This window comes from Rhea pennata, chromosome 4 (assembly GCF_028389875.1).
Source record: "Rhea pennata isolate bPtePen1 chromosome 4, bPtePen1.pri, whole genome shotgun sequence".
Classification (NCBI taxonomy): Eukaryota; Metazoa; Chordata; class Aves; order Rheiformes; family Rheidae; genus Rhea; species Rhea pennata.
Genome location: NC_084666.1, coordinates 44416031 through 44704388, shown reverse-complemented (window position 1 = coordinate 44704388; position 288358 = coordinate 44416031). Strand labels below are relative to the sequence as shown.

General features: G+C 37.7%; 7 protein-coding genes and 2 long non-coding RNA genes across 18 annotated transcripts; 5 read left to right on the top strand and 4 right to left on the bottom strand.

Annotated features, from left to right (window-relative positions):
* Positions 1 to 21879: 21879 nt before the first annotated feature.
* Positions 21880 to 41472, bottom strand: GASK1B (golgi associated kinase 1B). Its single transcript, XM_062573824.1, has 5 exons — positions 41243 to 41472; positions 39348 to 40633; positions 31974 to 32188; positions 27143 to 27369; positions 21880 to 26428 (listed from the first exon to the last, which is right to left on the bottom strand). The coding sequence occupies exons 2-5, from the start codon at positions 40309 to 40311 to the stop codon at positions 26221 to 26223; spliced, it is 1614 nt and encodes a 537-aa protein (XP_062429808.1). The 5' UTR covers positions 40312 to 40633; positions 41243 to 41472; the 3' UTR covers positions 21880 to 26220.
* A 6470-nt stretch (positions 41473 to 47942) lies between these two features.
* TMEM144 (transmembrane protein 144) lies at positions 47943 to 64231 on the top strand. 3 transcript variants are annotated; one of them, XM_062574725.1, is made up of 13 exons: positions 47962 to 48016; positions 48389 to 48498; positions 51651 to 51847; positions 52989 to 53111; positions 53522 to 53621; positions 54148 to 54228; positions 56138 to 56219; positions 57375 to 57448; positions 58390 to 58508; positions 59908 to 60027; positions 60507 to 60604; positions 62586 to 62639; positions 63817 to 64231. In XM_062574725.1, exons 3-13 carry the CDS (start codon positions 51709 to 51711, stop codon positions 63898 to 63900), a joined length of 1074 nt encoding a protein of 357 aa, XP_062430709.1. In that variant the 5' UTR covers positions 47962 to 48016; positions 48389 to 48498; positions 51651 to 51708; the 3' UTR covers positions 63901 to 64231. The 3 variants fall into 3 exon arrangements, with proteins under 3 accessions (XP_062430710.1, XP_062430709.1, XP_062430711.1); XM_062574726.1 differs by lacking the exon at positions 48389 to 48498 and having other exon boundaries at positions 47943 to 48016; XM_062574727.1 differs by lacking the exon at positions 62586 to 62639.
* A 95428-nt stretch (positions 64232 to 159659) lies between these two features.
* RXFP1 (relaxin family peptide receptor 1) lies at positions 159660 to 179961 on the top strand. Of its 2 annotated transcripts, XM_062574723.1 has the most exons (16): positions 159660 to 159717; positions 160595 to 160700; positions 163037 to 163108; positions 164721 to 164792; positions 165939 to 166010; positions 166689 to 166760; positions 167768 to 167842; positions 168144 to 168215; positions 169413 to 169484; positions 170051 to 170122; positions 171770 to 171841; positions 173914 to 173985; positions 174219 to 174448; positions 176394 to 176804; positions 177377 to 177595; positions 179312 to 179961. In XM_062574723.1, the coding sequence occupies exons 1-16, from the start codon at positions 159675 to 159677 to the stop codon at positions 179611 to 179613; spliced, it is 2034 nt and encodes a 677-aa protein (XP_062430707.1). In that variant the 5' UTR covers positions 159660 to 159674; the 3' UTR covers positions 179614 to 179961. The 2 variants fall into 2 exon arrangements, with proteins under 2 accessions (XP_062430707.1, XP_062430708.1); XM_062574724.1 differs by lacking the exons at positions 170051 to 170122; positions 171770 to 171841.
* Positions 179962 to 180715: 754 nt separating this feature from the next.
* On the bottom strand, positions 180716 to 182516 carry C4H4orf46 (chromosome 4 C4orf46 homolog). Its single transcript, XM_062574722.1, has 2 exons — positions 182315 to 182516; positions 180716 to 182096 (listed from the first exon to the last, which is right to left on the bottom strand). The coding sequence occupies exons 1-2, from the start codon at positions 182474 to 182476 to the stop codon at positions 181941 to 181943; spliced, it is 318 nt and encodes a 105-aa protein (XP_062430706.1). The 5' UTR covers positions 182477 to 182516; the 3' UTR covers positions 180716 to 181940.
* Positions 182517 to 182971: 455 nt separating this feature from the next.
* Positions 182972 to 203035, top strand: ETFDH (electron transfer flavoprotein dehydrogenase). 2 transcript variants are annotated; one of them, XM_062573820.1, is made up of 13 exons: positions 182972 to 183092; positions 184640 to 184786; positions 185598 to 185827; positions 186634 to 186715; positions 186974 to 187092; positions 187418 to 187495; positions 190156 to 190302; positions 191012 to 191152; positions 193181 to 193324; positions 197204 to 197372; positions 198848 to 199030; positions 199340 to 199561; positions 199811 to 203035. In XM_062573820.1, the coding sequence occupies exons 1-13, from the start codon at positions 183059 to 183061 to the stop codon at positions 199972 to 199974; spliced, it is 1860 nt and encodes a 619-aa protein (XP_062429804.1). In that variant the 5' UTR covers positions 182972 to 183058; the 3' UTR covers positions 199975 to 203035. The 2 variants fall into 2 exon arrangements, with proteins under 2 accessions (XP_062429804.1, XP_062429805.1); XM_062573821.1 differs by lacking the exon at positions 182972 to 183092 and adding an exon at positions 183137 to 183204.
* PPID (peptidylprolyl isomerase D) lies at positions 200742 to 214659 on the bottom strand. Of its 2 annotated transcripts, none has more exons than XM_062573822.1 (10): positions 214530 to 214659; positions 213126 to 213266; positions 212406 to 212512; positions 209134 to 209322; positions 207466 to 207588; positions 205734 to 205840; positions 203963 to 204104; positions 201664 to 201750; positions 201546 to 201588; positions 200742 to 200978 (listed from the first exon to the last, which is right to left on the bottom strand). In XM_062573822.1, exons 1-10 carry the CDS (start codon positions 214612 to 214614, stop codon positions 200887 to 200889), a joined length of 1116 nt encoding a protein of 371 aa, XP_062429806.1. In that variant the 5' UTR covers positions 214615 to 214659; the 3' UTR covers positions 200742 to 200886. The 2 variants fall into 2 exon arrangements, with proteins under 2 accessions (XP_062429806.1, XP_062429807.1); XM_062573823.1 differs by having other exon boundaries at positions 200742 to 200975.
* Positions 214660 to 214839: 180 nt separating this feature from the next.
* Positions 214840 to 220416, top strand: LOC134139926 (uncharacterized). Its single transcript, XR_009958287.1, has 4 exons — positions 214840 to 215007; positions 217499 to 217632; positions 219592 to 219727; positions 220027 to 220416. It is a non-coding gene; the product is annotated as an uncharacterized LOC134139926 (long non-coding RNA).
* On the bottom strand, positions 219560 to 221156 carry LOC134139927 (uncharacterized). The gene is made up of 2 exons (XR_009958288.1): positions 221080 to 221156; positions 219560 to 220172 (listed from the first exon to the last, which is right to left on the bottom strand). It is a non-coding gene; the product is annotated as an uncharacterized LOC134139927 (long non-coding RNA).
* Positions 221157 to 221495: 339 nt separating this feature from the next.
* FNIP2 (folliculin interacting protein 2) lies at positions 221496 to 274290 on the top strand. Of its 5 annotated transcripts, none has more exons than XM_062573817.1 (18): positions 221496 to 221688; positions 244863 to 244989; positions 247641 to 247772; positions 248863 to 248963; positions 249047 to 249118; positions 249823 to 249923; positions 250066 to 250155; positions 251260 to 251331; positions 251944 to 252070; positions 255994 to 256195; positions 256776 to 256864; positions 257680 to 257826; positions 257967 to 258136; positions 261719 to 263024; positions 263798 to 263954; positions 265151 to 265351; positions 269026 to 269141; positions 270504 to 274290. In XM_062573817.1, the coding sequence occupies exons 1-18, from the start codon at positions 221594 to 221596 to the stop codon at positions 270580 to 270582; spliced, it is 3384 nt and encodes a 1127-aa protein (XP_062429801.1). In that variant the 5' UTR covers positions 221496 to 221593; the 3' UTR covers positions 270583 to 274290. The 5 variants fall into 5 exon arrangements, with proteins under 5 accessions (XP_062429801.1, XP_062429800.1, XP_062429803.1 ...); XM_062573816.1 differs by having other exon boundaries at positions 247638 to 247772; XM_062573815.1 differs by lacking the exon at positions 221496 to 221688 and adding an exon at positions 237480 to 237664 and having other exon boundaries at positions 247638 to 247772.
* The last annotated feature ends 14068 nt before the right edge of the window (positions 274291 to 288358 follow it).

The following is a 288358-nucleotide window of genomic DNA, read 5'->3' as shown; positions in this document are numbered from 1 at the left end:
CATGGCACACTACCAACATCAGAAACACTCTTCTGCATCAGCTCTGTAGTATTGTCTCTTATCCTCTCTTGTTGAAATATCTTTTTTTTTTACAAAGTTATCAAGCATTTTAATAGATCGCAAGTAGCTAAGCAGAGGTTGGAAAGTAACATGCACAAGATACCACTGTAGATTTTCATCCCCCTACAACATGGATCGATGCAAAGGTAGTGACCCTGAATTTTGAAAAATTACCTTTCTTGCTGAATGAAAAGAGATTGTATCTTTTGAGAGATTTGAGAATGTTTGCTTTTCTCTTTATGAACCTTATTATGCATAACGGATGTATCCAGCCACAGATAGAAAAATAGTTTGACTTGTGAAAAGCATTGTATATTGATTGGTTTTTAATGCTCCATGCTTTTGCATAAGGAATGTGACCTCTGCATGAAAAGTTTCTCACTTTTTTTTTTTTTTTTTTTTTTTTTTTTTTTTTTTTAGGTACAGTCTTTTGACTGGAGTTGTGTGTGTCACAAACCATTATATATTCTGGTAGAATGCAGAACAACAAAGAAATTACTGAATTTGATGTAGAAGTTTCAGGAAAAAAAGGATCCCTATTTGGAAAGGAGACTCGGGGTGAAATTACAAGTATCACATTGTTTTCTCTTCTGCCATGTCAGCGCTCAGCCTGCTGAGCCAGTTGCAGCTTTCACCTTCTGACATTTACCAAGCAGTTGCTAAGCTAGACAAATATCAGGAAGGCTTCCAGTTGGACATCTTCAAAAGATCATTGCTGATATGAATGAAGATATACTTGGGGAACATTCACTCAAAGTGGAAGAAATTTGCTAGTCAGGACTTTAAAAATCTCATATATGGGAATTAGTATTAAGTTTGTGTGTTCTGTTTTCTCAGATGAAGAGCTTTGCATTTCATACACTTCAATTAACCCCTAAATTAAGGAATTAGCTGTCTTAACTGTACTCTTATATTTACACACATTTACACATCAGAAAGGACTAAGATGGGACTGCTGGCCTAAGGCAGCCCTCTACTGTTGGTCATGAAAAGCTGTGGTGAATTCCTTCAGCAGGACTGTATTGGCTCTTCAGTCCAAAAATTTACCTGCAACAGAGGAAGGAGGAGGAATAACCCCATGCACCAGTGCAAGCTGGAGGCTGACCTGCTGGAAAGCAGTTCTGCAGAGAAAGACCTGAGAGTCCTTGTGGACAACGTTGACCATGAGCCAGCAATGGATCCTTAGAGCCAAGAAGGCCAACAGTATCCTGGGGTGCATTAGGAAGACTGTTGCCAACAGGTCGAGGGAGGTGATCGTGCCCCTCTACTCAGCCCTGGCGAGGCCACATCTGTATCCATTTCTGCGCTCCCCAGTACAAGAAAGACATGGAGCTACTGGAGAGAGTCTATGAAGCTCCAGTAAGGGAGATGATTGTGAAGATGACCAGAGGACTGGAGCACCTGCCCTATGAGGAAGGGTTGTGAGAGCTGGGCCTGTTTAGCCTAGAGAGGAGAAGACTGAGAAGGGGAATCTTATCAATGTCTACAAATACCTTAAGGAAGGGTGTCAAGAGGATGGGGTCAAACTCTTTTCAGCAGTGCCATGCAACAGGACAAGAGACAACGAGCGCAAACTGAAACTCAGGAAGTTCCGCCTGAATAAGAGGAAAAACTTACTTACTGTGAGGGTGACAGAGCACTGGCACAGGTTGCCCAGAGAGGTTGTGGAGTCTCCTTTTCTGGAGATATTGGACAGGATTGCATCCAGGCAGGCCTTGAATGTGCCCCAGGTGACCCTGCTTGAGCAGAAAGGTTGGACTAAATGATCTGCAGAGGCCCCTTCCAACCTCAACCCTTCTGTGATTCTGTAATAAGGGTTGCAGAAGCACAGAGACATATATGTATTTAATAAGAAGCATTGATTTCTCTCCTTCCTGACTTGGCCTTTGTGTAACTGCAGAAATGCAAAATGGAAGCTGTCCTACTTTGGTATATGTCCTAGATGTTACAGGAGTCTAGATCCTCTTTTCCTAGGTAGAAGTGGGTTTCAAAAAAATGTTATGTGTTGGTAAATCAACCAAGGTAACACAGGTAGTGCAAACAAGGATGTGGGAAATAAAAAGTTATGATTTTAGGCAGTGTCTGTTGCTAGGTACTGTATTTTGCAAGATAGAAAGTCTGAGCTCATGATAGCTTCTAGCCTCACCTGAACAGATTTAACTTTAAAACTGCCATATTAAATTCAGTATGGATTTCACAAATACTAGGCAAATTTCCACACACATACCCCATCTTAATTTTCTGATCTTGTTAGAAGTGATACAGACCACACTTTAAACATTGCTTTGTGCACAGATCACTCCTTTCGTATACTGCAACAGGTGCAATGTCTATATAAATATTATTCTTGTGATTTTTAGCACGATAAAGGGCAATGAAGAGTGACATCCAATCTCCTGCTGAAAGCATCATAAATTTTTATTCATACTCTGTTCTATGTCCTCACATCAAAACCTAGGAGAAGATACAAGGCTTTTCTCACCTTGAAATCGGCACTCTAGTCATTTCTCAAAAATGCCATCATTTTGCTTTTCTTCCTGCAGATTAACTGAAGGTTACCTTCAGATGATAATAGAAATGGCTAAGTGGTCTTTATAAAGTATATAAGAAAAATAGGAAGCATATGGTAAGAGCAGATCTAGATAAGAAACCACTAATAAGTGCCTATAAAGTCATGGGCTGCTCACTTGACCTGCTCTAAAAATATTTACTAACATTAAAAGATATTTCCACTTTTTATAAAGAGACAGCTCAGGGTAACAAAAATAACTTGCTATTCATAGGAGCACAGTCAGGGAAGTAGCCACTTTTAGTTACTTATAGAAATCAATGCAGCAGAAACGCCTCACAAAACAAGCAGGAGGCAAAAAATCCCATAGCATTTTGAATATTGCCAGTAGTTTCATTTTCCCACGTGCCTCCAGTCTTTCTTTACAGGCAGCTGTAGACAGCCTGTGAAACATAATAGGTGGCTCTTCTTGCTTTCTGCCAGGACTTCTCTCCCCAGGAGTATTTCATCATTAGCCCTGGCGGGTAGCCCTACCTCCCCTGCTTTCTGCTCCAACACCGGACTCGAGGGTTCACCTCGCTTGATGGCAAAACTTAATTCTTCAGCAGTGTCGTATCTTGAAAATGGTCGTATGCAAAGTGCAAAGGGTTTTGGACGCCTGAGGCTAAATAAAGTTAAGTTACATGTTAGCCCTAGCTTAGCCATTCACTGTAACATCTGGCTCTGAGATGGTATTTGAATCAGTGTAGATTGAAATCAATAACCAGCAGATTATTGCAGGCTATTCTACCTATTTAGAAAAGCTATAATACAGCAAGATGTTGGTGCCCATCCACAGCTAAAAGATTTTATATTCTTTCTCAATCAACTCGGAGATTTCAAAGATCAATGCAGTCAGATTTCAAAATGCCTTTTATAACTTATGATATCACTTGATTCAGTTGAAAAGATTGCCCTTTGTGCAATGTTTATAACAGTACATTTTTTTAAAAGGATTTAGAAAATGGAATGCTAATTTGAAGTTAGCTGATGACTTCAACAAACTCCTATTTTCCATGAAAGAATCCTGAATTAGAAAGGAAGCAGACGTACTGACCTAGCAGGGTCTCATTTCTGTGTTTCCAAGACTGCTGGAAGCTCTTAGTTAACATCTTTGAAATAAATGTTGCTAGATACAAATGCTTCTGTTGTTGCATTCCAGCTATTTTAGTTATGGCAACTGACAGAGCTTGTAACTATCCAGTTCATGTTTTGAGCAGAGGACATTTTAGTTCCCAGAAAGATTGCTTGATAATAGACTTTTTGAGAATGTTCTGAAGGTTTCTTGTGATTTCTGTACATTCCACGGTGATGATGAATAATGTTTTTTTGATTTTTTGAAGCTCATTGTTTTTGATTCAAACAATATTTTGTAGTATATTTTCACTAGCCTTTACACTTCTAAGTCAATGGATTTGAAACTGCTTAAAGAACCTTCCCAAGGTGATATGAGACCCTACTATCAAGAAGATTGAACTAGACTGAGGTATTTGTGAATGCAGTATAGTAAACCTTAAGCTAATAGGTTCCAGCTCTGTTTTACACAGTAATCTTTCTTTTAATGAGTACGAGTTGTTTTAGGTATGTGTTATTCAGAACCTAAGGATTTATAAATCCAAATATCTTAATACTGTAGCAATACAAAATGTGGTGAAACATCTTTCCTCTATAAAGGATAAAAAATGCTCACGTTTTTAAGTATTCAGCTTCCTAATAGCCCAACAGACATTCTCTTCATTGGCACTGACATTAATTTTCCAGGAACTGTGCTGGAGTAGGTAAAAATGAACGTTTGTCTTTATAGTCTCATTGTTGTAGTTCTAGTAAAGCATTCCCTGATGGTCACTAGTTAATGCTGAGCTACGATAACTGGTCTTTAACCAGATTCAAATTCTAACAATGACATCGCTTAGCTCTTGTATGTCACTTCTTCCCCTTTATTTTATGTCTTAATTTTAGATCAACCAGTACAATACCATTACATTTGAGAATTAACATGAAATTGTTGACTAGAAACATCTGGGAAGAATATAAAGGACATATAAATTATCTCCTCATTGGTCTTAATATCTTCAAAAGGGGAAAGCTGAGGAAGGAGTTCTCAAAATAAGGAATTCTAAGAACACAGTTACACTCCACTTTAAAAATATTAGCTCTGGATTTATTCTAAAAATACTTAGAATCAGTGTGGAAAAATTCCAAAAGATTAAAGGGTGGAATTATCGGTCTATTCCTCTGCTCTAGTAGCCACTAATGAGCTGTTTTCTGGGGTAATAACAACTCTTATTCTAAACCCATGGCAAAAAATGGAAATGAATCATCCAGAAGGTGAGCAGCTGGAGGGGGGCTGAAATTTGGAGAAAGAGACTTTTTTCCCTGAGAATGTCATTGCTCCATGTAAGTACTGGCAATAGGAAATAAGGACTGGAGTAGAATGAGAATGGCAGAGACTCATTTATTTACTGTTTCCGCATGGCTCAGAAGGACACTCGCAGAATGGGAACTGATGCTGAGATGGAGGCAAACAGACAACACTATGAAGCATAATTTTTCACTAACTCAGCACTCAATGTGACAAAAATTTTGCATGAAAAAAATAAATCTATGCTGAGGTGAGCACACCGTGAACAAATATAAGTCACTGAAAGCTTTTGAGTGTTGACATCTTTCTTTTAATTACAACATAGCAGATAAGCTTGGTTACCCCAGCACAATTTTCCATGCCTTAAATCTATCCTTGTAGATGGAAGAAGAGGAAAAGTTGAAACTTAACATTTGGTCTTGCCTGTGTGGGAAAGTTTTTGTAATATACATTATGATATCACTTTATATCAATAATTAAGGCAGGAAGACTGTGTGGCTTGTGGCTTTAACTGCCATACTTTGTTTTGGCATACCCTATGTCATTTTAAGAGGAGCTTTAGTGTGCACAGCTGTGCAGCTTGGCTCCAGTGGTAATCATGCTAGGATAGCTGACAAACTCTCTCCTGCAGGCAAAACCTTGGATTTCCTAGACTAGTCGCATGGGGAATAGCTTTGGCTTCAGGACCATACTAACATATTTACACCAACAAATCTCTAAATAACATTTTAAACTATCTACTGGGACATGTTAAATTGACACTTGAAGCCACATTGTGATTATTCCGATCAAACCAAAATAAAGTAATTAAGTGATCAGTACCAGTGTGATGCCCTTCCAGCTTTGCAGTTCTGCCGTTCTGGGGGGCATCAAAAGATCTGTGCCTGTGTGGATGGGCAGGGACATTCTGCTTAAGAAGGTGATATCTAGATATTTACAAGTTCCCATGAGTCAAGAAGAGAAAAAAATAATTGTTCAATTTTTGTCTAGCAAATAAATGTCTCTGCATCGATTTGTTATATACCCTTCATCTTATCCAAGCTTTTTTTTGCTAGACCAGCCACTGCTCTACTGCTTTTAGTAGTTCACCATAAATAAAATGTCGATCATCAGTGTTAAAGTTCCTGTATTTTTTCTTCCCTGTGAGTAAGTCATTACAGTATGTCTGATTATCAGGAACAAGGAACAAACATTTCCCCTCTGTGAAGTACAGGAAACAACGTTTGGAGAACAATCAAGTCAATTCTCCGTGGAAAAAAAATGTAGCAACGGGGGAGAGGCATGACCTTTTCCCAATAAAAAAAAATCATCTAAAGAAAAGGAAAAACTTACAGACATATTCATCCAGGCTGACCTCTTTTCTAGAGATATATTTAATTCTAAAATATCTTACATCAACAAAAGGCAATCAAAACACTAGGAGTTTTGGACCAAGTACTTTGCTTTCATCTTGTGAAGCTCTTGCTTACATTTGCTCGCCGATGTAAATTAAGTTTTCAACCAATCACGAAAAAAAACGCAGGAGCTGCTAGGAGAGGCCGTTCCCCAGCACTGCGCACCCTTGCAGAGCCAGCGCCACCTGCCCACAGCTGTGGCTCGCATGCGGAGTCAGCCTGGGAAACAGCACCAGCGGCAGCACGGCGACTGCTCTGACCCCAGCCCAGCTGCAGCCCCATAAACATCAACAGCTCTCTTCTCCAGTCCAAGATTTTCAGTTGGCGCTGTATTTTTTCCAATATGCATTAAATGCCACGAAAAAAGAAAACATGGCGAGAAAAACATACGTAGTGAAGCACGGGCACAGGCCCTGACGGTGTTGCTCTGGCACAATTAGAAATCCTACTTGTGTATGTGCTTCCTGTCACCTGTGCTTTCCCCTTTGGTACTCCTAATCTTTGTTATATCACATCATTCCTTTTCTTGCATTAATAACTGATTCTTCGGTGTGGGCCAGTATGTCATTTTCTTGCCCCAGCAGTCAAACAGTCGCAATCTGGGTCCCAATTTGGCCCAAAGGGAGGAAGTAATTGATGCCAATTTTTAACCGATGAACAATACTTCCCTCTGTGTCGGCTCAGACATGTGGTTTGTGCATCTGGGAGACAAACACAAGGTTTGAATGTTCCCACTCACACTCCACACAGCAGAAGTTTGATGGAAATTTTTCTCCTCTCTGGGCTGTACAACAGCTGCACTGATTGCCTCAAAATTGCTATTAAGAGCAGTGGGTCAGCTCTCCCTCTCTGGCCCCAAAACAAGTGCCATGAGAACACTGACATCCCAGAACATCACACGGCAGAAGAAAACGGAAGTTCATCAGCGATACGCAGGAACAGTGCTGCCAGAGGTAATAGTTTTAGTTCTAGTTTTGCTGTTTTTTGCTATTTCTCCACTTCTTGACCAACAACAGAGTCCCAGGAAAGTAAAACATCTTTAATTTTTGGTTTCCATTTTTAAAGCATATTTCTAGATCTTTTTGCTAAGAAAGAAACAAAAAACTTGAGAAACTGGAATAAACACAGTTGATGGGGCAGCAAAAAAGAGATGACAAAGAATCTCATGTTTATTCGTTGCATTTTTGGATTCTTCATTTTTCAGCTGAACTCATGATTTCCTTGTACAAAGTCATGACTTCTAGATGCCTGAGCCCAGCATTACTGAAACAGCAAATGCTGGTTGCAACCGCTCTGCACACCTGGATCTGACACGTTTCCATGACTGAGTTCCCACCCTCCCTGCTTCCTTGACAGGAGCAGCATCCACTCTGACCTTACCATATCCAAAATCACTAAGAAAGGGCAGCAAGAATGATTGAAAGAGTAGAATCACTTTATCAAAGGGGAGAAAGGCATGTTGCAAAGGCAAATATAATGAGCAGTGCACATCATGCACAAATCCCTACTTAGGACACACAGAAGACTGAGCAAACAATTTTCTTTAAAAGATTGCACGTTTAAAAATTGCACCGAACTGATAAGCCGTGAAACTCATTGTCAGTAGATGCTACAGAGCTGAAAACAAACCAAGGAAAACATCAGTCTCGTATGGCTGGATTTGAACACTGACGTGCACAAGGACACTAAGAAGCCGGGTAGAATTTGGGCTGCTCAGGGAGTTACCCTGCTCATACACGAGAGTCAGACCAGTGTCTGCAATATGCAAAGATTACAGCTTTTCCCACAGAAAATAGTGCTTCACTGGTGCTTGCCAAGGCACTCCACAGCCGTCTGACATCAAGCTGAGAGCTCGTTGATTAGTATGTGTAGAGTAACCTTTCTGGCACATTTCCTTAAAATTACTTGCTGCAGCGTGTCTGAGTTTCAGATTTTACTCTCTCTAGAACCAGATAATCTGCAAATGACCTCAGTAAATAGAATGTTTACTGAATTTCATGATGTATTATAAAGATACTACTCAAAGGAATGTTCTCAATGGTTCATTCAGCTCCGGTCAAGACATTGCCATATAGGCTGCTGCTGACTGAATTTGCAAATCCTCCTACATGTGCAACAAAATACCAAGGCATCACAAGAACAAGTTAACTTTATAAATCTCGTCACTTTTTCCCTTTGCTTGGAACAATGCTGCTGTTGTCTTATTTGCATAGTCTTCTTGGGATATCATGGTGTTTAGTCTTGATATATTGCTGTGCTACCACACAGATCTTAACTTTTGGAGTTTGTCTGCAAAATTGTAATATATACAGCAGTTAAGCTTACAAGTTACTTCTTAAAATGTTTTATGCCTCAGAAATCTAGAGTCTGGGAGGGTAATTTATAAAACTCAAGGGCCAAATTCTGTCAGCAGTTGTCTCACCTTAAATCCAGAGCAAAACACTGAGAACCACACCTTACAGATTTGGCTATGCATTTATCATGAACCGTGAGAACATTCTAGCAAGCCATAATTACTATTTATTAATAATTAAAATTGCTTAATTTCCATTTTCACATTCCTCCCAGATTTTAATGCATATTACAGAATAGACTCCACTTACCTAGTGGGTATTTTCTGTTTTAACCTATCACATTTGTCCCGTGTGAGTTAAAAAACAAAGCACAAATTGGCAGTTGTACTCTCCTGCCTAACTGCGTGGTCATACTAAAGAAATTACCAAAAAGGTTAACTTTCTTTCCCACTAGCACTGGAGAAGCATTTCTAAGTTAACAGCAAAAATAGCACGGTCATTTTATTTTACACTGTGCAGTTTTACCCACTGGAAGTGCAACTCCTTCATACCCGCAGAGCATTGAATCTGCTAGTCAAAGCCTTTCTTACTGAACTTGTTAATTCGGTACATCCTGCTGAGTGTCAAATATATTTTTCGTTGTTGCACAGTTCAAAATTAGGGCTGTTTATTGACCTGTGTAACAGGCAACGCTCCAGTGAAAACAATAGCAAAAAATGCTAGCGACATGAACGCTGACACCATTTCTCACAGGGCAATGGAGCCTGGTACCACGCGCCAGCCAGAGTCTGTTGATTTTGGCACCGCGCAACGCGTGATGGAACATGTCACAGAAATGTGCCATAAAAGGGCTTGAAAGGGGAGACGATGTCTGTATGTGATGTGTCAGGGAACCGAAGGCTAGCAGTAAGATCCAAAAAGAAAGCTGCTCTGGTCGCAGTTTTTGCCGGCAGTATGCTGCAGGGCTGCACAGGGGGCAGGATTGCAAGTAGCAAGCCTGCCCTGGGGAAAAGGGTGCTCTGGGAGTCGAGACGTGATGTGAGAATCTGCACAAAACCACCAGCTGCGGGTGGAGGAGACACGGCTGCGTCCTAAAGACGCTGCAAGGAACAGCAAAACTGAGTGGGAAAGCGAAGTTGCCGGCCTGAGTGACGAACAGGCTGTTGATGTTCTCCACAATGGCAGAGGAGCTGTCTGGGAGGATTTGAGGAAAAAGATAAAAATCTCCATTGAATTTCAGCTGCTGGCAGGAAATCCATGAGATGGTATCGGATAGAAGCCAGTCAAAACAAATTGGAGGCTTGGTGCTTCAAGCCAGTTGCTTAAAAATTGCAAACAGAGAGGAACTGTTTGACACAATGGTGAATTTTCAGATTCTTTTGTATAGTTTATCTTGAATTTTTCCCAGAAAGATACTATCTTGGTGTGAAAAGTGGCATGTTAAATTTAAAAAGTTTTACATTTACATATTTTTGAAGAACATAAAAGAGAAAGAAATGCATACATATTTGGTGTAAACTTCTAATCGAGGATGACCTGTCTCTATTAGGAGTTATGTTATGCAGATATTATGGTTGCCCTCAACCTGCTGTTGGAGTCCAGTGGCTATAAAACCATCTTCCTTCAGACACCAAGTGCATCTAAACTGTTATGCTCATTACTATTTACTCACTGTTGTGACTGAAGATCCTTCCATAGCAACAGCATGTCTTCACCTTAGAAGCCTTTTGATTACAGCTGTTTCCAGTATTTTTCTGTCTGTACCTGGCTTTGATCTCAGTCCCACGGCCAAGCCCTCCAGTGCAGGGACTTGGGAGAAAACATGTTTTATACAGAACATCTGGAGACGAAAAGAATATTGAGACAATAAGGCTTAACCAAAAGGCTAGAAGAGGAAATGCAGCTCCTAAATTCTCTCGTCTTGCACCTCCAAGCCCATAGGCAACCTCGACTCCCAAACACTAGCTGCTGCAGCCCCCGCTTACTTGATGCATGCACCCTTGAGCTGCCCCTCCTCTCCCCTACCATGACCTCCAGTGTCCCTCCATTTCACTGCCATCACCCAGCAGAAACTCACAGATTTCCCTACTCTCTAAACAATCTTCCACTGGAGAAAATCTGATCTTGCCTGAGCTGTATTGTATATATGCTATATTGTGTATATGCTGTGCCTGATCTTGACCGTTCTTATAGCTACAGGGACTTGTCTGAGGGTCTGTGCACCTAACCTTGTCTTGCTCTGTCGACCTGACTAGGGAGTGGTAGGGCTGCACCTTTGTCCTGGAGGCACCCTTAGCTGCTGTCCTCAGTTTCTGGCTTGACTTCCCTTGGGGAGTAGTGAGCTCCTGCTGCCTCTGACAAACAATGGGATGGTCGAATTTTCCAGCATTCCTCGTCATTGATTTTCTCATTCTTAACAAAACTATTCTTTGTATTGTATGGTATTGAGAACCTGCCCTTCAAAGCTACAAATTCAGCTGAGTTGCGCTGAGATACTCTTAATCTTACCCTTTGTTTTATCTTTTCTGCATGGTTCCGTTTTTGAGCTAACTCAATAATAAGTAACCCAGACTAAGTAAACACAATCCCATACATCATCGTCATCCTGATAAGGACAATTATTTTTCCTGACAAACTCCTGTGTGTCTGGATGGTTACAGAGCCTGCGTGAACATCCATCTGTGTGAAGCTTTTGTCTATGGCATTGTTTGCCACATAATAGAGCACTCACTGCCCTGCTATGTTGTCTCCTTTATTTACACGAAATTGTTGAGCACAGTTACAGTCTTGCATTCAGTGTCTCCTCCACTTTCCAGAAGAGCAAGAGACTTAGGAGAAACTTTGCTAATTAATTCTTCCAAAGTGAGTGAGAGTTTTCAAGGAGATGCTTTATGGGATTCATTTTCCAGTTGCTGACTTGACTCGCCATGCTCCATTAAGACAGCCTTGTGTACTAAGCAAGCCTCAGAAATGGAAAATTGTGTCTTACGGTAATTTAGACAAAAAAAAGATTCATTCCTATAGGATATGTGCTGGCACAGCTCCAAGCAGCTGGGCTTGCACAAAGCAGCCTTTTTTTCTGTAATAGATTCTAGTGAAGTTTTGTCCCTGTCCACAGAAAATTGCCTCTGTTGTCCTGAAAATGAAAGTTCATCAACTGAGCTTTCCCTGACCTGATCTGGAGGAAACACAATGAAGTTCATTTTTTAAAAAAATCTAATCAATTTAAGTACTCAAAGTTCATCAGGAGAAGTTAATTGAAAAGTGAAAAGGGAAAGCAACGGAACCAACATGCCTCAAATTTGCTCTGTTACTTACCTTTCTTGTGTGGCTATCACCCATCCTGATTCCTTGGAAATATACTTGAAGCTTTGTATTTGCAACAGTTGCAGGGTAGTACTCCAAACGGACATAAGATTTCATAATATTGTCCAGTTTCATGCAGAAGAACTTCTAAAAGGAACAATTCATATAGTTTTTTGCCATGCACGGCTAGGTTTGCAGTATCATCACGTTGCTTTCGCCAATGGCAGAACGCTAGGCTGCCCTGTGCCCTAAACACAGGTCTTCATTCTGTATTAAGAACTCATTTTACACCAAAGTTTATTTTTAAAAACAATCCTCCTATGTTAAGTGGTCAAAAGACATTAAGGATTTATTTAATTTTCAATTAATACTTTTATCTTGGTTTTTGTTTTCACTGAGGCAAGCTTGAAAGTGCTTATAAAGCCGGCCTAGGAAGCTCAAATAGCAATGTCTGTGGGGCTGAAATATATCAAAGAAGATCCCCCCAAAATCAAAACAATGTTACTTAGTATAGTTATCTATCTGTCCTTTTTATTAATATTTTTCAAATTTATCTTCAAATTATCACTTTAGTTTGGATTTCATCCCTCCCGAGCAGCTGGTTTTAAAGTATGTCTATCAAATGTTTCATTTCTAAGGACGTCACTAATTCTATCTTCAAAAGTATATGTGTTTCAAACCCCCATCAGCTGTCCCTGTATTTGCTGAATACATGATCAAATCAGGATTAAGGACTTAAGAAGAAGTGGCCAAGGAAACAATCTATCACAGCGCAGGAAGAAGTCCACGTATCTATGTAAGACTCCCTTTATCATACTGTGTCTTGATTTTTGAGCAAAGCAATTTACAGAAAGATGCTTTTACGAAATGATTTGACATACTTGAAAAAAATATTCAGGTTTTCAGACAACAATCATAACTACATCAGTCCTCTACTACAATTTTTAGTGTAGTTATTCTTATCACAGATCAGTACAGCAGGCAAGAATCACAATTTACCAATTTTCTATACACTTAGAAAAGTATACTTTTATCTAGAAAATTCAGTAACAGTATTACTGTCCAAAAGATATTCATAAGAATTAGACATAGACAAATAACTACATATACCAGTCTGTGCCTTGGCTATTTGCATATAGACATGCAGGGCGCCTGAAGCAGAAGAGAGCCTGAGCACTTGTATATGAGCTGAACGCCCTTCCCCACAATCTCACAATGTAATCAGGCATTTCTACCAAGATTTTGTGTGAATGTGCTTTTTTTTTAACTACTAGTATCCCACTTTGGAGCAGAAAGAAAATGCAGTGGAATGATAATTGAGTGAAAGCTGGAGCTGGAACTCAGATAAACTCTACGTCTAACCTAAATCCTAATTCGAGTGTTCCCCAGTATGGGAAAGCTTGAAGCTAGGGAATGTTTCCAAAATTCAGATAAATAGTCTGATTAAGGGTGACTTTTAGAGTGTTCTGGTTTTTTCCATCCACTGAATTTCGTAGATGTTCTTTTATGTAGTGAAATGTTTTGAATGTGTGAGAAATTTCATGCATTTGAAGCCCTAAACTATGGCAGAGCCTCAGGAAACAGACTGATTTAAGAGATACTTTTTTGTAGCTGTAGAGAAACCATCTGATGGACAAAATATGTACAGCTCTGATCTGGGGCCCAAACGTTGATACTGCTAACTCTGGAAATATGCATTTGTCCACCATCAGAGAGCTACAAAGAAAAAATCACTAGAAGAAAGCAGCTGCCCACAGAGATACAGTAGTTGGAACCCCAAAAAAGTAGGAGATGAAAGGGAAATTTATGTTAACAAGAGCCAACGGTAGCATACAGGGCTTCATTTACAACATTTCTGATCTTTTCGAGGCTTCGTTTTGCAGTCCAGCCCCTCACCACAGGCAATGAGCTGGCAAGTGTCACCAGGTCCAGAATTTGGCTCAGAATTGCAATGGCCTAACTAAGATCAATGTTGTTTGCTGAAGATTAGGAACTGCCTCACATCTCAGAGAATGAATTGAAATCCTCCCATTTTTTAAAAAAATATATAAAGCTGTCTGAATGGATTGTAGCTTCAGGAATTGCAGGTATCTCTCTGCACATCCTTTGGTGGTTGTTTTAAAGCTGATTTGAAGTCTATTGTTATCAACTAGCCTATTGTCACCACTCAGTTCATTGGCTTTCAAAGCTGATATCAGGTCCTAACTGAACTCAGCTGTCATTCACAGTTCAACACAAAATTTCAGGAAATACTTGGCAACGGTAATGTTAGGCTTGTTCGAAGTTTTCTAATTGAGAGTTAAAAAACTTACCCTCATGAAGTTAGAAGTAAAAGGGAATCCAGCAGTTTCAGTATGGCCTACTTCTAATAAAATAAACCTAAAATGGTAAGGTTACTAATGCACATTTTAAGGACATGACCTTCTGATTATGTTATTTTCTGACTCAGGTTATTTGATGTGATATCTAAGACTACATTTTCAGTAAAACAGGAACAAAGCACACTGTATGGAATAAGCCCAGAAAATGGTTTTATGAGAGGCAGCATCAGGGTCAATGCTTACTTTTGCTACGCAGAAACAACTCACATTTTATGAATAAAAGAAGTTCTGCACTCAAGGTTCACTGTGATGCTCACACATACACTGTGTGTGTCAATTTTGTAGCAAAGAGGAAGATGCCACCTTTCAAATCCATTTTGACTGCTCTGTTCGAAAAAAAGTTAAATGTGAAAAGCTGCTCAACATCTGCATATTGTGACCAAACTAAACTGCAGAGAACTTAACTGCCTCCCAGCATCATTTCTAGATGTTTTGTTCATTCGTATTTATTATAATTATGTTTAGACTTGGTTTGCTGCATTATTTTAAATCTTTTTTCACTTTTTGCTTTTTTTAACTTTGATTTTTTTGCTTCTCTGTTTTTTGCTTTGATTGCCTACTTGGAGCAAATATTTTATTAATTCTAGTTTAACTGAGTAACAATGTGTCTGTAGAACAGTATGATGTTATAGTAGTTTGTTTGGGAATTAATAAGTATCTAACCGTGAGAGCTTGGAAATCAGAGATCTAATATATCTTGCTGGGAAGCATAGCTTATCCTGGTTTTCAGGTAAGCAGGTGTCATTACTATACGCATGAGGACACAGTTACCATATGCACTGGGAGTGTTGCCATGAGATTTCCAGAGAGGGTTCTATCAAATTTTAAATGAAGAACAGATAATAAATTTTTAGATAAAATGACAACATCCAAAGAATTCAGACATCTTGTTTTACCTAGAAATATAATATTCTCCATTGGAATGATTTTAGGATCATGCCTTTCTTACATAAATATTCTGCTATACTAGATCCATCTTTGCACCTCAAATCTGCAGCATTTTGTAACGTGCAGCATGTACAGTTCAGCAACATTTTGAACTAATTATGAAATCTGAAAGACTAGAGAGCTTTCCTCAGACAAAAAGTCATGTTATTACATATTTTTATTAATTCAGAGGTGAATCACTTGCCAGAAAGCACTAATGTTCTTTCTCATGAATGATATTAGCAATTTCTAATCCACTGCGCCTTTCTACACTGGATGTTGTGAAACAGTTTGAATGAAAAACAACTCTGAACTGTATTTGCAGAATGTGTGGAATAACTCTTGGATTGCTTATTAAATAGAAAATATTATTAATGTAACATGAACCACTGGCAGAAAACTTCATTTGTAGGTAAGAGTATAGTGTGTTCATTTATTTGTGCTCCTGCGAGACCCTCGGGGAGCAGACACAGAATGTCTCTGAGGGCTAGATTTTGTATCTAGAATTAACTGAAAGACGGGTCACATCATGCTCGATATAGCAATTCACTGCCATCTGCCGTGCTTCTTAAAAGTTATTACTTATTTTAGCAAGTGTAGAATATATTTGGGGATCATTAAACATGCTGAAGAGCCTTATGATAAAGTTACTGTATAGAATTCACTATTAAAAAACCACTAGAATAAATGAGAATTAGAGCCCTACTAGGAACACACACAGAACTAGGGCAGAGGAATCAAAGTTTCCATTTTTAGTGAAATCATGCCCAGGGGTGTACTATTTATACATTGTTAGTATTTAGCAAGGAGCTGGATAAGCCGAGAGAGAACCTCAGCGTAGCCTCACATTACCTAATCTTCCGTTAGCTATCCTCTCTCCAAACTATATTGCTAGCCCTTTCTTCCCCCGTGATTCATGACGTGAGAGATGTGCCACAACATATAGCACAAACACACTAGCTGGGCAACCTCCTAACTTAGCCAGAAGGAAATGATGAAAGCTGGATCTCTACATGCAGACTGGAGGAAATCACCTGTTTCCATTGGGAATTTCCAACTGTGAACCTAGCCAAATTGGTCTTTTGACAAATATTCCTAATGGTTAGAGCATACCGCTGGGCTGGAAAGCACCTGGACTGAAATCCTCTTCAGTTAAATAGTGTTTGAACCTAGGTCTCCCACATCTCCAGGAGAAGAAACCTTTGCAGTTGTGGGTGCTTAGCTTTTGGAAATGGGTATTTCTGAATTACTTCTGTTGAAACCATTCCAACTGGAACTCAGAAAATTAACATTCACTGGCAAACTTTGAAGATCAAAGCATATCACTGAAATGCAGAATGAAGTTCTGGTTCATCATCTCTAAGAAAAACACGTACTCAGCTCTACTGGAATTGAACCACACCTGAATATGTAGACCAAAGATTAGGTTTACAGCAGTTTCACTTGAGATTTTTCTCCACTGGAAAGTTTCAATGTAGCATAATACATGCTTCATTTCAGTCCAGAATGATTGAATGAATCTTGGTGATATCTCCATGCCAGCAGAACAATTGGGAACAAAGCTTGGGAATACAGTACTTAAAGGCAAAATTTTCCCTGCAACTGGAGGTTCAGATCTGTACCTCACAGAGTACATCCTTGGTCCCTATTAATGCCAATAGAGATTTTGTTATTGACTTGATATATATGCAAACGTGGGACAAAATCTAGCAGGATAGGCCCATAAACTGTGCTGCAACGTAATGATGTTGTGGCTCCAGGACTTGCCAAACATAACTTCATTGCGAGGATATTAGAGTGACCCCCAGGGACGGAGCATAGGGGAAAGGAAATTAGGACTAGTTATGTGAGAAAGTGTGGCCTCCCTGTATCTGAGTCCCCTAGCAAAAGTCATCCAAAGTGCATGACTTTTCCAAGCTTTCGTCACCATACAGTGGCAGGGAGGGTGCTAGGTTATAATATTTTTTCAAGGAAATTCTGTTGGTTTTCTTAAAAATTCATCCAATCCTTCTGAAAAGGATGGCCACAGAATTGAGCTCCACAAGTTGTATTTGCAAAACTGAATAAATATCAGGTCACACTTTCAGATCTACACTGAAGAAGTATGCTTTTCTCTGATGATTAGAAGTCAGTCTCTACTCATAAGGATGGTTTACATAGATTTGGGCAGGACTTCTCCTTGAAAGGGAAAAAAATTATTCATTTTTCTTTGTTAATTACACTATTAACTCTACTAAAAATCAGGGAAAGCAAATAGACTGAAAATTTGACCTCAAAATATATGGGAGGCAAGGTGCCAAGAAGTATTGAAACAGATATAAGTTCTGTTTTCTTAGCAGGAAAGGCAGCAATTGTGAAAGCTCAAGGATATCTCCACTGGGTGGTAAAGCTGACAGCAGAAAATCAAAGAAATCTTAGCACTAAGGCAACACTGTAACAAAAAATATGCGTCAACTCTCCACGGCCAGGCAGATTATCACTCAGATAAGACTGTGATAGAGGTTAAGAATTCTTTCCCAGTATGGTGTTGATATTGCTTAAGCTTTAATCTGTTGTTCTTTGCCTTTTGGATCTTTTGCTTCAGAACACAAACACTAATAAGTTAACAAAAGCTGTATTTGCACATTATAGCTACTTGCAGACTAGCATTTCAAGTTCAAGTTTAGGCATATGAACACACAAAGCAAAATGAAGTGGAAATTTGTGATTTTAATGGGGATTTAATCTCCTTTGTTCTTTGACCCTTTGTGGCTCTCAGAATACATCAACACTTCTGTCGCATGAATTGCTTTATTGGTTTAGTCAATGCTGATACAGCCAAGTAAGCATTCAAGAGCAACTAGAAGTTTTGGTGATATTTTCACTATTTCTAGCAGCAAATGCAACCCAATGGGGTCTAATCAGCTGAATCAGCTGAGAGCCCAAACGCAGTGACTCCTGACTGCAGCTGGACAGAAACAATACCCCAATTACAAAGCACCTGCTCTGGGATTTCTCATCACAATCCACCTCCCACCTGTTCCCTCCTCTCTGAAATACAGCTCTGACTTAATGATACAAACTCGATAAATTAGGAGATTCTCTTCATGTATTTGTGTATCCAAGCTGCAACTGCAATTCTGGATAGCAGGTTATAACAAGAATATCACACAGAAGAAAAAGATCCGGCAGGAAAAGATCTTACATTCAGACTTCAAAAGGAGGAAGGTCATTGGCATCAATGCTTCACATCCTCTGAGATCACAAAGAGAAAAACCACAAATGGGTATTTATCAGCTTTATCAGTAAAGAATCAGGAGCAAAGTAAAAGCTGCAGGTGTAATGCTGGGGTTTTTCATATAAGCATCTCAATTCCTGAGGGCAGAAAGGTTAAGCCTCTGGAAAGATTAAACCCAAACTTAAATTACATGGAAAGAATCTGTAAGATTAAGGAGTATTGTGGATATAAAAAGTTAGAGAAATTACCAAGTTCAGTAATAACATGAGTTATAGGCCAGCGACAGCTATTATGGCAGAATTGTCCATGGGGTCAAGAAGAGAAGTAGCAGAAGGAGTGAATGGGAGTACTGGGAGGGTTCTGTTGCAGCCAGGTGGGCTTGAGCAAGACAAAATGCCTCGAATGTGCTTTCCTCCCACAGTGAAATTTTAAAAAATCAACCTTGTCATATTTGAAAGGAGAAATCCTTTTGTCTTCCTTCTGCATGATGCTTTTACCATGGTGTTTGGATATCACCAGTTCCTCATGTTTACTGCAACTATGCCACAACTTCCTTAAGAATGTACTTCGGTCAGTCCTCATTTTAATTTTTGATTATTTCTTTTTCAGAAGAGCTGAGGCCGGAAAAAAATAGGAGGCCAGAAAAGACCCTGTCTTAAGTATGTCATATATACATGTATACTGGAAATTAAGACGTATGACTGCTGTTGTTTCAGGACTCCCAAACCAGAGCAGCTTTCTCAACTGCCAGCTTTTACCATATGTCAGACATAGTTCTCACACTTCATAAGGCTGACTTTCACACTGGTGCTATTTTCTTTAACAGTTAATAAATTCCATCCAACTCTCAAAGTGTTTCACATAGCTAGCTGAAGAATACCTCTGATAAGGCGTGCTTGTGCTGCTTAACAGACCTCCGTGGAATGCCATGCCAGCTTTTCCAGGGAAGTACAGATAACGTTTGTTAAATTAACATTATTTTTTTTAAAAAAATGTGAATGCTGAAACCATTTGCAATTACAATTTAATACAATTAAATAAGAAGTACATATGCTACAGAAGGATAAAAAGGAAGTAACTACTGGAACTGAACCAATTTTTTAGAGAAAGTCAGCCACCTATTTCAAGATCTGATTTGGTTAAATAATGGCATTGGTTTACCTAGTACCAAATATAGGTAAAACAACACATCACTTTGGGGGAAAATATTTCTACATTTTTTGTGCATTTTATCTCTTTCAGAAGAACAAAATTAATTGAATTGTTTGGAAAATCGTGATTAGACTTGCTGAACTGTATACACGACATATTAGAAGGTTTTCTTTCTGTTTTCTTTCAAGTCAGGATGAAGTCAAAGCAGACTCACAACACCCAAGCATCTCTATCCTTGGAAATAAGGGTAGTTTCTCATATTCTTATAAATAAGGTCAGAATAGCTTACAAGACTGCAACTTCTTCTCTAGTTGAATAGCCCTCAAATTTAAGAATATAAGCAATTCCTCTCTGGGTCACACCAGTGGGCCACCTAGTCCAGTATTATGTCTTAGACTGTGACAATGTGAGATGTTATTTAAATAAAGCCCACGAGCCTGGGGCAGTGTCTGTGGTCCCTCTACTCAGAATATAGCCCAGCATCCAGAATTCTTGCACTAGGAACATTAGAGGGTCCAAGCCTGCCTAGTCCTTATAAGGTCCATACATAACCTTGCTGTCCTTGAATTTGCCTAATCCCCTTGAATCTCCTAATCATATCAGCTTCCACAGTATCTCCTGGAAGCAGTTTCAGAAGTCCAACATCTGCTCTGTAAAGAAGAATTTTCTATCTATTTGAAAGAGATACTAGTTTTGCTGGATGTCTCCACACCTCTCATATTGCAGGATCTGTTGATTAACACTTCTGCATTTACCACAGCTATCACCCTCATGATTGTGTAAACCTAACTCTATCCTCCCCCTCCAACTCTCTCTCCAAACTGCAGAAATCCATCCTTCTCCTTATGAGACAGCTTCAGTCCAAGAGGTGCTCTCTCTAAACTCTTAACTAATGACAACATGAAGTCCTCACATTAATTTATACTGAAGCTCCTCTGCCAAATTGGACCCACTTAGTTTCATGAAGTCCTTTTAGAGTTCTTCACAATCAGTCTGGCATATGACTACCCAAAAAAGTTGAGTATCACTTGCATCCTTGGAGTTGTCACTATTCATTGCCCTCTCTGTGTCACCGATGAAGATGATAAAACCCATCCCCGTGTCCATTAGAGGATGCCATCTCTTAATTCTTTTGCTTGCCATCCTTTAAGTAGATTTAAACTCACAAATAAACCATTTTTCATATCCCATGGGAAGAGAATTTTCTTTAAGCATGTCATTTGGAAATAGTTTGTGTATTTCATGACACAACATGAAGATACTGCTGCACTACTTACTTTATTTTAATTATAAATCTCAAATGTTTCTATTTGGATAGTCTAGAGCCTACCACAGAAATACAGGTGGAATAGGCTGATAGTCTTCAGGGAAAACAAATAGATCCTGTTTGAAGACCACATACAGAGAACTGCATACCAATGTCTGTACCTGTGCTATATTTAAGGTAGGTCTTTCTGTTATTTGTCACTCTCTTAAAATCTCCTTTTGACCTTAAAATTCAATTGTCCAACCTCTGGATTAATTTAACTGGACTAATCTCTGGTTTACCTGGAAATGGAAGAATTCAGCAGAAGTATAATGAATTTACAGAAATGTATTGGAGAGAATTTGGCCTGAAGTATGCAGTAATAAAAATAAATAATATTTTTATAAACAAATCAAATTACTTTGTGTGGGAAAGACAGAGTGTTTAAAGAGAGAGTGTTTAAAGATATTTTAACATCTTTGTGTTTCCTATTAGTCTCTTTTAGATCATGAAAAAAATGCAAACTTCAGAGACTGAAAATTCTTGAGCTCCTTTAACTCTGTGTGAATCTCTGTTCCACGCAGATTTCAGTGCCTTTCTCCTATTCCTGTAGTTGCTTATTTGTCTATTGCCAGCTTACCAGTCATTTCCTAATAATCCTATTCTGGTACCACAAATGGACGTGGCCTTTTCTGCTCACTGTTTTTGTAAGGGGACATTCTCAGGACGACTAAAGAAGACAGTAAATATTAATGCTGCTGAAACTAGAAGCTCCACCACTATAGCGAAACTACTTAAAGAGTTACAAGTCTCGTGAGTAAACAGCTAGAAAATGTTTCCACAGGAAGAGTTTCATAATCTAACTTGGACTGTTTCTCTAAAGAAGCAGATTCAAGGTCATAGTTCTTCTTAAAAAGTGTCTAATGATCCACATATTGCAATAAAATGTATTATCATTTCATTATTGCAAATCAGAGATCTGAACTGAAAAATCAGATGAAGATAATCATTTTATTTTGTATATGTCTGGACATCATATGACCATAGTAGCAGAGAGAGCTGTCTAAACAATTATTTGCAATAATGTTTTCAGCATTGCTAATAAAAAGACAAATCTGATGATTTTTAAAATGCACAAAATCCAAAAGAAAACTGAAATTCAGCATCTAATGTAAAATTCCATAAAAACATCTCAGAGTTAGCATCACTGTGTCATCTGGCAGTTTAGCTCTGATCACAAACATATTGTCATTTTGTTTTACAATTGCAAGTAGAAGATTTTTTATATCATACAGAAGTGTTAGCAAAAGGAGAGTTAATGCTTTGAGAACAAAAGTTTTAATGCATCTATAACAATTTGGAGGTTAAACTTCAACTTATATCTATACAGACTTGGCGTTATGCTTGCAAATAATAAAATACTACATGTAAAAAGCAAATTGTATAAACCACTCACTCTTTTCTTTAGCCACACTGACTGCTTTATAGAAACAAGCATCACGTGTTGTATGTGATGTTTGCATCACATACACACAAATGCATGAAAGTATTCCCGGAACTGCCACTGAAAGCTTGTCCCTTAATATACCCTGAATCTATATTTGCTATTTTGAAACCACGGAGTTTATCTTTCTTTAATATAATGCATTACAGAATACATTTAAAAAAAAAAAGAAAAAGAAAAGAAAAAGAAAATTGCTCTCACAGTGCTCCACAAAAAGTTTCATGTCCTCGGCTTCTGAAATATTTAAGATTATTGACTTGCTGGCAAGTTCCTGAGGAATTTTAAGGCATCTGTGCCTGCGCTACTTATATTAAGCTCTTTCTTCCAATGTTATGAAATCAGCAACCCCTCTTGACTTTCTGAGTAATTCCATTTTATGTGGTTCTGGCTTTTAGGCAGATTCAAGAATGACATAATCTTCTTTTCCCACCCACAGATTTTGGACTGTTCCTGTGGGTTACACCCTTCCGAGCAATGTGCAACATGAATCTTTGTCTGATCCCATATCCATATCCATATCCATAAATGGAAGGCAGCCCAGCACAGAGGACTAAAACACAGTTTCTTGGCTGTCTGTCGATCCTCACCACAGGTAGAATAAGGCTTCTTTATTTTTTCCTATCAATTAGTATTACTTCAGATTCAGTGCAGGAATGTCAGTCCAATGTCATGCTCTTTTAAAAGGAAATGGGCTGATTTCTCCACAAGCTTTAGTCCTTTTGCTGAGAGCACAAATATCTTCTTGAATATAGTAGCAGCTTATGAACAAGCTACGCAAAGTGCTTCTTTTGTACTTTTTACTGAAACATTTATACAAATGCACTTAGAAAGTATACAATTTTGTCAATCTTCATTTTTGCAAAAAAAATTATACTTTGCTATCATGTATTCATAAGCACTGTAGCAGTAATACTTTCTATTATTAACAAAGCTATATTCAAGTACCAAGCAACAGGAAAAACACAGAAGAAAAAAGGCACTTTCCAGAGTTGGTCACCAACATTACAGAGCTAGAACTAATTGACAATCCAGTCCCGCTGCCCAACCTCACACAACGTCTCCTAACTTCCCAAAGACAACGGGTGTGTTTGCATGAGTAAGAAATATGGCATGTGCATGTAGCACAGTGGGTGAGGTGTCTAGATATGCATATTGTAATGCTAAGGCATCATCAGAAGGTGAGAGAGGATGTAGTGCTCTCACCTGTATGCCTCTGCCACTAAAAATGTCTACCAAAAACCACCACGAATTTCTTAAGGAAATTCATTTGTATGATTCCTCTCCACAATATCCATTCTTCACACTTAGCTTTTTCATGCTTGGTCAAGTTCTAAAACACTATGCCATTATCATAGTTACTTGGACATCCTAAGCTCTCGACTACCGGGAAACAATGCTCCCATCAAGCTTCAAGGATGTGAGAGAAACTCATCCTTACTATGTGGCAATTACATCGTACTTTGAAGGACTGGCACTGAAACTTCTAGCCAAACAAAAAATCATATATCATGCCCAAGGAAGCACTAGTCTATGTCCAGAAGAAACGGAGAAGAATGCATCAAGTTATCACCACAGAAATGGATGACTTAACCTGAAAAGAAAAATATCTTACTTTCTAATTTCTTCTTTGGCAATGGGTCAAGTCTGATAATAACTTAGGCAATATGAAAGGATGACTGGACATCTGGATGTGATGTCTAAAGACAGAAGAGGAGAAGCTAGAAGACAGAGTTCTCGTAAGACTTTTTTTCACGATCAGGTAGACTGCTGAAGCTTCACTTGGCCCTCTTCTGGCAAAAATCAGTGCAGCTGAGAATCGTGCCTTTATCTCACTCCTAGCATGTGTAATAATCCAGCCAAACAGGTATTAGCAGGAAGAAAACTAAGACGGGCTAGAAAATGGGAGAAATTAATCATGACAGTCACCAAAGTGTGGAATTTATGTTAAATAGAACAGGAAATTTCTATGTGAAGTGGGTCCAGAAGATTACTTCTTTCACTAGGTTCTGGTCCCAGTGCAAACTACAGCACTATTTTTCTTTCCATGGTACAAATTACTCTGCTAATAGGTTACAACATTTTTTTTAAAAGTATAATATCTAAATCATATTAAATTTTACTTCAGTCTTATCAAAAAGTCCAGAGCATTCTAAAACATCTTCTCAAAGCAATAGTTAAGATCTAGAAGTTTTTAAAAAGATAATGAATGTGACCTTTACTGACAGAGTAAAATAAAAGATTATCTAGATGAGAAAGCTCTTGAAATTTTGTTAAGTATCCTTAACTCTCCATATTATATCTATTGCTTCTAGTAATGCAATTATTGTTAATAGTTGTTCATATACAAGAATGAGAATGTTTTATCTGCAATGGAATTGTAGTTATTTAAGACATTAAATTCACCCATCTACATTAACACATACACAAAACATTATAGTTTCTCATAATGACAAGCAATCCAAAAATATTTTTACATTTTATATATTGTATATTCTGTTACTATACATAAAGACAGGAGTATCTATGAAAGTATGTAATTTTTGCCATTATCTCAAAAATTTACAGATAATAAGAGTGTTTTTAAACAGGTAGGTAGAAAGTATATGTTATGATAAACTATGTGAGTTGATATTTTATTTCTGGAACAACCATGAGACATAGGAATACCCTAAGTTAGACTGTCTCAGATCAAGTCTGACAATCCAAAGTACCTATCCAAGGTTTTCTAAAAACCTTATCTATGGGAACACTTGGGGCAAGTCATCAGTGAAAATCATCACACACTGGTCAATCTTAATAGAAAAGTAGAGTCTAAATTGCTGGCTAGAGCTGAGCAAACAGTACAAACAACATTTTCTGTTCTATTTTTTATGACATATCTCTATTAGGTCTGCTTTTTGATAATGTTCTAGAAAATTATTGTCAAGAATATTGCAAAACCAAAGTAGACTTAGCAGCATATTCACACAAGCTAAAGCTGAATTCCTACACAAAGCTGGTCGTACTAACGGGTGATTCTGTGAGTAACTCCTAGTTAATCAATAGACGGAAAATAACAGATGATCCATCTACTCATTGAAACAACTTGTACTTAAAATAGTACATCATAACAAATGACTCATGACCAATTGCAGACTATACCGGCCAGGTAGAAACTGTATTGGTCAAATTAATCATTTGTTACAGTGTATTCTCCTCACTCTGTTTCTCACTTTCCCTCATGTTCAATGGAAACATGTCTGCTTTTAAAACAGCTAAATTTAGGCCTCAAGTTTCAACAGATCAAAATGAAATAAAATAAAACAAGCTTTAGGAAATATTAGAATTTTAGTGTTCTAAATCAAAAAGGCAGATTCCTACATTAGGTATGTTTAAGTAGGTGGATGAGATGGCAATTTTCATCAGTGTGTTAAGTGCTGACAAATCTCTGTTACCATTTAAATCTGCAGTAAAGGTTGTACTGACTTGAATGAGAGAAGTTAGACTAATCCAGACTAATGCACTGAAAATTCTGCTGCTAATTCTAGAACAGTTTAACAGGAGGAGTCTTCATTGTGCATATGTATTACTGCACTATTTATTATACTATTTGGTTATTTTTCATTTCATTTCACTGGTGACATAGAACTGAGTTCACTGTGTTGAGTTGCAGCTGATATTTAAATGCTGATGCTTTTAGACCTTGTAAGTTTTCTTGTTTAAAAATAAGCTTGCTAGTTTGGAAAAATAAAAATTAAATAAGCCTATGAAGAAAATCAATTTTACTGTCAGTTTTTGCCTCATGTAATTTTTTTTTAAAGACTATCTTTCAGTTAAAAACAAGAGTATTTCACTCATTCATAGGTAATACTTTGGCTCCATGTGCATTTATGTAAGTAAGAAGAATTTTGGACCTCCTTTCTATTACATCAATAAGCTTTTCAATTCCTTTCCTTCCTCCTTGGCTCTCCCAGTATACTTTGTCAAGGAACAAAGACTGAAGCAACTTCTCACGTAAACGCTGGCTCCTCAGCACTGAAACTGCAGATTCAGGGAATCTGGAAAAGCACAAAGAAATTCATCAGCTTTGTCATCACTCAGAATTGCAATATTTATGTTGTGGTCTAGTAATCAATCCCATGAATATAGATGGTGACTCAGCAAAGGAAGTTGATGCAGGTCTGACTATATACAGGCTAACTGTCTCTTTTACATCAGTGAGATTAATCATACATTCTTAGACACATTCTCTATAAGTATTTCACAAACTGGGGCTTCAGCTGGTGATATTTATTGCACTAACTTAATGTCCCATTCTGTTATATTATAGTACAGTAACAGTGCAAAGTACTCACAGAAGAGCTTTACACACTAGCAAGTTTACGTTTGCAGAGTTGTCTTTTCTGTGTTAGAGCATGTATGTCTTTATAAATGTGTAGGGCACAAATCAGTTCTGCAATACTCCTGGCAACTTGTGGATGCTGTTGGTAATGTATTAAAAGTATGCTTAGAGTAAAAGTAGTTAAGCTTTATAAACCTCCCTACAATAATGACAGAAGAAACCTGGTGCTAATGCAACACTGATAATATAATAATGCCTTTTAAGCAGCTTAGGGAGAAGGACAGGCCTCTTCTTCCCCTTCTGCTCCCAGAACCCAGCACCCTCTGTGAATAGTGCTTTATTCCTTCTAAATGTTAAGGAGCAATTTTGCTTCTAACTGAAAAACTGAGAAAAATTTATCAATCGTTTAAGTTAATAACTTAAAACTTACTCATTGATTCCTTGTAGTATTTTAAAATCTAGATTATCCTCGCTTCTGTCAAAGAAACCCTTATTGTCTATAAAAGCCAAGTGCTTTCGGTCATGCCTTCTCTGAACAATATGCGTCAGCTCAACAGCATCTTGATCACTACATTTCAGCTTCAGTCCTTGCTGCATGCAGAGATCTTCCTTGAGAGGTCTGAATCCACAGCAATTTCTGTCTAGTCGATCATAGATCTGAAATCAAGTACAGTAGAATGCCAAATTAAAACAGTATCAAAGCATTTGGGGCAAAATGTCACTAAAGGCATCTCTAACATAGCTGACAGGAAAACAAGCTCAGAACAATTAAAATTAAGTCAGCGGTGAAATGAAGATAAAAGACATGGTCCCTATACTTCATGTACCATTACAAGCAATTTCCCAAACTATGTATTTTATCCGTTTTATAGCCATGACTGGACTGACAAGGTGGTGGATATAGTTCGGGATTTTTCAAAAGGCTTTATAGCTTTTAAACATATTGTACTACTGCTGTAGTACAATAGAAATAGCACGCTCTAACGCACACAAAGGATCTCCATTTTGTGGACCCTGTTAGACTAATAGTACAGAAAAAGAAACAATTTAAAAGATTAGTAAGGGACACAGTAAAGCACCCAAAGCTACAAAATGCAAGAACGGAGCCTGCATTTATAACCTCAAAGAAGTCTCCCTGAGTTGCCCTGGGGTATATACTTTAGTCTAGACATTATGGTCTAGACTATTGTTTCCCATGTGAACTCTGCTTATTCATGGCACAGTACTCAGCGAAGAATACATATGATCTAACTTTAGTAGTGTAAATGTTAAGCATCTCTTCCGATCTAGTCATTTATGTTCTATTCATCATAATGGCAAAAAATAGGCACTTCCAGAGCACAGGACACTATTTTAGGATAATTGTCTAAAATGGGAAGGATAAATCACTCTTTGAAGGTGCCCTCCATTGACTAGTTGAGAGTAGATGCCTGAGAATGTCAGGGCACTGAGGGCCCCAATGGGCTTATGGTCCCCCCATCCATGCACCTTCTGCCCATGGGCCCAGGGCACCATTTAAGCTCAGGCCTGGCCCCTTAGCCCTGGCCTGAGTTATGCTGGAGGTGTACCTGCTTCTTGTCTGTTACTTGTTAAGCCTGAATTGCTGTTTGGGTTTTTTGGCTTGACTATGGGCCTGATCTGTTAATTGGCCCTTGCCTGATACTTCCTGGACCACTGGTGGGACCCACAGCTCTTGCCACCCTACTCTGCTTGCCTGGCTCAAGTGCTAGGACACTGTGCCCAGCCAGTGCAGGCACCCTCAGCTCCTGACTTGCCTCCCCTTTCGGAGCAGCCCTGCTCTTGTTGCTTCCTGGCAGACATTTATAGACATAAGGTAGATCTAAATGAGTAGCTAATCAATGGCTTTTCTTTTTCTAATCCTTCTTATTCACTTTATATAGCAAACTCTTCAAACTGCTTTGACTATGAAGATATTAATGTTCACATAGACAGAAAGCCTCCTAAAATTATAGTTTTATTTCTGTGACATCAGTGAAATGAGATGTTATGACTATTCTCCTGATACAGATCTAGATGCATGTTAGTGCATGTCACTTTGTTCGTCAAGTGAAAGGCCTAGTCTGATTTTTCTCAAGTGTGCAGCACCGTTGCCACCAGTCTTGGTGGCAGAGCATGTTTTCAACTGTGAAAAATTTGAGGAAAGGACTTTCTTCTTTCTTTCTTTTTAGGGCAGCATTCAGCATCTTCAGGTACAAAATCTTCCTTTCTTTGCAGTGTTCTATCTCACTGAATTTCTCATTCAACTCACTTCAAATTTTGCAAGGAAAAGCAGAGGCCCTCTAAATAGGCTCCTTCAACATAAAGTCCTAATTCATTCTCACCACACTTCACTACATGCCCTAAGTAGATGAGATCATGTTCTTAAAGACAGCATCTTCACAATAACTTGTATCATTACAACATTCATTCCAGTCTGTCCTAATATTTAACCCTTATGTTGCAACCTTAATAGTTTAAAATTGGTTTTTATGTCATATATTTATGTACATAAGAGGTCCAAAACTAAAGAAGCCATTTTACTTATGCCCTTATTTTACCTGATTTCTTGTACATAGCAAGTGAAGGTCAAATGTAAGCATTTTTCAGCCTGCTCCTATGTTTGAGTATTTGAAATTAGAAATTAGGAACATCTATTAATGGCACCTGATCTAGTCTTCTGACAAGAGCATGTTTAATAGAGAATATTTTTACCATTACTTTGTATTTCCAAATGATTCATGAAGATTTTCTCAGAATAATGTTGCGTGCTTTACCAGATCACACTTTACACTGTAAAGATATTTGTCTTGATATTCAGCTCAATTTTTTCTTTGATCAGCTTCAGATTGTTATTCTCACTGATGTCTTTTTTAATCAACTCGAACTCAGAAAATTTAAGCCAGTTGCTGTATCTCTGCAACACAGTGACTGGTTAGGCACATTACACATACACATTTATTTTAATTTTGCCCCATGAATCGGTTCTTACAGCTGTCAGTTACTGTTCTCTAAATTCACTGTAGTTTATCTACATCATTTATTCTGATTTGATCTCAAATGTACAGAGAAGAAAAAGAAAATCCGCCCTCCCATAGAAATGTATTCCTATGACTTATTTTTTTTTTAAGTATCACTTTGCAAACAGTAATTTTCTTCTGATTCAGTCCAGGAAGATCCCACAAGCGCTGTCTCTATTCTACTAATATATGCAGATTCTGAACAGGATACTGTAATTAAGTAAGGAACTCCTGGAACAATCTCTTAATTAAAGCTGCTCTGATTTTTATGTACATAAATGTATGCACACAAACATACACTTCTAAGTAAGGAGATGTGAGTAGGTTTCAGCCTTTTCCAATCTAGAGTTTTACAGATCAATTTGTCAATAACCATGGATAGGAAAACCTCTCTGTGATTAAAGCTACACACCCTTTTCCTTCAAAATAATCAAAATGTTAAATTTTCATTGAAAGCCAACTGCCTGGTGGTATGATAACAAGTCAAACATTTGTATCCACAAGCAGTATTTGCAAGACATTTAGTGAGTTACTAATTAACCAAAGCTCCTTAATGAATTGATATATAAAAGTACTGGCACACTGATGACTTTATTATTGTTATACACTAAAAATTTGGCATTTTTAACTCTGAATCCCTTCTTAATGTTTTTGATTGTTTTCATGTTCTGCTCCTAAACTCAACAGAAAAGTCTGAGAGCATCCAGATAAATTTTTAATCTTGGAGAAATCTCAGACCCATTTTCATCACCACTTGCTCACATTTTAATACATATTCTTGCCTGGTAGGCAACTGGAGGTGTAAAACACTCTGGGTGATACCAGATATTCTTAAAGAGTAATTTATTTTGTTTTTTATCTCATACATAGTCCAATTCTGTTATTTCATAATTGATCTCTCCTTCTGGCTAATAGGAATTCTATTATGACGTTTATAAACTTCTCAGAGATTTTAAAACTAGAAACCAGCACAGAATTCATGAAATTTTTTAAGCTCTTAAACAAAAAAATAATGTCATGAAAATGTGTTAAAATTTATGACACTATGACATCCTATAGAGGCTATATAACTATATAACATGATGCTATGTTTAGCATCAGTATAACCCACATATGACTTTATACCAGATTCCAAAAGTTACTTACTTATAGTGAGACTAAAGATGGAGTCATTAAACAAGTGACAATCTATTTTCAGACTAGAATTTCATGCTGTATACTTAACAAGTCTGCAAAAATACAACTCTAAAAGATGGAAACATCCATTCGTCCTATAACAGAATTGAGAAGTGGGGGGACAGGCTATGCATAAGCAAAGTCGTGATTTTCCTATCTCAAAAAATGCACTCCATTAAAAAAAATGAATTATATGAACAATCAAATGCAGTGCATATAAAGGCTCACTGTAGTTTTAAATACAAACAGCACTACATAAAGCAGTAAGAGCTGCAGGAGGTTCAGTCACCCAGAGCTGTCTGGCAGGCAGGGACGAATTGAGGTAATGCAGTATCTCGAGAAGGCATTATATTAACATCCACTCAGGTGGTCCAGTTCATTCCTTATTAATACAGGGAGTGCGTTAATGCCCTTTACAATTGCTGTAACTGTGGTCACATACCATTGGACAAACCCCCAGTTTGGTGTTATCTGGACAGCTAATGATTATGCCCAATACCTAATTGAAGAATAGCAGCCATGTTACTCATCAGTTACTGCTTTGCTCTTTCCTCATATTAAATCAAAATGCTACACCACTTGCTAACATTTTAAATAGAAGAAAAACTAACCAGTACAACTTTTCTCTTGATCTGCATTTCAGTTGATCAAAATGAAGTGTATGAACCCTTTCTTACTCAAGAAATTACACTGGAGATGAAGGTGAGGAGGTAAGGAGGCATCAAAAACCAATGACTTGTAGCTGCAAACGTAGTTGAGGATTAAGCTCTAGGAGAGAAATAATATGGCCACCTCAAAGGCGAAGTAAACAGATACCTTGAGACAAAAGCCTTTGCCTTCTCTTTTAGAAAATGAGATGGTCAAGTTCCTGTCCTTTTTCCCTAATTATAAGTTGAGTTTTTAATTTTAAGTTCTTTAAAACTAAGAAACCACCAGAAACAAGCTAAAATTGGGTAGATTTCCCCCAATTAAAAAAAGGGGAAATAAACTAAAGTAACTTTTCTAAAGTCCCATTTGTGCTCATAATGACTCTTTCAAGAGTGATATTTGCATTCAGGCATATTTTACCTGCAGAAGAAAATCAAAGAGTGCCATCTTGGACCACTCATGATGATGGATTTCAGTACAGCCCCATTCAGCTTTGGGTACTTTACCATTCTGCCAGCATTTTTGCTTCAATAGTTGCTGGTATCTCCCCCACGTTAATCGCACTGAAGAATGGGTAATATTATCTGTTGGGCTCAGTGTGGAATCCCAGAGAATAACAGGACAGGCTTGACTGTCTGAGAAAGGAAAAATAGAATCATTACTATGTTGGAATAATGTCAGACTTGATCACTTTTTATACATCAATAATTATAGCATTTTACAAATATTTTACAGATGTGGCAGAAAAAAATGCCAAGGCCTAATAATCTGACATCCTTTGGTTAATGTGGTCTTACCCCACATCTAAAACCAGCCACCACAGGAATGAAAAAAACAGACATTACGAATGTCTTCTGTGTACAGAAGGCTTTCTCTGTTTGAAACAAGAGATGAATGTATAAAAATCATACACAAACTAAACTATTAAAAATTTTGCAGGTAGATTAAGAGCCTACAATGCCACTGTGAATCAAGGCTGTAATATTCCTCTGATTCCTGTGAACTAATGATGACTTATGAGAGCTGAAAATTTGGCTCAAAGCTCTTCTTCTGTGTGGCAAAGAAAGACTACAAATCCTGTACTCAAAGTGGATTTATTTTGTCATCTTTAGCATTTTAAGCCTATAATGTACAATTTCACAGCTCTGAAGTGATATATGAGAATGCTGGAGAGTGAGCTTATTATGAACAAACACCTAGACAAGTATTTTTATACTACCCAGCTATAACATACATGATATCTGTTTTATATAGCAGATATTTTAGCCTAATTCTTTAAGTTTGTATAAATAATATTCTGCTCTAACCATTAAGCACTTTAGCTTTGGTGAATTCAAGTATTTGAGGTCTGGAGTTATTTAATAAGAAGAAACATCTGCAAAGAAATCAAAATAAGCTTTCCCTATATAAGAACTAATAAATATTTTTCACCCAATATCAAGTAATAGGCATTATGTATCTACTTAGGGAAGTGGAACTATCCTGTTAATTGCTAATGCAATGCCTCTATTGCTGCCTTTCTATCCAGGGCTGACTGTTGCTTGTACCTACTTTAAAACAAAGTAATTCTATCCAAAAAAAGGCCAAAAAAAGACGTATTAGTATACAGAGGAGGAAATATCTATTGGGAAAGCTACTGGCTAAAGGGCAGGTGTTGGGACATGTGCAAAGTTTTAGAATTTATTTATATTCATCTTTTTATTTATATTTTTTAGAATTTATTTATATTCATCTTGATCAACGAACGGGCAGGGTGGTAAAACTAAGCTATATCCAGCATGCCACACTACTGTGCATTGCATAATTACATACAGGCTAAACTGTCCTTTTACATCTTCCATATGCACACCGAACCAGAGAAGCATCAGAAAATAATGATCAGTGGGGGTAGAGGAATAGTGCAGTGGCTATACATCTGCTTTACACACTGAAGGTCCTGGGTTCAAGCCACAGTGGAACCAGCACCAGGAACTCTTTGGGAAGTTGGACTAGATGACCTCCAGAGGTCCCTTCCAACCTTACTGATTCTGTGGTTCTATGATTCTATGACCAACAGCAAGGCAAGTAAAAGTTGCTAATGTGCATGCTCCATCTGTAATCAGTGGGGAATGAATCTTCACACTGCTGAATCGAAAGGCAACTTGTTCAAAGGTCGTTGACGGATCTAAAACAAAGGTAAGAAGTGATCTCTGCTCATAATTAGCAATGAATCATATGTAAAGATTGAACTCCTCTCAGGTGACAGAGTGTGATGGACCTCACACGCAATCAAGCAGAAAGAAATCAATCAGCTTCATTAAGAAAAGTAGAAGAAAACAATGTCCTCTCCAAAACCAGACGGTAAATCTTCTCTGTCATGGCATACACACACAAGGTAGCCTTTTTCAAACTGATCCAGCACGTAGCTCCACCAGCTTTTTAACTCTCCACCTGGTTTTCTGATGTTTCCTTAGCAACCTAGGAAGTGCCATAAGTCAGTTCAGCTACCAGCTAAACTTATTTTCCAAGCTACTTGGAGAAAATCTGTATAAGTATTAGAAAATTTCACAAAAAAGGACATTTTTCTTCAGAACCTAGACTGATGTATTATTTTTATATCCCTAATAACAGCTTATACAAGTATTCCTGAACTTTTCCACAAACCAAATGCATCAACAGTCTTCTAATAAAACAACATCTCTTGCCTACCCAGAGGCAAGACATGATAAACAAAAGTAATATAAATACTTGAAAGACATGAACAATATGTTGCTAGTTTCCATTAAGATAAAAAAAGATTTTTAAAAGTCCAAGGCTAAATACAGGAAATGTTTCTGATTCAGAGGAAATGGGAGCAAAAAAGATGAGCCAAAATAAAAGCTTTCAACTTTGTAATATAAACTGAATTAAAGGAATATGGAACAGCAGCTTCAGTAAAGAGCAGTAACTCAAACTGCTGACATTCACAGGAAAAACATGAAGATGTTGAAAAAAATAGATAAGGGGTTTGATTAACGGCTGCATGAATTAGCTCTACCCTGCTGAAGTTGATGAAGTTCTGATTCAAACCTCCTGAGGACAGAGCTGAAGTTAACTGAGCAAAGAAAAGTACAGCCTATGTATGAATCAGAGTTTAGTACAGCAGGGATTGAGGAGGTTCAGCACCTTTGAAAATAAGTCCAGTGTGTTCTGGTGGGCCTCTTTCCTAACCAGTCTTATACGGTAGCACATTTAGTGCTTTTCTGTCACCGCAGCTGGATTGCTGCTCTAAGCTATCCAAGGATGCCACTGCTACTCTCTGCTAATGCAGTACCTGAAGATTGAAATAACTTCTCAGAAACCCACCGTAAGAACAAGAAATATTAAGAGGTACCTAGTTAATCTTGCCCAGTGCTGGTTAACTTGATTTTTGCTTTTAATCTGCCATTAAGATACATACACCTAGTTGGGTACTGAAAGTCAAAGAGATTTACATGGAAAACATTTTCAAAACTGGTATTGTAACCATCTTCTTGGTAATTCATACGGATTTTTAAGCACCAAAATACTTCTAAAAATGTTAGGCCCTTTAGGAGCCACTACTCAGGGTATCCTAAGTTGAATAAACTAACACAGGCGCAATGTCATGTTGCTGAGGCTACACCATCTAAGGTACTCAGACTGCTAATTCACAGTTAGTTAATGTATCACTACACAGCTTCTCCCACAGAAGCATCATCTAAAACATCCACATTCCACTGTGGATGGGCTGCTTGCTTCTGAACTACATAGATGCTCTTCCAAATACTACTCTTACATATCTAAAGCATTCTCTCTAACTTTCTCATAAGAAAGATCCTTTCTTATGTCCAAGAGCCTCAAGAAAAAGAGCAAATCTTTCAAGAGATACTTAAAGCTCTCTCTCAAACTCAACATTTCTCACTGCAGTTCAGCATAGTTTACCACTGCCACATTTGAAAGAAATAACTTTTTGGCCATATATTAGGGGGATAATTTAGTGTGGAAGGATGAGGGACTGACATAAGCAGCATACAGGAATGAGAATAATAACAAAAAAAAAACATGGCTTAAATGTGAGAGATAAAACACATGGACAGAATAAGAAGGTACAGAGAAGATAGCCATTTGTTTTTTCTTTTTCTTGCCTCCGTACCTTAATCACAACTATTCTGTGCTTCATGTATGTGAATGTCTCAACTGAGGAACGTGCGAAATGTGCATCAGTTGCTCTCTACACTATGGACTGTATTACTGTCTGTAGAGTTCTTAAAAAAAAAAAAAAGAAAACAAAAGAAAGAAAGAAAAAGAAAGAAGAAAAGCAATATAGCCCCTAGTACCTCTCTGAGGAGTACAACATTATGGACATATGTTGTTTCAGGTTGATAAACAGAATCTGAACAGATCAATTGAAGCATTTTGGAACAATCTGAATGTATAAGGCAGTGTTAACTTTCCTTATTCTTTGCCCTGATATTAATAACTCATAACATCTTTGCCTGCTTTTGCATAACTTTTGATGGGATGGAAGGGGCAGGCTGAAAGTACAGGCTGTAACAGAGAAAAACTTGATTCCATTTATCATCATATAGAGGCCAGTCAATGCAAAACAAGTATGATCAATAGAGCCATCTATCAAACCTGTGCCTTTCATTTATTTGCACAAAATCAACCATGAAAAGTGTTACTCAAATGAATAGCATCTTGTACGTTTCAGAATAAAAGCTGTTCTAAGCAAATAATAGGTTCAATCTTCAGCTAAAAAAGCCCCACTGAACTGAGTACACCTGTGTTTACTCCTCTCGGCACAGGATCAAGCATATTTAGCCAAATTCACCATACCAGAGAACTGTGGATGCTGGGCAGCATGCGGGTAACTCAGCTCCTAAGCCAGAGGTGTAATTCAGCAGTACGTTTGTGCCAAGCTATGTAGTTTGGCCTGGCGCTAGGACCTGAAGAACCAAAGTACCTCCCTCCTGCAGCCAGATGCAGAGCCGGGGAGCACCCGCTGCTGCTCATCTTCCTTCAGCGGTTGCTCAGGCCCTAATATTGACATCATCCTGCTCCACAAATGCTGGTGCTGATTTAGAGACAACCTAATGCATAGTCATTTTACTTAGCTTCTGTGCAAATTCATTAGGGTCAGGCTGTGATTTCAGGCTGTAACCTCAAGCGTGGTCACCTAAGCAAGTCTCTTCTGTTTCTTAGGTTTGGATGATCGAGTAATGATCCTCAGTCCTTTGGTATTAATGTGATTGTCCCCAAACTGGGACGCTCAAGAGTCATCTACCACTTTCTACATAATAGATAAGAGTTTTATGGTAACTTCTTGTTCCTTTACAGGCTAAGTCATATTTGTTCTCAGCTGTTACAGTGCTCACAAAATTCCTCATCCTTTGTATTTAGCTTTGCTAATAATTAGTATCTGCTTGAATATGCCCTGAATCATACTTACTTAGTTCACAACATGGAATTCTAAAGGGCTTCACTCATCTGTATTTCCCAGGCCTTTTACATTTGGCCAATCAGTCACAAAAATATGAGTGAAATAGTTATTTTTACATACATGTAAGGTAGATAAGTCATCAAATAAAAAAAAAATCAGTTAACACTGCAAAGCTTTTACAGTTAACTAGGGACAGCTAGCAGACAGAAGAGTTGCACGCAGTATTGTATCAGACTTTTTAAAAAGTCAGTGGGGGAACTGTGGGAATAAAGGATGCCAAATCTGTGTGGGGATTTAGTAAGTGCTTCTTTGAAAGTGCTTTCAACAAAATGAATGACAGTTTTGAGAAGCCCATTTTTTAAGATTTTAATGCTACATCAAACATGTCTCATTATATCACATCACAACTGAGGCAAGCTAAAGGGATGTGTCATGGAAAGAGTCATGTCAGCCCAGAAATTGTGTACATACACATGCACAGTCTCTAATCCTGCATTGCTTTCTTTCCCATATGAATAATCATGATTCACACAAGCAGCCCTGTAAAAACATTTGGAGTGCCCATCTAAACTTGAATGCATGTTACAGAAATGAACTTGTTAATTGTTCATATTGGCTCACATATTTTTGTTCATTTTCACAAAGATGTTTTCTATTAAAATATATTGTTAATTTAGGAGATTATCCTGAATAAAAGCATGCAAATGTTAATGAGCTCAACTAAATAGTAGGCATCTGAGCTCCAGCATGTTTCCAGGCTAAACGAATGGACAGAGGCAAGGTACGGTAACCATTCCAAATCCTCCATTCACCCTTTAGCTGGAAAAAATGAAATGAGACTGAAAAAAAGAATGTTATTTCTCTTCTCATCACCTAGCAACACTCTTCTTGCTATAGGAACATAACCAGTTAGGAGGAAAAGAGAATTAAAGAGAGCAGAATGAGCCCTCTGTCTCAGAGAACACAAAAAATGTTGAGGGGCGAAAGATGTTAAGCAACATAATACACAATTAGCCTAATAGAAATTTTCAGGAGGCTTGCAGCCAAACTGTGCAGAATCCCTCTAACTGAACTACCTTAATTCCTTATGACAGCTCTATAGCAATATATCTCGTTCCTAAAAATAAACTGTGCATAATGTATCTTCCATGCTCTGAAAATATTAATAATATTCAAAAGCCATCAAACTGTTATTCCTAGAGATTCACTCGCATTGTTATACAGGCTGCCAAAGGAAGATTTACAAAGCAGGAACAAATCAGAGGTCACTAGGTCCTCTTCCAGCTACCATATTTTAGAAAGTCATTCTTCCTTTACTCTTTCTTTGAAGAAATACAGACTAATATTAAAAATATTTTGTATAAGCTAATTTCAGCAGCAAGAAATGAACAGCAAAAACAAATAGCTACCCACTTTAGCAATGATTCATTAAAATAAAATGTAGCCCTTTTGGGTTGTGATTTGTGAGGTATAAAAATAGCAGTTGGGCTGAAGACATACTTAACAAGATAGCAATGTTAGAAGGCTTACTTCTATCTCACATTGCATGTATGAAATCTATCTTTAATTTCAGTTTAGGACAAAAAAAATCAAGTTTTTAATTTAAATCTGTTTACATCAGTCATGCCACAAGTATATTCCAATGTCTATTGTGTATATTTGTCTACCTAACATACTCATGCAGATATGTGCAATGAGTCTCAAGATGTCAATCAAGATTCACTAAAATATAGTAGATTTTTTCAATTATCAGGGGAGAGGGAAGAACTTTTTTTATGTTTCAGTCCCCAGAGGTATTAGTACCATCAGAGTTGCATCAACCTACCTCTGATACTCTCCCCTACTTCTCAGAATAGGTTCTCTGACTATATACAGAACTTCTTTCCTAACATTTATTTGAGAGAGATGAATTCTTTTGCTCACTTTCAATAATATTTTGTTAAAGTGACATCTGAGAAAGAAGAAAATATATAAAAAAATCATATCAAATTACATCAATACCTATCAAATCACAGGATTTCTGGCTTATTTTTTGCCAGTTTCACTTTAGTCAGTCTGTACACTGTGGTGTTACTTAGAAATGACCCCCTTCCTTTTTCTCATTCCAGTCTTTTGTGGAGGGTAAATTGTTACTGCTCTCAGCAATTCAGTTATTTTATTGGGTATAAACTTCAGGGTATTGCACCCATTTGGACCAGACAACACCACTGCAGAAGTTACGTACAAATATCAGCCTTATCCCTCTGTAACAATAGGATCAGTTCTCACCCTAGTAGGAGTTAAAACCCTGCTGCTGTCCCACTGTTAATGTGGGAATAGGAGGGAAGCCTCAGCACCCCATCTGGAAGCTGAAAATCATAGGAATGCATTACCTGGGAAGAACTCCGATTTCCTGCTCACAGAAGGTAAGCTCCTGTTTAGCCCCAAGATCCTATCCAAATGAAAGGCAAACACCTCACTCATGTCAAGGGGTCTTTTGATGATGCCACAGTGCCCATGATTACAAGCGGTTCCTGGGGTGTGGGAACCCCTCTCAAACACTACCAGGACTCCGTTATGAGAAGGTACTTCTTGAATACTCTCTATTGGAGCATCTGCCAGCATACGCATGCTTAGGATGTCGTCTTTCCTCAGCCAAGAGGGAGAGCTCTCGCTGTAAATCCTGATATTACTTTCCTGAGCCTGGGGCTGTGCCTTTATACCTCCAGGAATCCCCCCAGGTCTCCAGTGACCCCTCCCCCTGATTGCCATTTCTTTATCCCTGTGTTCATCCAGTTGGTGCCTCCTTGTCTCTGGAACCATTGCTGCTCCCACTGTGCCTGCAGCACGCATGGCCCTTCCCGGTTGCTGGCGAAAGGTCTCTTCCTGGCCAGTGAAAGCAGCTTTTGGAAAGTGTTGCCCATAGGACAAAGGGATGGCATGTTTCTTCCTGCGCTTTGGCTTCACGGTGCCTCTGATATTGGCAGGCTTGCTGCGCTTGGACCGCAGAGTGATATAAACTACATTGGGCGGCACTGAGGTCCCATTGCCACCCAGCTGGGGTTCTTTGAAATTGGGTGGGGATAGGGTGCCATCCAGTGGGATGCCCAGAAAAGGAGTTTGGGCTGCATCATGGAGACTTCTGGAGCTAGTCTTTGAGTGTCCTCCTTTGTGCTGGGGTAAAACGTGACCCACTTGACTGACGAGGAAGCCCAGGTAGATCACACAAGCTGTGCCCACTAGCAGATTCCTCCTTGTTCTTGGGCGCCTGCAAGTCCATAGCCTCAGCACTCGTGGTGGGCACAAGGGGCAAATTAACCAGTTTTTGGGTTTCCCTGGCTGATCAAAGAAGGTCATTTCTCTAGCGAATCCACATGATGAAAACAGCACAAAGTCTTCAGTACATTCCAGCCAGGATGATGATGCATGATTTCCCTTCCCCGATTTCTACTTCTCCTTTTCCAAAAAGCTTCCAGCATGGGTGATGGACAGAGGCTACTGATATGCCTGGGAATGTGTTTAGTACTAAGGATGCTGACACGCCACCTCAACAAGCTGTTAAATTCTTATCAGCTGTCACAGGGGAAGTGATTGGCTTCAGAGAATGAATGGAGGCAACTACGTAAGCAAAGTTTACTGACTTGTGGTCTAAAATAGCTGAAGTTCTGAATAGCTGAAACTGCCAAAAAGAAGAGATTTAGTAGGAGCATTTTATTATTCACATAAGTAATACAGCATCTGTGAATCTAGTATCCAAGAGACAGAGAGAAGTTCTAGATGAGACAGCCAGTGTGCATCTAGAGACATGTTAGCACACGTCTTTCACTTTCTAATTACATTATCAATTAAATACTAACACCATGAAATACAGGGTTAATTGGCAATCTCAGTTGTATTCCAACATTAGAAGAAAAGCTTGTCAAACCCAGATCAGTATCTTTTTCTTATGAGACAAAGTCCTCACTAAAGCTCATATTATATGTTAATGATATAAATTATACAATATTTACTAACTAGTAACTATAGCAGTTTAATATGCACACATATTTAATATTCACAAACTGAAAAATAGTAGCAGTGCCAAATTTCTCTGGTTTAATATGAATACAGTTCATACACTTCATAAGCCCAAATTAAAGATGAAAGATGGTTAATCTTTACAGAAGTCATAAAACAGGATCTGGTTATAGTAGTTTTTCAAATAAAATAATAGTGGCTTTCTCATGAAACAAAGATAGAGTAAGTACACATTTTATACTTATTAAAAGAAAAATAAAAAATCTCTTACCTATTCAGCTTGACTCATCCTTTGTTCTGGTAAACTCCTTAGGTTAATACAAGTAACTTAGTAAAAGCTGACGTTCTCCAAGTATTCTAGCACATATTTCATTTTTAAGTATGGTCCACATTTTAGGTATTTCATTGCAAGCTAAATACTGTTAGGAAGCTAACTGTACTGAGAGATTGTTTGCATATGAACTGCTATAAACTTACATGAACCTCACGTTATAAAAAAAAAAACTTCTATTTTAAATTCTGTAATGAAAAGTCCTGTGAAGTATCTGCCTTCTAAAAGTACATTCCATCCATTTCTAACTCCTGAGGGCCCTCTAGTGCACTGCATGCAAATGTACTGAAGAAATTCCCATTTTCTAGATTAGGGAGGAAAAAAAAGGCCCTTAGAATTTTATAGCACTTGGGAATCATATATTCTTATGTCAAAAATGAAAAACAGATAGTGGCTTTTAAAATCTCATATGAAATATGCTCTTAAGCAGCTACAGAGTGTGCCTTATATTTGTGCTTTCCAAAACGAGACATAGCATTGTCACTATACAGACAAGAAAGCAGGGCAGGGAGAAGTGAAGGGCTCGCACAGGATTAAACAGTGAGATAATGGCAAAGCTATGACTTCTGACTCCTTGCCTTGTTTAAGTATGAAATACAAAAATGTGTATGTTTACAGTAATTCAAAGAGAAATTCCCATTTCTATAATACCAAGTGAAATATATCACTAAGAAACTGGTTTATGTTTCAGATGGGTCCAATTTGAATTTAAAAAACTCGATATGGGTGGATTTTTTTTTTTTCCATTGGCCATCACTTTTCTTCATTCTTTGTCTAAAATGTGTACTGTGGAGTTAAGAATTCATGATACCTGCCCACCACCATGAAAACCCATGGGTACAGAGGGAGCTAGCGGATGTTGTTGCCAGGCCGCTCTCCATCATCTTTGAAAGGTCCTGGAGAACTGGAGAGGTGCCTGAGGACTGGAAGAAAGCCAATGTCACTCCAGTCTTCAAGAAGGGCAAGAAGGAGGACCCAGGCAACTATAGGCCAGTCAGCCTCACCTCCATCCCTGCAAAGGTGATGGAACAGCTCATTCTGGATGTCATCTCCAGACATACGGAGGAAAGGAAGGTGATCAGGAGTAGCCAACATGGATTCACCATGGGGAAATCCTGCTTAACCAATCTGATAGCCTTCTATGATGGAGTGACTGGCTGGGTAGGTGACGAAAGAGCAGTGGACGTTGTGTACCTTGACTTCATCCAGGCTTTTAACACCGTCTCCCATAACATCCTCCTAGATAAGCTCAGGAAGTGTGGGTTAGATGACTGCACAGTGAGATGGATTGAGAACTGGCTGAAAGGCAGAGCTCAGAGGGTCATCAACCGTGGCGTGGAGTCCAGTTGGAGGCCCGTGGCTAGTGGCATCCCCCAGGGCTCAGTACTGGGTCCCATCCTGACCTGGATGAGGGGACAGAGCGCCTCCTCAGCAAGGATGATACCAAGCTGGGAGGAGTGGCTGAGACACCCAAGGGCTGTGCTGCCATTCAGGGAGATGTGGACAGGCTGGAGAGTTGGGTAGAGAGGAACCTCCTGAGGTTCCACAAGGGCAAGTGCTGAGTCCTGCACCTAGGGAAAAATAACCCTAGGCACCAGTACAAGCTGGGGGCTGACCTTCTGGAGAGCAGCTCTGCAGAGAAGGACCTGGGAGTGCTGGTGGATGACAAGTTGACCATGAGCCAGCAAGGTGCCCTTGTATTCAAGAAGGCCAATGGTATCCTGGGGTGCGTTAGGAAGAGTGTTGCCAGCAGGTCGAGGGAGGTGATCCTGCCTCTCTAGTCAGCCCTGGGGAGGCCTCATCTCAAGTGCTGTGTCCAGTTCTGGGCTCCCCAGTACAAGACAGACATGGAGCTACTGGAAAGTAGTAGTATACACATATACTTATGTGTATAAGTACCTGAAGGGAGGGTGTCAAGGGGACGGGGACAAACTCTTTTCAGTTGTCCCGTGTGACAGGACAAGAGGCAATGGGCAGAAACAGAACCACAGGAAGTCCCACCTAACCGTGAGGGGGAATTTCTTCCCTGTCAGAGTGACGGAGCCCTGGACCAGGTTGCCCAGAGAGGTGGTGGAATCTCCTTCTCCAGAGACCTTCAAAGCCCACCTGGATGCAACCCTGTCTAACATGCTCTAGGTGACCCTGCTGAGCAGGGAGGTTGGACTAGATGATCTCCAGAGGTCCCTTCCCACCTCACTGATTCTATGATTCTATGAAAAGAGCCTTCATATTACCTGCTTTTTCCAAAACTGATCTCTCAGGGAAAAAACAGATTGCAAGAAATCTCCCTGGCCACTACAGCTCTTCTCTCTTTTCTAGTCCAAATTTGACTGAAGGGTTGTTTCCTAAACAAAAAAGATTAATTCAAACAAACTCCAATTTGAATTATATCAATAATATCAGCACACCTGTGGCTACTGATGCTTAACAAACCCCTGTTGCTTTGTTTTGCACTTTAAAGGAGTTGCCAGAGATGCACATTAGTAGATCAGCTTATACTCTTGGGGCTCCCTCTAAAAGAGGAGTGGTCATTAGCGAGGGACTCCAGCTTTCTGGCCCATTTGACCAACAGAGCACTATAAATGGCTCACAGTGAGAACTGTCTCCTCTGTTCCAATTAGTAACAGCACAGGGTGCAAAATATCAGCCAAGTTACATGGTTAAACCCAGAAAAACTAAAGGTAAATATGTACTGCAACCTAATAGGAGAATTTCATGCATATTTACATATAAGCAGGCATAAAATATTTGAAATACCTAAGATATGCTCACACCTTTAGGGATAAATAATGCAAAGTAAATAGATCTTTCAATTACACCTTCTGGCATCTGTATTGACTTACAGTGATTTTGACAGCAAATAATTCAGCAAGAAGCTCTTACTCCACTTTATTTCTTAGAAGTCTTGGAATTATTTCAATTTTTTCACCTTATATTGCTATTGGCACGGAGTCACTTGGGTTAGGTAAGTTATCACGCTGTTTTACAATGTGCAGTTCTTCCATATAGATAATACCATTACCTGACCATTACAATCAAGCAGTGCTGAAACCCAGCCAATTTTAAGTTACTTAAGTTACAGGTTCTTTTGCTACAACATTTCTTAATTTTGTAACCTATACAATCTTCCTACTATAACTCTTAAAGAGATTATTTGGAGAGGAGTATAAAAGCACTTGTTTTTTATTCCTGATTTCCTTTGGACCCTAGAAATTTAAATATGTGGTCCCACTGATGCACAGTGTTGACAATGTTGAGTTTTCTTGAGGTTTTTAAAATGCGATTATAACAATAATAATTCCTTTATTTTTTGTGTTCATAATGGATAACTTATTCTTAAAATGTTGTACTGCTGAAGTCGTTGGAATGGAAAGTGTCTGGAATTCAACAAAATAGGAATATCCTGTATATATAATATTCTGTTAATTTAGGAGATATTTGCCTGTAACGTTCATATCAGAATCTTAAAAAGATAACATGTCAAGAAGCATTCTTTTTTTCAGTTCTTGCTGTGTACAACTCCCCTACCCGACTCGGTTTCACAGAATAATCAAGAGTGGAATGGCTATGGATGTTTGGAAAACAAACATTTCTTTGTGTCTCAGAGGACACAAAGAAAATGTTTGTTGTTCAGGTTGGCAGTATTCTTTCTTCTAAGTCATTACTAACCCAGAGCTGTAGTGGAGCACTAAAGGGCATTGCTGAGCTGAAAGGATACTTTCTCTGTGGTCGTAAAAAATTCCAAAGCAATTTTTTGAAAGAATAGACTGAACAATGCTACTTGTCTGACCAAATTCCAATCTAGGTTACTGTGCTTTGCCTACCTATATTTAGCTTGTAATGTCTGTATATATTTTGTGCTCTACGCTATTTTTGTGATATTGCTGTCTGAATTAAAGTCAACTTCTTTTCATGTCACTCCTTTATATATCCATATTCCATGGCCAGTGTTATCCCTTTCTAAGTTTAGAATATCAAAACTAATACGAGAGAACAGCAATGGAGGGAAGAGAGGAATTTAAGAAGTATTTTCTAGTGCTTTTCACTTCTGGGATAGCTTTGAAAATGTAAATGAATAGCCAAATTACACATTTTTGATTATTTTCTTCTGCTTCTTTTTGTTTATCTTCTGAAATTCTGGCCAACCTGTGGGCAGCATGAGCAGCACAAGCAGTATCCCTCGGCAGCATTCTGCAGGAGATGACTACACTCAACCACTGACCAAGAACCACAAGCTCCTGCCTTCTGATTCATGTGTTGGCAACCAAAATCAGCACCATCCAGTCACTTAAGCTTTCTGCTCCAGTTTGAAATCTCTGAAACTGGAAGGACAGTAGTAACCCATTTTTTGGAAATGATGAAGATTCACTAATTCGACAGCAGGATCTTAAAACCTCCTGCTCATGTGGTTTACACAAAAATCATTCTCCCATATGCAATCTCTTATAGCCTTTTACCTTTTTCATTCTTTTTCATCCTTTTTCTTTCTATCAATACAGCCTCTTACTTTTCATCTGAATTATTATTTATGCTCCTTTCCTACAACATCTGTCCTAGGTATTCCTCTCCTTTCTTTAATCTAGATTAAGTATAGCCTTTTGGGTTAATGAATACTACATCTGAAGAACTAAAGACAAATGCAAAGTACAGAGGAAAACATTTGAAGCAACATCGTAATACAATATTATTGTTAATACAACGAGCTATCTAGCAGCCAGTATGTTTCCCCCCAGAATGCCAGATCGTATGCCAATTTTTAGCAGTGCTGCACTTTAAAGCAGTATATCTTTTATTTTTCCATCTTAACCTTACTTCTTGCTCAGTCGTTTCAATTTTAAGAGATACAAGATCTTAAAATGATCACTTTTTAGATCTTCCAGTATGTCCCAGTTTGTTTTTTCCCATTACAGTCATTACTGCAAAAGCTGCTGTGAAGAACAAAATATTCTCTGTTTCGTAGAGCATTTTGCTACAGAAGAGACGTGTGCAATTAATGTGTACTATACTGTTATGTTCACATATGGCTCTGAAATCTGAAGTATGAATGTTATCCTTTTCCATGTTAGTAAATAATCACAGACTTCCTTTCCCATACATGTTTCACCTCCAGCTACCTGTGATTTCAAGGAAGCCAAACGGCACAAGTCAATGGATTAGCATCTCTCCATATTTGACATGTTTTGTTTGCGCAGTTGGTAGTGTTTCAGGTTCAGTGTTGACAAGGAAAATAACGCAGCAAGACCTGCATGATTTGAAAAGGCAACAGGGAGGAACAGATGCATATCAGCTCGAACAGGATGGAGAACTGGTTACCGATTACTCTTTTGAGATCTATTTTTCCAAACGAAACCAGAGACAAGATTTTTGGTCACAACATGTTGTTCAATATCAAGAGTATTCTGAGGTCAAAACTCTAAACACCTCTTTCTCCCTGGACATATAAAGGGATGTCACTTCATGCTAGCTTCATTACTGTGCGTACACTTGTTTTCTGTGTGCAGGTAATTCAATATAAAAGATTAACACTTTGTATTAAATATTCTTAATAAAATAATATAGCATGCAGACTCATACATGCTGCCCTTTAAGTGTTTCTTTTTCTCTGAGCTACATTTGAGATTATAGTGTGGGATGTTGTTCCTCTCGGGTGCACTACAGCTAAACTGTTTCCATAGAGACATTCTGCAGTTCGTCTCGCTAAATGTCATATGCACAGACATTTATGTTAAAGCGATTGATGCATGACACAGTCTTAGCTTTGCAGAGTCTGTGGGCCCGAGGACTTACTCTCAAGGAAAACTGTATGCTATTATTATGGATAACGCAGACTTGATTTTCAAAATACAAAGCATTACTTTTGAAGGTTTGTGCCGTGTTTTCAAGGAGATGGATTTAAGCTGCCATCTGGAAACTGTACTCCAAAAGGACAGAGAGAAATGTTTGCTTCGTGACTAAACATGCTGACTAATAGTCTACGCTTCAATTGGTCTAGGTCAAATCCTTACAGGGAAATCTGCAGAAATCTCTCTTCTTGAGGCTCTGCCAAAGATTTTATCACTTGGTTTTAGTACCTGAACGCTATGGGAGCTTCCCAGGGTAATTCCTCTTCTTTGAAGGTTCTGCTCAGTGCTGGCTGCCCAGCCGGGCTGCCCTAATTTAGCCAGGATCCAGCCACCAGTATTTTCCATGCCTTCCTGCTCGTAGCATGAGCAGCAGCCGGTGCCTTCTCCCCAGGCAGCCGGTTTCTGAGGGTCGCTGCCTTCCCAGGCGCGCCGGCCTGCGCACCCACGGGGGCCAAGGGTGCAGGGGGAACCTCCCTTCTGCCTCCCGACCTTTGAAGCGGCCACGTTGGCAAGCTTCATGTCCCCACACAACGTCGGCGCGTGACGTACACGGATGAGCGTCCACTAAATCGCAAAACACAATTAAAAGGCTCATCAGATCCCGTTTAATCCGGGCGGGGCGGGGCGGGGCGGGGCGGGAGGGGGGGGGAGGGAGGAGGAGGTGTTTCACGTCGTGATTGCTATGCCTGCTCCGCGCCCGCGACCCCGGCGCCGCCATTACGGCCCGCCCGCGCCCTGGCCCTGGCCCTTGCCCTTGCCCGGCCGTAATGGCGGCGGCGGGGGCGCGGCGCCGGCGGCGCGGGGCGGCGCGGGGCGGAGGCGGCCCGCGGCGCCAGCCCCCGGCGGAAGCCGGAGCGGCGGGGACGGGCTTGTGAGTAAGCGGGGCCGCAGCGTGCGCAGGGGCTTGCGCGGAGGTGTGGAGGCAGCAGCGCCATAGCGAGGGCGGAGCAGGCAACGAGAGGGGGGTTGGGAGCTGAGCTGAGAGAAGCAGGCGGCTGCCGTTCTGCCTGAGGGGATATTTGCCGCCTTAAATCAGTGTTTCGGCGCGCGAGGGTGGGGGGTTGCGAGTCCCCTAACAGCCTGGCCGGTGCTTTTGGTCGGCGAGGGGCGAAGGGGCCTACGGCGGGGCGGGAGAGCGCTGTGAAAGGGGAAGAGCGGCCGCCGCCCGGGTCCCCTAGGGCGCCTGAGGCCTGGGGCGAGGGGGCGGTCAGTCACAGAGCGAGTTTCCCGGCTTCTCCTCGAGGTGTTCCCGAGCTGCCGAGCGCTTCCCAGCTTACTGAAAATACCGCCTGAGGAATTGCCTCTGAAAAACATGCATCTTAGTGAAGAGGAGAAACGATTTTCTAGAAACTGGTGAGGTTGTAGTGTATCTCATGAGAACACGCTTTCTCAGACATAGCAGGCAGGAAATCTAACATAAGCATGAAAATATTTACCCTCAATTGCAAATAGATTACAGGAGAAACGTGTAAGTAAGCTGACAATATGGCATGCAGCCTCCAAAAATACCCGCTCAGTTACCGGGTTTCAGATCTTGGCGATGTTTGGGGTCTACCTTCAGAGGAAAATGCTCGAGGATTTCATGCTTGCATGCAAAGAGCATGGCAAGCCATTGTTGCTGCATTAAGCGGGCATCATAATTAGCCATTTTCTTTACTCAAAGAAATAAAACAGTGGGATATTTGTGAGGAAACCGTGGAAACACAGAACGTGACTTTCTAAGGAGGTTAAACAAGTGAGATCAGTAGAATGAAGCCAACATGTACCAGCATAATTTTATGATGTTTCTTCTGCAATTAAGGAACCCCCTACGTAGCCCTGCCAATAAAAACAATTGCCTCTGCATCCAGACATTTAAGCAACTGTAGCAAGTGCCTGTCATTCGGCACTTGGTAGCTAAAAGCCTTGGGAGGCACACTTGCTGGCAAGTCACTCTGGCAATTCCTAGGATCAGAAAGAGCAAAAAGGGCTTTTAATGAGCCCTCTGGAGCCCTCTCAGCAGAGGGAGGCCAGTGTCCAAGTGTGTGCAAAACAAGCGCAGTCAATTTGGTGCTGTGCACGAGTACATCGTTTGCCTCTGACTTCGGATCACTAAATCGTAGCATAATGTGGCTTAGAAGGGACCTATGGAGGTCACCTAATCCAGCTTCCTGTTCAAAGCAGAGTTATTGTGAAAATTAGATCAGGTTGCTCAGGGCCTTCTCCAGCTTAATTTTGTCTTGAAGCATAAAATAGAGTTGAAAATTCATCATGAAATTAAACCAAATTTTGAAGCCAAGTACCCCAGAGCTTGGAAAGATAGAAACTTTTAAACAGTCTGAAGAAAGCATATTATTTCACAGTTAATTAGGAGTTTTATTTCCTTTGTATTTTTGATGTCATGGTTCCAGCTCTCCAACTTTGCAACAATCTTCATTTTGCACAATATAGAGATTTTAAAAAGTAAAAAGCAAGCAGAAAAGTGTCTTGACCTGCAGCACAGTTTTCCTCTTAGTAGATACAAGAATATTTTTAAAATATTATTTTTCTACACACTAACAAACTAAAAAGGCTCTGAAAACTACTGTTACTCTGAAAAGTTCGTAATATTTTACCCAAATAATGATTTAATTAACAGTTAAAGAACTAAGTCGTGCATTCACACATACACAATGTAATCAGCTTTACTTCTGTGTCCCCAACAACAAGAAGTTCGTGCAATAGCCAGCTCCTGTGCCTTATGTGCCCACTAATGGAATTTAATGTATTAACTCAGTGACTCAACAAGTTTGATGGAATGAGGATAGCTGATGTAAGCCTTTATCCATCTGAACCCATTCCTGTGGTGTCACAGTGTTTCTCAGCCTGTGAAATCAGCCTTTGAAGGAATCCCAGCATTATTGTTTGCATGGCTTAGTGCCTACAAATACCAGGCAAAACATATTTTACAGATGAGTATTAAATACAGTGAATACTCCTAGAGGAGCTTATCCCATAAGTAGAAAAGACAAAGAATGCAAGGAGAGAAGGACAAATGAAGTAGCTGTTCCCTTGTACCTGCGTGATGTTCTTCTAAATGCTACCTGTGCTTTTCCTAAGTTCACAAAAAATATTCTAATGTCTTTTAAAGAGAAAAAGAAAAAAGCACAGAAACTAAACTGAATGGTTATACTACCCGTGGGGATTGAACTTTTCACCTGCTAATAAAAATAATTAATTTCAGCCAACACTAGTGGCACTGCTGAAGGTGTAGATAAAAGCACTACCTCAGGAGGTGCTGTTTTCCTTCTCCTAAGTAGTCCAGAGAAGCTGAGACTGCAGCGTACAGTAAAATGAATAGATGCGAGACAGCTCAGCTCTTCCTTTTATGTGGAGAGCATAGTCACAGTACCCTTTACAAGATGTGGCCAGATATCTCCCATCCTAAATCATTTTTTCCCCTCCAGTATCTAGTCCATGTACTCTGGAAAAAGTCAAACTGTGCTGGGATAACATTGTAGTCAGTATAAAGAGCGTTACTTCAGCAGCAGAACTGTCTGCATAATCCAATAAATATGCACTGTTACACTTACTGCATAATACTGCTACCCTTTGTCATTTTTAACAGTGTAAAACTCTCATTTAAAAACAGGAAGCCCCACAATGTGGAATAATCAAATTTTGTAATTTCTGACATTTGAAGTTAAATTTCCAAACAGTTCTTTTACACTTAGTTTTTAAGTGTGGTGTTAAGATTATATTTACAATGATTGTGTTCTGGCAGAACACAGAGACACCTTTTCTATCAACATCGTAGTCCATATCAAAAGCATACACATGGTGTTTCTTCTGTTGAGCTTAGCTTCTAGATGAGTGTCCACTAAAAAAGTGGCATTATGGGATGAAAAAAAAATCTTCGCCTGTCTTTTATTTTCCACACTGTAGCTGTGTGGAATGAAGGAAGAAACTTCAGGCGGCAGCTTTTCTTCCCCATAGGAAAATGAACCTTTATTTATGCTGTATATGAATTAGAGCACCCTGTGCTCCCATATTGTACCTCTGTGGATTCTCTGCACTCAGTCCTGATTTCTGGGCAGTGGTGGTGTACATTGCTGCAGCTTCTCCCATCAATGAAGATTTTATCTAATTGCCTACTCCTTGCCGTTTTACGCATCCCAGTGTTTCTTGTTTGCCTTAGGAGTTAGGATGTTATGGTACAGCATTTCCCTGAAAAGCTCCAGGGCTTCCCATAGGCCTCATACACTGTAATCTTCTTAACCTTTGAGTGCATCTCTACACTTATGTTGCTGCATGTTTTCAAACATACCTTTATGTGAAGTTGTTCGTGATACACAAAAAGAATTTGTGTACTTGTTTCTCAACTTGTATTCAAGTTTTATGGCAACTGTTCATGAGGTTCTGCAGTATGCTTTGCCATTTTTCTCTGGTTTTGAGAGGCAGAAAAGTAAGCTCCAATAAGTTGCATGTTTCTAAACTACAAGAGTATTGTTGTGGTCCACATACTTAATTATACTTTCTTATTACAGAATCTTGCAGGACCTACAGTAAAACAACTCCACAAAAGGAGGCAGCTTCAAGACAGAAATGAGTGTCTGGAAAGTTTACAACAGCTTTAGCAGCAGCAATGGAACAGATCTAACTATTGGCTTTACATCTTCTACAGTAGCTGTCCTTTTATTTGGGACAAATTTTGTGCCTGTTAAGAAATTTGATACTGGTGATGGTAAACAATTTATGTTTTTATTTACTTTTTTTTTTGATGGTAAGAAGTTTCTGTAGCTGGAGTTAAAAGGTATCATCCTAGTCTTGATCCTTGGAGCATATTTTAATTTTCTTTACTGTTAGAGTACAAAGCAATGATATATTTTTCAGGATGAGGCAAAACTTTAAGATATTCTTCATATATGTTGTTGTGCACTTTAACAGTCATGATGTGCATTTCATAAGCATTTCACAATGGAAAGTGGAATGTTCTTTCTTCTACCCTTAAAGGGATTCTAAAATACATACTGACTGTTATTTACACTGTACAAATTGTTGGATTTTGGAGTATTGCCTGTCAGTCATGGACATAAGATAACATAAAAACAATCAAAATGGAGGTTTTAATACTTTTATCTATTAGCTCAGTGAGAAAAAACAATCACTTCCTTTTGCTACTTAGAATTTTATCACTTTACTGTATTGAGTTCCTGTTGCATTTTCACATTTACATGAGACATAATCAGTTACCAGATCCCTAGATGAATATATCTTGCATTGTATTATTGTAACAATTACTGCACTGCAGGCTGGAAATAACAATACTAGCAAGTCTTAGCTCAGCTAGCATAAAGTTGATTGGTCTACCTACTGCTGACTCTTAGAGGATTTGCAAAGGTAGAAGAGGTGTGTCCAGAATTTCTGTCATGCTGGATGTTCTGGATTTAGTTAGTTAGTGGAAAAGCCTGCATGGCATATAGAGCAAATTAAAATAGCGAGGGAATTTTGTCCTATTCAGTAAGCTGTGCTGGCTGTTACTGGGGTGAGAGAAGTTTGCAGTAACTTAACACCCTCTTAATCAGAAATTGATAAAATTTTGAGAATCAGAGATTGTGTAATGTTGCCCAGCAAAGTGTCTTTTGCTGTTATGTACAGAAAATGCACAATAAAAAAAGGTTGACTTTTCATATTCCACCCTAAAATATATTCTTAAATGTATTGTAACATTGATTCCCTGAAATTAACAGAGGAATTGCCCACATTTCAATTTTTTCTGTACTATTTCATCTAAAAAGTAATAGGTTAAGGGGCAAGAGAATCACACACAGAATATTCTACCGGTTATCTATTTTTAACCATTGTGTGTGTTACATTTTTTATAGGCATGTTTTTCCAATGGATTCTCTGTGCTTCCATATGGATAATCTCTTTGGTGGTCAATCTTATCCAAAACTGCCCCCGATTTTGGCCTCTGGCTATGGTTGGGGGTTTTGTGTGGGCTACAGGTAAGGAGAAAGAAATTTTACTCCTTGAAACACAAAGTAATCCTAATTCTTCATAAAACAACAATAAAAGCTTTTCTATATATAAGATACTCTTCTTGGTTCTTCGTAATCTCAGCATTAGTAGACCTCTGCCCTTATAGCAAATATTGTGAATAATAATGCTGCACATGCTGCGTGGCCCTAGTTAATGCTTTCAGCTTTTAATAAATAGCAAATTCACATCAAAAATATCTTTAAAATGGTAGTGAAGAAAAGTTCATGTGTAATGTATTTAATTTTAGAAAACACTAACTTGTAGTTGCCTGAATCACTTTGCTTTCTGAACAATCTCAGAATGTATGGAAAAGTATGCAAGATCATATTCTAGTCTTTAATAGATTGAACTTAATTTTGTGGATTTTGTATTTCAGGCAATGTTACAGTTGTTCCTATTGTTAAAACTATTGGCTTAGCTCTTGGCCTTTTGATATGGGCTTCCTTTAATTTGCTAACAGGCTGGGCAAGTTCAAGGTGAGTGTGTTTCAGTCTTAACTCATGTGGTATTAATATTGCCATTTCATCATTAGTATCTGCAGTGAAAATACTGTCACTAATAAGGAGGATTTATTGTGCATAAAAGATCTCTTTCCCTCCCAGAAGAACGTACTCAGGTTAATTATTTTATTTTATCTTTTTGTGTTTCCTCTTTTTCTGAATAGGAAAAAAAAAGTCATGTTCATTAATATAATTTATTGAATAAATATTTTATTTGTTAACCTGACATTAGTACATTGTTTGTATTTTTTCTTCTACAGTATGGGCTGATAAAATAATTTAAATTAATTTTAACTGTACAGATTCAAAAAAATTGGTATCAATTAGTTTCAAGATTTTCTTTTAAGAAAACCTATCTTTTTGCAAGCCATTTGCAATCCGGTATAGCAAATACAGGCCTGAGTAGAATCATTTGTATGAGTAAAGAATTCCTGGACTCTGTTACAATATAAATATTTGTATATAGTCAGTGCAATTAAGTGAAACCAGTTAAATATTCCAGGTTTGGTTGGTTTGGAATTGACCCAGAAGAGGTATCAAGACCAGTTTTAAATTATATTGGAGCTGGACTTTCATTGTTAAGGTAAAAAATTATTATTATAATTTATTTCTATAATGTAAAATATCATATATTCAGTAAGTACAGTGACAATTTAACAAGAGGGCAAACGTGTTCAGGTACATTTTGGAAGTTAATTTACCACATAATTCATGAGTTGTTGACCTTGCTGCTCAGCATTGTATTTCTGAATAGAAGCATATTTGATTTCCAGTAGAGTGATGAAATGAGTATTCACAAACATAGAAATATATTTTTATAGTGGTAGGCATGTTCAAGGTGAAACAGAGGTACATTTATTTTCTTCTTAAGCAGATACTTCGTATGATTCACTTTACCAAATGTTTGTGAAAGAAGAAAATTATCCTCAATAAAACTCTTCAGAAAAATCTTGGGGAGAAAATCTCTGTGAGATTTCCTATCTCGTTGCAGTCAGTGGTATGCTCCTAACATAGAGTAGGCCGTAGGACTTAGTTCTTAAATCCTTTAGGATCATAGAAAGCCAGAGACTTTGCATTATCTCATGTCCATAATAGATTCATATCCTGTAACACTTATGCCACACTTTGAAGAACTCCCAAGCAGAGATTTTCTCTGTCATCTTCAGGTGGACCTCTACTCACATATTTATTATTTGTAGGAGTACTGCGCATTTTGATTTGAACACTGAGGAAAGAGGGTCTTTGCAGCGTAGGGGATGCAGCAGCATCCATGCTTTCCAGCTGAGTGGCCAGTTAGGTCTTTCTAGGAGCAGATAGATGGCTCAAAATCCTTGGGACAGTAGCTTACTATAAGTATGGTAAGCAGTCTGTACACATAATGCTTCTAGAAAAAAGGAGGTTAAGAACGTTGAGACAATGGAGTCCATTATGAATTTTGCTGTTTCTTGAGAATCCATAGCTTTTTATCCGTTACCGTTGCATGCAGTTCGTGGTTTTGTGAGGTACTCACAGATGGTAGTAGTGCTGCTGTTCCTGCCTGATGGAATAAGTGCACCACCTGCTTCCTGCCTATTTTTGAGATAGCATGGAAAAGCAGTCAACAAGGAAAAAGATCCTGACCAGACATATTTTCCTGGCAGACTGCACAAAGCCTGCATTGTTGTTCTATAGAGCTCACAACATGTATTTCATCTTAGCCTCCTGTATGGGACCTCTATGCATTTGCCTCATCCCTGTGGAGGAAGTTGACATCTTTTTATATCTCTCCCTATTCCTTCAGCAGGAGATGAATCAGTCTTGATGGAGACATTCTGTTTACAACTTTGAGAAGGAATTCCCAGTCATTAAATATTTTCCATTAAAAAAAAAATCCCAGAACCTACCAGTAGTTAGATGATTTCATTGACCTGGGGATACAAGTAGTAATATTCCCCTTCCTGCTCCATTTTATTCACTGAGTGCACTGGAGCATCACTGAGCAGTACCCCCTCTCCTAGCACAAATGCATGAGGCTGTAAGGATAGCATTCCCCAACTTGCATATAACAGAAGGCACAAAGCTAACTTTCTTGCTGAGCACCAGTCCAATTCTGTATAGGTTTGAAGTTCCATACAGAATTTTTATGCAAAAGTTCCAATATACATCTGACCTGGCACAAAAGGACACTATTAACTTAAAGCATCTGTTGTTAATGTGTGACTAACTGCACACCATTAATAAGAGACATTTCAGTCTCATTATATAGAAGAGAGAAATTTAAAGTGATACAAAGAGTAATCTAATTACTTACTTTTTTGTAAGTGGTTTGTTAAGATTGTCTAAAGCAGCTGCATTTTAAAGATATATTATAAAGATATATTGAAGAGAGGCTGGGTAATAATGAAAATGAAACAAAGTAATATGCCTTCAAATAGCTTTTGTCTCTGGATGCTAAATGTTACGTCCTTATGAGCTGACCTTTGGTGTTTATTGGCATATATTTCTCTTCCTAGTGCTGTCATATTTCTTTTTGTAAAAACTGAAGTGCAGAGTTCTTCAGCTTCGTTAGAAAGCACCCCACTACTCAGAGAAAATGTAAGTACTCTACCGTTGTTATTTTGCAGCAGTGAAAATATGCATCAGTTTGAAAACAACAACAAAAAAAAAGCTTAACGTTAACCAGATTTGTTAGGTTTTGTGGTAAACTCCATAAAACTACATAAATGCATGTGGTTTTTATTTAATTTATGGATCTTGTATATCCAGTCAAATGTGAGCAACAAAAGAAAGCTTCAGCCTGTTTTCTTTCTTTACTGTCAGATTTAAATACCTTCAAAGTCCTTTTTTATTATGGCACAGGTTATAAAAAAGACTCTGTCTTTTCCTTTACTGTTTTTGGAACTAAAACTGAACTATAAAAGTAAGATAATGCTTAGATGAAAGGCAGCAGGGTTCTCTTATCCACCAGATTGTTTGCCACCTTACAGAGCCAAGACTGTCAAAGCGCTTGTTATGGTTCCTTGATTCTCAGCATTGGATGTGACACAGGCTCTGGGGCTAGACCAGGGGCTGGTGCCAGATTGGCTGTTGCTCCTTTGGGAGCCCAAAGTAGGCAACAAAAGCTGGAGAACAGTACACTCACACCACCATTCCCTATCCCTGCCCTTGCTAATGTAAATCAGTTACCAAAACTCAATTGCTAAATGAATACAGGGTCCCTCAGAGTTGTATAGTTGAGCTCAGTGCTCATTAGAGGTTCCAGTTTACCACAGCAAATCACAAAAGACAAGGAATAGGACAAAGGAATATTCCAAGTTCTTTATGTTACAGGCAGGGATGTTACGTCCCTGTTGCAAATACTGCTAATATTCTGATGGCAAGTAATGCCACAGATAACGGCAAAACGTGAAAATACTTCCTAAGTGAAATTATAGATTAAATCATTCATCAAATTTAAGGAAGGACAGATTTTGAAATTCAGACCTGTTTGCAGACGAAAGGAAATGTTTGTGGATGCTCTATCATGTAGTAAAGCCAAAGTCCATAGCCAAACACCGCTAAACTTGTTTAGCAGGTAGATCCTATTATTACAGTTTGTTTTATTTCCAAATGTATTTCTCCTTTCTTTAATTCAGAGCAATACTGTATATTTCACTTTTAATTTTCCTTTCTTAGTGCAAAACTGTTCAGTTGAATACAATGTTTCTGATTTTTATAAAGACTTCAGTAAAAACTTATGTTTTTCTGCAGTCTATCAATGTTTCTGAAAATAATCCTGATGATTCATGGGTAAACAGACTATCTCCAGCAAGAAAGAGAGTCGTGTAAGTCTTTAACAGTTCTTTTACTGGTGCAAGCGAAGTGGCCAAATAAAGTAATTGTCCACAGAATAAGAGCAGAATTTATGTCCTGTACTGAACCTACCAAACAGTCATGGACAAATAAATAAAAGTTTTAAAATTGGTACAGTGTGTATATGAATAGCTGCTAAAACTAATTTGATAATTCTCACTGTTCAATATGCTTTATCTTACTGATAAAGTCAGAGTATTAATTACTATTATAAAAGAACAATATTTGCAGAGTAAGTAGCAATAGTAATTGAGTAATTACAGACCTGGTTTGTATCACCTGGTTAATTAGCATTCAAACATACAAGGGCCCAAGTTAATAACACACTTCAAGATATGGGTCCCAGATGTGTACATCTGGAGGAGGTGGGACAGTATGGTAAGAAGACAGCAGAAGTGGTCCAAGGGGCAAGGTGGAAACAGTTGCTTACAAGAGGCCAGCAGGGGAATAGAGACAGCTGAGGACATGATATTCTGGAGGGGGAGAGGGGGAGAAAGGAGGCAATGATCCTCAGAGTGTTAAAAAGAAAATAAAAGTCTATAATAGTGAAGCTAAAGGTGGGAGGCACTGATCTATAGTATGTAATGATGAGCGTTTTAAGTGTGTTTTCAATGGATTTCTACCAGATTGGCTTTTAAGGAATCCTAGTTAGTTACAAACCCAGACTGCAGGCTCTTGGGACAAGAATTGCCTGTTTCTTGGCCAAATAGTTCAGGATAACTATGCTACTGTTTTGAATCATTCCTACACTACAAAATAAAAATGTGCTAAAATGTACTTTTTTATAGCACTGCTAGCAATTTTCATAAGATATACAGTCTTAAACTGTAGTACTAGATTTATGTTAAATGTATTCTTTATGTCCCTAATTAACACTAGGCTCTTTTATCTGTTTTTTTTGCCCTTTTTAAAGAGGATGTAGCCTGGCTGTAGTAGCTGGAATACTCTATGGCTCCAGTTTTGTACCTGTACTTTACATCAAGGACCACGGAAGAAGAAATGGAACTATATACACAGGAGCAAGTCAGTTTGGTAAATAATAGATCACTTTCATTTTACTTCATCACTGCATTGTATCTTTGCTTTCATAAAGGCACAGAGTGAAATACTTGATTATCCTAGAAATACAGGATGACAAAGAACTAGTCAATTCTGCACTGTTATACATTACTGAGTTGTAGTAACAATAATACCAGCACTCCTAGGGAATTTCACTATTAGGAGAACACTGGGAAACAGAATAGAAAATACCAAACTTAACTAACAGCATTAAATGCAATGGTAATGCAATGTGAAACAAAGCTAGCACTCAAAATACCAAGTTCAAATGCCTTGAGCGTGTGATAAACAAGGGCACAATCTATATCAATGGCTGAATTAGTACACCAATAGAGGACAGAAGGTGGCTGAACATAATTGATGAGCAGAAGAGATATGTAACAAGCTGAATAATTTAAATCTTAAAATATTTGAAATGGAAACCTGTTAATGGGAGCTTGTAAGCTTTAACAGCATGCTTGTAAGCACTGCTGTTGTTCAAACAACATTTCTCCAGAAATATTTTCTTTATGGTTTACTCTAAATCAATCTGTTAATACCAACGGTTCTTTAAGAGCAACATAGCACTGAGACAGCACGGTGTTAAAAAGTATTTATTGTATCATATACAATTTGTCTTTTAAATACAGCAACTTTTATATCCAAAATTAAACAAAATGGCCGTTGTCATTTCTGTAGCTGCTTTCCCAGTGAGGAGCCTTGACTTTAAGAAGATAGAGATCATCTTGCTACATCTACTGCTTTACTGTGTTGGAAATAATGTATCTTTAGCGCATAACAAAATATATTCCATAAAGGTTTTATTATTATTAATGTTTGTAGTGATCAAAACTGTAATAGGTGCTTCGAAATTAAAAAAAAAAAAAAGACAAAACACTGCCTTTTTGGGCCTGTATTGTATGTGCAGTTCTCTTGACTTTAAATGAACAGTACAAAGAAAAAAACCAAGGCTATGTATGGAATGTAGCTGTAGAAAGGCAGGAGAGGGTGTAATTATATAAAACCAACCCTCCCCTCTCCCCATTCTCCCAAATTTGTAGCCTCAAGTAAGGATTTTGTCAAGCTTTTTAATTAAATTAATATTGTAGCTTGACTCAACAGACTTCAAAAAAAGAAATGCGTAAAATCTTGCAATAAATGCTAGGGTCAATTTGGCAGTCAATTCAGGTCTAATATCGTGTATGATTGGTCAGATCTATCCACAGTTAGACTGACAGCTCTGTTCCTCACAACTACAATTAAACTTCGAATTATTAGCATTAACACCTTAAGTATTTTTTCCTACAGGAATATTATCAGTGAAATAAATTTAGTTAAAATTAAAAACAACTGATTCTTTAGACTAAGCCCAATTTTGTGATTTCTCTTTCAGATTTAGATTATGTTTTTGCACACTTCAGTGGAATCTTCCTTACAAGTACCATATACTTTTTGATCTACTGCGCAGTCAGAAAAAATAAACCTGATGTTTATCCCCAAGCCATACTGCCAGGTATGACTATTTGTTAAAATAGCAATTAATTTCAATTACTTCTTCTGACCATTTTGCCATGGTTAGTTCAAAAATTGTGTTGGAATTGTAGTTAACCATGGAAGTCTATTCATTGAACTTTCTGTAACTTTTGAAAGAGCACTCTTATTCACGTTAATTAAAAAAGGTTAAGAAACAATGATAAATTTTGTTCTAATTTGAAATGTGACATTGCATACAGTGGATTTTCTGAAACTGACATTTTGCCAGAGTTGGGGACATATTGCCCAGAAAATTCTGAACTTTAATTAATAGGTTACTTTGATTGCAATAGCTGATTTTATCCCTTGAGTTTTGATTTAGATTGTCAAAGCCAGCTTGTTAAAGTAGTTAACATATTAAAATATTCCGTTCCTGTATTATGCTGTAAATTTAAGTGTTCCACAAATTGCTTTCTATACTTTGCTGTACATGTTTTTGACTGGGATTTGTTGTTTCAGGGTTTCTTTCTGGTGTGCTTTGGGCAATAGCCAATTGCTGCTGGTTCATAGCCAATCACTACCTCAGTGCTGCAGTCAGCTTTCCAATAATTACCGCAGTAAGTATATAAAAATAAAAATCTATCATTAGAATTAAATGAAGACCTTCTTTTTCCATTTGTGGGATAAAGTTGAAAATTTGAGGTGTGTAGAGTTTGCTATTCAATAATATACATTTCTTGTTACTTTGCTTGTCTGTCTTAGCCTTTGTTTTTATAGGAACATATATTATTGACAAGCACCATTTTGGTCCATGCTAAGCATAAAAACACAGAAGCTGAAAGTGTAGGTCTTTAGGTTAAAATAAAAAGCAAAGTTAACCAACACTGTAACATTATTAAATAGTCAGTGAACTGAATTGATTAAAGGAATTGTATACATTCTCTGACCAGTAAGTTAAATTTTTTTCATTTCAGCAGATATATTTTTTTCTGCATTTCTCCCATTGTGATTTTCATCCTTTAGGACTCATTTTTCTTAATTGAGTCAGATATTTTTCTTATTACAGTTCTTTAACATGTAAAACAGGTTATGTATTGCTGAAAATAGTGACCTTTTGCAAATGAAGGAAAAATGAATTGGCCAGTTTTCCTAATGTTCTTTTAAAGCATTGTTAGTTTACAGAAGATGCATAAATTGTCACTAGGTAAAAATGCCTTTACTCACTTGCCAATCTACTAGATGGTGCTGCAGGTTTGGATAACTTCTTGCAAATAAAAGCTCATAAGTAGCAAAAACCAAATTCTGCTGAACCGCCATATTTTGGCTGCAAACTAACAAAACAACATTAACAGGGATTAAGCTTTGCCTCAAGATGCAATGAATCAGAATAAACTCTGCAGTGTGCAGTAAAAAAAAAGACTCAGGATCATTCTAATTAGAAATTGAAGGATTAATGGAGAGCAGATTTAGTAATTTTGGTTATCAGTATGCCTATAGGGTAAGGATATGAAAAATTTAAAGACAGTGCTGATGAGAATCTGCGTATCTGGACCACAGCTTGGAAATTGCTGCTCTGCTTCATTCCAGAGAGAATTTCAGACAGCTATTCATCACTTCCTTTAACAGTTTGCTTCATTTTTAAAAGGGATCACAGGTTCTTCTAGCAATATTCATGATCTAGAAAGTGAAATAATACCTTAGCTACTATTTAAATAAAAGTTGGCAATTCCACTAAGAAACAGCAGGCCACAAATGCCTTCAGCACTGTTTCCTGCTAGCTTCCATCTGTGTCGTACCAGCTGTATTGAAGATGAAGAGGGGAGGATCACTGTCCAAACACCTGACAAGTATTTATGAGAGTTGCTCCAGAGCCATTTTAGTGGAAAGCATCAACAGAGCCAATTTTTGCCTCATATTCAGGCAATATTTTCCTATCAGTCATAGGAATTCAGATCACTGCTTTCTCAAGGGAAAAATATTTCCAGGAATTCCTGGAAATTATCACTGTATATCACTGTGTTGCTGCTAGGAAATCTGTAAGACAGCACAACTGATAAACAGTAGTTTTGTGACCTATCTGTCTGGCTTTGTATTTTATCCAGATGTCTGATATGTAGGAGATAGATTTTTGTTCCAGTCTTTTCATTTCATGCTGAGTGATAAATGCAAACGTTGTCCAGCTGGTTAGTCATGGTAATAAAACATTAGACAGAGCCATGGTAGCTGCCAAGAAACCTGAATAGTTTTTTGAAATGTGATAACAAATGAAAGTCTGTAGTTTGGACTAAGGTGAGGCTTATCGTTTGGAAACTACCAAGAGGATGTATAACAGCCACTACAGGCTCCACAGTATAATTTAGAAAGAAATATCTTCTCTGAAAAAGTTCTGTGCTTCCTAATCCTCCTGGAAGAATTTATTATATCTTATTTCATAGAGTTTTCAGTGACATTTATACTTCTGCTGTGAGTCCTATAATTATACAGGATGGAAAGGACTAAATTTGCCATACAGGCAAAATAACCACCCTGAAAAGTGTAATGAGAAGGTGGCACAATTTAAGGAAATGCTGTAATGTACAAGAGAATCCTATTTTTTAGGGTCCCGGCCTTGTTGCTGCAATGTGGGGAGTCCTCGTATTTAAAGAAATCAAGGTGATCCACTGATTTCTTACTGTTTTCTCTCTCTTCTGCTTGTATCGTGCTCTAAGAATGTCATGACTTGGTACAGAGCTGGTTCTCTGATATTTCTCCCTGTTGCAAATACTAGATAGATTATGAAGTTAAAAGGCATGTCATATAATACTAAGTTTTCCAAAAAGATGAAGAATTTTGTTTGATGAAGTTTTACAGGAATGAAGACTTGAATTCCATACCTGTATATACAGCAGTGGGGGTAAATGAAGACTGTAGCAGGGTTGGGAGGCAAGATGCCAAGCGTAGCCTGAAATCATTCTTCATTTGAACTCATTCTTTCAGTGAGGTCAGGGGGATGAGCAGTTGTTGCAAGAATCACATAGCCCAGTGGATTACACATTTTGGGTCAAATTTACCAAATGACCAAAAAGTAAGGCAGAGGTTAATCTGCCTTGCTGATGACTGTGTAATGTAGAGATTTCCTAAATTGATAGACCAGTGATTGTGCAGAATAGGCTAATCTGCTGTACTGGATATTAATATGCATGATAGATTTTTTTTTCTAGTGGAATTTCAGCATCAAACACTAGGAGTACAGTCCTCAGGCACTCAGCTTATCTGTACAGGATTCCTAGACACCTAATGTGTCGTTATAGATTATCTTACCTGGTATTTTCAGTGACGATATGAAATGCAAGACATTCCTTGAGCAGGAAGTAGAAGATACATCTCTGCCACTACAAATAAATGTTGCACCATACTAGAAAGCCGTCATGTTCGTTATCCAAAGCTTAGCATGGTCTCAGCATGAGTGTTTGGTGTTTAAAAATATCCTGAAAACAGACTGAAATTCCTTTACAAATACCAAAAGTAATTTAAGTTAATTTTGTGAATATTTTATTTACTACATATGTAGCTACATAAATTACTTGTGTTGAATACTTTTGAGAAACGGATAGAACCACTTCCATTGTATAAAAATAACATGATATAAAACTTAACATTTCACATACCAGATATATAATCATAAAATTTATATGTCATTATATGTCGTTATATATGTCATTATATAACTATTAAAAAATCATATATAATCATAAAAGTGGAACTCTAATTTTGTATTTTACCTCTTTATGAAGTGGTATTTGTTATAACAACATGACATTTTTCTTTTTCTCTCCTTTTGGTTATCCAGGGACTGAAAAACTACTTGTTACTCACAGTAGCATTTTGCATCATTTTGGCTGGATCACTCTCTACAGCTTTTTCTAAAGTTTGAAACGATCATCTAGACCAGTAGATGGTGCTACTGTCAAATAAAATCACTGGTAAAGAAGCTTGCATCTTAGGACATTTTGTAGGCTAATTATTTCAGTTTATGCTCCTGAAATAATCCAAAAGAAAATATTGGTATATTGCAATACATAATAATGTTCCAAATGTATGTCCAACACTTACCCCAGCTTGCTTCAGGCAAGGAGAAAGAAAACCTTTGCTAAATGTTTCCATTTGGCATGAAAGAAAACCTTGAAGTGTGTGCTTCTGTATTGCTTGAAATAGTGAGAATATCAAGGGATTATATTAAATAAAGCTAAATAATTTAACAGTTACTGACTTTCTGGTGATTGGGTACTAAACTGACTTCATAAATTGCAACTCATTGCTATGGTGGCAGATCAAGGGATTTTAATTCTTAGTCTGTAATACTGTAGATGTTTGCAAGCTATTTTTTTCTTATAACATTCTGTCTTACTGACTTTAGTATAAAATGTATTATGGATTTTTTTTGGAATAGATATGCCAAAAGATGTGAAGCTTTTCTTTATTTAGAAGCATTTTTTAAAAGCTTTTTAAAACTTTTTTTAGAATTATCTTCTAACCATTTCTGGTCACACAGAATTTTGAAGGAAATACAGAAGAAGATTGGTGCTATAAAATAAATATCTAATGTTTGCTGATAATCTATTTTGTTTAGCTGCAAGAACGTTATGTAGAAATCGTGGCCATGATATGAATAGCTGGGAATTATTTTCTAAGATTTCTGTTTTTTAGAACTTTGCAAATAAACATTACTTTTCTGTGACTGGTGGTCTTGCAACATAAGCTAAGTATGGGATTGAAAGTTTGTTTCTAAATAATTTCGGGCATGTGTTTCCTTTTCCATATAGCACATTCATATCTTAAAATTACATATGGCAGTATTTATTACACTGAAATATCATGCTAAAATTACCAAATCATTTGTCTATTGTTTTACCTAGAGCAGGGTCATCTCTATTTATATCATTGTTGAACTTGTTTCTTTAAAAATAGTAATTAAAAGATGCAGATTTCACAGCTTTTTAGACTAATCAGTTTTTAGCTAACCTTCCTGCTTGAAAGTCCAAATGTCCAAAGGAAACTCCCCATGAAGTATTGTATGTTTGCTCTTCCAGGACCGCCACTGACCATTGCAGCTAACCTTGTCTGAACTCCCATTAGCCTTCTCTTCTGTACATTTGACAACCTCCATTCCTGCAGTCTTCACTTGTTTATAATGTACTTGTCATTCTTCTTGTTCTTCCCTAAACTCTTTCTAATCAGACAAGATCTATCTAGAAAAACTGGACACAGAAGTCAGATGGCAGTCTTGCAGAAACCAGGAGGAACAACAGAGTTTTTTCCAAACCGGTTTACAAGCTCCATTCATGGTTACCCATCATAATATGACACTTTTTGCCACCACAGCTTAATATTGTTAACATGTTCAGATGGCAGTCCATAATTTCTGCCTTCTCTCCTCCACTCCTCCTTGTCTACTCTTAGCAGATCTAATCTTAGAAGTGTTACGAGCCAGCTCTTTCCTATCCCATATTGTTTATTCTTACCCTGGTGTCAGAAGAAGATCTAGTATTTAGCAGAGCAACATTCTGGGAGGAGAAAAGAACAGAGGAGGGGAGTAGATGAGGCTGTGTGAGGACATTATGAGCTGAGGAGCATCACATTGCAGAAACAGTGTCCTGGGTAGGCCATAGTACCTACTGAAGAGTCGGTGGGCATGGGCTGGCATGCAATTGCTGGTCAAGTTGCACTGTCTCCGCTTGGTAATCTGGATTCCCAGCTGTGCATGGAATGAAAATGCAGCATTGCTCAAACTGAATCGCTCTGGGACCTGATTTACCTTAGCTGCAACCAGCTGTGTCCTATCTTACACTAAAGTGTAGGAAAATAGGCCCTGTCTACTTCAGCACTTCTAAGAAGCTCTGTTTCGGTTGATGCTGTAGTATGCTGAGTGAGTGTGTCTTGGTCTTTCAGATTTTTAGCCCATAGCTTTTACAAACAGGACAGCTGGCTACTAATGAAAGTGTTATGACAGGTTAGCAAGCAGTAGAAAAATTCTGGCACAGCCGTGTTTTGTTTTCTTCATTATAGAAGATAATTTCTTCATTGTGTTTTAAGATAAATCTGAAATTAACAATGGGATTGAATCTGCTACATCTATCCCTACAAGAGAGCTCTAGCTCTTTCTCGTGCTGGTTGTACAAGAAAAAAACCTGACAGTTGTGAGGAATTTAGATTTTGGTATTAAATTGTTACTGTATGCTTCTTAGCTGCTTTAAACAAAGTTTTGCATAAAATTTAGTCTTTTACCAGCTACAGATTAAATATTGTGGATTAAATATTGTCTACTGCTCAGACTTTGGATGAAATTTTGGTACAGTTTAAATAAGTGATGTGTAAAGTTTGATGGTCTCTTTTAGGACTTCACAAAACATCCGTTTTGCAGTTGGAACTGAAAATAACAATAAAGTTTCCCTGAGCCTCCCCGAGAAATGCCATGACAAGATTTGGAGACTTCCTATGCCTCTTTAGTGAGGGAGAACCTAAGCAGAAAGGCTGGAGTCCAGCAAATGGGTTTCTATGAAGCTAGAGTGCATGCAAATAAAGACCTACTACACCATGAAATAGCTTCTAAGAACTTAAAGGAAGAAAACTTTTCAGCAAAAGTGTTCCCCTCTGTGTTATATTCTTTTCTTATATCTGTATCAGTTGCCAGAAGTGTTAGCTCTAAGATTATTGAAAACCTGCCAATGGAAAATCATTCAAAATATCAAACTTCAAAGCTGTCATCAAAGCATTACAGAAGAACTTTACAGATCCCAAGTAGGTGAATCTTGTATGTATCTCTGGAATGCTGTGACCCTAACTGTATAAATAACACAGTGTATGTTTGTATATAGACATGTAAGCAACACTGTAAAATAGACATTACTAATCAAGAAGGATCTTGGAGTCATTGCAAGTAGTCTGAAAATGACAACTCAGTGATTAGCAGCAGTTAAAAAAAGTGTTAGGGTCTTAGAAATTACTAGACAGTAAATGAAGATGGGGTCAGTCTAAAATGCCAATTACTGATCTCAGAATACACATAAAATGGATTTTTTAAAAGGCCTAAAGAAACAAATAAGGAATTACTCTGTAAAAAGGAAGATTAAGTAGAAAAGGACTCCTCAATCTGAAGGAGGGTAATATGTATGATTACAGAATGATTAGTCACTGTCTTGTAATGCAAGAAGAGTTGAATGCAGAGCAAAGTTACCAGACAAAGAATTTAAAAGACAAAAGGAAGTGATTTTTTTTCAAACAAAGCATTTTGAAACTTATTCTGAGAAGATGTTGTACAGGTCAGTATTAATGGGTTCCAAAACAATGAAAGATAAGACCATATAGAAAACTCAGAAATAGCTTCTAATTTAAAATAGTGGAGGACTAAAATAGTATAGTTTGCTCTACAGATACCTCTTTCTGCAGTCTGATTAGTCTAAGATATATGGGATCTAACAAGTAGCTAGACTGTTCCTTTCAAGATCTTTCGTCAAAATACAGTCCTTAATGTTGGTAAGGTTGTCTCAGGTTCTATATTAGAAGTAATATTTCAAACAGGTGTGTACATTTCAAACAGTACAGTGCATATTAAAAATTATTTATTTAGATAGCATCTCGTGGCGTTTCTCCAATTTCTTGCAGAACGACGATGACATCTCACATGATTCCACGGTGTACTCTTAGTACAGGTGGAAAGCATTTTTGATTAAGGGTAGTTGCTTTTGCTCCAGCTTATTCCCAAATTCATGACCATGTTCTAAGTTTGTGTTAACTTGTGGAGGCAAGCACAAGGAAGAGTGTTAAAGTACAAAACTCAGGAGAGCAATAAAAAAGAAAACATTAAAAAGAGATTTTCGTAGGAGTTCTAGTGGAAGGACAGTGAACTTCTAGTTAAGGTATGGAGGACAAATCAAACCAAGGTGATAGTACTTCAGGTGCATTGGAATGAGAAAACTAAAAAGCAATAGAGTAATGGTTTATGATTACCTGAGTTGAGGGAAATTTCAGCAAATGAGTCTGAATCTAACATATGATAATTGATTACGCTTCTAATTTAGGAACTGTCATCTTTCGGGATAACTGGACTCAGACAAACTCAGTCAGAATCTGTCTCTTACACAGCCTTGTATTACCTTATAGCCTTATATTACTTATTATTCTTATATATATTACACAGCGAAATATGGCACAGTGAAACAAGCTGAATCTTTGATCACTTCTGCTCTCTGAAAAAAACTTCCATTATTTCCCCACACTGTTGTAGTAGGTCAGCAGCATAATTTATTTTCCTAATGACTGAAATAATTCCATTATTTCTCGTTGTGTCTGTGTTCAGAAACAGGACTGGACACAAATTTCCCTTGCATGTTACAGACTTCCTTTAGAAATATGTAGGTACTAAGGCTGGCTAATAATGTTTGAACCTCCTAGAGGAAGGAGACAGCAGAGAAGCAGAATAGTGTTCTAGTCCTTCTGTTAAGAATACTAGAATATGAGTATTGGAAGCAAATTTAATTTGTTTAGAAAAAATATTCTCCTATGTAACTAAAAAGAATAATTTGTAGTAGGGTTCTGTTAGTTTCAGAATGTAATTAAATGCTTTGCTCAATTTGTCAGGGAAAAAAGTCTTTCAATTTCAAAATGTATGTGTATTTCTTAGCAAAGACTGTTCATTAAACTGATGCACATACTATCAATTTATTCATAAGGCAAGGTCTCATGTAGTTCCTGTAATGTTATCAAGAAAAAAAAAGTATTGGGGGGGGGGGAAATCTATAACTGATGCTGTGATCCAGACTGCTACTTTTTCTAAAATACACAAAGCCATGCCCATTTACTAGCCTAGCATATAGTTTAATTCAGGATCTATGTTGCCTATATGAATTATGCAGTTCTTTATTCTCCTGAAGCTCTGTTTGGCAGATTTTTAAATCTTGTTTTTCATTTTAAAGTCAGACTTAAAAGCATGTCCTTCAGCAGAAGTTTCACAAGAGGAACCCGTGTTTGGATGAGCTGTATGACAGGCAGAGCACTGGAAGAAACCACAGTGTGGCTCAGTGTGCCCACAAAGCCATTAATAATAGAGGTTGAGCTATGACAATCTTGACAGGAGACTCAGGTGCGCAAAATATATATACCTAACCAATGGTGAACTGGAGTATAGAGTAAACATGATTGCCTAAGGTAGTACTGTAAGGGCACCCTGAAAGCAGCTTAACTGATTGGAAGTCAGAGCTACATAATTTTAAATAGAAACAGTGTGCTTTAGACAGAGAAAGACAAAATCTCTCTCTCATTCATTGAGCAGCTCAAATATGAGTAGGTGCCGTTCTAAAAAATTCTTACTCTGCTTGCAAAGCTGTCCATAACCTGGGGAGTGCAGGACAGAAGGGGTGGGAGTTGTCTGTTCTGGTGACCATACCCTCCTCGCTTCTGTGGCAACATGTTACTGCTGTAATGAAAATCTGAGCAACTCATGAGCAAACTGTTTCTGAGATTAATCTTGAAGAGATGTTTTTATCATTTTAGTTTAATCTGATACCTGCTCCTGTATTTCTCCCTTAAATATGATGAGGGGGGAGGGGGGCTGTGATTACATGGCAGTATGACCATCAGTGTTTTAACCAACATACAAAACTGGTATCATTCAGCGCAGGATTTACTAAGGTGGAAGTTCTATCTGAAATCAAACTCACATTGTCTGTTAATGAGGTTCAGAGAGGAATAAAAGCTACTGAATATTCTGGTATATATGTGTGTATATATACCTGTAATATATGCTCATAGAAGCTTCTTAATATTATCTCAGTACTCTTTATGATACCCCTATGGCTTGTAGCATTCTCTAACCTCTTGCCTGCTCTGCTCTGCTGATCTTATTGCTTTCTTCTCATCCTGCTTACCTTCAAAAGTAGTTCTAGTTCTGCAGTAGGGATTTTAAGCAAAGACAAGAAATTCCTCAGGCTATCAAGAGAAAAGAGACCTCTTCCCCTTATCTGGAGAGCCTGCCTTTCCATGCTTTAGTCAGGTAAAATCTCAGTGAAATTGGGTTAAATAATAAGAAATGACTAGTAGCTGTGGTATATTAACAAATAAAACAGAGGTTAAATTCTGTTTCAGTAGCTAGAGTTTTTCAGCAATTGCTTAAAATAATCTAACCATGACCTAAATATGTATTTCTTATAGCCACAGGCCTTGTTTTCAGAATTAAGAAGCTTCACAGATTTCAGTCTCTGTTATGTTAAGATACTGATAAGAAATCTGACTCCAGTAAAAAGATAGGACAGTCTGTTAAAGTTGCATTTTAAAGAGCTGTTAATGGTACAGTTTGCAATTAGGATTATTTCTCAATTAGACTTTTATTCTCCTGTTTATTTTTTTACACTTGTGCTTTATGCAAGAGGGAGTGAATATGATATCTTCTACAGTGTGTATTTGTATTTTAATTTAAAGATTTTTCTATCAATTGCAAATAATGAAGATTCAGAGAATTATCTCATTCTTAGCCTCACAACTTAACCTGTGCTGAGGTCAATATAAGTGATCCAAAATTAAAAAACAAAACAAAACAAAACATTTTTCTATATTGCTAGGACAATTATGTTCAGCAGTAATAAAATTGAGAGCAGATAAAAGCTTTGAAACTGAATAGCTTATCAGTAGTTTGCTTGAAAAATTACAGACCTGTGAATAGTGAGAGCAAATAATAGAGCAATGAGTCCATTCATGTGAAACTTGACAAGATCTTCGTTAGCCTCAGTGTTGTAATTCTGTGGCAATTCTAAAGACTTGTTTATTTAAACTACAAAATTGAGAATCAGTGTTCATAGGAGGTGCCTAATCAGATTTTCTATTACAGTATAGTTTTACTTCTTAATATGACACATTGTGTCTAAAACCAGAGCAAACTGAAATAATGAAAAACTTTCAAGAGTCTCATAACATCTATCTTCTGCATCACATTATCACACTGAAGGGGGAAAAGTACTCTGGCTTTGCTATTAGGGTGGAAAAACAACCTATTTTGCTGTAACCCTGCAGTGTTGGTAATGGGAAAAGTTCAATCACTGTCGCCAGGCAAAATACATGTAGAAATATGTTTTAAAATATTCCAGAAGTAGTAGTAATGTTTAATCTGAAAGACTGTCTTCTTTTTGGCAAATGACCAAGGGCAAGTCAAACAAATAGAGAAATGAGTATTGCTCACAGATAGTTTTGCTTATCAGTTAGACAGTGAATTGAAGCATCACCATCTTGGAATGGCTTTGCAACATTAGCAGAATATTAGGAAAGAAAAAAATGCAATGAAGCTTCAGTTTGAACACAGTTATAAAATGCTTTTTGCAAGAGATATTTAAGGTTATCTTGTACTGGAGTACATAGATAAGTAGCAAGGCTTCCCTGTAGGAAATGGATCTGGAGGTGCCACGAGTCAGCTGAGAAACGTAATTCCCGGACAATAAAGGACCCAGCCCTTGTGAAGGAGGACTAAGACAAAGGCAATAGAGAAAAATTCTTTTGGTAAAAGCAGAATTTGTGAAAATGTGAATTATATTTGGACATCCTTCCAGATTAGATGAAGCAGGAGGGCTGGCTAAATTGCTCCTTCCTAGCTCAGTGAAGGATTAAGGATTTCTTTTGTCTTTTAGTTTGGCTTCCCTGCATCTTTTCTTTGCTTAACTAAAATGAAGGTAGTTTATTGTTGAGGCAGTTATTTCATATAAAATTACGACTTCTGTATTTGCTGAAGAAAATAGTGTTTTTTTAATATTACTAGAATTTTTAATAGATATGTAATTTGCAAAAGCCAAAGGGAATTTAATTAGTCTTAGAAAGGCAGTAGAAGTTTGATGTCTTAATTGCCAAAGACTGCTTAAAATCATATCCTAAGTACACAACTTAGAGGCTAGTTTTGATCTAATTCCCATTTGATTTAATGTAAGAACAGAGTTGAGGGATGCCACTTTTTGGCCAGGACAGTATCGTCTTGACCTAACTGTATTTAGATTAATGTCAAAAATAGTCTTGTAGAATAGGAGCTTAATTAAGTCTTCTGATGCAAGTATTCAGTCAAAATTAAAATAGAACTATATGGCAAACTATAAATAAAACATCCAAATCTTGGCTGTCCATTTTAATAGTCAAATTTCTACAAACTGAGATTACTTCTGTATAAAATTCCAGTGCCACAAATAGCACCATATGTAATAAAAATAACTCATTTATGACTGTTTTCATGCGTTATCAAATATTTATTGAATCTTAAGCCTTAATTTTATAGCTGATCTGATTACTGCCTTAGTGAAAAATAGGTCTATTGCCTTAATGCATAAGTTTACCATGTATAAAAATAAAAGATTACATTTACTGCAGTTACTGACGCTAAGGTTGACAAAAGAGAGAGATAATCTTTAATAAAGAAACCACAACAAAGCAGAACTGAAAACATATATGGTATTGTGTGTGTATATGTGTAAATATTTATGTGTGTGTACGTATGAATAATATTATTCCAGTCTATAAGGAAGTTTCCAATTTTATTTACCTATGTGTCATTTTCAGATTTTATTTTTTTAAACAAGTATTTCCTTAAAGCAAAGAGTCAAAATGGAAGAAGTGGCATAGAGTAATTCATGTGCTACCAGGATGCACCTGAGCTGCTAAACTGCCTAAACATTGTCTCATGTGAGTACAGACAGTTGCTTTAATTAAGATTCAAAAATAGCAATTTATTGAGCTAAGAGATTTTTTTTCATTTAACTTACTCCAAAATACTGCCACATCTTTGAAAGTGTCATGGTAATAGAGAAACAGTGTTATGGAAACACAGAAAATTCAGATATTATTATTATAGCAATATATTCAGCTGTAGCTGAATTGAACATTCCCATGTTAGTGTAGTGTTATAAATAATATGTGTTTATCATTTTAGGAATTATTTAGTTCAGGACTGCCACCACATACTGGTATCCTGCTTCTAATTTTCCTAAAGGAAATATGGGTAACTTTATCTTTCATGTTTCAGGACTGATGATCTGCCTTTCAGAGTTTCATCCCTAGCAGAAATAATTAAGGCAGACTTGACATAATTCAAAAAATTTGGCAAACTAAGGGTTTACATATGTATCTAGGAGGTGACATTCAATCCAAGAGTTTACATGGTACTGTTGCCAAAGAGGAAGCACTGCATGAGGATCTGAAACTCTCTCTCCTTCTTGGGGTTCCCAGGTGGAGATGGGTGAGTGCTTGCAGAGCTCAAAGCAGACAGACACTTGCTGTTACTTGATAGTATGTTTTATTCCATAATTTTTTTCTCTGACTAAATCCTGTTTTGTCTAATGAAAGTGAAATGTCCATTAGTTCACTCTGTCGTTGTCTTTAACAGGGAAAATTCTGCAAGTGGTGCCAAGGTTGCTTCAGTACCTGTTAAAGTAATTATAGTGGATGTCAAAAACAGGCAGACTAAAATACTCAGCTGGAGGGGGATACTGCATGTTATAATTAGAGGTCCTGAGATACGAAGTGAGACGTGAGCTAGGCTCAAGGAGTTTAGAAAAGGATCTTTATTTCCTTAAGTATTCATAAAGTTAGTGTTAGATTTTTTTCCATAGTGCAAAATAGTCAAGTGGCAAGAGAACACAGTGGGAGGACAACGACTGAACAAGATGAATCTTCTTGAAAAGCCTTAGTGGGGGAAAGAAAAATTTTATTAGAATGGAGTGGAATGCAGGCTGCTTTTGTTTTCTCCTCTTGGAGTCTAGAAACATTAAGCCCTCACAGTAGACTCCGTAAGACATTTATCCATCCTGGCTGAGTAGAACTGAGAGAGTGCATCTCAAGATTTTCATGATTGTCCTGCTAGGAAACTTCAACAACAAAAAACCCTAATTCTTAGACAAGACTTATTTGAAATAAATGGAAAAATTATTGCTCTCACTGCTGTTGGTTAACTAAGAAACAGATGCTGATGAAAGCTGATACATGAAAGAGGACGTTATTCACACATTTTCTTTAGAAAAGAGGTGCATTTGCAAGCTTATCTTGACTAATGAGTGTAATTAATATTGTTCATTGCTAATTAAATGTAAGAAAGGTGTTGGTAATACAAACTGAGGGACTTAACAACAGATGCGACACTTGAATTACTAAGGAGTTTGATAGATTGTAATGATCTCTCCAGGAATTTAAAAAGCAGATTTCATTCTGTATGTAATTGGGCCAGAATTTTAGATATTGTAGGTGTATGTAACTGCCTGCTGAGGCATATAAAAGGATTTAAGCAATGAACTTTCTAATGACAAGTGTTAGAAGACAGTAGACAGTGAAATCAACAAGGTTAATGGTCCAACATACTCCGGTACTTCTTAAAATCTTAAGAAGAATCTACATAGAGATGAGCAGGTGCTTAAGTATCTTCAAAACATTGCTCTTTCTTCTCTGTTGATTCCTAAATTTATTTTACAAGTGAGTTTCTGATGAAAATTTACTGTAAAACACTTCAAAATATGGTGTGTCTTAACCTAGGCAAACAGAAGTACAGAAGCTGTCTCACTGAGGACTGATTTTTTTAGGTTCCTCATGATTAAGCTTTTCTTTGATTGCCTTGTATACAGTGTCATTGTCTTCCACTATGGTCTGTCCAAAGTACACACCAAACAGAAGTATACCATTGCTGTGGTTTAACTTGCCATGTAGTACATGTTTTATGGGCTAAAATAGTTAGCACAGCTTCATCTTCAGGTAATTTTGTTTTCATTGTTAATGTATAACAGTGCTGATCTGGTACATTTAAAGTGGAATAATTTAGACTAGTTTCTGAACAATATATCTATTCAGTTAACGTTTATTAGGTTCTGAGTAATATTCCTTTTTAGTTAATATCTATTATTAAACAAGCTTTTCTACTTTAAAATCTTATGGTTTTAGAGAATGACAAAACTTCAGATGATGACATACCCCTGTAAAAAGCCACTTTTCATTTTTATCCATTCAGTAACTTGATGCCAAATAAAATACTGCTTTCTAAGAAATAGAAAAAGATCTTTCTAAAATGGATTTAATTTTAGCATGTGTGTCATCACTATATAAATAGATATATGATGTAATGTAATAGCCGGTACTATTCTCTGTTTCCTTGGTCTCAGTTATAGTCATGAAGCTCCAGGAATGCTTTCATCCTCACTGGTGGTTTATAGAATTAAGTATTTCTTAATTGCAATATTCATCTAGATATGTTTTTCAACAATGACAGTATATAAAAAATATAGTTAGAAATATAGTGACTATTCCTATTTTTTAATTCAGCACTTCAAATAAGTGCTTGACAATGAGAAACAAGAGTACAATGGAGACTCCTGTGAATAATTGTACTCTTACAACTTCCCGAGAAAAGAAAAAGTCTTCAAATACTTTAAAAAAGGATCTGTGGTTGTAGTTGATGTTTTTCTGAGTCATGTAGGCATTGAAGATACTCTGCATTAAAAGCTGAAGCTTTCCTGGCTGATAATGGAATAGACAGAAGTACTGTTGTTTTTCAGTTGAGATTATTGTTCTCTCCCTGAAGTTAGCTAAGAGGGGAATTCCACTGAGAGAACAATATTGACTAATGCCATTAATATAATTTACGTCTTACACCCCATTCCAAAACCTAATGATTTGATAGATTTGTATTGCAGTAGAAATGTCCTGTCTTGATTATATTTTCATCTACCTTTCTTTTTTCCATCTAGTAAACTGAAAAGACTGACATAAATAGATACGAGGTCGCTTTTGCAGGGTGGGCAGAGTGCTGTCTACAAAAAGTTTTAAGGAAGCATACTTACACAAAAATGGTCAAACAATATCTAGGAGCAAAAGAGTTACATTGTTTAGTCTACTTCCCAGCCTACTAGCTTGAATTAGTTAAATAACTAATAGGGAAAGTTCTATAAAAGCAGAATTTCTACGCAGATGATCCTTGAAATTCTTTACAATCCAGATTGTCCCAGACTTTTGGTCAGGAGACAAATTCTATCCCCAACAGGATGATCTGCAAGAAATTCCACTAGAGCACGTAAGGGATTGAAAAAAAAGAAGTAGTTTTGCTGTCATCAAAGGGGAAATTGCTGCTGGCATCAGTAGGTCAGTCTGTCTTGAGGACCTCACGTCCTGTGTCCACTTTCACACCTTCACTGTATGGTAAGATGGGATTTGGATATACGCAGTCCTCTTGCATATTGTGGCTTTTTTTCTGAGCAAACCATGGTAGATAGCAGGAGTAGACCTATGAGGAAGGAACCCAGACTGTGCATTTCAGACTACTCTCATATCCAAAATCTGACTGTTCACCTTAAGCAATTGACACCTGCAATATGTATATCATTTAAATGATAGTTCTGAAGTACAAAGTCACTAAATACATGTTGCGAAGGCTGGAATTTCATATGTAAATAGCCTGTCAATGTGAATATTTTTTTTTCTAACTGGTTTGTAGGCTGTCCTTGAAGAACAAATGACTAAAAGAAAATTCCCAGGTAAAATACAAGCTAAAGAGCAAAGTGTGGCCAGTATAAAAATATCTAATTACTAAGTTTTGACATGTCCTTTCCTATTCAAAAAATTAATCTCATGAAGAATGTATGTTAAAATTTCTGGCTTCAGTTTCTAATTTTCTTTCATAATAGAGATTCTCAGGTGAATGCTGTAGAATTTTTCCAATTCAACATTTTTCAAATTATTTAGTTCTGTACAAAGCATAAATTTTCAAGTATGTGTAAATTACAAGTGCTCTTACATTGAAAAATGTTCAGTTCACAAGATTTTCGTAAATGAAACATGAGTACTTACCACAAGAACTGCATTCTTATTGAGAGTCTGCTTTAAAAATCCGTATTTCTGTTTTTCATCTTCATTTATCTTTATCCTATCTTCAAGTACATCATGAGCTAATCTTTTTTGCTGGACATAGAATTTAGTTTAAGATCATTTTAAAAGATGCAAGATACAGTTAAGCACATCAAAAAATGCACTGGAAAAGTGCATAATAAATGATGAAAGTGTAGTCTTTAATAAGATGCAAATAGGACTAGTGGAAAGAACACTTTTTGATGAGCATCTAAGTGAAGTTTTAATAGGGAAGTGTCACTATCAGTGTTTTCAGAACAGATAATACTGCATTTTAAAGCTGAAATCACATAATGTAAATTACATATGTAAGGGGAAAGTGTGTGAAATATTGCTTCTAATATAATTCAGGAAGGAGGAGGAGCATCACTGGGAAATGTAAACTGTTAGAGGTTAAGAGGCCGGACAAAATTTAAACTGAAGATGCAAGCATTGAGGGGAGATGACTTTCCGCTGCTCTCATGGTACTACCGTTTAATGGAGGGGATATAAAACAAAGTAGCATAGGGTTTTGTTTAAGGAACTGGGCTACATCTTATCTATTTTCATCTCCTTTCCTTCTCTGTCTTTCAAAGATACATGACTTCAAGAAGTTTTTCCCCTCTAGATGACATTATCTTACGGTTTTTTTGAGGCAAGACTTCGTTTTCTTATTTACACAGTACCTAGACTTCAGTTTTTAGAGTACTGTAGAAAACATTCTTCTACAAACACTCAAGATTAAAAATGTGTTTATTGCTGTGCACTTCGCAGGTTTCTCACATTAAAAATACTTTTATTGCCAAATACTCAAATCTATCTGAAATTATTACAAAAGGCATCATTATACCTAATATGATCTGATTTGAATAATTTACATAATTACTGTTGTGAAGGGTACTATGATATGTGTCTCATATTTCTTTTTAATATCTCAAAGCAATACTTCAATTATCCACTCTAATATAGAATAGCTCTGTTCCATTTAAAAATGAAATGTTGAATTGCCTGAAATTCACCTGTTTGCAAATCTGGAACAAAAGCAACTTCCAGATTTGGAGTTAGACTTCTTAACTTACCCCTCAACTTACCCATCCAATCTAATTAATAAAATCAAAAGTACAAATCTGAATAATTGCCCCAAAAGTCAATTTGTTCTTGAAGCATATAACATGGAACTATTATAGAGCTTTGTGACAGCAGAGATAATACTGCCACAAGTGAAAGTGCTGTCAGACAACATAGTAAAATAGGATAACAAACTTCTTATTACACTTCTTGTTCAAGAGCCTTAATGAATGATGGTAGAGTGGTAAAATTTCAGGCAAAAGAAGTGGGGGAAGCTTACAGAAGTTGAATAGATTGCTTTTAGAAGCACTTTATGCAGAAAGAGAGAACTATGCTGTGAATACAGAATTTTCCTTATTTTATTGAAAAAATGCTGATTACTTGTCTCTTACCAGTTCAAAAATCTCATCTCTTCCAAAAATTTTAGATTACCACTGAAAACATGTTTTGTTCAATAGCTCTTTGAAAAATAAAGAGCATACTCAGAAATACTCATTATTTTTTTGGTTGCTAAAACTACCAATGAAATAATAATAAAGTAATAAAAATGAGAGAAAAATTTTGAAGTATGCCCCTTGTGCACATTTTATTCTGATTCATGATGAATCTTCTGATTCTTGGTGAATCTTCATGATTTTAGCATTACTTCATGTTTTTAAAAGTGGGGAAAGAAGACTTAGGAGCATATATATAAAAGTGACAGAACTCCATCACAAAACCTCTCTTCTTTCTCCAATAGAGTTCCTATTCCAACTTTTTAAATTTGCTATCATTTGCTAGTTGATGATTATGAAAAATCATAAATCAATAAAATAATTTCATCTTTCACTTTCCTAAGTAGAGTATTTCTGTGAAGTTGAAGAGATGGTTCTCTAAAATAGAACAGAGCTGGGTATTGAAAATCAGAAGCTCAGTTCTACTCCAGCCATTTTTGAAAGATTGCTTCAAATTTTTTGAAATTATTTCTTTATGATTTCAGTACGCATCACAGCTTTAATACTATTTTTATAGAGGATTTGGAGCAGCTTCTAGCACTGATTTTTCTTGTTTTGTTTTTTTTTTAATGTAGTGTAAAGTCAGAGTTTTTGAAGACTTTGAAGCCTGTGCTTAATACTATTTTTATAGAGGATTTGGAGCAGCTTCTAGCACTGATTTTTCTTGTTTTGTTTTTTTTAATGTAGTGTAAAGTCAGAGTTTTTGAAGACTTTGAAGCCTGTGCTTAAGAGTAAAAGAGGATCTTTTGTCAAGCAAAATTAATTCAGACAAAAATTACTGTTCCCAGTTAAATTGAAGCCTTCCTCAAAAGGCACAAATCAGCAATGGTAGTTGCAATTTGTAGCTCAATTTTTTGATTCTTCCTAATGGAATAATTTCAGATTATTGAGTAGGGAAAAAAACTTGCTTTCTTCTTCTACCACACACATAGACTTTTTACCTTTTTATTGACAGGCTTAATGTCAGTGTACCAAGAGAAGATGAGAAGTCAGCCACTGAGTGAACACTAAAATACTCACTGCATTAACAGATCTATCTACTTGTATTTTCTACTGCCAGCCAAGACACTGATCTTGAAAAAGGCTGAATCAGTTTTAGTCTCTGATTTTGCCCCAGATATATAGGAAACACTGGCATAGTGTTCCAGTGCCTGTGAAGTCACCTAACTTCAGGTTTCCATCTCCGGACACAAGATGAGCAGGTGATGAGGTTATGCAGCAGGAGATTGATGAGCTACATTGGTAGAGGCTGGAGGCAAGGAAAAGAGATCATCAGTGAAAAACAGAAATCACAGGAGATGCATCACATCAGGTACTGTGTCTTATTTGTTTGTCAAGCAAACCATCAAACCCATTTTAACAATTACAAGTTTTCAGGAAGGATTTGTCCTGTGAATGTAGAGATTATCAACTTACCTGTATTTGCTTAAAAAAATTTTTTTGAATTATAATTACAGTAATAATGTTTGTCTTGATACTATGTATATTATGAATTCTATTCCTAGACAAAAAAACTAACTGCATTTTACTGACAAAAATATGTTTCATGCCCTAACTATACTATATGTCGGAGTTGGAATACTATTACAGGCATAAAACATGATATGGTCAGAAAAGCAAAAGGTAATAATATTATTTCTTATGAAGAGAATAACTTGGCTGAACTCTAATAGAATCTCTCTGTATTCAGCCAGTAGGTTGGAATGATTAGGTGAGGTGAGGTTACATAACTAAATATGTGTTCTCTGTCAGGCAAACCAATTCTGAAGTATTTTCTGAGTTTAAAACATGCAATTCCAGTCCTGGTGTTTATGGCATTTTGTCTTCATCTCAATAACTGGGTTTCTGTTAAATATTGCACTCAGGCAAACTAAACATATGAAAAATAATCATTTCCTAATGTACAGAATGATCATTACTAGCTACAAAATCGTAGTTAATTCTTGGAATGCTCTATGTTAGTAAAGTGAGACTTGCGGTAAATATAATACTGAGATAATTACAATTTGAAAGTTGAAACTTAAGGTTAACTTCATTATAAAGACAGAGAGTTGAGGTATTGAGACATTTGAATCCATGCATAATAAACAGAAATGGTCACATGCTTATGCAATTGGAAGAAAAAAACCTTGAGCTGGTCGATATCACCAGGAAGATAGTTGATAAAATAAGGATGTCTCCACTGTGCCAGGTAAGTTATGAACCGATATTCATATGTTTCTATTGGCTCATTATATTTTGTCTCTGAAAATGTAGTTGCACCTACTTCAGAAACTGAGTACCTGGATCTACATTAGATCAATAGCAAAACTAGAGATCTTGAGCTGATGATAAAGTATGACATATATTAAAGAAAATTTTTCTTTCAATAATAAAAGAGTATTATCTATTCAACAATGTTACTTTTTCTTTTTTAATGCACGTCCTTCATAAATACAGTGGAATTTTCTTTGTTGCTTTGGAGAATTTTAGAAAACTGCCTATCTTAAGAGATACGATTTCCTAGATTTTAGTCTTCTATTACAAAGTGTTCTGATAAAATTGTCAGAAGATAAACTGAAGTTATATTAAGAAGCTCATAAATTATAGAAATGTTTTTGCAGGTCTCTAAAAATACTTCAGTGAAATAACAGGGCAGCTGCTCCCACATAATTAATGAAACCAAATTCTTTACAAAACTAATGTGGAAAATAATTCAAGCCTGGAATTGTCAGTGTATATCTAAAAGTCTGATTCCTTTTTGTTTGAATGGGTCACACAATGTGTCACACGAAATGATATTTATAATGCTGCAATAGAAGGTACAAATAAAAGTATGGTGTGCTGTAAATTCTTTCCTCTATCGAGCAAGAGGTTTATAAGTGGGATCTGTGCTGTATCAATCAGGTGCAAGTGATAGAGAGAGAAAACTTCCTAAGTAGGTCATTTGGCCTTTTGTGGAGGAGTTTATGTTTGGAACAGGCTACTCACTTGCTTATTTCTAGTGGCAAAGTCCTGCCTGCAAATATTATTTCACTTGGTGAATATTCTTGGTGTTAAAAGTTGTTTTTCCTAAACTATAGACTAGAATTTTCTGTTTAAAAAGCAAGAATGAATCATTTCAAAATAATTCCTTGTTTGCTTGTTTTGATGCATCCTTCTGTGAAGCATTGCATACCAGAAATGATATGGAATTAAGCCTGATTTATTAAGCATGGTAATTCCTAAATTCCTGTCCTTGGAATGTCTTCTTCCACCATGTATATGCGTGGTACATGAATGTTTTCAAGAGCTAGCTAGATGCATTCTACAATTTCAAACAAAAGATATCTTCCATCATTGTTACAGTGTTTTTTAAATTAGGAAACTTATATGATTTAGCTTAAAATGTTGGTAGAACTGACAGTTTAATCACACTTCAATGTCTGTGCTATTTACTGAATGCCATATAATATTGCTTTATGTGTGACAAGGAAAAACAGTTTATTTAATCATTGCATAGGGAACTATAACATACTGGGAAGGTAAATCGGTGAGAGAAATATTACGCTCTCCTGTTTTTGAGTAAAAATGTAGTGCTTGAGTCTGTAGGTAGCAACTGTACTTTCAGAGAAGAGAAAACTTTGTGTCAGTTTTTCATGTCAAATATGACATGAAAGTGTAATTTCTTTAGTAAATTACTCATTGTTCTTTCTATAAGGTTATACACTGTGAAAAGAACAGCAGCAGAAGCCAGCCTTCAACTTCATGTTACCTAACAGGCACATCAGGGCCATACAGGGGAAAAGGAATAAAAACAGAAAGAGATGCTCCATGGAGAGTTTTACTTTGGAAATAGAGTGCTAAACATGACCAATCTCATGCTGAATAAATCTAAACCTATCATAGCACTGACAAGAATGTCATATACAAATTAGTGAAGTTACTTGAATTTATGTTTAACGTTTTGCAGACATCAGCTTACTGATCTTGAAAACTAAGGCCTTGTCAGAGAGAAAGAGGATTATGTTCATTAATTTGTATGTAACAGGGGATTATTTTATTTGTGATACATTCTCTACAGTTGTTAAAAACTGTAATTAAAAGTAAAAAAAAAAAATAAAAAGTAGTTTTAAGAATTCAAATTCAGTAAAGGGAAAGAACATTAGCAGAATGCTGCATTTTGTCAGGTGACAAAAAGGAAAAGTGACATGTTTATGGCTAAATTTTTCTTACCAAAACAAAAAGAAGTTTTGACAACTTGACCATCTCATTTTCACTTCATATCTTGTCATCACAAATCCTGCGTTCTTCTCCAGCCATTCTTCTACCTTTCCTCTTGTAATGTAAACTCACTGTGCAGTCTTCTTCTGCTACCTTGCCTTAAATTCTGCAGATCCAACCTAGTTTTCCCTAAATGGCCTCCAGTAAGGAGCTTTTGGCCATCTGCTGCAGTCACCAGGAAGCTAACATTTGCATACATGTTAATGTTAGCACTCAACAGCCTACATATTTTGTTTCCCTGGCAAAAGTTCACAAAACCAGCCACTTTTTTTTTTTTTGCAGAAATAACAAAAAGAAAACTTGCTAATAATCACTTCTGTAAATAACTTCAGTTAACAGTTGCAACTCATCCGATCTATCAGGCAAAGATCAATATTATTGGACTCCTGTAGGACTTGAATTTTCTTCTCCAAAGCTAGATTTAAAAAATGATTAATATTAGAATTCTGTGGTGGGCAGGGTGATCAAAGGGAAGTGAGATGCATGATGGTCTCTGTACTGATAATGTGAGCTCATGAGTACCTGTAATCAGTACCTTTTGTCTTTCATACTGAAAAGCAGTGCCGGCAGTCAAGAATAGATTTCAGGAGGCAATATAATGTTGACAGCAAAATGGAGTTCAGGGACTACATGAAAGGTATTTTGAAGATTTAATACAGACCTCAGAAAAAATATGAAGAGAGAGACAGAAAAAATTTGTGAGAAGCAGGAGAAGGGAGGAAGGAGGAAAGAAAGAGGAAGAGCACTGAAAAGAAAGAGCGACAGTAGTTAGAAATGGGAAAGAACAGAAGTGTGAGTAAGGGAGAAAGTGCAAACAGAATTAAAATCATGAATCATAAAAGTGTAAGGTAGAAGGGAGCAAGCATAACTAGGGCCAACTAAGAAATGTAAAGTGATACAAAGAACAAAACTAAGAATGAAAAATAAGAAAAGATCTGAGGCTATGCAGAGGAATAATATTTTAAAGAAAAAGTGAAAGAAAAACAGAGAAAGGGAGGGATGGGAAAGATAAGTTGTAGAAGCAGAAGGGATGAGGAAAATGTACTAATTAATCTGCCAAGATAATTTAGGAGCGTTAACAGGTTTGCCCAATTTTGGCATAATGCAATACAGCAGTGCACATACACATGAGTGCATGAGAACATGAGAAATGGGGCACACCTTGCTTCTACTGTCGGTTCCCTTAAATTCCTTACAGATTTTTCAAAATGAAAAGAAGAAGCTAGAACACATGGCAGAACATATGCAGAGTCTTAGATGCAAATGTTATAAGACGCAGATTGCCTGGCCAGTCCTTGTGCCTAAGACCGCTAGTGATTTCCAGCATGTGGAATTGGTGGCCTCCATTTTCTTACATTCATTCACTGAAGCACTCTGGTAAAAAAAGAAGAAAGCACAAAGAAAATGTGAAAGAAGCATATCAGAAGACTGGCTTTGCAGTTCTTATTTAATTAGAACAACAAATGAACAGGGAGAAATGGACACTGAACTGGGCATGTACGGCTGTGAATATTTGTCAAAGCATCCATTTAGAAAGGCCAAGCCCCAGTGGGCCACATGTTCCCTGATGGCAAGTTTCAGTGTTGCTGGGGTCCAGTGGTTACCACAGTGATACAAGTATTTTGTTGCAGTTCACTAGGGAAATATACTACTTACTGTCAGTAAATCCCAATTCTCTACCTTTTATTGTTTTCTGTGTCAACATCATCTCTTTCCTTTGGTTATTTGAAAGCTGTTTGAAATTAAATTGAAGAAATAAATGTTTCATGGATGTTTTAATTTAATTTTGTGAAGGAACACAGAAAGCAAGAGCCCCAGAAATACATCTCGGACCACATCTTCAGGTTACTTTTCAAGAACATGAGGGAAATTCAAAATTCAGAATTATTACGGGTTCTTTTGCAACACTTATTCTTCAGATTTTCCTTAAGCGAAGTGGAGCCTTGTCCTGTTTGTTTTAATAATGCATCTCAAAGGTGAACTTTCATTCTCTCTTATCACTGCATATTTCTTCTCCTCTTTTTTAATCATTTTTCCTGGCCTGTTTTAACTTCTTAGCTTCTGAAGCCAAGAGCTGTCATATAGCTGCAGACATCTCCCCCCTTTCTTACCTAGACATTCAGAGCAACATGGCAACAGCGTTCTGGTTATTTGCTCAGACAAGAACCCTTGTTCTTGTGAGCCCTGTGTAAGCCCCTTAACTAGCCTTATGTATAGCAGCAAATAGCTCTAGGCAGCAAAACAATCTTGTTTTACATTGCAGTCACCAGAAGATAAAGAAGTGTTGACATCTTTTAATGGTATACCATCTCTCTTCTGGTTTCTATGATTAGTGGTGCTTACTGTACAATGGTTAGGTAAACAATTTTCAATATGAAAAGCAATAGGTATGGAGAGAAGAGACTTAGGAATGAAATCTGCATATTTCTTGATTGAAAACCTCTAAAACTATTGAATTCCATAGCATACTGAGACTCTGAGATCATTTCATGTTTCTTTTCATTTTCTACTCCTTGCGGTTTCACAATAAAAAAAAATGCCAGGAAATGCACTTTTCCCAACAGCTGCAGCCCGCGTTAATTCAACACTTCTCCTTAAACAAACTTAAACTAAGGGTTTTTATGTGGTTGAAAAATACTGTGGTTCTTGTTGAGTAGCGGTATGCCTGCAGAAGTCCTTCAAATAGGCAACTTATATGGCCAAACTGCATTTTTTCTCAACAGAGCTCACATAAACCATTTACCACAATGGTACAGCACAGTATCTTTAATATACCTTCATTTATATTAAGAGTGATTTGCCACTACAATACCCAACTATGCTGGAGTGGTAAAGCATTTTTAGAATTGAAAATACTTAAGAATCCAAGTGATAATATTTCTCAACCTTTAAAAAAAATCTATATATGTAAAGCAATATGCTTAATTGTATACAAGTTAAGCAAGAAGCATGTTTCTTCATTTCTTCTCTTATTATCTTACCCTTTGCTTAATTTACAGAATTTTTATTTATGGTAGTTCCCTACTGCCCTGTTATTATTCCTAATAATAATACTGACATTTTTTATTAAAGCTTATATATTTAAGGCATTGGTTGTCTAAAGGAAATTGGTTTTCTAAAATTCTGACAAAGAGATTATATCAACAGAAGGATTAGCTTCTCCTTCATGCTTTGAAACAAAGTTGGCTTTTAAAAAGTTTTATGATAATTTTGTTATCATACCCTAGTGAACATTAAACTATTGATGTTGCAGATTGTTTAGGCAAAATCTGTTTACTCAAAGCAAATTAATTAATCTTCAGATGCATATTTAATCACACACCCTATGCATTTCAGCATGCTTAGAATTGTAGGATTCAAGCATTATGTACAGTACTTTTCAAGAAAAGGTGAAATGAACAAAATACAAGATTTGAGAAGTTTTTATATTTTATAAAAAGTGCTTTAAAAATACATGATTTGGGGATATGCAGTAGTGAACCTCCAGATTACTGGCTTCATTAAAGTAGAATGGTGACTGAAAGTTATTATGACCTGACTGCTGCTCTATGTCTTATGTGAATGAGTTACTAGTCACAGTTCAAATCCAGCTGGCAAGTCCGTACATAGTAATCACGACTGAGTGTCGTAAATCTGCAGTCTCCTCGGCATCTCAGCCTACAGGCTAAAGATTCACTTAGCAGTAGAGGGACAAGACATGTGAGCAAGACAGTGCGCGTTGCCTTTCCATAGGATGTATTTCTTCTTTCAGAGCTAGTAACTCAGCTTTTCTTTTGTTTTTGACGTACACACACCAAATACTGCAGGAAGCTTTGAAACTTTTAAGATAGGTATCTCTGTTCAATTCCATTGTAGCAGTGCACATTTCATTTGATGTCTATTACTAATGTGTCCATTTACTTCATTCATTTGCTTTAAACAGGGTCAGTTCTACTCATGCTTGGTTTTTCGTTACTTCTTATAAACTTTTTACTATTTTAAAGTGGTACTAACAGTTTATTTTTTTAAATGGCCAATTTCAAAAGTCTAGGTTTGGCTAGAGCAACCCTAAAAAGCATATGTCTGTTTTAGAAAGTCAACTACAAACTGTTTTTTTCCCTTTTCTCATCTTTTTTAAGTGTAGCAATTTTCTGTGATGCTTTTAACTAAATAAGAGGGATTTTTGATTTTCAGCACGTTGACCTTTTTTATAAAGATGAATTTTCAACTCTTACTTTATTTAGTGAAGTAGCATCATAACATTTTCCATAGCAACATGTTACGATGTCATTGCTGCTGAATTCTGATCACTGCAGGATAAGACTGAGGGACTGATTATGAATCAGAAAAAACTCATATCTTAAAGGAGGAAGCAAAGTAAAGCAATAGATAAGTACATTTCTTTTTGTACAAATATACTCTACTTTAAAATTGATTTCTATATGCACATTTTCCTTTAGTAAGCATTGTTCTACGAACGTGCAACACTGACAACAGAAAGTATCCTCTTTCTGAGAGCCATGAAATGATTTAAATCAATCATTTCTTAGCACAGCTGTAACTTTAACACAGAAGAAATCAGTTTACTGCACTACCAACTGCTAAAGAATTAATTAGATTCTTATCTGCTTGTAGAGTTGATTAAGCTGCTAGTTATAAGTTAGGCACCTGACAAGTGCAAGCCTTTTCTTTCCTCTAAAGAATTTATTTGTAGAGGAATGCTGCATTTGAGAAGGTTGTGTTTCACAAATGCCCACTAAAACAGGTCATGTATTTTCAGCTCCTGGAGATTTCACAGACCTCCTGATGATGGTATGTATTGTTTAGAAGGTGTTATTAACTCTTTGGGTTATATTGTACGATTCCTTCCACTTAATTGAAAGACTGAGTTATTTCAGTCATAATAATACCATTCTTAAAAATCTGTTAGGAACCTCCAACATTTTGCTTATCTATCGTAACGAACCTGAACACTAGCTGATATAAATCTGAAGTAAACAAAAAGTACGAATCCTGTGATTGACTTGTTACTGTTGCATTAAGGAAAGCTTAGGTCTATCAGGATGCAAAATGAGAATGCTTTAAGTATTAAAGCAAGTTTGAAAAGGAACTACAGTTATAGGTGTGGTGTTTCCTTAGAAATAAGGAGGAGGATATAAACAAAACTCAACAAATACTTCTCTGTTAGCAGAAGGGAATTTCGCTAGTAGTTATTAATTACAAAACTACTGATTCTTGAGGGTCTTTGATTTCCTGAGTTTGAAAGGACTATGTTTAAAGGGACATTTTTTTCAGATAGATATAATGGAAGAAAAACTAAATCTTAAAAGGACAGTCTTTGAGAAGGATGAGTTAAATAGAAGTCATCAAAAAAAGTTTGCAGCAGCTATCTGTGCTGCTTATATAACATGATATACTTGTCATATAATCTAATTTTTGTATAATGTTGTTTCTTATCTGAAAAGTTTTAATGAAGCAGTGAACACTAATCCGGTATGACAGCTAACAGGCATAACCAATGTATTAGTTGTCAAATATTTTGGCTAATATAGAGTTTTCATTTTCATTTCTTTGCTTTCTGTCTAATCATATATTGCCATCGTAAGTGCCAGAATTTTTTTTTAATGACAGGTTTTTGTGACTAGAGAGATTAAATTAACAAAGATCTGAGCAGATAGATAAGGTTTATATATAAGATGTTGGACATTACTTAGAAAGTCTTTGGAAGCAGATTATTTAACTGTTTATGGAAGGATTTCTTCCCTTTAATTCTGAAATATCTGGTGCTGTCCCTAGAGAAACAAATATGAACCTGACAAGATAATGGTACAAATTAATTAGATATCAATTTGTATGATAAAAGTAGAGTCTCTTACAGCATTTTACAGATACTTTGTAATCAAGAGATTTGGATGATCAGGTCACTTGATAGCATTCCTTCTTGGAAAGAATTTGTCCTGCTTGATAAATAGTATTCTGTATTATTGTATGAAAACATATTCTATGAAAATGTTCAGCTTTTCAAAGCTGAATTGAGCATGGGTCACAAGGCAGCTAAGCTTTTCTTCCCTTATACTGGAGGGTCATATATTGGTTGTAATAGAGTTTCTTCCATCTGAATTGTCTTGTGGTACAGGAATCAAATCACTCAGTATACAGCGTCTAGAGGGATCTTGAGCAGGAACAGTGTGGAAAAAATACTTTAAAGTTGATGCTGAGAAGTGACCTCCAAGTTTCCTTAGGCACTTTTATCGCAACAATGAATGTGTGAACAATTAAGTATGCAAAGCAAAAAGGCACTCAGCATCTGGCAGAATTAGACCTTAATTCTGTGATTTGCTCTCATTATTTTTAAAGGATATCTATAGAGGTAAATGGGCATTTTGATTTAGAAATCAAAAGCTAGTTACATCTAACAAAGATAAGCAAACCTCTAAAACCCAGTGTGAGCTACTTTGGCACCTCATGAGGTCATTTGAAAACATTTTGTTCCCCTCAAACTTGAATTTAAAAGAAACATTTTTTTGTGTATATTAACTGTATATTTACTAACTTTAAAGATGCATTCTGTGGTCCTCAGCTGGAAGCTGTTCTAGCATTGTGTAGCTATGTAGGGGAAAATCTTGATTGTATTTAAGTTAATAACAGCTCACTTCAATGGTTTTAATAAGTTTGATTCAGGAAAAAAATCTTGGCCTCGAAAAGCTTGTTTTAAGAGAAGGGAGCTATGCTATACAGTGTTTAGACAGGTTTTTATGAATCTTTTGTTGCTGTTTGTACAACCTGGAATAATTTAGAGGATAACTAATTGCCATGTTTAATCTAAGCGAGACCCTCACCTATTTTGAGCTGTACAGTCTTGCCAAATGAAAGGTGATAAGCAATACATTTGAAGTAACACATAAAATTAATAGTGACTAAAAAAAATTTTTGAAACAATATAAAAATTTGAAACTTAAATTTGCATACTTTTAAAGACAGCTTATTCTCACTTGTGTATTGGATTTATGGTTATTAAATTACCTAAAAAAAATTGAGCCTTGGTAGTTGTTGGAGAAAAAACATTTCTCAAAGTTTTTAGACAGTTACTATTGAAATACTGGTACCAACACAGTTATATAAACATTGGCTGTCAAGGTAATCATAAGCTTCTTGTTCTATTGTTTAATTCTAGCACACAGCTCTATTTTTTTCGATAATGTTGATGTTGCCTAGCTAGATAATGAGTCAACTATTTCCTTTGCAAAGTCATTTTCATTCTGTTGCTCCTTCTGTTATCAAATGAGTAAACAAGCTTATCTTGTTTGTATCTAATGAAGGTGCATTCTGTTCTATTGGCTACCAAGATAAATGCAGTACAGAAGAATCCTTCAAAGTATCCCCAGTTTGGGTGAAAGCCCAGGCATATAGGAGCTGATCTTCAAGAGTACTGATCAGATTTCAACCTGTGTGGTACTTAAAAGGCAAGTTACGATTCTAAACAAAAGTTATTACTCAAAGACCACTATTTAATGACTAAGGAGAGGGGAGAAGACAAAGAAAAACCCCACAAATTTGCTGGAATATTGGCTTGGACTAAACTGTTGTCTTGCTATAAGGAGATTATAACTCAGCCTTAAATATTCATGCTGGACTCGAACACATTTCGGATAATATTTCTCATATATATATATATGTGTGTGTATGTATATCAAGGAATTATATGGATAGATCAAGGACATCAAGGAGTTTTTTATCCTTTCTAAACTCTTTGTAACATTTCAAACAGGAGACTTTGTGATACAATCAAAATAAAAAAAAATTTTTATATTATACTTTCTGCATTACCAAATCCTAGTATTAATATGATTGTAAGAGTTCCTAGCCAAAAGCAATCTGATAACACCCTGTGATCTTGCAGAGCTATTTATACACCTTCTCTTTCTGATACTAAATGTTTTAATGAAGATTTATTCATTACTGTTACCAAATGAAGTTTTTTTAAAAAAAGTACATTCAGAATAGAGCCTCATTACCTCCTTGGCGTTTCCTGATGTGAAAGTTTAGTTCCACGACACAACATAAAAATTATTTTTACTGTGTGATTCACTAAAGAAAAAGAAGGTGGAGAAAGTAAATAATTTGTATTAAAACATGACTTTTTAAAGCCGTACATAAGGTATTATTAGTTGAGAGCTTGGATTGCTCAGGACATTAAATAATAATCTTAAATCACTAATCACAGCCTTTCTGATCAGTCTCAAGTGATTCAAGTTGTTCCTACCAGAAGTATGCACAAGAGAGGATACTTCAAATTTCCAAGGATGTATTGCAGACCATAGGCTTTATCCAAGTGTTTCTTGAAAGGCCATCTTGTCCTTTTTCAAGATGAGTGTACTAAATTATTCACTTGATAACAAAATATTACTTAATAGAGCATACGCCTCCTCTCATGTTCTCTTTAGGTAAAGGCTGTGTTATCCATAACCTCACCTGGCAGTGTGCTGTCCTTGCATTGCAGTTAACAAGAGGGTCCCTGCAGAATTGTAAATGGTTAATTCTACAAAAAGAGAAAGAAGAATCACTGAGATTTTCTACTCCCAGAATTTCATTCTGAGTCTTGGTGCAGAAGTAAATCAAAGTGTATTCTTCCCAATGTCTGATGGGTATTCTAAAATAGTTGTAGAAAGCTGATGGTCTCCTGGAGTTCTCTGGCCTAGATCTTGCTTTTGCTATAGCCAATAGCAAAAACACTCCCATAGTTTTCAATAACAGAAGAACTGATTCATTTTGATAGATTTTTGACTTCAGTGAAAATGCATCTTTAACTCAACTTATTCCAGAGGTCAATAAAGATGCATAGCTTGCTTTAGATAAGTGAAGAACTCTATCATACTTTAACCAGTGCTTATCTTGAACCTGACCTCAATCATAATTTTAATCTTACTTTTTCTAGTTCAGAAATTATGTAACTCCCCAAGTTGTGTGAAGTGATTCTTTACCTTTCCTGGGTCAATTTAGCACATGTTTCTTTCAAGCTTCTAAAAGATGAATGCTGTAAAACAATAAATACGTAAATGAATTAAAATAACTCATTGTAAAATATCCCCTATTTTAAATAGATCTGAAGCTAGTACAAAAGTAAGAATGTTGCAAAAAACCAACACTGTCTTTTTTACCTTGGTAAATTTCTTTTATTTCTTTTATTTTGTTACATAATTTTTCTTTTTCATAGTGTATGTAATCCTATAGCTAGCTATTATCTAATTCACATTAGAAATTTCCTGGTTCTGAGAAAGTAATGTGAATTATAAGCAGCTCAGTCTGTATGTACATACTGTGATAATACCACTTGGAAGGAACTTGAGCAATCTATCACAAGTTTCACTACAGTTAGAACTGGGTGCTTTTTTTCATCACTGAGATGATCGCTGATTTAATTGTAACAAGCTCCCTTAATCCCTCCAGCTGAAAGTTTGAAAACAAACACTTTAAGATGAACTGTTTAATAAGTATTCTTCTGTCCAAGATCCCTCTCTGAAAGTCTCCTAGGACATAGTCCAGTAGGGCTTTAAAGAATGACAGAGGAATTGTTGGTCAAGAAGGCCTGATATCCAAGTGTGGAAGCAACATAATAATGTCTTAATTTGGTATTAAGCATCAAAATAAACAAAGAATGATAGGAGACTCCCTAAGGAACAGACCTAATATCATAGCCTAGTTAGAGAATCAATGGGTCAGCAGCTAAATCCTGCCAGCTATATTCCCCATATGGCACAGTACAATGCAGATACTGAAAAAAATTAGACAGTACAGACTCTTATTCCCCAAAATCTACCAAACTGAGTCAACCAATGGGGAAAAAAATTTTTTTTTGAAGTCTTTGATGTTGCCCCTTGCTAAAATAGTCACTTTTGGTATAACAGAATTCTCCATTATGTGAAAGAAAAACACATTCCTTTATGGTGCTTTTAGAGTCTGCTTACAATAGGATTGATTTTTTTTTCTTCTTTTTAAACAGAAGATCAGTTCAGAAGTGAACCAAATCTCTGTTATTCCTGTTGACAACACAGATTAGTCTTGAAGTGTATAAACTAGATTTCTTTTGGAGTATACATGATGTGCATCAGTCCATGGAGCCAGACTTGAGATGGTTCAAAGAAAACTCCACTCCTGAAATGCACACAGTATGTATTTTGGGTCTGATGCACAGGTTGTTCTGCTCCACAGATCTGCTCTTACTAAGGGTTGTACTGCTTGCTAATGTAGAGATAGCCTTAATCTTGTGAGAAACTGAGCTCCATGTTTGACCAATTGCTTTGGCACCTCCCAGATATTTTAATGTCAGGATAACCTTTGAAGAAACTCCAATTCTTGATAGTGATGCCAGTGCTGAACTAAAATCTCTTGTAAGGAGTATGTGAAGGTGGAGGTCTTTTCTGTCACCTTTGGTAATGGAGAAGCATAGTTGATTTTCCTATTATTTACATGCAAATAGCAAAATTTGCAATTACAATCACAGCTATCATTGTTTCAGCAATAGTTAAAGTAAGCATTTTTAATTGTGAATATAAATATAGCAGAAAATTCTTCAGAACATAAATTTATTTGTAATAAAATGAACTAAGAGCAATAACCTATAAGTAATGGTCCAGATTCTTAGTATAAATCAGCATAGCTGTATTATTCTCTATAGTGGTAAACCAGTCAATACCACCTGACCCCGCAGTACAAGATTTAAAATGTAGATTGAGAGTAAACTTTGGCTCGTGTTGTCAGAGTTTTAAAGAATGTTTTCTAATGTGAGAAAAGAATGAGTGCTTTAAATAGCTGTTAATACAAACCCTTTAATGGAGTGAAAACTGTTCTCTTAGGCTGAGATTTCTGAGAGATACTATGCCTAAATAACTATGGGGGGGAGAATCATCCAAATTATTAAAAATCGTATTTTTTTACTTCTTGTTAAGCTGATGAGAAATAGTAAACTATATTATGCTAGATCTCCTGATTTCTGCATTCTGTGGATGTAATATATATGCATCATTATTGGTCCCAAGGGTTTGGCTGCAGAATATACATTTATTTGTGCAAGAAAACACGACAGTAAAATATAAGCCTTTTGAAGGAGACTTGCAGTACTTGGAAACTAGCTTGAAGTTTGTTTTTTTCCATGCTCTGGAGCTATGTAATTTTGCTCTTTGCAAGTGAATATTTATATTTTAGTAGATAGATAACAGGCCACCTGCAAGATTCCCATGGGAGACAAGTTAAAACTTTATTTTCCTTTCTTTGATCTCAGGACTGGGTTAAGGCTGCTCTGATCTGAGCCCAGCTCAGTTCATTTGATGGCTAAGTTCAGTGAGCCCATTCTAAAACTTAGGACAGCCATGATTCAGTGGTACAGTCACATCAAAGTGTCTCTGTATGTCTGAAGTGGAAGTCCACAACACTGCACTGACTGCCTGCTTCCTTGGGAGTCTTCTAAACTGTGGGAAAGCCCAACAAACAGAATGAGCAATCTTCTGTTTTCCATCTGCCAATATACAGATAAATAATTGCTGGAGAAAAAGATAGGTTGTGGTCTGAAATATATGGTGCGAAGAAGTGCTTTTCAGTCTATGAACCATTTCAAAGGCATTTGTGAAAGGTAACTGCTTGTTAGTAGGCTTAAGTTTGCTATAAATGATTTACGCCTTCACTAGTTAGCACTCCACAAATCAAAAATTATTGGATGTTTCCAAGGAGAGATTTTTGTGATGAAGGGAAGGGGCAATCTGTAGGAAATCTTGTGGTCCTAGATCAAAAGAGATATCACTCTGCAGTGCTTCACTGTTGCTGACATCTGATTTGTGCTGTATATACACAAATAGATGTTTTTAAGACACTGTTTTAAAGAGATACGGCAGAATAGTTTTTAAAAATTGACCTAAAAGTTTGAGAATATTGCTCAATATTGAGAATATTGTTACTGCTCAAGTAATCTCTTGAGTAGTAACAGAAAAAATAGAATAAAGCAATGAGCATCATATTTTTCTCTAGCATGTTCTTTATTTATTCCCTCCCCTCTAAGAAGAAGCAAATGATTTATATCTCTAGAGCTCTGAAAGGTTAGTCACTTGTAAGAAAATAGGGATGTGAAGAAGAGTTAAGTAAAAAGTATGAAAAAGATGCCAAATGCCTGGAGATAAAGCAAAATAACAAACGCTTCTGTTTCTCAGATTGTTGGGTATTATGTCTTGTTGCAGACAGCTCTATCTTAATTTAAATAATACATTACCTTTTACATAAGGAAACTTTTACTGGAAGCAAAGAAAAAACTTCAGAAGTGATAAAAGAATGTGGCCAGTGTTCAGCTTTTAATTGTGCCATTATAGAACAGCGGATAGTAAGTAGCTTTCCTGTCTGAAAACACACCCATTGCATGCCCAGAAATAGGCAAACACGGGCTAAATTACTTTCAGAGTTGCCAAGCTGTAAGAGGGAACAGACAGCAGCTTAACGGTAGCCATATCCACGGCTGCTTATACCACCCCCTACCCTGCCATCTCACTAGGCTAGGAACAATAATTGGATCACTGCAGGTACAAATCTATCTTCAAAGATATCATTTCTCTCCATAAAAGCCTTGCCTGGGTCTTTGCCTCAGTATTAAATGGAGTGGTTTTCAAAACTTGCTGAGAAATCCTTAGAGTAGATTGCATATAGACATTGTAAGCATAGCAGCTGGAGACATTCATGACATAGTATTTCACCTACAGCTTAGGGGCAGGGGGAAAATGATGAATTTTTCAAGGTCTATAATAAACAGTGAATTACTCTCAGATTTTTCAGTGGGTTAGTGCAGTTCTGACTGTCAATATGTACTTCTTGATTTAAGAAGTGTGGGGATATCTTAATTTCTTATGCTATTTTTTTACTGCTTTCTCTCCTCCTAGTTTTTGTGCTGTTCCCAGTGTTCATGACTAACAGCTAAGCCCCTCCTATACCCCAAAAGTATGAAAATTCAGAGAAGCTGGTTTGCAGAAGTGTAGATTTGATGTCTGTATTCTTCTATTTTTTATCGCTTTATGATCTACAATTAAATGATGGGAAAAGACTTCTGGTAAACACAAATTTAAAGCAAGACCTCTTAAGTCATGTTCTGATTACACACTGTCATCTGCTTGGTAAGTCATGGTCCTGTTGTACATTGTAGTCTGCTTTCCATTCACCTGATTCAAGCCAATCTCAAGATAATGATTTTTGGCTGATGGCCACTACATAGCTGACAGTGAAGCCATTTAAACAGAAAGAGGTTTTTTTCCACATAGTACATTTTGTGATGAAAACCAGATTTATTGCTTAAATGACCTGACCCTTTTCACAGATGGGTCCAATTCAGTTAATTTTGTGCAGGAATTTACATTGTAGGGCAGCATGTCCTGTTGATACAGTAAATGATCTGTCCTACATCTTAGATGCACCAGAGCAACATTTAATTAAAATACATACATTCTGTATAATGTAACAACAGAACTGAGGCCAATTCTGGCTCCCAGGGAAATTATCTATGTTAACCAAAAGTTATTTTCTCTCTACACTGCATAACTGTTTCTTTTAATAAACTTATTAAAGCCATTTTCAGCTTTGATGTTCTGCAGCTATTTGGCTGATGTTTTCATCAGACATTAGTCATCCTCCTAAGGAATATTTTTTTTTATCAGACCAAATACTGACACTACTTAGTAATGTATTCCTATTTTAAATTACATGCATTTAAAATACATCAAATTGACAGACCTGGATCATCTTCTATTCACTTGATCCACAGAACAGAAACAGCACAAACTCTAGTAGTGCAAGCTTGTCTTTATTACCCTGAGCTAGCACCTGTTAAGTGAGAGGGCGGTTTGTTCCTTGTGTTCGCTGAGTCTTCTTCACATCCACCTTGTTTGGAATCTTAACCAGCGTGCCCTCCTGCTAGTGTCAGTTTAATGACATTTTGCTCCGAATACTCTTATGCTCGCTTCTAGCTCTGAGAGATGATCAAAACACTTGGATTTAGCACAGGTAAGAATTTAATCCTGGAGAGCTATTTCTTCCTCTTTTCCTGTGAGCAAACATAATAAAGAAGATAGTAGGGAACTGATTTCAGACAAGCTAGTGTGAAGGAATTTGCTGTCCTCCATCAGAGAAGGCTGTTGTTCTACAATGAGGACAAAGTTTTGGCAGCAGTGTGAATAAAGTCCCTAAAATTACTTCACCAACAAGAACTGGCTCAGTTAGCCTAGTTAAAATAGGACAGTATGCCCATAAACTTTAAGATCATCTTATGAAACACACCAGGATAATCTTCATTTCATAGTCACCTAATACTGTTTTTTTGCTTTGGACACACACACACACACACACACACACACACACACACACACACACACCCCTATTTTTTCTTTTTTTGTGAGGACTTGCAAATCTTTGCAAATAGTTTTGCTTATTTTACAAACATTCATTTCTTGAGGCCAAAGGACGATGTTTTTGATGGCAAAACTCAAATGTGCAGCATAGGATTGTGACTGCTGAAAGAAACAGAATTCAGATTGCCAAAGACTGCCTGTTTAAGTGAATGTAATACAGTGGTCTTATAACCATAAGGTGTTACATTTTTCTTTTTTGAGCCAAAACTAGCTATGTGCTTGTTTATTATCTCTTTCACAATTATGGATAATAAGCAATAGTTAGAATGGCAGCCATTAAGAAACCCACATTTCTTAAGACATCAGACACTTTTCAAATAATGCCTGTAGGTTAGATTTCATAGCAGGACTATTTGTTTCTCTTTCAACCACTGTTAGTAATAGAGCAACTTCATATATTTAGGGCAATGGGAAAGGCCACTCTATTATCACAGGCAACAATGTCATATTATCAGTACCAAAAATGTAACAAGTACATCTTGACTGTAATTAGGTGTCTTATCTCCACTAAATAACTAGAGGGTTCAACAACCCTTTTTCTATGATGGTTAGCGAATTTATTCTCATCTGTCCCAAACTTGTATCTGACCACCATAAGCTCATTTGTTCTTAAGCCAGTTCTGTCTACAGCTCTTCTCTACTTTTTTAACCCACTAGATATACTTAGAGGAATTCAGCTTAACTTCCCTTTGCCCCCCCCCCCCCCTTTCTTTCTGTGCTAAATTATCCAATTTCTTTTCTGTCCTATTATAAGGATAGACTGTGCATCCCTTTTGTTAACTGTGTTAATAGCTCTTCTCTGCTTGTACTGACATTGCTTTAAAGTTATTGCTCAGAAAAATAGATGGAGTTTCAGATTAATATTTTTCATTTCATGTTTACAGTAGAAGGGAACACTTGATGGAGTGTGTGAAGTGAGAAGTAGACAGCAAGTGGGTTCACAAGCTGCTTAATGCCCTAAACTACACTCATTAATTTGAAGAAGGTGTCAGATCTGATGAAAGTTAAGGAGATGGGGTCCCTCTCTAGAAGCTGAGTGTGTGTGTGTGTGTGTGAGGGGGGAATGCAAAACCAAAAAAAGGCAGACTAGTAATGCTTCAGATATTTTGTTCTTCTAAGGATGTAACCCAACAAGAGCTGTGGAGCTTCTTTTACAATATGATCATTGAAATAAACTGCTACAGCTGGGGTCACTAAGGAGAAGGTAGCTAAGCAGTCTGAAATGAAGACTGAAAATTGAATTGAAGTTACTTGTAGTATGAGTGAGTGGTTTTTTTTTTTTTTTTTTTTCCTGGAGCTGAGTCATGACTCCAGAAAAGAGTAAACTCTTAGTGTCAGAAGTGAAAGAGTGACTCTAGTAGGATGATTAATACACAGAAGAAGAAACGTGGCTGAACAAAATACCTGTTTGATAGTCAACTATTTAAAAATGGAAAGTATACTTAAAATGATGTATCTCCAGGATGACTGGTGAGGAAGAGAACTGAAACCAGATGGGAATAGTAAATTTGATCTTGTTTGTTAAGAAGTCAAAAATATGCTGTATTTATCCTCAAGATTAACTCCTAAAAGAACCAGAGCACAGTTGATTAGTGTGTCCTGGTCTTAGTCCCTGAAGTGATGGCCAAATTCTAACTCAGGCCATTGGCGTCTACATTTTCCATATAATTTACCTTAGAAGCAGCAATACTTTTCAATTTGTCTTAAACCCTGTTGAAATCTGCACTATTTCATACTAAACATGCATTATTGTTACATCTGATGATGTAACTAATAAATGCTTTTTTTATGATGTGGAAGAGTACTTTGGGAGGACAGGTATTACATAAAATGTAAAATGGTATTTTTTTCATCCTGTAATTAATGAGTCTTCCCATAATTATTGGTATGTGATAAATCTCATGCTGTAGACCTAGCCTTGAAAGTTCAGTGGCTGTTTGCATTTCCCTTGTCCATTCTGATTAATATGTCTATTAATCAAAATATGTCACAGATTTTATTGTAGTTGAAGTGCCTAATTATCTTTTTTGCTACAGCTGCTGCTTGTAAAAATGAAGTTTTTGCCTGCTTTTAGATTGGATCTAGAGTTTCAATAGACAGAAAACCAGGTTTGGATTGCTTGTTTTTTCTCAATATTAAGCATCACTTTAGCAGGAGACAGTATTCACACAACTCTTCAGAGGAAAAGCTTGTGTGAAGTATCTGGTAATACTAAGTAAGTTCATAATTATTGATTGTCCATTTACAGAAATCAGACCAAGTTACACTTGTTCTTTAATAAGGCAAACTAGCTTAGCTGGGCCTTTGTCTTGACTTAGCTCCCCTTTTTGCTCTACAAGAGTGTTTCTTGGACAGTGAAGAATTGTGAGCTATAAGGAATTCCCGGAAATAAATTCTCAGTTATCACAAGTGATGATATACAGATAGAAATCAGGGCAAAGAGCAGGAGGTAAATTTAATTGTGGCTAAGCTTCCCCTCTTCTCACTCGCCAAGGTCTTCAGATTTGAATGTTTTTGTGGCACCAAAATTCTGCATGTAGCCTGGACTTCTGGAAATGGGTACCTTTGATGGATACAACATGACCTTTCCTCACTCCCGGTCTGGGAGGCTGAGAGTGTATTACAGCAGTGCTAATACAAAACAGTGTCTCCGTATACCAGAAAGGAAACAGTCTAAATGAAAGCGAAGCTCAGAAGTTTTGTCAGATGAATTCTGGCAGCCATTAAACCTGCCAGGGATCTGCGTAATGCAAGCGCTTCCCTCTGGCAGCCGTGAATGCAGAGCACAGGGGAGGCGTTTGAACGTCTGTATGCCTGACAGTCTCTTGTTTCCTGCAGTTCTGGTTGCTGTAGCAGTAAAAATCCAGATACCTGATAATAAAGCCTGTGCATGTTGAGTGGCTTTGTGGAAGAGGCACCATGCATGTTTTCAGATGCTTTCCTTTTCAGATAGCATTAGCTGCTGATTGTTCCCTATCTGCCCTGCTGTTTGTGATCTGAGCATGAGCATGTTAACAGCCCTCCAGCATTTGACCTTTTCTCCTCTTCATTTCTGAAGAGCTAACAGCAAATACTTCATCTGTCATCTAAATAATTTCTTTTCAAAACTGTCATTTTTTTCCAAAGAAAATGAACGATTTTTTTTCTTGTTTAATAAACCTCTCATCATTCTGACTGTTCTCCTTCTGGACTGTTTGTCTTTAAGAGTGGATTTCAAACTGAGTATCATCTTGGCATAGTGAGATCCCGCCCATGCCATCTAGAATAAAATAACCCCTTGGAATGTATGCTTATTAATATATCCCAGAATGTTATATTAAGATATATTGCCTTTTCTGCAACAATATCAGCTGTTTTGACTCATTGGATTTTTGGGTTCACTATGACACCAAAATTTTCTGCATCTCGCCTTTGTCGGTGCTTTTGTCCCTTCCTTAAGGGTAGTTTGTTTTCCCTCTTACTGTCTTCTACTTGATCTCTGGACCATCTTTCCAAGTTATCAGTGCTATGTTAAACCTCTTCAGAGTTGCAAACTCTTCCAGCTGTTTACTTGCTTGTTCTGTAAATGTGCATCTCTTTCATTATTCAAATACTAAACAATCATAGACAGGTGAACCAACCTCCTTCTCACATGAGACATGAGGGCAAACTATGTGCTTTCCATAAGGATGAGTCGTACACAGTAACTTTGTCCAAATCTTTCAACTTCTGTGAATGTCATGGAGAATTGGATAAAGTCTTGCTACAGTCAGTGTAGTGAAACTTTGCTTGGCCCCCTTCTCTGGCAGGAAGAGACATCATTAAGATATAAAAGTTACAGAAATGGAAAAAAAAATCAGGATTCAGTTAACTGGTGGATTTTTTTTTTTTCAAATCATAATTTAAGCCTTGTCTTAGAAGCTTAATGATCAATATTTATACTTTGAACTGCAATCATACTGAAGCTTTGCCTAACAATTCTGACATTATTAGTACTTTTTTAAGAATTTATGCTTAAGATATTTGAAGTAATAAAGAATTCACTGAACAAAATCAGGATGCTCTTCATGCAGACCTAGTAGTAGTTCAGTATTAAGTATCTCCTGTTCTCTTCTGGAAGTGCCAATAATGTCTGTGAATAATAATGCATGTCAGCATGCTGGCATCAGAGAAGTTGCAACAAGCTATGCTTTCTTGTTCTGTGTATAGAGACTGCTTTATCAGGAATTCCTCTTGATTAGTTCACTTGTTTCCCAGTGCCTTACTGAGAAGTCTTAGCTGAAAAGATTCCTATCACTTTTTCTGTTCACTCAATTGAAGTGAACTAACTGAGCTCATTTTGGATCTGAGATTGATAGAAATCATGAGAATTGTGAAAGAAAATCTCTTTCCACTTTGTTCAAAATCTGTTTTAACCACTCTATTCGCAGCTGGGTCTTAGGGACTAACCCAGTTCTAATACAGTGTGCTCTTTGCAATACAGTTTTCAGTTGGTGAAGTTCTCAGTTTCTGTGAAGCCTACCTAGAACCGATACTGTTAGGGCACTGTCAGCTGGAAAAGTCTAGTCCATCAGATGTACCATGAAGGCTATATTGTTCTTTTCCCCCAACAGACAAAATAATTTTCAGTACAGTGATGACTGATGTTAGGATGACCATCTGTATTCCTTCCATTTATGTAAAATTCCTATCTCTCTTTGTAGAAATTTTTATCATATTAGCTGTGATTTTGAGATCTTAGCTGAAGGAAATATGTTGTGCCTTTGTGGATCCTATCATTGCAGCATGATTACGACTGAATTAAATAATTCAACCATCTGTTTGACCAAGGAGGAACACGCTTAATCATGTTGAATTAATCATATAATCATAGTTTTGTAATTCAAAATACTCATTCACAGCTTCTCAAATTTTTTCAGGTAAAAATGTAACTAGCTTTTTATCCAATGCAGATTGTTAAAAAGGGGAAAAAAAAGTTTAAATATTACTTCCCTTTTTCTTTTCCTCCCCCAGTTAAACTAACAACCAAGAGCTGAAGCTGTATTCGTTCATCTCGTTTGCTGATCATCTCAGTCACCAATGAGTAATTTTTTCTGAAGCTATTTACTTTTCTAGATTTCATATCCAGTATGCTGAGCTCGATAATAAAGTAAGTCCAGGCAACTCAGTGTGCTCTTATTAAATTGTGTGGTGGTTTAATAACAAAACTAATGCTATCAGAATTCTTGAATTTAATATCCCAGCTTGGAAACTTAACATTCTTTAGTGGATTAATTAAAATGGACAGTGTGTTTTCTCATACTTTGTCAACCATTATTCAGACCAACAGCACTGAATTTTCAAGAAACTTAAAGTGCTGTCATCTGCTTTGTTTCAAAACCACTTAGTGGGTTTTTAATGGAGAGGACAGTTTCCTGGAATGAATGAATGCATTTCTAGATTGCTTTACCCTATGAATGCTTAGTTTGAACTCAGTTATGGTCAATGGCAGGAGCTTTCTATTACCTTAGATGGAGATTGGATCTTGCCACTTCTCTTTTTTGAGGGGTTTGAGTTTGGGGGGGGGAAGGAGGGGAAAAGGGGAGCGTTTGTGTGCGCACACACACAGAGAATGGTCATGTGTTTGTGTAAGGAGTTAGTGTCTCGCTTTTGTGAATGGTGTTAGGATTCTCCTGCATATTTACATATAATGTAGTTCATTTGCTCAGGCCTGAAAAATGTCATTCTTGAATGGATTGCTTGTTTTGGGTCGCAAGTTAAAAGGAATTTCCTTCCATTGGAAAATAAGTAGCTCTTTTCATTGTGATTAACTGGTGGCAATAGAGTAACTACAGAATGTTAGGCACTGTTAAATAACACAATGTTTTTATTAAAGGTATTAGCATAACTACCCCAAAAGTATGTGATACGTAATTCCATTTGTATAGCTCCCTGTCATCCTTTGAAACGAGGCCTCTGGAAATACAGTGGTATTTTTGGTTTAATTCATCAATTATCCAAGGAGCTGAGAGTTTGATGAAAAAAAGCCTCTCCAAAAGTATTTGTTATTCCAAGCAAATCGCACTCTGTCCAACTCTTTTTTGACATGACATAGGGTCAACAACCAGATCAGGATATTGTACAAAGATGAAAATCTTCTGAAGCAGTTGTTTAAATGGTGTGGTTCAAGAGGGACAGTTTGATCCTTAGCTGTATAGGAGAGCAGTATTCTTTCCAATAAAAATAGCATATAGCTAGATGGCAGTGATAGTTTTTTTCCATACTAGCCAATTTCTTCTAACACAGTTTTCTTCAGATCTGTGATCTTCAGATTAATCAGTGATCTATGAAAAAAAAAAATCTTTACAATCTTTTTTAAATGACAAGAGAAAATAGATATTGACTACAAGATGAGCATAGCAGGCATTTCCAGGCAGCACACAGCAACATACAGCATTTCTTCATTATATAGAAAATATGGCATGTAAAACACACTATGTTATGAGGAAAGATCCCTCCCACCCCCCAAGCAATTTCTTGGGATTGGAGGGGGAGAAGGAATCTCAAATGTTATGTGGTACAGAGAATTGTCTCAAGAAATTACATTCCTTTTCCAAGCTTCTTCGTGCTTATTAGGTTGCACAGATTGCCCTATTCTTTAACAGTTCAGCCTGTTTCTCTGAGTGCAGCTGCTTGGCTGTGCTTGGCTGCTTGGCATAAGGGAAATAAAACTGTGATCCTGATTCATTCCTGTTTTCATTAGGACTGAAATCCATTTTTCCATAACATATATATCAGAAAAATATGATATTTTCCTCTCCCATTTCCCAGTTCTGATGGTTCAGTTCCGATCTGTCCTGGAACAAATTATAATATCAAATCTTTAATGTTTCTTAATGTTCAAACAGCTTTTCCTCCTTGATGTTGATCTGTGCTATGTAAGTGATCTGTATAGTTAGCTGGTATTATAGGACTGATACTTGGTGAGCTTTGCGTATTGCTTTGCAGTTGGTCACTTTAAAGACTAGTCAAGAATAACTTCATATTTTTGCATTATCTACTTGAAACTTAGAGTGAAAATTTTCACTTTGAAAATAGTCACAGTAGTCTCTTCTCTTTGTATATTTTTCTCTGAATCCTGACTTGACATTTTTATTTCCTTGCATCTCTAGCTCTTTAGCTTTTCTTTGTCTCCTCAAAAGAAGCATTTATATGTGTATATATGTATTGCAAGGAAAGGGATATGCTCAAAGGTTCCTTAGTGTAAACAGCCAAAAGGTAGTTACATGAGGAGAGCAGGAGACAAGAAATCTTTTCCCAGTCAGAACTCTCATTAAGGTTATTGATAGTCTACTTTGGCTCTGACTGAAGAAGCTGATTTAATACTGGTACTTAATGTGATATAAAAAAAAAAAAACAGCTAGGATAAAATCTGACAAAGGGTGATGCTATATATTTTGACTACAGGAAGAATAGTGACCTATTAGACTAGACTTTGTTTTTTGTAGGTTTTTATTCCCCATGCTAGTAAATATTTTAGATTTGTTTTACAGATAGAATTCCTTTTTTACTGCAGCCATGCTGCAATTGCTGTTATTTTGAAATAAGGGACCTCTAGTTTCTTAACTCATTTCTTTTGCTTTCTTAATCATGGATCTTATAAATTTTGAGTGAGAATTGTGAAATATAAAGTGAACATAGAAACTAGAAATTAATTTTTTTTGGAAATGCAGGCTTGTTACAATTGAAAGAGATTATCTGTTTGTAACAACTGTCTGTTGTGAAAATGTCTCGCTCTTTCATTCTCTCTATAAGCGTTTGTGACTAACGCATTCAGAATATCTCAAGAAATAGATATTGCAGTCCACAATTGACAGATGTTCACTTTGTCCTGTTTCCAAGGAAATACCACTGTTTTCTAAGAACAGATTAGGCTGGACAGATTTCCCTAGTCGCAGGCATTCTATTGTTTGCAGATGTCCTTTTGACAAATGCCAAGATCCAGCGACCTTTCTTTTTCCCTGGTCTGAAAGGGATGTGATAGCAAATGGTTGACTCAATATGTACTAATAAATAATGCATTTTATAATACAAGTTTCATAACTTCAACTAGAATTGATATGATTCACACTTCTTTTTTAACTGACAACTCTTGCATGTTAACTTTTCAGTCATCTTTATAGTATTCTGTTATCATGGCATCACAGTGTAATTTGAATTTATTGCATGTTTAAATTGATTTTACAGTGAATTTATCTTAGAAGAGAAAAGCGGCAGTTATGAGTCCCTTCAAAAGAAAATGAAAAAAGATATTAAAATCATGTCTACAGCCTTTTAATGAGGAGATATAAATGTGCTAATCACTCTAGTTCCAAAACTATCAAAGCAAAGGCATATCAAGTAGCAGAAGTTCATGAGGCCTGGATAAAAATCCCTTTCAAATATTCTGTTAATCTATGTATATGAATTTGCATTCTTAAGTAAACATAGATATGCACAAGGAAGATAGATTCAGCTCTGCCTTATTATCATAAAATGTTGTGGCACATCTATTAATAGTGAGTAATTTCAATATCTATTTATCTAAAGTCAGTACCCAAATGAACCTTTAAAACAACACTCATAACAGTGTCTGAAGAAGGGTGGTGTTGGCCTGGAGGATCATATTCCTGCTGAAAATAACAAAAAGCACCCAGTAATTCATAGCATTTGAATGTTTTCTGCCTTTAAAACTACTAGCCAAATAAGTTCACTGTATTGCTTTTGCATAGGATGAACTTTATTTTAGCAAAATTCAATGTGATTTAAGTAGCTCTGCTGAGAAGCTGATGAGAGCAAGATCTCATACCCTCTCTCTGTTCTGACTTTGTCTCCACAAAATCTTGGGGCAAATTAAGTTAGCATTAAGTTTTTTTGTTGCTGTTATTTGTTTTGTTGTTTTTTGTTTTTTAACAATATAGTGAGATTGTTTGATTCCGTTTTCTGCCAGAAAAGCATGATTAATTCTTTTGCTTCTGGATTCTGTCAAAAACATTGCTGAGGTCAAGTATGATTATGCAAAAACTGTTGCATGTGAAAACTCTTACCTTACTCCTCAAGTGAGTATTTATCAATTCACAGTTTGGTTTGAGAACAGAAATGTCACTTTTGCTAAAGATACTTCCTGTATACCATGGACTACATGCTGTTTTCACATTTTTTGCGTATTTAAATTTTCATTCACAAACACAATATAAAACCAAAGTTTCATATAATTCTAAAATGGAAGAGATAGAGGGTTATTTCCTTATCACAGCAGAGGAAATGGCAACTGCAGTCCAAACTGTTCAGTGTTAAGTCTACAATTTCTTTTCTCTTAACACTAAGTTAAATTAGCTTTAGAAACTACTGGATACTCTTCATCTTTATTTATTACCTTTAACATCCAAAAATCATTATATGTGTTAATATGAAGCTTTTATCAACAAATAAATCAGCTAGGCACCTCAGAGGTAACTGAGGTTACAAAGTGCCACAGACAGAAGTAACTTCTTGTAGCAGAAAGCATTATCCCTAAAGCAAAGTTAACTAAAAAATATTGCTCTCTCAACTAGGCATTTTCATTTTGACTGAGTAATCACCAGCCAGGTGAATGACAATGAATAAATCATGGGTGTTTTCTGCAGGTCTTCTGTAACTGACAGTCATAACTCAGGAATTACTGTCACTTAGCAAGGCGTTGTTGGGCTTTCAGCACATCCACCCTGGAGATTCAGACACCCCAATCCTTTGGGCAAAAAGAGGGCATGGCGTCACTCTGCTGAAGGCAGAGGGGGAAACAGAGCTTAATAGAAAGTGGAGAACTATTTGAAGTATGAAGTGCTGTGAATAAAGAAATGAAATCTAGGATCTAAGAAGATAGTGGAGTAGTAAGTAGAAGGAGTAAAAGCAGGCAGGAAGAAATAAATACACTAGATATAAGCTGGAGAAAAATAATTTAGGGAAGTGAAGGTGTAGGCAAGATAGATGAACTTACTCTGAGGGAAGAATTCAGCAAAAAGTTTCAAAGATAGAACTAGTCTACAGTTCTACACCAACAAAAATACTATAACCTAGACAATGTCATTTTAAAGGAGAAATGAGAGGAGAAAAAACTAACAGCAAAAGATTTTCAATGCAAGTTATAAGCAAAGAAAACAGCTGAGGAGTAATAGAAGTTGCTTCAGTCTCCATCACAAAAAAGCACTGGAGAAGTGCACCAAAGAGATTAAATCTCTGCTTAATTTAATAGGCATTTTGGGAAGAAGGAAAGAAACTTGAAACATCGACTAAAGAGGCAGGTAATGTTAAGAGGAAAAAAATTCAAGATATAAGTAATTATGAATCCAAAATAGATAGTACAGAAAGGAGTGGGAGGTGACAAAAAAAGCAGTGGAGAAGCAAATGGGAAGAAATATAGCACAATCCTGGAACTGGAGAAATTAGCAGGAGACGGAATGGGTGGCCTGTTCACAGAATATCTACCAGTTCAGGGACAGAGCCCTGAACATGGAAAATGTGTGGAATTAGCAGAGCCTGCACCCATGCACAGGAGGAGACACTTACACTCAGCCCTCACTCAGTGTGTATGAGCACAGCACACCCCTTGAACCAATATAGGGGCACAGGTCCCAGAAGAGGGGCAAACAGCAGCTCCAGCAGTTTTCTGAGGCAGTTGAGAGTCCCAGAACTTGCCTTTAGTGCAGAAATGAGTGAGGATGGCGCTAGCTTTGTTTTCTAAATGATCAGCAGGCCCCTCAGCAGAGAGTGAAGGGAAACTAGGAAAAAAGATGAGAAAGGTGAGATATTAACTCAAGAGAATACAGGGAGGGGGAGAGCAAAGGAGAATGTGTAGGAATTGGTAACACTGTGGAGGAAGAGGGCAGGAAGGAGCAAATGGCTTTAAAAAGAGGAGGGCAGAATAAGGAGAAGAGAAGAGAAAGGAAGAAAAGAGTTTAATTGCTAAAACACAGTATTTCTATAAAAACTCTGAGAACTATGAGGAACATAGTTTTGTTTGTGCTCTGATGTGGGGGAGTAAGAAGCAGCTGAATAAAGGATGAATTACTCACTCATGAAAAACAAATGTTTTAGTCAAAGTATAGAATGGTAACAAGTGGCTTAATTAAATGTTGCTTGCTGGATTTTTTGTGCATGGAAAACAGGCACAAATTTTCCTTATGTATGAACCAATGATCTTGTTAACCAGTTCTTAACCTGAGACTCTTAGATTCTGAAAAGTAATATTAAAAGGGGACAGCAAATGAGGCTTATCTGCCACCTCAGTGCCAATACTCTGCTCAGCTTTGAGTTGTTCATGTTATGAATTACAAGCTGGCCGCATGGCAGCTGTGCCTGGTCTTTTTGCTATCTCCCCATCCTTTCAAGGTTAGCAATTACATAGCAAATAGACCCAGCAGAATTGTTTAAAGAGGGCACACTTTCCTGCCCCCTCATTAGTTTCTACTCCTCCTGAGAATGTTCAGTGAGTGTTGCAGAAGTTCAATATCTTTTAAGAATAGTTCAATACTTAGCAGAATTGGATCCTCTACTAATTGTTCTGTACTCCTAGGCATCTAACCAACTGCAACACAGGTTTTATTTCATCTTGGGAACTGGAGTGACTTTTGGAGTGAATATTGATTGATTGATGGATTTTCTGATTTTAAAAAAATCAAACTTTTAAAATCCCGTATTGGGGGTGTGGGTGGAGGAGAGACGAAGTGTAGTTTTTAATTATAATTATATATATTCTTATTGCATTGGAATAAACCCATACTTAAAAATTTTTATGTTAGGACGTAGCTGCTTTGGTGGTGCTTCTTTCCCCCCCCCCCCCAACTTTCTCTTCTTTTCAATGGGGTCAAGAGAAAAGGAAAGGAAAATTAAACAGTTATCTTCAAAGTCCGCATTGCACAGAGCCAATATGTGACATGAAACCTACCTTAAGGGAGTTGATGAATAAAAATAACGTCAGTCACTTAATATCTATTTTTAAAGTAAAAATTTTGAATTATATAAGGAAACGTGTGCAGATAAATAATCATAGAATCAGTAAGGTTGGAAGGGACCTCTGGAGATCATCTAGTCCAACCTCTGTGCTCAGCAGGGTCACCTAGCTGACCAGAGAAGGAGACTCCACCACCTCTCTGGGCAACCTGGTCCAGTGCTCCATCACTCTCACAGGGAAGAAATTCCCCCTCATGGTCAGGCGGAACTTCCTGTGGTTCAACTTCTGCCCAATAATATTAGCATTAGTCATGTGGAAAAGTGATGTAATGTGTCTAATGTGTATTCATAACATTGCTTTATGATCTGAAATCATAGCATACATTATGTGAAATCTCAGTTGAAAAAAGTATTTAAGTATAAGCCTCCTTGTAGGCAGTTCTGTAACTATAATATTTAAAGAATTCAGGACCTAAGGCAATAAAAGAACTATAGAATAAACATTTTGTGGAAATATTTTGCAAAAAATTGTTGCAACCCTCTATCTTTGTCAAGTGTAGGCAGGCTAGATTCAGAGGCTGAATACAAGCAAGTGCTGAGAGAAAAATACATTGTCTTTTATTTTCCAACCATAATACAGCAATTAATGAAGTTAGAATGTTATACAAAATATGATTAAACCTTTTCTCTGGACTTAAGTTCATTCAGATAAATCTTTCATTCCTTTAAAGGGTGCCTTTACTGTGCTTGCGTATTTATGTGAGCTCCTTAGGATTCTGTTCACTTTTGTGCCAAAACAAAGCATAAATCACAGCTATCTGTAGAAATCACAAGTCTTCACCATCTACAACCACCATCTCTATTCTATTTAAGAATGAAACAGCTGAAAGTGCTAAATGACGCTCAAATGTTATGAGGACACCCGACAGGGACAATAAGATGAAGCTCACACTGTGAGTTCCTCATCCCCATCACATCTGGCCGTTGTTATAATCCGCTACTATAACTGAGGCTCTCTGACACCTTAGTGCACGAGGAAACTCTTTGCTAATTACAAGGTGAAAGATTTTGCCTTTCTTAATCCCAGTATCACAAGGAGCATGATACTGTCTTCAGAGAGCTGCAGAGGCTTGTGTGATGTGTAAGAAATTGCCACAAAATATATTTCTGTCCCTGTGTGTAAGAATAAAGGAGAAGGAGGAAGAAGGTTTGAAAACCTTAAGTCTTCGTGTAGAGAGAAAAAGGGCTCAAAGATGATTTCTACATGGCTGATGCAGTAGAAAGAGTGAAAACAAAGATGAACTTCATTCAGTTAAACACTGGTGAGATGCAAGTATATTTGTGTGGTGATAAGGAAAGCTGAACCCGTCTAGTATCAGCAGAGGAAATAATACGGGAAGAGAAAGATAAACACCTGGAACAAGCTGCAAAATAAGAGGTATCACTTTAGGCTAATCCTATGTATGCCACTACTAACAGAGAAAGAATTTCATTATTTTGGGGGGAAGTTTACATTAATTAATAGAAAGAGATGTTAATATGCACTGAAAATAATATTGTATTTCCCCCAAGAAAAAGGAGAATTATGAACAGAATTAACTGAGGTTCATATGAGTGCCAGAAACTTGTAGCAGGTGGCTGGAAATTCAAAGGGAAACCTAAGAGACAGGGTTTTTATCTTGTCCGTTTCAGTCCTTTGACTTTGTCAGGGAGGGGAAAAAGGAAAAAAAAAAAAAAAAGAAAAGAAAAGAAAAAAAAGAAAAAAAAAAGAAAAAAAAAGAAAAGAAAAGAGCTCTGAGACAGTAAACAATTTCTTGGATGAGCAAGTGGAAAGGGCTTTATTGTTCCTGGCCAAAATTCATGTTAATTACAAGAAAAACTTTAGGGACTGAAAGTCCATGAATGGTTTACTGGAAAGCTCATGATGGAAAGAATGAAAACATAGGAGAAGAGTTTTGCAAGTCTGACTGTTCAGATTATTGCACTATTGCACTATTTATTTTGTTCTGTTTGCTTCTAATGATATATGGAAAAGGTTCAATGGCACTGTGGGATCTGAATGATTTTTCTATTTAACTTTACAGAAGTGATTTATGGGAATATCTGAAATGAAAATTACCATGTATATCTATCATATAAATACAATATACTTTGAACTCTGGCAAAATCAAGAACAGAACTAGATTTGAGTAGTTTTCAAATTCAAACTAGAATTTTTTTTGTTCATCTATTATCATAACAAACTTTAATCATATAGTGCCTATGTACAACTTTGCCCAAGCTTGAATCAGGATCAAGGAAATCAATCTTATTTCTTTCATTTCTTTTCAAGACATATTTAGAGCCTGTATTATTAGCCCTCTTTCAATACCAATCTTTCATACACCCCTATGAAGCTTTGTCAGCTGCAAATATATATATATATATATATATATATATAAAACTGTCTGGTAAGAGCATTTAATATTGTTTTCTTAGAATTAATTTAAGATAATAGAGACCATTGCTTCAGTAGGTCAAGAGATACATTCTGGAAAAGGTAGTCATCATCGCTATTCAGCTGTTTAAGTGTGGGGAAGAACACCTGAATTTGCTTCCCTAATTAGATGATAGAAAGGCAGCTGAAGTCACCAGTCATAAGGATAAGGCTTTAAATTTCATATTTTTGCAAGAGGAGGTACTTGCAACAGTAGCTAAAATGCTAGATAGTACCAGAATTTATTTATTATGACACTTCAAGACACTTCGAAAACATCACGCAGATATCAGTCAAAGAAAATTTAGCAAAGTTAGTCAACATTCATATAATGACTTTTAATTTAAGACAAAGACAACTAAATGTGCAGTTACCAGGTGCTCAATATTCCTGATTTCTAATTTTTCATTTTAATTCATCTCTTTTAACAGAAGTTGTTATTCTGTTAAATAGTAAATTCTGATGTGAGGCATTGTTCATTAAACAGTTATTAAAGATCTAAAACCAGATGATAGCCACTAAATCATGTGAGTGAACACTGCCAATGGCATAAAGCAACAACTGTCCGTATTTTCCTCTGACAATACAACAAGAGATATTTGAAGATGCTTATTGCAAGGAATGGTGAGGCCATGCCAACAGAAATACTGATCAGGAAACAGTTTCCTTCAGTCTTTTTCCTGCTGGAGAATTACCAATATGATAATTCTTTCTCACTGGCTTGGCTTTGAGTGTCGATATACATAGAACATCTTGGTTTAAAAAGGCATTGCTGTTTAATGACCTGATTTTGCGTTCAAGTCCTACATGGGCTTGGCGTTTCACATCCTCCATTTCATGCTTTCTCTGTAGTCTGAGATAATTCAATTGCATATCAAGCATATATTGCTGCTATTTAACATACGCTGTAACTAAACACAAGAATAATTCATTTATTTTAATTCCCTGCAATACTAAAAAATATGTAAACAACTGCTAGTGTGGGTGTCCTCTTTCTAGATGTTGACCTCATTGTCATTGCTTAAAGACAGATTTGGGACTATTACTCAAAAATTTATTAAAAAGAAGAAATAGTAACGTTAATAACCATTCTTCCTTACCAATCTGACTGAAAATTTTGAGAATGCAAAAGGAATTGACAGTGAAATTCAAGTAAAGTTTTTAAAAAAGGGGAGGGAGAAGCTTTGTGCTAACTTGTACTAGGAGGATATTTTCCTCAGAATATGTTTTAATCAGTGTGAGATATTATCAGCTATTAATTTGCTAACATGTTTTAAGTGATTTATAGTTAGCATGAGATGCTGGGTTCTTTATTATTACCAGTTAGGTTTCCTATGAAGTTAAGTGCAGTTTTTCTTGTACACTATTGTCAGTATTTTTATTGTAATATCATGCTCATACATACAGTATTCTGTATTTAGGAAATGACTACATATTCTGTCGTTCTCTATTTAAAACAGCACAAGCATGTCAAATACAAATACCTCAAGTACAAAAACTCAAATGCTGAAGTTTTGAAACAAGCTTAAATAGCCTTTATTTCCCGTTGCTTTCTTCGGGTAGAACAGAGTAATCAGGCAGTTCACCTGAAGTCGCTGCCATTATAGTCGCCAGCTAGTTGCACATAAAATTTTGAATCACAGCCCTTAAAACGGAATCACCATCAGTTAATTTTTGATGAGGAAGAAATTCTGCAGCGTATGCAGAGGCAAGAAAAGAGTATATTAAGAAGACTCTGTGGAATAAACAGGTATAAGTAACAATAACAGGAAAAAAACCCCAACCATACAGGGTCTTTTTGAAACAGTAATAGAATTGAAATAATTTAAAAGAGAAACATTGAATTTTTTTTCCAATATTCTTGCATATTTTGACAACTTACTTGCTATTTTTCTGCTGCATGAATACAATAAAAACAACTGATGTTTGAGTTTGTAAAACTGATCTTGAAAGTTGCTATACCAAGGAGTGAGTAATTGCGTCCTTGGGATAATGACTACTATGAAATTTGAAAAGCAAATTAAACTAAAGGGAAATTCATTAACTTCTTATAATACTATAGAAGTTTATAATTCCAGAAGGACAACAAAACAAAATCAAAGTGTATTTCAAATCTTTATCAGAAACAGAGCATATTTAGTTATTAAAGTCTTAGTCTATCAAGTCTGGAAAAGTGACGAACGAATCAATAAACACTGATTGCCCATCTCTATCAGTGCTGACCCTCCAGCATACCTAAGGAGAGACAACATAGTGATTTTTCTTGATGACTTTTCTTCAATTTTAGAATCAATTGACTGGGGAAAATGTCTGCCCAGGAAAGTGCTGGTCTTTACAAAAGACAGTCCAAAGCGAATCTATTTTCCAGTTCTGAAGTTTTCTGTTATTGCCTATCTGTGTGCTAGCTAGAATTCCACTCTGCCAAATCTGATTTGCACTGCTTAACTTTCCTCACAGAAGTATTGCACAAGATGTAATCTTCTTCATTCAGCTGTCCCTTCTACTTAATTTGTGTTTTCTATCCCCCCCAAATCCCCAGAGAGCTCATTGCAACTCTTTTAAGCTTAAAATTCCCTTGGTTAAGGTGTGGTGGCTCATAGCCTTGCACCTGCAGACTCCAGTTTTGTTGTTATCAGACCCCAAATGCAATACAGTTGCTGTGTTGAGTTCTCATGGAGAGTGATTGCCAATGGCGTGAGAATCATTCCTTCCTCACTCCCCTCTGCCTTTTTCTACGCTTAATTTACGTTGGGGCATCCAACAATATGAATATGTAGAGTTCAACAAGAAACAGCATGCAACACCTGCCCCTGATCAAAGTGGTGTTTGAACAGGTCATGATAGGATCTACCTGGTTATGGAGGAAGTAGTACTGCGAGGGGCATACATATTACATTGTGGAGGGCACCCAAAGAGGGACATCTGTCTGACAGACTGCATTGCTGCTTTGCCTGGAGAGCCACTGGGGAGAATTTTCACTTTCTCTTTTCTCTCCTTTTTTGTTTCTTCTTTTCTTCCTAAAAGTAATTTTTACTATTACAGTCTTTTAGTGCCATCAGCTATGGACCCTGCTATTAAATCTTTGTGCAAGTAAGCCTGTCTATACAACCTTTGTGCAACAGCCCAGCCTCAAACTTCTGAGACCCTGAGGCACCTCATTCTTTCCTTTTGCCCTCAGGCTCCAGCAGAAGAAATGCTGGGTGCATGGAGTAGAAAAGTGCTGCAAAGCACACCAGTAGCACCCCCACATTGGACTGCCAAGTGCCCATGACTCCAGTGCATGCCACAGAAAGTATTGCCACGCAGACTAGACAACCTCACAAATTACCTGCCATTTCCTGAAAGGTATGATCTATTGTCTTAACATTTTGTAATATAAAATATTACCTGATTACTGTTTTACTTATCTTTACTCATCTGTAGAAAAGCCAGCCCATGCCAAGTTGTAATGCTGTATTGAGAGTAGGTAATTTGAATATTCGGTTTGTGTAAACACGCTGTTTTTTCAGTAAATTTTCACTTTGTTTTACCCCAAGTTCCTTGAGAAGTAAGATCACAATACAATCACTGTAAAAATCCACCTTACTATGCTTTAGGGCTATTCAGTATAACTAGAACACCAAAATACATTCACTCACAGGTGAATCAGTGAATCTTAATGTTTAACTTAATTTTTATATTCAGATGTGCTCTCACAGACATATGTGAGATATATTACATATATCTGCCAGTTTAACTATCGTTTTTGATTTGTATTCACCATTAGTGACAGCTAGAAATAGCCTACAAAACATGAAAATATGACTGCATAACATCTCATGTATCATCTAAAGTTGCAGATTTCAGGGTAACAGTTCTCCACACACGTGCTTTTTCCCCCTGTACTTTTCTGTGCTGCTTTCTGTTTGAGTTTAAATGGGAATCACAATGATATTTGAAATACAAACAATTCTGAGGAACAGAATTAAATATCAAACACTTCTTCCGTTACAGTTTAGAGACTTGAGTGAACTTATAACCTTGATTTTTTTTTTTTTTTTCTTTCAGTGTACTGAATGTAGACTTTCTGCCTGGGGAGGTAAAAGAACACAGATTCAGTTAGAAAGAGATTCACTTTGTTTGAAGGAGATTAAGCTGGCCCTGGAAACCAATTATTCTTAAGAAGAAAATACAAACTCAAGCATTGTTGTTCTTATGTTCTTTTATTATCTTGTTGTGAATATTGTGTCCACCTAAATATTTTAGGATAGTCATGTTTGAATAAGTTACTCTGTCTATATTTAAAATAGAACTTTAATGATAACTCCATCAATTTTTCTCAAGCAGTACACCTCTGATTTTAAAAGCAGCTGTAGGCAAGAGTTTGTATTGCTTCCAACACAAGGAGACTGTAATAGATCATACTTGCTAAGCAGGAATTCTTTGTTCAGGGAAGCACATCTGGCATGTGGGAAAGGAGGCCATACGTGCAAAGGAGAACAAAAGAAAATTATCACATGATACATGATAAACAACCACAGAATGGTTGTTTTCATCAAATAGATAACTCTGTCCAAATTGAAAGTCTGCTGAGGATGAGTAACAATGTAAATACAGTTACATTTTATTTTACATTCTTCAGCAGTCTCCAGTATTTCATAATGGCCATCTAGAGCTTCCAGGAGTCTGTATACATCTCCAGGTGCCCTCTTGGCTCCCTGTAGTCAGTTCAACTTCCCAGGTAACACTGAGAAACCTGAGAAACTTCTAGTCATCCTCATAAATTCTACTGGCTATGCAAGGAGATGAGGTTCCTAACACAGACATCCAAATTAGGTGCCTAAAGCTGGTGCCTGTGAATGACCTTTCTGAGATCTTTCTCAGTTGCATTAATCTATATTATTTTTTGAGAGAAGGAGCTATTGATACATGTCAGCACAAAGAGATAGTCTTTTGTTTGCTAGTACGTGTAAGTAACCAGAGTTACTAGGAAAGGTAGGTAGTCTGCTACCCACATTTTTCAGTTGGCTTGTATTTATAGCCAAATCAAGTTTACTGGATCAAACATCCAAACCTTTTCAGTATCTTTATTTTAGGAAAATTCAGATTTAGAGCCAGCTCAGGATTATATGACTCAAGTTCACCTCTAACATTTCTGCAGTAATTTTAGGAGGCTTTCTAGGTATTGCTTTCCGAGTCATTATGAGGCAATTGGTTTCTCTTTAATGGCCTTATGCAAAGAAACGATATCAGAACTACGCATGAGCTTTGTACACGTTATGTGTAGAGAACTTTTCATGTTTGTGGTGTGCGGGGTCAGAGCCTTGGATTTCTTTAGAAATGTCTTGTGATTGCAGCCCAGCTTTTTTGTGATTAGGGACTGCTGCTTGGAGGATTTTCCAACAGTCTAGACACTAAGGGTACAGAACAGAATCACAAGAAGAAATGCTGAATATTGTGATTTCTACTCTATCTCCATGCATGAAGTGCTGTGTATGAATCGGTACTAGCCTAATGGCTATCTTGCAGATCAGGAATAGGCAGCCATGGCTCTCAACATGCTCCATTATCAAATGACTTTGGTCATTTTATGGGGACTTTGGTCAGTTTATATATGCTATCTTAAATGCCTGTGAGCCTCCCCCTCATGGTAGGGGTCTAAAACAATTGCACAGCAGACTGTAATATGTCTGGCTATAGTTCTGAGACTGTAAAACCTCACACAGAGTCCCTCTTTAAGGGAGTCAGGATACTAACTGCAAGAGGATCTTCATGCAGGTCCCATGAGAAGTTCACTGTGCTCTTACAAAAATTGCTGAATGGCACATGACAGCAGAAGTCTGAGGAAACCTACTATATGAGCCCTGGAGGATTTTTCTGTATGACTGTGGTGTGCTGCATTTTTCACAACGTTTGTGTTTTCATAGTGAGAGTGCCTGGGAAACCAGGTGAAGCACGCAGTGAAGCATGGAAATAAGTATCGCTTGATAGCTTGGACTTCCTGCAGTCCCTTTCTCGAGAACCACTGTGTAAGAGGAAAGACAAGACCTGAGTGTCCTGAACTCTGCCACTAGGTCATGTCTGGAAAAGCTGCAATACTCGGGCGCTTTGCTAAAAACAGCTGGCCCTGCTGACTGGTTTCAAAGGAAAGGACCCCTTCCTGTGAAGTCCCAAGTTCTGACTTACCAGTGCTCAATCATATATATAATCTCTTCATCATGGTGTCATAGCACAACCTTTATACTTAAGTCTTTAACTATATACAAGAGGAACTAGACTTCTTTCTATCTCAGTGGTCCGGTTAATAGGATTGTGAGACTTCTTACCACGGTAAGTTCTGCTTCAAAGCAAACTTTAGATAACACTGTTGACATGATTAGTGGTGTTTCTTCTATTCTTACACCAACCTTGCCTGCTGGTTTGAGATAAATTACATATTCACACCTGAAGATGCCCCTATCTTTTCTCCATCTCTTGTTCACACTTTTAATTGACATCTCTTTTGAACTATTGAGTAACAATATCCACTAAGTTATTACCTGCACTGTACTAAACCTTAGCTCACTACATTATGAAACTTGCAGTTTACTGAATGCTTCACGTACTGATTCAGGGTTGTATTCTTGCTCAAAAGGACTTTAAAACTCCATGCTAAAAAATATGCAGTTCTTTGGGAAAGGCTATCTGGTTTTCACTCTTTGAAATACACAGAGTCTTCCCACAGTTTCATAAGCACCTACACACAGTCTATGGATGAGTGTAATACTATATTGTAATAATCTGCCATGCTACAACTTTATATAGAGTGCTTGACAAATGCTAATTGCAGTTTGAGGTTTTTGAAGCATGTTATAAACCAAATATAATAGCAAATAAATCTTTTAGCTGGAAGATACTCAGACTTTGATCAGGTAGTAATAAACATATTCTGTACTCTGAGATGTAATCCAGGGCTCCTCCATGGCCCCATAACAACACCAACTAAGAAAGCGTAGTTATGCAGTTATTGGTCATGTCGGTAATTGAGCAGATTTTCATGGCATAGTCCTTAAGCAATAGCTGGATGGAATATAATTTGTATAATTCTATCCAAATTTCCCTAAAATGAGAACAAGTTACATCTGTTTGACTAAATCACGGCTTATATAGCACTTCCTGTGGTAATTTATTCCACTGATTAATTTTCCTTATTAGAATGCCATGCATTATTTTCAATTTGAGCTTGTCTGGCTTTCAGCCTTCTGCTCCTGTTTCATATGTTGTCTTTTTGTGCTATATTAAGAAGCCCATTAGTATCCAGCAAAAGTATCGCTGCAGGAAAGTGTTTATATACTATAATGAAGTTACCTTTTGATCTCTATCATGATAAACTATAGAGAATGATTCACTAAAGCTCTTTTATCATTTTTTAGAATTTTCTCTGCATATCTTCCTAGTTTTTAACTCCCTTTTCCAGAGATTTTATATTATGCAAGCTATCAGGAAAGTAGGTTAAATATTCATCAATCTGCCAGTTTGCAAAGATAACAATTAACCTCTGTAATTGACTCATCCAGAAGTCCAGGGCACTTAAAGTGCCCGAGAGTGAAGATCATTGGACTAGGACAGTCAGAAGACTTCTGACTTATTTGTATATACTCCATACTGTTCTTTACATTCTTGACATGAGATTTTGCCCTTTTTTTCATTGCTCATAAGAGGCTGACTGCCTGATCACCTTGAATTTTTGAGTGGAAGCTTCCAGATAAGGAACGTTCAACACTGTAGCTTTCACAATACATCTTTCACCAATTGAAGTCCAAAACCTGTTCTCTGTTTTTCTATTATGTGCCAAGCAATTTCTTGTTCTTTCTGATGTACGTTACTAGCTGCACCTTGTTTCATCTCTTTGGTTGTTTTGATTTTGTTCCTCATACCTGTTCTATACTTTTGTACTCCTCTTCAGCAATCTAGCTTAATTTCATTTCCTGTAGAGTTCCTTCTTGTGTTAGAGAGCAATGAAAAGTTACTGATTAAACCCAGCTGATTTTTTTATTACTCTGCCTTTCTTCCCCCACGCTAGTATAGTTTACACTTTTATTCTAAATATTGCATCTTTAAGGACTTGCCAGATTTCTTCATGACCTCTTTTTTTCCTTAGATTAGTATCCCAGGAGAGTTCACCTACAAAACTTCTGATTTATTAAGTCTGCTTTCCTGAAGCATGCTATTTTTGTATGGCACTACACCAGGTTTTCAAGCCAGAGCTTCCCAGCAGCTGTACTTTCTCCAAACATGTCAGAATTTCAGATGATTTTTTGTTATTGTTAAATTACATGCAGATGCTGTAAAGATGCCCATCTAATTAGATGCACATCTAATATATGTGATATGCATGCAGAGAACAACTGCCTGAAGGTAGTAGCTTTGCTGTCAAAGTATTTTTATGTTATTTTCAATCTCATCTCAGGAGGAAATAAATAGGAGAAGAGTTGATCCAGAAGAACAACTACATGTTGTTACTGCTTTGTTGTCATTTAGAAAATGCATGGCTAAAACAGTATGAGCTGAACTGGAGTCTTATGCCAAATACAAAATTGTTTAAAGCAAAAAAATCATTTTTAAAAGTTGTTTTAGAGAATAGCCTGTCCTATCTAAGGACTTTTTGTGATCCACACCTGAAGAAATTCTCTAGAAAAATCTTGTCTCTTAAGTTCCTTTACTAAAAATTACTCAATATTGTATCTTGTTTGAGTATAAGTAGTTTTCTTAAAATGGATTTCACCTGTAACACCTGATGAAAATAGTTTCATAGAAATAAAAAGGTTAGAGATCTCCTACAAGATCTTGTAGGAGACTTCTGATTCACATGAACTGGTTTGATAGCTTAAGACTAATTGCTGTAAGTTTACTTAATTTCTCTTCCTTGATCACTGACTAATTCACACACAAATACACATACATAAAAACCCAGCCTAATTTTCTAGAATTTGCAAGTTACCAAGAAGCACTTTCCAAAATACGTGGAATGTTTGACAGTCCAAGTCATCTAGAACAACTGTGGTCCAATATTACCTTGCTTTCACTTTCTAAGGTTAACATTGATAAAAATAATCCAATTTCCCAATCCAAGTGTTTTTTCCTTTAAAAGATGCTTCAGTAGCAGGAAAGAATTTTTAATGGTATATACTTAACAAGGGAATAGGGATCATTTCCCAAAATTAAATTAAAGAGGAATAAGTATAAGCCAGGCACCAAAGTGGGACTGACTGGCATTCAATAACAGTGCACTTCCATTACAAATAACAGCGTGCCTTTGGCCATTTCTCTTCAGAGTAATAAGCTGCTTGTAGCTGCAAGATGAATGAGCTTAGGTCAAGCCACGTCCCCAGGATGGGGGCGTTATTATTAGCAGCAAAGATAATGCTATAGCAACCTGTAATTTGTAGAGGGCCATTTTCAAATGCTCCCTGCATTCCTGGAATCAGATAGCAGATTAGCAGATACCAGTGTAACCCTTGCAGGTATCTCAGAAAAAGATTGCTACAGCTGCTTGGAAGATAAATTATTAACTTCACTGATCAGCTTCTCAAGATAGGAAGAAGAAGCTCATTAATACCTCATTCAAAGTTTTAATACCTCCATATTTTTTGTGTTACTCAGCCTATATAATCATTTTTCATGTCAGTCATTTAATATTTTCACAAAGAAGACAGTATGACTACACAACAGCCAAAGATGCTGCTGTAAGTTGTATAGACTCATTTAAGAGTCTAATTTTACATTAGACTAGTATTGCTAGTACTGTGGCCATCGGAACACATATCTAGTACTTGACTAGTTTTACACTCCAAACAAAGTGTAACTGTTATAGATTACAGTCTTACTCAAATCTAGCTATCTGATTTTAAAATCAAGTGTATCTGTGTGGATTCTTCACCACATTTTAAGTTCATCTATTATAAGCACTTCTAAAAAAAAAAAGTGCTAATGTCCCTCCTTGTTCTAGAAGGGCATCAGTAAACCTCTTGTTGTGCTGTGAATGGTTCCTACACTCACTGCCTTCTGCCCACAGTTTGGATTTATATTCAGTATTATTAGAATTAAAGTCATTTACACAAAGTATTTCAGCACACATTCATCCTTTATAATAAACAACTTAGGGCTTGATAGATCAAGAGAGAAATACAGGTCTGCAGGAAGCTAATACAACTACTAAAGTATTTAAGTGTTGCCTGAATAAGGTATGTATAGATCAGAATACAGTAACTGTTTCTTCTTAAAGTTATATCCATTGGTTCCTATTTATTTTGGAAAGTCAAAAAAGAGTAATAACTGTTAATCTGTATTTCCTTAGGGGTCTGAAGATAAAACCTGGCAGTTAGAAATGCATGTAATCAAAAAACATGCATTATATCCTATGAGATCAAAACCTATAGAAATGTGATACATCTTTTAAGCAAGCAATAGGTCTAAAGCTCAGATCGTTACAACCACACAGCATTCATGCAATTAAATCCAAAATTCCACTGGTAAATACCTTGTTAAATTGCAACTTCAAGTCCACTAGAATTTATTATCTTCAAGCTAAAGCATTTGCAAGTTCTACTTCACTGCAAGCCCAGCAGTAACTCGGGTTAGGATCTAGCTCATGTTTATTTTTATCAGAATCCAGAAACTGGCATCTGCCTCAACCCTTTGAGGACCTAATCTCAGAGCATGTTTATATACCAAATTAAAGTCAGCCTCCACACAAAGCATGAAGATGGCCCTCGCTGTTTCTTTTAAAATATGTGTGTCAGCATCAACCGATGCCGATCGTATTGCCTCCTTTCATGTTGTAGCCCAACATTTAAAGCTTTTGACAAGGATGCAGGATTGTTCAATTCTCTCTCTCTCTTTTTTTTTTCTTTCTCTCTTTTACCTAGGAGGTGCACAATTTATTATTTGCAGTTCCCTAGAAAGTGCCCTAACCATGAAGACACAAGGTATCAATGGGGAAGAGAATTAACTATTTCTCTTATTGAAGCTGCGTTCCTGAACAAAAAATAATCCTAGACTGAGCCAGAAAAAGAGCTCGAGATGTGGCATGCCATTATAATGACAGTGGTTCAAACACTTGTCTGGGATTTTTGTTTTATGAAAGATATTTTCTAGAACTAACATGGCAATCATCCCTGGATAAAAGACAAAACCAGCATACTGTTTCAAGTTATCTGACTGCTCACTAAGATTATTTTTTATGTTCTTATTGGTAAAAGAGCATTACAACATAATTAGAAAAAAAGTATATCATCTGGAGAAAAAGGATCCAAACGCTTAGAGAGGATACCAAATATTTTTCCTTGAATTGTTGATTTTGTAAAGTTTAACTCAAAGTCCAACAAACCTGGAAGTTTCTGCTACTTTTCAAAATAAAATTTGAAAACAATCAAGAAAAGATTTGGAGAGTCCAACTTCCTATGGTTAAAACATGCATTTTTCATGATTACTTTGAAAATGTTTTCTCTACCTGTATCATGCATGGGGTGCTTTAGAACTGTGTGTTTAATACTGAAATCAATACCTCGTGTTGGCTCAAGCTGCTTATAGAAATACTGAATTTTTTTCATGCACAATTTAGTTGGAGGAAGGGAAGAAAAGCTCACCTAAAAAAAAAAATGCTGCTAATGTAAGCTCCTTCACCACAGGCTATTGACATAACAGTTGTTCCAAAGAAAACTAACATCTTTCCCAGCTCCATCAAGCAATTCTCATTTTATGCTTCTCAAAAATGGCAGTATTAGATGCTGTTGTATTTTCTCTGGTGATTGTATCAAATGCATATCGGTATAAGAAGAACAAATCTAAATAGTATCCCAAACAATGAAGTAAACCCCCCAGTAATTGTAAGTTCTGGATTTCTACTAACGGTAGGAGAATGGTATTTTACTGATGACCTATAATTATATAGTGATGACCTTGAGATTTCTGAATTTCACAGCTCCCTGTTACTTCTGCTCTTCTTGTGCTGTTTTCTGTAGGCTGTTACAGAAATGTGAAATTAGAATCATAAATTAAGCTGTTATATAAAAGCCATTGGATTAGAAATCATACCTACTTCACAAAAGGCTGGTTCATTTTAGAGAGTTGATTTTCTTCAAAACATTGTGGTGGCAAATTGGGGGTATGGATGACCCTACAGATAAATCTCTCCAGTACAGTCTTCATTTCCGTGATTCCCACTCTTGGCAGTGTCTTCTCACATTATACATTTGTCCTTTAAAGAGGCCTGCTTTCTCATACTGTATCTTTCCTTCTCCTCTAGCTTCCTTTTGTTCTTGTAAGTTTTGTTTGGGTTTATTCTTTTTTTTTTTTTTTTTTTTTAACTTTACTATGTGTTTATACTACATGTCTTATTGGCTGTTTGTTTTCTTGAATCTCAGTTACTATTTCCTTGATTCAGCTTATGCCAGGGCCTCTCACTGAAGTCACAGGTATACAGGGTTACTGTGAATTACAATTCAGTATAGTAAGGAGGCGTTAGTCTTATGCTGGAAGTTATTTCAGATTTTCCTTATGATCCTTTTCCATTTGGCAGACCCATTGCCTTATGAGTCTAGTAAAAATCATCGTGTTAATTTTTTTTACATTGCAGTCAATTAGGGTGGGAGTAAATGGGCAGTTTGCACAACAGAGGGAGGTCACGTGTCCTCTGTTATTTCTTATTTTGTAAAGAATAATTTATTCCTGCTCTGGCTGCAGGCTCGGCAGAGGGAACAGGGAAAAGGATCCTTAGTCTTTGTTAGTGCTCTTTCCTGCCCTTGCTACTCTCCCACTGTAGCGAGTGGAGTGAGTACTGCGAAGAGTATTACAGATTCTGCAAATAAAGTTTCATGAATCATCTGAAGGACACTGAAAGCAAAAAAACATGCATAGAAGAGACTAATATAACAGTAAAGTGTTGTCAAAAACAGTACAACAGTAAAGTGTAAAAATTTCTATGCACATAAATGCAGAGAAAAAACTATTCATTGTGAGGTTTTAGGTCTAGGCTTGCAATGCAGAAGTAAAATTGTAATTTGCTGTACATTGGTTCTGCTCCTCTTCCATGAGTATATGCTACAAAAAGCTTCCTTTGGCATGAGCTCAATATATATCCATGGGTAAATAATCTTATCTATGCCCTGATCTATGTTCTAAGTAAAAGTCACATGGAAGACATTTTCAAAGAGGATTACTTTGTAGTACGAAGTAATTTTTTTAGTTTTGGTTTTCCCTGTTGCTTGAGAGAAATAATACACAAAATCATAATTTTAGTGGTGGATAGATATTCGCTTTAGCAAAATCTAAATAGGCATATAAACTACTGACAATGGTTAAGTCAGTTGTTGTAAATTGGACTGGGTTTTTCCCGGGGGCTTAGCAAGGCAATGTCTTTCTCACCCATGCCTTTACATGCAAACCCAAAATTTTCTCTGCATAAATTCTGCCCTACTTGGATGGATCGCTTGGATGGAGCGTATATATACTTCTCTACAAATTTGAAGTGAGCTTTGATAATCCTTTAAGGGGAAGTTTCTCATATATTTTAGTTGAGTCACTGAAACACCTACCTTTACTCCTCAAAACGTTACAAACTGCATATTTTTAGAACTCATTCTGTCAAAGTATGACTTAATTTTCAATGACTGCATGTTTGATAACATTTTATGTTAAAAATGTATAAATATGTTGTTAGCAAACGTTTTATAAACCTTACGTCTTTATAAACCTACAATTTTATATATTCAGCTGTTCACATCTGGCAAGTTTGCCTTTTCAACTAAAAACTTAGGTGCTGTAGAAAGAATTGAAATGTTGTAAAAATGTGCTCCAAATATAACAGAGATAACTGGAGACAGAGTCACAGTGAAAAAGCAGGATGTCATATAGAATTTCTACGAGATTCCCAAATGGTATATTACTTTACCAAAGTCATCAACATAGTGCCCATAATCAATCATAGCATAGAACAACCATTAAAATCTTCAAACAAAAGACTAGAAGTGGCTGATTAAGAAAATACATCATTAGCAAAGCTCATGTGTGTAGTTATTTTGATAAAAATGTACTTTCTACATTCCAGCAACAGCTTTGAGTCAGGCATGCTGCTGAACTCTCATTTGGTTCAGTCAAAACACCCAGCTGGAGCAAACCTCTGGAGAAAACTGGGGCAGCAAAAGAGGCAGCTAGAAGTTTGCTCCAACTGACTGCCTTGCTCCATGCGAGCTAAGGAAGGACAGCTGGACGGGGTCACCAACCCATCCAGCAGTAGAGAGTACTTTCTGCAGGAGAAGGGTAAGCACTTGCAAAAGCTCAGAGCTGGCTCTGTATTGCTGCTTGCATGGCATTGTCCACAGCCATACCAATGTCCTGTTTACAATTAAAAAAAAAAAAAAGTATAAGGGACAAATAGTATCCTTGAATCCTTTCTCTTCTTCTATCTGTCTTTTTCCTATGGAAAAAAGAAAACTCATAGTCTATGTTCCCTGCTGCAGCTACAGCCACAGACCTAGTGAAGGAGTTAAGATCCCTCTGTGACTGGCCCTTCCCCAGGGGACTGCAAGGGAAGTCTCTTCCCTCAACGTTGGGGAGGATGTCAGGGAGGCACAGAACGAAAGGCTGTGGAAACGGGGCCTCAGGAAAGCAAGAGAAGTCCCATGCTTTGGGAGGGGGGACAGCTTACTGAGTACTGATCTTTTTCTGTAAATAACTTCTTTCCCTTTATTGTCTCAAGCTATTCTTGCTCTTCCCTTGCTTTCTCCTTCAGTGCTATAGCCACATTTTTTACAATTGGTTTGGCTTAAAATAAGATCAGCAGAACTGGTATCTGCCAGTTTTGAGGCACTGTTTTGAGGCACTTTGTGGATTGACATGTACTGAAAAAAATTTCTGTACTATCCCAATAGCAAACCCCTTCAGGAGAAGAACTTAGAGCACAGGTAGTTGCTCCAGCTGAGGAGCAGCTCTTCCTTTTCTCCAGAAGCATATGCTGATAATCTCAGCTCAGCTGCAGCTGTGCTGATAAGAAAGTCTGGAGAGGAGCTAGGGAGAAGCCAGGAGGTAGAGTAGTGAAGGTTTCTATGTGGTTAGCCCAAGGGTCCCAGGCACTTCACATTTTGGGAGGCAAATGTTGATAAATCCTAATCACTACCATTCTGCAATAGGGACGAGCAATCTTCATGGAAAGATAACGCGTTCCTGTAATGCTGACTGAGTCACGTGTGTTTATGACAGATAAAGGTATGGGTCTACAGCTTGTGGTTTGGAAAGAGTTGCTGTGGGTGCTGTGGGTGAGGTCCTTTCTTACCTTGCTGCGCTTATGCTACTTAGATATTGTGGGGTTTTTTTTCCTAAAATGTACTTTAGTTTCTCTGCTTGGAATTTAGGGAACCTGGAAGTAGGTGTTAAATAAGGACTATATCCTTCAAAGGTAATGGTCACCCTGTAAAATATAAATGTCTCATTCTCAATCACGCTGCCTGTAAAGCACACTGATGGAGCTTTAAAGCAATGTAAATTAGTAATAATTATGCCAATTAAGTTCATTTGCACAATTAAATCTTTTGGATTGTAGGATTGACATACGTAATGGATAATTTAAATTTTAAGCTTTATGTTCTGAAGCCTTATCTCTATATTAGTTATTCACATTGCTATAATAAAAAATTTAAAGTTTGCTCTTCTAATAGCTAAGAAAGCAAGATGTATGTTTCTTAGTTTTTTTTTTTTTTTTTTCAAATATGAACACTATGTTCTTTGTGAATTTGGATGGCACTATGGGCCCAGTTTTGCTTTCAGTGCTTCATTCTGCATTGCTTGTGTTTCATTCAGACAACAAAACATCTGACATCCAAGTTAGTATTTTCACCTGAAAACTTCCTATACTTAATGAGCAACTGTTAGAATTATAAAATCACCACTAATGTAATTATTACCTTGTGGGTCCTTGCTCTGCACACAAAACATAAAGCATCCTTGAAACTATTCTAAATTAAACCAAGGAAAGTTCTCACACTGGGAAAGAGCAAAAATATCTCTAGGTAGGGCTAATCTACAGTTCTGTTAATTGGAGCAGCACGGTAACAGATAGTGTTTGTATATCTCCATCTACCCCACAGGGACTAAAACTCAGTGACACCTTTGCTTCAGTCTGCACCAGTGAAACTGCTTGAAGCTTCTCAGCTCTAACACGATCGACTCTGAGCCCGCGATAAAATACTTGTTAACCTCCAAGGAAGTAGCTGCAGGCTGGGGGTAAGTGAACGTTTTTCTTCAAGCTTAGGAGGAATACCAACTTATTTCCATAGTAGCGGTGGTTTTTAGTTTCACCTCTTTTAATGGTGACACACTGGTAGTATATACAAGTAAAATTTGTTTACGTGTATGAATTTGCTTCTATGTAGCAGCTAATATGTGTTACCAAAAAAAGATTGTCAAAGTGCTAGCACTTTACTGGCAATGCTTCTCTAAAAGTGCCTCATAATTACCATTGAGTATTTTATTCAAAGCCCTATACCCTCAAATTAATTTAACCTAACACTTTAGAATAGAAACATGAGGTGACTCTTCCCAGTGAAATTACAGTGACAATTATTTGGATTTAGTGAAACAGTTTATTAATGTCTTCTGATAGCTTGTGGCACTGATGAAAATATATTAGTTGAATGTGGGGTTTTTTTGCTGTGTAAATCTGATAAACAGGTTTCTACAGACATAAAACCATGCAATTTTAGACCAACTGTTTAGAGTAACACCACCAAGCTAGGAAGACAGAAAGTCAAACTGCTAGGAATTATAAGTAAAAAAAAAAAAAAAAAAATCAAATGACACCTTTTCTTCTATTCCAGTGAATTCATTTAAACTTTCTTGTCCCTTAGAATTTGAAGAGAAAGGAAACATTTACATCATAACCCACATTAGTCTTCTATGATGATTTTGGAACTTCAGTTGTAGAATAAGCAGAGTTTTTGGCTGTAAGTAGAAATACAAGCAAATACTGGCCAACCTAATGAAACTGAATGTCTTATCAAAGTTGCTTGAAAGAAAGATGTTTTTTAATGATTTATTTCTTTCCTCTGTAAGGAATTAGCATATGAAGTCTATTGTTCTCTTGAAAAAATAATTCTGAAACACCGAACTTGTATAACTTTTAATCTTTTTATTTTAATTTTTTGGCAGGAGGGAAGTGCTTACTACTCTGCTAACACACAGAAGTACATCTCCAAAGAAAAAGTAAAAATGCTTTTGCATAAGGTGAGCCTAAATTATTATTCAAAAGATGCTAATATTCTATCTAATGTTTTGAACTAACAGTGAGCTTGGACCTCATCCTTCTCCTTGAAAGCTCAGCTTCCCAAAGTTCAGTATAGACCATGTTTTTCCTTGTGACTGTAGCTTCTTGGATTAAATATAATTTCACTAACAGAATGAATCTCTTTGTTTATGGTTCTTAGGGACTGGAAAGTGTTGCTGTTTTTGCCTTCTTATTAGGAATGTATAAGATGTTTTGATGCAAACACTAAATTAACGTTAATCAATATCCTTACTAATGGACCTTGAAAAAGAGAGGAAGGTGTTAACTAGTGACAACTCCCATTTGGGGCAGAGCTTAGGTAGATTCACGTGGGTGGCATGTATTGCATTTTCCCTTAGAATAAAGGCTTTGGGTTTTTTCCTATTTATTCTGAGGAAGAAAATCTAGAGCTTTTGTAGTATGTTAGACTGCTTTTTGCCTAAAGCAACAGCTTGTTTGATTCACTGTATTATCTAGTAAAATTAGTGTACTTCAAAAATGGATGCAATTACAGCACATCTCAAATGGAGGTGACTAAATCACAGGCAGAAGGGCACAGAGGAAATTATGATAGAAAAAACTTTCTCTAGAACATCTGTTCTGTCAAGTCCTGCAGTAAAGAAGAAGGACTTGTATTAATTTAGGATTTTTCTCCAAGAGTGCACTATTCTTTCCATTTTTCGTTCCGCTTTCTCCCCTCTTATTTTCCAACCTTGGAAAGTCCTTTTCAGTGCAATCATTAGCCCTAAAATGTCTGACTGTTAGCCTAACTACTCATTGACAAGATCATTTTATTAAACCCCTTCTATATTTTCTATAGGTTTGTAAAAGAAACCAAAGCTGACAGTTCATAATAGCTATTTGCAGACACCTTTGCCATAGAAACAATGATAGATATTTTTCCCATGCTCTAAAGTCAAAGTTTATGTGAGTCCGTATGTGCACATGTTCTCTCAGTCTGAAATGCTGTTTCAGTAAGTTCCTGATGTAGCTGCTGACAAGTTACTACTTTCAAGGCTCCCTAACCTGTATTATCTCAGCAAGCCATTGAAATGAGGAATTAGGAGGTTTTTTTGTGTTTTTTTTTTCCCTGAATTTCTTTGAAGGCACATAAATTTTAGTTCCTCTCCTTGAGTTCATCTCAACTGATTTACTCATTTTGAATGTATCTTCTTGTGCTGATGGATCTTGGCTTTCACATCATAAAAAAAAATATTTTTTTTAGCCCTATGTACGTTTGTGACGGTGTTTAGATAATGCCTGCATGAGCTATTGAAAAGTTCATATACTGGAGAGAGTCCAGCGTAAGGCTACAAAGATGATCAGAGGGCTGGAGCACCTGCCCTGTGAGGACCGGCTGTGAGAGCTGGGCCTCTTCAGCCTGGGGAAGAGCAGACTGAGGGGGGATCTTACCAATGTGTACAAGTACCTGAAGGGAGGGTGTCAAGGGGAGGGGGACAAACTCTCTTCAGTTGTCCCGTGTGACAGGACAAGAGGCAATGGGCAGAAATTGAAGCACAGGAAGTTCCACCTGACCGTGAGAGGGAATTTCTTTCCTGTGAGAGTGACAGAGCACTGGACCAGGTTGCCCAGAGAGGTGGTGGAGTCTCCTTCTCTGGAGATCTTCAAGGCCCGCCTGGCTGCCACCCTGTCTAACATGCTGTAGGTGACCCTGCTTGAGCAAGGGAGGTTGGACTAGATGATCTCCAGAGGTCCCTTCCAACCTCACTGGTTCTATGATTCTATGAAAAGAGTTAAGTTAAAAAAGCCAGAGGAGAAATCTCACAGAGGATTTAAACAAGGAGAGAATCTATGAAAAACCTTACTCTGATACAAAGTAGATACTTCTGAGTATCCCTCTTTTTCACTCTTAAGAATGTTTTCTTTAACATTGGTCATGAAGAGTAGCTAATGTGTAAAAATAGTAGCATGCTGTGATTGGAAATAAATTACCTTGTGCATTTTTCTGTATTTCAGTGAGTCACTGGATTGCTACAAAAGGACTGTGTTTATATTCCCCTTACTTGAGAAACCATCAATTTTTATCTAAATTGTAACAAATGTTTAGTTTCAAAACAATTTAAAAAAAAATAAATAAATTTGGTGCACTGTTGATGACAGTTCCCTGGATCTCTGTATTTTTGCAGTGGCGGCTTTCTTCGGGGCAGACCTGCGTGCACGCGCAGAGCCCAGCCCTCGCCTGCCACAGGACAGAGCAGACCTTCTCATGTGAAGAAGAGCCTGTGTGTTCCCTGCAACTTTCTCCTCGATCTCTGCTCGGGAGTGTGTCTGTGTGTCAGAGTCGGGAAGAGGGACAGACCTAGCGTGGAGGAAAGTCGGTGAGGAAGCAAGGGGAGAGAAGGGAGCTTGTTTCGTGCACCGCTGAAGACCGTCAGAAGCAGAACATACAAGCAGTGCGGTGGCTGCTGTGCAATTTAAGGGACAGCATTCATTGACTTTATTCATTAAATTCCTGAAAGACAGATATGACATCTTACTGCTGCTTCTATATCTTCTTGCTTATCGGAGCAAAGGGTAAGTACACAGAATGGGGGTTTTTTTGTTCGTTTGCTTGGTGGGGGGTGAACTGATAGCTTGCAAAGCAAATAGCTAATAAACTTCAGTGGTAGATCTTTAAAACTAGAATGCATATGATTCCTCAGTGTTATTTGATAGTTCTTCACCACAGCTAGTCTCTGATAGAATCTAAGGGTAATGCAATCTCTCAAGGTTACTGGTTACATATAAGGATCAAATATTTTTGTATTTTCTGCTTTGAGTTACTATTAATAGTAAGTAATGAGCTGAAATTTCAGAAATAAGAAATAGTTTAAACATTGCATAAATACTTGCTGCAAATATTTGATGAAGGTACATACAGAACTGACTTATTTCAGAAGCCTTAAGATCCACATTTTAGATTTAATTCAGTAGGTTGTACTGATACTGTGCAGTGCTGTTAGAATTATTAGTTCTTTTTGAAAGGTAGATTTTTTTTCAGATATCAGGATTTTTTCTTTGCTGAAGCCTGATAAGCAGTGTAGCATGCTCTATGGAGATTGAATTAAAATTAAGTTTTCCTTCAGATGCAAATCATTTTAATATGGTGAAAATTTTATCTCACTTTCTGTTCAATACTGTTTTCTTCATTCCATTGGAATATTCTGTTTTTAAGTGCCACATTCAGTTTGGGTAAAGTTCTCCCCATGGAACTGCTAACAATGATCTGCACATTGGATTTTCCTAAAGATTACTGTTTTCAAACAGCACTATGAAAATTATAACTATTTTTGCACTACATACTAAAAGATGACTTTAGTTAATTTTGGTGATGAAACAGTTTAACAAAATAGTTGATACTCCAAAGGGTAGCTAGTAAGAGCATAAGATTGAATTCTGTCACCTTCTTTTGGGTTGAACAATAGCTTGCTCTCCATTATTTATAAATTAAACCTTTTTAGAATTATCTGCGTAATATATTACTTAAACAAGATTTATGCTTCCCTTCACTAACAGTCTGAGAAACAGACTCCCACATACAGTTACTTTTATGATTGTGAAGCTCAGTTAAATTTGTAGAAAAACTCTTAAGTAGTTCTGCTATATTCTGGAGAAATGTAAAATACATGAGCTGCAGGCATGAAAACACAGTGATATTAACATATTTGGAATTAAATAGTCTATGATAAAGAGATCTTAACTAAGCAAAGTATGTGAGAAAAATGTGGTTTCATATGCATCTATATTATCCATGAGCAGTAATCCCAATATTTAAAGGTAATGCTTGGAGGTATGCAGAATAAAAGCTTAAGGATTTTGAACAAATTAAGGTTTTCACATTACTGTTTTCAATATCAAAACAGAAAATACTGACACATTCATGCCAGATGTAGTTGTGCAAATCACTGTTGACATAATTTCTGCTAAATTAAATTCATCTCAGCTGTAGAATTTGTAAAAGCTATTGAAATATGTTAAAGCATACTGCAAGATAGGATTGCAGATGAAGACTCTAAATGACTACAGGCCGTCTAATTTTATAGTTAAGATGGCAAGTACCTTTTGAAGAGTTTAATGTCTCATCATATAACATATTATCACATTTATAAGGAAACACATGGCTCCTGCAGATTTGTTAATCAGCAACTGCACTCCTTCCCTTTTTCAAGTGTGTGCATACTTGGAGTCTCTGCTACCTGTCAGTGCCCTATTTTGCAACAAAACTAGCTCCCATTTAGTGTCACTTCTCCTAACCTCACTTAACGCACAATTCATAGTTTCACTGCCTTCTAGAGTTTTAGCCAACAATCTGAATTGCAACCACATTTACAAGATCTCAGCCACAGAGTAGATGTAAACCTTGCTCAGCTCTAACTAGCTGATATTAAAACACACACACTTGAAGTAAGCATAGTAAGCGTGGAATCTGAATTTGTGATTTGTGCACTGCTAGAAGTTCAGTTATGAAGACTTTTATTTTTTAAAATTTCTACAACTCCCAGATGCTCCTGAATTTTTTAAAAACATCTGTCCTACAAAAATTACTCTTACCTGACCTGTTCACTTCGATTCGATCCTCATCTCCTTACAGCTTCCCATTGAATAGCTAAAATCACATACAAATACTTGCTGTTTTGCTTTACCCTCTCCCTCTAAATTCTTCATTAAATCTCTTCATCTCAAAATGATCTCTTACCTGTAGAGCTATAGCGATCCCTTTTCCTTCCTCATGAAAAGAACCAAAAGCAAGCAAGTAGTGGAAAAGTAGCTTATTAAGCCTGACTGCTTTCCCATATACTGTACCAAGTAGAGGATTTCTCAGTGACAAAGAAGCATCTGTACCAGAGATTTTGTCAGCACAGCAGTATCAACTGGTAACATTGAAAAAAGTAAATTTCAGTTTCTCAGAATCTGAATTGAGAGCACTCAATCAGTGGTTAGGATGCACATCTGCAAGTAGGGTGGCAAACGGGTTACTTGGGCAGGCAGCTGGCACTGCACTGGGTCCTGCCGCTTCTTCTCTGTAAGTAAAATGGTGCTCTCCGATTGCTGCAGTGACCGTGGTGCAGATGCATCTCTTTAGAGTCACTCTGATAGTTTTCTGGGAGCAAAAACTGCTCTGCCCTTCTAGACTTTGGCTTTTAAGTAACAGACCCTCAAATAATCCATCTATCAACCATTTTAAAAAATAGAGGAACCGTAGTATATAAAACTATTCAAAGTGAATGAGAAAAAAAATGATAGGCTTCTCATGGGAAAAACTGTTGCAATTGTTAATATTTTAACCGTGTCTGTCTGTATGCTCTGTGCCCCTACTCGAACTTCTTTGATACTATATCTACTTACGCCTAAAGTTTCCTTTCCCTCTTCTCTTTCTGTTTTTCCCTTCACTTTTTTTTTTTTTTTTTTTTTTTTTTTTTTGGATTCTTCCCCTATCCTTTCTACAAAACAAGAAACTTACTTAAAACTGTTCACAGCTTGTTAGTGCTCTTGTGTTTCATGCACATTTGACGGATGATTTCAAGGCCAGGGTCTTTTACGTTTGACAGAATGCATTCGGTGCAATTAGATTTCTGAATGCAGGAAAAAAAACATTCCAAATTATATGGAGAAGCATAAGTTCTTGATTATACAGGACTGTGCTCTTGTTCACATCACTTGTAACAAATGTAGGACCCCTTCCAGATTTTTAAATAGGAAAGTGAAATATTTACTTCAGGCTTTGTGAAAGCTCAAAAAACTTATATAATTAGTTTTTTGTTAGTTTCTCTTTGGTTTCATTTAACTTTGGCATCTGTCTAACTGGCTTCTCTATGTCCAGAATAAAAATGTGTATCTTATATCCCTATGTATATAAGAAAAATGAGAATCTTTACAGAAATCTGGGATGAAACAGAGGAAAATTTCCTCTCTCTGTCAATTAGAGGGTAATCAAAGGGCTATCAAATGACAGATCCAACCTCTAAAAGTTAGAATGGTATTATCTGTACAGACTGACCTGCCTGGAACTACTGTATAAGTAAGTGTGTTCTCACCACCTCTCCATTAATAATACTTAATGCTACCCAACTTGCAAACCTATCTTAGCTGTTTATAACTTTAACCATTTGTTCTGAAATACTACATGCAATGTGGATTTTTTTTTTTTCCTTTTCTCTCTCTCTCTTTTTTTTTCCCCCCTTTTTTCTTTTTACCTTGAGCAAGAGATGTGTGAGAGGGGGCCAGCAAGGAACAATGATTTAATTAAAGGAGGAGGATTGGAAATTATGTCAAGTGGGACAGGTGCAAGGGATGCTCTAAGAGAAAAGACTAAGACTGCCTAAAGAGTTAGATCAAAAGGTGATGAGACCAAAATTAGGATGCTATGCTGAAAGGAGGAGATCAGAGTGGGAAGAGGGAAGTGATTAGACAAGAAAAACAGAAGTGGGATAAGGAGCCAGGGTGAGGTAGAGATCAGTCTTTGAGCAGAAAGAGGAATTAACCTTGGGCTTCGTTCCAGACTTTGGAGCACCTGAACTGCCAAGCTTATCTTGTTGTTTACTGGTTCATTGCAAAACGTCTCCTTCTTCTTTGTTATGTACCTCTACTCAGAAGACATTGCTGTGAAATCACTCCATTCCCTCTAGCATCAGAGCTCTGTAGAGTCAAAATGAGGAGGCATGATGTCATGTTATGAAATGTTGGAAGAAAGTTTATTTTCTCTTTTAATACTATATAGGGTGTTGCCTATATCAAATAACATTATTCATTTTTGCAAACCCAGTGATTAAGAATCGAGATGGACTAGGTAACCTTCATTTGGCCTATGTGCATGTAGTCAGTTTTCTTTATACTATAGCTCCAGAAGAACTTCATGGACTACACTCTAAGAATAAATCAGAAATGTGCAGTGAATTATGCAGCAGTGATCTCTGCTTAATTCTCTGCAGAAGAGGAAGAAAAATTATGTGTGAGGGATTACAAAATGATGGCCATGTGATGAAGGAAACCAAACTCTGCCTTAGGAAACTGAATTTTATTCCTTTTCTTGCCCCAGACAGTGATGCTCTGAATGTTTCATAAGTGAATAATTATTATATGGTGGGTTTTCTAGTTGTTCAGCTTGATAATCCTGATACAGCAGTATTAATTTCACAGCTGCCACTGAAATCTGTGAAAGCTGTGATTTAAGTAATCTGTGAAGCTGATTCTGGAAGTAGGAAACTAAAACAAGCAGAAACATTTGCCATACGTTTGTCAGTGTCTCAGCTTCCCATCAGAGCAGTAACACCATATTGCAAACTTTAATCTAAAGCAATCTGTGATGACTTGGGAAGTCTAGTTATTGTAGCTGTACAACTGAAAAATGAGGAATTTAGTATTGTAACTTCTAAGTGATTAGATAGTAGACTAATCAGGAGAAAGTCAATAATCCATCAGAAGACCAAAAAAAGTCTAAATAAAACATCTGTAGTATTATATGGAGGACCATTTACAGAAACATCATAGTATGAAATTTAAAAATATGGGACGGAGTTCAAATGTATACTGCTAATAACTGGTTTTCACATAGTTCTTATCATATAGGCAAAATAGGAGACTGTTTGGGAAGTCTGTGAAAGCCAAGACAAAAAGAGAATGTATAATATAAAGAAGTGATTATATGTATGTAAAGAAGTCATACAAAATACCACGTTCACTACCTACTGTGCTTCCCTCAACTCACAGGAGAGGTCCAGTGTTAAGTGGACTTTCATGACTGGGCAAGATACCAACAAGTGTGATAGAAAAAATGCATTTGGAAGAAACTCTGGAGCCACAAGCTGTGGCCTGTCAGGGAGCACTAGACCCAGGAAGGCAAGTTGTCCGTGTAGACCCCGTGTCATGGGAAGAAGGTGGCCATTGAGTATGGGAAGGAGAGCCTGGCAGCAGCAGCTGACGCAGACCCCTAAGAACTAGTGCACATGAATTCCCTTAGTAGAGATTAAATTCAGAAAGGATATTAAATCATTCAGTCCAGTGTATCACAGGCCGTTGCATTCCACCCAAGTACTTCATGGCAATCCTAAAGGCTTTATTTGGTCAAAATGATTATTCTCGGGGAAGGAATCGTTTCCTCCCAGAGGAAAGTAAATGCCACTGGAGCACTAAGAATGGCAGAGGCCTTGTGATAACTGAGACTTGAAGAAAGATGTGCATAGGTCTATTCAAGCAGGTGGACGTGGCCTCTTTCTCCTTAATTCTATAGAGAAAATAAAAGCATGCACCTGGCTTGGGAGAACAGTCTTTCTACAATTACAGACATGATGGTCAGTGCACAGCTCCATGTGGGGAAAAGGCACAATGCATGCAAAGATCGTGTGTGTGTGTGTGTATTTCTGGTTAATTTTGCTCCATTTTTCAGTTGCAATTAAAAAAAAAGGCAGGGGGGGAGATTCCCTACCATGGCAGCAAGGTTCCTGATGTTGTTTTCTGGTTCCAATTCCACATTAAGACATGTGAATTAACTGTTATATTGGTTTAGCTAGGAAATGTGGATGTATTGATTCACCGGAACTTTATTTTTTTTCCAGTATTTGAAGAACGCTGTAAGCTTCTCGTCTTTTGATATTTTCTTCATATTTTTAATTTCCAAACTTATTATGTAATAACAGTAATTTCAAAGTGTTTCTCAACTAATTCCTTTGAAACTCCTTCTGTGGCTGTTTTGAAGGCATTTCTGTTTAGAAATGCTGATTTTTTTGGTACAGATGATAGATTTTTGATATCAAACAGAGAAAATACAATTGCTGTCTTCTTTCCAAAAGCATATCAGAAATGAGTATTGAACAGTTATGCTCTTCTGCTTTCTTAAGTCCTTTATGTCATCTGAGGATTTACTTTTTCCTAGTATGTTATAGAAAAAACAATTACTTTAGATTTTTTAAGTACTTAGGCATGCTAGACAAATCATATCTATACATTTTCAACTTCTATCACTTCTTTTTTCTTTTTTGAATCTTTAATTTGTATTTTTACTGTTTTCCCATCATCTTTTAATCAGATGGTTTCTTGCTCACCAGAGCAGTTCTTGTATCTATGGAGCTGCAGCTTTGGAAAATCTAGAGGATATTTTTAAACAATTCTCAGTTACAAAGGATTTATTTCTGCTAATCAGTCATGTCAACAATTGTTTTAAGTTCTGGAAACTTTTTTAAGTTACACATATTACTTCCGTTCTTAACATCACTGTTGTATTCAATCCATAAAAGGTAAATGCAGTCAGACTCTGATCTGTGGTAACACAGAAAAACCTCTTCTTAGGAATTAACTCTTCACTGGAATAAGGTGTTAAAAATTCTTTTTTTTTTTTTTTTAGATGTGAAGTTTTAAGATATACAGTCCAGCTATGTTGAGCAATATCCTGTACATTTTATATACAGAAACATCAGTAGTTTATATATATCTTGACTCAGTAGATTATAGGTCATCCTATAGGTCAAATAAAGTAGGATCTTTCAATTTTAAAAAATACATGGTACTGCCCTTAATATAGTAGGCAATAAAAGTAATCCTATATATAGACCCATTGACTTTAGTTCATGAAATCCTTTCGCATCCTTTTGTGTGCAATTTGAGATGTTTGCCGAAGCGTTTAACTACCTGCCTTTCAAAGCCGGTGCTCAAAGCTGTGCTCCAATACTCTTTTTTTTTTCCATCTCCTTTCTAATATCATAATATTGCTATTACAATAGCATTCTATGATCCCCACCGAGATCAGGGCTGTGGTTTTCCAGCCACTGTTCTGAAGCCCGTGCGCCAGAAAGCCTGCTGTCTGAGCCGGCGAGCAGAGGCGCGGTGACAAAAACGCCGAGCAAGGTCAGCGTGGTCCAGCAGAGCATCACTAGAACAAGCCTCTCCTCGCGCCCGCTCGGTGCCCTGCCTGGCGTGCCGTGCTGGAAAGGGATCCTAACGGGAGCCTGCTCTAATTGGAGCTATGTTTCACTGACCGTGCTTTGGTTTGTATCGAAGGCAAGAAACGTTCAGTGTTGGGAACAGGCATCCTAGTGTGTTGGTTTAGCTGGAGAGGACTTGAAAGGAAGAGACAGGAGCTATAGACAATTTGGAGGCTAAGTCTGTCAGATTTAATGCGACACCTTCGTTTTACCAAGCTGCCTCTAAAATTTGAGACAAATTAGAAATTATATTTCTAACTGCCTTGTGACCAATTAGTATTCAGATAACTTATACACTTGGTAGTGCATTGGCACTTCCACAGCAGTAGTATTTGTTTACATATCTTAATAATCTTTGTATAGTCTAAAGGTTATAATCTTAAAATCTGTATGTTTAATAATTTAATCTGTACATAAATCTTTTACGTAATCTTCAAAAGCAGAAGACAGATCTCTCTGATCACAGGTCAACTGATTAACATTATTCACCTTAAGAAAGCCAGAAATCCCATCAGTTTGAGATAATTCCAGTTTTGTAGCACTTTAACTGAAAGTGTGTCCTAGTTATGGGGGTAAGTGAAGTTTACTCGCTGTAAAATGCAGTATGAGTTGGAAGTGTGTGCTTTCAATATTCATGGGCCAGCATCCAAGAATAATTCACTTAAGCACAGCGTCACCTTTTGGTTTTTAGGAGAACATGTGAACTTCTAATAGACAAATTCCCTAAAATATTTTGAAATTGTTTTACTTCAAAATAGAGCAAAGAGAATTCAATTTTTATAATGATAATTCAGGAGGATGGAATCTCAAAGATTTATAGGACACAGCAACATCCTAATTCTGAACTTGTAGTTCTGTAATATTAAATTTGAGTTCTTAATTATTATAAACAGCTAGGAATAATAAAAGTATGTGAATAAGTAAAATATATCAGATGATCCTATCTCAGGCTCACCAAGACAGAATATATTTTTTATGGCTACATTAATCTTAAGTATGCTTCAGAGCATAATTTTATGTTATGCCAGCTTAATTCCACTGTAAGAACTATAATTAACCTGTCTTTTTAGCCTTTGCTAAAGACACAAAGAATGAAAAAACAGATTATGTTTAGTATTTCAGATGCTTTGAGTAAGACTTGCAAAATAATTTTTCCCTTAACTCTCTCAAGTCCTCGATAGAGAAACCTTACCTGAGACTATTTTACAAAGATTTCTGTGAAGCTGTAGTAATGTGGGAGAAGAGGAAGAATACTGTGGGTTCTGAAACTGTGACTGATGTGCAGCTTGCTCAGTTAAAGCCACACTATAACAAAATCACAGTCTATAGAGCAAAGAAAGGTAGAGAAAGGGGAAAGAAAATCCCTCCTCGCACCTTCTCCCCTTCCGTTCTTTAAATTAGCCCACAGGTATATTGGCCATTATGAAACCTCGAAGGTTTTTGCCATCATCACAATGGTAAGATGTCATTTTTTTCTTTCTTTTTTTTCAGTTAAAAGAGCTTACCAACTTCAAAAAGAAGTTATAGCTTTTTTTGTTGGGAGAGGGAGGAGGATTTTATCCTTTTTGACCTAAGAGATTAGGCAAAATGTTAAGTTCGTCTAGGCTGTTTCCTGTTAGAGGAAGAAGTTAATGATAAACCATGTATTTCTTTGCTATTCTGCTCATTTACAAATAATATATTCTCAGAACATCATAGGATGAGAATATCAGCAAGCAATTTCCTTCTTCATTACTTCTCTAATTTCATCACCCTTCTCATTGCAGCTTTCCCTTAGGTCTACAGTGCAAGTGCTTTTGTATCATCTTCTGGATTTTATTTGCATGCGCACATGCATGTATACATACACATGTGCATATATGCATCTTCTGTGTATGATACTAGTGTTTTGTGGAACTTACCTGTATCTTCCTTTTATTTATGGAAGCTTAAGAGACATGTTACAGATGTCTATTATTTTTTAATTTAAATAGTTTAGTCTTCACTATTGTTTTTTTCACTTTTTGCTTGATTTACAACTATATATGATTGACTGGGTTAACTTATGCAAGGCAGCAGCTCTGAATAGAAATTCTTTGCAGTAATCCCTGATTACTATCCTAATGTTCTTAAATTCAACAAGAAACCTTTTTCCTGGTCTTACAGAACATCAGAAATGCTATTCCTAGTATGAAGCGTTTAAAAAAAAAAAAAGAAAAGAAAAAAGAAAAGAAAGGATCATTGGAAACAGATTTCTTTTATCTTTGAACCTCCAAGAACCAGCCCAAGCTGGCTTCTCGGTGATTTTGAGAAGTATTAATTCCTGAGAGGGTAGTTTTCCTTGCTTCTGATGGCTGAAGGTTGCCTTTCAGTGCCTTGGGATGGTACCAATTGGCCCAGTTTATTTAATGCATTTACTTTATTGCCTTCATTTTTGTTGTATACCTAAGTCTACCTAAGCAAAACCCCAGTGTTTCATTGTCCAACCTCCAACTTGCTTTGCACCAATGTGAAAAAGAAATCAGTGAAATCGAAGTTCTACTAATGTAGAACAACTGCAAGGCAAATAAAAGCCTATCTTTATGTATTTCTGCTGAAAATCCTGTCAGACGATGAAGATAACAGCATATTTCTAAACTAAAGTAATGATCAGCTATCATTTAAATTGTATTTACTTAAGGAGAGAGGAGGAAGAAGAGGGGAACAAGTGGCAGAGAGGTTTGTCTTGGCTCCTTCATCTGCATCTTTGTTAGACATTGTGCTAAACCCTAATCCTGTGGTAATGTCTCACAAATTTTGAGTTTCAGGATAAAATTCATTGCATATTGGAACATTTTCAATTAGTGTTAGCTCTTTAAGCTTTTTATGTGCATCACAATCCTTTTATTCTAGGTTTTGTATAAACAGAACAAAGACAAATTAATACGAGGTATAGGAGCCAAATCTTCTAGCAAGGTGCTGTATGACCAGTCTCAATTTTTCTACTAGCAGCTACTACCCTGCAGCTGATTTTTTCTGGCGGTTAGGCTAAAAGGATCTTCTGTTGCTATATCTGGATTAATTAGACTGAATTATCTGTGGCATAACTGATAACTGAGTTTAGTAATGTTGCTATGAGACAGGAGTCTGTATTTTGCAGAAGATAGTGCAAATTTTGTGCTTTGCCAGCTTCTTCTGAAATGAAAGCGTTTTGAAATGCACAGTAAGACATTAAGATAAAATATGAAAATAAAACCCAAGATAATGAGCAGGTTGCCATGCAATATAGACAGTCATAATACATGCATCTTTTTTGCCAACATCCTTTGTGCTATATTGTGTTTAGTGGAAGCAAACATTTTACAAAGTCAGTCTCAATTCACGTGGGAAAGACACACAAAATCAGAACCTTAAATTTGTACATAAAGGCCCCAGAATGTTGTCATGGTGCAGAACAAGTTCTTTTTGAATCTCCACCTGCATTTGCAAAGCAAGATGCTACAGACTATGAGATTACTGTAGAAGAGAACTTCAGAGTAGGTGCATGAATTGCTACTAAGTTTTCATGAAGAGCTGCCAAACAGAGGTTTCAAAGCAGGTGTAATTCAAGTACTGAACCTTCCTGGAATGACATCTGATATTTTCAAGCAAATATAAATGTAATGCAATTGCAACTGAAAGAGTAGTTCTAGCTAGAAAAGCTACAGCCCAAATATATATTTTTTTTTTAAATGGCGTTTTAGGCATGAAATCATTGCAGCTATTTGGGATTCTGAATAAACAGCACAGTGTCATTTATACCCCAAAAAGTCTGAAATTATGAACATAGTGCATGTGCCTATAGAGAAATTTAGAAATTATTTTAGGCAGCATCAGGGCTGAACAATTAACAAAGGAGGAGAAGAGCAAATCACAGAGAAGGCAACATAGTGATAACAGTTAATTACATCCCAGCGGAGATGCTGTGCCGAAGTTGAAATCGTTTAAGCTACTCATGCTTTGCCTCAAGGATTAATGCCTTTGCCAATGTGTCTAATAGCCACTGGAGCAAGGTGTATGTTGGTCTACAATTTTTACCCAAGGGAGTCAGTCCAAACTTGCATATTAACAGCATTAAAGTTCAAATATGTAAACTGTTTTTTATTCTTGTATGAGACTCCAGAATTTAGTTTTAATAAATTATTTATTGAGGGTCTTTAATAAATACAACTTTAGTAGGACAGGATTCCCATTACTTTTTTCTCAAAAAAAGTCCTTATTTCTCTGTGAATAAGGATCAACTTCAGAAGCATCTTCATAAAATTACATGCTGGTAAAACTGTAAAAGCTAGAAGTATATAAAAATTAATTTCATATTTTTTTCCTGAAATACACCGGGCTAACTTTATCATAAATTGTTCGGAGATTCTCTTGTCTCAGTTAGTGGGAAGAAGCTGAATAACTTGGAATAGAACTGCTAATTCAACTTTAAAAATTAATTTAGCCTTTAAAAGAAACAATTATTGTCTTTATAATGTTTTCTGGACTTGTTTGATAGCCTCATTTTAATCATATATCTTTGAAAATAAAGGTTATAATCCTATAAGCTCTCCTTTATGTGACAGTAAAGGCTTTTGAAAGCCACTTCACATACCCTTAGAATAAATTTCAATAGAGGTGGATTTTTTTTTTTAATCTACTATCATCTTGAAGTATGCAGGCTAGTAAAAGTGAGAGACAAAATCAAATCAGCTCTTTAGTGTTTCGCTGTTGACTCTTTCTATTTTGGTTGAAGAAAATATTCTATTTTAAGACAACCATTTCCAAAGAGGATTTTTAGTACTCTCTTGTTCTAGCCCGTTTACCACTGTGTATAGACAAAATAAAGCAACTAAAATATGGAGGGGAAAATCCTTACTATTTGATAAATTTACATTGGTCTCTTTGAAAAACTTGAATTTAAAATAACATGAAGATAGCAGCAGAAAACCAACTGACTACTCTGGTAATTGTTAAAGTATTAAAAATCACTCAAAAAGCATAAACCAAACTATTGACATTGATTTCAAAACCAAGACCAAGAGTCTGTTTTTGATTATTTTCTGTCTAATTAGATTGTTCTGTTTGCATGATTTAGTCTTTCATTTGTCTTTTGGAAGCTACAGGTAACTGTGTTAAGCTGTTATTCCTCCAGTGCGTATAAATGCTCCCTTTTTTGGTTTTTCATACACAATTTGTGACACAAAAATGTAAGGATCTACTTTAAAGGGTTCATGAAATTTCCTGGAGAATACACAGAAATACTGAACTTAATGAATCAATTTAGTCTGAAGAAAAAACTCTGCTGTTCTCTGTGAATATCTTGCTTTTGGCTTGTCCAAATGTGTTTCTGCTATTTCTTTTTATGAGTGAGCTTAAAGAATGAGTGGCTGTCATGTTCTTTCTCTATTTATTCTGCACCCATGCAATAGATGAGGCAGTTTTACCATCTTTTACCAGGAAACAAGCCAGCTTTTACTTACCCTTCTGAATAAGGAAGTTTTTGGCAGTTTCTGTGTTAAATCCTTGTCGTTTAAAGACTAGCTGGATAAGTTACCTGCTTTCTTCAGGCTGAAGGAAAGATCATGGATGACTGCTTTAGCAGTAAGTGCTTCAGAGCAACAGGTCTGCATAGGCTTGAAAGTTGTGTGGCAGGAAGTTAGGAATTTGGAAACAGAGGCATCACGTGAAATCCTGAGAAAGGTAGATGACGTTTAAAGACAACTGCTTAGTAGTTCCTTGTCCCTGTTACCCACATACACGTGCTGTAATTGTATTTCAGCTGGAAGAATCCATCTGGATTTCTTGTTCTTTTTCTGGGTGGAAAAAACCCTGAGAATGTGGTAGTCAGAAGTGTATTGTTTGCAAAATCAGGAATATGCACTAGACTGCAGAAAATTATTCTGAAATGAAATGGCAAGCTTCCTGTCAGCAAGGTGCTTGTTTTTGTCTTTGCCATTTGTTTTTGATAACAGTTCACCTTTTTCTTTTCTATTTGTTCTAGATAAATTGTAAATACACTAATGTTTACTGTGGTCATTGTGAGGAAAGATACTTTGCTCATATGGAATAGCTGAAATGTGTGAGAAATTCTGGAGGGTCGGGAGGTGCTTTTCTATATTTTTCTATACAGCGATGAAATTCTTTGTTTGGAATACCTGTAAAAGCAAACCTTAATGGCAAAATCAAGTCTGTCACAGATTTACAGTTCTCATCCTCGCAACTGAGGCATAAAAAAGCTGTCCTGAGTGCTTCTTTTCTTCCTCTCATTTCTACCTCTATAGCTAAATTCTTTGTATACACGTTAGCGTTTTTTAGTCTTCCTTTAACGTACTGTTTGCTGTATCTCCAAAGGATATCATTTTTTTTCTGACAAGTTGTGTTGACGGTGTAAGATTGGCCCAAAGTTACTCATTATAGAGCTCAACTTGTTAATATCAATCAAGCCATATTAGCATTCAAGTTGATTGCATATATGGTTTGCTGATGGTTTGCTTTTGTGTTATGTTTGTGATGCTCTGGTTTATTTTTGTGTTATAGGGGGTCTTGTGCTTTAACAATACTAGTTTAGCCACAAAGAGCAAAGTGGAGATGTTCTATCCCAGATGAGCTGTGAATGAGAACTTGTTAAACAAATAGAGATACCTTTTGAAGCTTGATGTACATATAGATCAGAGAAGTAACTTAAGAGTTAATAAAAATGACTAAAAATTGCTGTTTCTTTTTCTTGGTTTAACACCAATGTGAAACAGCCAATGACATGATGAAATAGCCATAAATCAGTATTTTTTAGAGCTATGCTATCAGGAAGCTTAGCTGTTTTTAAAAAAAAAAACGGGCTGCAAAACAGGAGAGATCAGAAGAGTTCAATTTTTTTCATAGTGGAAGATCAATAATAGGTAGTAAAGTTAACACTTTTAATACAGCATGATAAAGATAGTATGATAGATCATTATCTTGACACGATAAACTCTAGTGCCAGAATACTGTGTGTTTGCAGAATGAGAAACAGGCTTTTGTTGTGATTTCACAGTGCTGTCTTTATGCATTCTCCTCACTTAGAAACACTCTTTTAATTTCCTTAATCCAGAAGAGAATCATTTGAATATTGTCTAGTGTTTTACAATGCATTTTTTCTCTCTCATCTCCTTTCTACCTTTGTTGTCTTTGCCAAATATTTCCCCAGAGGTTTGGGGTTTTTTCCAGCTATAAATCTCCTATGATCTGCAGGGTCCAAACTTCTGTCTTTTTTGCATAAACAAAGTGGTGTTAACAAGTCAGCGGACAAAGACCAGTGCTTTCCACGATCAGACAAGGAAAAAGTTGTTCAAGTTCTGATGGCCTTGATATCTTCTTTCCCAGACGGATATTTACATGCCAGGGTCATCCTCCTTAACATAAAATGACTGATGCAGGTTTCCAAAAAGGCTACAAATTTTACAAAGAATTCATAAAATTAAACAATAATAAATCATTCATTCTTTCACAAATAATGTTTTCTAAACTGTGACAGAAAGTAAATTCAGGTATTAATACTATTTAATTACTAATTAATAATAGTTATTAGAAAATATGAAAATCGATCAATACTGCCTTGAGAAGATAAATGTCATAATTTGGAATATAAACGATATAGAGATCATCCTTTTTAAGCACAACATTTAGCTCAGTCTGAGCATCTTCAACGTGCAGTGAAAAAGGCCTGACAAAATGTAGGCTCTTCTTTTCTTTTTTTTTTTTCCTCACTTCTATTTGTTTTTCCATATTGTTTTCCTTAACAATATCTCAGCTTAGGCTGTGACAGATAACAGCACTGAAGGGAGCCTTAACTGTCTCTGTGCTCTGTGTCTTTCTGCTGCGTGAGACTTGAGACGCTTTAGTGCTACACGCAGTCTATTTGCTTAATGTTGTATCCTGAACCTGTGTACCACTTGTTTTGGGGAGAAACAGGTTAGATGTAACATTCTGAACATCAGCCCGGAACAGCAGAGAAACCAAGAACAACCAGCAAGAGTGAATTGGCCCTGGGATTAGAACGTAGCTGTATCTTTGGTGCTTCCATATAGGAGGAATCGGGAGCCAGAGCAAACATCTCGGAGCAGTGACACAAGTTAGTTGTATACAAAAGGAAATCAGCTTCGCAAAATAATGCGGTGATTGTCCACCAGGATATATGGCTTCCTCTTTCTATGGAGGACGCTTGTGATATCAAAGAGAATTCTGTGCACCTGGGAGTAATGGAATATTGACCTCGATTTCCTTCTGATACTGCGCCTATGTTTCAATTTTCAGCAGTTGTAAATATTGTTAAGGGTTTAAAATGTGGAAGTACTTCCTGGGATAATTTCTTATGAATCTGAAGTACTTAGTTAGCTTTGAATGATTCCTTTACTCCAGGAGAAGAATGAGAACAAAAATGAAATATTGTATAGTAACGTGTTCCTTGTTATACTGAGAAAGTTAGATAAAAGATTTACATTTTGTATTATAAAAATAGCCTGAAAAATAATTACATGTTTCAGAAGTGGCAATGTACTATCTGAGCAAGCATCGCATCATGATTAGTAGAGACTATATAGAGTATTTCAAGTGCTCTAAGTGAGCAGTGAAGCTTGAAATATAATTTGTATTGGAATTTATATCTTTTCATGACAGCATCCACTAAGTCAAATGCTAGCTGTAATGAAGATTAGATAGTTTATTTTGAAAGTACTTAAGTAATTAAATTAGCAGGCCTTTGCAGACTGCTGCTTCACTAAGAAGGCTTACCGAAGCTTCAGGAGTTTGAAAAGGGCTAGATAACGTTCTTCCCTAATTGTGCTTTTTTCTGAGCCCAGTGTATTGGGGACTGAACAAAATGCTTTCTAGAGTAATTTAGAGCTCTCCACCATGTGCTCTTGGGAAGAAGTTGATCCTGTCATAGAGCTGGCACCCTACTCTGCAGGCTGCTGGAAAAGCAGTAGAGTAGTTGTTCTCTACCTGGAAAAAGTGGCAGAAGTGGTAGCTCAGGTGCGTTGGAGGGACTGGTAAAGCAGCACGCGTCTGTAAATGCGGCAAACTGAAGCCGCTGCAGTACGGAGAGCCGAGGAGTAGAGGAGGGGCAGAACCCAGGCCCTGAGTACCGCAGCCACCCGGCTGTCCCTCGGCAGCGTCTCTCTGCCTTCTCTCCCTCTTACTTGAAAGAGGCCCCCGGACTTTGTGAAGGGGTCTCCTATAAGCAGTGGCCTTAGCAGAAAACAGGATGCTGTGCCTCTAAACTTCAGGTGGGTAGACTCCGAACAATGTCTCTAAATTTTTTTGGATCAGGGTAACTACTCTTCCAAAGGATTCATAATTGCAGGTATGTGTCGTCTTAGGCATCCTTCAGCAAAACTGTCGCAGAGTTATTTGCACATTTCTTGTTCTTTGATGCTTAGTTTACATCTAGTAATTGCTTTAAAATTAGAAGCCATTTAAACGTATCCAATTCTGGCTTTGTATAAGCAGGACTTAGCTATCTGAATCTGAAATTTGAGCACAAATTAATACTGGTCATACCTACACAGCTTATCTGGTGTATTGCTGTAATAAATTAATTTTTAGTGCAAAGAGAAACTATCCCTTTAAATTGTGGCTGGAGGTCATTTGTCTCATATGATTAGCATTTTCATCATATTACTAGGGTGTGTGGGTTGGAATTACCTTGTTGCTTTGTATCAGAGCAAATGTTAATTACCTTACTGTATAAATGTTTCTTGCCGAGTTATCGGCACTTAATATACTATTGTAAATTGCATGTCCAAAGAACTAATTATGTATTTATCACTTGATATCCACATTCAAATGTAAATGACTATTTATAAATGCATAATCCCAATGATTTTCAAACATTAAGAACTTACCTTAAAATGAGCATGTTCCTTCTGTTTTTCCTTAGTCACTTGTGGTTCTTTGGAAGATGATGTTTCTGGAGCTGGTGTCACGTGCCCCCTGGGGTACTTTCCATGTGGCAACATTACAAAGTGTTTGCCTCAGCTACTTCACTGTAACGGTGAGGATGACTGTGGGAATCAGGCTGATGAAGACAACTGTGGTATGTGGTTAAGATCTTTGTTCTGTAGCTGCAGTCTGACAGTCACTTAAACTCATACACTGTTGACACTGACACAGTCAAGGAGTATCAGCAATAGAAAAGTTAAATGTATTGCAGAGGACATAGTAGCCATTTGGTTTCACTATTAAAACCACCCAACAAGCCATTTAGTAGAGGAAAAAAAAAAAGCACTGTGTTTTTGTTTGCGTATTATATCAGTTTATCCAGTATTATCCCTACTCTTTGTGCATGTCATTTTGATGTGTATGTATGTTCATGATCTAGCAAAGATTCCTGCTGAGGAAAGGTAGATGTGTGCAGTAACAGAATTGGCATTATTTTTAATGCACCTTTCCAAGCTGGCTAGGGAATGTAATTTTAGATCAAGAAGAATTTTCAGGGTTTTCCAGAAATCTTTTATGTCCTAACTCAGGAGAAGAAACAAAACCTTGTGTATGGGGGTGTGTGTGTGCAGGCGTGTGCACCTGTGTGTTTTACAGGATCCACTGTGGCCGTGCTTTAGATTTGGAAAATGTCAGAATATAAGGATACACGAAGAGTCTGGCCGCTGGTGCCTGTTACTGACATGATCCTGGCCACGCTGGGCAGTGGACTTGGTTTGCAGACCTAATCCCTGCGGCAAGCTGGGTTGGGCCAGGGCAGGGCTTCTGCGCTGGCATTTGCCCTTCCATGTGGTTGATTTGTGAGCCTGGTGCTGGCACAGCTTTAGTCTGTGCTGAACACCATTCTCTTATGCAATGCCCAGGCCCAGCTTGGAGGGTCGGGGTGGTTTGGGAAGAGCCTCCATAAATTTTGTGACAAGACAGCTTCACCATTTGTTTGTGAACTGTGTGCCGCAGGGAGAGCGTATCGGCCCTAGCACATATTACTTACTGGCATTGTCAACTTAATAACAGTCTGGAAATTTGCAGAGCTGCTCTCCAGAGCTTCTGATCTATGGCAGATGGGGAAACCAGAGTTCCTATTTTTTTAGCAGCTTGCCTGTTGCAGTGAAGGCAGCCAGATATACAGCATCCTGCCTCGCACCCTGCCTCCCCAGAGCTGAGCAGGTAAACCATGTGCCTGGCTCCAGCCAGCCATGGTATCATCTGAAGTGTGGCTGTGGAGAGGGGGGAGGCAGGTAAAAGGAAAAAAATCGAAAAATATTCTCTGTAAGAAATAATTTGAGTTGAAAATATTATATTTTTCACAAGTCATCTTAGCATAATCAGTACAGTGTTGAAAACAGCGACTCTTTCATTGGGGCAGCCTCCCTCCGTACCTGTGCCCACAAAAAAAGACCGAGTTAGTTAAAACAGTTTTTGTCAGCCTAGCTCTGCTGTTCTCAAGAGACCCCATTCATGAAGCAAACATAACTTGCCGAGTGTCTGCCTCGTTCAACAGGTCAAAAATTTCAAACATTTCTGGGGAGCCGTAAGTGACAGATATGCTGGCTAAGACTGTTTGGAAAGCAATCCTGAAGGTCACTGTCAGCCAATGGTTTATGATTCACTGGAACCATGTCATTTTTTTCACTCCCTTACTCTCATCTCACAGAACGTAAATATGTGCGCTGGTCTTCAGTCCCTCTGGGTTGGTCAGATGGCAGGAGTTTCTCCTATATTCTTTTTGATTTTGACCAAACATTGTTTTCCATTAATGCTAGGAGATGATTTCTGAAATGGATCAAATGTGCCTGATTTTTGTTGCACACGAACATTGTAAAATGCATAAATTCAACTGAACCTATTCCACAAACGCACATATCCCATCCTCAAAAAGTTAAAGTGGTCTTGTATTGTGGCCAAGCATAAAATGTCCAAGAATAGATACTATCACCTGCTGAATTTCTCCCATTTAGATAGAAATCTTTCTAGAAAATATGCTTTGGACAAAAGGAATTTTTTTAACTGGAGTTATGGCTGGCTGAATTTCTAAAATTGGTTTTGTATAGGATGGCACACTGGAAGCTTGATGGATGCTTTCACTTCTGGAAGGCATGGTGAGGGAAGCTGGTCTTCATCTTGGCAGGACACTAGATGGAAGTGAAATCCTTTTTCATCTTTCTCAAATTGTGATGTCCAAACATGGACACTGTTCAGCTGATTTTGCTGTAGTGCTGTTGGATTAGGGTTTTGTCATGTGTCTTTTTTCCAAGCCCTGATGATTCACCCAACTGCGAAGTTTGTTGTCTTCATAGGTGTGTCACATCAGTTCTTATTCTGAATTCTCTGGCTCTCAGATGCCTCTGCAGAGCTGTATCCACATCGTTTGTTCTCATTGTGTATCTGTGCAGCTGATTGCTGTGCCTACATGCAGTATCTTCTCTTCATGCCTACGAGACTCAAATTCTAGGGTATTCTCCATATGAAAAGCTTTTTCTGGTTTTATGTCACTTGCTGATGCCATAAACATACCTTCCTTTCCATTGCCAATAATGGAAAACCTTGAATAAAACTGTCTCTTCTTCTGTTACCCTTCTGTAACTATCTCGTCCTACAGTGGCAGAAATTCTTGAAGGTGGTGCCCTGTTATGTTGAAGTCTGAGCACAAGTCAACTCATCAACAGGTTTTTACATGTTCCATTTCTGTACCAACAAGTACCGAGAAGTCCATTTTGCAGGGACTTACTAAAAGGTACGCTTTGATAAGTGAGGATTAGGATAGACACAGATTTCATAACAGGATATATGAGAATTCAGGTGCCCCATATTCTAATTTAGAAATGAATAAATTGTATAATGCATTAAGGTCCTATTCAGCAGTGATGTGTTCTTGAACACTTACATTGCAGTTAAATTTTATCATTTGGATAAAGGAAGAATCACAGCATTGCTTAAGGATAGTGTATTCTGTTAACGTTTTTTTATATATATCATTATGATACTTTTACATTTTGGTAAATGTGTAAATCTTTGTGGGTTAGCTGCTTTTTTTTTATCCATACATCTTGCTTAAAATGTCAGGAAAGGAAGCCTCACTGATTAGCTCCCAAGACAAATACTGTCCAGCTATTTTTTCTGCCGCAGTTTCCCAGGACCACTTTAGTATTCTTGCCCTGTGCCAGGAGTTGCATCTGATTCTTTATGTACATTTTTTAATTTACAATTAGTTTCCAGCTGAAGTCAGTGCCCCTGGTTACAGGAAAACAGTTCGCAAAGAAATTAATCCAGTTTAGTAATTGTTTTATACAGCACCAGTGAAAATGTTAGTCTTATGCACAAGGTACTTGAATTTTTTACAATTAGGTAGCTCAATTTTTAAACTCTTGTACACTTCCATCTGTCATAAAATTGAATAAGAGCCTTGAAATGGGTATTGTACAACATTCAACCCAGCATGTATGGGAAGAGAAAAATCAGTAATTACCCTCAATTCAGAAATTATTTATGTACTGCGAGTATAGCTAGTTCAAGCAACTGCTTCAGTAATGATTTCTTCCATAACGATAAAGAATTTTCTTAAACCTACAGAAAAATATTGTTGTGAAGACTGGTACCTTTCTTAGACTAGTGCTGTAACATAAGGAAACACAAAGCAAAAATGTATCATCAACAGTAGGGGAGGTTTTTTGTGATAGAAAGGACAACACTGCTGAAGGAAATGATGCTGAAAAAAACCCCACTATTGAAAATCGTACAGCAGATTTTCTGAACATCAGAAAACTCAAAGTCCAACTGTTTAACGGAAATCACTAAGTGTGCTGCATATTAATGGCAACTTCAGTTACTGAAATAGTACTTTCAATAATATCAGGGAAAGAAGCAAACAGAGAAGCAGTTAGCACAAAAATCACACACACATCTTCCAGAAGAGAGGTATTTTGTAGAAGTCTTAAAATGCCTTTGAAACATAAAGAAAAAAGCATAGTTGCTTCTCCTATGGCTGGTAATCACGTTGCAATGCAGTTAATGTCCAACCCATGCACGTAAAGATGGTGTCTTCCTCAAATCTGCTTCATCGTTCCCTTCCGCTGTGTTCTGTATGTCCATGTAATGAATATAAACGTAAGGCACAGAAAAGTGAAATGACCTGAAATTAGTGTTATAGGCAGAGCCAGGAATAGATTCTAGGTCTCAGACTCCCACGTTAGCACTTAGCCTCAGGGTGTGGGTATTCTGCTCATCATTCAACTTCAGCATTTCTTCCACTTCACACCCCTTCTGCAATGGGGTGAATCATAGCCAATATGTTAGAGTAGAATGAAGCTACTCATCTTTGAAAATTTGCAGGCCTTTGTCACCCAGAAGCTTTTTCAAAACTAATAAAACAGCATGCATGATATCCTGATGAGGAAGGTTTGAGGCAATATAGTAGACTGTAATAAGAAGAGGAAGCTAAAAATTTTTCATGCTCCCTATGATGAGAGGTTCTTTCCAGACTATCACTAGATAACCTTAAATGTGCATAGAAAATATCATCTTACCTTTTGAACCTGAGAACATATTCTGCTAAATAGAAAGGAGCATCTCTGCAAATTTGTCATAATCTAAAATATTTTTAAAAATCTTTTTGAAGTTTCATAATTTGTCATAAAAGCTTTTAACTTTGAGGAATTTCCCTTTCTCAGGTTGTATAGGGTAATAAATTGCTGTCTGTTGTTCTGCCCAGTACTTGTACTTTCTGAAGCACACTTCCTCATAAAAAACTGTGATGTTAAACAATTTGACCTATATTATATGTTTCAGTTGGAGCTACTTTCCTATCTGTTATCAAACCCATTAGTATGTAAAAAAAGATAGTAATTCCAGCATCCTTCTGTGTCCAACCTTGATTAAAGCTCCAGTTGGCAAAGCAGAGCAAGTTTGATAGTTCTTTTTATCCTATTGAGAGTACATTTCGTTTCAAATGTAATAGCTTCAACTTGATTTTCAAGAAGAGCTTTTCCTCCTTTTTTTATAGCTGTAAGATTTGATTATGTAGCTGCTTGATGTTTACAGATGGAAGATAAGAACAATTTTTATTCATTGCTTTTTTTTTTTTTTTTAACATACATTAGGGAAGATATGTATTAGGCATAATCATACACTCTTCCTACTTGATAGTACAGCAATGCTGATGTGGGTATTACTCTCAAGACAAGAAGAGCAAGGTGTGTTTCTCCCATAGAACTCAATGCTGCTGCAATGTCACTGTTAATGTTTCCTGAACAATCTCTATACAAACCCCTTTAAAGCCCAGTGGCACATCTGACTTCCCAAATACTTACTCATGGAAGGAAGCTTTTTGAAACCTCTAGCTCAACAGGGATACTTAATGATAAGCAAAACAAAATTAAAACTAACCGCACGAGACAAATACAACAGGTGATTAATGCAAAACGCAAAAAACAGTAGTTGTAATGCAGCTTTTCAAAGAGGCCACAATTTGTCTCGTTACCTTTAAGTGCATGTTTATTTAGATGAAATCCATGTGACAAATTACAAAAACTTACAATAAGTCAAATCATAACATAAATGTACTCTCCAAATTTTGGTCAGAAGCCAAATAAGGCTGCCAATAATCATCTCCTGGATATTTTTTTTTCAAAATGTCAACTCTGTGAATAGCTTCAGATGTCAATTCTTTTCCTTACTGTGCTTGCCAATTAAATATATAAAAACTTGCATTTAAACACTTTATATTTTAAAAAAGTTCACTGAAATCCCATTTACTTAGAGGGATGAATGAACAAACTTCTGGCCTAGTTCTCATGCTGCATCTCAGAACTGGCTGTTGAAATCGGTTCTTAATTAATGATTCACTAGAGGAAATACTTGCATGCCAATAACACAAGCATAAATTATATTTAGAATAAAAATTATTTTAAAAATAAAAATTGTTAAAAATACCAAAATTCCAGTACTACTCATTTCTAAGCCAAAATCTCTGTGCGTTGTGCTTAAACACTTGCATCTGTGTACACTAGATCCTTGCTTCATGAATGAGGCATTAATAAAAGAGCAACTCCTGGTACTTATTTGACTGTCACTTTACTTGCTAGCAATAATAAAAGGGGAATGGAAAGAACACCATGCTAGAGTGTTTTATTCCATCTTTTTCACGAGCATGGTCTTTAATTGTGTAGTGTTCAGTGGAACGAAGTAGCCTGAGCTATTTTGAGAACACTGGTTAGCTCAGTGTTTAGAAATTTGGCTTCTAGACAATTTTTCTGCAAAACTGTTTTTTGGCGGGTAGGCAACGACTGTGGTGCGCGTGCATTTGTCTTTAAATCACTGTGTCATAGCCACATTTTTCCAGTCCACTGAAGCAAGAACAGGAATGCAGATTTAATTTAAGATGTTTCTGACTCTCTGGAGGAGTTCTTCGCTGGCTAAACGCACTTAGGGCTGTGTTGCTCCCAGACCTAATAGCTCGCAGACCAAGAGGCAACGTTCAGCTCCCCAGGGTTCACCTGCAGAAGTTCGTTTGGCTCTGTAGAGTTCACGGGATAGATGTGCAAGGGAAATCATGGGCGCGGATTTCCCGAAGGGCTGTGGCAGCTAGCTGCTCTTTGCTACTAGTCCTGCACCTATTCACCCCTAAAATCACAGGCCTCAGCTGTTACCGTGGGTAGCGTAGTCAGTAGGCTGTAACGTACTATCCCTTTCTAAAAGGGCCTATGAATTTCAGCAAGCGGAAAGTAAGAGAATATATAGATATAATGTTTAATGTTTTGTTTGTATGGAGCTCTATAAATTTAGAGAATTATTTCTGTAGATTCTGTAACTCATCTTCAGATTTGTATAGCAGAAATCTAAATTTCTACAGGATGTTTCAAAGCATCTGTGCAAAAGATATATGCTTTAATGTTACTAGATTGCTCATAAGGGACGTGGAATTTCATGGGGGTATGATTTTTGCCTTGGCACCTGCAGAAGTCTGATAATTCTGTATTTTAAATTAAAACTAATACTGAGTAATGTTACAGTTAGTTGCATCCTTTCCTGGCATGGCATTTTTTGTATCATACTTGAAATTAAAATGTGAGCTTTAGGATATTTTTGGGACACAATTCAGTTTTGAAAACTCTAGATTGTAATTATGTTTTTTGAAGCAAAAAGGAAACACTTTGCAGTCAGCAGCATGCTCATAATGTAGCAAATGTTTGGCAAAAAATCAAATTTTCAAGATTCCTATATAATTTTTTTTATACATAGTTATCTATGGCCAACTTTTGTTCTCTCTGTCATTGCCATTGAAATAATTGCAGATTTAGACTGGTGTGCAAAAACAATAGCATTGCTGGAGTTCTGGAGTTTCCTAATCAATTACTTTGTTGAAATCTTTAAATATTGATGATAATTAAGAGGAACTGTGCCTATGGGCATATCATGCCTGATACGTTCCTGATATATTTCACTAGATTTTGTCTCTTCTAGTCTCCACAGCAGTGACTTAATGCCAGAGGAACATTCAAGCAACACAAGGTTTTATAAAAGTATTCATGCTACTAGCTTATATTAATTTATTGTCACATGTATTTCAAAAATTGTAAACAAATCAAGAAGTAAAAATAGAATAGAAAATAGGATTGATGTATATAGATCAAAAGTATTGTTACTTCATTCAGTGTTTATTCACAGAAATAAAATTGAGAAGATTTTTTTTGTTTGGAAATTCAAGACTTTATTTTTTTATTTAACTTGCACTGAATGAATTAAGTTGCATTAAGATCAAGAATAAACTGGCGCAGACACCTCCTCTGGCTCATCAAGAACAGAGTAGACCTTAATTCACATGAGTTTTCCTGGGATTGCGTTGTATCATATAAGTACCTGAGCTAGGTTTAAACTAATCAGAAGGTACAAGAAGTATTCCATATGCAAAAACATACAATATGGGGCAGGCTAAATTGCCTTTGCCTACTCGATACTGGTCGATATCCATTTTTTAGGTTCTTCATTTTCTCCGTTTGCTATGTAGAAGAACCTGGGTGTCCAAACTGGGGCTGTGAAATTCACTCCAGAGTAAGATGCTCTAGGCGTTTTGTATGGTTTTGGACTTACCGTAAGTTATTACAATTTGTCAGTATGCCCCAACATTGGAAAAGTGCAGTTCTGTTTCTTCATTTGTGAACATCTGAAAAGCAATTGCTCCCATATTTCTGCCTGGAGAAAACAGGTTTTTCTCATTGTACTAAAAGATACATTTGTAAAAAAGAAAACTTGAAGTCATTTCTTAATGGCAAGATAAAGTATATTTGAACAAGTGCTAAAAAGAAATATGTCCACAGGTTAATACCACTAACAGTAAAGGCAAAACCAATGTTGTCACAGTGTCTCTTTAGAAAGCCAGGCAGCATCCCTTAGGCATTTAACTGGACTTATTTCTCTGCATACTGACCCACGAAGATGTGGCTGAGAGAAGGACAAACTCTTATAGGTAATGCTCTTTTCATAAGCTGTATGCTAAATACCAGTTGTATCTTTAATTTAGCAAAACAGATACTTTCTTGGATTTGTCATTAAATGGATTAATCAAATCTGTAGTTTGTTAGGGTTAACATTCTCCTTTGCATTCTCATTTGCATCAGAAATGATAATTGACCTTTTAGCAAAGAACAGTGTATTAAAGTGTAGTCTAAGTCCACTTTACAATTCCTCGTTACATTCGTCCTGTAGAGTGGAAGATTTGCTGATGTCTTGTTTTCTCAGATCTCATTTTTACAGAAGTGCAGCCAACATAATCTGTTTTTGAACTGGCTCAGGAAAAACTCATTTCCCATCTGAGCTGTGCTCACGCAAATGATCAATTTGGGATCACAAGACCAGTACTATTACTAGCCATTTCTTAAAGTGTTTGAATCTCATCTCAACAGTGATAAACAGGTCACAGAACTACCATATAAACTTTAAATGATCACAAAGTGATTTAAAGTTCTGGCATTCTGAGGCTGACTGAATGATTTTACTAAATATAGTTGTTCGCACAATTTATATATGTGGAATTTGACAAATCAGTTCAGATAGAATGAAGACTGTCCCATGCTTTGGCACAAAACTTGGCCCAAACTAAACATTTCTGAAGGTCAGAAAACTCTGAATAACTTGTTTTGTTGTATTCAGACATGCCTTTGTATTTCTGGTGGAAGGCAGGAAAAACAGTGCCATGAGAAAAGCCTATTATTTAAAATGAATTGACCAGAAACTCCAGGCAACTGGAATGGTTCCAGTACAAGATAATCCAGCTTCTCTCTTCTCTGTGCTTTTTTCCCTTCTCTTTTACGGCCACCCAGCGGCCTCTTGACTTCCTTGAAAGCGCTGGTGAACTTGCACTTCATAGTGAACCACTGCTTCGTTCCCATTAGCGTAGAGGCACTGCTCTTTCTTTTCTTTCCAGATGTGAACTGCAGTCATGGTCACCTTTTATAAATGCTTTATCACATGGGAAGGCATTTTAAGAATACTAGAAGGGGGAACCAGACTCATTTATCTGCTTTTTTGAGTCTGAAGGAGAGAAATTCAGGAAAAAAAAGGCACTTTATCTGCCCTTTGGTTTAGAACAGGTTTATGGCTTTTTATGGCTTTTAACTATATATTCAGAATCTGCAGGTAAGTGGTTAATTGTCCAAACCTTTGCGTGATTCTAATTCTGCATTAGTAAGTCCAAAAATATTTTAAGACCGTCTTCCTGACTGCAAGATATTTATTCGGTATAATTATACTCTAAGAATAAACTCTAATGCATCTTTAAAAACATCTGTTTAAAAATCCTTAATGAAGGATTCCTTCCTTCTTAAATCTTGTCTTCTCTGCATATAAAGAAGACCCATTAGATCCATCAGGTCCCATTTGCTGAGTCTAGTCATGCAGATGAAGTTCAAAGACTGCTCTGCAGTTGGAAAAAAAATACTCTGAAATAGTGATAAAAGAAATCTCATTACAGACCTAACTGCAGGGCAGTAGGCTCATAAGCTACTTGGCAAAGGATCTGTTTTCATCACTTCATCAATTATAGATGTATCTTTGTAGTTCTGTAAAATAGTCCAGAAACTGAACTTCTGCTGAGCATTTAAAACATGGAATGCAGTGTAGCCACAAGTTGGCAAACTCCTTTCACTTCATCCAAAAGGTATCAGGCTTATTCTGAAAATCTGCTTGAGGATCTAATCTGGCAAAATTGCTAATGGATTCAGGCCACCAGGTGCTCTCAGAGAAGTTAGTAAAATGTGTGTACGGGCCCCTTCTCTTACTTCTTTCTTTTCATTGTATAGCTATGGTTTACTATGCATAGTGACCAAACAAGTAATATGCAATAATGCTTTATTTAAGAAAATGCCTGTTGACCTCAAGTTAGACTTGATGATTTGAGTGAGTTACCTGTCACACATTCTCTTGAAAAAAGTGCTGTTTGTTTGACCTTCATCTGGATTTTGAGCAAAGACATTATTGTATATTATGAAATAGCAGTTCACCTCTTAGGCTGCAGTTGTGTGAAACAGCCCACTCAAAGAAGTGGTGGAAGACACAGTAATCATTTAAGCTTTCCTGGGCAAAGAAATATATTGTGAGTGGTAAACCGACGTACTTCAGGAGGTAGGAAAATATGATTGCCTCTCATTCTTAGAAATCTACAGAGACAAAACTTTTTAAAGTAGAAGTTTGATTTTTGTACTTTTTTGTTGGAACTGTCACAGAAAGTGTTGAGTTCTTGAAGTCAAGTGTTGAAAGAGTTGAGTGTTGAAAATAAGCTGACCATATTATGTAGTTTGCAATCTCAGTACCTATTGGTGATTAGGCATCCATGTAAAGGCACGAGCATTTAATATTCTGTGAAAAGTTCTTGAAAAATCGTGTTACTGCAGGCAAAGGACCATACAATGAAGATTAGTGAAGGTCCTATTTTGTATTATACCTTTAGAAAATATTTTGAAGCAATATTTTTCAAATATGTCTTCTATTTGATTTTTTGTTGTTGTTGTTGTTGTTAGGAGACAATAATGGATGGTCTCTACAATTTGATAAACATTATGCAAAAGACAGGTACAATAAAATGAAATCTTCGTACGCGTTTCAGACCAAGACACCTGAGTGCTGTGAGTATTTACAGGAATTATTTGTGTGATTATTACAGATGATTCCCAGAAGGAAACATACACCAAATATACTTATCTGAAATAGAAATATAGTGCAGTTTCATTTGTAGTAAAAGAGAATGACTGTCTCAGACTAATAAAGGCACTGAAACTCATTTGAGTTCTGCTAAGTGTGACTCATTTTCTGTAAAGGAAATACCAAAGATATATGTCAATTAGTAGGGCAATATAAATGTTTATCTGAGTATACTAATATAAGAGACCATGAAATATTCATCTTTCAGAATGAAATGAAAATAACCTCCCTTCAAATTCACTTCTTCACACATCAAATGATTCTCTTAAAAAAAAAACAAAAAAACAAAACAAAACAAAATCCCTCCACTTCTGTGGACATGTGTACAGATTCTCTGACTCTGTCCGCTCTAAGTACTAAGTTAAAGCGTAAAGTGGAGGGAAGAGAAAGCAAAGAAGAATTCCCAACCGGTTGTTACCCTGGTTGCACCTGACAGAACTGTGCTCACCCTCGTAGATGTAAGAGGACTGAATAATCAAAAGGACAGTCACAAAAATCTGAAAAAAAACCCACCAAACCAGATTCCAGTATCAAGTCTAAAGCGCTATTGCAAAAGCTGTTTTATAGAGGTCAGGAAGTAATAGATTTTTTTTTATTATTATCCTTTGTATTTTTTGTTGGGCTCTCCCTAAGTCTAAATCAATTACGTAAAAACAATGCAAGACTTAAACTAAATTCTGTTTTAACACAGTCTAGATGTGTTTGTGATAACTATTCTTTTACACCACATTTCTTTTCTCCTCATCTCATCGTACCCACCATCCTACCTTTTGCCACAACCGCGCTCTCGTCTCCATGCAGTGGCTGATTCTGTGCCAGCAGAATGCATGTGCCGAGGGCTCGAGATTGTCTGCGATGGTGCCAAATTACGTGCTGTCCCTTCTGTCTCTTCAAATATAACCATGATGTAAGTAGAGCAGAAAAGTGGTTGCGTGGTCTGTTCAGGGGTGAATATCAGTTCTCCATCCATTTTGCAGCTACAGCCTTTTAATTATGACCAGTTGGCTGAGCTGGTGTTTGTGAAAGCCTGTTGTCTCTCTCTGTTTATAATAATGGCCTGGACTAGCTACAGTTTTATAAAATTAAAAAAAAAAATCTTAGAGAAGTGTTTCCTTTTAAGACATAATGCTCAGAACCTTTTTGTTATTCTATGATCCTACCGATATTCCTATACTATATTCCTGCCAGTAAAGTTAATAAACTTTAATTTTGTAGAGTAACCTATCTGAGCAAATCTTTTCAGTTCTCATTTAGTGTCTCTGAATAGAACGTTATTTAGAAATACTTAATCTGAGCTGGGTCATCATACAAATAGAGAGATATAACTAAAGTTTTTGAACAGATTGGGGAATGGCTGATATTGCTCTTAGTTTATGCCTACCATTTTGAAAGACTTTTCTTTGTCATGAATAGCAGGTAGTATCAAATGTCCTTACTTGAGAATTTTTCCTGTAAAGCAAGGGTACAGATTTTTCCACTCAGTTCAAGTTTGTGGTCACGTGTGACTAAGGTTCTTGTTGGGCTGACGTTAGGTTCTGTTCTGCTTCACAACATCAAAATGTATGAATGTATATGTATTAAAACTGGCTTTTGGTGCAGAGTCAACACAGACTTCAAGAATAATAGCTCAGTCCTACCCTAAGAAAAAGCAATGATCTGTTCAGGTGACTTTGAGCTAGATTCTGTTCTAATTCAACTATGTCCTAAATGAGTTTTGTTCTCGTCAGGACAGTTGAGCTGGTGCCCAGTGGAGATGGAGGCGGAGGGACGCATGCACTGGGAAATAAGCTCTGTGTGTATTTGAACTTTGAAATAAGTCTGTGTTTTAGTTTATACTCAAATCTTTTTAACTTTTAGCTTTAACTAGTATCTTGTCAATTGTTCTGAGGAGATTGAAGAATAGTCCTTGATAATAAATACTGGGCTTACTGCTTAAATAAATACAAATATGGGCAGAGGTGGTGAATTCAGTTTCATTTTTCTTTTGCTGTTTAGCAGGGGGGGAAACTGCTCTTATTGAATAATAAAAGCGGCAATGCTGTAGGAACCCAGGGAAGTAGAAGTGGAGAGAGCACTGGCTTGCTGAGTCCAGGCTGTTGCAATCGTAGGCAGCCGTGCAGCAGCAGAGGACAAGACATGTGCTGCCTCCACCGAGCCCAGTGACTGCAAAATGACAGTCAGTAGAGCTGCAAAAGCATTCTCAGCTCTAGTTTGTTGCTATGCTCTAACCATGTTCCATAATCAAACCGCACCTTCCTTTTTCCTGGAGGAGGAGGTGGCGAGGGGGTAAGCGGAGGGAGGTGAGGCCATGCTGTCTCCTGGCTGCAGCTGCGTCTCGCAGCCCGCAGCGCCGGCATCACTGCGGCGCGGTGCTCACAGCGCAAGGGACGGGGTCCTCCGAACGCCTCCCGGGAAGGTGCTGAGAAATCTTCATCCGGTGTTATCTTCCATTCGCTATGCACTCAAGGATGCAAATGTCATAGGAACAGCTCGCTCTGTTCCCAGGGAATAGTAGACCTTATTTTTCTCATATCAGTTAACTACTGCCCTCCTGGCTGACTAATTAATGGTGAATGTTTGAAGGAAGCCTCTTGCCTCAGAAATGAAGAGTGTGATTCCCGCCCCCTGCCCCGACCTTCTAAGCAGGAAAACTGTTATCTTTTCACACTGATTTAGAAGCTCTTCTTAATTCTTTGGTGTGCCATGCAGCACATTTTTTGGTTCTCTTTCCTGGGTCGAAAGGTGATACCCTTTGTCTCACTTCACTAAAGTTAGTTTGTGATTTTTAATCATCAGGTTAGGGAGGATTGAGAGGGTACCACCTGCATGTGGAGAAGAAGGTGGGGACAACAGTGGCTTGTAAAAATGCAGCGAAAGATAAGAAATGCATCTATTCACAGTCTCCTCCTAATCCATTAATCCAAATTCATGTCAGGCATAATCCCTTTATTTTCACTGATCAGTGAAGTCAACTTTGATTTTGTTTAACATATTGCAGAGAGAGAATTTGACAACAAACAACATAGCTACTCTCACCTTTGGTTAATAAACCATACGCAGACACTCCTAAATATGTAAATTAACCTTTCTGGAAATACGCAATTTATTACAGAAATTTCTACCAAATTATTTACTGTGCGAAGAGATTTAACTAACTGAAGTCATTAGATTTACAGCAAACTGGATAAACTCACCCTCAGTATACTGACAGAGTAGTTTCACTGTATGTATTTGTTCCTGCAGGTCTCTACAGTGGAATCTGCTAAGGAAACTTTCTGCTGATATTTTCAGGAAGTACCAAGATCTTCAAAATCTGTAAGGGAGTCTTTTAATATAAAATCTCTATTGAGTCCCTTAAATATAATCTTTCTCTGTCTCTCACACACATGCATATGCTGAGCTTAACATACAAGGGACAAAACTTCAGTTTATTTTCAAAATTCTGTTTTATCTTTCCCTTAATTACATCTTCTAATTGTGTGAACTGTTTTCTTCAAACAGCTTGATTTAATATCTCTCTTCTTGCAACATCATGCGTTCTGTGTATTAAATTTTATTATCTTGCTTACTTTATACCAGAAAAATTACAAACTTCCATCATACCTTAAGAAAGTTATATTTATAAAGAGTAGTAATAAGTTACATGAAATGAAAGTAACTGAGTCCATTTACTCTGCTAAACGAAAGATTGAAAGCTGCCCGTTTTTGTAGGGAAGCATAGTTACCTGGCACTTAGGGTTATTCCTAATTATGCTTGGAATCACTTCAGTAGAGCCACAAGTCATTAGTTAATTACGGCAGTGTAGTACTGTGTATGCCGTATGATGTGTGACATGCGTGGTGTTCAAAAACGCACAGCCTTTAGTGAGCTGGATTTATGCAGAATTGGTGCAGTTAAGAAGCTAAAGGCAAAAGTGTAGAACAGGCTCTTATGTCACCAGTTTAAGGCAGTTACGCTCCTGGAAAACTTATCAGACTTTGCTGCAAACTGTGCTGTGCTGCAGCACCATCTTGCGTTCACAAAGGACCAAATTACCTTAAAGTCGCCAAAGGAACTTTTTATTATAAGAAAGACCTCCACAGCTATCTGTATAAAACATTTCTTTATAATATTAAGTAATTTCACGTATTTCTGATTTGTAACTGTATGTTTTCAAAAAGCTCTTGAGCAACATTTGACACAGTCCCATTTTGTACAAGTCAGATTTTGCACTGGTTTCACCAGGAATCCTTTTATTTACTGTGATTGAAAAGATTATTTTTTTTAATTTAAACTGATATTTTAAAGAACGCTCAGAGAGTAAAGCCATAATGTTTTATATTAACATTTTAAAAAGATTTAGCCTCGGTAGTTGATAATATGTTGGAACTTATTTGTCCATCAAGTTAGATAAAAAAAAAATAGAAGGAAAAAAGTTTAGTATTCTTTAGTTTACAGAAAATCAGCAAGTTTCATTTCACATTTCATTATATTATTTTAAAATGTGGCCTTTTGAAAATTTGATGATGGTATTTTAACAACTAGTGTAAATTTGATCTTTACTGTACAAAATTTTGCTGATTGCAGCAGGGTTGTAGCCAAGTATAAAGATCAGGTCACACAGACGAGACTTCAGGGTGAGGACCTAAAAGAGAATAAAACGGCATAAAAGCACTTCTTTTTTCATCTTGGGCAAACCATATATATGTTTGAATGAAGTTTGTAATTTTGCCATTTGTTTTTATTTCTCTTAGTGCGCCTTTGAAGTCTTTTGAAACTATTGCTGTGAGGTGGTGAGGTGATTATTGTGGAATTTAAGATGTAACACGTTTGACAGCTTATTTTCAAGTATCACACATGAATTCAATAGGTTTTAATTGGTTATTCATGCTTGCTTTGACTTTGCGTACTTGCAAAATTAATTGTTGCTGCTGCTTATCTTCTTAGGTATCTTCAGAATAATAAAATTAGAGCTGTATCTGAACATGCTTTCAGAGGTTTATACAATTTGACAAAACTGTGAGTATTGCTTTAAGAATATTGAAGTAAAGAGCAACAGGAACAGTTTTGAAAGTTGTTCTAGCTGTCTCTTTCGTATTTGTTTTAGTATTAGGAAAATGCAAAATGGTCCAAACCTTTAGCACAATAGTTTGACTGAGAAAACATAGATTAAGATCTGTTTGTGCAATATCTGTCCATGCACGTTCATGTGGCAGAAGAGTATTTGAAACTACAAAGACCGTATTTTACTCCTATTCCACAAATCTGCTGCATTTCAGAAGAAGAGAGTATGGTAGGTGTCTTGCATCGAATCAGTAAGAATGAAAAAGGAGTAAAGCAAGAAAGTCTGAGATGGACAAAACTCTTTAACGTTCTATTTTGGTTTAGAGAAGCAAACCAAGGCAAGCAGTGCCAGTAAAGAAATATATTATTTTTGTTTTGCAGCAACTTTATGTAATCTGTTTCTAACTTTGGAGGAAGTTGGCCAGAGAAAGAGATGATGTAGATAAGCTGCATTGTTAAGTGCAACTCTTTTTTTTTTTTTGCAGTGGTTTTAAAGGAAACATTTTAAAATGTTATTATGCATCTTATTTTTCCTTCACATGCATGTGGATGATTATCTGTTATTACACCTGCTGCTACCTTCCCAGACTATTTATAGTACCACTCTCAATTTCTTTTTAACTTGGTTCTGGTATTTAAATTTATGACTAATGTCTTTAGCAAACACTGAATTTGATCCCAACACAATTTCTGGAATTATTCACTCCACAGAAGGAGACTGGAACAGGTCTCAAATATAACACAGTGATAGTGGTTAGGCTGTTGTGGGATTGTGGGGGTGGGGTGGGTTTTTTGTTTTGTTTTGTTTTGTTTTTAGATAGGACAAAAATACGCAGATTTGTGTACCTTGCTTTGGCATTTCTATGAAAGACAGGTCTGCACATTTTCTGCTCTCATAGACACTGGCTTTCTGAGAGACAGACAGATGCAGACTGGAAACACATATGAATTTTTCTATTATACTTAGTGGGTTCTTTTCAAAGAAAACTTTCCATAATCATGAAAAAATTATTGGCACTATGATAAATTATAAAGGAAAAACCTTAAAATTCCTTTTCACATATCTGCCTTCACATAACCAAGCCTTCTATTCATTTTCAGGTATCTGAGTCACAACAAGATAACCAGTTTGAAGGCTGGTGTTTTTGAAGATCTCCATAAGCTAGAATGGCTGTATGTTGTTTTCTTATTTGTATGTTTATTTTCTCGAGGAATAATTAGAGCAATACAAAGAAACATTGCTTTTATTTTTGTGCATAGTGTTATTTTGTACTAGAAAATAACTAAGGAACTCCTGTTGTGCTCCCTGCAGAGAAAATGCAATTGACTTTAGTGAAAGCAGAAATTAGTCCTTGGGTCTTAATGATTCAGATGACTATAACTTATTTTACAATAGCAAATATTATTAGGAATAACTGTTTATTACAGAATAATACATGAAATAACTCAGCTGCTACTAAATAACTCAGACTGTACTAAACACTAGAAATTGAAGTTTTGGAGAGGTCTTTCCCTGCACACAGTGCTTGATGTATTTTAAAAACTGACATGAAAATGGTTTTCTTTAATTGAAATTAATTACTTCCTGTAAGCTAAAAATATTTCAAAAACTATTTGAACTGGGAAAGTGAATTAATTTGATCAATACTCTGACCATCTGTGGAGTGGTGCTTTTTTTTTTTTTATTTTTTTTAAGTAGGGCTTTTAAATAGTAAGTCTTAATTTTTTTTTCTTTTTTAGTAATGGGCATTTGAAGAAAGCTGCTTCTAAGTAGGCTATTTTTTAATCATCTGTTCTATTTAAGACCCTAGTCCTTTGTCAATCTGAGATACGCTTTGCTCTAATTTGTAGGATAATTGAAAATAATAGGATCAATCGGATCTCTCCGCTAACATTTTACGGACTCAGATCACTTATTCTTCTGTAAGTATGGAATAAGAACCGAGAGAGTCACTTAAAAGAACAGAAAGAGTAGACAAATTAGGAAGTATGTTTGCGATGACCGTGTAGGCTCACCACACTGTGCTGCTTGCTGCTCTAGTGGAGTAGTGGAGCGTGTTTTCCAGAAGCCTAGCCAGCCTGTGGAGCCCATCTTCTCGGGGCTTGTTACGTAGACAGGTTGCCTGGAGGTGGTTATGAACCGCTAGAATCGGTGGGAACAGAACTGCTCTTACGCAAGCCGCACTAGGGACCAAGCAGGGGATTCTCCACCTGCGGAAATGGATTTACGATCAATGTCCCCGGCAAACGCTGAGCTTGCTCCCCGGGAGATCCGAGGGGAACTGGAACAGGCCTGAATTATGGCACTGTGAAGACAGCTAGCCGGCTGGGTTTCTTACCGCCAGGCGCGCCCTGCTAGGGCAGGAGGTTTTTGACAGCAACCGACATACAGGAGCTGAAAAGTTACATGGAGGCAGGTGGAAAAGGAGAGAAAAAGCACCGTGGCTCCCGCCGGTCGAGGAAATGGCAGCTGCGGCGGTGGGCGCCGAGGGGCAGGGGGAATGGATACGGACGGCGGGGACGGCGGCCTCCTGCGGCCGGGCCCTGCCCGTAAGCTGCCGCCGGCGCCCGAGCCCCCTTTGCCCGCCTCCCTCCATCGCCCCGCTCCGCTGTGGCTAACGGAGGTCACGTGTTAGGAAAGAATGGTCAAAGCATTTGTGTCGGCTTGCTGTGGTTTATTTAAATAACTATCTGTTTATTTAACAGATCTGAACTATATTCACCTAGTCAGTAATAAGTTAAAATAGTATTCCACAGAATGTCACAGGGAATATATGGAAGTTTAAAAAGGGAACGCTGCCTCTAAAACTGTGAAAAATGATTCAGGCTTTGACTGGCTTTTGTTCAACAGTACAAACAGAAAAGACAATCTTTTCTATAATGTAATTTTCTGCAAATATAGCCAGCTATGCTGTTTTTCTTTTCTCCAGAGTGATGATGAATAATTCTCTTGCTCGTTTGCCCAATAAACCTCTGTGCCAATACATGCCGAGACTAAACTGGCTGTAAGTCTACCTTTATTTCACTAGAAAAACATGATTATGTTGTCCTTGAATGGCATTTCCATAGCAGTTCTTCTAATAGAGCACTGGAACGATGTTACAGAATACCTACTGGTTCACGGTAGGCTTGATGACCTGAAGTCATCAGCTAAGTGTGTAGAAAAGTTAGATGTCTGATTATGATTCTCTTTTGTGAAATCATGAAGTTCTAGTGAGATTTTTTTCTGTTTTTGTAACTATCTTAGAATAATTGTCTGATTGAAGCTAATTTTTTTTCAATGATTTTTTTTTTAATATATCCCAGGGATCTTGAAGGCAACCATATCCATTATTTAAGAAACGTCACTTTTATCTCCTGCAACACTCTAACTGTACTGTAAGTAATAGCACATGCTGGACAACCCGAATTAGACATATTTGTGCTGAACAACAGTCAAGTTATCCGTAAAAGCTAATATAAAAATTTTCTAAATACTGCATGGTATTAGATCTTGATTTTAATTTGCTCAGATATTTAGATCTTGATTTTAAATGCTCAGTTTTAATTGAACATGATATAGAATAACCACTGTTTAAATTTATAGCAATTTTCAGTGCCAGTAAATGCAATTAAACTTCACTGAAGTGATTTTGACTGATACAAAGATTTAGGTATTTTTTTCCAATTTCTTACTTGGAAAAGAAGACAAAAATCTTTTAATAGAAAGAAGCAAACGTATTTAAACATACAAAATATGTATCTCACTTATTTAAGAAGCTTGGCTGGCTAGCTCATCAATTGAAGAAATTTCCCCTAAGTTTCCTTCATGGTGTTGTAGTTATTCAGAAAATCCCTTTGACCTTTTGGTAGCTTAGTAGGCTCCACAATGGCTGTCACTTGCAGTCCTTACCTCTTCTGCAGAACTCATATTCCTGGCTTTCTCTTTGATTATAAAATTCAGGTTGCACATTAGAGGACCAAGCCCAGTGCCAGGTGAAATAGGAGCGAAGGAAAGGTTGCACAACCATGTGCCTGTGTCCAGTATGCTGTTAGATCACAAGTCTTCCATCCCACTTAATCTTTCTCCTCCTCACAGGAAATTCATACCTGCATCCTACGTGTAGAGAGAAGGCTTAGATGAGTGAAAAACACTCAAATTAAGACCTGGCTAAGGAAACTTACCAGAAAGATTGGGATTTGAATGTTCAGACTTTAGCAAAGAATTATTTTCATTCCTAAAAAATACCTTGAATTCTCAAACAACCATTAGTTACTATTATTGTACTGCCCTGTAGGCATATAAAAAAAATCAAGATTCTTTTGACATTTCTGTACAGTTTCAGTTGTCAGTAGATACCAGTACAACTGAATGAACATACAGTATTTTCACAAACACATGCATGCATAGGCAACAGAAGTTCTTTATCAAATACTAAAATTGTGAGCTTTTAACTGATTAGCTTGTTAACTGAATTAATGAGGCAGATATCTGAAGATGCAGATAAGAGTGAATTTTAAAAGTTTATGCAAAGTTACCCCAGAAAACTAATAGATTTCAAGAAACAGCAGTATAAGCTTGTCTTTTCCTTTCAGGGTGATGAGACGAAATAAAATCATCTCCTTAAATGAAAACAGCTTTTCTTCTCTCCAGATGTTAGATGAATTGTGAGTTGATTTCTTCTCTTATTTATAAAAGTGAACAAGTTTTATAATTTACATTAAAACTGTGCATTTTATGCATTTACTGTGAGTTCTGTTTCTTAAAATATAATGTACAGATAACATCCATCCTCTGTTTTATTCCAAATATTTAACAAAGAAGAAATCGTCAAAAAAATACATACTCTGAGTATCAACAATATTGCTCTTTTGCTCGTAAGATTGTTATGCTGCCTGAATAAAGTCATATTAATGATGTATCACACTCTTGGTTGTGTGTGCCTTCAATATCTTTGAAACAAGTCTGCCAGTTGCAGTCAGATTGAGACCTTTACTCCTCTGTCCAATGACCTATCTGAACTAACCAAAGAGGAGTCTAATGGATCATGTTTTCCATCTTGTGTTTTAACAGCATTCTTTTATAGTCCAACTTTCCGATAACCTATATAGCAACATAATATTCTACTTGGTAAATAGAATGAAACTGTATCTCATGAAATTATAAAACTTTTTTGTATAATTATTGAATCTACTAAAAACTTACTATATCCCACCTATGGCTGTTTCCACAGAGACCTGGCTGGCAACAGGATTGAATCACTTCCTCCATATGTATTTAAGGATCTAAAGGAGCTTTCACAACTGTAAGGGGGGTTCATTATTATTATTTTATATAATTGCATGTTATTCATTCAATATGATGTTTTCAGTCATGAATGCTGGGAAGGAAAAGAGCATCTTTGTTCATATGGCTCATTTAAGCTCTGCCTAAAAAATACTTACTGGAAATAACAGTTTTATATAACATTTTGTCTTGAATAATTTTGTAAATGATGTACATTGTCATATCCAAAAAGACAGCAAGTTCTCCCTTTTCTAGATCTTATTAGTATATAAAAAATGAGCTATGCTGGTTTTATCAGGATAATCCAGTAATTTTGATAGAGATTTTTAATGTAGTATCAGGATTTGGCTCTAAAAGTAGAACTACCATAAATATGTAAGAGCATCGTGGAGGTGCCTTGTTAGCAACTAGTTCTTTCTTGTAAGAGGAATGAAACTCTTTTTTCCTGTTAAGCGTCTCTCAAATGCTACTACTAGAAAAGAGGCTGGTTACTGCATTTTCCTTGGCTTTTAACTTCAGAAGGACAGAAGTGGAACAAATCCTTCTTTGATTGCTTTAAAGAAAAAGTGTAAACAGTAAGACCAAGAAAGGCCTGCAGCTGTGAATATGGGACAGAGAAAGAGCAGCTCCTGGTAATGGAGACAACAGCATCTAAGCATCAGAGAGAGAGCACAGTCCTCAGCATTTCTAATTAGCTACCCCACGGCTTCATCCTGCCTGTTGAGAACACCGTTATTAGATACCCACGTGTTGGACAGGGAACCTACATGCCGTATCAGGACAGGGGGTTCTCTGCAGAATCCAGAGAGTTTGAGTTGTTTCTAGACGTAGCCAAAACAGATACCAATGAGAAAAGTTCATGATGGGAAAAAGAAGAAAAACTCGGCGTGGAGAGTCCAGCCCCAAATACGCATTTCTGTGGGGACAGGAACTGAGAGGAAGTGGAAGGAGTCCCAGTCTTGCTTACGTAATCTGGGAGAGACATGAATGGCAAAATTTAAAGACCTTTCAGAGCACAGACGTGCGCCCTTAATCCTGCCTGGGTTCTGCGTTTTGATTTTAAGCAAGGTGGGAGGAAATGGGCAGCAACAAAGCTCCCTCATGAACATACTATTCGTATGTACGCCATGTAGTTTTTGAGAACGTATCCCTACTTTGCTGGTGCCCTAAGCAGTTGTTTCACTAGAGAATAACTTCCTGAGCAAAGCGCCTCATTACCATTTGTGTCAGGTACAATTGCAAAATCCTGTCAGCATATAAGGAAAAGTTACACAGAAAAAAAGGCAATATATCTAGAAATGTGTTTGTGCTGAGTGACAGCAACTGACTCTGTTGTTACATTCCATTCCCTCTGTCTCTTTTTGAAGACACAGAAACAATCATGAAAAATAAACCTGTAATTTTTAAAAATACATGTAGTTCAGTTAGGTTCTTTTGAATAAAAAACAAGTCCAAAAAGTTTAATAAGAAAGTATTCCTATAGTCAAAATTCTAAAGCATAGGCTAGTTTTTCCACCGGTTTAGTAAGCCAAAAAATGGTATGCCAGTACCATGAGTCCTTATTGCAGGACTGAAAATGCAAATGGATTATATAGTTTGACTTTATCTTTAGAACAAGCTGTAATGAACATGTACAAAAATACTTATGTTTATGTTGTATTTACAGGAACCTTTCTTATAATCCAATCAAGAAAATACAAATGGACCAGTTTGATTTTCTAATTAAACTCAAATCTCTGTAAGTATCAATTTTTTTATGTACAAGAATCTTAGCTATATTTTCTTTGTGATTATGCAAATGTCCTTCTAGAAGGAAATTAATTAGAATTTTTTATAAGAAATCACATTTGAAATATTTTGCATTTATTGATGTTGCTCAACAATTTGAACCTGAATAACTACTAACAATATTTAAATTTTCCTTCCTGAAAATACCAGCTTTGTAAGGGAAATTATTCCAACACAAAGGGATCATAAAACCAGCTTTACAAATAACATAGCATATTCCATTATTACAGAGTGAGATTAAAGCAAATTCATGTGATTGGTGCCAGATAGCCATACAGCTCCTAAATAAGTTATTACAGCAGCCAAATTCAAAACCCATTTTCAACTTCACACAACTTGTACTTAGAACGTAAGGGTCCTATAAGGCCCAACTGGGGCTAATAGCACAGGGAGAGATACAAGTAGAATATGTAGGGGCAGTAATTTGAAAGGAATTTGGTATATGCACAAGTTCGATTAGGACATATTTAAATTCTTACAAAGTTTATTGCTTAAGCTGTGAAAAGAATAATATAAATTGAGTAAAATCCAGCTGTCCTTTCAGAGGGTGGGTCTTCCTCAAATATTTTTGAAGAGCGCAAAGGGAGCTTTTAGCAGGTGCACTAACACAGCAACTCTGACATAAATTTTGCAACCACAGTGCTGAAAGTATGTGACAGCGCGGTGACAGACTTGCAAAGCTCAAATCATCCTGTGGTAGATTAAACCTGTCGCGATAGGCCTCCGCATGTCTCTCCACTAACCAGCTCAGCAGAGCACAGCATTGGCTCTTGTTAGTAATCATTGGAAAATGGGTATGGAGAACCAAAAAGAAATGTGTCCTGGGATAGGAGAGTGATAGGAGATTATTATTTCAACCCTGAGTTGTAGCTAGAAGCAATTGTGCAGATGCCTTTGTCAGTCCAATTCTCGTACAGTGATTTGGAATCCAGTGCCCAAATGCAAGTAAATTTGGCAAATCACTAAAGATTTGAAAATATCAAATCTCTACAAGCCTCATTCAAATAAGCAGTTGAGCACAGGTAAAAACAGTTAATTAGTACTTCCCTGAAAGTCAGGATGCAACATATACTTTAGTCGTTACTTAACACCAAAGAATCCATGCACTTGAATGAGCAGGAGCTTCCAAATATGCAAGATAACAAAGTCAATAAACCTTGATAAAGACTTTGTTTCCTACAGATCTATTTATCTTCAGCACTCTGCTTATAGAACACAGGTTGCTTGTTTCCTACTTTGAAATAACAGGAGTAGCTGGGGACAGCGTGCCCCCAGGTTTACTCCAAAGCTTAGACAAAAACAAGTTTCCATGTTTAGGCCTTATATTTTTCTCCTCGCAAGACTGCCCACCAACCCAAATTTGTATATTTACATTCCATATTCCTCTAATTTATACCATTCACCAGAAAACTGAAGTTCAATTAGAACAACTTGTACAATTACACTTCACTGATCTGACACTGCAGGGGAAATAATACTGCAATTTTTCTTATATTAAACAAAATTTAAAATGAGAAAACCCATCTGTGTTGCAAGGAAGCCCTTGCACACAGTATTGTGCGTACCAGTTTCCTGCTGCTCCTAACACAATAAAAAGTGAATTCCTGCAGCGGCTTGTTTGTCTGGTAAGCACTCTCTGGGATAAAATAAAGAGGAGAAATGTAAAATATTGCTATTGGAACAAGTTACTATTTTCCCAGAGATGATGAAAGAACATGAGTAGATCAATACTTTGGAAGGGCAACATAATAATTGTAAATTGTACTGCTGAGAACACTAAAAGAGCCTCCTTTTTGCTTTTGGAAGAACAGTGAGTTTATTAGAACTAACTGCAATTCATTTTATTTCATTTTAGCTTTTATGTAGATTTCCATTTAAGTTTCAAAGGGATGGCAGATTAGATGCAATTGAAGTTCATCTCTAGCTTCATATAATCATAGGAGCACAATTATACACTCAATAAGCTTGTTGTTTTGCTACTGAGTTTGTATTGCCTTTTTATTGAGAGTATATTGTTTACAGCAGCTTAGAGGGTATTGAAATTGGAAACATTCAGAGAAGAATGTTCAGACCCCTTAGAAACCTTTCCCATATGTAAGTAGATTATTCCAGTTTGCTTTCTTTGAATTTTACAGTTTACAAAATATTGAATAATTAAAAGCAAAAGTGTATGAAACTTGGCATATAATCAATTGTCCAACTTGACAATTTTTAATTAGTTTTTCTTCTTTCAGAATATGGACTTTTTGTTCTAAATATTTATTAGACATCTTTACTATTTTGGTAACCAAACTGAAAATCTCTCTTATTTTTTTTCTCACAACTAGATATTTTAAGAAATTCCAGTACTGTGGATATGCCCCTCACGTACGCAGCTGTAAGCCTAATACTGATGGGATTTCATCCCTTGAGAATCTTTTAGCTAGCATTATACAGAGAGTGTTTGTCTGGGTTGTGTCTGCCATCACTTGCTTTGGAAATATTTTTGTTATCTGTATGAGGCCTTACATCAGATCGGAGAATAAGCTCCACGCCATCTCAATAATGTCCCTCTGCTGTGAGTATTCCATGTAGAAGAATATTACTTCAGTTTGCTCATAGTGAATGACAATACAGAATACTGTGTCTTGCACACCATGAAGTCTTGTTAGATAATGCCTTGGGTCAAAAACAACAACCTGTTGATAAACTCCAAAGCTTTCACATCTGATTTTACTGCTATAGACAGTGTGTTAAATTCCCACTTTCTCCAGTAAAAAAGAGATAAAATTCTAAATTTTTCAAAGGACCATAAACCTAGATTTTACTATGTAATTATGAGTAAATAGTAATTTGTGAGTGTAAATATTATTTGTGTTCAAGATAGTTATTCTCATTCTTTTTCTGCATGAGCAAAGAGTTGCTTGTGCAAATACAGAAAATCAGTCACTCCTAGCTCTCCAATATTGAGGCTTATGTTTCTTATTTTAGTCCAAAAAGCAAGACATTCTTACAGACAAACTACCTGGGAGTACAGTTGTTATAAACTCAAGTTCCCTGTATTTAGTTTTGATACAAGGGCATCTGTCTAAACTTACATATTGCACAAAGTTGGTTTGGTTGCATTTTCAAAGGTACCACAGAATCACTGAATGGATGAGGTTGGAAGGGGCCTTTGGAGATCATCGAGTCCAACCTCCCTGCTCAAGCAGGGTCACCTGGAGCATGTTAGACAGGGTTGCATCCAGGCAGGTTTTGAATATCTCCGGAGAAGGAGACTTCACAACCTCTCTGGGCAACCTGTTCCAGTGTTCTGTCACTCTCACAGTGAAGAAATTCCCCCTCATATTCAGGCAGAACTTCCTGTCAACTGTGTATAAAATAAGAATGTGGCATTTCTAAATACAGCATGCCCATGATTGTGAAACTCTGTTGGCTTTTTTAACCACTGGAAGCAACACAGAAGAACACCATAGAAGAATTCTAGCCAAAATATCAGAGAAATCTTCAGGTCTGTGTTGACAGCTCCTCTTTTCTCCCTAGGGCTAATATTACAGAAACGCTCAGCGTTAAGCCTTGTCTTAGAAAGCCTGTACAAAACAGCCTAGAGGAAAGAGAGGAGAAATCATGATATTTCAATGTATCTAAAACGCAAGCAACACTTGTTGTCCTCCTAGTTGCAGAAGGTGACTTGAAAGTGAGAAGTAAATGCATCATTAATGCTTAGAATTAACCAGATCTCCAAATTTAATGTTTCTTAAGCCAATGAGTTTTAAGCCAACGTCATAATTTGGGGGGGGGGGTCAAACACATGTCTGAACATGTGGGATCCTAAAGGGTCTACAACAGTAACAATCACTGTAACGCTCAAAAGGAGCCTGAAGAACATCAGAGAGATCCCTGTGGCATTATTCCAGATGTGCACAGGAGCTTGCCTTTGCATTCTGCCTTTCACTGCTAATCTAATGAGAAGCAGGTTCGGTCTTGTGTGGGTTTGCTGAGTACTTTCAAGTCGTGTTAAAGGACTGTGCACATTATTTCAGAAAGATTAAAAGGTGGCCAAATCAGAACTAAACGTTTGAGTCCAGCAGCATTGCTCTACTCAAAGCAAATTATCTGCAAGCCAAATGTCAAAAGGAGACCTATCCAAAAAAAAAGGTTGCAAGAATATTTCTGTAGCTGAAAGTGTGTCTTTTTCTATCCGCAAGATCATTTTATTTGAGCTTCAGAATATCAATTTGGAAACAAGTATGGAAGACAGAAAATCAGTCCAACAGATGAAAATTTGAACAAAAATGAGTAACAAAAAAGGAGGAGTAGAACTTAATTATACTATCTTAATTATAATTCTCAATAGCATTCTAACTATAATACTGATTTTATATCTATCTACATATTAGCTGCCACCTGTAATTCCAATTTCGCATATACATCTTGGTATGTCTGTTTTTCAATATACATACACACAAAGAGAATGGAAAATTCAGATGTGTGAATAATGATGCTAAGCACTATGCCCACAGGTGCTGACTGTCTGATGGGAATATATTTATTTGTGATTGGAGCTTTTGATCTTAAATACCGTGGAGAATACAACAAGCACGCTCAGTTATGGATGGACAGTATTCATTGTCAGTTGGTGGGATCGCTGGCTATTCTGTCTACAGAGGTGTCAGTTTTACTGTTGACTTACCTGACTCTGGAAAAATACATCTGCATAGTTTATCCTTTTAGGTTTTTGAAGCCCAGAAAATGCAGGACAATTTCCATTTTGGTTCTTATTTGGATAATTGGGTTTGCTGTTGCTTTTATTCCACTGAGCAATAAGGAATTTTTCAGGAACTACTATGGCACCAATGGTGTCTGTTTTCCTCTTCACTCAGAACAATCAGAAAGTTCAGGAAGTCAGATTTATTCTGTTGTCATTTTTTTAGGTAAGTTGCATTTCTTCTTTATAATGATTACAGCTATAATGAGCCTAGTTTTCAAACAAATATGACAGTTTTGTAGTGATGTTCACAATTCATATTCAGATGCTCCCGTGGGTACTTCAAGACTTTTTCCAGACTGAGTATTTCACATTAGATAGATACTTAAATATCTTAAAATCCATAAAGAGCTCAGAAAGTAGAAAGAAGTTAGATCCATTAAGTACCTGAATAAATAGATATTGTCAAGGAAGTAGAGAAATGTTAAGACTAGGGAACTAGTTAATTTGGATCTGATGGCAACCATTGATCAAGTGATGGTAATTAATATAATAAATATATTAATAAATATAATAAACTTATTAATAAGTGATGATAATTACTATACTTGAGTATAGGCAATAGGCATTCTAAGTGAAGAAAGATTGTTTGACCTCTTAATTCTCATAGACTAATAGTTTAGAGAAAAGATTCCCTTTTACAACCTATCCCTGATGTTCCCCAATATACAAATAAGTGATATGTGGAATTGCCATTATGCTCTCTAAGAATAAAACTAATTTTAACTTCTTAAACAGGTGTAAATTTGGCAGCTTTTATCATCATTGTGTTTTCCTATGGAAGTATGTTCTACAGTGTTCACCAGACAGCTATTACGGCTACTGAAATTCGGAATCATATTAAAAAAGAAATGACCCTTGCTAAACGTTTTTTCTTCATTGTATTTACTGATGCACTGTGCTGGATACCCATTTTTATTTTGAAACTGCTTTCTTTACTTCAAGTAGAAATACCAGGTAAGTTCATTCTTTTGTGCAGTTGTTCCAACTGCCTTTATTTGAAGCCTGTTATTCTTAATTTAGAAGAAAAAGAATATATTGAATTATATTGCTATAATGAACTGTGCACTATGTATCTCTTTATATAATGCACACATATACTATAACAAACTATATAATCCATTATATTACTACATTGAACTAGTATATTCATCAAAGATTAGTCACCTGTACTGAAGTCTGCCAGGGCAACAAAAATTCAAATCTTTAAAGTCTGTCTCTATTGACTATCTATAAAATATACAAAATGTATTTGAAAACCAAGTTTAAACTTGTTGGCTTTTCTCATCTTACGGCTTTTAATAGTTCTACTACCTGAATATAGTTCAAGACAGTATAAAATTTCCTACCTTGATTTCATGATGATTTTTTTCCCTGAAAAAACATTCCTTTTGCATACCAATGCTTATAGTTGAAAACATCAGTTATATAAGGAAGTCTTCTTAAAGCTTTTATCTTAAGATGTGAATAAATTTCTGTGTGTGAATAGCACACCTTAAAAAGTAAAAAAATTAAACCTTATTTTTTCCTTTTCTTTGCAAAAAGTACACACTAGGAAAACAGACTCGTTAGGTAGGGCTTGTAAACCCTGTTGGAAAGAACATGTTAGTATGAACAGTGGTAGCAGCAAGACTGTCAGACTCTACTGTGTGAAGTTACATACAGATACATAGCACTACACATAAACACACCCACCCACCCACCTCACAGATGTATTGGTGAGAAAGTGTTTTAGCTTTGTCTGATGTTCTGGCTAAAAGCCTTGGAGTTATCTTTTGAAAGTTTTGACTTAAATGTCTGAAAGTTATGTTGATTGTGTACAAATAATTTCAATTATACTGAATCTTCAAAAATGCTTTATCATGAAGTTATCCAACCACCTAAAAGACTTGAATTTTTAAAGAAAGTATTGTGGAAAAAATAGAACCGATGTCTGCCCTCGGGTAATGAGCTGACTTATCTCCCAAAGAGTAAGAATGAGAATAGGGTGTTGGGAAAATCCACATAGAGCCTGGCATAGACAGGAGAGAACAGGAAACCTCGGTGTATGTATAGGAAGAAGTTATGAAACATGGAGACCCTTACCAGCAGAGCAAGAAGGAAATAAGGATGTACACAGTGCACTTTGCATGGGAAAGAATGGAAAACTGGTACAGATGAGCACAAACTTCTGAGGGTAAAGGGATTGGAGGATATTGCTTTGGTGGAGGATGGGACATCAGGGACATAGTTGTAATTAGGATTAACTGGGGGAAGTGGATGGGGAATGTAGATCACAGGAAGAGATAGGGAGCAAACAAGATACAACCAGATGTGGGGCAAATAAATGTAGCTCAACTAGAACAAAAAGTATGCTTGGGGGAAATAGGAATCTTTGTTACAGAAGTCATAAAAACTTGGGAGGCAAATGGAATTACTGGGAAAGTGAAAATTGTTCAGATTTGCAGGGAGTGCTTGAAATAGAGGAGGGCAATATCGAGGATTGTGTTGTGACTGTGTCACAACAATACTGTAACCTGAACTCGCCCCAGACGTGCATGACCTCGCAAGCTTCTGGACCACAGCTTTTAAAAGGAAGCTGCACCTCAGCAGCATGAAATGCTTGTATTGATTAATGAGTACAAACACTACTACATACTACAGCTTCTTTTTTTTCTTTTCCCCCTCCTTAAGGTACCATAACTTCTTGGGTGGTGATTTTTATATTGCCAATAAATAGTGCTTTGAATCCTCTTCTCTACACTCTGACTACACGACCATTCAAAGAAATGATTCATCAGGTCTGGTATAATTACAGACAAAGAAGATCCAAAGGAGGCAAGGGCAGTCAGAAAACATATGGTCCATCATTCATTTGGGTAGAGATGTGGCCAATGCATGAAATCACACCAAAGCTATCAAAGCCTATTCTTTGTACAGACTCCTCTGAAACATCAGCAACTACACAGTCAACCAGACTAAATTCGTACACATAAATACATCTTGAACCTTCAAGGTGACATCTGCACTGTTAGCTTCACATACGTGGATTTACTGCTTTACAGCGATAAGAAAAACAAGGGGAACACAGCGATCCACCAGAACCAGAAGTCAAAGAAAGAAGATGATAGATCAGTGTGCCTACTTGCAGGTAAAACTGGTATGAAAATAATTTTCCCATCTTGCAACAGTTCTGACGTTTTGACAGCTTGTCCTTGATCAGGATAAAAAGTCAGTCTTTTTTTTCCCCTCCTTCCTCCTCTCCAAGAGCATTTAGTGTGAGACTGACAAATAGAGGACTGTCAGTCTTCATAGGTGTCATGGCATCTAAATTTTAATCACCTTGTGCATCTAATAAAATGCATTATGTTTAAAATAATTTAGGAAGCATAACCATTCAGCAATTCTTGGAGTAGTGCTGTACTCCCTAGTGTCACAAGGGTAAAATCATTTTACCTCACCTACAACAACTGTCTTTGTACACAGAGAAGGGTGTAAGGATCAGGTAGAGGCAGTTTCTTCACATGTACTTACTGAAGAGAACATTTTCCATTACAAGTTACTATGACTTCCTTAGTTCTCCTCTAATACTGCACTCTCAATTCAGTGGCTTTGAAGCCCAAGATAAAAGAAATGCCTCTTCTGCATTGAGGATTTTGAAGCTTTTTAAAACAAACTTAAAAGGCACTTCTGATGTTTGCACTTAACTTCTTAAATATGTAAGAAGTGGAATTAAGTTTAGTGTGACTCACACTTTAACTGTTTACAGAATTTTGGATTATTCTGAGATCAAGAGTTGTTCAGCATCTTGCTTTCACTACTGTATGTTTTACTGAAATAAAGAATGATTTGCTGATCAAAGTGACTTCTTCTCCAAGTTGTTCAGCAAAATTTTAGGTTATTGGAAAAAATAGCCAAGTGAAATCCTGCAGTGTGGATTGCCTTTTTACATATCATTGAAGCTCAGCATTCTCAGTGATCATAACACTGATTTTTATATGGAAAATAAGGACACCTGTCCTTACCATTATGGATGTATTCTTTTTTTTTTTTTCTTTTTTGTTCATTTCCTACAAGTAACCTTAGAATACCAGTTAGTTCAAAATTTAACATCTTTATTCTTTTGATAACAAAACTACAGTTTTGTCTTTTAAAAATCCTTCTTCCAGTGAAAATTAGGCTCACTACAAGTCATGGTACAGCCATGTTCTCCTGAAGCTTCCCATTGCATTCAGCATTATTTTTCACATTACTCTGGTAAAGAGTTCGGAAGTTTCAATGCAGCTATTTATTACAGATTAGTGATCTTTCAGACCAAAGGTCCTGTTATAGTAGACATTAGATTAACTAACTAGTTACTGCCTGAGGCAGGACATACAATAGGCCAAAAACATAACAAGTTGCTGCCCAGAAATGGGAGAACACAGTTCATAGACACTTTTCTAACTGAAGGAAGTTTGTACTAATTCTTCAAAGTAATACATCCTATCAGTAAGCAATACAGTTAAATTTCTATCACACATCTATGGTCCATGCATAAGGCACTTTGTATTTATTATAAGAAGTCTGGTGTAATATTGTTTGCAATTGTCAAACTCTTTGTAAGAAATGCAGTTTTATAGAAATACATTGCAATACTGCCTAAAATAGTAATATCTGGGATAGAGTGGCTTATCTGTAGCTCTTAAGTAAAACCTCATTAGCCATATTATCCCATCCTCAACTTGAAGAAAGAATGCGCACAGAGGAAAAGAGAAATTAGCTTGACAGGTTTCTCTGGAGTTAACATGGCTTCTTCTGGCACAGTCAGAGTTCTTAAAAAAGATGGCGGACTATATCTTCACAGGATACCACTTTCCCACAACCATTGAGTTCTAGATGTACCTTACAAGTTAACTTTCTCCCCCTTGTATTAGCAAAAATGAAAGATCTTTCATACACAAGATCACCTGAGCTGTAAAGGAAGAGTCTGACCTGTTCTCCCTAAACAAAGTTATTTTACTCAGAGACTTATACATAGTATTTGTACACATACAAGTTATCAAGTATTTTCCAAAGAACTCTCTTCTACCTCAAGGGGAGCAGTTATGAAAAAAATAAACGCACCATGTGAAATTCCTAAAAAAAAGTTGTTTAAAAAAATACTAGGCACAACGTGCAGTAACACATTCAAGTCTAATATAAGCAGACAACCTGGTATGAACCCAACCAAGCTGTACTGTTACAAGGCATGGTCAACAAAAGGTAAATACAGTGGGATGACTCCACTCTCAGCATTCCTCAGCAGGCAGCAGAAGTTCCCGCTTTTTGCACGACAGTACGCTTACTCGCTGGGTTTCAGGGAATCGTACCCCTCCTTCAGCAGGTCCCGCCATGTTTTAAGAAATCTGGCATTTTCTGAACATTTGGTCGCAAGCTCTTCCACCTGGGCTGATACAGCAGACGTCGCCTCCAGGATCTTTGTCAGTGAGAAGGCAGCCTGGAAAACAGCAAGAAGCTGGCAGTTACCCAGACGCGCCCAGAGACGGCCCCCGGCTTGACCACCCGTTTGCCCCCTATCATCCCAAGACCGCGGCACCGGGAACGCCTCCGCCACAGCCCGCCACAAACGAGACGCAGGGGGGAGTCCGGGCCGCGGGGAGCGTTATCGCCACCCCGGGCCCCCTTCCCAGCGCTTCCTGCCGCGGGGTCACTCACGTCGCCGATCTGCATCTCCACCTCCTCCAGCAGCTCCTGCGGGTCGCCGGCCAGCTGCTCCGGCGGCCGCGCCCCCCTGCTCCAGCTGCGGCTCCTCCTGGGCCCGGCGCCGGGCGGGCCGTCCGGCAGCGCCGCGGGCTGCAGCGGCCCTGCCTCAGCCATGCTCCGCTCCTCCGCCGCTGCCGCCGCCCCAACGGCTCTCCGCAACGTCCGCCCGCCCCGCCCCAACGGCTCCGCGCGCGCCCCCGCCCCGCCCCCTAGCCCGCGGGCTCCGGGAAGGCGGGCCCGCGTCCCGGCATGCACCGCAGCGCGCCGTGCGCCGCCTTGGCGGCGGGGGGCGCGGCTGGGACCTGCGGGCGCCGCGCCGCAGGCCGGAGCGGTAGTCTTTCCGGCCGCAGTGCCCGCCTGGGCTAGCTACAGCCCGGTCCCGCTCGCGGCGCACAAACACGTAAACTTTCACGCTGCGGCTTTCATGTGTCTGCGTTTAAATAGGAGAGGAAGGAAACGACTTCCCGCGGCCCCGGGTGGCGGGGCGCATGCGCGGGGCGGGGCCGCCCGCCGGCGCCCCGCGCGGGGGGCCCTGGGAGCTGTAGTCCTCGCAGCGGGGGCGGGGCGCAGGGGCGTGTGTCGGCCCGCAGGCGGCCGAGCGCGCAGGCGCGGCGCGGCCGTGAGGAAGCGGGGGGCGAGCGCGGGGGGCGTCGTCGGGAAGCGCGAGCGCTCAGGGCACGGCCGTGGGTCGCCGCCATGCTGCCGCCTCTCTGCCCGTCCTCCGGCCGAGGTAACGCGCCGGCTCGCCGCGAGCGCAGCGGGCCGGGGCGGGGGCGCGGCGACCTGTTGCGGCGGCGACCGCGGCGGCGCCGCCCCCCGCCCGGCGCGGAACTGGAGCAAAGGTCGGCGCGGCCGCGGCGCCTGCGCGGGGGCCGCCGCGGCGGTTGGCGACGGGGGGGGGGAGTGGGGGGTGAGTGAGGTGGCGCCCCACCGCCGTCGCCCGTGGGGAGGGTTGGGGGCGCTGCGTGGCCGCTGTCCCGCGGCGGCAGCAGCAGTTCCCCCCTCGTCGGGGCCGTCCCCGCGCGTTTAAACGTCCCACTGAGGCACCTGCGAGGTTTGGGCTAGCTGTGTATTTTTTCTTTTAACGTGCTTTACCTAGTGTTGAACGTAACGTGGCGCTATGGAAAGGTGTCTGTTACGGAGTGACCTTTAGTAGGTGTTAAATACAGTAGTTACTTTTATATTTGTTATGCACAGAATTGCTGCTGAGAAACTGGCGTAGGTAATGCTGTTAGGTCATTACCTTGCGTTTAGAGAGCAGTACCCAGCAGTCACTGCGTAGTTACGGTGGAGGGTGTTTGTGGTGGCCCTGTTAACAGCCACCGGCAGTGAAACACATCTGCCAGAGTATGTTGGTGATTTTGCTTAGGTAGTTTTACAGAAACGCTGTGTTTCAAATGCAATATTCTCCCTCTCTGCCCTGGAATTAGACTAAGGGAATCCATGATGGAAGGGAAAATACTACTTAATGCGCATTACCTGACAAGCCTTTTAACTATAACTGGTTTTGATGCTATACATACTAGTTCTCTGAGTACAGCTGACATACAACTTCAAAACGTGATCCTTTTGGTGAAGGAGAGAAATCAGCACAAGCATGTGACATACCCCCCTTTTTTAATTTGCTTATTTGAAACTTAAGTATTGATCCATTTGCTTAATGAGAATGATCAATTTGTTGTGGCAGTAATTAATGTTTCTGTAGCAAAGGCAAAGACTATCTGTATCTATTTCTAGCTTTGTTAAAGCATATTTAAGTCTTTTTTTTTTCTTAACTGTAGATCGTAACATTTACTTTAGACTTTAGATTTTAGCCTAAGCCGTGTGTCTGAACATGTGAGTTTACAAAACAAACTTGTATGTGCTCTCTACAGTTGTTTGGTCCTTTTTAATGATGTCTTGCAATAAATCTTTTGACTTTAAGAATGAAGTAAGAACTTAAAATATCTTTTCCCTTTGTACATGCATGCTGTAGTATGTCAGTTGTCAGAATTGGTTGGCTGGTGTACTTGTTTCTTGAGCAGTATTTGCTTGAAGGAAAAGCTCTCTATTTCTTTATATATATATGTATATATATATACACACACACATATATAAATTACACATGCACAAGCCTAGTTGTTGAAAACTTAAAAATCTGTATATACACTTCCTTATCTTCATTTGACCTGGTAGGCTTTTAAGGCGCTGTCGTGTTTGTTGTACCACTTGTGTCTCTGAAAAATAGAAAATTCTGGGAGGCAAATGATTTAATGAATCTGTTTTTTGTTTTTGTAGCATTTCTGTGTTTTCGTGCTTTAAAATTGATAAAGAGAGACTGCCTTCCATCACTGCATATTGCAGGATGTGCCTCTACTACCTCTGTGCCTCGCATAACTACACATTATACTATTCATCCTCGGGACAAAGACAAACGATGGGAAGGTAAGTGAAAATATGCATTTTATAAGCTTTTTTTTAATTATTGTGACTTAATAGTAAGAACACTGAAATGTGTTGCTGTTTTTTTTCTTTTTATAGAGACTCTATTTTGTTAAGTATAGTACTAATGTTCCAAATAAAATTTTATGGTTGCTATCTCACAGTGATTGTATTTAGTACTATGAAATTGGGTCAAGTTGAACTTCTAGTTATGTCAAGAAAATATATAAATGTTTTTTACTTGATTGACTATTGCAGCAAGATTTAATTCAATGTATTTTTTTGATTTTTTCAGTTGCTCTCGCCATGAGAGTTTGTGACAAAATAAGAGGAATATACATCTCTGGCCATTCCAGTCTATATATCCAGCAATTTTAATGGCTTCAATTCCAGAACAGTCGCTGATTAGTTAGGGTAAAATAAAATAACTTGTTCAGATTAAAGATTTTTTTTTTCTTTTGTTTCTCTCTTCCCTAGAGTTTCACCAAATGTCTTCAAGACAGCTAGGCAACTAAACTCTTATTTTTGACATTGATGATACTTATCTGCAATGTATAGAGATTGAATATGTTTTTATGACATATCTTCTTACAACTTACAAAGAGTTGATTTTACATTGACAATATAAATGCTAATGACCTTCTGTCCTCTTCCAAGTACCAAAATGGGCATTCTGTTGAATATTTAGCCTTCTGTTCTGCCAGGTGATGTTGCTGTGATACCCAGTAGCAGTATCAGAAAGAAAGATTTGGTGAAAGAGAGGATAGGGGAAAGTTGAGGTCCATTTGATTTACCATCTTTTGTCCTATTGAAGGAGTAAACATGGAAAGATTTGCGGAGGAAGCTGATGTTGTCATAGTCGGAGGAGGCCCTGCAGGTCTTTCTGCTGCTATTCGACTCAAACAGTTAGCCACTGAGCATGGCAAAGAAATACGTGTTTGTCTAGTGGAAAAAGCTGCTCAGATTGGTGCACATACACTTTCTGGTGCTTGTCTGGAGCCACGCTCCTTAGAAGAACTTTTTCCGGACTGGAAGGAGCGGGGGGTATGTATGAATGTAAAAACATTGCAATTCATATCTAGGTTGTAGTAAACTCTGTATCAAACTCATTCTTGTATACCTTTGCTCCATTTAAAATGTGGTGACTTGCCAAAAGACACACTCCCTATTGTCTTTCTAGGCTGTTTCCTGTAGGGCATCAATGCTAAATTTTTGTGTCTAAACGCATCTGCTGTGGCCTTTATTTTTTTTTTATGCAGTAATCATACTGCACATGGTGCATCCTGGGATGCACTAGATTTGCTGTATTTGTGTAGTATACATCTCCTGTGCACAAGCATTAAGATAATGAATTCTTTGCAATGCCAGACTTGCTGCTTCTACACAGTAATTCTACATATGCTCAGGAAATGATGTGGAGACATAGTGATATGATGGATGCTTCTAGGAGGAAAGGTAACGGGCAGAGAGCTGTCATCTCTGTGAAAACAGCCCATCTGACCTGCAGCCAGCTCCCTGATAACACCTGGGAGCTGCAGAAGATGGACTGTCGACTAGATATTTTGTCATACTGGGCTGAACATGACCTGCAAGTTGAGTTCCATGTGTACAAACTTGGAAGGTGTTGTACTGTTTTGTTTCCTCAGTAGCTGTATTCATTCTTGCCTGATCACTGTTACATTAGGATACTCTATCTGCTGTATTGTGAGAAGTATGTAAAGCATACCTGTCCTGTAGAAGTGCTTTATTAGGTCTTTCATGAATTGCCAGTTTGACTTTTTTTTTTTTTTTTGTCCCCCTCGGCAGGAAAAAATAACTCTCAGTACTGTTTTTATTTTCTTTTTGTGTAGGCGCCACTTCATACTCCTGTAACTGAAGACAAATTTGGAATTTTAACAAAGAAATTTCGAATTCCAGTGCCAGTCCTCCCAGGTAAGGTTTGGTGAGGAACTCTCCTCATTTTCTTAGCGTATTTTTCAGCTTTTTTATAAACAAAGCAATTTTGTTTCATGATAGTACAGCAAGTGTATGCAGAATGTAATAGTTGACAGTGATAAGGTTGACGTAGATGATGACTGTGATAACATGCAACACTGCTGTGAAGGTAGCAGTTGTAGCTAAAGATGCAACATCTGATGTGTACAATTTCTCTTATTTTACTTAGTGTTCTACATCTTGTGTTTTGTCTAGGACTTCCAATGGTTAATCATGGAAATTACATAGTACGTCTGGGACACCTTGTGAGTTGGTTGGGCGAACAAGCAGAAGCTTTGGGTGTTGAGGTGTATCCAGGCTACGCAGCAGCTGAGGTAATAGCATCAGTATGTATATGAGAGTGGGTTTTTGAACCCTCCCCCTCACTTCACTCCTAATTACTTGTACAAGACTTCTCTTAACAGAAGTGCACTAAAAAACCTGTGCTTCAGTGTCCTAATTCCCAGCCCAGATCCAGCAAAGCACAGGTAGACCACAGAATACTTGAATAATCTTGATCATTAGATGGTTGAAAGACTTGGCGCTTATAAGTTCTGCAGTTGCTTTTTCTTTTTTTTTTTTTTTTTTTTTTTTTTTTTTTTTTAATGAATGGATTAAAATGACAGATTTTTTTTTCCCCCTGTTTGAATACTTCCGAAGGTTCTTTTTCATGAAGATGGTAGCGTGAAAGGGATTGCAACTAATGATGTGGGCATCCAAAAGAATGGAGCACCTAAAGTAAGTAGCCATCTCTTCCGTAACTAGAGCTCTAATTATGAAATTGATATACCTGTTCCCTGTGTCATTAATAATTTGGTTGCACCTTAAGAAAAATTAAAGAACTCAGTAGCTGTCTTAAGGATTCAAGTCTTTCATCTTTACTTATAAAATAGTTTGTCTGTATGTGGAAGTTCTGGTCTAAGAACAGCATAAGCTGCTTCCAAGATTGGTAGGAAAAGCCTTTGCAGAAAGGAGGCTTGTTTGAGAGTGACTCAAAGGAAAAATTGCAAGTGTGGTTTGGCATATATGGATTCAGGGAACAAAGCAGAGAGTTAACCGGAAGTCCTGGAGAAAAGGCGTGGAGGTGAAAGGGAGAGCTGTTGTCCAGCTGGTAACTAGCAGCATGTAAGTATGTTTCTGGCTGACTTTTCTGTGGTGTTTATAACTGTAGTCACATTTGTTGACTGTCTGCAGTGTTGGGGCAAGGTACATACTGAATCTTCATACCTTTTTGCTGGTTGGCCACATACCTTTACTTGCTGGATCCAGAACATGACTTCTTGTCCTAAGTGTTGGACTTAGTCAGACTTAGTGGAAGCATGTTGCAAGCATGTTGGTTCCCTGTGCAATGCACAGGTTGAATTCAGCACTTCAGAATAATTCAAAAAAACCTTCACAGAAGTAGATAGCTGCAGAAATTTTGAGTACAGATTTTTGTCTTAAACTTACTATTTTTACAAAGTTTCTTATTAGTTGCATTAAGTTTTAAAAGAGTATCTACTTCCACATAAAAGTTGGAGCTGTTTTCCGCCTTCAAGGCATGAGATGAGAAAGAGCGACTCATTCTTGTGGCTGCAGACACATTGGAGAATGAACTGAAGGCATGGAAAAATAATGCCTTTGTATAATATTGTCTGTCTCCAAGAATGACTGTGTGCATGTGGATATACCACTCTTCAGCTATATGTTTTCTCCAGTAGGAGGTGCAAGTAATACATATGTTTGCTGTAGCAGTGAAAATTTGATTTAATTTACATTGTCAAGTCCCTGAACAATTAACTTTTTAAAACACGTGCAGAACCTAGAAAACTTCTTCTTTTTGCTAATAGAATGCATCTATTACAATTGCTTTATCTGTTCACTTCTTTAATTTGTAAATAAGTAGTCTACCACTGCTGCAAACTTCTGTTAGTATTCAAGTGTATGAGCTATCTTATTAGGTCAGCTGATACTGCCTGCAGTTCATAAGGTTCAATTAAATAAATACAGTGTATATAATCTTCAAGACAAGAATGTCTTCAGTGTGTTTATACAGAGCCGAATAAAATTGACTGTGGTTAATGAATCTCACCCTATGATTGGCATGAATCAGATAAAAATGCCAGTGATGAAAGTGTACAGTAAAAAGTTGCATGTTGATTCTCGTGTAGATGCTGGAGAAGGATGTTAACTCTGAGATGCAACTTTGTCATGCTACTGCAACGTTTCAAGCACATGAATCTGATGCTGACAAGTTATAATTTAATAATCATAAATCCATCAAGGAACTTCCCTTCAAATTGTCCAGTATATTTTTTCATCTTTAGATCAAATAATAAATCCATGCAGTTTTCTTAGCATTCCACAAAGTCAGTTCATTTTCAGATTAACAGTCAGAAATTCAAACAATATAGAAAATATCCAGCAAAATCTTTTAACTCCTGTTTAAAGGTAATTCCTGATTAAAATGGAATGTTTTCACTTGCTAGTGCTTTTCAGAGGTTTTCAACCAGTATGTTTTGAGCACATTGCGCCTGAGAGATGATTCAAAACCAGAACAGTAAGCTTATGATGGATTTCATCCAAAGTTGGATCATTATCTTTTTCAACATTAAACTTTTTTGCTCAAATCAAGCTTACTTTCAAATATTGTTTTTTTCTCTGCAAGATTATGTATGTTTACAATCTAAATATACCATCTCTTATCTCTACATTGCAGATTAGTCTAGCATATTATTAGGTTATATGTGTTCACAGTTGCTGGTGACATAATTGTACATGGTTCTTCTTACCATACTTTGAATCTCATTGTTGGAACTTTTGGTGAGCAGTTGTCCAGTACTTGTAGGGATACTGATCCCTAATACTAACATAATTTTGTATGTTTTAACATGTAAGACTAAAGTAATATATGTTATAGTAACATTATTCTGAGGTAGTGTATTATTTTGTTTTGAAGTGAGAGTAAGACAGGTTTTCCTGGTCTGACATTTCTCTGTAACCTCTGTCCCATGTATTTATCTGGAACAATGTTTTATTATAGTGTGACTTTAAGAGCAGAACTTAAAATGTGAAGCTATAGATTAAGATTCTTTGGTTCTGTTGGGGCTCCTTTGCACCCTCTGAACAAGCTGTTGTGGTATAAGGATCCTCTGATCCGGAAAAGATTCTTTTTCCATAGAAGAATGATGATTAGCTATAGTGCTGCTTACTATTTGAATCCCCTTACAAGACTTGCTGGGACTGTGTCACAGTTAAATGGGAAAGACAATTGGACTAGAGCCATAGCATGTGATAGTTTGTAGGTTCTGGGCAGTGGCACAAGGTAGTGTAAAATCACTTTATTGCCCTCCATTCTCTTGCTGGGAGTTTGGTGTGGCACAGATCTAAACTGTTGATTAAATGCTCTACTTTTACAGGCTACCTTTGAAAGAGGCTTGGAACTCCATGCTAAAGTCACAATCTTTGCTGAAGGTTGCCATGGACATCTAGCCAAACAGCTGTACAAGAAATACAATCTAAGGGAGAATTGTCAACCCCAGAGTTATGGTATTGGATTGAAAGAGGTATCCCCTGTATAATTTCAACAGTTGAAGTACATATTGTAAAATAAGCTAGTTATTTCTGTTTATAAAATATTAGGATGATAAGTTTTGAGAGTTATGCTTTCACATTTCAGAATCTCTGTTACTCTGGAACTGGTCAGAGAAAGCTTGTTCTTTGAATGACATGACTGTTTGTTTCAGCTGTTTTTTCTGTTACAACTAGAACTAATTTAGCCTGTGAACTCACACTGACCTTATTTCTTAAAGAAATGTTACCTGCATTTAATAATATGGCCTTTGCCCATTTACTGAAGCTACTAAAATTAATTACAGGCAATAGATTTCACAAATGAACTTAATTTGGAATCAAATTAAGTAGTTAGCAGGGTGAGTACTGCATTCATTAGCAGAAGTATTTATTGAAATCACCAATAAAAAGCAAGGTCTTGTGGTTAGAAGAAAATTTTCAGTTTAATGATGGAGTCTCAGTTAGGTTTTCTGATACACAGCATTTCAAGGAGGAGAAGTAATAGCAAATACTTAAATGGTAATCCAAAAGAAGTAGTTGTAATTCATTACTTCATCTTTAGCTATATGAGTTTGTCATAGGATAATAAATTCGAAGTATTATTTTTTCAGTCTTTTTCCTTCTGTAATTAAATGTTTGGTTTATGTTATTGGTAGACCCTTACTTTGACTGTAAAATAGTTTCTGGTGATCTTCATTTCAGTTGTGGACTATTGATGAAAAGAAATGGAAGCCAGGAAGAATAGAACATACTGTTGGCTGGCCTTTAGACAGACATACTTATGGAGGATCCTTTCTTTATCACTTAAATGAGAATGAACCTTTAGTTGCTCTTGGGTTCGTGGTAAGTAAAGCTTTTTTGTTTAATGTTCATTTTTACATAGTTTCTTTCCTGTTTTAATGTGAAATGAAAACATAAGAAAGAAGCAGACAAAGCTTGGTACTTAATCTTTTCTCAGTTGTACTTCTCCCCATATAAGGAAAGGTTAATTTATCGTTAATCTGTCTTTAATCCAGTAGAACAAAACAGAAAGCTTATAAATGCATTTTTAGCAAACCAAACATACTTTAACCTGCAGTCTTGATAAAGCCAAAAGCAGTTGATTAATCAAAATTACGCTTACAAAATTTATTTAAAATATTCAGAAGTTAGAAAACGTCAAAATCTGGCCACTTTGTGTAACCTTAATTCGCTTACCTCTTAATGCATCAATCTAAGATGCATGCATATCCAGTTTGTGAGAGGAGAAGAATATAAATGAAAACTCTCTGCAATTCCACAAGCATCATCCCTTCCATTTTTGAGCTCTTCAACCTCTTATCCTTTTTTCTCCCATTCTCCTTGCCTTCTTTAGCAGCTGTCTTTTTGAGTTGGACAAACTGCTGCTTCATTCTTACTGCCTTTTTGTCAGGAGAAGCATTGAGATCGCTAGAGAGACTGTCTTCTCCAGCCGGACAGTGATGCAAGGAGCAATAGTAGGAAATGTTTTTCTGGTATTTGTTATCCTAAATGAAGCATGCACTATTTATTTTGTGTGTGCGCTTTACACACAAAAGGCTTTAACAGTCAGGAAGATGACCTGGACTTTTAGAAGTATGAGATTGAGGTGACCATTTGTTGTCTTAGATTTCAGAAAGATTCCAGATTTAAGGGTGCTAACTGTATTTTTGCCTACTTTTTGCTAAGAAATGTTGAAGAAGCTTCTGTTTGTTTTTTCCACAGATGTGCATACTTGTCCTGGGCAAATTTTCAATATTGGCACAAATAAATACAGACAGTAGACATTCAAATTCTGTTTGTTTTCAGATAAGTAGAAAGCTTTGGTTCTTAGAATGGTCATCAGCAATGTTTATACTATCTCCTGCTTGAATAGGAGAAAAACAACTGTTGTGTGCATGTACAAGTGCTTTTTGTTTTTGAACTTTACACCTTTGTCATCTCCAAACTGATTTTGCAATAGTATTATCTTACACTTATTTTGAAAATCCATGGGAAACTTATTCTAGCAAGGAAAGCAGATGGAGTTTCTGAAAGCAGTGAGCAGCTAGAGAAATCGAGGTGCTATTTGTTGCTGACTCGTGATACATGTTTAATAATCTCAAAGCTTAAAGGAGCTATAAATAATTCCTTTTGACAAAAGAGAGAACTCAGCAACTAAAGTTCTTTAAAGACTGTATTAAAGATGGAAAATGCAAGGTGTATCTTTGGGCAAGTTCTCAAATGAAGTAAGATGTGAATCTTGGGCATTCAGCCAGCTGGCATAGTCTTTTGCTTCCACCTCCCCATATCCATTTTCTATTTTCATCTTTGCTCTTCAGTGCTCTATAACAATGATTCTTGTAATTGGAATTGATAATTGATTCAGCTAATTAACGTGAAGAACTGTTTAAAATATGTGAGTGCAAGGACATAACTGTCTAGAAATAATTGATTACCTCTCCCCTCCTGCTTGTCTAGAGCAAACAGTTTTTGAACACAAATTTAAAACAAGTTTTCTCATTTATCCTGCCCACTAAACCATATTTAATGTAATTTCACTGTTTTATTTCAAAGGCAGATGGAAGGAGGTTGCAATGCAATTAAATGCTTACTGTGCTTCAGGTTTTAGGTAGGTCCATCAAAATTCTCAGGCTTGCTTCTACTGTAGTGTTAATAGAATATATTTTTGGCAGTAGTTCTTTAAGTGGAAAGATCCTGAGGTTTGTTTAGCATGACATAGATTTGAAGTGTTGATGTGGTAATACACTATTGTTTTATTTTCCAACTTTGTTGAAATTTCATACTTTATTTTCAGCAATGCTACATTTACTTTTTTATTTCCTCTTTTTCTCTTTTTTCTTTTTTTTTTGGTGGTTGTTGTTGTTTTTCAAGGTTGGCTTAGATTATCAGAATCCCTATTTGAATCCATTTAGAGAGTTTCAGAGGTGGAAGCACCATCCCAGTGTACAGCCTACTTTGGAGGGTGGAAAAAGGATTGCCTATGGTGCCAGAGCTTTGAATGAAGGTGGTTTACAGGTAATTTTACCGTGACGTTTTTTTTTTGTTTGTTTGGTTTTTTTTTTCCACTTACAGTGCTCTATCACCCTGCTTGTATTGCTGTGAATTCAGGTTGCGTACTGTCTGGAAATGAAGATGAATAGGGCCGGGCGTTTTGCTGGACAGAAAAGTCCCTTCATCGTGTTGCAGACTGACTGCTGAGACTTGCTAGACTTAGGTTCTGTCAAACTAACAATCTTCTGGCATAGTCAAATTACTTTCTAGGAAGCATGGTTTGTGTGTGAATCAAACGTGTTCAGCAGCAAAGAAACTAGAGGTAATTGTAGTTTGCCTGTAACCTTGGGGAAGAGATGGTAGCATCAGTCATTGGTTCTTTTGGAGGGGAAGTTTCAAATTGCTGGTGTATCCTAGCAGAGGGAATGTCTTTCCAAGGCTTGACCCCTAAGTTTCAGCATCATCACTGATTTATGTAGCTTACAGATGATAAGTCTTCACCTCTTTTAAGTTGCTGCTCCTTAGAAGATGGAATACCTTATTGATCAAGACTTAAGGTCAGTTGAAAGGATTAGATGACTTACATGAGAAATAGTCCAGAACTTATTACAGCTCCATTCTTTTCTGCTTGTTAGCCTCTCATGTGGGATTCTTAAAATACAGGGCATTGCTATGTGTCCTGGATCTCCACATCCATCTTTTACATGCTTTTTTCACTTTTGAACTTAGACTTGTCCGAGTATTCCTGACCCACCACCCATCTATGGAACCATCACCATCAGAAAGTGTTCTCTGAGTTCAGTCTTTCCTCTTTGAATCCCTTTGTTAGTATAAATGTGGCTTCAGCCAGCTTTTCCAATGCAAGTGGAATTTCAGCCATTTCAGAGACTGTTGTTGTCTTCTGGTGTTCAGGGTTGGATACAAGTGTGAATGCCTAGGATTGAGTTATGTGGGGTCACAAAATAACTTCTCAATTACACATGTAGTATGCAGTCAGTTAGTCCACTAGTCGATTACTTCATCTAATCTCATGTAAAAATAGTTATATATTTAGTTCATGATAGCCACTGTGTTACAGGGTTTTTAAGAAACTATTGTTGGTCCATTATTAACGTACATAATTTAGAAAGTATGGTTTAATCTAGATGTTTATATAAAAGAGTGGCTGCTCCTTTTGACCAGTGCCTCCGCTGTACTAGTAACTCTATCACAGATAGCTGTTACTGAATTTATGTCTTGGATGAATTATCCAGACTTCAATACATACTACTTACGTTGCTCCAAACACAAGTGAAAGAACATATTTTTTTTTTTTTGGGGGGGGTGTTTGTTTTTTAAGTCACTTACAGCAATTATTTGTGTTGAGTTCTACAAACAGTAGAACCACCCTTCTTGCATATGTATGTTCCTTACTGTTTGGGCTTTTTCCTTTGCTGGATTTAAACAATGTTATTTCGCACTGTTCCTACTACAAAGTGCATTTTTTTGTTTCTTTTTACTTTCTATATGTTAGAATCATTAAGAATTGATCACGAAGTTACACTATTAAATAGCTTTTTTTATACATACTTTCAGAAAAAAAGCCTTATTGATGAATCACTCAGGCTTCTATTTTTTTTTTTTTTTTTAAGAGTAGCTCTTTTGCATATATTGCTTTGATAACTGTAGAAGTCTATCTTACTTGTATCACTGGCGTACAGGAATATTTTCTTGTAAGTGGTTCTGGGTCTCTAATTGTTTTTTTTTTTTTTTTTAATTTTGATGACGGTATTGCTTCAGACAGATCTATATAATTACCATTGATCTAAGCTTTTATTATTAGTCTGCTGTAGATAACCTGATGACCATGCTTTTTAACACAGCGATACTAACTATAGTGTGAGAATGTTCTTGGATACTTCCCTGGTTTTGTACCTTTTGGATATGTGGAGAGAGGGGACAGAGTTTCATGGACTACATCTACGTTGCTATTATTTCTTATTTTTATTAGGTTTGCAAAATCAAGCACTTAGATCTTTAGAAATTTCCATGCAACCTCTATTTGGTCTCCTGTTTTGTCAGATTGCTTGAAAAGACTTAGTTTGTGGGGGGAAAAAAGAGTTTTGCTGCTGTTAAGGAATGTATTGTTATGAATATCAAAGAAGGAAATGGAGGAAATTAATCATGCTGATGGCTGACGCAAGTGTCAAAATGTTTGTCTTGCTTAACAAACTCTCCATACTGAGCTGAGCTAAGGGAAGGAGATTGTTGGGTTCAGTGTGTGCAGCTGGAAGGCAGAGGGCACTCGTCTTCCCTCCTCCAAAGCAGCCTTGTTTGTGTTTCCTCTGCCAAGAAGGTGGCTTCTCCTAGTGCTCAAGGCAAAAAGGATTCCTGTATGTCACCTGTATCTCAGGGATAGGAAAGGCTTGGGCCACACTGGCATGATGTGTCCCTTCAGCTCTACAAACTGCCAGTGGAGTTCCATGCTGCTAATAATGAGAATTATTAACAAAATGTTTGTACAGTCCATATAACCTTTTCTGTACATGACTTGTCTTTAATTTCAGTCATACTTTGTCAGTATATTAGTCATTATAGTCCTTTTGATTGAAACAACTAATGCAGAAAGAGAGTATTTGAGATTACCACCCCTTTATGTAGTTCAAAGAGCCAGTCAAGATGGCTCGAGGTAAGAACATGACACTTTTATGCTTGTCAGTGCTGTGCCACTGTATCCTAATAGATATAACAGAATGACAGTTTTCAGTTAACTGTTTTCCAAAAGTCTTGTGGGAAGAGAAGACCTCCTACCTGTTTATTTAATCTCTTTGAACTACTGTTACGTAACTTAATTTCTGACTTCTGGTCAATGAAAAATAAATTAAAAGCTGCAGTTGTATTTTCAGCCTAACTTTTACTATGAACAAAATCACTAAGTCTGTGTGCCTTGAGCAAATTTTCTAAAATACAGGGAAAACATTGGGTATAGTGTGACTTACTAACTACTATATGAATATTCAGAAGTAGTCCTGTGTGCACAGTTGCAAGTCGACTTGCCAACTGAACAAGCAGACGAAAGTAAACATTTGTTTCAGATTAACTTGAGCCCCTGGGATAAAGTTTTTGACATTTTTGATAAAATAAAACTACTTGTTTAGGGTCAAATTATTTAGGCTATTCAAAAATGAATCACTTTAGCCTGTTTGCAGGCAGCTTTAATAAAAACAAGATGCTGGATCCACATTTACTGCTCAGTATGAAAGACTTCCTCCGGAAGGCTAGGTTCATATCTTCTTTTCAGCGATTCCAGACCTAGGATTCAATCAGAGCTTTCCATTCACAGTGCCTTTAGGTGTACAGAGGTGGGGTTTTCTTGCACTCTCCCACTGAAGCTGCTTCTTGTTTATAGAATTGTAATCTCACTGAATGAGGATGAGAATAACTATCTTGATAGTTAAGGTATTCTTTAGTTAACACAAGAGTATAATATATTATACTCACATAATGTACATGACATTTGCGAATTCCCTTAGGTTTGTGTATTGGGAAACTTACTCCTCCCATACAGATTACTGAGAGGTGACAGTATTCAGTGACATAAGGCTTTCTCCCAGAATGGGAGTGAGAGAATGATTTATCACCAAAAATATATTTCTTATGTCTTGGCTGCTGAGCAACTTCTAAAAAAAAAAGTGACTTTTTTTTTGGGGGGGGGGGGGATGGAGGGGGGGAGTATGTGCCCAAATTCTCATTTGCTTACTGTACCAAGATTACATGATTAAGTAAAGCAGTTTGGTGTATTTTCAGATAGTGCACATGCAAGTGTAAAACTATTAATGGCGCTCAAGTTTCATGCCAGTTTGATTTGCAGAGTTGAATTTGCTCTTCAAAAATGAAAAACCTTCCTTTCTGCTTCCTTCTCAGTCTATACCCAAACTCACCTTCCCAGGTGGATTATTAATTGGTTGCAGTCCTGGATTCATGAATGTTCCTAAGATCAAAGGGACACATACTGCAATGAAAAGTGGCATTCTGGCTTCAGAAGCCATCTTCAGACAATTAATCGATGAAAATCTCCAATCAAAGACAATAGGTAAGGTCACTGTACTTTTACTTGTAAAGTAACATGAAATATAAACAAAACAGTGAGGAGGAAACTTGAAAAATCTCTCAGTTTTGTTAATTGTAGTAGTAAGATGCTTTTTTTTTCCCCTTCAGTCTTCTTCCATCTTTTAATTTTACAGAGCCTTCTCTGTGTAAGACTATTGTATATTTCCTACTATCTGTAGAATCTAGTATGTAGAATACATTCTAGTAATTGCCTGATCTTGACTGCATTGTACTGATTATTTAAGCCTTTCTTGTTCCCTTAAATCTGTTAACAAAAGCTGAACAGAGGTGACCCAATCAGAATTTCCATCATTCTGGGGACGGACACTACAGCCAGGTGCCACATGATTATTATTTTAGAAATCTCTTCTCTGCACTGTTGGATTCAACCCCACAGTGAGCTCTTGTTCAATTAAAACACACAATGCACTGAGGTATGCTAAACAATTAAAACTTCTAGTCTAGTACAGCCAGGCAAAATGCTTATGGCCCACCTAAAATAATAAACAGTCTTACCAGCTTAGCGTTCCATTGTTTGTTTGTTTATGGACAGATTTAATAAACTGTTACTGGTTTTGTCAAGACAGTAAACTACCAAAGCAGAGTTTCTCCTCTGTGCCTAGATAATGAGGTTTTTCAGATCATTAAGTGAAGTAGAAAATACAGACTGAAGCATGTTTTCAGGTATAGAAAGCCCCTGTAACTTTTTAAACTTTTTTTTTTTTGTTAGAACAAATTTTAGTAATGATGAAGGGGGAGGTTCTCAGAAAACTTTAATTTGAAGGCACTATTTTTTTAAGATATTGCTTGGGTTTATTTACACTGTAATAGAACTGTGCACTGATTAATCTGTCAAGCGTACAGTGTTTGTAGCATGCATAAAGAATATGATCAAAGAATGTAAACAAATCAGAATTTTGTAGCCAGACATCTCTCTTATTAACTTGCTGATTAGAATTGGAGAAAAAACATTCTCCTCCACTGAAGTCCTCCCTTTGGCCATGATGATCAGTACTAAAATCAGAATGATGATTGCATAGATTGTAAAGCAAATTTTTTGAACATTTTAACTTTAAAACACTGGGTCTTGGATCACAGGTGGACTGTTCTGGTCAGTTCTTAGATTCTACTAGGGAGTAGTGGTTTTCCCATATAGGTGCCCCTATTACCACCTCGTCTGCTTTCTTTATCTTTTTGCTAAATTTTGAGGCAATTTAATGCCTCTTGTGGCTTATGTACTACAGGCTACAAGGCAGTAGATATCTGTTGATAACTGCCAGTGAGAACAGATCTTTTAAAGAGGTTCAAATAAGTAGTCTTAAGTATATACCCAGCTTACCACTTTGAAATTATTCTGTTGCCTTCATTGCTAACAATTCTTTATTCAGCAGGGTTTTTTTTTATTTGAAGGATAGCCTTTCTGTACTGTAAGTACCTAAAAGTAATGTATTGCATTAGGACTTGATGTGCAAGAATATGAAGAGAACCTGAAAAAGTCCTGGGTTTGGAAAGAGCTGTATTCGGTTAGAAACATCCGACCATCCTGCCACAGTGTACTCGGTTTGTATGGAGGAATGATCTACACAGGTATCTTTTATTGGATACTGAGAGGAATGGAACCATGGACTTTAAAACATCCAGGTAATTTTATTATCCCTTGAAAGATACCAAATATATATGTCAGTCTCTTCTAGTTGAAGCTAGAGCAGATCTGGACAGTATTCAAGCAGGGAGGTCTCAAAATGTAGTAAAGAAATCAGCAATAAAGCAGCAAAGCAGACCTGGTCTCTAGTTAGCATAGTTTTGTCTCATGAAAAAGACAACCTGCTTTTATAAGTAACTTCTGATGACAACAGCAAGGGAAGTCAAAATAGCTTAGTTCAATTGTAGTTGAATACTGCAAATTACTTTAATTTTACACTGAAATTTATTTATTAAAAATGTATTTAGGACCAGATTTTGCTCGACTCAAGCCAGCCAAAGACTGTACACCTATTGAATATCCAAAACCTGATGGAAAAATCAGTTTTGATCTCCTATCATCTGTGGCTTTAAGTGGTACAAATCACGAACATGACCAGCCTGCTCATTTAACTCTAAAAGACGACAGCATCCCTGTGAACAAAAACTTGGCTATATTCGATGGACCAGAACAAAGATTTTGTCCAGCAGGTAGGTAATAAAAGTGAAGTGTGTCTCAGATAATTTTGCAAGATGAAAGGCAAAGTACTTCAGGGATGCTTCACTTTGCCTAATACAGGCTTCAAGCATTCTCTCTCAGTCCTGTTCCTAGAGGAGAGCTCCAGTGGAGGTCTTAAAAATGTATTAAACTTCTTTCATTACACTTGCTGATAAGGAATAGAAGAGCTGTACAAGGTGAAACTGTTTAGTGAAGTGATATCACTCTTTTCCTCTTCTCAGGAGTTTATGAATATATTCCTCTGGAAACAGGAGAAGGATCAAGACTGCAGATAAATGCTCAGAACTGTGTCCACTGCAAAACATGTGATATTAAAGACCCAAGTCAGAACATTAACTGGGTAGTCCCTGAAGGTGGAGGAGGACCAGCTTATAATGGCATGTAGATGAGCTGAAAGCTATTCAGTGACTTCTGACTTCCAACAAATAAGTTGGAGTGTTTTATGCTGCAGTGTAATTAAAAGTATAGCACTGACTTGAATGTTAAACAGTTTGAGACTAGCGTGCTATTCTGAATTTTAGGTATGATCATTATGTTAAAGGGAAAGTCAGTGCATTCAGGTTAAACTCTAGCCTTAAGAACTTCTTCGTAGAATGGAGTGGCAGGCAGAAGAAAGTTCTTCAGAGGACTGACAAATGACTTTGGATCTTCCAGTTATTGCTGAAGTTCAGTAATAACAGCAGCCATATCCAGAATCATGGGTGTGGTAGAAGAATTTAGTACCTACCCTTAAAAAAATAAAAGGTATGTTTTCTCCCTCTATTTGAAATTACTTACTATAGTGATATCCTAACTTGCAGTACAGAAAATAAATCAGTCTAAAGAAGTGTCACTGATAAAATGCTACACATCAAATATTTTTATTTCATTTTTTTTTCTTGCAAATACAAGGGGACCTGTTTGCAATACAACTTGTAAAGTGTTTAAAAAGATATGTAGTATTTACACCCTAATTTTGTGTACCAGCATTTTTTGTTCCTTCCAGGAAAGAAATCAATTTCTAATAGGAACTGCCTAACTTGTTCTGATGCTAGAAACAAACTTGTTAGGAAGTTTTAATTATTAATCAGTGGTTTTTGCAGATTACGTCTTAACAGCATACCCAAATCACAAAACCTGTTACCAAAGCTAAAAAGAAACGAAAAAAACAACTTAATCTTTGAAGTTTATTATTAGACTTAAGTTGTAAACACTGAAAATGCAGTACAGGGCAAATGAGAGAAGAAACACTTGCATACAGCTCCATTTATTCTTTTGCAGAGTTAGTGCAGAGGTTTAAAACTTTAGGGGAAAAAAATTAAGCAAACATTTTAGCATAAGCTGCCTTCTCTTTCTCCTTTTGGGCTTTTATCTTCTGTTTGATTCTGAGTGTTTCCGTTTGGATAGCTGCTTAAAAATAAAACCGACAGCTGCTTAAAAATAAAACCCATGATCCAGTTATAGTAACCACTTTATACTAGGTGTCCTACTACACCAAGCCTAGATGAGACTGCTGCAATTACCCATATTTATTTTAAATGCAAGAACTGCATTTAATTTTCTATCAAGTCAGGTATTAACTGCAAAAAGACTCTTGTCTCTTAGTTTGTTTCATGGACTGGTACATCAGGCAAAGGAGGATATAGGAAGAATAGAATTGGTTTTAACACAGAGCTTATGATGTAAAAATTTTATCCAATTAGGTATTAAACCAGAAAATTACCCTTTGAGATGGGGAGAACTTCCTTTGTATGCTGTTGACCTACATAAGCAGAAGGTGACCTTGTAACCCAGGACACCAGAGGCATCAATGCTGTATAAAAACAGTTTTTCCACCTCAGTGGGCTCTGCTCAACAGATCAGCATTTAAGTTTCAGCAATTAGTAGAAGCCAGGATCTTAGGTATCACCCTGGTATGATGTCCCATTTTAATCTGCTACATTTAAAATAAATAAAATATATAAAGAAACAGTTTACCTTTGTCTTCAGGGGCAATTTCATGAGCCTTTTTAAGATCAGCCTAAAGACAGAAGTATAAATGAATGTCTTGATTAAATGTTTAAATTTTAAAAAAATTAAATATTGTGATCATTACCAATGCCTGATCAAGATCCTTTATTCCGTGCCATCCTTGAGCCCGTCTGTAGAGAGCTTTAGTATTTGCTGGATCTATTTTAAGAGCCTGTAAGATTAATAAAATAGTCACATTAACATTTAGCATATTTCACAACCTCCCACCACTGCAAATGGCACAGTTTACACCAGCAGACAATGTTCCCATTTTGTTTGAGAGTAAACTGTCAAAACATTAACAGTGTAAATAGGAACACTACATTATAGCATACAGTACAGCTATCTAGTTGGTTTTAATATTGTAGCAGGGGAGTTGGTCTTTTATGAAGGAGCAACATACAAGTTCCATTTTATCTTACAGTATCTATACAGTTTTCAAGGCAAAGGTAACTGCAGTTCAGGTTATCCTAACCTAAGTCTATACTACATCTCCTTCCTTCACTCCAAAGAACTCTATTAAGGGGATCATAACAAAAACACATTTTTTTTTCTGCAAAGCTTATTTCATTGTTGGAACAAAAGATGTATACAAGCAATCCAGCTTATGAGATTCAGGAACCTTTAAGAAGTTTCAGTCATTACCCCTTTATTGAGCTGAATAGTTTTGCTACTATATATATATATATGTATTCCAGAACAGTGATCAGCTTTAATACGGCAACATCAAAATAGAAAATACAGTGGCTGGGCAAACAGTCTGTGCAACTATTCTGAGTAGTAGTTTTTTTTTTTTCAGTAAGTTCCACGTTTAATTTGGATAGCTCCATTCTTTCCACTCAGAGCTTTTCTTTTCTGGTCTTTGCAGATCGCATTTTTATTATTATTGCTAAGATACTTTTGCATTTTATTTTTTTCAGTGATTGAAGAAATCTCTTTGCAGGGGTGTCTGGCTTTATTAGTAAAGTTTATCAGTTCTAATTCTTTAGACACTAAAAGCTACATCCAGAATTCTTTAAGTCACTTCACTATTGTCTGTTTATACAAAGAAAGTATTACTCTGGGAGCTTATCCTGATGTACTTGTCTGCTGTAAATCCTAGAACCCGTTCTGGGTCAGCACAGAATTAAGTGTCTTTATTATGTACACATAAGGGCAGTCATTGTTTTTTGATGGCCAGATATGCTTATACCTATCTTAAAGGAAGGTTTGTTTGAACAAGTTCAACTCTTTGTAATTCCTCGTTTACACCAAACAACCCATGTATTGCAGATTGTTAATTTAAAAAGCTTTTGGCCGTAGGGAATCATAACTGAAAGTGTATGGTTGCTCATTAACAATTACCTTGAACTGTACCAATTAGTTCTTAGCAAACTGCTGTTCTGATTAAAACATTGATATGCTCTGTAAAACTTCTTAAAAGAACTAAGCTAAATACATTACACAAGTCTATTATAGCTGTGCATTTATCTAACAATTCTATCATCCTAAGAAGGGAGAAAAGGTTGGGGAGTTTTCCATATCTGCAAGTACTATGATGCTATTAATTTTTATCTGTAATAATTAAATGCTGTCTCAATTATCATTTTCTAGAGCACTGATGCCAGGTTACATATTCAGGTTTGGTTTTTTTTTCCTCTTTTCCATCCCCTAATTTGACCATTCTGAATACAAGCTTATGGCTGTTCTCCACATATGTAACATCAGCAGGCTGGAGAGCAACCTAGCTGAGATCCCAAAGTCCTAGGAGATGTTCAGGATCATCCGCTATTAGACATAAACGTTCTATACTCTATTTCCTTCAAGATTTTAATGTTTTATTGAATTAATTCATGCTTTCTCAGATGTGATCATTTTTGTCAGTAGGTCTATGTCACTTTTTTTTTTTTTGCCTTTGTTTTTTTAAATACTTTTGTATTTATCATTTGTTTTTACCCCCCCCCCAATTAACTGATTTCATTTCAATACTAAGCCTACATGAAAGGACTTTAATTAGAAAAGTAACTTCAAATCTAAAAATAAGTAAAACATTTTGCTCATGTTAGTTTTGCAGGAAAAGTATTCTTCTTTCATTGTTATCAGTTTTAACTACTTGTGTTATAAAAACTAGCTCTGCTCTCAGGAAACAAAACTAATATTCACAGTTTGCATTTTAGTGTGGCAGTAAGCAACAGCCTTTATTTTGTTTGTTAGTAAGTCATTTCAATTTCAAAGCCTTTTCAAAAAGCCAAATACTGGAAAGTTGTTATTAACTTTAAAGCCAGCCTTCTACTTTATTTACCTTCAAATCATGAGCTTGTCAGAAGACTCTGTATTAAAGAGATTTTAGTTGCCATTATCTGTGTTAAACCAATTATTAAGGAAAATATTAAACACTAAATTACCTCTGAACAATTTTCAATAGCTCCTTGCCAGTCAGACAATTTTAGTTTACAAGCACCAATGTTTAAAACACAAGTCAAAGCAACAGTCTTTAACTTTGGTTTGTCTGCCTCCTCTGTCACTGCTTCAGAAGCTTCTACATACCTGCAGGGGGAGAAAAAAAAAAGTTTACAAAGAACATGCATTAGGGTGGCCAGCTTAACTTCCATTTTGTTCTGCCCTTAGCTGTCTTTCCAAAACTACATGCAAATAGGCTTCTTCAAATTAGTATTTTTAACTGTTTCAATTCCACTGTTAAATATACCACACCTACTGATAAAAGGTGAGCTCACAGATAAATGTTTCCCTATAACACAAAGAAGAAAATATTCCCGTTCTTTGACTGTATTAAGATTTTCTTTTCTTTGACAAATGCACTATGTTAGATGGCGTGAAACCAGCAGAATTTGTTTCCGTAACCACTGAAATGGTGTGCGGGGCAAATATTTCTAGGTGTTTTGCTAGGAGAACTGCATATAAGATATAGGCAGCACTGCTGTTTTTATCCGTTCTGGTGAAGTACCGGCTAAAGTACTCCATCCTACTTCAAGTACCAGGCTTTAAGACACAACAACCAGGGTATGCCCATAGATGAAAGAAAAGATGACCTATAAATAAGGTCTAAAAGCATCAGATCTATTTAGTTTGGAAAAGACAGTATCCTTCCCATCCACAAAGGCAGATTAGCACCAAGAAAAAAAAAAAAAAGAAAAGAAAAAAGAGCTGTCTACACCAACTGAACAGCTTTCACTGGCCTTGCTTACGAGTGTGCAAGACAGTTGTGAAGGATGGCATAAGTATACCTGAGTTCTACCTTAGAACAGGGGAGGAAATGGACAGTTGCAACACAAAGTACCTTAAAGATCCATTCCAGCCTTTTTTCTGTATCATTTCTAAAGCATTTACATATAAATCCAACTTTTTTCAGGTTTTCTGTGGGTCTATGATAGGTTTTTTTGAGTGCAGAGGGAGAGGATGCATTTTGGGTTAACATTTTTGTTTCTGTGCTTCAGAAGGACATCATTTGTTTGAAATCTAGTTTTTAAAACTCAGATGAAGCATTAAATATGCTTTGATTCTTTTTCTGTCATTACTGTTTTTTGACTGGTGATCATTATGAAAGCAGAGATAAAAGTCAGTATAACTTAAAAAGATGTAATTGGGAGAACCTCAAATACATGAAGCAGAAAGCCTCAAAGAATGAAACAGTACAGAAACAAGAACAGAAAGTTCATGATTTTGAAGACAAGTCTGCATTAAACATGGAATCAGGATGATGGCACCATGCCTAAGAGCAAAATAATAATAATGAATTAGTGTCATATTTGGACATAGTCTCTTTTGAACTTACCATCTCCTATACCTACTGATTAACAGAAGTCAGAAGAGGCAGCATCTCCTGCCCTTCCCTCTCCAAATACTCGTATACTGTTGTGCTTTTTCTCCCAGTTATGTACCAGCACAGCAACAGTATTAATAGAGGAGCATTAGCAATTAGGAGTTCTAAGAACTATATGCAAGAGGTGACGTTTATCTATCAATGAGTAAAAAAATATCTATTTGAGTAAATAGCTAAAAAATCAAGCAGTTCTTTTTCAGATTCTATAGGCTTTAAAAAGAAGAGAAAGAAAAAATAAGCACAGTATCAGGCATTTTAAAATGTATGTATTATTACTTGATTGTAATGTTAATCTGGATTACAGAAACTACCTGATTTAACAATGATAGCCTTACCGTAAACTTTTACTATACTTTTTAGCTGCCTCTGCCCAATTTTGGGATTTGAAGAAAGTATTTCCTATATTCTTTATGTCTTCTGCTATGGCCACAATCTTGTCAACCTAATAAAATAGATGTAAAATACAAAGTATCAAATTACTTACCAAGAAAATCTTGATTTACTTAATCATTAACAGTAGGATTGCATGTCCATCCTCTTTCAAAAATCATTCTAACTTTAGACAAATAGTGGTTTCAAACGACTTGTGCAATATTCTCTGCTCTATGTAATACCCAATAAGTAAGCTGAAAGATGAAATTCCTAATGGTTTTTACATGGGGAACAGGTGATACCACTGATGTCAAAAAAAGAGATAACAAAGCAGGTCAACCCTCAACGCTGCTACCCACGCAGAAAGTTAAAGGTGTTGACTGCTATTTATGGAAAACAAGATATTTTAACAATCTAAGCGTACATCCAAGACTGCTTTGTTCCCAATAGTATTTTTGATTAATACTGCTTTGAGAAGCAGAAGACAACCACTTGAACTCTACATAATCTCAAACTAAAACTCATATGAACACACTTCTCTTTCTCTCAAAACACTTAAGTCTATGGGAAAAAGAAAAAAAATGCTGCCTGTCTGTATGATATCCATCGTTTCTATTTCCAGAATGGCATATATTTCAAGTGCTAAGTTACTTTTCCAGTGACAATGAACAGTTTATATTACTGCTGTCAGTGCCACAAGTGTCTTAAGCTCTGTCAAAATGCCATCTGCAATATTTCTAGTTAACAAATTCACTATATTAGAATTAATGACTCTGAAAAAACAGATCACAGCATGAAGCCAATTTCATCAAGGTTTCTATAGTTAGTTTATATAAACAGATTTAAAATTAAGGAAGACAGGCACCTACCAACATCAGATCAGATTCATCAAAAACGCTACCCAGTTTTTCAAGCTAAGGTGTTTCTCAACAGCCAAAGATAGTGTTTCAAAAACAGAATTTCTCAATAGCCAAAAATAGCATCTCAAAAAATAGTTTCTGGATTCTAGCTGTAATGCTTTTTTACTATTCTTCTCTCCCTTTCTGATTTTGTATTTGGAATTCACTTATACAAGGCCCCTTTTTTTCCTCAGAAATCAGTGTCTGATATGCGTAATTTGTCTATTTCATTCACACAGTAAAGTAAAAACCTGCCCAACAGAAGAATGGCTTTCCCCAGTCTGCTTCCTAACCTTCCCCAACAGGTCTTCCTTCAGTTTGCACAACCTGAAAAGCAAGTAACTGCTAGGGATTGAGAACTTTCAAGTCTACCATAGTCAGATCTTTACAAAAGGCTGGTCTTTTATTACTTCTAGTAAGTGACGCTAAATATTTTTAAAGGGTGTGTATTTAAAAAGTCACCCAGGAAAGTGTGTAGGTGCAACATTAAGGTATCCATCAGAGGGATGGAGTACAGCACAAGCCAAAAAACAGAGTAGGAAAAAAAAGTAGAATGTTATGTTTTTAATTACTGGGAAAAATAGCTCTAGTTAGCGCTGAAAAATATAGACAGCAATCCCCTCTCCTGGCATTCTCTTCCTAAAACTCATTGTTACCACTTGATCAGTACTCTGACTGAACTTAAGAAAAAATGCTTAGTGAATAGCCTCACAGATAATACATAACTTGGATTACCTACAAATCCAGCTTTTTGTAAAATAACTATCTAGAAAAGAAAAAAAGAAAAACCACCTACATCTTTCAAGTCTATGTCTGAATCTTCAGGAAAATCTGGATGAGCATCTCCAGAGCCATCTTGGGGAACAATTCCCCAGTCATCTCCTTCCTTCAGCTCTCCACATTCTGCAATAACGCACAACTGAAAAGAAAGAAAAAAAAAAGCATAGCAGCAGTACTGCACATTAAGATAATTTAAGAAAGAAAAAAAAACCCATAGATGTGTGCTTTCTGAAATTCAGTAAAAATGCTTTGTCATCTGTTGTTTGGGTGCATTGATTTCAGAAGTCTGTCATAGCACCATTAGCCCCTGCTCATCAAAAGGTTTTTATCACAGAAAGTAGTGCCTTCGAAGTACCAGCATTCCAGCCACACCATATCCACTTTTTACAAAGCCTGGAAGAAGAAATAGCAGTAAGAAGAGCTGCAGCAAGCAGATGACTTTATAATCCTTTAATATTAGAGAGAGATGAGCGTTCTTTTTTCAAACTGGCAAGTCTTTTAAAGTAACATACATTTTCAAACAGTTACAAACTGATATGAACTACACCCCGATTGCTTCATCAGAAATAAAACAATTTCTGACATAAAATTCATGAAAATTGCCTATCATGGCAGTTAGTTAGGATTACGAATTCCACTTTGTAATTTCCTCACCAGTCCTTCTGGAAGTGCATTTCCACCTTTACCCTGATAAAGGCTTCTACCCTCTCAGTTGTGTTGAGCAGTAAATAAACTGTGTGTGTGGTGGAAAGAGATTTTTGTTCCTTTGCTGTAAATTAACATGAACAGCAAAAGGAAAACTGTTACCGCTCGTAAAAATAACTGGTAAACATTTAATAGCCCTAAACATTACACTAGGCATTTAGAAGAAATAAAAAGAGTTGTATGAATTAATGCTAAAACTTGCCAGCTCAGGAAGTTTGTCTCAAGTTACCAAGACTACAGTTATTCCAAAAAGCAGCAGTTCCAACAGCATAAGGCTTTTGGTGCTTTTCCAGTGTAATCATTCAGTAGACACTAAATGGAAACGCTGCAAACGCTTGATTATTCACCTATGCATTTTTCTTAGTTCTCCACATTTAAATATCAACTAGAACCAAGGAAGTTTAACTCCCAAAATGAGTGCACTACTCTTCCCAGCCATCACACAGAGAAGAAAATATACATACATACATATATATATATATATATGTATGTATGTATTTTACATTTAGATTTTGGGGAGCAAAAAAACCCAACTTTCTCTCAACAATATTGTCTTCCTAAGGATGACAAAAAAAAAATCCATTAGCTAGTTCATTTTTCTAAAATACCTTAGAAAAATCAATAACTATTTTAACAGTTTTCAACCACAAAATCACTTCCCCCCCCAATACTTTTAGGATAGAAATGTTTAATCTTAAAGAAGTCAACAATCCTGTAATCTTTAGTCTCAGTAAGTGACAAACAAGACTGGCAAGGTGTTTACAATAGGAGAAAGTGAGAAGTAATGGTTCAATATTTTCCAAAAGCAACTGGGTAACAACAATGCCTTTATTGCTTTTCTCTAGCAAAAAGAAAATCATTTTTAATCCTCCTGGGGGGAGGGAAAAAAAAGAAAAAGGTCAAATCAATTCAGAGTTTTCAGTCAAAACATCATCTGGTAGAAGAAAACAGAATTCCTAGGCACCTTGATATTGCTCACCTTAGCAGGATTTTCTCCATTTACTTCAACGTTCTCTAATATTTTAACGACACCCATTCCTTTGATCACTTGACCAAATACCACGTGTTTCCCATCCAGGTGAGAAGTAGGCACCGTTGTAATGAAGAACTGAGAGCCATTAGTACCAGGTCCTGCATTTGCCATGCTCAGCAGTCCTGCTTTATCATGCTGTATAACAAGAAAAAAAAAATCACAACCAAAAAAAAAATCATATATAAAATTCTGTAAGGCTACTGCTATACACTGCAATGACAACCATAATTACAATTTTGAAGAAATCAGACAGTTCCATACAGTTTTATTAATACTAATTTTAACATACTACTTTTACCTATCATGATTGCACAGGGCAAATGCCATTTCTGCCTCTACACTTGCCACCTCCTCATGGGTGACTTCACACTGCAGCATTTCTTGTTTACTCCTTGTGCAGTCTATACACTCCACATTGGTCAGCTGCTGAATTTAGAGATCATCTGAGAAAGAAGTGATGTTCCTCACTAGATCATTCAAGACCACTGGCTTCATTAAGAAACAAAGCAACACACCACATAAACCAACTTAATGTGGTACTGTCAAGAATGGTACGTATTGTTAATTTTAAAAAGATCTACTTATGGAAATTATGTTGTACAACTATGACTTTTAGGGATCTGTGGTCTTTATAATTTAAAGTTCTTTTATTTTTTTTTTTTTTGTCTTAACTTGCACTTTTCCAGGCAGACAGTTATTAGTCTGCTGGGATTTTAATCATCTGATTATTCTGGTTCATTAAACAGGGCACAAGATACTAAAAATTGGTTAAACAGACCAACATGAGATGATACTGTCCATCTTCTTTCCAGTATTTTTTCTTCTTTGAAATAAAACTTACCTTGCTCCATCATACGGATTATTTCATTTTTTGCTTGTACTGCAACCATTGTGGTAGTTCCACGCATTGCGGACTCTCTTGTTAAACTGTTATGACATATTAAGGTACTACTCTCCTAAACTTGATCTAGTTATTAAGTGCAAGAAAATCCATTCAGCAAAGGTCAATACGTTATATGAGGACTCTGGTACACGTCTGAAGCATGCAAGTTGCAGTATCCCTAAGAAACTTGATACTGTAGGGAGGAGAGGAGAGCAAAAGAATGAAGTATGACAACACAGAGGAGACAGAAACTGAAATTCCTATAAAGCAGAGCTCAGAGCTCTATAGGAGGTTGATTAGTTTGAGACAGCAGTCTTAGACAGCTGTATTTAAGCAGCTCGTTTGTCACTACAGTCTTTATCAGTTTGAAGAACATGCTATATTGAAAACTGTTTTCCCACTCCATGCTTAGATTTCCAAGGACTTTGAGAGAACGTACTGCCCATGGTGTTCATCCAGTCATAGGATATAAGGATCTTTCAATGATGTTACAAGATTAGGCCCAGAATTTCTGGAAAAAGGATGTATGCTGAAATCCAGAATTGCACCTAGCTAAACAAAAGGTACCAGAATAATCTTGTCTTGGTCTCTTCTAATCTTGAAACTCATCCTGGGAATCAGAATTGGCCAAGAGAGAGCAAGCCTGTGTTCCACAGCAAGAGAAGGCAACTTGGTAGCAAGCTTGCAGAAGGCAGCCTCCAAAGCAAACATCTGGCATTTTGCATGGTAGCTGCTGGCAAACAAGTTAATCAAAAAGGGTTCTTTCATAAGAGATTTTTGCAAATAACATTTGAGGCTGGCCAATGAACGACTGCCAAGAAGATTCAGTGCACGTTTACCTTTTGTCCATAAAGATTTGGAGGACAGGTTGAAAACTGACAGCAGTCTAAGGGCTCTGATCTTCAGGACATTTACATGCAACCCCATTTTCTTCGGGACCAAGTCTCAGCATCACTCTCATAAATAGAGGTCCTACTCATTAAAAAAAGAGCTGGTGATCCCTCATGCACCTTCTTGCCTTGAAAGTGTTCTGAAAAGCACTGTCAATAGTGTCTTTCCCATGCTAGTTTCTGCATGCCATTTGCTCAGCTTATAAATCAAGTCAGAATCTGGACAAAGTCTCTGACAGGTTGCAGGCCTGCAAAGCTACAGCACAGTAACCACACTGCTTGAGAGCTGTGCAAATTGGGTGTTCCACTGTGGCACAGCCATTAGCTGCAGAAATGATGCCAAAAAAAGTCTGCTGAGAGTGACCTAATGTGATGAACTGACTACTGACTAAGTCTTTCAAATACGCAACACAAGAACAATTATTTCTTTCTCAGAAGCATGAAAAAGAAGTCTTACGTCAAAAGCATGAAAGAGAAAGAAGAAAGGTAATGGGCATATTGAAGTTTACACCACTGCACAAGAAGCAGGAAGAGGCAAGGATAGATCCTGAGGAAACTGCTGTTCAGAGTTGTATTTGCTAATTTGTATGTATAAAGCACAAGTACTGACAGCCTGCTTGGCATTACGCGATACTGACTTCAAGGACGAGGACAGTTTCATAATTCACATAATTCATAAAACACGTGAAATAGCATGGTTTAATATAATACTAAAAAAATTTTTTATAGAGCTGACTAACAAACAGTTGCATTAGTGCTATAATGAAATAATGAGCTTGGATACAGGAGTGATCACTAATAATGGAAGATAAGAAATTTCTGAAGTTCCCCCTACCATCAGGGCCAACATCTCCTGAATTACACCCTCAAATCCAGAACTTTGCATATTCAAAAATCTGTTCTGTTCACAGCATGTTTTTCAAGTACTTTGGGTGCAAAATCAAACAGCCTTTTACTACTTATTCCATTGTATTGGAGAAAACGCTCTCTTCAATTTTCCTTTGGATTAATTCTGCAAGCTACAAAAGATTCCTCACTTCTTAAACAAAACAGGTATTTCTCACATCTAAGCATATAAAAATGATGAATATTAACAGTATATGAAAACAAACAACATCTGTTTAACGCTAATACACTCTACATGCTTCACAGTGACAACATTTGCCACTTGTCAAAATAATTTCTCCAGTCAGAACTGAAATGTTGTTTCAAACCAATTTCTAACGGAGAAATTAAAAAAGAATATTTAAACTATTGTTACTTTTGTCATCTTTTCTGTAATTAACAAAGACTTTAAGGACAAACTGGTCTGGGTCTTTTTGTTGCATTCTTTTCCACTGCTTAAAAACATGCTATCTGTGGGCTGAAGGGCACTAAGATTCAATTTAAACAAATATCACTGAAGTTTCAAAAACTGAATACAAGCTGTATTTTCAATAGAATACCTTATAATGAAAATTTTCATCTTCAAATTTTTCACCATATATACTTTCTCCACCTGTGCCATTTTGATTTGAGAAGTCTCCACCCTGGATCATGAATTGCTTAATAACTGTAAAAGAAGATAATTATTAAATAGAGCAGTGAGGCAGGAAAGGCACTAAGAAAAACAATTTAGAGATAAAGATCAATCCTTGTCATCCACACTTAAGCCTAAAAATAAATAAATAAATAAATAAATAAAGCCATCTTTATTTTATCAAGTTTCAACTAGCTATTCCCTTTCAGCTCAGAAATCACAGAATCACAGATTCAGTAAGGCTGGAAGGGACCTCTGGAGATCATCTAGTCCAACCTCCCAAAGAGTTCCTGGTGCTGGTTCCACTAGGGCTTGAAGCCAGGACCTTCCGCATGTAACACGGATGTGATAACCACTACACCATGCTTGGTGTCACTCACTTGATATTCAGTGCTTTAACTGAAATCCATTTCAATCTATTTCATAGTAAATTAGTTCTACTACTACTGATTTACTATAGTAAACTTTTGCTTTACTATTGTCAATGTGTGTGAAACAGTATCTGATGATCAGGAGGGTCTAACAGTCAAAAGTCTGTCTTCAGTCAAGTTATTACTTCAACAAGTGCTCCTCTATATTATTTCACATATTGATAATAGAAGACTTATGTTGTCAGCTAGATAACAGAGGATTTTACAGAACTTACTTCTATGGAAAGGGCATCCTTTATAATGGAGAGGTTTTCCAGTGGTAGGCCCTGTTCCTTTCTCTCCTGTACATAATGCACGGAAGTTTTCAGCAGTTTTAGGCACAACGTCAGCAAACAATTCAAAGACAATCCGTCCAACTGAAATGACAAAGTGAGGGTGAGACATCTTTTTAAGTCCTCTCCTAGGCACAATGATGTGTTGAGCACTGTAGGGCAAAGGCAACTAAATTTCAGAGCAGGTTATTTGTATTCAGCTTATTATTAAATTCACCTTTTGGAGTTGTTCCACGGCTAACACTGGTGGAGCTACTGTAAGGTATTGCCAGCAATGAATTGCACTACTCCCCGGAGCTAGGGCCCAGAAAATACAGGCTCATAAAAACGTGATGATATTCAAATCTGCAATTTTTAGGCAAAAGCAAACCAAAAATGTGTCTGTGTCATAAACACGCATAGAGAGTTACGGTGAATTTTATTTGATTAAAAAGCTTATGCTAAGTGTGTATACCAATCTTATTTCTCATTCTCTTAAACTCCAATTTTACTGAGGCACAGTAGTACTTAACATGTATGTGAATAATGGCTATTTACAGTTGCAGATGCAAGAAAGCAATTATTAAATCAACAAGTGTGCATGTTTTACCTAACATAAGCAAAAACTGAGTAGATAACAGTTCCCCATATTTGATAAATGGCTTCTGTAATAAATTTTAACCTTTTTTTAATATAAATTGGCATGTCAGATTTCTCACTCCTAGCAGCCGCCACCAGTGACACTACTGTTTTCTCATCAGCCTAACAGGGAATTAGTTAATGTAATTTCACTGTACCAGAAGCCAAATGTAAATAAATTAGTTCTAATTAATACAGGAATGAAAGCAAATTAGACAACTGGAAGTCAATAAAACCTTCCTAGAACATCAAACGCTCTTACTGACTTTCTCCCGAGTAACAAACCGAGGGAGCGAACGAGCAGCCAGCCCTGCAGCGGACACCGCCTGCCCTTACTCGCCCAGCGCACCCGGAGAGCCCCAGCTCTCGGGCACCCCGCTCCGCCGCCCAGCCGCAGGCGACGCCGGCAGCACCGGGCCCGGCCGCCGGCCCAGCTGCCGCCTGCACAGCCCGCGGCTCCGCGCCCGCCACCTCCCGCACAGCGAGGGGCGGCCCCGGCGCCGGCTCCCGCCCTAGGCCGCGCCGCGGGCCCCGACGACGGCAGGGGGCGGCGGCGGCCTCGGCAGCGCGGGGACCGGGCCTGCGGCAGGCCCCGGCCTGCGCGGGCGGATCTGCACGCGGGGCCGGGCGCTGCGGCGGCGCCCAGGCCGCATGCAGACACCGACCGCCGCGCCGCGCCGCGTCCCGCCCCGGGTAGACCTGGCGCCCGCCGCGCGGGCCCGGCCCCACCTCGCTCGCCGCCGACGTCCACGTCGAAGAAGGCCCGCGGGTTGCGGGGGTTGCCGGGCCGCGCCGGCGGCGACGGCTGCGACATGTCGCCGCTGGCGGTTCCGGGCGCCGCGGGCAGAGGGGCCGCGGCCGCTTCCCGCCCCGCCCCGCCTCGCGCTGGGCCGCCCCGCCCCGCCCCGCCCGCAGCGGCGGCGAGGGAGCGCGTGAAGGGCCGCGTGAAGGGCCGCGCGCGGCGGCGGGCGCGGTGCGCGGCCTGGCTGCTCACCTGGCCTCGCTTTGTGTCTGCTCGGTACAGCCGCGCTCAGCGGCCGCGAGGGGCTTAAAGGCGATCTGCAGCGAAGCAGAAGTGCGCTCTCGATGGTGCAGAAGGCCTGCCGATTTGGGTGATGCTCAGCGCTCTTTGATCTTGCTTGGATTCGGTTTTCTTTTACACTAGAAGTGCAGTTTTTCTGTAAGATTGCGACTCTCTCAAAAAGGGGTAGGTTGTCAAAAGTGACTCACTTAGAAATGCCAGATAACTCTTTCTGCTAACCTAACAGTCCTGGAAACACTGCCAGCCAAGATGAGCCTTTCTGTTCCCTGGCCTTCTCTAATGCATCCCAGAAATTACATTCATTTTAGGATTCAGTGTATTCTCCAGAGGTGTTTTTTTTCTCTAATTCTTGTTATCTTTGAATTTTTGGACATGAGCATCAGCAGGCTGCTTTTCATCTATCTCTCAGTGTACCTTCAATATTAGGAGTATCACAGGGCAGTTGTAATTCCTATACTGAAAGAAAAAAAGAAAATGGCATTGATATCAATAACAGTGCAGTCCATATACTGCATCAGGATTATTTTCACATCCTCTATGCAGACATTGAATAAAAGAAGTGATCAGCATTGAATGCTGTTGTGTATCACATCTGGGAGCTCTTAACAGAAGGAAAAGTCATCCACTACCATCTGGGAACACTTAGTGAGAAACTAGTGGAACCACACGAAGGCATTTCCCTCTCTGAGCCAGGTTATGCAGCTGGGTCAGGGATTTTGCATGCTCCGTGTCAAAGGCCACCAGAGCTTAAAGTCATCTATAAGTCATCGTGCATTCGGCCATGGTCATTGGCCAAGAAGATTTATCATAGGTGAAGTGCAGTGGAGTGGGAGAAATGATCTCAGTGGGACAGAAATTAGCCAAGAGAGTACGATCTAGATTTCTGTAGCGGACATCCTAGTGAAGTGCTTTTAGTTGTTTGGCTTTTTTTTCCACCCCTTGAGAGCAGCTGGCAGCTTCCCCTCAGGAAGAATTATTGATGTGTTCTTCAGGAGCAGACTTACACAGTCCCTGCAGGTTTTTGTCCTAGCCAAGTTGGAATAGACTAGATTCTAGGCTAATAATTCATATTACAATAGTTGCTTGGAAGACTCTATGTGCAAGGTACTTCAGAGGGACAAAGAAAGAGGCAATCCTTATCCCAAATGGCTTGCAATCTAACCAGACAAGACAGGGAAAGATTAAGGTTATTGTGCTAATTTTAAGATGTGAGTTCAGCAAGAGAGAAAATGATCAACTTGCCCAATGTCATTAGGAGGGACTGGAAAATATGCGAGCAGAATGAGTTACCCCCCAGGCACTATAGTAATGTAACTATTCTATTAGTAGTGATACTACTCTATGATAGTATATATACTATAAGTATCAATCCATCAACTGTAAAAACCTGGTATAATATGACTTCTTTGAAGAATTTACTGAGTGATTTTGTGATCAAACTAATGCATTAAGTTATATGTTAAATTTATAGATAAATAATCCCTAAGTCAGAGCTATTTTAAAAGGTCCCTTGAATTCTCTATTTTCAAGTAGTAAAATTACTGATTTTTGATCCTGTAATGCTTTATGATCTTGTAGTTTAAAATTATTTCCTGTTATGCAAACATTGCCTATAGCTAGATACTTTTAATAGTTTATTTAGTAAATATTTGCAAAGCAATACATCTTGGATATAAGCAGTAGCTGAATTGTTTGTTAAACTGTTTTTATTTTAATTCAGATGTTTATTTTCTTGCCTATACAGCTTTGGAAACCCAGTAAAATTAGTTTGAGTCTTACTAGTAGATAAACGTCATACTTGCTAGGATATGACACTGCAGCCTGATCAGATTCAAAGATCAGTCAGAGCAAGGGTTCTTTTCATGTGGATCTTATATAACTCCTTGTCTCACTTTTGATACAAATATGTCCTGTATATTTCTGTAATATCATGGAAATATATAATGGTATTTATTGGAAAGAATTATTACCAGAATGCATTTAAATCATTATCATGACTGTATTCTTTACTATGTAGAGAGTCTTTTTGGTCTGTATCTAATGCTGGTGGGATGAACTATATGAGTATGGATTAAAAGACAAAGAGTGCAACCAGCAAATAGTAAGGGCCATAACAGAATTTGCCTTTTAAAATCTGGGACATGAGGATTTCCAACGAAGCTCTGGATGGATTCCCAGGCATGAGGCTTAGACATATAGTCTAACTCTGACAACTCTGTTGTAGCGGGGAAACAAACCACGTTCTAAACAAGTGTCAGAGCATACACAGGTATATACATCTTTGGGCTCCTCTGGAGGAAAAAGCACTGTACCTTTGCTTTATGAAACTTGACAAGATGCGTAAGCAACAATATTGATTTCAAATGATTGTGAATACCTACCATTGCCTTTACACCACCCAATTCTCACATTACTCAATATTTTATTGGTGATTTTACAAAGATATCCTTTATCTGTCTTTTTTTCTCTATTTTAATACTAGATTGTTAGAAATGAAGTGTTTATATACATTAATATTTACCAATAATTCTAAAACAATTACCTTAAATTATTACTTCCTATTAAAATGTCATTTTTCATTGACTTTGTCCTTTATGTAAAAAGACAGTGAAACTGCCTATCTATATTAAGGCAATACCTTTATGTCATTTTTCAGAGGCTGGGGAAAGTTGCTGCAGCAACAGCACAAGTTATGTAACACTCCATTCAATGAAGGATGAGTAAGCTAGTTTGCAGGAGGCTGCAATCCCAAACTCTCTGTTACTGTCTGCTCCTCTCCCTGTTTGCAAGGTATAATACATTTTATAATATGTTTTTAAAGTTCTCTGTACAAAGTCATTTAGACTTACTATGCTAAATGGTAACAATGTGGAGAAATACTGATCCTAGACATTTCTTGATACTACATTTTACTCAGCATGTGTGAAGTAGCAAGGAAATCTGATTCTAATTATTTTACAGAATTCAAAATGTAACTGATATCCTACAAAACATAGCAAGACTTACATGAATTCATACAACTTTATAAAATATGCACCAACACACTAAGGAGTAAGTAAGTATTTAACAGACATCCTAGATTAACTTTTTTGTTAAATCTTCAGCACTTACCTGTTCTGGCTTCTTTTTTTGTGGTTCCTGCAAAGCCTCATTCTCACTACAGAGGTTTAGGAGGATTTTGGACTTGTGCGTTCAAGACTGGGAAAGAATGAAAAGGAAGCAACCATAATGGAACTAAAAGTTTCAGCTATGTCTAAGTGGTAGGGAGGCTGAGTATTACTTAGGAGATTGGCTTTTATTCCAGCCTGTCCTGGCTATAAAACTTAGTTCGTAAGTATTTCAGAAAAGAATCTTGAGAGATTTATGCTCTGTGAAACTCAGAAACACTTACAAGCATTCAGCTATTTTAGGATGTAAATGATCCCTTTTATACACCAACAGCTTTCTCTGTACATAAAGAGTCTGGCCTTTTAGTACATATTATAAATAAGGTTTTGATTTTCATATGGCATACTTCTATTTGTTTTATTTAAGAGTGAGGGCTGCAGAGGCAATATCTTGCTGTAAATGATGTTTGCTTGAGAGTTGGTATGGCTTTGCTTCTTCTACACCTGCTCATATTTTGCACACATGGGATAGTGAAAAATCAGCCCACTTGTTTTGTTAGGTGTACTTTACAGCCAACTCCGTCAGAGATGGGATAGTGCATACTGATTGTGAAAGTTGCTTCATAGTCCTCTGCTGATTATGCTGTGTTTGCTCCATGATTTTTCAGGAATGAACTTCAGAAATAATACGCTTCTAGAAGGAAGCAGTGTCTTAATGTTTTGTTAGCAAATTGAAAGCATACTGACAGTTACACACATAAAACCCCCCCAAAATACTGTGAACTACTTTTGGGCTGAGCATCAGCCAACCTTTAGATCAGAAATGCATTTTTAAGTGAATCTCCCAGTTGTCCCTGCTAACTGCTTTCCTTCAAGTTTTGGAGTGGTGTCCAAGCACACAAACTGGCTTATATGCAGATGAAACTAAATCAGATGTGTTTCAGGAACACACTTAGCATGCTCCAGCCACTGATAATTATCCTGTGCACAGGACCAGACTACAACTAGCCTAAAATAAAATCCTGTACAATGTGTATGGTGTGGAAACTGAGGTCTCTTAGCCAACAGGTTTAGTCTACAATTCTGCCTGCACTGGTGAGCACTACTGGTTAATGCAGACATAGCCCTAGAGTAGTAGCCACAGTCTTTGCAACATTACATTTCTTAAGACTTCTGAGAAGTACAGTTCAGTGCTCATTTCTGGAGCTGTGTGCCTACTTTCTTATTCAGATTGACTACCCTGCCAACTCTGATGTCCTTCATTTTGACCAGTTGCACCCTGCTATTCAAATCTCTTTTAATGTACTATCAGAGCACTTTGATGATGATCATTGCCTTATTTTTCTGTCTTTCATCCTCGACTGAAAAGACTGACTGTAATGAGCAAGGGGCATCTGGTGATGATGGTAGAAAGGAAGAATCAGAAGCCACAAGAATATTCATGCTCAAAGATTTACATTGGGTATTCAGAGAGAATGTTCAGATGAAGTGGCTGAGACCCTTCAAAGTGGTGATTCCTCCCAGGAACGGACCTTTAGACAAGGTCACCTGAGCATTACGAGATTCAGTCTTGTGTTAGAGAGATACATACTGATCAGGCTCTCAGCCAGTAGGCGTTCAACCTTTGATTTTTATTTTAAAGAGAAATCAACTTCTCCAGTCAGAGAAAAGCTGGGTCCAAAGCCAGCATGTCCTGTACTACTTCTGTCATTTTTGGATGTTGAGTTGTCAGTCAGCAATTCTGATGATCCTGCATTTGCCTCACTTTTCTCCATACGGTATGTATATATTGTTCTTCTGTATTTGTGTGTTTGAAGTCATTGTATGCATCTCTGGCTATTACAGTAATTTCTATGGGAAAAATTGCTACACAGTCCACCATGTTGCTGACACACTTTTCAGGGCTGTGTGCTGTGAGAGAAAGGTATTTGGATAGTCAAATCTGAAAAAGGACACTGATTTGCATCTTCCTGTTAGATAGCACTTAGTGACCTGGGAGTTCAAAAAACTCGTAGTAGTATCCTTCATTCCTCTTCAAAAAAAAAATCTCCCTATTGCTGTCTTATTCTTTTTCCAGGTCTCTTCTCCTCTTTGCAAAGCAGCCAAGTCTAGAATTTATCTCTCTTACACACTAAGTATGTGCAGCAAGAAAAGATGCAAGACCTGTCACTGGAATTTCATGTCCTGTGTATTTCAAGAGCCTCCAGTGGTTTTCTAGGTTTCCTGAAAAAGAAAAGGAAGATGTAATGATTGTTTATTTGCTGCACCTTACTATGCAACTCCTTAGCTGGTTGAATATGAGCATTCAGATCAATGTTCTCTTGATGGACTATGAAAATATGATCCTGCTGGTGGGCAAAACACAATCATTCTCCCCAAAGTAAACAAATGAAAGAAGCTCCAAACAGTGCCTAAATCTTATAGTATTGTCTAATGAATTTGTGAGTGCAATAGATCAAATAAAGAGAAGTGAGCAGAACAAGGCTGTAACCCTGCAATGTCACAACAGGACTACCTTAATGCAAAAATGTACTTGTTTGCATAAAGATTGAAATCAAAGTTCAGATTCTTGAAAGAAATCAAAAGTACTTCTACAATTTGATGTTGGAGGCCCTCTTGTTATACAGACTAGGTCTAGAAAAGATTGGATTAAAACTTTTCCAGATCTGTGATTTGGATTTGTGTACATAGCAAAGATCAGTAGCAAACACAAGACCCAAACTTTCCAACAGCCCAACAGATGGGTTTTTTTGATTGTGAATTTGGCTGGTTTGACAGAGAAGGTGAAACTCCTACTGTAGCAGTGACATTTCAGTATCAGCCCACGGGGGGAAAAAAAAAAGAAAAAAAGAAGGCCTGCTATTATGTAATGGTTTATCTTGTGCAATAGTGTGCAGGTTTCCCTTTATTAGGAGAAAAAGTTGCAGCTCAGGAAGGCAAATAGATGCTTTACACGTGTACATGTACAGTATATAAAAAAAATACACATCGAAGTGTGTGTATTACATGTATATGTGCATGTACATATTCTGTGTATATGAAATGCTGTACATACACATGCACACACACACATATATGTATAAGTATACATCCAGGCATATACACCGCGTTATTAGGTGCCTAAACATACGCGTTTGTACACGGCTTCGTCTCTCCCGGCTGCCGGACACCCGCGAGGCCGCGCGAGACTCCCTTCTGCCCCCGACAACGGTCCTAACGGTCGCGCCGCCTCACGCGAGGGGCGGCGGCCGCGCCCCTTTAAGGCTGGCTGCCCGCGTTTACCACGTGCTGGGGGCGGGGCCCGGGGCGGCGCGCAGCCAATGAGGAGCTCCCGAGGGACGCGGCGCGTCCGCGTGCCCGTGGCGCAGCTGCTGCTGGCGGCGCGCTCCGTCCCGCAGGAGGGCGGGCGCCGTCAGCGCTGCCGGGCGGGCTCGGCCCCTCGGTCAGGTGACTGGCGGCCGCCGGCAGCGGCGCGGCGCGGCTGAGCGAGCCGGCCGCTCGGCCGGCGCTCCCCTCGGCTCCTCCGCGCGATGCTGGGCGGCTCCGCGGCGGCAGGGATGCTGCCACGGCCGCCGCCGCCCGCTGCCAACTGAGCCGCCGCGTGAGGCAGCGCGTGGCCGGGGCGGCGGGGGCAGGGCGGCAGCATGGCCCCCACCCTGCTCCAGAAGCTCTTCAACAAAAGGGGAGGCAGCGCCGCGGCGCCTCACGGCCGGGCCCCGCGGGAGGGGCCCGCCTTCAGGTGAGCGCCGGGGCCGGGGGGAGGCGGCGGCGGCAGCCGCGGGGGTGGGGGGTGAAGGGCCCGCGGCGCCTCCCGCGCGGCAGCCGTTGGGGACGGGCGGGGAAGCGGGAGCCGCTGGCTGCCGGCGTGGGGGTCTCGCTGCCCCGCGGCGCCCGCCTTGGCGGGGACGCGCCAAGCCGCGGGCGAGCCCGCCCGAAGGGAGGCGGCCGGGCGGGGGGCACTGCTGCCCGGCGTGGCTTCTTCCCCGCCGTCTCTTCCCCCGCTGTGATCTCTCAGCCATTTTATGGGCGAGTTGGAAGTCTCGCGCTCGGGAGCCGCGCAGCTCCCGTCTTACCTCCGGGCCCCGCAGGAGGACGGGACGGGACGGGACGAGGAGCGCCGAGCCTGGCTGGCTCGCTTTCTTAGCGCTCCTGTGCCGTTACTGCGATAACGCGTGTTCACGCCGCTTCGCGGCAGGAAAACTAAAAACGGCTTAATTGTTATGACCTAAATAAATGCTTATGACTTGATGACCTGCTGAGAGGTAGGTACCTTTCCCTGCTCTTTGCCTGTGATGTCCCAGATCCGCACAGGAGGAAATAATCAGCTAATATACTGCATTACTTATGTAATCTCCATACGATACTGGGTTATTCTATTTTCTAAACCTTCAGGGACAGCCTTTTGCTCAGGTCAGTGGTTTGGAGCTATGTTACCGCTCACAAGACCCAATCAGTCCTGGTGAGAAGAGTACCTATCACAAGCGCTCCGTGTTGTCATCTTTCTGCTCAGCATGAGTTCACTGGTCTTGTGATCAGACAACGTAAAGGACTGAATTGGAGTCTGGACTTTAACTGCTGAAACTATTAGGAATGCTAAGGGAAGGCAGAAAATACCTATTTTCTTATCGTTCATCTACTGAGCAAGTGCCATAGTGCAAGTAAGAAAGATCACCATAACAGAGCCACTTTGATTTCAAAGATGGTTCCTTTGGACCATAGCCGTACACATGGCCAAAGTTACAAGATCGTGATGAAAGATGGAGTAACATCAACCTGTGTTAGCATATTTTTGATTATAAGGTGAGTCCTGTAAAAATGACAGGGTACAGCACTGGTGCTGCATTTATATTAGACAACAACACTGGTGAATTTTGGGAGGCTGTAGCATCTGTATACTGTTTTGCTAGTTATTCTTTGTAACATTCATTCACATTATGAATTAAGGAACCTTTCAGTTTGAAAGAAAACAAAGCTATTTTCTACATTTAAACAGGCAGTTTCTGAGTTACTCTTCATATTTCGCCTTGTACTTAAAATCTTGTACTTACTCTTCAAAGTACTCTGTATCAGAGATACAAAACCAGATTAATGCTATTAATTTTAGTTTTAAGGTTCTTGGATTCTTTGAGGAGCTCCATGCAGACAGATCCTGTGCACTGTGTGTATCGCATTTTAAAGTCAATGAAATTGTTCTAGCTGGAATATTTTGGGAGGTTAGGGCCTATTTTTTTTCCTTCTTTCTATCTATTCCTTAAGTTTGATATTGCGTGCTTGGTTTTTCAGTTTGAATACCATTTAAATGATGTGACACTTTAAGCAAAAATGGTTTTAATTGAACAATATTATAGGTAATCATCATTCTCTTTATGTACTACCACCACTCCTTCCCTGTTTAGTTTTGGCATATTTGATTAATAAAGTTGTTATAGGATCTTGAATGTAGGGTTTTTTGCCTTTTAATAATTCATTAAGTTTCTTCCTTACTAGAATTTTTTAAAGGTGCTACAAGACTTTTTTTTTTTTTTTTTTTCCAGTGACCTTTTGGCAGAACCATACTTACTGGATCTTAAACTGAGCTACAACTTTCTGATAGGCTTTCTGATGAACAGTAATCTCTGTTTAAATCAAAATATATGATTGGACCTAAGTAAAGGGAAAGACCTGCACCCTGAATTGTTATGAAACTCTTAGGAGCCTGCACGTCTTCTTACATACTCCCTCAACAAAAGCTATAAAAAAAATCACTAAAGATATCTTTATTAGATATTACATCCTGTAACTGATTTCAAAGACTTTTTTCCCTCAAGTGCGCAATTGGGAATTTTTGCTTTCTAATAATCTGACGTCTTGTATAGAAGTTGTTGCAGAGGGTCCCTAACCAGGCTTCAGAGTTGCCCATAACGAGTTCTCTTAGTGTTCATTCCATTGTCCTGCTCTCCTTTAACTAAAGCTAAAGAGTGACCAAATATCAGAGTTGCTTCTTCTCTTCGGCTCTGAAGAGAAAAGCAAGCTTCAAATTCCATGCTGTTTACCAGAACAAGCTGATACAGGCTCATAGAAAAAGAGATGTGATGTGTGGAGCCACAGGGAATGGTTTCTTGGGAGCATTAGCATTTTAATTTGGGTCAGGAGTGCACTTTTCAAAGAAACCTCCCAAATGTCTCCACTTAGGCTGTCAGAGCCAAGCGGCTTCAGTGTGCAGACTAGATTCCTTTGGATTAAACAAAATTAGAATATGTGCTCCACCAATTAATGGGCATTCAGTCCTTGGGACCAGACGAGAACTGGTCAAAAGATATAGTATGGGTGTCAGGTCCTTAGCACCAATGAATTCACTCTGTGGATCAAGTCTCCACTGCATGCTAATGTAAATGCAACTCTTACTTGCTGGGTGAGGAGAAAGTAAACATGAGGTATAGCTGCTAATATAGAGCTATTAGGATAGTAAGACTTCCTACTGGCTTGTGCCTCCCTGCAAAATAATGGAAATACTAGTTTTGAATTTAATGGTAGAAGGGTAGTATTTAAATTTGTACAATATTTTAATTATTTCTAAAAAGAGAAATCAGAAATCATCTGGGGAACAGACAGGTATTTGATGTAATACTGTATTTTTTTCAAAACAGTTTTATGTATAGATCTTCAGCTTCTGTTTTTTGTTATGACTGCTTTCTGCTTAAATATATACGTATACCTTTCAATGAAAGTTTCTGATTGTAATTATATGTCTTTTTATCTCTAACTTTGAGAAACCCTTATTACTTCACATGTGAGAAACAGGTATTTATGTGTAGCTAAGATTTTCTTAAAATATTTCTTATTCCCTTATCAACTGCTATTTCCCTTAGAAGATTGAGTTAGTGTATTTTAGTACATATTTTGGAGTGCTACCAGGGTCATGTGCCTAGTTAGAAGCCAGTTATTACTGCAAAAACAAAACATCCCCGCTCTCCTAGAATTTTAAACTTTAGAGATAAAGCAGGATATTTAATAAGCATGTAGTGTTTCAAAACTAAAATATCTCTGGTGCTGAGTGAATACTTGGGTAAGGTGCTGGGGAATAGCTTTAAAGAACTAAGTATGAGTTGCAGGTGTTTTGATTGTAGTTAAATTTACAGCAGTTCATCTGTAATTGTTCTTATCTGATTCTAGAATGAGATTTCACAAGAATGCTTTGCTGTTTTTTTCAACATGAAAGATGGAAGTTCTCATTAAACTGAGGACTAAGATTTTACAAATCTCCTAACAAGGGATGAAACTAGTATATGCAGAGCCTATATCCACGGCACATAAGAATGAAGAGAAATGCCTCAGACTTTGTGAAAGATTACGCTTTCACTGCCAAATGTGTTTCTGCATGCTAATCTTCGATACATTTTCTTTGATATTGTTATGCGTTGCAAGAGATGTTTAAAAATAGGAAACAATTTCACTTCATATAAATTCTATAAAATATGAGACTGTGGTACTTCAGCTAGTTTTAAAACTTGCAAACAGGCTATTACTTCAGCTAAATATCAGTTGCTCCTTCTGGTGTCTATAATGGAACGGATGTCATGTTGTAACTGTGGGATATCTGTCTGGTAACACTTTGTTAGCTTTGGTGTATGAGATCATTTGTTTGGCAGGTGATACTAGCAATTCCTTTGGTCATAGTGCTAAAATGCTTGGTGAGATCCTACTCACTAAGCGTTATTTCACAGCATTTATTACCAGCCTGGCAATATTCCACCCTCTGGAAAAGGAACTTTGTTTTGAGTTTACTTGCCTGTCATTTTGTTTTGTCTTTGTTAAAATGAAATGCTCTTTAGTAAATTCCTGTAGCCTAGTTGGGTTTCTACTGAGCTTCTTGCAGCTTTGCAGGCATCCAAAAAGCAATAAAGTTAATAAGCACCTAGGTACGTCTTCACACGTGAATTATGTCTCTACGTATATGGTTGTAAATCCTTTAAAAAGCATTAAAAAACAAAAAAAGCCAAAATTACTATTTCATATGCTGTAGGAAGGCAAATTAAGTCCAGGGTCATCCCTAACCATTGGGGTAGGGAACATTAAACAGCAAATGTTGGCTGTGTACCTCTTTATTGACAGCTGACAATGAGCCTTAAGGTGCAGTAGTATATTTCTGTTTCGACATCAGCCTTTCTTCAGTAATGAAAGCTAAAAAGTAATTATGCTGGAAGATTATAGTCTTGCTCAAGACAACTGCTTGGTGAGGAAGTCACTGAAATTATGGTCTTCTGACATGGAAACTAGGCTTCTAGCCTGGGGCTCTTTTTAAGGAAAGCAAGCAAAAACCCAAATCCTTTGGCTTTTGAGCTTGCAGGAATAAAGGCTGTTCTTCTCCCTCTTAAATTGTTTGGATTTTCCCTCCTCCTCCACACTCATGTCACTGAACACCTCTTGGGTTCTTTTAGCCTTTCTGTGAGATAAACTCTTTCTCCTTCAAGGTTACAGGAAGAAAATCTTACGATTTTCTTGCCTTGGGTACCTAAAAAGCTGTATGAAAATATATAGGCTACTGACATTCCAGGAGGGATCTTGGTTATTTCATCTACTTCCAAGAAAGATGCATTTCATCTGGCTTATCAAGTTGTTTTGCCAGTAGGCTCATCTTGTTTCTGTTTTATGAGTAATTTATGTTGCATAACTAGCTTGTGTGTTTCTACACACCTGACTCTTAAAACCTTGATATGTAATTGGATAGCAGGTAGTTGATGCTGTATTCTTAGGGTACTTTTGCTATTCACATGTCTAAGACTGGAGAAGTGAGTACTCTGCCGCATATTATGCTCAGTATAAAGTGATTCAAAGTATTGTAGCAACAGAAGACCTTGGAGCTATCTACGCTTAACAGCGCATGTCCATAAAGAGAACACATTACAATCTAAAACAATGATTCTAATACTGTAAGCAAATACTTTTTTGTTGACTTAAATGGGTTAATATGAGTGAGAAAATAGAGCTGCTTTGGGCTTGAAAAATTTGGATATTCATTCATAATAGATGAATTTATACAGAAACTTTTTAAAAGCTGATGCAGAGCCTTCTTGCCAGTAGAATCTTCACTAGATTTTTTTTTTATATAAATTTAGTTGAAGTAACAGAATAGCTTTATTAAAACTTGAGAGGAAAGGAAGATGACAGAAGTTTGACATAAATGGTTTAGTCATTCATCATCGTGTTACCCTGCTTTGACATAGTGGGATATAGATGTGCATGGTAGTGGCCTTTCACTGTAGTTCTGGTCCTAGCAATGATTAACAGAAGACCAAAAGCCCTGCTGTTCACAGTAGTGCAAACAAACACCACTAAATAGTTGTGTGAGAAGGGTCCAGAAAATGTAGTAGTTATTTTCATAAAAATGGTTTATTTCTTGTTCTGACCTTTCAGTATTTTTCGTGTGGCATTTTGAAGCCAGAAGGCTGCTACAGTGAAGTTGCTAAGGACTTCTCTTTGCAAAGAGAATTCCTTGGATGAATATTGACTACATGTGCTGTAAACCTTTGTGAGATACCTGCTCCTTTAGCTATTTTTTAATAATAAGTCACCTGCTCTTGTTGTTGAGCTACTTTGCATCTTATTGGTGTTGGGGGATAGCTTCTGAAGGGAAAGTTTGGTTTTAGAGCCATGTGTGACATCTTGTATTTTCAACAGTTGTTTCTAATACATTGGTAATGCTAGTACATCCCTGATTAAGACCACATCATCTATAACTGTAATGTGTCACTTAAACAAAGTGCTATAAGGAAAATGTCTTTAGAATATCCTAATTATCAGTATTTGTATGTGAAGATTTTCATTTGTTAGGTGAAAGATGAGAAGTTTGATTCTGGAGGGGGGTGGTTAACAGCCTTGCTAGAGAGAATAAGTGAGAAAAAGAGGACTCTGAATTGGATGTGTCTGCTGTGAAGACAGAAGATGTGTCTGTCTACACCTTCCCACTCCCTTCCTGTGATAAAATGTCTGATTACTACTGTTCTGGCAAACAAGCTGAACATGGCTGTTCTTCATTTTGCCTGTCATGAAATCATCTCTTCTGTATGTTCTGCTTCTCCTTCTTACTCCTCAGGCTCAGGTTGTTTTCTACTTTCTACTCCTCTGACAGTGCTTGCATCTCTTGCATCACTCCCCAGATGATCTGCCTCATCTGTATGTGTCTGTCATTCAGACACCATAGCAATGTCATATTTTCATATACAAAATTTGGGTCACAAGACAAGCTTCATTGCAGATTGTGAAGCATCCTGCTGAGGCATGGAGAGGTCTAGCTTAGTAGTTTCATTTATAATGCCTATGGCTTCCCAATTACGCTTAGGGCAAGTACTGATGCTTTTGCATAATAGCAGTTAAAATATTTCTGTTTTACCAGTTGGTGTGCTTCCAGGGTATGGGTAAAATTTCTATGATTGCACTGATAATATGGACATGATGAGAGTTTCACATCACATTTACTACTGTTAAAACTGGCTTGTGATTTTCCTTCCATAGATTGCACTGAAGTGAAACTTGAACTGTGTGATGTAATTACTGAACCCGTTTGGAGCTTTCTGTGCAGTGTGTTCTCACTTAAATATATTATAGTTCAACTTCTCTCCTCCAAGGTGCTTGGTGAATTTTCACATGTGCTAAAGAAATCAGCCGTATTAAATACGCAAGCTGTCAGTATTTATTTACCCTTCTAATAGGAGTGCTAACAGGCTTGATTTGATGTTAGCACTTTCAAATTACAAGTCTGAACAGTTTACTATAGTATAGTACTTTATAGTGAAGTCTGAAGCTTTCTTGCATAATCATTCCTAGCTTTTGATATCATCAAGTCTGCTAACTTTTATCAGAGAAAAGTGACTTGAATGAACTTGGTGCTCTGTATTTCTGTCAGGAGTCTTTGCACTGAATTCTGAATCTGGATATTATCTTAACACTTGAAACATGTCAGCTTTGGGGGCTGGGTATGTGAGTGCACAGCTCCAGGAGTTCGGGAACACTAAGTAGAGTGCATTAGATAGTTTCTTCTGGGGCAACTCATGAGAGAATGACCTACAAAATCCTGAATGTGCAGTTCTAGGTGGGTTATTCTTGAACTATTCTTTCACTGAGTGTGATCACTTTACAGAAGTTAATATAATGCAGTAATGTTAAAGCCTTGTCTAGTCTGGAAAAGCATATTTTCACAAGCCTTCCTAACTGTCAATAGAGATGAATTAATCTACATGTTAATAATCAGACATTTTTGTTACATTTTTGTGGACATATGAACTGACCCAGCTGTTGCTGATCAGTTGTGCACTTGTCTGCCACCTTTCCTTACCTTTCCTCACATTCGCACAAAATAACTATCTTCTAAGATTTTCATATTTAATTCTCTAACTTGCACTTGTGCTTTAAAAAGAAAAAATATCCTATAGGAAGGATTGTAGACCTTTTGTTTTTGAAATTCTGGCTTGTTTAGCAGAAGTGGGTTAAGCAAGCTGGGCAGGTAATGGTTAAGCTGTGAGAAAGGAGGTAACTTTCCTGGTGAAGACACAAGGAAGAGGCAAGTTAGAAGCAGAGACCACTCTGCCTAGCTGAACAGCAGTGGGGAAGTTCACATCTGTTTTGAAGCTATGTTTTAAAACTTGTTTTTTGGCAAATTACTATAGTGGTTTAAGATGCTATGACCTTCATCCATGCTGTGTGGGAATTGATTCTTTACTAGAGGTTATCATTCCACGTCAGAGTTGACAGTGTGCTGGAGCTGCCCTCCGTCACGTCCGTGTGGAGGTCAGTGGTATAACTGCTTTATGTTGAGCTACTGGACTTTACACAGAAGTGATTGAGGAGGGCTCAATCCTAGTTCTAGTCCTCAGCTCTGTTGAGAGGGCTGTAATAAAGAGCTAGGAACTGGTGATGACTTCAGTTTGCTTTGCAGACAACTGCAGTGGCATGTATCTATGCTTTTGCTTGATCTTGGCTTTTTGCCTGGAGGAAGTTGAGCATACATGGTAGTCAGCTGAAACAGCTTCTGGAGTGCCAAACTCTGCCTTACCAACCATTGAAAGAGTTTCTAAATTACTGCAAGGTAAAGAGTAGGAAAAATTAACCCTCTCTGATTATCAAGATATCATGTATAATGTCTGGCTGGCTGTGGATGTATATGGGATGCTTACTAAGTACTAAAAAAATATTTCACGTGTGATTCTAAATTCTAGAGTGAGTGAATAATACTTGATGACTTAAGTTTTTGGGACATTTGAGGTTATAGGTGTCATCTATTGTGAACTACATCAGACTACTGTTTAGTTCAGGAACAATTTGGGTACTAAACTTGTGCTCAGAGCTCCCTATGTTTAGTCCTGCATACAGGAGTATGTTTGGGAATGCTTTTGAATGGAAGTAGACAAATAATGTATGTTTTAAAAAGTAGCTTTTTTAATGCTGTTTTTTTTTTTTTTTTTTTCAGTGACACTTGGTAATTCTAAAATGGCTACGTATTGCTGGACTGTACAGTGTGCCCAGGGATAAGTCTGCAGTGGTGAAGAAAAAGGGAATAGTGTTTTAGTTCATAATGGGCTTTGTTTGCTTTTATTTTAAACATTCAGTCAACTCTATGAACCTATGTACACAGTTGATGCTACACTTGCCAGGTTTTTGTCTGTATTGGGTAAAAAGCACTTGATGGAATGTCAAAGATAACCTGAACTTCTGAACCTTGCTTACTGCTTAAAGGAGTAATTGCATATTTGTGTTCAGATTTGGTGTTGGCTTGTAAACTAGAAATCTGATTGAAACAGTGGCATTTTATTTGCATTACTGAAGCACTGAAAGTTGACTACGGAGTATACTTCATTAGAGTGGTATCACTGGGCCCTGTCTTGACTGGAAAACAAGGTGAGGGGTTTGGTGTGTAAATGTGGGTTTTTTGTTTGTTATTAAGCTGAAGCTGTAATTGTTAAGAAGGCGTCTGGCTAGTCTGTACTGCTAGATTTCAACTTGGGAGAAAATTTCTTACATTTCTTAACAATAAAGTATTTTCTTACACAGTGTTTTATTGGAGAACAAAAGGAGCTTGACTAGTTTTTACCTTCCCACAAGGAGAAAGGTTTCTAATGTCTAAACAGATAAAATTATAGTCAGTAAGTTTATATAGCAATTTAATATTTTGTTTCTATTGCCAAATCTCCAATGTATGAAGTGTTTTTCTGTTTTATGACAAGATTGCTCCTGGCTCTTTCCTAGGATTTTTTTTTGTTTAGATATTTGGTGACTTCCACTTGCCACACAAATTTTAGCGTGTTATTGTGTGTGGATACCTTCATGTATAAGCCTGACTGTATATTTTAAGTCTTTATCTATTAAATATAGATGAAGCATGTATGTGTATTTTTTAAGAAAATGTTTAAGACCCTATGAAAGTTGTTAGAGCAGCTGACCTGCTTTAAGCAAGAATCCATTTTGTAACTTAATGATTATTCATACATTCAAAGTCCTGTGTGTAATTGGTGGTAAACAGAACTCTTCCGTACAGTCCCTTAAAAGACCTGGCTCCTTCTTTCCTTTGCAGTGAAACTTAAAGGTATATAAGCCTTCAAGATTCAGTACCAGTTACTGGAAAGTTACCTTCAGCACTGCCTACAACTGAGGGTTAAGGAAAGCATTTTGGATGCAGTAGACAAACATAAGGAGAACAAAACACATTTTTGTCTATAACTAATGAAAAATGCCAGAGTTGACGTTATATCCGTCTGCAGTTATCGCTTCGTTCAATCTAAGTCAGGATTTCCTGGTATTCATCTAGACAGAGGCGATGGACTCTGCTGTTCATGTTGTAGCAATTTTTAGGTTATCAAGTATGGCTTCTTGTGCATGTATTCTTTCATACTCTCTTGCCAGTTGGATAGATCGTTAAGTTTTCATGAATATTCAGATTTTAGTTTTTCTTCATTCCCGTCTCAGATCTGCCAACATGTGATTGCCGGCTAACTTTTCAGCTCTCTCTCCTCTATTTCAAAAGAATCACAAACATCTTGTTTTAACAAGAGTTCAATTTAACCATTTACAGATGGCTCACCAATGATACCTTTTTTTAATTAATCACCAAGTTAATTGGACTGTTTCAGACTTCAGCAGTGCCAAATAGCTACAACTGATCTCTTTGGTTTTATGCGTTGTTAATCTATTAAAATAAAAATTCAGAACCATAAACCATGGTGCTGCATATAATAATTTGGATTTTAACAGTTTTTTTTAAGAGGATTATAAGATTAGGTTTTAGAAGTAGATCCTAAATAGCACTTTGAATTTGAGAGGAAACACCTAGAACAAAGTAACCAGGTAACTCTGTGTGTGTGTGTGTGTGTGTGAGAGAGAGAGAGAGAGAGAGAGAGAGAGAGAGAGAGAGAGAACGAATGAATGTACTGTTGAAAATTTACTTTTGGATTGATGGGAAGCTGTTAATTCCTTCAGAAGGTGTTTCCCTTGGAAGAAGGGGATACAGTTCTAGGCAGAGCTTGAGACTGTCCCTGCTTCAGAGCAGTCTCTGGTGAGATGGGAGTGGGCCTTCAGAACAGGGAAGAGGAGGGCGTTTGAAATGGTTTCTGTAGCTCTGGAGAGTACCCTAGCTGGCTCGGTTGTAAGGCTTGAGAGAGCCTCAAAGCCCTCTGATGAACCTAGCCCATTCATAACAAATGCGGAAGAAATTTGCAAAAAACATTACTATTCATGTGCAGACATTCTTAATTACTTTGAAGGATTTTTGTTTAAAGCAAAAGGAGTATTTTTCAACTAAGTAGAAAAAATTGGGGTGGTTTGGGAGTGTTTTTTTTTGGACACGGGTGTTTTTTGTATTTCTGTATTGGTTGGAAACAAGATATATTTACTTAATAATGTTTCTTACTCAGTTCTGTTGTTTATTTTTTCATATTTTGAAACTCTCCCTTAGAACAGGAGCTTGCAGGCTGCATACAGAGTTTTTTTTTTTTTTCCTTTAAGAAAACAAAAAATAAAGCACAAAACCAGGGCTTTACAGAAGAAGGAGGAACAGGAAAGAGTATGCAACCAAACCTATGCCTTAGGATACCGCCTCTAAGGTGTGGTGGTGATGTCTGTACTGGCCTGCTGATTTACGTAGGAGATATTAAAGTCTGAGATCTGTCAGTACTTTAGTATAGCATTGAAATGCAACAAGAATTGGTACAGTGTTATAAATATTAGATTCTGCCTTCTATTATATTGCTCAAAATTCTTCAAAAGCATAATATGTCATTCTTAATTCTCCTGTTCAAGAGAAGGTGGTAAAAGCATAGACAGTAACGCTGGCAGGATAAGAGATTTCAATTCATCTTGTTTTCTGGCATAGGCGATTCTCAGACGTGCCTTGGCAGTGTCTGCATTTAGTAGCAGTGTTCCTGGAAGCTGGCCCAGTCACATGGCGCTGCTGGAACAAGTGATATGTGAATGATGCATTGGTTGAGACCCGTGCAGAGCGCGGGAGGAGGTGGAGCGGCACTGCCGGCCGGGCCGCCTGCTCCTCAGCACTCGGAGATGCTGGAACGAGTACTGCTCGCTCCCGTCAGGCAGCTGCTGTTTGGCTCCAGGAAAAACTGGAAGTTGGTTGTTGGAAGTGCCTTTGAAAAGACCAAACTCTCTCTCTTCCCCACACAAGAATGTTAAGTAAAGAACACCACCTTCTGTCTTTGAAACTGTCAAGATGTATTGTTATGAAACAACTTCTACAAAATATTTGACTTGATTTTGATAGACTGAGATCTCCTGGCTGTTAGAAACTTCTAGAATTAGGGAGAATTAACTCTTACGGGACAAAGTGGGGAAGGTTGATTAGGACTAAGCAAGGATTTCTGTGTTGAGAAAAGCCTGGGATATAGGTCTGGGGAGCTTATCTTTTATGCGCTTTTTAAAGTTCTGTTTGATGCCCTAGTTTAAAAATATACAACAATACCCCCTCTTATTTGTAAAATTAAATACATGAATTCAACTTTTCAATGCAGTTATGAGTCTTGATTTTTTTGTCTCTTTGCTAGCAAGGAACCCATTTCTGGGATAGCAGGTGAAAGCACTATCTCTGTGCTATTTATGGTACAACTTCAAGCATATTGGTTTTGGCTTTTACATTAGCACTGAAACACTCTCAGAAACTTAGTTCCCAGACTTCTGACTTATAAGGCAATGAATTGCGGTGAATTTAGTGCCTGAACTTAGGAGTGGTGTTTGAGTTCTGAAACGCTGATTTAGTAGGCTGTTCTTGATGTTTGTGGCAAGCTGATGTGTGCAATTTCTGGTAACTTTAACTTGGTATAGAACTGCTTGTGTTAGCTTCTATCAGGTGTGTGTCGGTTTTGTGGTTGGTTAGTTGAAACTGCTTTCTAGCAACTACAATGGTGAAAAATGCTTCCAGCTTTACAAAAATTCAGTCTAACATCCTTCATTAAGGCAGTCTAGATGTATTTTTACTGCAAACATGGAACTCCATAATGTTGTTTTACTTCTCATTTAGCAGTGTCTAGAACTACTTTCTAAAAGAATGGTAACCTTTCTGTACAGGGATCCAACATGGAGAAGTGTGTTTTCTCCACCACAAGTCCTTCTTACACTAAAATCTAAAACTGAGACAAGTGCTGTAAATAACACGTTCCTTCACTTGTTGCATGACTAATCTGTTATGTATCCTGCCTAACTTGTATGAAGCTAATAACTATGTATCATACTTAAACAAGGTGGTTCATATGAGGTTAAATAGTATGCTACCATATTAGGACTACTTTGAATGATTATGGAGAAAGAACGTGGTGTGGCATCAGCACAGCTCTTCTCTATTCAAGGTTTTTAAAAGGGGAAGAGTAACTTTGAGTAAATATTTAAAATGGGGAGGGGAGAGGGAGTCCACATCTTCTACATAAACTATTCAATGGACTGAAGAAAAGAAATTCATCGTTAAGTAATACAAAATATATTCCACTTTACCTATAAACGTAAGCTGTTTTGGAACTCGTCCCAAATGTCTGGGATTGAGGCTTTATGTATATATATGTATAGACAGATAGATTTTTGCAAAGTGCATCTTCACAAAAAATCCTCACTGAAACAGCAGGCATGATTCAAATTTCTTTTCTACATTTCTCTAGTTCTTTTCTAAAAGATACTGTGGAAAATAAAACATTACTGAAGACTTTGAAAAGATTGTATTAAATTTGAGAACTGTTTAGATTTTAGTGGACAGTTGTTCATACAGAAAATTATTCTTATTAAGGTAACTCCATCTGATATTTCCTCTTTCCCCCATCTTCCCTGCTAAAGTATCACCTTAAATGGAAAACATTTAGGCAATTCTCTAAAGAGTCAAGATGAAGGGCAGGAAATGACCTACAAACGGAGCAGGTGACATGCTGTCACATAGCCTAGAAAAAGAATGATTAAACTCTACTTCCCAGAGGATTTTATCTGGAGGGCAGGACACTTTCTTCCATATTATGTGTTATGTACTCATTAGACTCAGAGTATTTTCCTGTGTGGATTTACTTCCCTCTCCCTCTCCCTGTGGATTACCCTTTGCCCAGTGGTAATTCCCGAAGTATTCAGGAATTTATAACATTTACAGATAAATGCTACAGTACTATCACAAAGTGCATCTATTTAGTTGGCTTATCAGTGTTCCTAGTTATTAGATTCCTAGTATTAGATGCGAGTCCAGTAATACAGTAATTTAGCTAAATGTTTGAGGTTTGTGTGTGGGTGGGCGTGTTTTTTTGTTTTGTTTTTTCCTCCCTTGGGGAAAGATGGAACAGAACTGAATGCTGTCAATGCTGGCCCAAGTGTAGCAGTAGTAAACCTGCAGTCAGCTGCTTTTCATTCAGGCTTCCAAGATAAATAGGAATGCTGATATTTGGAGCAGTGCTTGTCAATGAGGAAAAGGACAGAAGTCATCCTCTGCTACATCATTTGAGTAACCTGAGAATAAGCCAAAGCTTTGTGCTTCTTTTGGCTGTTTGGGAAAGGGAGTAATAGTGATCTAGTACATGTCTCACTAGTTTGGGAATTAAAGCTGAGCTTTGTTTTTGACTGCTATAGGCTTCTTGTGCAACTGAGCAAGTTGTTTAACTTACCTGTGCTGTAGTTGTCCATTTGTCTTCTTGCCTAGTAGGACAGTGATTGGTATTTAGTGGGATTACAAAATTCTTCTTAGTAGGATGCAGTGCTATTTAGCATGTAGAACTTGCAAACTTGCTACTTTTTTAACTTTGCTACTGTATTTGTGGATAACCATTAGCCAAGTCATTTTCTCCCTTTTTAATCTGGAAGGGAAATAGCCCTATTGTTGTCATCTTGTAAAGTATCTAAAGCTCTACAGATGGACAAGAGCTATGAGAGATTATTTATGAACAGCTATGCATTGGATATTTTTTTAAGTGGAGGTGGGAAAAGAGGACTTTGTTCTGCAGTAGAACTGCCTGAGCAAAATGTGGTGTTCTTTTTGGTTTGTTAACAACTTGTTTTCTTTGGCAGAAGTATTTTGAGATATTTTTTGTCATCAGTACTGCCATTAAAATGTTATACATGTAATCTGAACAGTTTTTGGAAATTAAAATGTGTCTCTGAGAAATATTTGTGAATTTGTCTCTTTGAATACTTTTTAAATTCTCAGGATAGCCTTTTAGGCACATGATTATAAATCCGGTATCAATCCACTTGATGTTTGCTACAGAAATTTTTCTTTTTTTCCCCTCTACTTTTTAAAAATGCTTTTTAAAATAGTAGTATCGGACTTTTGGCCTAGTGTGAATACTTTATCCTCAAAATTAAAACCATTGCAGTGCAAAATCATTCTTAAGTGTGTTTCTTAGTGTTGGGGGGGTATATTTTTTGGAGCGGGGTGGTTTTTATTCTTTGTGTGTGTGTGATAACCATATGGCATTGATGTCAGATTCTTATTTGCTTCTGAGCTCTGTGAGGTTGCTAAGAGTTGTCAGATGACACTTGCTCACATGAGAGCCATTAACAGGGTGTTGTAGCTGGTGCTAAAACAACCTTGCAGCAACGAAGGGCGAGTCATTGCAAAAGCAACTATGGCTTTTTTTTTTTTTCCTCCTCTCTCAAAGGCCATATGGTTTGGTCTTGTGACTACATAATTGCCAGCTACCTGATCACACACCAGGAAGCAAACATAGTTAGAGTCAATATTAGTTGTTGTATCTGCTACAGCTTTGTACCAGGCTTGGAAGAAAAACTCGAACAGGAGCAAGAGGAAGCCTTTGAAACTTGAAAGTCATGTCTGCTGCTCTGTCTGGAATAATTACTGCATTATATTAGCTATGGCTGTCTTTCTGCATTAATGGCTTGTAAAAAAAAAAAAAAAAAAAGTGTTTTTTTTTCCCTTAACAAGAAGTTCAGTAGACTGTGTTCCTGTTTAGGGAAGAAAGTAGTAATTACCATTGTTAATGGTTGATCTGTAGTAAAGAAATCTGCTTAAGGCTGTATCTCTTCAGCCTGTGTTTGTTTTTTGAAGGAGCTTTGCAAGAGCATCTTTAGCATAAGACAATGTGTGGTGGTACACCAAAAGCTACGAATGGCATGGGGGGACAAATAGAAACAGCAAGAAATAACGACACTGTACTGCTTGGAAATAATCTCTCTTGTACCAAACTGGATAAAAGGATCAGAAAATCTTTGGGAGACCAAAGTGTCAGCTGTGTGAGCAGAGTGACTAAACTGCTGCAAGACAGGTATGCATGTGACTTTTATTTGTGTAAATAATTTTTGACAGAGAATGGATATTCTAAGATGATGTTGGGGTTTATAATCATATGCTTAAAAGGCTAACCTGTGAATAACTTAGGAAGCTTTACTAGGACAGTAGTCTTGCTAATAATGGTGATTGATAGTCCAGAAAGCCAGCCTTGTTTTTTGAAACTGAATCTATGCTCTTGACTCTATATTCTGTGTACATACTGAGGTTTGAAGGATAATTGACTTTCTTTTCAGTTAAGGTGAAATAAAGGTGAGATAATCTTACTTTTCCTTTCTAATTTTCTAATTAGTTTCCTTTTTATTAACATCCTGTGTTAATGGGTCAAGTAGTAATAGTTTGCAGTGAAGTGGGGGGAATGCTGTGAAGTGAAGGAAGAACGGAGAGGGACAACCTTCTGCAATACTTATAAATGATCTCTAGAGCATTACATCAAAGTAACATAGACTAGGAAAAGCTTTAACTCCTTCTGATGCTTTTTTTTAGGTATGTGCCAGGATGTCTCTAATGTCTTAGTTTCTATTGCTGTCTAACTGTAATAAGAAAATGCAGTTCAGGGTAGCTGCTCTCAAATTTTCATCTAGGATGTTAGAGTACAAATTCTACTTTCAGGACTGCTGACCTGAGAAACAACAAAATGTGGTTTTAAGGGTGGTTTATTATTATTGTTTCTTTAGCTCGTGGTGCTATACTGAAATAGTGGTTAATATCTTTCTAAAGTGTTTCAAAGTCAACTGAAGTAGCTTTCAACTATAAACAAATAGACCGCTATCTAGTTCTTGCATACATGTTGGTTGCTAAAAAGGTGAGCTGAAAGCTTTCTTTGTAAAGATCAGTGTTTGGGATCTGTATTAACTGAAAATATTGATTTGAGTGATTTGAGGCAGTGTGGGGTGAACTTGCATAATTTTTTCTTTTTTTGGGGGGAGAAAGAAACTAGTTTTCTGCTAAGTAAAAGATCTTGTCTTCAAGTCGCATATCTGTTGTGAAAGAAATTTTGCGTCGAAGAAAAAGGGTTTATTTGCTACACTGGGAGAAAATGAAGCAATCTTTTAAACATAATTCTATTACAGAATCTGGAGAGAAAGTTTGTTCATGGTATCTGAGAGTTGTTTAAAGCTCACAGCTTGCTTTTAAAAAACATGTATATATTATCCACAGTGTTTTATTATCTTTGGACATTTTCCAAGTACAGCAAAGTTGATATTCCTGCTGTATAAACCTACAGAAAGCTTATTCTTGTCCTGAAGATCACGTTATTAGTTCTGCCACCTTTCAGACATTGGAAAGATACGTCTGAAGGTGAGCTTAAATAAGCTGAACTGTTCAAAAAGGTGGCTGGTGTTGAAAGGAGCAATCATATTCCCCTTCCTTCTTCTGCTTTCTGGCAGCATGCTCCTGTTCTCTGCCTCTTGTCCTGGCTGTGGTGCTTCTGGTTCTTTTAGACCTGGCTCTGCTTAGGAGGTGAGCTCACTAAGCTGGTAGAAAATTACGTTAGGAAACCAAACCGTAACAAACATCCCAACTAGCCCCTGTCCTTATTTGTAATGTATAGGCAATGTATTTTCTTAGTGGCCTTTCCTAAAGGTGCAGCTCTATGGGTAAAGTGGGTTAGCATAATTTCTGGTGCCACCAGGAGGTAGAGGTTCTCTGGATGTCTTCAGCATCTTTCTTCTCTTTTTCAGCTTACCTTCTGATCAGCTTTCTTAGGCTCGTGCAAATTTCTGCTGTTCTAGAGAGTTGAGGTGGCTTATGGAAGTTACCAGAGCTGAGATGAGCAAGAGGACAGGCCGTGCAGTTGCAAAGAGGGGAGAAATGATCTGTGGGATTGCTTTTTGTTACTGCATAAGGTGTTTTATTCAGTCAAAATAGCCATGTTTCACTTGAAATATGAATATCCACATAGGCTTGCATTCATTTAATGAATTCAGGTAGTTTAAGATACGCAGGACCTAGCATAATGTATTTTTCTAAGCCAAAGTGAAATGTTCCAGTTAGCTGAATGTTTAGATGTTTCTAGAATTTCAGTCTTAGCACCTTCTTACCTTTCTATGATGTCAAAGTCAGTTTTATCAGTTTGTAGTAAGTTCAGATTTAGGTAGCTTCCAAAATCCTTAATTTTACTTGTTGTATTTGTAACCTTTTTTAATAAAAGTGGCTTATGAATGTGTGGTTTCAGCACAGAACACAGAAGATATTTTAGTATTTTGATTGTTTTTTTAAGTAGCTCTTTCACAAGAATTGAAGATAGAAAATGCTTTTATGTAAGCAAAAAGAGAGCAGGTTTTACATAAGGAGGGCCAAAGTAGATGATATTTCAGTTAGTGTATCATGAAACTTTTATTTTTGGAAGCTTCTTCTAAGCTGACTGAAAGAAGCAGCAGTTGCTTTGTTATCCAAATGTAATAATTGTATCTTTTATTCTTGTCAAACATTTGCACTAAATGTAAAGCTTACCCTAGGAATTATCTTATTTCATTATCAGAAGTAACACTGATAGTAGTAGGTGCATAGTAGGTGTATATGGCAAAACTACTCATACTACTGTCACGTGGTTCCCTCTAGCAGCCACAGATAGTTAGGAGAGCTGCTTCAGACAAACAGAGGAAAAAAGAAGCCAATTAAGGTTTTACCAAATGAGCAATGAGGAAAGCAACTGAACCTTGAGCCATGCAGTAGGGGAGAGTCAAAGTGGTGGTGGTGAGTTAAAAGGATACTCTTTGAGTTCATCAAACATCAATATTGTAATTCAGCATGGGGAATACCACTGAAAACTTGTGAAGTGCTGCAGGCAGAAAATAAGGGCTTATTTTGAAGCATGTGTTGAGGGTTGCTTTCTATTTCAAAAGTAGAAGAATTGATTAAGGGATTTTTTTAATGACAATTTGTCTTGAGCACAGAAAACTCAATCTGATAGTATGCAAGTTATGGTAGAACCTTTTCATACAGCACTTACAGAATCTTCTCTTTCCTTATCCTCTGCTTCTTCCTTGCAAATACAGCATGAGACTTTTGTTTCATTAAAGTTAACATGTGTATAATGTGGCCATAGATGGGAATGGGTATGGAGTATCTTTTCCAAATACTTCACAAAAATAGGTCATTGAAATGTGTATCCCTTGGTCAAACCTGGTGGTTGAAATTGATTAGTGACTTAATTGAGCAAAGTGAATGTGTATGCATACACATTGCCTGAGCTCATCTAAGCCTTTTTTTGATAGTTAGGCTAAAATATCTATTGCCTATATCTGATGTTTGCGTCTTACTTTTTAGAAAAAAATGTTACAAGAGTGAAGGGGATTTTTCTTCTCACTCAAACCTTTGAACCGTTAATTTCTAACGTCTGAACTGTGTAGCTTAATATTCTTTAGAAGTATGTCTTTGTGTTTTATATATGAGCTAGTAATTTAAGGGAATTCTATCTCTTTTTCTAAAATATCATACACGAATAGCGAAAAAGAATTGTGCCTTTCCATATTGCTAAATAAGCAGGGAGTTGTTATAACGATAAGCAAATAATATTGGGATTCTGACTTTTACACACCTGAGAGTGGAGCTGACTAGTGAAGCTCTGTCCTGCCTGTGCTTTTTCTCTAACACACTATTTTTAGGGAATAATTGAATATTCCCTTGGCCCCTGTTTTGGGGGCTGTATGTTATGTAAACTGGCTTAAACAATGAAGGGTGGAAGTGCTGTAATCAGTCTGCTCATCAGCTTTTGTGAAGGAAAAATAACCCTGGTCATCTGATTAGTCTTGTGCCTAGTGCTAGTTTCCATGTGGAGGTTATGAGAGCACAGGGTGTATAGGCCTCTCTACCTTGCCTGTAGAGATGCTTGATCTCATCAGATGAGACTTTAATAGGATGGATCACTTCTGTAATGTGAATGACTGTGTACTCTGTGTAATTCAGAGCTTGAAAGTGAAGATTTCATTAAAATAAATTCAATCTGCTAGACGTATAAGGTTTTTGTTTAGTAATTTTTGGCTAACTTAGCTTGTTGCTATCTGGTACTAGAATCTGTTCAAAGGTCCAAGATTGCAACAGTCTCTAAATGTAGTGTACAAAGGCACCTCAGCAGGCTTTTAACAATGCTAAAGTAGAAGCCAATTTATAAAACTCAGTTCACTCCTTATATAGAAGTTGGCACACAAATACCACTAATACTAACTAAGCTCACTTTAGCACAGAATATGGGAGTTACCTGTTAGTAAGGGAACTTAAACTTCCATAACACAAGTATCAAGCATGCTGTTAGTCTGGTGGCTGGATACAGGGCTGTATTGTCTCAATCTGTGCCTAAAATGAATCATTTTCAGTTCAAGCTTGTAGTCCTTAGGTCTGAACTACTGACCCTGTTGTGCCAGTTCTAAGGATAAGTAAGGCTTTGCTCGTATGTATGATTTAAATTAAGGATGTAGAGATAATCCTTTATTTTGTTGTTGAAAGGAAGGATGACCTGTTACCTGTTTAATAAGCTAGCATAGTTAGTTCAAGAATGATTCTGATATTGTCTATTGCGCAAAGTGTGCGAGTAAACTGTAACTAAAGAGGAATGCTGTTAGAAAAGGGTATCAGATTCATGAGGTAAACTAGAAAATCTGTTGATGGCTCTGACTTCTCTTCTGCATTCTGTTTAATTGGATTTTTTCTTAAAATGAATTTGCGTTGACAGAGCATTGAGAAACTAGTAACAGACTTACAAAACACTTTGTGTGGTTGCAGCTCTTTGTACATGTGAAGTGTGTAGGATCTTTGGGCATCGTCCACAGTGATATCAGGTCTGATCTCATGCAGGTTAAGTTGATACTGTGACTCCCTTTGAAAAGGAAGACTTGAAAATAAGGATCGGGCACTCCTTGCATTTTGGAGGCAGCTTATTACGAACACATCAACCTGTTTCCACACTGTTAATGGCAAAACAGTCCTTAGCATTGTTCCATGGTCTAGCTTTGATGTGTATTGGACCTTCACATACTAGTAGTACACAATGTATACTTGCATCTGACTACCTTGCAGTGTAGATAGGAATCCACCTTTTTTTTTTCTGTCAAAAAGTAGTTGAAAGAGTAAAATCTTTCAGGTTAATAAGGTCTTTCAAAATTGAAAGAAAGATGCTTATTTAGTCTTTTACTGACTGTTGAAAGGGGAGTTCATCTCTGAAATTCAAGATAAAGCACAAAGAAGAAATTAACTTGGCTTTACTTGTATTGACTTTCGTCTGCAAGTCTGAGTGTACTTCTAAAGCAGTTACCCATGGCAACCTAACTGTGACTCTAGCAGGAGTTGATGGTGCTTACTGCATTATTGATCCATAGCTGTTAACAGCATATGGAATACAATAGCTTCAAAAACTCTCGTCTTCCAACCGTATAGGGATTTTGTGGTCTTCTATTCATTCCCCACCTTTTTTCTCTGTAAGGTGTAGCTTGGGAAAATTCCTAAATGAAATCTTTTTGGTGGGAAATCGGTGTGGCCTTGACTGAAGTCTGCTATGCAATATGTTAAGCCAACAACTATTAATAACAGTTGTACTCTCATCTGCTAAAGGTAGTCTGTCCAGGTCAGGGATGAAGCAAATGACTTTCCCATGTGAAAGGACTAGCGGCAACGGGCAAAAACTGAACCACAGGAAGTTCCACCTGAACGTGATGAGGAATTTCTTCACTGTGAGAGTGACAGAGCACTGGACCAGGTTGCCCAGATAGGTGGTGGAGTCTCCTTCTCTGGAGATGGTCAAGGCCCGCCTGGCTGCAACCCTGTTTAACATGCTCTAGGTGACCCTGCTTGAGCAGGGAGGTTGGACTAGATGATCTCCAGAGGTCGCTTCCAACCTCAAACATTCTGTGACTGAGCACCAGATTGCTACCTGTGCACTGCTGTATCTTGTGACAGTTTTTTTTTTTCCATTTGTTCCAACCTGTCATACGAAAAGCATTCTGTGTAGCTGAATGTAAGACTAACCAAACCTCTGTGCTCTGATGGGTAGGCTGACTCCATTTGGAATTAGGAAGGAATGTCCTTTCCTCTTGCAGCTGTGATCAGTTATGTGCTTCAATTTTGTGTAGTAGCTTGTGGAGACAGAGAATCATGTGTTATGGAGTATCTCAGAGAAGTGGGTGAATTCTGGGTTAGGAGAATTGTTTTACTTGAGATGGAATGCTAGCAGTATCTTGGTTTCATTTATTATATTAGTTTCATCATAGTTCGGGATGAAATCTCAGTAATCTGATTGCTCTGTAATACCTAAAACTTCTCAAAAGAGGAAAAAAATCACAGAAACAACATAAGCCGTGTTTTTTTCCTTACAAGAATTAAGTAATGGAAAATCATATGTTCACTGTAGTCTTTCTGTAAATGTCTATAGTATTTCAGGGTCTGTAAAGACAAAACTGTCTTAAGTTGTGAATTCTGGAATATCTTGAACTCTGAGACTTGGCAGACAGGTTTAATCTTCTGGGATGCTTAAGGAGTAGTGCTAGGTGATAGTTACCACAAACTGACTAAGTTGAAACTATGATGCTAGTGCAATAGAAGAAAATGTCAATTGCAGTAGGCTTAATAGAAGTTAGGTCATACCTAATGCAGGGAAGCAATATTTCTTCTTTTGCTGATAAGGTCTTGGTTGAATACTATGTTCAGCTTCTGGCATCATGTGAAGCAAGGTGTGAACATATTAGGCCATTTAAATGTCATGCTTTTTGGCAGGAAAAAGATTGAAAGGAATTGAGGTTGTGTTACTTAAACAAGGGAATAATGGAGTGCATAGTCCAGCTTAAAAAAGACTACAGTAAAGATGATGGTAATCAATTGTTCTTTATTGTCACTAAGAGAACTGCAAAAAATAAGAATCCAGACTGCATGGCTGGGAAGGAGGGAAGGAATGCATTTAAGGTTAGTTAAATGTTGAAACAGATGGCTGAGGCAGTTTTGTCTGTCTTTATGGAAAACTTTGAATAAAGGGTGGATGAAAGCTTGGTCTGGACGTGCCTGCCTGTGTATCAAGGACATTTGATCTGGAGGATGCTTTGAGTTCTTTTCAGAGTTCTGTGACTGCAGTCTGATTCTTGTGAATATTGAATAAAAGGTACATTTGCTGAATATCTGTTTTTTCCACTTAAATGAGCCTGCGAAGTAAGTGCAATATCTTAACCTTTTGTGCTTACAATCTACAGCTGGTCCTGTTCAGAATTTGACTTGAATGAAATTCGCCTGATAGTTTACCAAGACTGTGAGAGAAGAGGCAGACAGGTCTTATTTGATTCCAAAGCAGTCCGCAAAATTGATGAAGCTGTGGTTCAGGTATGAAATGCTAATTTTACTTCTATTCTGCTAATCTTTTGTTTCCCTCCCCCAAAGTAGGAATTTTAAAAAGACAATGTCAAGTTCTTAATCTGGTTTGTGATCTTTCACTTGATCTGAATTCTGTGATAACTGCAAAAAGAGTGTTTTAGATTCCAAAAAGTCAGTGAACACATACCTAGTATTTGGCATCTTTAGATATAAATATGGTACTAATACTGAACAATTTAGGCTCTGTCTTGATTTCAGGCAAAGCAATTTATATCACTTTAATTTGAGTATTTCTTTTAATGTTGAATAAGACTGCTTCTTGTTAACCTAGGTTGCACAGTGCCATTATTCCAGTGATACCTAGTATGCTTCTAAAAGTACTCATCTTTAGTGTTTGGATCAGTAAAGTTGCTTAGCTTTTTGTGAATTTAAAACAACTCTGCTTCAGCTAACCCTTAATGTACAAGACTGATGCATGATGCATATAGTCACACAAACTTTTTATGACACAAACAGAAACAAGAATAGGTGCTGTCAAGATGCAAATTCTTTGTGCCACTCTCCATGCACTCAAATTATGAACGTTTTAGCAAACTTAAGTGACTTTAAGTCAAGCAAAACAATAGTTTTTCACTACTAGCGCTGTGCTTTTTTTTCCCTGTACTAAACTGTTTCAAAAATATTTTTGTTTAATGCTTTTGTTACAGCTGGCAGTTTTAGTTTAGCAGACTAGCATGGTTGCTAGCTATAAAGTTCAGAAATAGCAATGACTTGTAGCAATGACTCTTAGGTAGAACTTAAGATACAAATTGCCATTATTTAAGCACCTTCCTATTTCAGTCACACTGAAAAGATATCCTTCTGGGCTTAAGCCAAATTGTTAAAGCTGAGCATCATCTGCTGATGACTGATCACCTGCTTATGAGGATAAATGGGTCAGATTAGTCTGTTAATCTTTTATTTTATTTATTTATTTATTTCCTCCTTGAGTTACAAGCCTCAGTATCAGGGTTATTATTTTGTATCTTAAAACTGTTTTAAAACACACAGCATGTGAGGGGGAAATGTGTGGGGGGAAAATGTATTTTTAATTTTATCTAAATGCTGGGATTATTCCACTTTAATACTTTAGGTATTATACTACTACTAATACTTCAGATTAACTCCAAAATGCCCTATCAAAAACTCTGTGCAACACTGATGTAAAAGATTATAACGAACCTTATAACACATGGTACAGAATATAATCTCTTTTCTGGTCAGACAGTGATGCATGTACCCTTTAAATAAGCCAAACAATTTTGAATGTCAAGTAGATGCAGGTGTTGGAAACAATTTGAATGGTTGGTCCTATTTGTTGTTTGATATGTTATCAAGCAGTGAGCTTAGGACTTAATTCATTTAAACTAAAGGCAAAATTACTCTTAAGCTCAGCCCTACTTAAACTGAAATCAAGGATGTGAGTGTGTGTACTATGTATTAATCTATAATCAATCTTCTAAAGCACAGTAGAGCTTCTGCATATCAGCTATTCAAGTACACTGTTTATCTTTTAAAATATGCAGTAAACTTACTTAAGGGAATTAGAGCTGTATTCTATTTAACCATATGTTTGTTTAGTGTATTCCATTTCTTTTCAGTGTTCTTAATCAAATCTCCTGTTCTTTCTGCAGATGGCATACACCAGACCACTTATTAGGGCATTTTTAGTCAATAGCTTGTTAAACATGTGACTACTAACATTTGTGCATTTGTAACCACCTAGGGACAGTCACACTGGGATTAGATAAGCAGCAGTTACATAAATGCCATGCCAAGAAAAGCTGCACAAAAGGAGTGCAAATATGGGATAAAATAAGAAAGACAAGTCTCAGGCCACATATGCATAAAGGTTTTTTAAACATACTAAATTTATTTTAAAATTAATAGAGAATCCTGTGTAGTCACTGTAACTTAAACTTCTACAAAAAAGAGAAGTAAGTTATTTATTCCACTCTTCTTGGCTCACTTTTTTCTTTTTGCTTTTTTTGCTTGTCTTTTTTTTTTTTTGCTTTTTTTCTATGTCTTCCCTTCCACCTATTCCTATTCCTTGCCATCATGCCTTGAGTATTCTAAAACTTACCTCACTTACTGCATTGCAGTATTCAGTGTTCTTCTGAAAAGTGGTTGTATTTTAGTGCAGTATATGGATTCTACTTCCATGTCACTTCCTATTGTCAGTTCCTTTCTTGTCTTGCTGGACCCAAAATGCTTGACATAAATTAGGCTACAACTTTCTTTTTTTTTTATAGTAGCACCTTGTTTATTACTATTTCTTTTCCTGTCGGCTTGTTTTTTTTCCTATAACCATTTATTTACCGATATTTTGCATAACAGTTGCGAGTGAACTTCTACTCAAACTTTATCTGACTAATTATTCTAAGCATTACTCTGGTACTATGCTTATTTCTCTAAAAAGCATTTAAATGGCAGGGTAATTCTGTGCTTTCTCTGTGCATTGTTATTTTTCCTTTAAAAACCTAAATGTATCTTTTATCTGAATAAGAGGTTTTTTTTTCTGAACTGTATTTTAACAAAAATCTTCCCACGGTATATTTACAAATGGAAATTTCCATGTTTTTGCTTTGTTTTCATCATATTGTTCTGTTTTGACACAGAAGATAACAGAGGATGCTTCTGTAAAGACTTCTGCCAAGAACTGCCAAGCAAGCAATGGGAACAACAAAGTTTCTTCCCATAGCCCCTCGATAAGTTGTATGCAAAGTATTAAAGAACAGATACCGAAGTATCAGGTAATGCCCTCCATCACTGTTCGTGGATGTTTTTACTGAAGAGCTTTACTATAAGCCTTAACTTTGCCTGCACTGAATGACTAGTTATACTTCTAGTATATTACAAATTTTTATGAAGTGTGACATTTCTATCCAGTCTTTGAAGAGTTGTAGAGTAAGAACACATGGGTGCACCTTCAGTTCTTAGTCTTATTTAAAATTTTACCCCCAAAATTAATAGCATTATTATTTAAGTCATAAAGTTGACATACAGCAGTCTCTTTCTTTTAAAGGAAATCTGTCTATGCTACAAATACATCTTGAAGAGGCTGTTGAAAATGGTGTATTAGAGTCCCTTTAGTCTGTTTTTATAGCAACATGAAATTTGTAAAAGAAACTAACAACTTCTTTTAGGTACTTTGGCTGTCCATCAGTAAAAGCACAAGTACTTCGTCTAGAATACTGTAATTTGAAGTGTGTATAGATTAGGATAGGGAAAAAAAAAAAACTTGGTTAAATTAGAGAACGAACTATTTCCTTCAGCATTAACAAACTTCTCTTTGTATCTGCTATTGATGCTGGATTTTTGAAAGATGAGGAAAATGAGACTTGTTATGCTCAAACAGTCTCCACAAAGATGCTTCCAAGAAGCTTTTTATAAGGCCATAAAAGGAGGACTTACTAATTTGAATCAGGAAGGAGATTTACTGCTTGGGGATCCAGGCCACAAAATATTAAGTCATATGAAAGTTACAGGTCTCATCAAGCACTCTGTTCTGTGAGAATGTTGCTGGGCCATAGCTATATTTTTGGATATGCAATTGTTTGGGTTTTTTTGTTTTTTTTATTTCTGTCTTTTCTTGTCCCTGGGGGTTCCTGTGGAACAATGGTACCAGTGGCCATTCTAGTGAGCCAAACAGCGTCATCTTGCACTCGCACGCTGTGCGAGAGCCACGCTGGATCTGTCACGCTGCATGGAAAAGCAGAGCTCATTTGTATTCTCTGCTCGAAATGTATTACTATAGCACTATGTTAAATAAAAATAGTATGTTGGGTTACTATTGTCTCTTTCCATCTTTACTGACTGTCTCTTTCCATCTTGTCTGTCTAGTACACCAGACCAGCCTCTGATGTCAGCATGCTAGGAGAAATGATGTTTGGCTCAGTGGCAATGAGTTACAAAGGTTCCACCTTGAAAATTCACTACATACGGTGAGCGTCCTTTTCTGTGATACTCATGTCTTGTCAAGCACTTGGAATTGATGACTCACTTAAGTGACTGTTTATCCTTTCAGCTCTCCCCCACAACTGATGATAAGTAAAGTCTTCTCAGCCAGGATAGGAAGCTTCAGTGGAAGCAACAATAAGTAAGCATCTTTGTTTTTCTCCTCTCCTCCCCACCTATTCTATCGTCTTTCTTACTACCTTTTCTCCTTTTGTAGACCTTATGTCATTGCCTCTAAATTTAACTTAGCTGAAGTGGAAGGGACTGGCAAAAGAGAAATGGAGAATACAAGGAGTGGAGAAGTGTTCAATTAATAGCTCTTAGCTAGTTAGTCTACCCAAATTAAAAAAAAAAAAAAAAAAAAACTCTCACACTTTCCACTCCTTAATTTGTCCAGAGCATGCAACAGGCTTCAGAGGTCAGATGCTTTAAACACTCAAAGCCTGTGACTCCATCTCTGCTGACTGCCAGAAGGGTAAAGAAGGAGGGTGTGTGTTGAGCCAGCTTTGTGTCCTTGTATCTTGCTCCTGTTTCCTTCAACAGTGATGGAAGATGCAGTGTTTCTCATCCGTTCATGTTTTAGATGTCCCAGAAACAAGGAAATATGAATAAACTGAATCCTAAATGTGACACACAACTTTACAATAATTCAAAGAGAGAGCTTGCTGTGGAAAATAAATGGCTGTTTCTTTATACTCTCAGAAAACCTACTGGTCCATGAACTTGGTTATAAAGTTAACCTTGAGCCTTCTTTTTTCTGAATAAAATAAGCTTACTCCTCAAGCTAATATTGACTGTTAACCACCTTCTTTAGAAACACTCTTTTCCTCTTTCCCCTTTTTTTAGCTTACAAGATAGCTTTGAATACATCAACCAAGATCCCAGCCTGGGAAAGCTGAGCTCTAATCAGAATGGTTTGGGAACCTGTCGCAGTGGAAGTAATTTAGGTAAATATTTTCAGGTTCTGTGTCCTCTTCACAACATGAGGCCATCTGTTCATTTAGTTTGGTTTCTTTTTTCTTTTTTTTCCTGTGCCGCCTCTTTTTTTTGTGCATTTTCCATTTTCTCTACATTGCTTTTGTTTCCTAGGTATGTTACAGATGTGCAGTAGCAAACTGCTGCAGGGTGTGTCTGAAGGAGGCCCCCTCCGGCTCATCCGCAGTGCTTCTTTCTTTGCAGGTTTGTGTGGAATGCCAACCACAGTGTGACCCATCCACATGTACACACAAGTCCAGCTTCTTCTGAATCCTCACAGGAGACTCATAATTACTCTTTAGAAATGGAAAGGGCTAACACAGTGAAAACAGGCAAAACTGGGTTTATACTTAAATTTTTCTTCCAAGAAGTGCTGACCGAATTAATTCTTGTTCATCTTCTGTTTCTAACTCCTGTGTTCAATTTTAAAGATATTTCTGTAATATATGTTTGATAATAAATGAGCCCTTACATTTCTTAGAGAACTTATGTTTCCTGGCTTATATGTGATTTCTTGCTAGTGGGCAGCTGTCTTGCTGGTGTGCAGCTTTTTTGGCTCTTGAGCTATCTGGGAACTTTTAAGGCTTTTTTCATTTAACAATATCAATTTCTTTGATTTTTTTCAAAACTTCCTACTTTATGTAGTCTCCTTTTACAGGCATATTGATGACCCATGCAGGTGGGTAGATCTTAGACTTAATTAGTTCTGTTAATTGCAGAAATATAAACTGGAACACCAACGCAGTTTTCACAGCTTGTGCAAATCTTGCATGCCCTACAATTTGAGTGAATCTGCACTACTAACACTTCAATGTAGTACAACGTAGGCTGAGTGTTTCTCTTTGTGAGGCTTTGTAAATAGTAAATACTTACTTGAGGAGTGAATCTGAAGCTTAATGGAACTAGTATTTGACTGTTCCATTAAAATGTTAGCCTGTTCAAAATGACAATTTCATCCCCCTCAACTCCCCCACCCCCCAAAAGAAATTCCAGAGTGACAAATGGGGGGTAGCAGCAGTCTGGTTTCAGAGCCCATCTGACTTCCCGTAATGTAAACTATATTCACATTTTCAGGGTGCTTAAATGTCTTCAGTTGGAGTGAGTAACCGACTTTCTTAGTGATATAATGTTCAGTATAGAAATGCTGTTTGCTATCAGCTCTGCTCACACCATACTCTGCTTATTTGGAGCAACAGTGCAGGATGTAACTTTGCTGTTGTATGACCTTTAAGCTTAAACATCTTTTTTCAAACTGACAAATAGTATGATGAGTTATGTAATATTTTCTATTGATCTGATCTGTTTTAGCACACAGCACACCTGTTGATATGCCAAGTAGAGGACAAAATGAGGACAGAGACAGCGGCATTGCTCGGTCAGGTATCTGCTGTTTTATTTGCCTAGTTCTGTAATTGTTACACTTTGTGATTCGCCTGAAGTTTTAGGTACCTTATGACCCATCAATCCAAACTTCCTGGATCTGCTAAGCATTTTCCTTCTGTGTTTTTTTTCCCCCTCCAAGTCTATATATAAGAATATTTTTAATGATATTCTTTGTTTACAGTTGTAATTCTTTGGAGTTCTTCTTTCTTCTCTGTACTAAGCTACAGAAAAATTGGCTGGAGTCTTCACCCTAAAGCAAGGGAAGAGCAGAGGCTTTTGCACTGAGTAGGGAGAGGCTTGCCATCTGCCTGTTGTAAGGGGAGGATAACATCTCTTAAGACAGAATGCTTTTGAGTAAGACAACTAAGTGTACTCTAGTAAAGAGGACCTCTGAGAAGAAAATATCTTAAGGCAGCAAGAATTGCTTAAAATGTTAATCATCTCTCCTATTGGGAGTGAATTATGTGAAAATGTACTAACTGTTTAGAAGGGTCAGCAAGCAAGACCAATATTCACAGAAACTTGTTTCAAGATAGGATATAAAGGAAAACGTTTAACCAGCACTCACTATAATTCAATGTATTTTGGGGTTTTTTGCTTTCTTGATAGCATCTCTGAGCAGTCTTCTGGTCACTCCTTTTCCATCTCCAAGCTCTTCATCATCCTCTAGCAGCTATCAACGTCGCTGGCTCCGAAGTCAGACAACCAGTTTAGAGAATGGAATTATTCCAAGGTGGTGAGTGCAGCTGCTTTCTGTTTACAACAGCTGTTTGGTAGCAATAGCAAAATAGAACTTAGGCATCCTTTCCTTTAAGAGGACAAATCCTGTTATAAAAAGGACTCTCACTTCACACTGACTTCTGTTCATATTGTCTGAGACTGCCAATATGAAGAAAGATCAATTTTTGGCTGAATATGAGCAACAAGATTTGGTTTGAAATACATAGCCTATACACCTTCAATAAAAACAATTGTATCAAAAGACCCCATTTTGAAAAGCAAGTTGAACTATTTCTGTAAAAGCAGAATAGCCTGTTAAGATGAAAGATTGTAAGAGCATTGCTGCCATAATTACCTTACAGTATGATGAAGTCTGACTAGTGAATAGTTTATTGAAATTTTGGAGTAATAGCCCATGACGACTCTCTTGGCTGGTACAGGATGTTCCTGATGTGACTTATGCCAAAACAGGAAGAAAAAAAGAGCTGTGATCAAAAGGCTTGGCTTCTGTTTTGGAATTTTATTAGCTTTTGTAGCTCAGTGGCATAACAAAGCATGGAATGCAACAGACCTTTCGTAGCTAATAAGCAAATTCCTCCCTCATCAGTGGCAAAATAGCAAATGAATCTTGATTATCTGCTCATATGTACTCATCCACCTGCACCCAGAGACATCATGGAATTAATGAAGGGCTACAAGAAACTCCTGCTGTGTGTATTTTCTCTCCTCACTATCTTCAAGTAAGCTTAAAAAAGCTGCTAATGAATATTGATCATTTAAAAAAAATACTCCTTTTGGAAAAGGCCAATTGCAAATATGTTTTAATTGTGCTATAATTTACTTTCCCTAGGGGCATCACTTGAACCTGTTCCCAGAGTATTCACACAGAATCATTTTTAACATGAGGAATCGTGCAACAGTTCAAATGCAGCAATGCTGTTTTCTAATTCATTCTTGCAGACAAGAATGAGATAGCAAGCGTTTTAGTTCAATAGACAGAAGTACTTTTTAGCCAAGTTTCCTAAGGCTATATATGCCAAATGAATTAAAGCATTGAGGGGCAAATAAGACAATTTTAGCCCAGTAAAAGAAGTACCCAAAGTTTCACAGAGTTCTTGAAAGCATTACAGAAAAAAGTAAGGTAGCCTTATTAAGCTGCTTATTCACTGTCATTGTTCCATATTGGAGAATCCATGCTTGGAAAAGATTTTGGAAAGCAGACATTATTAATTCTGCTATCTGGAACTGCTTTTGGTCTGGGATTCTTTCTAAGCCAAAGAGGTTCTTCAGGTATTTGTTTTCTGATCACATGCTAGTGAAACAGTGGGTTCCTGGCTGAATCTACGACAGCAGAGTTTACACTTCAGTTTGTACAGTCTCTAACTGATATTTTAGGCCAATAGCTCAAAGGAAATAGAACATCTAGCTGGAACTCCCATGTAGTTAATTAGCAGACAAGCTAGATTAGCAGCTTTGTTGAAAAGGCCTCTCACAGTCAGACCTTAGTTCTTCAATTTCCATTCTTGGGAAGCAGTACAAAAACTTCATTTGTGATGTTTCTTAGATGCTGATTGACCATCTTTTTCCAACTTCCTTGAGAATTTCTGTCTCTGCATGTAAGTTCCTGAAGTTCAAATGAGGTTATGGTTTTGTCTAACGTGTTTCCCACAAACTATTTTTGGTGATTTTTTTGTTGTTTGTTTCTCTTCCTGTATTCCTGGACTCATCTCTCTGAGAAATTTTTGTTTATATATAACTTTGTCAAACCAATTATACTGTAAACTAGTTATTCTTAGAATGAACTTAGAAAATAAGTTTAACATTTAGGCCTTTCCTCTTGTTAGTTGCTTCACAGTAACCTGTGAATGCCTCAAGCTTCATTTCAATATAATTCTGATGTGGAAAACCTTAATCTTAATTGTACTACTCACTCCTGTTGCGGTTTTAACTTGCAAGCTGTCACCACAGGAGCTGCTGATCTAAATGTATTTACTTGTGTTCTCACAGTTTTTTTTTTTTTCTCCTGTCCATTCTTTCCCTCTTCCTCCCACAGTTTCTCAACATAGCTTAAACACTATTATTAAATTAAAATTTTCTTTCTGAAGGAAATTCTGACCATACTGTTTTAATCATATGTGTATGTATGTGTGTGTGTGTGTATATATATATATATATATATTTTTTTTTTTTTTTACTTAGTATATTTTTCCATGGTGAAATTCAGAAACTTGAAACAAGAGAAAATAGCTCTGCAAATCCAGGATCATCAGTCCTTAGTCTGCAGTGCAAGTATTTGTGAAGGAATGCAGTGGAAGGATTGCCACCCTTTTGTCCAAACACAGAAAATTTTAGGCAGAGACCTCTGGAGGGCATCTAATTCAGTCACCTGCTCAAAGCTGGACTAACCTGGAAGTTAGATCAGGTTGCTTGGGAACATTGTCTTGTTGAATTTTAAAAATCTCCGAGAATGGGGATTTCACAGCCTCTGGGCAGCTGGTTGCATTGTCTAATTTCTTTCTGTGATTTTTTTTTTAAATATACAACCAGAAATTTCTGTGCTTCATCTAATTTACAGCCAAAGGATGACAGTCACTGTTCACCTCTGAGAAGAGTATCTTCTGTATAACCACCCACTGGGTAGTAGAAAATTGCTGAACAAACCCAAGGCTTTTTACTTTCCTTGCACGTCATGTGCTCTGGGCTCCTTACCACTTTGGTGGGCCTGCACTGGATGTGCTCCAGTTTGTGGACTGGACACGGTTCTTCTAAGGTGGCCTCCTAACTGCCGTACAGAGGGGAATATTCACTTATCTTGACTTGCTGGCTAGGCTCTTGCTAATACAGCCCGATAGGCAGTTACTCTTTGCTTCCCAGGCACAGTGACTCATGTTCATTTTGGTGCCTGCCAGCATGCCCAGGGCCTTGCCTGTGTGATGCTACCTGAACAGTGAACCCCCAAACCATAAAATTGTATGAGAATACTCTGTCTCAGGTGCATGGCTTCTGCCCTGCATGACAATTTGTTATTGAACTTGACTTTTTCTTGTTAAGACCCTTCGGAATATTAGGCATGCCCTCCAGTCTATTGACCATTTTCCCACCCCATCACCCCAAATTTGGCATCATCCACAAACCTACTTAGGGTGTACTCTGATCCATAGTCCAGGTTTGCAATGAAGGTGTTAAGCGCTATTGATCCCCTTGCATAATACTGAAAGCTGGCATCGCTGATGAGAGAAATTAACAGAACCATCAAGTGAGAAAACAGCTTGAGGAGACAATAGATGGCCACTGTTTATTTTTTTAGCAGGAAACAGCTTTTTAAACTATAGCAAATTTTGAGCTAGACATGCATGTATTTGTAGGCATTAAATTGTGTTTTCACAGTAAATTACTAAGTTGTGATGTTTTATCCTTAGTTAAAATAGAAACTTCTATTTCACATTTTTAATAGTTGCTTTAGAGCAGCCATCTTAAGATTCTGTACAAGTAGTGTGTTTTCCAACTTCTCTTGTGAACAGCAGTATAGATCGAAGAATGTCATGGGCATGCTGCTGAGGAGCTGTGCAGGAGCATTGAGAGCTGCATTCAGTTCCCAGCTCTGTCAGATTCCCTCTAACCTTTTTTTTTTTTATTTTTTTTTTTTTTGAAGTAAATCCTGAAGAAGGGATTTTGTTGCTCTGTTTCAGAAGACAGCTTTCACTACAATTTTTGCTGGCCTCTCTAGGGTAGTCTTTCTCCAGTCTGTTTTAGTAAACACAGGTCTTGTCTATCAAAATGCTGGGTATTTGCTGTAAACAGAGAAGTGACCACAAATTTTTGTGTAGATGGTCAGAGGAAACTTAAGCGTGAATTTCCTTCAACTCTGTATAGAGAGATGGATAGAAGATAAGTTGGCTTTAAGACATGGGTAATTGTCCTAACAAATCTCTCTTGCAGGTCCACTGAAGAAATGTTTAGTATGGCTGATGAAAGCTGCAGCTCCAATCCTGCAATGGTTCGGAGGAAAAAGATTGCAATCAGCATAATCTTCTCTTTGCCTGAAAAAGAAGAAGCACAGAGACACTTCCAGGATTTCTTTTTTTCTCACTTCCCTCTTTTCGAATCCCACATGAACAAGCTAAAGTATGCAATAGAAAAGGTACAGAACAGTAGTTTTACTTAATGTGGAAAAATAAGTGACAAACTAGAATGAAATACTGTAGGATCTGATAGATGAAGTCTGGGCAGGAGTGGGAGAAGGCTGTGTGGTTCCAAGCTTCCCTCCATCCTTACAGATGCAGTCTTGAGCCTGAGCCACTGTAGAAAGTTAGCACTTGTCTTCCTTGAACTAGCAACACATGCTGAAAAGGAGTGTGGTTTCTTTTCTAGCTGAAAAGAGATTGGAAGGTTGTATGTTGCAGATGTTTTCTTTCCCTCATATTCCTCTGATGTTGTCTTGACTGTGCAAGTTGTGGAAAAGAATATATTTTATCCTTCTATACAGTCATTGAGACAAATGTCTGCTGTTTTTCCCTTCCTCTTTCCAAAATATTCTCTTCTCCCCCCATGTCTAGCTTTAGGGATTGGTCCTTCATGGTGAGATAGAGGGAGATTGGCACTTATTGCTGTCCTGAGTGGCTGTGTAGCTCTGGGGTTATTATCTTGACATGTTAATGAAGCTTAAAAAATGAAGACTATGAATCTTACAAGAAGGTGTTTTGTGTGTTTTGTGTGTCAAGGCCATGATCTGCTGTAGAAAAATAGCAGAATCCAGCCAAAGAGTGCAGGTTTATATCAGCCGTGTCATGGATGCCCTGGGAGAATTCAGGTGAGTTGGAGTTCTCAATTAGAAAGAGAGCTGTTCTCATGCCCCTCTAAAGTTACTTAGCACTTGCAATTATAAGCAACTGAATGCAGACTCTAATTTAGCCAGTCTTGAGGTTAGCATGACTGAATTTTCTGTGCTGGGTATAGAGTAAATGTTTTTGGAAAACTTCAGCCTGTCTCAGCCATTTTGAGAACGAGAGTAAATGTAGTACTGTTCTGCTCACCTATAGCTGGAACTGGCAGCTAAAGTCTTTGAAGATTTCATCAGAAGTTGGTTCCTACTGACATCTGTGCAGATGCTTGAATTGTTATATTCAAGCAGTTGAATTGCCTACCTCTAGCTCTAGGTGCTAGGCAGTAAAACTGGAAAGTTTCTGTTGAGGGTACTCTTTCAGATTCCTAAGAAAGGAAGAGGTAGCCAGAATCCAAGAAGGACAGCCTAGGAAAGAGACAAGAAGCATATATGGAATATACATATTTTGTAGTGTCCAGAATGTGAATAAAATGGTTTTTTTCCTCCTCAAAATGCACTTCTGCATGTGCAAGTACACAGAAAAATGCAAGAAAGGGAAGCAGGATGTGCAGTTCATGTGAAGACACTTTAAACAGCCGTTGTAATAATACCTCAGTGAATCAGAAGTTATCGGTAAACTAATTAAACAGACTAGTGTTCTGGCACTCTAGTGTGTCTGGAGAACTTCTCCAGTTTGATAAGAGTCTTCTCAGTCATACAAAAAAAAAATCAGTATTACTTATGTATGCAACTTTGAAATGCTGTATGTTAATACTTGTTTTGGGGTTTCTTGCTCTGAGCAGAATTACCATCTGGAACCTATATTCTGTTCCAAGGATTGCAGAGCCTGTGTGGCTTAATATGATGTCCAACACCTTGGAAAAGAACCAGTTATGCCAGCGTTTTCTTAAAGAATTTACATTTTTGATAGAACAAATCAACAAAAACCAGTAAGCTTTTTATCCCCCCATACTACCTAAAAGTTTGTGTGCTTCCTAGTGCACATGATAGATATATTCAAGCATTTAATGGGATATTTTTTTGCTAGTATTAGGTTGCTCATATTTTTCTTTTTTTTTTCTCCATCTAGGTTCTTTGCTGCTTTGTTAACTGCGGTGCTGACTTATCATCTGGCTTGGGTCCCAACCGTAATGCCAGTTGACCACCCTCCTATAAAGGCCTTCTCTGAGAAACGCACATCACAGTCTGTGAACATGCTGGCAAAATCCCATCCATATAACCCTCTCTGGGCACAACTTGGTCAGTAGCAAATTGAAAACCTCAGACTTCTCTAGATCAGCCTCTTCCTTCATGCACGTCTCTTATCCAAGAGCTACTTGGAAGCATGCATTTGCTTGTGTTTAGAGGTAGAAGAGGAGTTGGATATTGTTTCTCATGCTAGCCGTGAACTAGTACAGCTTGGCTTTGTAGTCACACAGCTCTCTTCTGGCACTGGCTTGAAGTCTTTAATGACTGCTGGTGAAACTCTGGAAAAGATTTGCTGATTTGCTGTAAGCTGGGCAGAGCCACCAACAGATGTCTTGAGCCCTGGTAAGCAGACTATCTGGAGGCCTGTCAGCACAGCCTCGTGCTGTTCTCTGCTTCCTTGGTCCCTTTTCTTCCTGCTCTTTTATACTTCCTGTTTAAAGTAACTTGGTATAGGAATCTTAAGAGGGTGCAAGAGTTCCCAATAGCCTACGCAGGTTTCGAGGGAATGAGAAGGCAATAAGGTAGGTGGAAGGAAGTACTTTGGGCCTTGGAGGTCCTTTAGCCTGCCCTGGCTACTTCCTTTTGCCTCTTTCTAACAGAGCTAGAATGGACACCAAGACAACAGAATAGAAACCTGGAAGCTGGTAGTACCTCTACTCATTTAGCTATTTGAGTGGCCTTGTCTAAGATTCACTTTCTATAGCCAGCTCTTCAGGCTGTTTTCTAACAAATACTATATAGCTTATACGTTATTTTGATACCGGGAATTAAGTGACTGCTGTCAAATGAGTAGATGAATGAGAGCTAAGAGAATAACACTGCCAGTAGTAAGTCCTTGAAAGTGTGGTATCAGCTCAGTCTTAACTCTAAAGGCTATATTGCCTGTAAAATAACACACCTGCATACCTTAGCAAAGCCATGAAGCAATAATGCGACTCTTATGCTGTGCCACTGGTCATGTTTCCATCTTACTGTCTAGCTTAATTCAGTTGGTTCTTCTCAGTAGCTTTCATGGCACTAAGAATTGTTACCTTAGCTGTATAGTTGTAGTAACAGGTACATTTCCCATTTTAAGATGAATTTAAAATGTTATGCAAGGAGTAACGGATTAGATTTTCTAGGAAGGGGGGGAAATAGAAGCTGGCTCTGGATGTTGAGGATGGAGCAAGGCCTGTGATTTTTAACAGCCAGCTGGAAACAAGGTGTAAGATGGACAGTAGCTCTTGTGGTCTCTCAGGAGCCGCTGCTGATTATTGGTCAAGAATCTGTTTCCGTTCTCACCTTCCGAGCTGTGTGTTGCTACAAGCGTATAGCCTCAGCTAAATTCTGAGTGGTTGAGCTCAAAACACTACCTGGTTCTGTTTTATTTTTGTAAAGCCCAAAAGCCAGTATCAGGTCGTTGCACTGATAGTGAAAGTGCAGAGTAAGATGTTGCCCTCTGGTGGTTCCCTTTGTAAAATAAATAAAAATAATTAAAAAAAACAGTGCTTTTAAAATGAAAATTCCTTTTCATTAAGGTAAACATTTTGAAGTGTCTGTCTTTCTATCTTCTGAGAGATGTTCTCATTACCTTTTATGCATCAATTACATATAAATGTTGATACAAGTGTAGGTAAATGCTGCTAGTAAGAATTAGTACTCTCTCTGTTTAACCTGGGCTTCAATCTGATATGCTTAGTGGTAGGCATTAGTATGTTTTGAAGACAGCAATTTTGACTCCTCTTCCTGTCTCGGTAGGAATGTTTTTTTTGTATAAGTCATTTGTGCAAATGAACATGAAGCCTGAATCTGATTACCATAGCAACTGTGCCCAACTTTAAAGTAGAAAGATTTCTTCCTCTTTGCTTTCCAAATTACTTTTCCTCATGGCCCATTAGGTTTTGAGATAAGTAGAATTCCTTCTAGTTCTTACATAACAGACAATAAGGTCAGACCTGTCTAGCAGACAAGTATATGGTCTTGCTGCCTAGGGTTTGGTCTCTCATAATTTAAAAATCAAGTGAGTAGTCTGAAGCTTATTTTCCAGTGCTGGGAATGACATGTTAGGCTATAGAGCTAGTGGCAAGGGCATCCTTGACTGAGGGAAGACAGCATACTGATTCTACCAGTAGCGTCTGCAGTGGATCACTGGCATAGTGGAAACACCTCCACAGATGGCAGGTCTTGGTAGGGGAGACGGTAAGAGAGAGGAATGGAATTACTGTCTTGCTGATCATTGTCCTGCAGGAAGGGACCAGGTACTTTATTCCTTCCATACCTTGCAGGACTCAGAGGAGGCTGGGCATAAATACTTCCTTTTGTAGTTTTAGCCCCCTTGTGTTGAAATCGGAGTTCCCCTTGCTTTTGGTAGAGACCTTTTTTGAAGCTCTGGTTATAGTTTTATTTAGCGTTAGTAGAACTTCATGAAGTCTGGACAAAATCCTGGTGGCAGACTCGGTCCAGAGCATTTAAGAAGGCCTGTGCAAGGATTTAGCTTCCAAAAAATCTGCCTGGTAGATCAGCATGTAGCCAGAGAAACATGTTTACAAGGTGAATATTTATGCTGGCTGAAGAAAACCTAGCTTTTGCTGGCTGCCTCCCATCTGCTTGTGATATTAGCCATAGTTTGGTCAGCTAAAGACCTTTAGTGAGTGTTCTGTAATGGGTATCAAGTGAAGTCAGTTGTGTTAATTCAACCTGATAAACATTTCTTGAGTTTAACTCACTTGGTCTGAAATGGAGCATTTGAGCGTTCCTGCACTAGGCATCTGAGTTTACTTCTCCCAGAACTCTGATGTAAAAACCCTTCAACTGATAGATTGTGATGGGCAACTGGAATGTAGTAACCTGTCTCACCAACATAGATGTGTTCAAAGTAGGATATATGACCTTGGCTCTGTTTTAAAAAGCTGTTCTCCAGCATAACAGAGCTAGCACATAAACAGTTCTAAGGAGTCTCTGATTGTACTCAGTTTAGTAAACAAGTAAAATGGAGGCCAAGACAACCACACTTCTATGTACTTGCAGAAAATCTCACAAAAGTGAGCTTTTTTCTTTCCTTTTTTTGAGGGAGCAGTACTAGGAATTACTATTACAGTTATGTTTTAATACAGAAGATAAATACTTAACTGATACTAGTTTTTTCTTTTTTTGGGGGGGTATTTTAGTGCTGGAATACATCATTCAGGTTTTTTATCTGAATGAAAATTTCTGTGCTTAACAGAAAGGAGAAGAAAAAGAGACCCTGATTAAACCAGAACAATTTTGATATGAAAGAAAATGAGAAAATAGAAAACAGTATAGTTGGCTTTAGAGCTTAGTTGAATCTGTATTTCTGTCCATCTCATGTTGTGACAAGTGATCGTATCTTTTGGCCATTTTATAAAATAAAACCTGCAGTTGTTTTGAAGGGAGAGGAACTTAACAGTATCAACCAAACCCTCCCCAAAACACCAAAACCCTTATCTATACAAGCCAGGTAGAAGAAATGTCAAGAGATTTCCTTTATTTTAAAATTTTATGAATTTGCTGTGAAAGAAAACGTCTCATTTGTGTTAGTAATAAATGCCACTTAAATTTTCTCTGAATTCAAGTGATACAGCTTATATTACAATTATAAAAGAGCATGTGAAATTCTTGTTTTTCTCTTTGTAGGTGATCTTTATGGTGCCATAGGCTCTCCGGTTAGGTTGACTCGGACTGTTATTGTTGGAAAACGTAAGGAGTTGGTGCAGCGCTTGCTCTATGTTCTAACTTACTTCATTCGGTGCTCTGAGCTGCAGGAAAATCAATTGACATGGAGTGAGAAGGTTGGGGAAGGAGAGCAAGTGCTAAATGGAAGCACGATCACAACTGCATTAGAAAAGGGAGAGGTAGAAGAATCTGACTACGTGGTTGTCACTCTTAAAAATGAACCTGCTCTTGTGCCTCCAATGCTACCTCTAAAGAATGATGGAAGTAAGAGCAGTACAATTGCTGAGTGGGTGCATAATTCTGAAAGCACGCATGCTATGCCAGCCTCCTCAAAAGAAAAGAATGAAGCAGCAGGAAAGGCTAGTCAGAACTCTGAAGCATCTGTCAACTGTCTAACTGGCGTTTTCCATAAAGAAACAGTTGATGGTAAGAGAAGGACTACTGCTGATACTGGAGTCATATCCTACAATTTTGAAGAACCATCTAAATTGGAGGATATAGTGGATCTAAAAACGAATCAGATTGAAAGCAAGGTAGAAAAGCAGCTGCCTAGCAGGTCTTCTGCTTTACCTTGTCCTGAAAGGTCTTACCACAGGAGTTCATGCTTAGAAAAGGTCACCTTCCGGATTGGAAGTTCTGCGTCACCAGAGTCAGACTTAGAAGCTCGTAGAAGAGAAATGGAAGAGAATCTGAAGGCATTCAGAAAAAATCCAGAGGTGATGCATTGTGCCTCAAGTTCCCCAAGTCTGACTGTGGACACGTTCCAGAATCAACAAGAAAGTTGTGAAGCTGCTTTTATACCCTGCAGTGAACATAGTATTTATTATGCACAAGTTCCACCTTCTGAGGAGAAGAGTGTAGTTAATGACCAACACGCAGAAAGTAAAGGAATGGAGATGAATTTAGCAAACACATCTGGTGAACCATTTTTGCCCACTGATAATAGAGTAACTATAAAAATGTCAAATGTGAAAGAATCTAGAACTTCATGCTCTGACAATCTGGAGAGCTGTTCACCTGACTGTGTGCAAGTAGTTTCTGCTGTCAGACAGGATTCTCCTCAAGTCAGTGCTAAAGATGTCCCCTATGGGGATGCTGGAAGGAAAGTTCCATTCAGAGTTGAAGGGGACATTCCAAGGAATGAGAGTTCAGACAGTGCTCTTGGAGCCAGTGATGAAGAAGGTGATTGTTGCATCTCTGAACTCCATCATGGTAATGTGAGCAAAAGACTTGAAGAGTTTGCAGAAGTGGAACTTCCTTTACCAAGGTAAAGTTCAGATGAATTTAGAAATAAATGGAATGAAAAGTGGCTATTACCTGAAAGGTGTTCAGGATTTCAAGTCTGAAATCCTGGAATCTTGATTAAATTCTTTGCTGATATCTCCTTAACAGACATTGGTAATGTAGTTAATAGGCATAGGTAATATAGTTTAGGTTCTTGTTAGCAGCCTTGACAGAAAGAAAGCCAAGACTAAGTAGCTTGGGGTGTTGAAGTTTGCTAACAAAGTTATTATTCAAATATTTAATGAAAAGATACCAGAGTTGTTAGTATGCAACTGCCTGAAACATTTAATCTAGACATAATTCCATCTGAGGACAGGCAAAGCTAGCTTTTGTCAAACTGGTGTCTGCTAAAGTCAGATTTCAAAAACAGAGCACCTTATTTAAAGCTAAGCTTTATAGTTACACAGATACCTTGCTGATGCATAAAGTAGGTAGCTAGGATTTTGCTTCTTAGTCTGAGAATACTCAAACTGAGTGAACCTGTTAGGTGCAGAATGGGGAGCTCATAGATACCACAAGCTCTAATACATGTAGACTTGCCTTGTCTTAAATCTGAAGGGGTCAATACAGTGTTAAAATACAGCTTTGATAGTTACTGTTTCAGAGAGAGAACCAATAACTGGTTCACTGTATTTTGAATACAATTACTGATGAATACCTGCAGTAGTGATAGATCAAACCTTCTATTTCACGTGAAAATCTGAACACAGTCTGTCAAGTAAGGATCTTAACCTGCTTTGTATTTCTATATTTCAGGTCAAACACAATCAGCAGTCAGTGCATGAAAAATTTTGGAAGATCACTGCTAGGTGGTTACTGTCATACATATATGCCTGATCTAGTGCTGCATGGAATAAATAATGATGAAAAACTCAAACAGTGTCTGCTACCAGACCTACTTCATTCAATACATGTGAGTTAAAATACTATTGTAGATAGGAGATGTGATATCACTGAGAACCTACAGAAGCACAGTAGCTGATGCTTTGAATAGGACCTATTTCTTTCTACTAACCTGTTCTTAAAAGCACCTCTTGACAAGTCTTGTTTCCTGGAAGAGATTGCCCCTTAATTCAGTGTGTGAGAAGCCTGTTCAGACAAGATTCACTTGCTTTTTCATTTATGCCCTCTTAAGTCTTCTCTTTGAAAGATAACATAGGGAAGATTTTCTGCTAGCAACTTCAAGTTACAAACAGGGGAGAAAAAAACCCTCTGAAATTACTTTACTTTTCTTTTCAATCACAGTAGCAGATATTATCTGTATTTCATAAAAAATGACCTGCAAGTTGCTGGAAGCCTGTAAGTTTGATCACTGTTTAGTGATGTGTGTTACAAGGGAGATAAGTTTTATGGAGGCCTAGATTATACTAGATTAGTAGCAAGTGACTGACTACAGAAAGTTGGTGGATATAGGTAAGAACTTTGCATGAACTTAAACTATGTCCTTACCTTTGAGTATTCAAAGCAATTTATAACTAACCTTTCACTAAAGTCTTCTCTGCTCTTAGAATGCAATTTTAAATATTTGTCTAATGATGATTATCAAGTGCTTCTGTCTATAGCAATTAAAAATCATCCTGCTGGAATGAGTTCACGTATTGCCCAAAACTGTGATCTGTGTGTATATGTATTGTTCTGTTTTTTTAACAATAAATTGATCTAATGTGATATTGCCTCTTCATATATACCTTGCTTAATGAAATCTCTCACAAAATGCCTTGTGAGACACTGATTATACTTTCTCCACCACCGAATCAGTATAATTATTATTTTCTTTTTGGAAGAAACTTACCTTGGTAGGGTAGCAAGAATGCTATTTGTGAAAGAGTAGTGTTTCTGAAGCCCTATTTATACAAAATAAAATGCTTGGTCAAACTGGCAGGTATGACTTAATGGACCTAACGTTAATGGATGTAAGCACTGGTCCTAAAGTTGGTATTCCAGTTTATTTTTGATTGAGGTGCCTTGGGTTTTTTATCAGATGAAAACATTTGGTTAGATCACTTCCTTACTCCCTGCCCCAGCAACGAACATAAATAAGACCTTACACAAGTTGTGAAAATGTATGTGAAAATGTCACATAATGTTTATATTTTGTATATATTGCAGCATCCAGTGCTAGATGAGCCCATAGCAGAAGCTGTCTGCATTATTGCAGACACAGATAAATGGAACGTACAGGTAGCTACAAGCCAGAGAAAGGTGATGGACAACATGAAGCTGGGCAAGGATATCTTGGTGTCTAGTCAAGTATCCAGTTTATTGCAATCCATTTTACAGCTTTACAAACTCAACCTCCCAGCTGACTTTGTAAGTATTTCTTTAATGAAACTGAAGCTAATGAAAATTGCTTAGCTTGAGGTATCAGATGTGGAGTTCCTTATACTGGATATTTTATTGCTACATCAATAAACTAATATCTGAGACAATTTAGAGTTAGTACCAAATACTTAATGCCCGCAACAGTCCCATTTACTGATACTGGTTTTAACTAAATGTACATGTAATAGATCAAGAGACATCAACTGTTCCATAATAGACATGCCAGAACTGAAGTTACTTTGGCAATTTTAGCATGTTCCTTATGTTTAGGGTTGTTAAACTTGGTTTGCATTATTTTTGTTGAAGAGTTTCCCTCTGCTTTTTCTGTTGAAGTTTCTATTTACCCCACCTTGTTCATAGCCTATGAATCTTGATCCTCAGGCTCTCTAAGCAGCCCCGTACACTGGGTGCCTCTCTTCTCTCCTGTTATGTGTGGTTGTACACATTAACCCTTCTGGCTTCTACATATTCCTGACATCCTTGCCCACAGATGCTGTCAGCCTTGCTGATACACTGTCAGTGTGGTTACTGGGAGCAAGCTGGAACCTGAAAACATGTGGGGGCCTGAGGTTGCAGCAGGGGCTGTCGCTTCTGTCATAGTGCATTCTCTCCAACCTCACAGCATCCTTTCCTGTCCTCACTAGTAATGATATTCATCAGAGTAAATCAGTAAAGCTTTCTGATTACTGATATTGGGAGGAAAAACAAAATAATCCACAAGGTTAACAGTACAAATTACAATACAGTTTTTATACACAGTTGTAGCTGGAGTGGGGGAAAGGGTGTGGGCCTCCCTTGCCCTCCACAGAACTCTGCTGATTCAGTGAACAAAATTGGCTTGTTCTTCCATAGACAGCTTTGAGGAATTTCGTTTGTAGGAAGCCTGTGTAATGACTGGAGTTGTAGATGGAAGAGGAAGACAGAGCTGAATGTTAACATCTGTAAATAGTATCAGCTGGCACTGTTTTGAATAAATTTAGTGCTATAGGTTGTGCTAAACTCTTTAAGAGTCAGAAACCAGGCAAAATTAGTGGGTACACTAGCAGTGATCCCTACAGATTCCATGGCGAGGGGGTTGAAAAATGTGCAATTTCAATTAGAATTATATCATAAGGCCTGCACACAAACACTGACACTTTTGATGCTTCTGAGCTGGACAATTGACTGCAAATGAGATGTTCTTTCCAGTGTTGTCTTGGGGTTTATATATGTAGTTTTAGGGGGGAGAGATTGGGTTTGCAGGGAGAATTGTTTATTAGTGTTTTCCTTTTTATGAAAAAGGAACAGTAAAATGACAGTACTAGCAGTTTATAATTTTCTATAATCCACGTTAGAGGACAATTCAGTCCTCCTCTCGGAAGACTTTACAGATCTTTGCTAACAGCTGCAGAATAGTGGGGAACAATCAAGTGTTCATTAGACTCCGGGGCGAGGGGAGTATGACTTTTTATCATAGTGATTCTTGTGACTTTAATTATGACAAAGACAAACGTACTAATATAGATCAGAGGTGAGTGTCATGCGCTGTGTTTGAAGTTTCCTTCACCAGCTTACCTTTCATTGCATCCACTTATTGTCCAGATCAACAAGCTTTGTTTTCTGTGGTACTACAAAAAAACAAACCCAAATCAAGGCCTACTGGATGAAAGGCGAGTAGTATGATCTTTATTGTGGCCCTTCATGTTGATAACCATACTGCAAAAGCTTGTGCAGTATGCTGGAATGAGAAGGAAGTGTAAAATCAGAATTGCAGCTGCTGCATGTCAGCAATCTGTCAAAAGTTTTTAGCTGTACCTTTGAACACATTTTGAGCTACTTTTCCTGATAATAAAACTAACCTGGGATTTATTTTTCTTATTTAGTCAGTTAGACAAGTTGCAGAGGAAAGTCAACATCAAGAAAATTTCACTTCCTAAGTAGTATAGACATTTTGAACAAAATTGCTTAACTCATGTACTGAGATCATGAGGAGGACTGTCTTTTGATACTTGGCTAGTCACTAGCATTCAGGAGGAGCAGATAATCTATATATTAATTTTTTTAAGAGTAATGTAGAATTCCTGCTTATTTGTTCCTTCATAACTTTAATAATTCCATAATCCTGTAGCAAATGAATAACTTCTAATATGAACTGCTGTTTTGGGAAACTACTGTGTGCCTCCCTGAACCACTGTGGAAATATTAACAGTTTTTTTTGCATTGGAGAGTTATCTATAATGAAAAATACAGAATGCTTACCTTTAGGCTAGATTCTGAAGTGTTATGACTTATGACGACTTCAGTGAGAACTTGCTTGAAGCAAAAATATCAAATTACTCTCAGCAAATTTTTACCTTTCCTCTACTAGTGGCAGGTTCTATTTGTGCTGTTATATAGCAGGCTTTTTAGAAATGCCTGTTTGTCCTCCCTAAGACCTGTTATAAGCTCAGAAAAATATTAAAAATCTTTGTCTTGCTCAGAACCATCAAAAAACACAAGCATGAGTCTTTTTCATTACTTTTTTTAACTAGCACAACTGATTTCAGAGTATCTCATTTCTATTACATATGGTATTCGTTAAACTTGAAAAGTACATTGAATGATTGCCTGAAGCTATTTGCTGCTACTGTTTCTAATTGCTGTCTCCGCCTGCCAGATGATTATACATTTGATAATATAAGATTTTGTGTGTGCTTCTTGCTTTCATCTCTTGGAGTTTGGAGAGCTGAATTAATTAAACTTTTTTTGAAGTGGTCATCACTGTGGAAAGAAAGAATATATTAAATTGAATGTACTTTTTGTCCTAGAACAAAATATTTGTTTAGACATCCTACCTATTCACCTTGTGCTACCAAAAAAAGGAAATTTTCTCTCACAATTTTTCATCAGCTTTGAAGCTAAAGTTTATCTGCTCTCCTGCAGCTTTTGTATGAGAAATTATCCTATACCATATGACTGCATAAAAAAGTATAGTATGCTGCTGCATTTCTAATATGTGACTAATGAAAGAAAAGTGATTAAATCTAGATTGTTTGCCAAAAGGTTCAAGTAATGTTTCAGCAATCTTAAACTAGAAATCCTTAGCACTAGTAATGACAAGTACCTAGAAAGGATCCATAAGCTAGCTTCTCCAGTAAACTGTCAAGCGAAAGAGCTATGATAATATTACAAATAAGATGACACTATCTTCTATTTCTCAAGTCTTAATTCCTTGAATGGCAGTTCCCCACAGCTAAAAAGATGTCCAATTTCAGGAGCTGTCGTTTAAATTACATCTTTCAGAAAAATAGTACTGACTTGTAGCAGACATCTTGATCCAAGTATTCTGGTTTCATTCTTAATAAGACATCTTGAATGTCTCTGAGCCTGACTAAAACTTCTAAGTCAGCAGACAGACTTTGGCCAACTTAAGTGTGAACTGGATGCATTTTTGACTTGTGCAACAAACTTGCTACCCAGGAAAATAAGAGTGCCACAATTCTTTAGGGGGAAAGGGTGATGTAAATTCTTAAAGTTGCCAGGCCAAGGGTAGCAGAGAGTCCCTTGCCCTTCTGGATTTTGGAGGAGAGACTTAATTAAGATCATCTAGCTAAGGTAAAAAAACAAAATGGTATGTTTATATTTCTGCAATGTTTGCATGTGAATGCTACATCTGTTCTGAGGTTTGTGGTCTGTTTTTACAGTGCATAATGCATCTGGAAGATAGACTTCAAGAGATGTATCTCAAAAGCAAAATGCTTTCAGAATATCTGCGAGGACATACAAGAGTGCATGTAAAAGAACTAGGAATTGTATTGGGGTAAGTATTGCAGATATCAGTCTTCATGTTTGGCAAAACTTGGGGCATTTATATTCCTTTTCAGTTTCCAAATACCATCTCATTTTTGGGGGAACTTGCTTCTTACTGTATGTTTAGTGCTCACCTCTCTTTTGCGTGCCTAATAAAGTATAAAAGTGGGCTCCACTGAGCCATCTGGAAATCAGACCAAGACATTTACAGTTCAGCAGCAAGAGCAAATTGCTTATAATTCTTAGATCTTCAGAATGAAAAGGAATTTTGTTTTGCAGAGGATTTCTAAAAACTTCGGGTCATTCTGAGATCATCCACATACTTGCACATTTTCTTTCTCTCTCGCTCTTTTTATATATATATGTGTGTATATATATATATACGTGTGTGTGCGCGTACATGTATACATGCAGTATAGTTAATGAAAACTGTGTCCCAACAAGTATTTCAGAATCTTTGGAAAGTTAGATGGTGGAATTGTATCTTGGGGGAAGAGGGGATCTCAAAAAAGCAGGTGTAGGAAAATAAACTGGTGCCAGTTCAGCTGCTGTCCTCCAATAATAGTGCTTGTTTGACATACAAGCTTTATAATGCACTTGCTGACCAGTAGAAGGAGGGGCGAGGGGGACGTTGAATATACATTCCCAAAAAAAGATTATATTTAGCATTGTAGGTAAAACTTAAGGTATCTTTATCCAGACTGCTCCAAACTTCATGTGGTAGTAAGAAATGAAATCCCCAAATAAACACTTTTCTCAGGGTATATGTATTTATGTATATGTACATTCATGTGTATAGATAGATATCTATTTCTTAATCTCTGAGCAGCATTACAGTGGAACTGATTCAAACTGAGTATTGCATTTGAGAGACATTCCTGCTACTGTTTTGATTGCATAATTAATAATTCCAGTTTTTGCTTATTTTTGATAAGGTGCTACAATGTGATGAACTGAGTTATATTTAAAACACAAAATGCACAGTCTTTCATAAGTTGATGGTTGGTATTTACAAGATACTTTTTTTGGACCAGGCTTACAGATGCCTACTGACTAGTAAGACTGTAAGCTAAGGCTTTTGGATTAGTGAATGAATTAAAACATAAAGATTATATATCACAGGAAGAGTGTATTCAACAGTACTGCTATCTTTTTGCTTAAAAGGTAGCATAATTTCTATTTTTAAAAATTACTACCTGCTTTTAGTGGTATGTTATGAATAATGATAATAAATAGTAGTAAACAATAAACTTGCTCTTAGCAAGACACCTCCATTTTCTTTAATATGGATATGAAGAATACCTTCTTGTGTTTCTCTTCTCTATGAAAGGTGACTGTAGATTTTAAAGTCTGTCTCTTTTTTAATTTCTAGGATTGAATCCAATGACTTGCCTTTGTTGGCTGCTATAGCAAGTACTCATTCCCCGTATGTTGCTCAAATACTCTTATAAATTAAAATCTCAGGATAGTCATTCCCTGAAAGTAAAGAATATGGGAATCTTGAATGAAGAACAGAGGTGCCAAACACTGGTAAAGGGGAACAGTGAGGAAAACAGATGATGACTGTACATTCTGCCACCTTCTGATTCTGATTTCAGCTGGATGTTTTATCAGAGGACTTCAGTTTACATAATGTAAAAGGCATTCAGGTTTTTCTAACAATTTCACTTCTAACTTAAATCAAGAAGGTGACTACATTCTTGCATTTTATTATTCTTCTTCTTCAAAGGACAAAAGTTAACACTATGGCAGACCATGAGCTGCCATCAGAAACGCTGCTCAAAACCATGAAGTAACAGTTAAAAGAACAAATGGGATAGAATGGATTTCATATACTGCGCTTGTGAGTGTGGTGTTGTGTATGTTTCTTTTTTGGGGAGGAAAAGCTATAAACTATGTATATATCATTCCTATACAGAAGTGTATTAGATGGAACATGATTTTTTTTTCTTTGCAGAGTATAAGCATGACTTTGTATAGTAAAAGTGACCAGCTCAGAACAAGGAACTTGGATTCAGCAGCCAAATATGTGGGAAAGGATGCATGAGGTGGGGTGATTATTTTATTTTATTTAAAGGACAAGAGATTAAGAAAACCCTGGCTGCTTCTGTTTTACTGAGGTGGAATTCAAATGAGGTCTGTCTAGGAGTAATACCACCCCAAAAATGGAATGAACTTTTGAGATGGGAATTTTGTGGGAAAGCCTTATGGAATTTCTGCTACACGTTTACATTTGTTGCTGATGCAACTTTGATAACTCTTTTTGAGTTTCTATATGACTCTAGTCCTGAGAATAATTAAACCTGTGTCTTGCTGTCATCAGGTATTGCTGTCTCTGAGGAGTCTGAATTTGATAAACTTATGGATGGTATTAATGCTGTTTCCTGTGTGTGCCTGTGCACATACACCAAGCAATCAGCATAAACTCAAGATAATCTGACAAAAAAAAAAAAAAAGTACTCCCATCAAATCTTTAGTCTAAAATATTACTTTCCTTTTTTCTGGCTACTATTTGGTCACTTCACAAATAAAATGAAGGGGGCAAACCCTGGTATTACTATGAATGTTTGCAGTTACCCTCTATGACTTTACAAAATTCTCAAACTATCATCCTGGTGCCTTTCCTTAATAGAGTAATTGCTTTGAGACCAGAAACTACTTCTCCACTAGCTGATATTGGCCTTCTGTGTTTTTAGAAAGCAAAATAAAATTTTGTATTTTACTGTTTTCATGTGGATGATAACATGAATGTAGAAAAAACCTTTTTTTGCATAAAGTACTGTTAAGCTGGATATGAAATGATTTATGGACCAGACTAAGGAAAGAAAAAAGGATCAAAACAAATACTCTTAAAGAAAATGAAAAATAAACGCTGGACCCTTCTGTTGTGAGCCAGCGCAGAGTATGAATATGTCTGACATTGCAGCTTGCTAGAAAACTACTAGTAAAGCAATTGTTTGGAGTAGGAAGCTCCTGGTCACCAGTTACGGCTTCTCCCTGTTAGTGATTACAGATTTTTAGTGTTGAAGGGACACAGTTTTAAAAGTGTTTTTATTTCATACTACCTTGATGTTTGGACTTTTCTACAGTAAACTTTCAATGATTTGAAACAATGAAATGTGCATATTGTGAGTTGTTTAAACGTGATGGGGATGGGGGTGGGCATCTCGATTAACCTTGTGTTGCCCTGTGAGGGGAATAGGGAGACTGACCTGTTGTCAAGAGCAGTTGTTTCCAAGTGGAGGGATATTTAATGTTCTGATATGATGCTTCTAAAGCTGTTCCTTATGTGCTGGATTTCTGATCTAACATTCCAGATGCTTCTTTTAATATTGCTTTTTCATACACTTGTTATGCCTGGTATTCTGCCTCAAAAGGCTAAAAATCTTTCTAAGGATCAAGTTTTCTCCTACTGCTTAGACTTGAGCAATTTTTTTCATATCTTTTGGTTCTTCACTATCTGCTGGAAAGCAAACTTACCTCTGCGTCTAGCTGTTAGCACGTATCGGTCTGTGTTGCACAAGGTTAAGACAGAGGAGGAACCGTGCAGCAAGTGACACATTCCTAAAATATCCCCAGTAATGGAGTGAGTGCATGAGCGTGTGTGTGTGTGTGCATAGGTAGGGCTATGAAACCACTTCCCTGTGTGTATATAGAAATTTTCATGTATTTTCTCTATTTCATGTTACTTCTAAATAGTAGCCGAGTATTAAGAGTCAATTCCAGTTTACTTAAAGTAATAGTTGGGTCTCAATCTGAACCAACTCTGACAAGCTCTTCAAAGAAATAACCTGCGGAAACACTGGCTATCACAGAGAGTGCTCCTGAGCTCAAAGGTCAGCTAATGTTCAGTGGTTTTCAAGACTGTGATCAGTAACACCTGAGTTTACTACTTAAACTACAGAAATCTCCCTTTTGGCAACATGTTAAATTAATCTAGGGGGAGGCATGTGAGTTGGTGGTCAAAAGCACTTGGATTTTCTTCAGCACAGGCTAAAACTTTATAGTTCTTGCTGCTTTCTCTAACATTTTGCTGCTCTTCAGAAATTACATGATGATCTGCTTGCAGTTTTAGTTTTGGGGAGTGGGGGGGAATTCAGAATTAAAGTTGATTTATTCTTAAAAGGCTTTAGTCTAAAGAAGCTAAAGTAAATATTTTCCCCTCCACTAAATATTCTACCTCAGTTGACAGGATACCACCTTATAGGGCTTTTTTGACTCAAAGTCTTTAACATGTTTTTGGTAGCATCTTGCTGTTTATATAAATTAGTGTAGCATGATAGAGCAGTAAGTATTTACAAATGTTGTGTTAGTCATCTTTAAGGCATGTTTCTGGTTTTATTTTAATAGAATGAAAAGTGATATGAATGTACTGAGTGTTTAAAATTGATAATGTAGCTTAATTTTCAAATATTCCGAAGTTGGGTTTTTATCAGTATTATGTAGTTATTTTCTAAACTTAAATGCATACTTTCTTGTTTAAGTGGGAGTGAACAGTCTTTCTAAAATCCCACATAAATGCAGTTTACACAGTGCAATTTAAAGAATGTATTCTTTTTTTTGAGGCAAAAGTATAAACACTCGTTCATGGGGGGGTAAATGGAAACTGCTACATTGTAATATTTAAATGAACTGTCTTTAACCTAAAACAATATTGAGGTCTAAACTTTTAATTAAACTAGGGCACTTTCCAAACTAATGAACAGAACGTTCTTCTACCTAAAAGAAATGAATATTTGTTAACTAATTCTGTAATTCACGCTACAGATTGGTCTTCCCCACTGCCTGCTTTACTCCGAAACTCAGTCTCTTCTGAGGCATACCAAACTCTTTATATAAAAAAAGTTTACACAAAATGGTCACTTATCCCTGAAGTATAATTTCAAATTCATTTGAAAGAACCCAGATCAAAATAGTCTAAACTGCTGAATAAACTAGATGCTTTTCTGAAATTAAGTGGGCTAAATTGACATACTTAACAGGTTATCCATAGTAGAAAATATGTGTTGCTATTGCATGTTTGAAGAGCATAGACTTTTTTAGGACTGACTGAATACCAATGTCAAACTATGTTTTTTTTTTCTTATAGTTGTTTATGTACATTATAATTTTGGTCTATCTCTTTGCGGCATTTGGTGCAATAAACTTTCTGAAATGAATGTAAATGGTATTTGGTATCTTTTTTTAAACTTACTTCCAAAAAAGCTGTTCTTGTTGATGTAGATGAGATCTAACACTTAACTCATGGACACACAACTAACCCGTTATTGGAGTAAGTGAAAGTTGCAAGAAATGTGTAACAGGAAGGCTTCACAAGAAGGCTTCACAAGATTTTGGAGCTTAACTGAACACTCTTCAGATCTTTGGAAGCCTTACCCACTTACATGGGTAAACAAAAATCCTGTGTGAAAATAACCAGCAGAGAGTTATGAGAAGAGGAAGATGCTGACTGTCGGATTGGATCCTGTGGAGGTTCCACACACCTGTCGGGCTGCTGCTTAGCTCAAATGCAAATGAAAACAGCTATCAGAAAAATGGGTCGCTGTTGCATGCAACTAGTAACTGGGCAGCTCTCCATGACTTGAATTTCAGTTTAGTATTCTAGACCAGAAAAGCTGAGTTCATATCATGAATATGAACAACGCCCATCTGACTTTCAGTTCTGACATTTGCTCTGTTTAAAACTGTCGGTCTGTATTACGTAGAAGGCAGTGAGCAGCTCAGAGCAATGGAAGCCTAGGATCTGCATAGCATTTTGTTATTGGGTCAAGCTCTGAAGCTTACTGGAAAGTCCTTATTTACAAAATGAAAGGAGAGGATTAACTGTAATTATCTTGAATCGGTGAACAGGTATGGTCTTGAGGTATAGTTGGGTTTGTTGCGTGTAAGCACTTGTTACCTGTAGACTGAACTTTCTAAGGTTTGCTTGTTGGTCAGGCTAACAAGGGCAACAAATAAAACAAAAGCCCAGGAGCTTTGGCATCAAGGACTTTTCACAGCTCTCTGAATGCAGCTTTTGGCTTTCTGGTCTGGCTGCAGTAACCATCAGCTCTGGAGCATTTGAAAACTTCTCATGCTGAAGGATACTGAATTCTTGCATGTGCACACTTGAAATAAGGAGAAACTTGTCTGCTCTGCTATCTACTGTGATGCCTGTGTAGTTCTGTAGTTGATACCTTTGCATAAATGATGATCTGTCTTAAGACATTAACAAAATCTGGTGTTCATGACAATGAACGTTTTCTAGTGTGAAAGTTATGTTGAAATGCTGGTGCTGAAACCTCAGTCCAGCTCGCTTGTTCTTGTCAAATGGTGCGGCTGCCTCTCTATATTTCATGAGGAGCCTTGAAACAATTAAGCAGCTCTCTTCTGAGGAAAGGAGGACCTTGTTTCCCCAGTTCCAGCTTTCTTCATGTCAGAATAGCTGTACCTCCCAGTTGCTTATGCTGCAACTTGCTCTGAACCCCTTATAAGCAGATGCACCTTGTCTGTAGGAAAAAAAGGATGTTAGTGACAGTGTGCTGGGTTAAAAAGGTGCATTTGGCTCCAGTAAGTGCTGCTGTAGTGCAAGGGCTCCATAGCTAGAAATGGGTGAGAAAGTGAGGTTACTCCAACCCCCACTATGTTTTTAGTACCTGTGGGCCGTTGGATTAACTCAACTGTTAGAGTTGTGCAGCAGCCAGTGCTTCCAGTAGAGGTTTGAAAGACTGCATGCAGCTCCTCTGCTGTGGTGCTATTAAAAAAAATAAAATTGTAGTTAAGCTGCTGATCTTATCCACTGCTTTTGTTTTTTTTTTTCCTAAAGGACACTTAGTCAATCTCTTACCGAATTTGTGCTAATGTGCACTCTCTGGCAGGTTAGCAAGACACAGATGCACAGTGGCTGATGTAAAAAGGCCAGACATTGAGAGAGGGTGGAGATGTATATTAGTAAGTATTTATGTAGTATGTATGAGACTGCCAAGGAGCTTTAAAGCTGACAACTATAAAATAGCAAATAATATCTATGTTTGAAAAACTCTAGAACTTTGGTGAATAACTAATTTAGCCCTTTTTCCTCTTTAAATAAATGACAATTAGAATCACAGAACTGGGGAGAGATTCTCCTTATATATAACAAGGAGCTTAAGGCTAAAACAGACATAAGTGAACATGAACATGATTATAGATTAACCAAGTCTTGTGCCAACCTTCTGCCACAGTTTTTCTCTCTCCTTTTTACTGAATGGAAAAGAGAGCTATAATATAGTGAAGTCAATCTAATAATCATCTGTGCATTGTATTCACTTTCTGGGTGTGTATGTTGAAGAGGGTGCAACCAAAAATATGAAACAAGATTTTAGACCTAAAGGATATGCAGCTGAGCAATAAACCATGAGACTTTGACCTATAAGGCCTCTGATCCCATATAAAACTAGCTTAAGTGGCCACATGCTAGTAATCCACATGCTGGAAAACTATCTCTATAATAGTGGCAGTCAGTTATCTGTTTGGCACAGTCCTACAGTCCTGAAGCTAAAATAGTCTAAGAAGTATAAGTAGAGTTGTTTCTTGTCCAGAACTCCTAAAGGTCAACACAAGGCCAAAGGGCTTAGGAGTGACAGTGAAACATTTAAAAATGTATATAATTGTATAAACTGGACTCTTTCTGCTTAGAGTTGTAGAGATTCCATAGTAATCTGGCAAAGTGGCATTCGACAAGAGAACAAACTCCTATGAGGAAAGAGTTTCCCACTAAGAAAGCAAGCTGCTGCTCTTACAGAACTGTTTGAAGATGCAGAAATATGAATTGATAACTGTTGTCTGTTTGAGGTCTTCCCACAGAGTGGTGCTTCTGTCTGATAAGAGTGCTATGGAGTCAAAGACTGGGATATTGGCTCACAAAAGTTTTTCCTTCTTGTGGAGTGAATTCCAACTGTCTATAAACACTTTTTCTAGTTAACAATACTTTGCTACCTCAACTCTTTTTCCTTACAAAAAATAAGCCTAAAGCGTTTTCTATTCTTTTTTGTTCATCACCGGCACACAAGTAATGTTTTCATGCTTCTTTTTCTACAGTATCATACTGCTCTTTAAGTAAACTGAACAGACATGGATAGTTTTTAGATGGACCAGTCTCCTGAAGTCATTCACCTCAGCTTTGAAAAATATAGCGGTTTTGAATTAAGCATTTTTGGCTGAGCTGTTTGAGATTCCCTAGAATGTGCAACTTTTTCCATGTTAAAACATGACCCCCACCATAAGTAATGTGAAATCAAGAAACGTGCACTGTATTTCTGATCAAATAGATGGCTTTTTTCCCTTTGTGAGTGATTGGCTAATATAAGGTACTACAGCCTTGATGCAAACTTTTTAATTCTTCAAGTTTCTTTCTAATAAAGAAAATATCCTACCTTTTAATTTGGGAAGCACAGGTGTCTGTGACAAGTCACTATCCCGAGTCATTGCAGCCCTTGTGTGTGGTGGGTGTTCATAGCTGGTCAAATTCCAGGCAAGCCTAGCCCTTGCGTTGTGGCCTTGCTGCTCAAGAACAGAGGGAGCAGGCTGCCTACCATGAAAATAAAACAAGAGTGGAATAAGCGCCAACAAAAAGCCAACTTTTTCCATTGGCCAACTGTTTACAGTAATTGACTTATTGCAATATCCTGCAGGCTTTTCATGTCTTGTGTGAAATGGTGACTAAATCTGAAGACTTGTTGAGCAGGGTCTTCTACATGCTTGCCTGATGCCTTCTCTCATTCCCAAAGTGAATGAGGGATTGACCTAACTCTGTCAGCTTGGCTGCAACTTAGACACTAAAGCCTTAGTGAATTTGTCAAACCTCTGCTATTTAATCCATATGTATTAAGCCTAACTATGGCTACACCCCTTAGGGTACATAGCCTCCTCTGGCTTTCCTCATCCCATTTCCTTCCCACAGTAATGCTGTAGCCTCTGCTGTTGCTTAATAAACTCTAAAAGCAGAAGATGCAAAGCCAGTTTGCAGTGTTGCTACATAAATTATGAGTGTTGTAGGTAATTCATTAGGTAGTGGGAGCGGCTGGAGGAATAATTGTGCATTATTATATACTTTGTTTAAATTAGCTCTGGAAAAAGACCTGGTGGCTTCCCAGACAAGCGCTCTTAAGCACACTCTCGATAAATAAGGAAGCTGGTAATTCTAGAATGCTATTCTCATCTTCAAAAGGCTTCTTGTCCTGAGCCTTGTGATGTTTAAACAACACTGCTGCTACATAGCTGATCTAACTGGTTTGTCTGTGGTAGCCTATTAAGCTTCAGAGAGAAGCTGGCTGATTCATATTTTTGCTTTTTAAAAATATCTATTTTCTCTGACTTTTGTTCTAAACACACGAAGCTTTTTCCATCTCTATTTTGTCACTGGTAACTGCTCTGCCAGCTCCAGAGAAAGCTGATCCAGGCTTTGTGATCCTCGCTGAGGAGGCTTCACACCTTGGTCTGAACTGTGGTACCAGCCCAGGAGATAAACTGCCTGAAACAGGAGTCTCTAGAAGTAGCTGTCTTGAAGAACCCAGGTGACAAACACGAAGCCTCGTTGCTTAGCATCGCTAAGTGTCACTGTTTCCCCAACAAAATGGGACTGTGCTAAAAAATACGAAACTTCAGGATTGCACGCAGATGAGCTTGCTAGCGTCTGGGGTAAAATCTCTGGCTGCATCAGACTATGTTTTGCTTTGTAACACTCCAGAGGGCTTGATGATGGTTAGTTGCCATGATACAAGTCATTGCTCTTTTTCTCTGAGCTGGGTTATGTGTAGTTCAGGTTGAAACGTGACTGAACTTTATGGAGAGGACTCGCCTGAGCCAGAGGCAGCTTTACGTGCTCTGCAGTGAAGTAGAGCATAGAGCCCAGCCTGCACGCTGCTTAGTATGGCACCGTGTGGCAATACTAAAATCACCTCTGGACTCACTATACCTGCCCTCTAGTTGCTCTGTAACATATCCTAACCTCGATACTATTCCGAGTTAACCACGATGACTAAACCATTCCTAATTCTGGATTAAGTTTGATTGGTGGTAGGTCAGGAATTTCAGCCCTGTGTCTATGGCTCAACATAAAAGAATCTTCTGTTTGTTTTCTTCAACCTGCTGGTAACTAATACAGTTGGTTACAGAAAGATGAACCGCGTGTCCAAAGGTATGTGGGAAGGCTGTGGCGAAGATTAGTGCCTGATCTCCCGAGTCCTAAGGTAATGCGTTCATCATGGGGCTACTGGACAAGCTGTGCTGATTCAAAAAACAACAACAAAACACCCACTTCTTCCCTTTTCCCCTCCCCATAATTCCTTTAAGAGTCAGAGAAATTGTATCTGACATCCAGGCATCTGCTTCCCTTTTGGGAAAGAGAAAAGGGGGAAAAAAAAACACTCCTTCATTTTTATATACTGCGTCTATTGCTTATTATAGACACAACTGTAACTGTACACAAGGGTAGAGATTTAGCTAAAAGCATCTACCAGATGGACAGTGCCAAAGAAATATATCTTGGTTTCCAAGCACCTGCTTCTTTGCTCTGCTGCATCTTTATTTTTTGCTTAGGATGCATTGGTGATGTGGAAAATTAACTCAGGGCAAGCTGCTGAACAACACAGAGAGAAAGAGCAAGTGTAGGCAACCACTCTAGGAAGAGAAGTGCTAATTTTCAGGAAAATAAAAGCAGAAGTGAGAGGTCTGAATGGGTTTCTTGTTTAAGGCAGTGGAAAGCTGTTACAGGCAAGCATGTGGGGCATACAAGGTGTTAATTTAGTGCTCCCCAGAAACAGCTTTTATACCTGCATATCAACGTGTGAAAGCTACGTTTGTAATAAACATTCTGCTGTGGCAATGCAGACTAGTTTTTCTTAGTATAGAAAATGATATAACATTGTTTTGCACCAAACCATGCATGTGATCTGAAATAGTGTGACTGACGTAATGGCTTTAAACCATGTGAAAGGGTAGGAAACTTAAGAATAAGCAAAAAAGTAAAATTATGGTCATAAATCTGACTTCTCTGTTGCAGTGTCTGAGTTCCTGATTCAATCTTGGTGCTATTTATTTTAATCTGTAGGATAGGAATCGGAAGATCAAAAGTATCCATGACTAGACAAAACGCGCCCATCATTCTCTAAGGAGATGAGTTGCCATGGCAATCCTGGCAGTTGTTCTTGGAGTTGGTTGATTTTGGCCAGCTGCTGGGTATCCAAAGATGATGGGTCTCCTTGGGAATAAGGTGCCTTTCGGCTAATTAGACAAACATAAGCTGTGTGTTAGAACAGAGGATTTAAATGACTTCTTTGCGCTGCTTGAGATTAAATAGTGCTTTTGTTGCAAGACAACTGGTTCAGATGCACCGCAGGTTTCTGAAGAGAACTGTAGGTGCCAAACCCAGCTGGAGTCTAGGGTTTTCCCACATGCCTTTTAACTAGGGCTGTTCCCAGAGGGGAAGAAACCAAGGGCTCAACAACAAAAGAGAGAAAAGGCCGGGTCCTTGATACAGGAAGGGACACTGTTGGGGCAAAAAGACAATTCTTTTGATCTTTGTGATCACTGAATTAATTTCAGTAAGGTTGCGTCTCTGAGCCTGTCCTCTGGATCTGTGAACCCTACTGCCTGCTCAAGGGAAGTGACTGCACCAGGTGAAGAGAACACCAGGTCTTAGCTCTTTAGCATAGCTCACTTAAAGCAACCACGAAACTGTAGTCCTGGGCAGTGGTTTCACAATAGGCCACTCAACAGCTGCTCACTTTTGTTTGCTGGTGGAAATCTACCCTTATGCACCTTCTTGAAGTGGGGTCAGGTGACAGCTACTACTGGTGCCTTGGGAAATCCTCATCCAGGCGTTGAGGATGAGAGGGAGAAGCACAACTCTCCTTCCCAGCATCACCTACCCATTAGCTCAGCCCAGCTGTAACATGAAAGTTACGTGCTCAAGGGCTAGAAGTAACTGAGCTACAGCTGGCTGTAACTCAGAAAAGCATGTTTTGTGTGGGATCAATGCCAATTTAATTCTCCTTTTTCCTCAGGCACAGCTATTGTAAAACAATGAGTTTCAGATTGCTTTCCTAGCTCTAGAGTGGCGTCAAATCGCTCAGCTTTGCACCCTGTGCTCCTCATGGTATGTCATGTTGGACCTGAATGTTATTGCACGGGAGACTAAGGTAACCTACTAAAATGTGTCTTAATTGTCTCCTACCTAGGCCACCATCACCACTAAATCCCCCGTGAGGGTAGCTGTCATTGTTCCTAACCTTAATGACATTCTAATAATATGAGTAACTTTTGGCAAAGCGGTGTAAAGTTGTACGTGTTCCTTCGGTTTCCAATTTGTGGTTGCGCCTCCTGATGGTTGCAGAAGTCACATAGAGATGTGGGGCTTCAGGTGAATAAGGGGGAGCCAGCAATCCAGCTGAGTGTCTCCCACAGCTGAGAGAACTGTAGAGGAGCATCCTATAGCTCTGTTTCCTTCAAGAGTGGAGCCGAGTGAGTTATGACTATGATTGTTAGTGCTCTGAGCACAGGCAAAGGAAGCTGCTAATAAATTAGGTGCAGTAGCAGCAGCTGCAAAATTGCTGTCCTCCTGGCTGGCTGGGGATAGGCAAACTCATCAGAGAATGAAGATGAATTACTAAGCAGACTCAAAGCAGCTTCGTAGGGCTGAGAAGGAAGAGAGCGCTGTATAAAAGGCTTTCTAACTTCTTTGGGAGCTACAGCTGTTGTTCTTCAGGCTGAATATTCTTCCATGAGATGAAATGCCCCCACTCAGCTCCTTCAAATAGGATCAAAGGGGTCAGCTGGAAAAATCCATCAAGAGATGGAGCAATTCTGAGGAGAACATGCAGGCTTCGAGCAGTGACTGCTGAGAAACCCAGGTCAAACGATGCCGGAATAACTTAAAGAGTTCGCCCAGAAGTTCAAAACCCTTAAATCGGACCCTAATGATCATGATTGCCCAAAAGACGGAGTCCACTTCTTTAATTAAACTCCTGTCTAGTATGGGAAAGGTGACTGAATGCTGCCAGCTGGCAGAGGATAAGAAAATATTGGCTGCTTTCAAAGTTTTTTGCTCGTGCGAGGTCAAACTCCACACCAGGCATTGTATAAACACTCAGCCAGAGAACTGATACCCTAAAGCACTAATAATCCTAGGGAAAAAAAAGAAAAAAAAGACTTGAACTGTGCTGCGTTTGAGAGACATGGGCATCCCACTGGAATTGGGACTCAGTTGTCTTGTTAGTCCAGCCAAAATTTTACTAAAATTGATTTTTTTTTTTTGCTTTTCAAATTTGTACTTCTGCATAATCTGACTGAACGCGACCTCAGTTATTTGGTCACGTGTCCATCCAGTTAAGGACTTGCAACCACTTGTACTGTTTGTACTTTTTGCAGTGTATTATTTTAGCTATACGTGAAGTGCAACGGATCTTTCTGTAATATGTTTTACCTAGCTTCCTTCACCCAAATTAACTGAAAGCTGCTAAAAACTATAGCTTTAGGACCAGCTATTACAGAATTAAATCCTTCACTCTCGCGGGCACCCATGCTTGCTAATGCAGTGTAAAATTCCATTTAAAATAATCTGTAAATGAGGAAATGCAACTAACTGTAGATTTGAAAACTGAGACTACACTTTTAAATGGAAAGCTCTTACTGGTGCTTTGAACTGCACACGGCTAAGTAAGACTTGCTTCTAGAAAGACAGGTTTATAAAATCATTTCTTTGGAACTGATGGAGGAGGAGGATTTCTTAGCGTCTGGCTAAGTATATTAACATTGATCTGCACAAGCAGGAATTCTGTTTTTCTCTTAAAGATCCAGTAGCCAAATGCAAACAGGTGAAAGACTTGGAGAATTAAAACAAGTGATTTTGTTTTATCTTTAGAGCCCTTGTATTTAACCTTAAGATTAGCTTTCTATGTATTTTTTTTTCACTCCTGAGGTCATGAGCAAGACTTGACCCCACGGTCTCTGAAGTCAAAGGACAGGTTCTTCTAAATCAGCTTCTGCTAAATCTGCTTCTAAATCGGCTGTTACGGGGAGCTGGTTTGCAGCCGCAGCCTCCATGTTTCCTAATGTATCACTTCTTACAACGTGCTGCGCAAACATCTGGGACTGCAGCCGGACTGGGGGCTTTGGGCGTTTTCCCTCAGGGATCTGGAAGCAGACCATGGTCTTCTGGCTCCAGGTGCTAGAGCCTGTTGTAAGGGGCCCCAGGTTTGTTCTCTCTGTCTGAGTTCCTGGATGAATCCCTGAATCCTGAATTAGCAACGTTGCCTTTTTTGCACTGAGAGCACAGTCCAGCTGCAGATGGAGGTGGCAGTGGCTTCGTCCTTCAACCCTGCAGAGCTGCCTCCTCTCGCATTTCTGTCTGCTCTGGGATTATGAAACTTCTTAGCATGCTGCAGAATGCCTCAGCAAGAGGAATTCCTCTTTCCCAAAGGTTTAGTAAAGTAAAAACTTGGCCTCTGCGTCTGCAGCTTAGTATATCTTCCGTGAGGCTACAGGGCAAAACACGCGGCTGATTCATCTCTCTCTCACAGGGCACAAAACTGCATTATTCCCAGGGGCTAGCCCTGCTGAAATTATGTACGTGTGTTCCCTTATCAAACTGTGCTTTCTGCACGTTGCACAAAACACTTGGCATTACTCTTGAGCAAAATTTACAGCCAGAAGCTAGAGCACCCTTATGGAGCCAGAGAAGAGCTGTAATGCATTGTATACATTTCAAAAATTAATTATTAGATGTTCTGACACTCAAGTTTAACTGATACTGATATTAATGATTTTTTAAATAAACTCTGGGTAGTTGAAAAATATGATCACCCTAACCAAATAAAAAGCTGCACCTGAAAAAAAGGAAGGGTCTGCAGCCAGAAACTTGACTATGTAACATACTCCCTCAGCTAATGGACTGTGCCTGTGCTCTCTTAGTATGTGAAAAACGTGCTTGTGCCACAGCGACGTCATGTCAGCTGCTCGTGGCTTTCAGCTGGGGCGCTGATTACCCAGAAGCACTGCAAGCAAAGCAAATCCTGCTCTCGGTGGGTGAAGCATCCAAAATCTGCCTCATTTCCAATGTCTCCTGAGCAAAATCCCTCATTAGTCAGGAAAATGTTGACCTCCTCTGTTAAAGCTCAAATGCAGCAGCCTTCTGCTCCTTTTTCTGAGCACCCTCTTGCTGTTTGCTGCAATTGGCTCAACGTGGATAACCCTTCTGCAACACTTCAGAGAGCTGGTGTCCACTATTGTGATTCAAGTCTAGTGGAGAAGGTCTGATTTGAAGGTGGCTAAGAGATAAGGGCCAATTTAGAAAGAATTCCTATTTTACTGGAGAGGAGAAACGCCACGGAGATGTTTAATCACTGCAGATCAAGTGATGTTAATAGCAAAGTTTTATATCGTTCATGCGAGAGCACTTAATAATGAAATGTCATGCTGGGTGGACATGCACTGATCAAGTTACCACTCTACTCTTGGTGGCCAAAATCTGCTCGTTGCTAACCCTGCTCTCTCTCTCTCTCTCTCTCTCTCTCTCTGTTTTCTTTCTCTTGTTCGTCTTGACATATCTAAAATTAGATGACCAGCTTTCCCAGGGAGGCACCTGTCCATGCTTATAAAGTTTTTAGCGTGCTGTTTGAAGGCCACAAATAGATTAGTTAGCTCTTTCCCTTACTGTACAGTCCCGAAAGGGAAGCTGCTGACAGAAGATCTTTCAGGAGCGCAGGTGGCTCCCTTTGTCCATGTTGCGAATGGAGAAGCAAAAAGCCACCCCTGTGCGACTCCGCTGGAGCCGCCTCGGGGTCAGCTCAAGCATTCTGACTCCACGGTCACGCTGCTTTGATACCTGAGTTAGAAAATCCGGAATTTAATTGATGAATCTGGTTACGCGTATTTCCAAAAAACTGCATATGTGTTAGAAGCTCATCCGCAGTTTGGATGGGTTGGGGGATTAGGAGGTGCTTTTTCCCAGCCTGGAGGCTGCGTTGTAATGCAAAAGTAGACCACAAGGTGAAATCCATTTTTTTCCAGGCTCGGCGATATAAAGAGGGCAGTACGCTTGCTGAGGTGTTTGCAAGCTAGGTATACGAACGAGTGCAAGTTTGTATACGCGTTTGCACGCACGCTTCTCAAGAATTCTGGTGCCCCTTTTGCGGTGTATGCTCTTCATGTTTTTTTTTCTTTTTTTTTTCCCACACAAGACAGTAATTCCTAATGTTTGTGGGTTTTCTTCTTTTGAGGTAGGTAATACTGAAACTGTGGTGGCACATCCAGACTGTAGTTTCAAAAGCACTGCTTGAATTTAACGTTGATGAAGATCTCATGTTCCAACTCTGAGTCAACATGTCATGTGTCAGGCTTTCAGCAGCACTAATGTGCCAGTATCTATAATAAAATCCTTATCCATCTGGCCATCCTTAGCCACAAAAACCAAACCACCCCTTTCCCTCCCCCAGCCACCATCCAGCCCCAAACCTGTTTTCTTCCTGAACAAGTCTGCATGTGTCATGTGCCATTTAAAAGCTCATATCAATAACAGAGTTATAATTAGTTCTTTTGTTTAAATATTTTGCTATAATCGGCCCTAATTTTCTCTCAAGCCCTGCCTCAAGTAAGACAGTACCAATTAAGGTTTTTTTCCAAGTTGCATAGACAATCGGTGCTTAAAATATATGCAAGCACACAAAAATGCCCACGTAGCACTTGCTCTGTAACAGAACCAGAATTTCTAGGTTGTCGCTTCTCAGTTAATTATTTGCATCGTACTATGCCGCAGCCAACGCTCAAAGCTGATTGTCTTTTAATGCTGCTGCACTAGGGATTCTTTATTACGTTATAAAGAAATTAGACCAACATTAAGGTGCAGAAGGAAACGTTTAAAGGTAGGAAACGAGGGGAATGAGTAAGCACGTCTTTTTTTCCCCCCCACTGGGTTTTGTAGCTGTTTGCTAGGCAGTAAAGGAATGTCGAGGCTCAAAAAGCCCTGTGTTTGTTGCCAAATTCTGAAACAAATTGTATGCGAGAGGGGACTGATTCAAGTTGTTAAAATTGTTCCTTTTATTAATTCTTTTCAATAAGGGGAAGGAAATATGTTTCTCCACTCCCTTACTCTGAGAAAAAGGTGATCCGTTAAAGCTGAATCTTATGACGATTAGGCTGCCCGCCTGGCAGCAGCTGTTTTAATTGAACGGTTTCTTTGGAAAAGATATAAATCACTGAAAAATGGTTCCTTAAAAAGGAAAGTATTGAGTAATCCTAATTACGATTGTTGCTGCCTCTACTGCTTGACATACAGAAACCTGAATTTTTCTCAACTATCACTTTGGACAAAAAAGAATGAATATTATTGCAGTACTGTACTCTTCCCCATCCATCTGGACTGATGAGAATTCATCTTTTGGCTTGGAGAACATTTTGAAATGACAAAAAATTTAGCCAAGAAAATCAGCAAAATTCTCTTTCTTCATTAACTAAGTGCCTGAGAGATAAATGGATGAAGAGCTAGACTGCTCTATTCGATAGCAGGCTGTGGATTAAATGATGCAATAAATTTACTTCTGGGTTAAAAGGGAAGTTTCTTCTAGCAGAAAGTAATCTTTCAAAGCTGCTGGAAACTTTACCAAGTGCAGGCCAAAAAGATGGGAAATAGCACTGTGAAGCTACGCATGAGACGATGCAAAATTAGTGCGTCTGCAGAAGTGTCCTTTAAGCTCACGGAACAGAGCACAAGGGCTGCAGACACTGCAACGGAGAGGAGAGACTTCCCCAGGTTACAGAAATGGCAGTTTGTTAAAAAAAAAAAAAAAATCCTCTTTGTGAGACTATACATCATATTTTACACATGCCTCTTTTAAAACATTCAGTAGAATGTGTTTTTAATTTATGACTGAGAATTTCAGCATCAGAGGAGGTAGGTAAATAAACGCTATTATTTGTCTCGTTTTTGTAGCTAAGGCAACCAGGGAACAGCCAAGTCAACGCTCCGGGATGTGATATATCGGCGTCTCGCTTGCGACTAGCGGTTTCCTCAAAACGGAGCGCGCGACCCTCGCTGGGGAGAGGCGTTCGGCAGGTGCCGCGTTACGGTTCCGCGAGTTCTTTGTGAAATGTCTCTTTATGCAGGAGACAACATCTTGCCTTCAGCTGAAGGCTAAGGGAACTGCAGGTCGAATTTCAGCTCAGAGCAAAGCCTCGCTTCTCTGCAGCGCTGCAGCTAGCGCAAGTCAGCAGCTGTAATTCCTGACATTTCTGAACTGGGGGAGGGGAGCGGGATGGGCAGAGGAAACCTGTTTGCTTCAGAGAAATATGGAAGAGATGATTGCTGCTGAGAACGCGTCGATAGACGGCAAAGATGAAAAAATGACGTTTGTGGTTCGTAGTTTAAAACAAAAATATAGTCTGTGTCTTGCGGACAAAGAAAATCTTCAGGATGTGAATCAGTGCGCAGCTGACTGTGAAGGCAGGAAAACTTATTTCACCAGTGGGAACCTTGCTGCATGCAGTTAGACGTGAGAGTTATGAGCTGGAACTATCCCCAGCTCATCCTGTGCAGGGGGCTGACTCCGAACACGTCCACGTTTCAAACCCTTCTGCTGCTACTCGCTTCAGGAGGTTTATCTAAGCCCCCAGGCAAAGCTCAGAGCAATATCATCGCTAGTGTTTGGTTGCATCCATAGAGATAGAAGCTGCTGAGAAAGTAAGACTACTTCATTACAAAGCACTGGGAGATATTAATTATTCTTTCTTAACTAAAAAGAGGTTAGCAGGAAAAAATGGATTATCATTGAGAAGATAAAGACCACCATTAATAACAGTGGATTAAACGTTTGCGATGGCCTACTGCGTTAACACGCAGGAGGGAAGCGGCAGGGCCGGGCTGGCTCAGGAGGAGCTCCACCAGGCGCTCGGGGCTCGAGGCCGGTTTAGGGTACCGCGTAGGGGGCTTCCTGGGCCTGTTTATGAGGATGTCTCTCTAGAACCAGTCTGGCGTTGACAAATCCTTTCCTTTCCTCTCCCATCCGGGCAGCGTCTGCACGACGGGCAGTCGTGGCCGTCCTCCGCACCGGGAGGCAGCTGCCGGCTCTCCCTGCAGCGGCAGCGCGCCGGCTGGATGGGCTTTGGCAGCGACGCGCGCGCGACTCACGGGGGATCTGGGCTTGACGGTTTTCTGCTGCTGCCTTTTGACGTTCGCATCGAAGTTAAACGCTAAGGAGTAACGAAGACGGATGACTG

Bases quoted from the DNA above. Each gene is read 5' to 3' on its own strand.
- GASK1B (XM_062573824.1), bottom strand. From the start codon at position 40,311: ATGACCTTCTTTGATCAGCCAGGGAAACCCAAAAACTGGTTAATTTGC. The intron at 27,370-31,973 runs GTAAAATATGCC...ACTTGATTTCAG, and splicing joins TCTTTGATTTTCTTCTGCAG to ATCTATGATCGACTAGACAG. The intron at 26,429-27,142 runs GTAAGTTTTAAG...GTGCTTTTCCAG, and splicing joins ATACTACAAGGAATCAATGA to ATTCCCTGAATCTGCAGTTT.
- TMEM144 (XM_062574726.1), top strand. From the start codon at position 51,709: ATGAGTGTCTGGAAAGTTTACAACAGCTTTAGCAGCAGCAATGGAACA. The intron at 53,112-53,521 runs GTAAGGAGAAAG...TTTGTATTTCAG, and splicing joins GGGTTTTGTGTGGGCTACAG to GCAATGTTACAGTTGTTCCT. The intron at 54,229-56,137 runs GTAAAAAATTAT...TTCTCTTCCTAG, and splicing joins GCTGGACTTTCATTGTTAAG to TGCTGTCATATTTCTTTTTG.
- RXFP1 (XM_062574723.1), top strand. From the start codon at position 159,675: ATGAAATCTTCGTACGCGTTTCAGACCAAGACACCTGAGTGCT. The intron at 167,843-168,143 runs GTAAGTCTACCT...AATATATCCCAG, and splicing joins ATGCCGAGACTAAACTGGCT to GGATCTTGAAGGCAACCATA. The intron at 171,842-173,913 runs GTAAGTATCAAT...TATTGTTTACAG, and splicing joins CTAATTAAACTCAAATCTCT to CAGCTTAGAGGGTATTGAAA.
- C4H4orf46 (XM_062574722.1), bottom strand. From the start codon at position 182,476: ATGGCTGAGGCAGGGCCGCTGCAGCCCGCGGCGCTGCCGGACGGCCCG. The intron at 182,097-182,314 runs GTGAGTGACCCC...GCTGTTTTCCAG, and splicing joins TGGAGATGCAGATCGGCGAC to GCTGCCTTCTCACTGACAAA.
- ETFDH (XM_062573820.1), top strand. From the start codon at position 183,059: ATGCTGCCGCCTCTCTGCCCGTCCTCCGGCCGAG. The intron at 183,093-184,639 runs GTAACGCGCCGG...TTGTTTTTGTAG, and splicing joins CTGCCCGTCCTCCGGCCGAG to CATTTCTGTGTTTTCGTGCT. The intron at 187,093-187,417 runs GTAATAGCATCA...ATACTTCCGAAG, and splicing joins CAGGCTACGCAGCAGCTGAG to GTTCTTTTTCATGAAGATGG.
- PPID (XM_062573822.1), bottom strand. From the start codon at position 214,614: ATGTCGCAGCCGTCGCCGCCGGCGCGGCCCGGCAACCCCCGCAACCCG. The intron at 213,267-214,529 runs GTGGGGCCGGGC...TTGTCATTTCAG, and splicing joins GGACGTCGGCGGCGAGCGAG to TTGGACGGATTGTCTTTGAA. The intron at 205,841-207,465 runs GTAGGTGGTTTT...CTATTTTATTAG, and splicing joins CAGACATAGACTTGAAAGAT to GTTGACAAGATTGTGGCCAT.
- FNIP2 (XM_062573815.1), top strand. From the start codon at position 237,480: ATGTGTGGTGGTACACCAAAAGCTACGAATGGCATGGGGGGACAAATA. The intron at 247,773-248,862 runs GTAATGCCCTCC...TTGTCTGTCTAG, and splicing joins AACAGATACCGAAGTATCAG to TACACCAGACCAGCCTCTGA. The intron at 251,332-251,943 runs GTATCTGCTGTT...CTTTCTTGATAG, and splicing joins CAGCGGCATTGCTCGGTCAG to CATCTCTGAGCAGTCTTCTG.